The sequence below is a fragment of the Phyllostomus hastatus genome, unplaced genomic scaffold (assembly GCF_019186645.2).
Source record: "Phyllostomus hastatus isolate PE091 unplaced genomic scaffold, TTU_PhHast_1.1 phas_contig_348, whole genome shotgun sequence".
Classification (NCBI taxonomy): domain Eukaryota; kingdom Metazoa; phylum Chordata; class Mammalia; order Chiroptera; family Phyllostomidae; genus Phyllostomus; species Phyllostomus hastatus.
Genome location: NW_025333860.1, coordinates 569,459 through 802,170, shown reverse-complemented (window position 1 = coordinate 802,170; position 232,712 = coordinate 569,459). Strand labels below are relative to the sequence as shown.

Sequence of the window (232,712 nt, the reverse complement as noted above, 5' to 3'; positions counted from 1 at the left end):
AACAAACTGACATTTCTTTCTCTCTCTATAAAATCAATAAACATATCCTAGGGTGAAGATAAAAAAAAAAGTCAAAATCTTTTGGAACATGTTCCCAAAAAGTGAGGCCAAATTTCTGTACTTAGTGGTTAGCTTGGGGAACTTTGGTTTTTAGACCTGCTTTAAAATCAAATACTTTTGAGTAATGTATTTAATACACATTCGGAATAATTTTATTTTAGGTTTATCTTGTTGTCTGCTATATTGCTTTTTGCTGTTTTTTCAAAGTACTTTACAATTATAAATAGACATCATTGCTCTCATGCTTCAGGCAGCAGTTTCTGGGTGAAATTCTTCAGGGAAGCCAAGACACAATATCATAAGTTAGTCTTCTCTTAACATCAACAATCTGCTTCATGATCAGAGAGGTGCTGATAACTTCCTACCTCTCCTCAGTCTGCCTTTCAAATAATTTATAGATGCAAAAAATATTAGAAACTGTGAAAGGCCCCATTCCACTAGATTTTGTGTCATTCTTTCCTGGAAGCAGGGTGGGAGCCATTTTTTTTTTTTTCTGTCTCAGCTAACACTAAATAAGAGCTGCAAACAGTGAAGCTATTACCTCCTCCTGGAGAGCTTCTTTCCACTATATTCTTCACAGTTCAGGATTACAATGAACCTCTTTTCCATTCTTTTTTTTTCCTAAGATTTTAAAAAATTTGTTTATTATTGTAATATTAACATTTTTTAAAGATTTTGTTTATTTTATTTATTTATTTATTTATTTATGAGAGAGGGAAGGGAGGGAGAGAGGGTGAGAAACATCAATGTGTGGTTGTTTCTCACGTGGCCCTAACTGGGGACCTGGCCCACAACCCAGGCATATGCCCTGACTGGGAATCAAACCAGTGACCCTTTGGTTCACAGCCTGTGCTCAATCCACTGAGCTACACCAGCCAGGGCCCATTATTCTTCCTTCTTTCCATTTCCCACCCCCACAGGTGGCTCTTCTCCTCCTTTCAGAAACCTGAAGATGATGACCTTACAACCTTCTCTCTAGTATCCTCAAATGATCCAGACATTAATATTTTAGTGCATTTGCCAGTATCTTTCTGATTGCATGAAAGTATCTGCACAACTAGTTTCTCATTTATAAAGCTGTATTGACCTGTAACGCTCTACTAGCTAATGAACTCTCCCGGAACAGTTGACATGGAGGAAAAGAGATGATTACGAAGAGAAATATTTTAACCCATCTTCTCTGTGGTCTTTGGAGGCTGAGTGCTAATATTAAATTGAAGAGGGAGGGGACGAGCGAGGATGGGAGAGGAATGGAGAGAGTGAAGGCGGAGCTAGCTCAGCATATAAACCACCGGCGTAAAGGGAAGCACGTTCCGCTGAGCCAGAGCCATTCTCCGAAAACCGAGAGAGATGGGGCGGTCTGTGCCGTGAGCACGGAGATTGGAAGAAAGAAAACAAGGACAGGACAAGCGAGACAGAAAAGGACATCTGGAAAAATCGGAAGGCAGAAGACGGGGCAAGGAAAAGAAACCCACACCAGGTGGAAACAAGATCCAGAGCAAACCGGTCGGATCTACAGTTGTTTTTCTGCAAAAGGGCTGGAGGATTGCCTTCCCCCCCTCCAGTTAATGAAAAGTATTTTATCCTCCTAAAAGAAAAGGCTGAGGGGCGGTAAAAATCTGTTTTCTTAGGGAGCGAGCCGAGGGAAATCCAGACTCTCCCTTTTTGAAGCGTTTGAAATAAGCCGCTGCCTGAACACTGCAGAACCCTCCTGTTTTCTGAAGATCTACATTCCTCCAGGAAAATTCCAGCCGGAGTAGCCGGTACAGTTATATTTTCGTATTTAAATATCTGTGTCTCTTCCCCCCCTCCCGTTAACAACATTTTCCTGGTTTGTAAGCACGAGTGACAAGAAAGTGTCAATATAGAGTAGGAATATTTTCAGTTTTCTCTTTTATCTGCCTGAGTGTTTTTTAAGAGGGTAGGAGTGGTCCTTATTTCGGGAGAAGACATTTTAATTTGAAAGGCTCGTTCTGTAAATATATTCACACCCATTCGCATTTAGAAAGATATCTTTCGGAGGCTGAAATTCTACTAAGATGGAAAAAGGAGCCAGGCACCGAAACAGCACCGAAAAGAACCACCCAGGTGGGAGCGAGTCAGAGACTGGGCCCGGAGAGGGAGAGGGCGGAGTAGCCCTGAAGAAGGAGATTGGATTGGTCAGTGCTTGCGGTATCATTGTGGGTGAGTGCAATTCCTTCTTTCCCCCTCTTGGTGGTCCTTCTGTGGAAACTTAACCCTTCTAAAGTACTGTTTTTGCTTCCTGTTCCCTTAGAAAAGGATTGTCAGTCACTTGTACTGTAAGGCTGCAGCCCACCTGCTGCTGGTCAAGTGTTATTTAAACCAAGCAGAACAGTTTTGTCCAGTGTTCATAGAATGAGCAAATAGGGATCACACACCTGGCTGAAGGTCAGCATTGCCTGAGAGCTTGTTAAAAAAAATACAGGTCTTCGGGCTCCCCACTTGAAGGTTCTGATTCAGTAGGCTTAAGGAGGGGCTAGGGAACCTCAAGTTTTAACAAGCTTTCATGCAGCCACCTCCTCACAGACTCTAGACTAGCTAGCTTTTGAGACATGTTTAGTAGATATTTGTTGTTGTATGTTATATAAAACTATGGGCCTGCAGAGATGCATAATAATAAAAATAGCTACAACAGCCATAATACTACCTTGCCTTTCTATAGCTTTTCGACCTTAGGCAGCACTTAGTGAAATAAATATGGCAGGGCTCTTACTTCCATTTCACAGATGAGGAAACACATTATGGAAGAAGAGACAGATTGTGCCTTTCTGTAACTGTTTAGTTTGCACTTTCTCTAGTTGCCTAGTGAAGTCCCCCTGTCTGTTAACCCTGTGAGGTTCTGAGACGGAATGGGGAGTAACTAGAATGTGGAGTCAAGTAAGAATTGATAGCCCCCTGCCTGGTGTGGATCAGAGGACTGGGCACGGCCTGTAACCCAAAAGATCACCAGTTCGATTCCCAGTCAGGGCACGTAGTGCCTGGGTTGCAGACCAGGTCCCCAGTAGGGGGCGTGTGGAAGGCAACCACACTTCAATGTTTCTCGCCCTCTCTTTCTCCTTCCTTTCCTCTCTCTAAAAATAAATAAAAATCTAAAAAAAAGTTTTAAATAATTAACCTAATTAAAAAAAGAGAAGAACTGATGGCTAAAATGTGTCCTGGCTAAGAGGCTTTAAAACTGGGGAGCTGGGTGTCCCTGAGGGTGCCAGTGCCAGCCACTCCAACCCCTAACTGTACTCCATTCAGCAGGGGGGCCCAAATATGGCTTCATCTCAGAAAATACTTCCTCTTCCTTAATGGTGCATTACTGTCCTCACTTCAGAGGGAGAGAGTTTCTTCTGCTGTCTTTGGTAGAGGGCTTAACCCTTTCCCCATGGAAAGGAGAGCTGGTCAGAGAGGCTGGATATGCTTCTGCATCATTTCTCCAGAGTTCTTTTTGAAGGCTTATTGTTTCTCGGTGCCCACAAACCAGTTTCTCTGGATGACCTGATGATCCATGTGGCGGTGCAGAGACATTTTTGGCACCTGTGCAATAGTGACACTGGAGAACACCCTTGAAATCAAATAAAATCAGTACAGTATTCAGATAATCCTCTTCACCCCTACACCCAGACTTCAATGATAATTATCTCCACCCTGTTTTTAAAATAGAATCCCATTTTGTTTAATTCTCTGATTGTGGGAGGTTTTGTAGGCATCTGCAGTTACAGGAAAAGTAATCTTATTTTAAAAACTATAGTCCTGATCTCAATCTTTCATTACCCTTTCTTTGCCTGTCCTTCATCCCAAGTGCTCTAAAAAATGAGATCAGCAAAGTACTCAATATGTACAGCACATGCCAATTTAAGATCTATAAAGAGCCCAGCGCCTGTTACCTCTTTCACCAGTTTGACTGATAGGATTCAGCGTTTTCCTCCCTTTGGAAAGGTTCTGATTCATATACAAATGCGCACACTCACACACACAAACACAACTGCCTTCTTCCTGCTTGAGTTTTGCTCACCCACCCCAACATATGAGCAGGTTTTCAAGGTCAGAGGATATTTTCCTATATGCTAAGGTTGGTTTGTGTCTTTCTTTAACATTTTTCTAAGCCTATGAAGAAATGGGAGTGTTCAGATATAAAAAGTACAACTCGAGTGGTTGTTACTACTGACTGTCCACAACCTCATGGATCACACTATGGCGAAAAGAGATTCCAAATACGTGATTTCAGAGAAATCAGGATATTTTTCTAAAATGAGAGAATCCTTGTAGAGTTACTAGGCACTATCCTACATTTAAGCTGGGATAAGATGCCAGCTTCCCCTTTAGGATGATACGGGGGCCAAATCCTTTCTGCTTCAACTCCTGCATGGTTGTTGAGTTACAAATGTGCTGAGCATCTGCCTTGTCCTTTTTTAGAGGAGTTTCCAAGTGGATGTTAGTGACTCAAAACCAAATGCAAAAATAGAAATGGCATTTTCTACACAGAATTTAGTGATCTGGTGTTCAATGTCACCACCATGGAAGAAACAGAATTAGAAGGCAGAAAGAGAAAGGAAATTTCCTAAGCGAATCAGGTGATGTGCTACAGGAAAGTAGCAATTGCCTCAATTTTGTCTGTCTAATACACAACTGACTTAGAGGGATAAGTGAAACTGTATTTCATACAAACTCATAAAACTTCATTCACAATCATCATTGATGCTCTAAAGTAGAAATAACAGAATGACGAGTGCTATGGGATTATAAAATGAACTAATAGAAAACTCATGCCCTAGAGTTCCTTATAATCTAATTGGGGAGATCAAATCCATATGCATTAAACAGAGAACATTGAAAATGCATGCTATGATTGCATAAGAGATGAAGGAAGGCAAAGTTAAGTGAATGGTGGAAAACATAAAAAGAGAGAGGTTCTCACCCAGAACTAGATTAAGAAGCATCTTCACGGATGTGAAAAAAGATAGAGTAGAAAAGATAATTTGAGGAGATTTTATAGGCAAGAGAGCAATAACTAAACTGTTATTTCCTTGAGCAAAAAAGATGTGTCTTATACATCCCCAAGTCTTTATTGCTTAGCAGAGTGCCTGACAGGGAACAATTACTCAAATGATTGTTGAATTTAATTGACTCTTGGACAAAAGTCCTAAGACAGTAATAATAAGTGTTTATCTTCAAGGATATTGGGAGCCTGGTTTGAAAATCTTTAAGCTAGGAATAATTTCATCAACCTGCACAATTAGGTTGTTCCGTTTTTCTTTAACTCCACCTTTGCCCTAAGCTAAACAAGCTATTGCTCTGCATGTACTTGGCTAAGGAAACTCTTGGGGACAGATGAACTTAGATTCCCCCATGAATGTGAAATCCCCCAAAATGTAAAGAACATGTGAGGGAGCAACAAAATCCATTTAATAATTACACCAAAGCTACTAGCTATCATTATGAAACACTTATTATACACCAAGCACTCATCCAATTATATAACATACATTATCTTATTTATTCCTCACAATAACCCCATGTGGTAGACACTTATCAACCCTTCCTCCAGATATGGAAATACAGGCTCCGAGGGATAAACAACATGGTGAAGGTCACACAGCTGAAAAGTATGGAAGCCAAGATTCAAACCCAGAGCTTGTCTGAATCCTGAATTGAGCTCTTAAGAATTATTCTCTGCTACTTCTGTTTTTATGTCCTGAAAGGGGTATTTTCCTTTAGATCCTGGCAAGACGTCCTTATTCATTTTTATAGATGAAGCAGTTAGTGTTTGTTGTGTTCCCAGCGAAGACGTGTCCCAAAACAAACTAAAGGGAAGCTACGCTATCGCCTGGGGTGGAAGAAGGTAGTGTTCCTGGTCCAACTGCAGGAAGACTTGAGGGGGGCAGTCTGAGGTCTGTCAGCTCAGCTACCACAGGATCTGGCCAGCACAGAACACACTCCCATTAACACTCCCACATGCAAGCCGTTCCTCTATGGACCAGCAGTCTTCCCAACCATGGAAGAGAGGCCTAGAGTTCCTGGCTGTCTAGGTCACTTTATATCAGTTACGTACTTAGGCACACACTTAGAATCTAGGTCTGAAGGCACCAGACCCACTGCAAAGCCTAAAGAAAAATATTCATACTTGGTCAGACCATTTTGTTTTTACCATAGTTTGTGTTCCTGGGGGAACTCGATCAGTTTCCTACAGAGCAATACTGGATGCAGGTCTAGCTACTAGACTACTCTCTCCCAACTAAAAAGATGTTTAAAAAAAAAACAGTACTTACTGAGCTCTAAATGCCATTTCCTGCACTATAAACTCTTTATGTATATTACCTTATTTAATCCTGATCACAATTCCGTGGAAGTAGATATCATAACTATCTCTATTTTAAATATGGGGAAGTTGCCCTGGCTGGTGTAGCTCAGTGGATTGAGCGCTGTCCTGTGAAACAAAGGGTCACAGGTTCGATTCCCAGTCAGGGCACATGCCTGGGTTGTGGGCCAGGTCCTGGGGGTTGCATGAGAGGCAACCACACACTGATGTTTCTCTCCCTCTCTTTCTCCTTCCCTTCCCCTCTGTCTAAAAAGAAATAAAATCTTAAAAATAAATAAGTAGAGCCCTGGCTGGCGTAGCTCAGTGGATTGAGCGCGGGCTGGGAACCAAAGTGTCCCAGGTTCGATTCCCAGCCAGGGTACATTCCTAGGTTGCAGGCCATAACCCCCAGCAACCGCACATTGATGTTTCTCTCTCTCTCTCTCTCTCTCTCTCTCTCTCTCCCCCTTCCCTCCCTAAAAATAAAATAAATAAATAAAATCTTAAAAAATAATAATAATAAATAAATAAATAAGGAAATAAATAAATAAATAAATAAATATGGGGAGGAATCACAGAGCTAGTAATTGCCCGATGTCACACACTTGATTTCTGAGATGGTCTGATTCCATGGCCAAAGCTCTTAGCCATTCCCCATTTCTAATTGGTAACCAAGAGAGGAGGGAAGGAAGCTGGTACGTATTGTGCAGTGGAGGAGTAGGCCATGGAGGACCACAATGTAGGCATTGGAATCTGGAAAGACCATGAATGTCTGATACTGGAAATTTAGGGGAAAACTTTTTTTAAGGCTATTTGTCAAGAAGTTTGGCTATAATTTTAACCATATGAAGTGGCACTGGGCTGGTTTGGAAAATTTTCAAGACCAAAAGATTTTCAGACCCATGTACTTTATACCACTTTAGAAAATTTTACATTTTAGCCTCTAATATGATATATTAGCTTTCTAATCCCTAAAATGTCTACTGGATGTTAACCAGGTGGATGGAGTGTGAAAACTGCTTCTTGAGTTTGTAGTTCAATTATTTTTTTTATGCATAGAGAGATTAGGATTTGATTCATTCAGGATGAAAACAAGTTTAAAATTCTCATTGTCCTTAAAGAAAACTCTGAGACAGAAACCAACTGGGAGCCTTGTCAAAACAGATATGTCTTGGTGAATGGAGAAAGGCTATACCCAGCAGCCTAATAATAGTAATAAGTACTATTACTATTATTACTATTGTGCTTCAGATACCCAGTATTAGGTATATATTAGCTATACCCAGTATTAGATATTCTTATTTAATCCCATGAAATAAGTGTTATAAAAAGGAAGGGTTTGAGTAAATTGTAATTGGGCAATGGCAGAGCCAGGATTTTCACTCAGGTCACTGAATTCTGAGGCCACTGGGCTTAATCAAAATGCTCCACAGCATGGAGCTCAGGGTGACTGGGACCAGGGATCTGGTTGAGGCGGCTACTCTCAGAGCTAGAGTATGTTCTTTCAAAGAGTAGTTATACAGGTCATTGACTGCCAGGAGATGATTAGGATTGGGGAAAGAAAATAGGAATGAAGCAGGTAAAAAAAACTATCTAAGAAACAGAACCATATAGCCCATTATATTTAGAAAAACAAAAATACCCATACTCAAATTAGACAGACTTCTCTGAGAGGCCTGTGCCATATAGTGTATTACTTTTCTGAATTGGCTGCTTGAAGCAGCAGGCAGGCATAGGGCAGACTAGTTGGCTGCTCAGGTTGCTTGGCTACCAAGGTTTTCTGCTTTCCTCAGAGGGTTAACCCAGCAGCATGCTGCCAGCAAAGAAATGCATCTGGAATTTCTGTTGTTGTTCTTGTTGTTTTGTTGTTGTTATTGTTTGGGGTGGTGAGGGGGTGTTAAAAAAAAAAGGAGGCATGAGCTTTTTATATATAATCTCAAGAATATATTCTGAGCTACCAAAAACAATAACAATTCAGGAGCCCAGGGGAACTGTTCCATTCCAACTTTTAACTCCCAGCTGGCTGAGCATCCATAGCAAGAAGAACCATACCTTGTTCTCCTCCCAGAATTTACCTACAGATGAGTCATCCCCAACCCCCATCGCTTCTCCATGGAGATCTGGAAATGGCAAATTACAGGCTGTTCCCTGGCACAGGGGTGGGGGCTATTGGTCATAGGATTCAAGATGTGTCCATAGTTCACATTCAGAAAACCCTTATTGCACATTATATGCTAGACCCTGTGCTGAGAGCACTACTGAATTTTATTTCTAAGAAGCAAAATTATTCCTCAAATCTATTTTAAGCTGTTTTATTTATAAAAGAAATAAAGTGTGAGCCAAAAAGCTTTATCAATTATATTTTGTCCCTTATCCTTTGTCACAGTCATAAGTCTTCCCCTTGGATCACTCTCTGCTTTAAATATTCTCAGCATTAGCAGTGGCTTCCAGGGAGAGGCTTTCACAATATACCTTAGGGTGTTCAGGGCAGCCTCACACTGAGCTGCACGTGATGAAAGGAGATTACCCAGAGATAGTACCATTGCTGCAGCATTATCACTGTACTTTCCTTAGTTATATATAGATTTTAAAAGTGACTGTTAGTACATCTTTGAAATGCATAAATGCTTTAGCTTCTTCTTTAGAGTACAATTCTGCATAGAGTGTTTAGTAAGCAACTGATACAGGGAAATCAGGTTGCCTGGGAAAAGGAGCCATTTGTTAAGTGAGCCCTGATGCTGGAAGTAGAAAGTATGTAAATTTTTCTATGACTTGTGTCAGTATGGTGTGGAAAGGGAGGAACCATCCACAACACAGCAGAGGAGGAAGGGCTTTGGAGATAGTTTTGGTTTGTAAACTGCTTCCCTATTTACAAACTTTTAGCCTTGAACAAGTTAATTATCAGTTTACTTACCTGTAAAATGGAAGTTTCTTGTGGAATATTAAAATAAAGCTGGTGTCCTATGGTATACATTCAATAAATGTATTTTTTTCTCTCCTTAAGCTCATCCTCCTACCACCTCCACTTCCCCTCTTACCCTAACCCAAATACACACACTCTCTAATTCTGGTCCACAGATTTTGATAAGACTGACCAGGTGATGAAAAGTGGCCAGTCCAGTCCAAGTCTGATCTGCTTATCAACCAACCAGTGCTTTTCCTTTTCTTTCTGTTGATTTGAGTCAACTTACTCATCAGCATCTGTTTTGTACTCCTCCTTGTCCAGTAAGCTTTTTTGGAACAGCCCATACCAGAGACCTTTTCCATTCCTTTTTTTAAATGTGTGGGTTTTTTTTAATTTACACTCTTCTCTCTTTTTTTTTTATTGTTCAATTATAGTTGTCCTCATTTTCCCACCATTACTGTCCCCCACCCTACCCACCCCCACCACCCACCTTCAGTCCTCCTCAATCCCATTGTCTTTGTCCACAGATCCTTTATACATGTTTCTTGACTTGACCCTTCCCCTTCCTTCCCTGTGGTCACCCTCCCTGCTCTGGTTATTGTCAGTTTATTCTTTATTTACATGTCTCTGGTTCTATTTTGCTCACTTATTCCTTTTGTTGATTAGGTTCCAGTTATAGGTGAGATCATACAGTATTTGTCCTTCTCTGCCTGGCTTTTTTAACTTAGCACAATGCTCTCCAGTTCGATCCATGCTTTCACAAAAGGTAGGAGCTCCTTCTTTCTTTCTGCTATGTAGTATTCCGTTGTGTAAATGTACCGTAGTTTTTTGATCTACTCATTTAGTGATGGGCACTTAGGCAGTTTCCAGCACTTGGCTATTGTAAATTGTGCTTAACATTGGGGTGCATAGTTTCTTTGGAATTAGTGTTTCAGGATTCTTAGGGTGGAATTGCCAGGTCAAAAGGCAATTCCATTTTGTTTTTTGAGGAAATTCCATACTGTTTTCCACAGTGGCTATACCTTTTCCATTCTTATTACAGTGTCTTGCCATATGTTGCAGTAGCGCTCATGCGACTTACAATGTTGCCAGCTCTGTGTCCATGCACATGTCTTCAATTCTCCACACGATTCCCTGATGGCAGAGACTGAGTCCTATTCATTTTTACATCCCAACACATTCAGCCTGGTGTGTGGTAATGCTTAGAAAATATGTGTTGAATAATAGCAGTCGGTCAAAAACAAATCATCCAGTTGGGATGTTTCCCAACAATATGAATATACTTAATGTTACTGAACTGCACACTTAAAATGATTAAGATGAGCCCTGGCTGGCGTAGCTCAGTGGATTGAGCGCGGGCTGCGAACCAAAGTGTCGCAGGTTCGATTCCCAGCCAGGGTACATGCCTGGGTTGCAGGCCATAACCCCAGCAACCGCACATTGATGTTTCTCTCTTCTCTCTCTTTCTCCCTCCCTTCCCTCTCTAAAAATAGATAAATAAAATCTTTAAAAAAAAGATGAACTACTTTCTTAAAAAAATGATTAAGATGGTAAATTTAATGTTTTTTTTTCTCTCAGTAAAAATATATTTTAGGGGGAAGATGGGTGGGTGGAGGTGGAAGAGGGTATAGAGAGGATAAATGGTGATGGGAAAAATTAAACTAAATTAAATGTTAAACATTTTAGCTTAAAAATGTGTTATTCTCATGAACAATACATTTTTTGTGCTTGACTTAAAAATAAAACACCCACCTCATTGAAATTCAAGTTTGAAGAGGATTTTAGGGATTATCTAGATGATGACATTGAGGCATGAAGGTGGAGCAGGTCTTCTCAACCTTGATACTGTTACCTTTTGGGCCAGGTGCTTCTTTGCTATGGGAGGCTGTCCTGTGCATTGTAGGGTGTTCACCAGCATCCCTTGTCTCTACCCACTAGATTCCAGTAGTGACAACCATAAGTGCCTCCAGATATTGCCAACTGTCCCCTGGGGGTGGGAGAGTAGTGCAGAATTGTCCCTGGTTGAGAACCACTGAGGTAGACAAAGCCTTTCACTGTTGGTGCCTGGTTCCCCAACCAGACAGGGAGACACTGGAGGCCAGATGTCAACCTTTAATGGGCATATCTAAGGGCTCAGCACTGTTAGTCCCTCAAGCCAGGATGTCTGCATCTTTCAGTGGCTGGTGGGTGGTGGTTGGCTCTCACTATTTTATTAAATGTCCATGTGTGAACAAATGCTTCCCAGTTACCTTTTAAAGCAGGCACGTAAGAGTGGGTGCTCAATAGATAGTCTTTGAGATATAATTACCTGTTGGCCGCCCGCCTGCAGCATTTAAAAATTATACCGAGACAAGTAGACAGATGACTAAGAGAGTACTTTATGATCCTGGCTCTACACTTCCATTTTTTTTTTTTAAGATTTTTAAAATTTATTTTTAGAGATGGGAATGGAGGGAGAAAGAGAGGAAGAGAAACATCAGTGTGAGAGAGAAACATCAATCAGTTGCCTCTCGTATGCCCCACAACAAGGGACCTGGCCTGCAACCCAGGCATGTGCCCTGACTGGGAATCAAACCTGAGACCTTTGGGTTTACAGACAGTGCTCAACCCACTAAGCCACAACAGTCAAGGCTACACTGTTATTTTGGAGCCAAGCCTCAGATTCCTCTAGGGATGGTCTCTATTCTTATTGCTATAAATCTTAGCAGTTCCTTATATGTGCCAGAATTTCACAGAACATAAAGTACTCCCACACATATGTGACCTTTGATCCCCACAACAATTCTCTAGGATGGGCAGAGCAGGAGCAATTATTCCCATTCAGCAGATGAAGGAAGGGACCCTCAGAAAAATTCAGGACACATGGCTTGTGAGTGGCAAAGCAAGGATTGAATGACTCCTGCAACTCTAAGTCGAGTGCCCTTTCACTTTTCACTAAGAAATCCCTCCTACACAGCAGAGTCCTGCAGCACATTCCACATCTGTGTTCTGTGGAAGATGGCAGCCCCCAGGGCCTGTGTCAGAGTCTTGACCTGTTCTCCCCCTAAGGTTATTATTTGTACAGTCCTGATGGGAAAGTGTAATACAGGGTGAGAGGTGTGGTGAGCTTCTGGCCCGTGAGGATCAAAGCCCAGTCTCAACCTACTAGACCCTGCTTCTACACTGTTCCCCCAGTCCTGAAAATCCTGAGATCTTCCCACCCACTTAATGGGAGGAGCACAAAGAAGGTTCACCTCAGCTTTCTCTGAACACTGTGGAAATGGACAGAACCTTTAAGCCCCAGGAGGAGCTAAATTTCAAGATCAGCATGAGTTTCACACTAAAGTAATCACACTAAAAATTGATATAGAGGATATTAGTTTTGGGTAATGTTCTTCCAGCTCCAGAATGTAGCTGTGCTGTGAGTGACATTTACTCCCCCTGCAGAAGCACCAGAGGCCACTAAGCGGGAGGAAGTGTTACATGATTCTGGTTTTCTAGGTAGTAGCTTCCTAGAATCAGTGAGAGGTACTTTCCTTTCCTTCCTGTTCCCTACCATAAATCAATTTTAGCTTGTATCTGATTTTAACTCAGTCAAAATTAATATTGCCGGGGGGAGGGAGAGAACCCAATTTTTATAAAATGAAGATTCCTGTCTCATTGCTAACCTATTGCAGCTCTCACCGTCATTCCAGCAGCTCTGTGGAAAGACATGTTATCCAAGAATACTGTAAGATGAGGCAAGAAGTAGTCAGACTTTGCAGTGGGCTCTTGGTGTTGTATATCCCACCTTCCAGCGTTTCTTCCACCTGGCATGAGGGAAGGAGCACGCAGTCTAGAAATGTCCCAGTGTAAGCCAGAGAACAGGAGAGCATATCCATTCCCACTGCAAAATTCATTTCCCAAGAACCCTTAGTGGAACTTTAACATTCTTTATCCTTGAGAAGAATGAATCTTTTAAATAACTTCTTTTCCCACTTCCCCCTTGCAACAGCCATTCCTGGCTCTAAGAAACGTTTGGTTATTCCTGAACCTCCTTTCAGCACCTAAAAGGCCAAAGTCAAACCTTGTTTTCCTCTTGTATTGATTGATTTTTTTAACCTCTTGAGCTAGTTTTTTAACCCTAGTTGTATTGCTCTCTTCTTGGCTGACTTTGAAATGCCCTATAGGTCACTCTTCTGATACATACCTGCTAGGCAAGGAATTTACTGTCACCTTTCAGTGCTTGTTATCAATTCTCAGAAGCACATTTAGTTTGGCACTTGAAGGGTCACTTGACAGGGTAGGGTGCCATGTCTTGAGTCCTAGGACAGTAGTGCCTTCTAGTCTCCACTAACCTAACATTCATGCAGAGCACATATGGGGACTGTCTAGACCCCTTCCCTCTTCTGTTACTTATCTCATACTGCAATTTTTTAGTTTGAAAAGGGACAGCTTATTTTGCACCCCAGAGGAATAGGAAATTATTGCTTTGTAATATAAATATTCTCTCCTCTTTCCCTTTGGCTGAAATAACTGAATGCATGGCCTGGAATTAGAAATTGAATTTTGATTTAGAAGTGAGTTTCAAGACCTGATTGAGGTTGAATTACGGCTGAGGTCTGAAAGACTGTTTTGGGAAGCTGAGCGTACAATCACGTACTCTGCATCTTCTTCAGCCCATCACCAGTTCCAAACCACTAAAGAGATATGTTGGGATTTTGACATGCCCTCAAAACAGTCAAATCCAGATGGCTTCATAATGTACCATCTAGCTCTGCATTCTACCTGTGTCCATCCAGCTGCTGCTTCCTCCTTCAGGCCTTTAAAGGTGCAGCTGGTGTGGAGCTTGAAGAGAGCTTTCAAAGTACCTGTCCAATGGACCCTAATCCCACCTTGCATCATAAGAAGTAGACAAAGGAAAGTTTGGGAAAGAGCTTGTCAGTTGCTTCCCCCACACTCCTGCTTCTTTGCTGCCCAATACACACATTGAATTAGCCAACCATTCTGTCCTAGGTGCTGGCTTCACCTCCCAAGAAACCCAGCCACTCATGTACAAAGGCAGAAGCAGATAAGTGGAAAAAGCTCTGGATGAGGCATTAGGAGACTGACCTCTATTTCCAACTTTACCCATCAGTAGCTGTGGAATTTAGATAAAGCCACTTAACCTTAGTTTGTAAATTAGTTCCTTAGTTTGTAAAATAGAGAAGTACCTTACCTTTGCTCCTCTTCCTGAATTTCACAAGGTTGTAAGGATCACATGAAACAGTGGGGGAGAACGACCTTTGGAGGAATACAGTACTGAGGCTTTGCATGTATTGCATGCCTATAAATCACTTCCAAACAACTGGAACTTTTTTATTTTTCATAAATGTTTATGAGAGTTATATGAGCCCATCAACATTATGAAATGTTCTTTTTTCTTTTTTATTTCATTTATTTACTTTTAGAGAAAGGGGAAGGGAAGGAGAAAGAGAGGGAGAGAAACATCAGTGTGGAAGAGATACATCAATCAGTTGCCTTTTGCATCCCCACAACTTGGGGATCTGGCCTACAACCCAGGCATGTGCCCTGACTGGAATCAAACTAGCAACCTTTCCATTCATAGGCCAGTGCTCAGTCCACTGAACCACACCAGCCAGGGTACAACTAGGACTTTTATAGGGTTATTGCCTATTTCTCACCAAGGGTGGGGCTGCTGTGTCTAGGGTAGAGACCAGCCTCTAAGAATACTGTCCTCACCCATGAGTCTGAAAAACCCCCAGTCGTGGGGTGTGACCAGAATCTGACCCTTTGTCTCACTTTTGAAGCTAACTGGCAGCTGGTCTCTGAGAACAACCCACTTTTCAAGCCCTGCCATTTCCAGCCAGTCTTAAGACTTTTATCACCTTGGGTGGACCATGTGCAACCCAGTCAGAGGGTCCTGAGGTTCAATACCTGCACCAGAACTTATTACTGTGTGGACTTGGGCAGTGCACTTGGTGGTATTGCTGAGACTCAGTTTCCTCCTCTGTAACACGGGAGAAATGATCTCTAACTCCATAGGCATAACCTAAGGATTAAAGAAGACATGTAGAGTACCTGACCACATTCCTAGTCTCTAAGCACCTGTTGTCTGCCCCTTTTTCCCTGCTCCTAAAGGGAAGCATTGCTAGACATACCTGACTGAAGGTGATTCATGCAACCTAAAGGTATTTTAGAATCAGATCAGAGATGAGACTGCCCCTACAAAGGTGGCTGGTCCTGCCACCTTTTCTGATGCTACTGTCTCCCTGGAACTTTTGGTGTCTCATGCAGGAAACATCATTGGCTCTGGAATCTTCGTCTCACCAAAGGGTGTGCTGGAGAATGCTGGCTCCGTGGGCCTCGCTCTTATCATCTGGATCGTGACGGGTCTCATTACAGCTGTGGGAGCCCTTTGCTATGCTGAACTTGGGGTAACCATCCCCAAATCTGGGGGTGACTACTCCTACGTCAAGGACATCTTTGGAGGACTAGCTGGGTAAGAGGCTCTGCAGAGGCCTGAGTGGTCTAGGATGCCAAGGCCGGGGTTTTCCAATGTGCCAAGGAGTGCTAGAGAATGGAGTTTCTCTTTTTGCCTCCATGTCATGCTTACTAGTGAAGTCTTATGTCCCCTTGATGCTCTTGAGAGTAACAGAGGAACCAGGTTGTAGTTTGAATCTCCGTTGACCTTAGTGGGCAAGAGTCTGTGAGGGAGAGCAAATATGATAACTCTGACTGGAGACTTCAAGGGAAAGCACATCACAAAACAAAGCCCTTTTATTGTGACAAATGAGAGTGACCACTTAAAAGACAGAGGTACTCTCTTCTCACATTTCCAAATATAATAGCCTCCCTCAAAAGTGAGGCTCTGATGTTGAATTTCCTCAGCTTCTGCAGCCCTGCTACTAAAGAACTCACCCTTCACCCAAGAGGTGCAAGGGTGTGGAGGACACTTCTCCCACAACACCTGCTCAGTGACGCCCGTGGCATTTGTGTAAGTGGTCACACCCTTAGCATGTCCTGGCTGTCAGAATGCTGAGGTTGCAAATTTTATTTTCCACCACTGGATGCTGGGGGCCAGAATAGTAGAGAAGAGATAATGAAAGGAGAGGGAAGAATGAAAGAATGCCAAGACATGTGTTGGTGCTAGTTGAAACTTAGCTCTTCATCATTAAACCATTTTATTGTCATTGCAGAGGGCTAAGTGTCTCTTTCCAGTGGGGACTGGGCTCCTCAGCATCTTGAAAATAAAAAGGAAATGCATCTCTGTAGCCTACCTGTCCCTCCTAATGCTGCTCCATGACTTGCCCAGGCTTCCCCTGATGACTTCTGAATCCCTGCCATGCCTTCGGTGGGGGTGGGTGTCTCCATTGCCGTCTTGGGTCAAGTCCTGTCCTGTTCCACCCCTCAGGTTCCTGAGGCTATGGATTGCTGTGCTGGTGATCTACCCCACCAACCAGGCTGTCATCGCCCTCACCTTCTCCAACTACGTGCTACAGCCGCTCTTCCCCACCTGCTTCCCCCCAGAGTACGGCCTCCGACTCCTGGCTGCCATCTGCCTATGTAAGTGCCATCTGGGCCTTGCTCTCAGGGCGGCCCCTTTAGCCTTTCTGGTTGTCTGCATGTCTCTCTCTGCTGCTTCTTCCTCTCCCTCTTTCTTTCCTGCCCTCTTTTATATTTTCCCCATTCCTTATTTTGCCATTTCTTACATGTGTGCTTTGGATGAATGAATTCTGCATATCATTACCTGGTGTTAAAAAAGGAAGAAACTTAAGTAGCTGCTTAAATGCACAGTAACTTTCATTGGCAGCATGCTTCATATAAAGTACTTTCACATATATGATCTGTCACGCTTGTGGGATGGGGTAACTCAGCCATCTCAAAGCCTCTCACAGGACAGCCAGCTGAGCCCCAAGAGGTGGTCTCCTTGGAAAGTGTACCCTGTTTGGCGCTGGAATAGACCCCTGTCATCCAGGCAGGTAGTACTATGGGGCCAAGACAGTTGTTTGGTCAGGCCTGCTCACAGATCTAGAGAGGATTGTGGACTCCAGAACCAGGCTGCCGGAAACTGCATCTCTGTACCACTTTCTAACTACTATGAGTGCTTGGCAAAGTAACCCGCCCAGCCTGCACAGGAGGGCGTAGTTGCAAGGATTGCACAGGACACTCAGATACCTTGTGGCCCAACCATTAGACAATGACATTGGTCACTTGGTGCCTACTTGCTGGTTGTATCTAGAGCTAGGGTGGTGGGGGAGGAGGAAGAGGAGATGGTAATACAGGAAGAGTGTTTTTTTGCCATCAGACAGACTAAGGGGGGTTATAACAGAGACCATATGAGTGCTGGCTACTGCTATTTCAGCATCTCGTGCACACAGACATGGCTTCCTTTTTCCTGTTGATGCTGGTGAAATTACTGAGTCAGGAGGCCACCCTTGGCCTCCAACTAGAAGTTGAAAATCCTGAGGCTGTTCAGTCCATCCCCTAGGAGAGAAACCAAGCCACAGTGGGGAGTTCCCTGGGCCTTGGCACCCCACAACTTCCTTTGCATTCCATAAACCCACCAAGGGTGGGTGACATCTTAGGCAAAGACCTTCTGGTACTAGTATAGCCTCACAGATTGCCCCTCAGGCCAGAGAGGTTACAAACCCTCCCAAGAGATGAGGAACACTCTTGCCTGCAGCCAGTTCCACAAAGACAGGTTGTATGTGGTCCCTTCAGCAGCCCACATCTCATCTGGACACTGCTAGCACCAAGCCAGGAGGAATTTAGAAACTCGAAGGACAAAAATGTTAAGATCTCCCTTCTCCTGACATCAAAGATCCAATGAGGCTTTTCTGGCCTCTCTCCTCTGCCTTCTAAGTAGAACTGCAAAGCAGTTATGACCAGCTTAACATGGTTAGGCTTGCCCTCCAGAGACAGGAATTTTTCAATGTCCTTGAGATACATGTGCAAATACTTTTCCACCTTCATAAGCAGGGAAATTTTCTTAAATCCAAACTTATTCTTCCTTATTTCCTTGGGGAAAATGCAAAACAGCTCCTCACTTCACCCTGTGCACTATCCCTGCCCTCCCAGATGTGAGGGCCAGTGGAGTCCCCAACTCCTCTCTCCCCAGGAGTGCACTTGTGGGCTCAGCCACACAGCCACACATCCTTTCAGACACTCCCAGGTACTTTGAGTCTGTGTGCAAAGTTTCTGTTTTCTGGTTCATTGAATACTTTTTTTTTTTAGCCCGCTTTTACAGACCCCTCAAATAATCTCTTAAGGTATCCAGTGAAATAAATAAGAATCAGGCTGTCAGAAAGGTTTGGTAGATGCTGTCTTTCATTAAATGCTATCTTTTATTTCAAGCACCCCTCCCACCATCATCCAGCTGCATCCCATTCTCTTAGCAGTTGCCAGGCAAGCCAGCTGTGTAGAACAGGCCCAGTGTTCCTTCGCAGTAAAGTCAAGATTGGCCCGGTCCAGCCATATTCTTAATAGAAGCAGTAGAGAGCGTGGAAATGATCTGGATGTACTGATATAAGAAGTTCTGCTTTCTGCTGTGTCATGTTGGTGTGATGACAGGCTGGATCCACTGTGTAAATGAGAATTTTTGAGGGAAGGGCCACCCTCTGTGGAGAGGTCACTGGTGTGTAATGGAGGGCCTCGGGTTGAGGGAGTTGGAGAACTGGGCAGGAGCCCAGCTGGGAGAACCGGTATGGCAAAGCCCCTGGCTGGGGTTTGCTGTGGGAGAGAGATGAGGTCAAATCTGGTTCCATGGGGTGTTTTTAGAATAGATCCGGATGAAAAATGACGGTGGGAAGAACCAGACGAGGTTGGAAAGGCAGAAAGAACCTGCAGTAACTGGCTTGCCTGCTGGGAGTCTGGACGGGGTGGAGAGGAGGGGAGAGGGGGAGAGAGAAAGAACTGCGGATTTGGATCACGCTTATGCAACTGCAGCTGCCGCTTTGAGTTATTTTATGATTTAGGTCAAAGCTGATTATTCACTGCGGACTCAGCAGAATATGCCTAGCCACCAGGCAGTAAAAAAGAAAGTATTTTACGTTTTAATTAAATGAAAAGCCTTCCTCCCTTCTCCAGAGCAAGCATATTAGTGGGAGGAGTGAATTAGGAAAGAGGGGATCAGAAGTGTAAAAACTTGGTTTTGGTGCCTTCTTTTGTGGTTTGCTTGAGTCCCTTCCCTCCTTCCTTCCTTCCTTTCTTTTTTATTTTTTAGTATTTCATAAGATGACTATATTCTCTAGGTAAAAGATGTTCCCCTTATCTTCACCCCTCTCTCCTGCCCAGTAGCCCTGGTAACCATGAAGGGGTATCCTTACATCCTAAATAAAATGCATCTATCCATGTATGTACCTGGGTATGTAGACATACATATTAATAGGTTATTTCTGCAGCTTGATCTTTTAGCATGTCGCTGCATCTTTTGGCTCTTACCTGACTTTCAGGTTATAAACAAAGTGGTCCCAGTGACACAAAAGAGCACCAGGTGTTCTGAGGTCCCTTATTTGTTCTTCTTGCTCCCTAACAATGGGTAGCCTTTAGGATCTGTTTGCCACCCCCGCCCCGCCCCAGGGGACCAGACCACCTTTTACTCAGGCAGTTTCCTGGCCTCCTTCCCCTCTTTTGGGGCTAGGGTCATGTCCAGTATCTGAAGTAGATTTTCCCCTCCTCATTCAAGTCCCCCTCTTCTCCCTTAATGTCTTGTACTAAAGAAGCCTCTTTTCCTTTCTCTCCCTGAGTAGAACAGAATATCCTGCATTCATTTTACAACTTAAAAATGCTTCTTATTTTGTTTTCTATCTCTCTACTGAGATTCCTAATAGGCTAGTTTTCCAGGACTTCAGATTTTTTTCTTCTTAAGGATTTCACTGTATGCATTACTTTTAGCCCTGAGTTGCTCTGCAATTTCTCTACATCAAGGGTAGGTGATGCTCCAAGGAAGTTTCCAGGTACTTGATGCACGATACTGTGATAGATAAACTCGTGAGTATTGTTTTGGATGTCTCTTGCAAATTAATCCCTTTACATCAGAGGATTCAACAGTCTTTCCTAGCATATAAATTCTTTAATCTCAGTTCTTTTTCCTTTGAGGCTTCGTGTTCTCAAGACCCAAACTTCTCATACCCAGGCACTAAACGTATGGCCTGCCTCATATGCCTGAACAGCACTGCTTCTTGCCCTTCCCTCATCCCCAGAGAGTTCTTTGGGTGTCTCATCAGTCTTTTATATGCACAGGAATCCTGGCAAATACAGACTGGCTAGAATTTGATTCTCATACATACAAGCCCCCCTTTTTTCTGGACATCTTCTAACTAGTCAACATTTAAAATATAAATGTATTAAAAATCCCTTGTTTTTTGTGCAATAGTCAATTTGACTAAAATTCCATTTTTCATTATTATAATGTATAAGATGAAAATTACTTTGTAGACGGATTTTCTAGGAAAAAAAGAAACTGCAAATCCATCGGTTAATTAGTATTGAATTCCTACACTGAGTGGAGATACAGCACTATTTATACAGTCTTGGAAGAGATTAAAGGCTAGTGAAGAGATAGGTGTACAAACAAATACAACACAATGGGATGACAAAAGGTGCTTCAAAGTTGGGAGAGGAGTGTTAGGGAGGGCTCCCAGCTTGAGCTAAATCTTGAAAGGCAAGTAGATAGGCTCCAGATGGGCATAAAATAGAATAGCCAGGTAGAGGGAAGGGCACAGGCAGGACTTGGGGTCAAGGGAGAAGTGACCTGTTGGAGAAAAGCAAGTACTTTTGAGTGGGTGGAGCCAAGGAGAGTGACAGGAGAACAGGTGAGCAGGAGCCAAACCTTGAAGGATCCTGTACATCATGCAGAAAAAAGCAGACTTCTTCAAAGGGATGGGGAACCACTGAAGGATTTTGAAAAGTAACAAGATTAGATTCACATTTGACTGAAGAAAAGACTGAAGCAGGGAGAAGAAAAGACTGAAGGCTAAGCATTGGTTCAGGCCAGAGAGGTGGCGGTCTAAAATAAAAACAAGATTCAGGGGTAGAATCAGCTGGCCATGTTGATTGATTGACTACTAAGAGGAAGGAATCTATTTTATCTACAGATCAAAATGAAATATTTTTCAACTAACTGTCTCTAGCTTTTGGGATGAGCAGTTACATCTTCTCTGTGTTTCTGCCCTCCATGTCCTCTCCAAAGCCCTGAGGACCACTGAACAGGTCTTTGGTTGGAAGTCTTTCTCAGGGTAGATACCCCAGGATGCTATTCAAAGTGTGCTCTAGAGTCACATAACTTAGGGGTTGAGACTCTCAAGAAGCATTATGTAAATGAGAATCACAATACTTTGCTCATTCAACAAATATTTATCAAGAGCTCAGGATGTGCTAGATATTCTTCTTGGCCCAGGAGATAGAGCCATGAACCAGAAAATCTTCATTCTCATTTGCAGCAGCAGCAGAAAATTAAACCTTTTCTCATAAATGTTTATTGAGTCCACTTGTATGCCCTCTATAGGAACTGCAGGACACGGAGGCATTCAATTATCAAATATTCAAGTGTCTGTTCTGCTCCAGGCACTGTGTGAGGCATGAGAATATTTAATACCCCTCAGTCCAATGAATGATTATGACAAGTACACAGGGAATTTTAGTTTTAAGTGATAAGTTCCCCCAAGAGGACAACATTCTGGGAGCTAGACATGACAGAAATGAGGGCCCTCTGGGGGAGCTCTAGGTAGTTCTGGATAACCACAGTGTAGACTCGAGGTAGGAAATGTAGATAGAAGAAGAGGCCTGGACATGAAGGGCCTCATGGGCTTTACTCTAAGAGCAATAGGAAGGGATTAAAGGGTTTCAAAAAGAGGACTGACATTATCATATTTATATTTTTGAAGAATCATGGCTGAAAGTGTAAAGGAGAGATTGAAGAGGGGAATAAGATCAAAGGCAAGGAGACCAATTACTGTGTGGTTACAGGAATTCAGGTTGGAGATGACAATGATGTGAATTAGAGATGGGACAGTGGAGTAGAGAGTAGATGACCCTTGAACAACACGGTTTTGAACTGCACAGCTCTACTTATACATGCATTTTTTTCACTAAATACACAGTTGGCCCTTCCTATCCCCAGATGTCACATCCATGGAATCACCCAACCTTGGACCAAAAACAGTATTTTAATTTTGTGGTTGTGAATCTGTGGATGCAGAGAACTGACTGTGTGCATTGTTCTACACCATTTTACATAAAGGACTTGAGCATCTGTGGATTTTGGTATGGAAGGTGGGGTCCTGGAACCAACCCTCTTTGGATACCCAAGGAGGACAGTAGTTAAATTTCTGGGGAGATAAAAGTAATATGCAGATTTTTAACCAAAGGAGGATGGAGGGTGGGGTTGGCACGCTTAACCCCTACATTGTTCAGGGGTCAACTGTGTTTGGCATTTACAAAGTAGAATTAGCAGGATTTGGTGATTAATGGTGAGAGAGTCAAGGATGACACATTCTTGTGGGAATACAGCTGAAACCAATCAAGGAAAACACTGGCTCATATTGTAATGTCTTCTCATTGGTGAGGTTCAGACTGGGCTGAGCTGGCCCCTCTGTCTTTGTAACCTTTTCTATTTACTCTCTAATACTTAAGATTTGTTGCTAGCACTTGAGGAAGACATTCCTGTGCTTGTGGACTCCACACCTATAATGGCAGAGTCCCATTCCTTAGTGTATTTTACCTCCTCCCTGCCCTAGGTGGTCTCTGGAGCATTCCTTGTGCCTCTAGCCCTGGGAATGAAGGTATCTTCATTGCCTTCCATCTTACATTACTGGTAGAGTAGTTTAGTCTTGAGCTCTAATAAGATGAACAACTATTGGTTTATATATCATAGTAAGCAATTATGAAGATCACAGAGAATCAAGAATGTAGGTCTTCTTCCTTAGAAGTCCATTGGTGTTGGACAATTTTGTCCATTAGTTGACACCCAGTCTATTCTTAGCTCAGGATTTAACCTCTGGCTACCTGAGAAGTTGGGGTCTTCTTTGTAGTTTCATTATGCTTTAATTCTTAGACAGATCATTTCCTCTTTCTTGGCTTCTCGGAGTGTCTCTTCTGGTCTCCACCTTTTACTCCCAGACTAGAACTCTGCTGTTCAAAAGGTGCACATAGCCCAAGTCCTGGAACTAGGGAATCAGAAGCTTGGGAAGATAATGAGACTGAGGTTTCCTGAAAATGCATTTTCCTGGAGTTCAGCTTCCACTAGTATGGAAACAACTTGCTGACTTTCTCATACCAGCTAGAAGCTGAAATTCTCCACTAGCTTTGTGTTGTTGATTCTCGAGGATCACTTTCTTTTTTTTTTCCCCCAGTGGAGCCAGCACCCGTGGTTTATGAAATCACCCATTAATTGTGTCTGGTAAACTTTTAAGGGTTAATGTGACACACCAAATCTATATCACATACCAAGGAACGTGAGAGCAGTCAGAAGATTCATGGGAGTGAAGCCTAGTGGTACTGGAAGCGTTGGGAGAGAGAAGAGAGAGCAAGATTTGTTTCGAGAGTTTAGCTGGTTTGAGCACTAGCTGTCCTTGGAACTGGGTTATAACTGACGTCAACATAAGAATGTCAAAACGAGTTAAACAGAGGATGCACCTGGAAGCAAGATCTCAAAAGACTGAGATAAATGCTTCTGAGAATAAGTTTGCCATTTCTTTTACGCATTTGAGACTAAGGAGGGAATGTAAGGAAGATTACTTGAAGGTAAGAGAAAGCAAGGTGGGGATTGGATTACAGGAGAATTGTGGTTATGTGGTCATGCTTTAGAAGGAAGAGTCTAAAAGGATGATCAGGTATTCAAAAAAAGGGTCTGAAATGGGGCATTTCAAAAGTGTGTTAACTTAGATGCACAGAAACAAAGGCTCGCTAAGGCAAAAATAAGCATTTTTAAAAATATTTTATTTATTTATTTTTAGAAAGGGAAGGGAGAGAGAGAGAGAGAGAGAGAGAGGGAGGGAGGGAGGGAGAGAGGGAGGGAGAGAGAGAGAGAAACATCAGTGTGCGGTTGTTGGGGGTTATGGCCTGCAACCCAGGCATGTACCCCTGGCTGGGAATCGAACCTGCAACACTTTGGTTCGCAGCCCACGCTCAATCCACTGAGCTACGCCAGCCAGGGCTTAAAAACAAGCCTTTTACTAAAGAAGTTATAGACCTGGGGCATGATTACCTACCATGACCTGCCCAATTAGGAATTTATGATCAGATCACTATGTGAGGTAACTTTCCCATTATCCAACCCCCCCCCCCTTTTTTAAAGATTTTGTTTATTTTTAGAGAGAGGGGAAGGGAGGGAGAAAGGGGAGAATTGATGTTTGGTTGCCTCTTCCACGTGCCCAGACTGGGGACAGAACCTGCAACCCACGCATGTGCCCTGACTGGGAATCGAACCAGAGACCTTTTGCTTCTTGGGGATAAAGCTCAACCAACTGAGCCACACCAGTCAGGGCTCCCCAGAATCCCTGTTTTTGCCCACACTGACCAGTCTTGGGAATTTTGCAGCCTGAGTCCAGGTTTATAGACCAGGTTTGTAGACCAGTTTACATTAAGGGACTCAAGCATCCTCAGATTTAGGTGGATGCTAACAGAACCCACAAGCCTTCCAGTTCAAGAATCAACCAGACCTCCTTTCCCCCAAAGCTGAGGATGATAGAGAGTCAGGTTAGCCCTCCCAGGCTCAGTACAGACCCCTCAGAACCCATCCCATCCCCCTTACTCTGAGTCTGGGAGGCATTAGCCCTGAGTACTGGGGTGTGAAATAACAGGAATTCTCCAGGCCAAGGCTGGAACCCTAATGAATAGGATTAAAACAGGGCTTCCCAAGGTGGCATGGTGCACTATGTCTGTCTCCTCTGGTTTTCAGGTGTCCCATTTTCCTCTTCTCCCCCACTTCAGCTCAGGAGCTGTGCTTAGCTATTGCTGAAGAGAGAACTTCTCAGCTCTCAGAAAATGCTGAGTTGGGTGTTCAGGCTTCTTGGCTGAACTAAGTACTGGATGGTGATTCAGCAGAAACTCCAGGTCAGCAACTGGCACTTGCTATTGGAGGGATCAGGATAAAAAGGAAGGGGAAGAGAGAGCCGGAAAGGGAAGGGGAAGGGGAAGGGGAAGGGGTGGGAGCTTAGCCAAAAGTTCCAGGAAAAGCCGTGTGATTCAGGACCTCCAGAAGCTCCACAGGGTCTCTGCACTCCTCCTCCTCTGCTTGCTTGTCACTGGGGGAGAGAGGCCCTTCCAGAAGGCTCAGCACACCTCCTCTTCTTAGAGGGGCCTCTGAGACTTCTCAAACGGTGTCAGTGCTTCAACACAAAAAGGGCTGAAGGAGAAGGGCAAAATGTTACTGTGGTGCGGTAGGCAGGATCTATCCAAGGCCTGTTGTGGACCTCACAGATGCTGGGATCAAAGCTTAGTGTATCAGGAAGGGCTACTTTGATTTTTTTGGTTGCTGTTGCTTTGTTTAGATATTTTTGTGTTTCACCAGTCAAGTTATTTAAACGTACAATAATACCAACCTTCGTTTTTTGGCAGGCAGGGACTTGAGACTTTATAAGGCAGGTCCTCACCCCATATGAAAAATGTCTTGGCCCAGGAATCCAGGGAAGGATTCAAGGAAGCTGGTTCTGTGTTCACAATCCTACCCCAGTTGTTCCCCAGCCTCTCTGAGGAGGAAAGAGCTGGGGCTGGCCTGCATGGGCGGGACTGGAACCTCATCAGAGCCTTGGGTTGAGTGCGTTAGAATTTAAACAGGGTTCTGTGTTTTCTTTGCCTATCAGTGCCTTTTGGCAGCCAGTACTGGTTACCTCCTATGTCCAAAAACGGTTAGGCAGGTCAACCCGGAATAGCCTTTCCACAATTGGAAACACGTGCCCAGTTCCTTCCAAGAGCAAGGGAGGCAGCCAAGGAGCCCTGTCCAGCCGTGCAGCCTATCACAGAGCAGAGTGTCGCCACACCCCTTCACCCTGCAGGCTGGGTGCTCACCAGCTGCTCCAGCGTGGTCACTGGAAGGCTGGTCTGACCGGCATCACCTCGCCCCTTTTGCTCTGGGTCCAGAGGGAGGGAGCCGGGGAAGCTGGCCAGAGCGTGGCGGAAGGCAGAGAAGTGCACACCGCAGCAAAAGGTGAGACAGAAACCTATACACTGTCAGGCACAAGACCAGGTGAAATACACCACTGCTTGGGAGGGCTGAGGAGCTCCATCCCAGAAAGGTGCTTATTTGGAAGTTCTGGAAAGGAACAGGCTGCTGTGATTTCTACAAAGTAGTATCACTAGCTTCCCTTTTCAGCAGTTGCCTGCTTACTATATTCCATCTTCTTTTTTCTATCCTGGCCTCTTCTCACTCTATTTTGCTGCCCAAGCTCACTCGCTAGTGGTTTGTGCTCTCTCTGTCTCCCACCCCATCCCTTCTCTGTCTCCTCCTCTCCCCTTCCCCTCTCTTCCCCCTCCTTCTTCCTTGCTATTGTTTCTCATACTCACTCTTCTCTCTTCACCATCTGTCTTCACCCTTCCTACTGCCTGCTTTCTGAAAAGACAAGGAGAGGCTTGGTTTTGAAAATTATAAAGGAAAACAAGGCTTTCCAGGTTCCCTCCAGCCCACTCCTGAGAAAGGGGCAAGTCAGCAAGACGAAAATCCAGATGGAGTTCCCGGAGTTCCAGGGAACGTGTGATGGTGACATTGACAAGGGCCCAGGGGAGAGGACACAAGGCAGAGAGACAAGTCTGCCTGTGGAAAATGATTTTCAAAGCCTTGGGGGTGATGGACACGACTCTGTTGGTTTCTGAGGAGTAGCCACCTTAGTCTTCCTCTTTTTGCCACAGTGGCATCTTACATCCTGCTGCCCAGAAAGCCACCTGGCCAGTATCTTCAGGTAATAGACTCAGAGGCTCGAATGGCACTGATAGCAGTGACCACAGGTACCACTGACAGGAGGAGGGTGTGGAAGAGTTGGGATGCTACCATGTGGTGTGGAAATCTGCCAACTAGATCAGCACAATGGTTACCTCACTTTCACTGCCCACTTATAGAGATCCCCACCACTTCTCTCTGCTTGGTGTTTTTTGGACAGTAGTTCCTTTGGGTCCTGGTGTGTGCTGCCTGGTTGCTCTTTAAAAGCTTTTCTCTTTAAAGCTATGTATGCACCTTGCTCTGTGGTCTTTCTATAGGGGGTCTGGCCCTGTGTTAGTTTCCTACTGCTGCTGGAAAGACTTACCACAAACTTAGTGGCTTAAAACTACAGATTTATTCTCACAGTCTTGAAGGTCAGAAGTCCTAAACTCAAGATGTCGGCAAAGCTGTGTTCCTTCCTCAGGCTCTGGGGAGAATTGTCTCCTTGCCTTTTCCAGCTCCTAGAAGCCCCTACATTCTTTGGCTCACGGATCCTTTTTCCATCTTCAGAACCAGCAGGGTGGCATCTTCGAATCTTTCTTTCTCCCTCTTAGATCTCTCTTTTGATCATCGTTATCTCCTTTTCTGACTCTGACCTTCCTGCCTCCTTTGTAAAGGACTCTTATGATTACATTGTGTCCATTCAGATAATCCAAAATAACATCCCCATTTGAAGATCCTTAATTTAGTCACATTTGCAGAATTTCTTACATCATGAGAGGTAACATACTCACAAGATTAAGATGTTGACATTTGGGGATGCCATTCTTCTGCCCATCCCCATGAGTGCTGGCGCTATTGTCAGAGGAAAGCAGTAAAGGAAAGGCTTCTGTGACTCCCCAGGGATCAGAGTCTGAGGATCAGAGCTGAGATGGGGCTAGGGCTGCCCTCTCTGCAGGAAGCAGGAGCTGGCTCACCCCCTCCACAGCAGACACCTTCCAGGATCCGCTTTGTCATCTGTCTGAGGAAAACTCTGCATTTCTCTGCCAGTCCTGAAGCTTTCCCACCAGTGGCAGGAAGCACTGAGCCCGCCTGTCCCACTTGGCAGTTGAGAGGCCCTGGGCTCCAGGCAGGGCATAGGATGACTAGGGCTACTCTTGTCTGCCACATTTTTTGTACCCTTCCCATCACCTTGACATTAGGCTTTGCAAACAGGGCAGATTAAGTAACTAACCCTTGACTTCAGCATCTTCTTGGGGGTTTTTGCACCTTTTTTTTCAAAGCAAGGAAATAAAGGAGATAAGGCCCAAGAAATATAGATAAGCCTGAGCTTCCATGGGGTCTCTTAGAGAAGCAACAACTACCCCCACAGCCAGATTACAATGGACAAGAACCAGAATTGTATGCCTTATTATTTTGTCCAGCTAGGCCAAAATTATAAAATTCTCCCTGTTGCTAGGACCTCCCCATCCTATAGAAAAGACGCCTGCTGGCTTCCATGAAGAGCTCTACCATCACCACATTGTTTTGTGATCATCTTTTAGCTCGCCCATCTCCCCTGTTAGGATGTCAACTTCCTAAAGGTGGGGACTTGAGTCTTATTTATAACTCCCCTACTTACTAGAGTGCCCAGCATGTGTAGGAACTTTGTAGATGACAACTGCATATATGTATGTATGTATGTATGTATAGATAGATAACCCTCACATTGTAAGCTTCAGTGGCTACTGGTCCCCATCTACCTGCAGCTTCCTTGACAGCACTGTATCTCAGGCATACAAAATTCAGGGAAGAGAGAGGGAACATAGCCGTCAGCAACAGAAAGGGGTGCAGGATAGCAGCCGGGCAGAGGCAGGATGCCTGAGCAGGGCAGAGTCTTGGCAAGCATCTGGCAAGTTTTGCCTTCACTCACTGACCTTTCCTTCTGGACGGAGGCTCAGGTTTCAGCCTGCTGTGAGGGAAGCTGTCCTGTGGTACAGGATAGGTACTTTCAGTCTCCTGAAAGTACCTTCTTTTTTTCTTCAGTCACATGCTGTAATCTCGCCTAACTGCCGGTAAAAGGTCACACAAGGCCTGCAGCCATTGTTCCAAGGAGATTAGTATCAGGCAGCCTGTCTCCTCACCTCATTCTCAGAAAGATCCCTGTAAAGGGGAAAGGTTAAATATTAGTCAAGGACTGGGTTCTTGTGAAGTTTTGGAGGTAAACTCAGGAAAGACAGAAGATACATACCTCAAGTTTATTTGACAAATATCCCTTCACACATCTCTGATCCCTACAGGATACTACAGAACTGACTTTTTGAAAGTCTTTCTGGCTGCCTCAACAAAGAGATGATTTGGTGTTTTCTGTCCTAGCTCACAGGGAAGTGGCCACATTCCCCTTGCCCCTTGGTTTTCCTGCTCTGTCCTCATTTGCTTCCAAGCACTTTTTTGCCACATCCCTGCCCTCCCCCTCTTCCCCTTGATGGAAGATAATTTTCTTCTCTGCTCCCTGTTCTATAATCCTTACCTATCCCTGAACCACATGGGTTTTGTGTTCTGATCTTCCTTCCTTTCCTAAGTCAGTCTCCTTTATCTTTTAGTCGTCATTGCTTGTGTCTGCTGAACTCCTGGGACCCAGGAGCCCAGCCTCACCCCTAGCATGCTTCAGAGCCCTGGGGAGAAGCCCAATTGTTTAGAGTGATTTGGGTTGGGTTGTCACCAGGCGTGTGATCCTGAGATCCTTACTGAATTGAGTGAAATAAACCAAATGTGTATTTATCAGGATATCTCAGTCCATCTGGAACATTCTATTATTTACAAAATGTTCTCCCTGTTCAGGCACTTAAAATCCTCCCTTTAACAACATGTTATCATTCTCCCCTTATGACACCATCTTGGCTAACCGCCTCTCCACAAGGAGTCAAGAGCTTCTACTCTTGAAGTCACTCTTCCTCTTGCTCTTTTGGCTCTGTGACACCAATTGAGGATTATGTCTTCTTTTGATGAGTTTCCTGGAGAGCAGAGGAATTGGTGTGCATTGTGAAATATGTAGACTGAGGTGAGATTGGAAGGCTAATGAATTGGGGCATCTTCTTTATTCAAGTATCAAATATTTGCTGAGCACCTACTATTTGAAGGCACCAGTGATATGCCTTGGGATTAAAGACATGAAAAAGTCACAGTCCCTGCCCTCCTGCTCTACAAGAAGACAGAGAAAAAGAATCAGATCATTATAATACCAAGAAATAAGTGCCAAAATTAGATATAAACAAAGTGGTCTGATAGGAGACAGGGGGGACATACTTTGTTCCTTGTCTGGGAAAGGCAGCTGATATATCTTGCCTGGCAGGCACATTGTCAGGAATAAGTAGAATAATAACAACTCATGGAACAGGTGATATTTGAGCTGGATCTTGAAAGATGAGAAGGAGTTGCCAGGCGGAGACACCATAGGGAGGAAGGTTACAGAAGAAGAATAATGTCAGGTCCTTACCCTGCCAAAATGTTCTCAGAATCTAGTAAGGTTTGAAAATATTTGGAAAGTAAATGCACAGTTTCAGGGCAAGCTATTGATAGAACTTGATCAGCTGTTTAAGTGAAATCAGAGGCCTGGTTAGGGGAGAGAAAGAGTCTTATGCTTTTACACATATGACTTATAACCTTGGAGAACGAGGGGGCATCTTGGTCACTGTTTCAAGGGAAGGGGAAGCAAGAGAATTTTAACTTTTTCCCTTTGTTCTCAAGCACTCCATAACCACTGGGAAGTTGAGGCTCCTGTTCCTGTATCACAGGGCTCCCATGGGTTACTTAGGGAGTGTGATTGTAAAACAGAGGGTGCCTCCATCCTAATGCTTAGCCTCTGAGCTCTCCTCCAGGCCTGGAGGTCCCACATTGTTGGGATCTCTGTGAGAGTCCATGACTCCTGGGAAAGGAAACAGATCAAAAGCCTCCCATGCCACCCTAGAAGATATAGGGATGGTGGAAATAAACACAGGAAAACATGTTCAACATCACTAGTCACTAGGGAAATGCAAATCAAAACTACATTGAAATGCCACTTCACATGTATTAGAATAACCAGACTTTTAAAGCTGACAGTAGTATATGCTGACAAAGATACAGAGCAATGGGAACTTGCACACATTGCTGGGAATGCAAAATGATACAGCCACTTTAGAAAACAGTTTGGTGATTTCCTACAAAGTTTAGTATACAAGGTCTGACTGGGAAAAGTCCAGCCATTGTGAACATAATGAGAACAGTTTGCACGACATGTAAGCTGGCAGACAAGGAGTGTGCATGTGTGAACAATGATGACTTCACTGTACTAGTCAGTGGGGGCGTTAGATGCCATTGAGTGAGCATGTGTACTGTGTCGCTGTCACATTCAAAATGACTGAGCAAGTAGAGCCATGAATCTGCATCAGATTTCACATTAAGCTTGAACATTCCTCTGCGGAAACTATTTGGATGATTCAGAAGACCACAGCTATGAGCAACTGGTGATTGGCAGTTTCATCATGACAACACACCCACACATGCGTCACATCTTGTGCAGAGTTTTTTGACAAAAACATCAAATCACACAGATGACTCAGCGCCCCCTACAGCCCAGATTTTGCACCCTGTGATTTCTGGGTTTTGCCAAAACTAAAATCACCTTTGAAAGGGAAGAGATTTCAGACCATTGATGAGATTCAGGAAAATACAATGGGGCATCTGATGGTAATTGGAAGAACTGTGTGAGGTCCCAAGGTGCCTACTTCGAAGGGGACTTAGGCATCATTGTCCTATGTACAATGTTTCTTGTGTCTTGTGTCTTCTTCAATAAATCTCTCTATTTTTTCTTTGTTTTAAGATTTTATTTACTCACTTTTAGAGAGAGGAAGGGAGGGAGAAAGAGAGGGAGAGAAGCATCAATGTGCAAGAGATACATCAATCAGTTGCCTCTCGCACATAGCCAACTGGGGACCTGGCTCACAACCCAAGTATGTGCCCTGATTGGGAATCAAACCAGTGACCTTTTGGTTTGCAGGCTGGCACCCAATCCACTGAGCCACACCAACCAGGGCTCTGTTTCTCATATTACATGGCTGGATACCTTCTGGACAGATCTCGTACATTTACCATAGAACCCAGATCCCACTCTTGGGTATTTACTCAAGAGAAATGCAGACCACATTCAAAGACCTCTAGTCTACTTAAATACTTCTGTGCAAGTGTTATAGCTGATTTATTTGTAATACCCCAAAATCGGGAGCAACCCAAATGTCCATCAGCTGTCAAATGGAAAATCAACCTGATATATTAATATAACAGAATTCTACTTGACAATAAAAAGGAATGAATTACATATATATATAAAATCATACCATGATCAGATATTATATATATAAAAGATCTCAAAAGCATCACATTAGGTGAAAGGAGCCAGGCTCAAAAGGCTACATACTATGTTCCAATTATGTGCCATTCTGGAAATAGCAAAACTATAGGGACAAAAAGTGGTTCCCGGCAGAGGAAGAGGACTGATGTCAAAGAAACACAACACATGAGAGAACTTTTTGGAGTATTGGAAATGTTCCATATGGAAAGTGTGGTAGTGATTAGACAACTGAACACATTTGTCAAATCATACACTTAGAAAAATGAATTTTATTCTCTGTGTATTATACCTTGGTAAACATAAGTAGCAAAGACTCTCCTGAACCTCTGTAGCCCCCAAAACCAGGCTCAAGAATATGACAACCAGGATTCCACCAGCTGCTCAGGGCACCCCTTGAATATACAATGACTTAAAAACAGAGTTCACACTGCTGCCCTGATCAACTGTTGCTTTTCCCCCCAAAGCTAGTGCCCACACTTCCATACCTACTCCTGGCTTCTAGCCCCGGGCACGGCACGTTCTGACCACAGATTTGTGACACATAATCCCCATTCATGACCCATTAACCTAGCCCAAGTTTCCACACACTGGGGCTGAGCTTGCAGGATATTTGGCTGGTCTGCTACAATTCCATCATCGGGATCAAGGAGCCTTTCTGCTTCTGTGCAGAGGGCATCCTGCAGCCTCTTTATGGCCCCTGAGGGTGTATTTGGGGGTCTTTCCTTTCAGTGCTCCTCACATGGGTCAACTGCTCCAGTGTGCGGTGGGCCACCCGGGTTCAAGACATTTTCACAGCTGGGAAGCTCCTGGCCCTGGCCCTGATTATCATCATGGGGGTTGTACAGATCTGCAAAGGTGAGTGTCATTGAAACAATGGGACCCTGTCAAATGTCCCATCCCTTGCATGTACACACCCCCTCATACTGTCTTTGGGTGTGTGCACACCCTGAGATTTCCCAATTCTGGCCTTAAATGACTTCTGTTCTTCACTTGTTTGACAAAGGGGAAGAGAAACCATTTTCCACAGGAAATAGGACAGGCCTTGCTTGTTAGCAGATTCAGCCTTCCCATGCTGACCTCATGGCTCTGAAGACCCCAGATCTCTGGATTCCTATTGCCTTCTTGCCCCAACCCCATGGAAGCTCCCTGCACCTTATATTGTACCTCATCCATACTTAAAATGGGGGGTGGAGGAGGAGATTTTATGTTTTTAAATTACAATCTACAAGAGAGAGCTCTACATTTCTTGGGCCCCTGCCCGAATACCCCACCAGATTTGGTCCTTTCCAAGCCCAAGTCTGTATTTGGTTTCCCTGGGACCCATGCCACCACAAGGCTCTGCCCAGTGTCACTGCCTCCTAGAGAAAGTCAGCTGACAAGCAGGAGACCTCCCACCTGCCCACAAGCCCAGAAGGCAGTGTGGGGTGCCTGCATTTTTACTCCAGGAAACATAATTAAAAGTCTGCTATATAAAATGTCCATGATTAATTTAATCAGATGGATTAAGTTCTTTAGCAGGTTTTATTGTTTTCAGGAATTTAGACATAAGGAAATCACTGTGCTGTGTTTTCAAAAATAGAGTCTCTCATAATCTGGCCCCAGTGCTTTCTCCTGATCACTCTAATCTCCTTACTCGCTGGCCCTATGCTGGGTTACAGATGAATAAGTAAAGTATGAGCGGTTCCACTGTGTCTCATTGCAACCTCAGTCAGCAGCCTTTCTTGAGAGACCTCTGTGTGCAGGATACTGTGCTAAGGGCTGGGAAGAAAATTTAAAAGCTCTTTGCTGAAGGACCCCTGTCCTCAGGGAATCTACACCATAAAAGGGGAAACCAAATGCACACCTTAGAAAGAAACATTTAGAAGTTGACAAGGAGAGTAGACAGGCTTAAACTAATAGAGCATTAGGGAAGCTTATGTTGGCATGTCTGTTGTTCTTGATGCCTTCTTCATGAATTGTACAAACTTAAACATCAGGGAGAGGGGTGAGGAGACTGACAAGGGCCCTAATAATGCATCTCCAAATCCCAGCAAGCCAGTTCCAGTTTACCCTGCTAGTCCCCCAAGTTATCCTGCTGTCCCTGGTGACCTTCCCCTGGCCTTTCCCTCCAAGTAACTTTGCCTTATAAAAAAAGAACATTCAGCCCTGACTAGTGTGGCTCAGTGGGTTGGGCATTGTCTGAAAACTGAAAGGCCACTGGTTTGGTTCCAGGACAGGACACATGCCTGGGTTGTGAGCCAGGTCCCCAGTTGGGGGCATGCAAGAGGCAACAGATTGATGTATCTCTTACACATCGATCTTTCTCTCTCTCTCTCTCTTTCTCCCTTGCTTCCCGTTTCTCTGACCAGGTATCAAACTGGTGACCTTTCCATTTGCGGGAAGATGCCCAACCCACTGAGCCACGATAAATAAAATTTTTTTCAAAAAAAGAACATTAAGAACTGTGCTTTGAACCTGAGCCCCATTGGAGTAATGGTTACCAGGTTCTGGGAGGTCCTGGAGTTGTTCTGCTCCTTTTGGTCCCACTTCCCCAATGCATGGGGTGTACTGGAGACGAGACAAAGAGTTGAATCATTGCCGAAGGGAGCAGTGGGGACCAGACCAGGCAGGCCAGGGGCAGCCGGGCCTCTGACTGGTCTCTCTGAGCAGCTTCCTGCCCCTTGTGTCCACAGGAGAATACTTCTGGCTGGAGCCAAAGAATGCATTTGACAATTTCCAAGAACCCAACATCGGCCTCATTGCACTGGCTTTCCTTCAGGGCTCCTTTGCCTACGGAGGCTGGAATTTTCTTAATTATGTGACTGAGGAACTTGTTGATCCCTACAAGTGAGTTGAAATAGCCCAGCCTTTTCTCTCTTCCTGGAAAGGCCAAGGCACCTGCTACTGGAAAGGGGGAACCAGGTGTCCACTGCCCACTTCTCCTCCCAGCCCTGATTCTAATTGTGGCCCATCTATCCTGAAAAAGCAGTTTATTACCCAGGAACTTAGACCTCTTGCCATTCACTCTGCCAGGAGAAGAAAGCTGACCCGGAAACACTACCAGAGTAGGTTAAAGGCTGAGAACGCTGCTGAGATAACACTACTGCCTTAGAGAATGAAATGTGCCCCGAGTGGTTTTCAGGCATCTTACTCACCTGTTTTGGAACAGGTGGTCTCTATGTCCTGAGGCAGAGGAAAGGGCGCATTGTGTAGCTGATGATCAAGAAGAGATCAGTAGGTATGGAATGTATGTCCAGCCTAAACTGTCTAGATAATTCCTTTAAATTATCCTGCCCATATTGAGAAAAATTCCTCCTACCACCCCTTCAGGAAGAGGGAAAATCACAGAAGGCTGCAGTCAGCTTCATGAAGAAAAACAGAGGCACTCCCCAGACGCCATGGTGAGGCAGGCGGTCCCAGGTGCCACGCCTTTCCCCTCTTACCTCCTCTCCCTCTACAGGAACCTTCCCAGAGCCATCTTCATCTCCATCCCACTGGTCACATTTGTGTATGTCTTTGCCAATGTCGCTTATGTCACTGCAATGTCCCCCCAGGAGCTGCTGGCATCAAACGCAGTCGCTGTGGTAAGAAATCACACTCACAGCCCTTCAAACTAGGCAGGTTGACATAGACTTGCCTACTGAGCTACCATTGCTTTCCCCTGACCCATGGATTTGTGAAATTGGAAGTCATCCCAAGTCCGTAGGACAGAAACCACATCTTCAGGTGCTCAGGAGCAAGCTGGTGGACATGCTGTACCTAGAACAACCACAACAGCAGAGCTGAGTAATTGCCACAGAAACTGTATGGCCTGCAAAGCCGAATATTTACTCTCTGACCATTTACAGAAAAAGTTTGCCAACTTGTGATCTAGGGCATTTTAAACTCTGAATGCAATGACTGTAGAAAGGAGACAGGCTTCTCCCCGGAAAGATGCCATCTTGCTCGAGACATGCTGTTTCCTGCTCCATTTCCACCTCGGGAAATCAGGCAACCTGACTCCTTCACTCATCAGGGAAAAATGTGCACCATAAATGACTAGGAAGTAGGAGTGGGTTGTGTTTTGGGGGGAAAGAGATCCTGCAGGTCCAAGGCTCTGGGGTCCTTGATACCCAGGAAAGACCTGGGATCCATGCTACTCCCTCACCTGGCCTCACCTGGGCCTTGACCTCACCCTGTCAAACAGTGTCTTCACTTGTCTTATTGAAGACTAAAGAAAGAGGCCCTCCCAGGTCCCATAGCAGCCTGTTCCACAGGCTTCCCCAGCAGGACAGCTATTCTAAACCCATCCCCATTATATGGTATAAATCAAGTGTGTACTTGACCCAGAGAATATAGAAAGGCTGGTTCCCTGACATTTTATACACGAACACTATAGTGTCACCACCTTTTCCTTCTCAGCCTACATAATAGTCTCTTATCATTTTCCCCCAATAGCATTTGTTTCTATGAATTTAGAAATTCTCACTCTATGAATTACGATTCATCTCTAATTCTGAGGCTCAAAAATTAAGAAGCTTGCTCAAGGTCTTACAGCTCCTGAATACTGAGCTGAGATTGGAGCCCCAACCTGCCTGACTCACTAGTGTATCGTGTATCGAGGCCTAGGCTCAACGTGGCTGGTCTTCAGTCCTGGCCCTGCCACTTCCTGGGTGTGTGATCTTAGGCCATCCACTGAATTGCTCTGTGCCTCAGTTTCTTCATCTGTAAATCAAGGATAACAAATGTTAGTTCATTATTAGCAGTATTAGTATCAACACCACACACTTCCTCCCTCAGTTAGCTGTTGGAGGTGTTGGTGTGAGATGGGAGCCAGAGCGTAGACACACACCACACCTCCTCTCAGGAGTTGAGCCAGAGACCAAGGAAGGGTGGGCCTGGGAGGGAGCATTCCTAGCAGTGATGCACAGGTGCAGGGTTGTAGCCTCTCCTTTTCACTTACCCCTTGTTTTCTCTCACAGACTTTCGGAGAGAAGCTCCTAGGGGTCATGGCCTGGATCATGCCCATTTCTGTTGCCCTGTCCACATTTGGAGGAGTCAATGGGTCTCTCTTCACCTCCTCCCGGTGAGTGCTGTCTGGGTCCTTTCAGGGCCAGGGGCCACTCTGCTGTGTATATAGCTCTGTGTATATGTGGGGGCTTGTCTCCGTCAGCAGGGTCTGTGTGGACACCTGGACAGTGGCCTTGAAGGGGGTGATTGCTCACGTGAGGGCTGCGTGTATCAGTGTAGATGCAGAGAGGTGTAATGCTGCTCACGTGGTTACCTATGATGTGTGTGCCTTCACGTGAAGTGGTAAAAAGCCCCATCCCACCTTGTTTCAGTTTGAGCAGGAGGCTGAGGAGGCCCGGGCTGCCTGATGCAGTCCCAGGTCAGGGGCTGTGGCTGGCAGCAGGACTGTCTCAGCTGCAACTCCAGAGCTCCTTTTCCACTCTCCTAGAAATGGGCTGTGCTGGCTAGAAAGGAATCCCACTCTGAATGGGATCAGGAGGGACCTGTGCCTCTGGGCTGGCCTCCCAGGACAGTTTTGGGACCAGACTACAGGTGGGACAGGATCATCTCTGGGTGCCCTGCGGGTGCTGGCTCCTCTCTGCTCCATAGACAGGCAGCTATGGGAGGTCTTCGTGTGACCATCCCTGAGACCCAGGTGGACTCACTCATGTGACATGAGAGAGCTGGGGAAGAGCATTGAGACAAATGCAAAAGGAAAGCATTTGTCTAAAGCCACAACCCTCATCCCTCTCAGGGAAGCCAGAAGCTCAAGGGAGCCCTGGAGTCCCCATCTCCTGTTTCCACACATCCAGGACCTATCTCCTTGGTACCCCTTCTTGCTGTCTCCAGAATGGGCTGTAAGAACAGCAGATGATGGATGATTTCCATCAGTGTGGTTCTAGAGGTCTTCCCAGGGTTCTTAGAAAGCCCCTCAGTGCTCAGGGCACAGTCCTACTGAAAAAATACAGCAAAGGAGTATGTCCCTGAATTCAACTACTTGTAAAGCCACCCATCACATCAGGGGAGAGTTCCCATAAAATAGCAAAGGAGTGCCATGTTTTCAGGACCCAGGGCAGGAAAGAGGGAGTGTGGGTGTCCCCTGTTCTCCGGGACCCTATGACACATCCACAGCAACCTCGTGTGCATGTTACACAGGAGCAGTGGCCATCTGGAGGCCCCAGCCGTGGGTGAGCAGTGGAAGAGCAATGACCCATGAGGCTGTCTGGGATCTATTGGAGGAGAGTGACTGGCTATAGTCACTGTAGAGTGGGGTTTGTCCCTCAGGCAGGCCAAGTAGTGGTCTGCATGCATGTGGTATAGCAGTGTGTGCATGCAGGAAATGCAGCCTGGTGTACTCAGCCTCTGATTCAGAGGTGCAGCTCACCCACCAGGCCTCCTCTGCTCATCTTCTAGTTCTTTTCTTTCTTACTTTCTCTTCCTTGCCTTCCTCTCTCTTTCTCTTACACTTTTGTGTTTTGTGTTTTGGGGGTATGGAGAAGATGATTCTTCCTGAGGAGTAGGAGTGTGTGTGGGTGTGTGTCATGCTTACTGTCGTTGTCTCCTCTGTTGTCAGCCAGCTGGGCAAGGATTGTCTCTTGTGAACTTGACACTTACAAATGCTGTTGGACCTGGACAACTCCACTTGGTCCCGGCTGCCTGTGGAGGAGGGATGTGAATGCGGGACCCTGGCTATGTGCATGATGAGGCCCACAGGACACTTGGGTCTCAGCAGGGTGCATGAGGCCGCACTGTAGAGGGCCAGTGCCATGTGGCTGCTTGAAACTAATGACACTAGCCTAGGGATTTGGTGATGGCAACTGATGGTGATGCATTTGGCTACTTGGGACCATAATTGACCCCCACACTTTTGATGAGGTACTGCTTTTAGCTTCACTCTCCCCCATATACAAATTACGAAGTAAATGACAGTTCTCTTCAGAACACCCAGTGTGCCAGTTCTGTGCCTTTCTGTCTCCATCACACCATCCCCTGCTTCTCACCCCTGGGGTGATCCTTTTCCTACAAAATTCTAGAAAAAAGAAGTGGTATAATTCACATTGATATGTAAATGACTCCTAACAGCTTGTAGTAATTTTTTCTCTCAGGAGAAGAAAGGGGAAGAAGGCCTGCTTTTTATGTTATAATTTCTTTTTTAAAAAAATCACTCAGTCCTGGCTGGTGTGGCTCAATGGATTGAGTGCTGGCCTGTGAACCAAAGGGTCACTGGTTCGATTCCCAGTCAGGGCACATGCCTGGGTTGCAGGCCAGGCCCCCAGTAGGGGGGCAGTTAAAAGGTAACCACACATTGATGTTTCTCTCCCTCTCTCTCTCTCCCTTCCTCTAACAATAAATAAATAAAATCTTTTTAAGAAAGAAAAAATGTCATTAAAAATATACAAGAAAAAGAACAAAATTTTTTTTGAAATTCACTCTTAAACATCAACATCCTGGTCATAATATTGTACTATAGTTTCGCAGTTATGCTACCAACAGAGAAACTGGGTAAAGAATACATAGCACTGCTCTGTATTATTTCTTACAACTACATGTGAATATATAATAATCTCAAAAATAAAAAGTTTGTTTTAAAATTTAAAAAATTTATTCTGATTGCAATTTTTTGTCTTTTAGAATTTTCAAGTTTTTTCTATAACATCTAAAGGAAAAAATTTAAATTACTCATAATCCCACTACCCAGAAATAATTAGCTGCTATTTTAATATGTGTTTTTACATGCCCCATGAATAATTTTTTTTAATCCTCACCCAAGGATACGTTCATTGATTGTAGAGAAAGAGGAAGGGAGAGAGAAGAACATTGATCAGTTGCCTTTATTGTATGCAACACAATAAAGGATTGAAACTGCAGCTTTTTTGTATACAGGATGACACTCCAACCAACTGAGCCACCCAGCTAGGGAAACAATTTTTAAGTGAATGGAACTTTACTTAAGTGTATGGAACTTAAGTGTATGGAATCATTGGTTTTCTATCTTGCTCTTTTCATTTACCATATACTGTGAACATATTCTCATGTAATCAGTTTTTTTCTAGAACATTATTTAGACCGTATAATATTCCATTTTATGGGTATACCATAATTTATGTTATCAATCTCCTACTTTTAGACATTTAGGATATTTCATTATTATGAAATATCAAAATATCTTTATTTTGTTTTTTATTATTGAAATATCTTTATATATGCACATTTCACTAATTATTCATTTCTTTTGATGGCTTTTTGGAAATAGAATAAATAGCTTAAAGATATAAAATTTTTAGGTACAATTTGCATACAATAAAATACACAGACCATAAGTGTTCAGATTGATGAGTTTCAGCAATTGTAGACAGGCATATGATCCACAACTAGACAGAGGACCTCTGCACGTATCCCACAAGTACTCAAGTGTCTCTGCTCAACCATGCCTTCCCCAACCCCAGAGACAACTACTTTCTGAGTAGGATATGAATGCTTTTAAGGCTTTCCTTGTACAGTTCAGTCTCCTTGTATCCCCTGAGGATATGGAAGGCACTTTTTTAAATGGAATTAAGGCCTTAGACAAAGGAGAGAGGCTGCTCCCACAGCAGCACTCCCGGCATTAAGAGAGAGCCACAGAGTGACAGCACAATCATCAGTAACCCCAAGCCTCCCAGGCCACACTCAGGGTTTCCACACACCCAGGGTCCATCCACGTACCCACCAGCTGCTTCTGGTTTGCCTGCATCAGCATTTGTGATTGTGGGTCCTGTGACTAGTGGGCTGGAAGGCATGCACGAGAAAGTGGTACCTGGTTGGGGGTTGACGCCCCGGCGTGGGCAGAAGCAGGGCATGGATGAGGGAGCCTGGGCTGGGGAGGGAGCCTTCGAGGGTAGTCCAGGGGCCACCCCAGGCTGACCTGCTTTTCTCCCTGCCAGGCTGTTCTTTGCCGGAGCCAGGGAGGGCCACCTTCCCAGCGTGTTGGCCATGATCCATGTGAAGCGCTGCACCCCCATCCCAGCCTTGCTCTTCACAGTAAGGGCCCCTCCTTCTGCCGGTCCTACACCACCCTCCCTCTCTTGCTTTCTCTGAGCTGGGAGTTCACCCTTCCCACAGACACCCCTGTAACCCTTCTTCTGCTCCCGGACTTAGAGAATTTGGCAAGTGGTGTACATAGGCTTCACTAATATGAAGAGAAAGAGCAAGGCAAGAAACTGAGTCCTGAAAGACCTTAAGGCTCTCAGGCCAGGTCATTTTCTTTCTCCTATCTTCTGGATCAGAATGACCTGACTTCCTCAAGATTTTATAACCTCACAAAGAAACTTCTCCTTTCTTGACTCTGCTCTGCACCTGTTGCCCCCAGGGTTGCCCTTTGGGCCTCTGCTCCCAGCAGCGCACACCCCTCCCCCTCCCATTGGTCTTCTTACCCCAGGATTTTCTGCCAGTGGGAAATGTCACTAAAACAAATTCAGTGTTAAGGGTACACCAAATCAGAAAAATCATAAAGGAATACTGGCACACTGAAAATGGAGAAGAGGAAACTTGGGATGGGGTGGAGGGGGAATGGGAGTAAAATGACCCCAGACTAGAGTCATTCAGAGAGAGCAAAAAAGAAGGAACAAAGCATTGTCCCATTGAACCCCCCCTTTTTTTCCTTCTGGATCCTGAATAAAACATTGAAAATTACTTTGTCTATCAGAGACACAGTTATAGCAGGATAGGAGAGCCCTCGGAAGTCAAGGACATTCGTTGTACAACATTGGGGGGAATTTCAGAATGTTCAGATACAGGGAGAAGGTCATCATGATTGTTTGTTGTGAAAGGTGATCGGAGAAACACAACATTCCCAGCGGCCAAAGCCATTTTTCATTTTGAGCCATTGGTGCAGCACTATGACTACGAGGCAAATACAGTAAGAATCTGGCTCATGCGTTCATTAAAATGTTCTCAGTTATTTTCACCATGAGATCTCACAGGAAAATTGAGCCTTCTATTGGCCTTCATGTATTAGCAGAAGGGAAGAACATTGTTCCGAGAGAGCCACTGAAATGATTTTGAAGTTGGAAAGTGTATTCTATCAAGAAAACATCACAGGGATGTTATGAGGCTTAAACAAGTTAATATTTGCAGAATGTGGGAAATAGAGTCCAGCACCTAGTAAATAAGTCTTTATGATATTTAAAAAAGGAAGGAAGAAAAACAAATGACTCAGACAGGGGAAGAGGATGAGGGCAAGATAAGGCCTTAGTCTGCAGTTAACAATCTGCCCTAAAATGATAAAAAGAAATGTACCGTAAATGAGACCAGGGAGGACATGGAGCCAGGTGCCACCAGTGTGGCCAGTCTAGTTATTTACAGCCAAAATCTGTTCTGACTGGTTAATCTCCATGCCACACCAGTGATTAAATATTTTATCACCCTCGCCATCGGAAAGAACTTCCGGGCAACAAAGGTGTTGATGATGGCCTGGGTTTCTAGGAGTGGTTAAACAGTTTCCATTTTGAGACATTCTTTATGAAATGGCCACCTGCCTGAAGCACGCGCACAGTCCCCGACCTGTAAACAGCTCCAGTCTCCAAATATCCTTCTGATCACTGACGATGTGCTTCCCCCATCCCCCTCAGTGTGTCTCCACCCTGCTGATGCTGGTCACCAGCGACATATACACACTCATCAACTATGTGGGCTTCATCAACTACCTCTTCTATGGAGTCACAATTGCCGGACAGATAGTTCTTCGCTGGAAGAAGCCTGACATCCCCCGCCCCATCAAGGTGCGAAAACCTCCCGGTGGGGTCCCCCCACCCCCACCAGTGGTTTCAGCTGCAGCGCAGATTTTTCAATCACCTTGTTCTCAGCTGCTGACCTACCCATCCCCCATATGATGGTAACAGACCCTGTGGGAAGCAAGGGCCCTGTGGGAATGGGGCAGCCAATTATTCCCATCTTCTGCTGGGGATAGGACCAGAGCAAACTGCAGCTGGAAAGATAAATTAGATTAAATGATATTTTCATCACATTATTTCTTTGTTTCCTATAACTGTCTTAAACTGCCGCTGATTGCTCAGGGCTCCCTTATCGCTCCAGCGTTTTCCTGGATCCTCTTGTCTGGCCAGTCTCTTCCTTGTCCCTCCAGATAGCTGGGTCCACTTGTTCTGTGCTTCTATCCCAGAATGAGTTTCCTCCTTTCATCTGCGTATCCAAATTCTAACCATTTTCCACATAACCTTCAAGTACCTCCTCCTCTTTGAAGCTTCCCAGTACACTCCAGCCATCCATGAGTGAGCCTCCCTTTTGAAACTGCTGTGACCCTATACATAGCAGGGTACCCAGTGAACCTATTGGTTGTTACAAGAAATAACTTTGTGATGGGTTTTACAGGATTACTCAGAACAAAATATGCAAGAGTACTCCAGATTTTCCTGCAGCTCAGAAGAATAGAGTATGGCCCTAAGTTATTTGAACAATTCTATATTGGAAACAGAGGGACCCTAGATGCTTCTAGAAGATTCTTCCAGCTGAGAAATCAAGGGCCCTCCAAATCTCTGTTTGCCCCTCACTTTCCTACCACTGTTGGAAAGCCTGCTAGGTGGAGAAGTAGAAGAAGCCCATCTCCCCACCACATGCATACCCGCTGACAAGAGGGGCCAAGGAGTGGAATCTAGAGGCTAGCTCTCTGCTGGGAACTCCCACCAGTGTTTAGCAAGAAGGGATGAATCCCAGAAAGAGATGCTTCTTTCTGAACAAAGTCAAGGGCCTAGACTGCCTTATACTATGCCAACTTTTCTGATTTCTTGGGTGTTGGCAGATTTTTCTTCTCAAATGGCTTGAAAGAAATACGTAGGGGCTGATCCTGGTGAGAGGGATTCTCCATTTGCCTCGTGCCCAGATGAGGGCTCTGCCTAGAAGTGGGTGAGGGGCAGGGAGCCTGACTGACTCAGGTGGTTTCCTGCTTGCCTCTCACTCATTTCCCCACCTCTCCTCCACCCTACGGCCACAGCAAGTATATACCACTGTGCCAGCAAGTCCCCATGGGCTGTTTTGGCTGCCATAGGCACGTGGCATGGATGACAAGGCTTTGTTTGATCCTCCCCAGGAGGGAGGGGGTAGGCAGTGAGGATCATTCCCTCCTTAGGTTCCCCGTCCTCTTCTTGTCCCCTGGTCTAAGTTTACTAACATTTGTTGACACAGCACTTGCCCAAGGTTCAGGGTGTGGGAGCCTTAGAGCTGAGTGAAGCTCAGCCTTTGCACTCAGAGGTACTCCCTGAGGGTGAAGAAAGGGGAGGGTGCCCTAATCCTGGGTCAGTAGGGTCTACCCAGCTAACAGCACCTTTGCTCCACAGATAAACCTGCTGTTCCCCATCATCTACTTGCTGTTCTGGGCCTTTCTGCTCGTCTTCAGCCTGTGGTCGGAGCCCGTGGTGTGTGGCATCGGCCTAGCCATCATGCTGACTGGAGTACCTGTCTATTTCCTCGGTGTTTACTGGCAACACAAGCCCAAGTGTTTCAATAACTTCATCAGTGAGTTGTTGAAGGCTCTGGGTGCCTAAGGGCCTCCTGGTCTGGGGTGGAGTGGTCAGCAGTCTAGCAGGAGAAGCCCACCAGAATGAGGAGGGCTAGGCTGGGCCACAGAGCTCTGGTGAAGGAGCTGGGGCAGGAAAGGGCAGGTGCCTCCCCAGGCACCTCTGAGGAGAGAGCAGCTGATGTTTCCACACAGACTTTGGACCTGCAGGAGTAGGCAACTTGATAGCTATCCTGCAGGAGCTGCCCTGGGCTTGGTGGAGGCTGGCAGAGGCCCTGGAATTGGTGGTCAGTGGGCGTGAGGACAGTAGAAAACTGGGGCCTTGATGAACAAGGGGCAGCTGGCAAATAGGCTGCCCGAGACACAGGAGGCAGGTAGGGGCATCTCCTGGAGGGGAACATTTCCTGAAGACATGATGGCTCTGTAGAGGCAAAACCCAGGACAGGAGAGCAGGGAAGAGCATGGTGGGCCACTCGGCACTGACCTGGTTTTTGTGTGACCTCCTCCCACAGTGTTGCTAACCCTGGTGAGCCAGAAGATGTGTGTGGTTGTGTACCCCGATGTCGGGGGTAGCTCTGGGACAGAGGTGATAAATGAGGACACAGAGCAGCAGTGGCAGCCCATCGCCTCCAAGGACAAGGACTAGTGGAACAGCCCGGCCCTGAGGACCACCATCTCTTCTCAGTTGCCTCCTCCCTCTTTTACCCGCTTTCTGTCCTCCTGCCCTGCCTGGGTCCCCCCAACACACACCCCTCTGCTTCTGTCAAACAGGGACAGGACCTGGGGATGAGTGGTGAGAAATTATAAACAAAGACACTAACTTTAGTACCCAAAGAACCAGACCTTCACCCCCAGCACCTGTGCCCAAAGGCAGGGCTGCCCATGCTGCTGTGAGAGGACAGTGGAGCTGCTGGAGTGCCCTCCGGAGCCCTCTCTCCCCAGCCCTCACCCTGTTGCCTCCTCAGGAGCCTGAGTTCAGGGTTCAGGACTGCTTTCCCTTCCCATTCCTGAACCCAAGGCCTCAGCTCTGAGAGAAGTGGCAGCAACAAGCAACAGTGAGTAGGCTGAGGAGGGACAGACTCAAGCAAATCTGTCACCATTAAAAGTCAGCTGGAGAGACCTGTATCGCTTCCCTCTGCCCCCCCCCCCATTCCTCCCCCCACGCCTCCATCCATCACAGCCTGGGCTCCCTGTCCAGAGTAAGTTCCTCTGGATACCATCCCCACCCACATCCCATCCCCCATCCCCCACTGGCTAAGGACCAAGGAAATAGGGGGAACTGCCCCTCACCTGACCCCCAGCCAGTCCTGAGGAACAGATTGGGAAAGGCTCAGATTGCAGAAACCCAGCCTTGCCCCTGACCCCTGCATCATACCCCCAACTGGGTGCCAAAGCTTTCTGAAGCCAGAAAGTCCTCTCCTAATGACAAAGCAACTCAGCTCCTCCTCCCTCCCCACACCCCTGGGGAGGAACAGTCACCCTGTCACCTTGCAGCTATGCTCCCAGCACATACCACTCAGCCAGCACTGCCTGCCCCTGCCCCCATCGTGCCCTTTTCCTCCCCTCTCTGGACCTTGGCTCCTGGGACCTAGGACTGGGTGTGAAGGCTCCCCAAGCCCTTCAGGCCTGAAACCTGAGCCAAATCTGCCTTAAGTCACCTCCCATCCAAGAACTGGACCTAAAAATACTCCCTTATTTCTAACCTTCAGGGCAGACCTGGTATGAAAAGTTTTCCCCTAGAGAGAGGGTGCTTTCCCATCGCTCAGAGGGGCCATTTAGGAAGAAGGCCAGTTCCTCCCTCCTCCCCCAATTCTACTAACCCCTCTCAGGTCCCACCACTGTCCTGCCTTTGGACAGCCTCCAGGGCGGCGTGAGAAGGCAGTGGTGGCAGGTGCCCACTTTGGAGGCCCTTGGAGAAGCTTGTCCATGGAATGAGGACTCTGGCAGAGTCCTTTCCCTGTGCTCCAAAGGAAAGAGGCAGTGTTTGCCCTGGGCCTGGAGCCTTCCCGCCACACCTGCTGTGCTAAGGACTAGATCCTTTTATCCAAAACAGGAGCCTCCCCTTTCGTGCCACTCCCCATACCATCTGCTTAAACTGGAACACCTGGGAGCCCCTCTGGCCTGCTCCAGTCTCCCAGCTTCCTGCCCGGCCTGCCTGACCCTGCATTGGTGAGATGCCAGGTTTGGGCTGAGTTATGGTTCCTTCTGAGGGGACTCCAGGTGGGCTGGGGCTGGCCCCTGGAGGGTCAGGGGACCATCCTCTTATTTCTTCTTCTCATTCCTCCAACCACCTTCCCTCCTTCAAGTATTTTTTCTAAGTGGATGCCTTACTTTTTGGAGAAATATTTTTGAAGCTGGCATTTCTATTTCTTTTGGATTTTTTAATGTAAGGTTGTTTGGGGGAGCAAGGAGTTGGTTATACCTGGATAATAATTGTCTGTCTTTGAGTTGGTTTAGGTTTCAGAGGGTGGGTTGGTTGGTTTTGTGGAGGGTTTGGAGTTTTTTCTTTGATGTAATAAAATTTAAAATGGAAATGGAGTTGTTAGTGTTGATAATTCAGCATTATCAGGAAAAGTGTGAAAGAGTCTCCAGGCATTTTCTGTCTTTGTCAGGAGGTCTGCTTGCCAGATTCCTTCCAAGACGGCATTCCCAAAGGCCTGTCCCAGGGGCCAATGGCAGTCCTTTCAAACAGCCACTTCTTTTGAACCAAAAACTTGCTCTCATTTCTTCTGTGAAGTCACGAAGTGTTATTAAGTTTCTGCTCTGTGTACTGTGCTGAAAGCCTGCAGACTAGTAGGCTAGGAAGAAAAACCTCATCACTACCCAATGTGGGAATGTAGGCACCAAGCTGAATGGAGGAAGGTAAAGGCAAAAGCAGTCCCTAAGTCTCGGTCAGCAAAGGCTTCTGGTGCCCGGACAGTGAGAGCTGAATGAGGGAGAAAGGGACAGCCTGACCCTGTGGAGAGGTGGAGAGTGGGACTTAGGAAAGCACCCAACTGAGTCCAACGAGCTTGATGGGAGAGACTGAGAGATGAGATGGGGTCCACCTAGCAATACAGAGCCAAGGAAGAGGAAGATTTCTAGGTGGAAGACCAGGAGAACTGTTGGACTAGGACAAAAGAAGAAGTGGTTAAGGTAGGGACAAGGACCTCCTGATGCTTTGGGTTAACTACTAAAGGAAGTTAATGGGATTAGATTCTATCCTTGCTTGGAGTCCCTTCTTTGTGGGCATCCCTCCCACTGCCTGTCCTGGAACAGCATCATTCCAGAGCCAGCACTGCTGACAGACATGGGCAGGAGGGGAAGTAGGGTGGAAAGGTGTCACAACATCACCCTCCACCACCTGGGCCACTGTGAAGACACAGGCAAGCAAGATGCCTCCATTCCCTGTCCTGGCTGGCCCTAACAGTCCACCAGCTTTGTGGCTGGTGTTCTTGTAGACTGAGGTTGGAGGCTCACCATTCACATGGGCACAGACACTTGGCTCCAAGTCCCACATCAGCCACTGAACAGCTGTGTGTCCTTGGACAAGTCATTTAACCTATTTAGCAATGGGGGGGGGGGGCGTGAGTGTTCCTGTATCTCCCTGCCCAAGGTTGTTCCAAAAGAGTGAGGGCAAAACTGGGCAGAGGCCAGTCTTGTGTAAGAGGCCCTTCTCCAAGCTTCACAGCTACTCTTTGGGACCCCTTCTTTTCCAGTACACACTTTTCCTTTCCCTAGGTGGCCCAAGGTCTTCCTTCATGTCACCCCATTCCAGCAAGCCTAGCCCTCCCCTATCCCCTCTTGCTCCATGGAGACACTTGTCCCTGGGGGCTCCCTCTCTCTCTGTGAGATGATACTTGCTGATCTTTCAACCTGGTCCAATGCGATAATGTGAGTCTTTTCCTGAGCAACATGCATTTATTTTTAACCTGGGCAGTTCACCTGTCTTAACCCTGTCAGCCACTTTAATGCTAGGAACTCAGATGCTCAGACCTTAGGGAACTTGGGAGGCTTTTGGAGGTCACTGAAATCACAGCTGCTTAAGCATTCATTTATTAATATAGTCACACAACAAATCTTTGTGTGACCATTGTGTCCAAGAATTGTTCTATGTGCTGTGGAATAGTAAACTTATTCCTGAATTTTCCAACTCAGCACAGTCTTCAAATATTTTGTTCATTTTCCCCATAAGAATATTCATACTTGTCCACCCACTTGTCCTGAATTTTAATTCAGGCAATACAATCGCTACAGCTGAGGAGGTCCAAAAGGTGTATCCGACCCTTCCTTCAAGGAGCAGTAGTCTCTGAGCAGACAGAGGCAAGACCACAGATGGCACAGATGTGTGACCCTCATGGCATCACTGACTGGGACCCGATGCGGCTGGACTCCAGCTGCTGCAGGCCAGGGCTGAACCCGCCAGCTCCCCAGAGCCCACGCATTGCCTGGTCCCTGAGTTTTGAAAAGCACCTGTCAAATTGAAGCACCAGATGAGGCTGCAGACAGTGTACATCTGCTTAGGAGACACAGATAAACTGCAGCGGGTGGACAGAGGAAGGACAGAACGAGATTGAATGTTGCTTTCTGCACATTATCTTAGTCAAAGTTTAATTAAACAACCTGACCAAGTAGGCATGACTACTGCTGTTTTACAAGATTAAGTAGCTTGTCCAAGGTCATCAAGCTGGTGACAAAGGCAGGAGTTGAGCCCAGTTATCTCTGACACGTACCTCACTACCACGCTCAATCGCCTCCCTGTTGGAAAGGCTTGATGAAAGAGGTGGCTTTGAGCTGATGCAGGTTAAGAGTCAATAAAATAATACACATGCATTGCTTCAGTTAATACAAACAGGTAGCAACTGCAGGGGCAAGGAGAAGATTATCCTGCTGACCAGGGAGGACTTCTTTCTGCTCCTGAGCAGTTATGCAGTACCCAAAAATCCCCCAGCCCTTGACTGGCAATGCTCTCCCCACCCTCCCTGCCCAGCACGCCCTCCTCCCCTGCCCAAACACCCAGAGCACCTCTCGCCCTGCCAAACCCCCTGGTTACCAGGAAACACGATGCCAGTACGGCCGCAATGTCAGCCTGCAACCCGGAAGGTGAGAGACGAGAGATCACTATCTCCCCACAGTCAAGCAGCAGATTCGCTCATTCCCTGCCCCCGGCTGTTTGCACACCTTTCTGCTTTCCCTAGCGCCAGTTCCCTCACTGCTGATGCCTTCCTGCTCTCCCAGGGTGGCGGATTGAGAGCAAAGAAGGCTCTCTGAGTCACAGCGCTCCCCATTTCTCTATCCTTACTTGCCAGGGGGGTTTCAAGAGCTGTCCCATTGCCCTTTCCCTCACGACCTACACAGCATGCTTGGATGACCTTGGGCGGCTCTGCCCCTCAGCTTTGTTTTCCTCATTTATAAGGCAATGATAAAAATACTACCTGTCTTGCTTACCTTCCTACTTAATTCACAGGGAAACTATCAACATGAATTCGTGTAAGTCTCAAACACCAGAAAACGCCAGGCTTTCACCATCATCACTAGTATTTCAAAGTTGGGGAGGGACAGAACTTTTCCTCCAGGCCTTCCTGACAAGGCCCTGTCAGCCTGCGCACCCTCCCTCTAACTGCACCTCAAGTCCTCTTCCCAGTCATGTTCCCTCTTCCTCCTTCCCCGAGGATCCCCCCCGCCCCCCCCGCCCCCCCCACGCCCACCCGCCCCCCTGCCTGTGTCCTGCCCCCCCCACCGCCCTCTGCCCCCTGCCCCCTGCCCCACACCAGGGCTGTGAGAGGCTGCCCTCTGTCGGCAACCTGATTCCAGACCCCAGCTGCCCCTCAAATCCGCATTTTGGAACTATATTGCCACCTAATGGTCCGCAGAGGCACTGCTGCCAAACCGAATTAGCTCAGCTGTGGTACCTATTGCCACAGGGTCTTTAGAAATAGGGAAAAGGCAGAACAAATTTCCCCATCTGGTTCCTGAAATCCATCTCTGGGATGTACGAAGATCTTCCCATGCTAGGTCAGGGCTTTTAGGGCTCAAAACCTGCACAGGAAGCTCCTGGGGTATTGTGCAGGTGGAGAAGGAGGGAGGAAGAGCATACTCCCTAGAGGGGTAACTTGCCTGACTTGTAGGCAGCCCTATTTGCCTACTTTATTGTAGTGTTTAATGTCACTGCATATCCTCTCTGCCTTTGCCCCACAGTGGCCTGGCCCTTGGTATGCCTGACCTATAAAACCTCAAACTCCTCACAGGGACCTCCTCCCCCCCACCCCCCCCCCCCATCATTTGCTTATAGTAAAAGAGCCAGTAACACATTTCTATTGTGCCCTTCTTCACTGAACCTATAGTCCCTTTTACAGATGAAATTCACTCAAAAGGTAAAAGCAGGGTCACAAACAGTGACTCTGACAGAAGGGAGTGGGGAGTACCCAAAGAAAAGGGAACAGAGAGGAGGCCTCCCATGAGACCAAAGGTACAGAGAGAAAGCCCTGAGCTTCTCCTGAAGACCCTGAAACAGAGCCCCAGGAAGAGGTGATGACAAAAGACAAAGGCTTCTCAAGCCTCACAAGAGGAAGTGGACCCAAGAGACATGCATCGAGGTCAGAGAATGGCCATGCAGAAGGAAAGACAGCAAACAGAGCTGTAGCCAGCGCCTGAGCCCTGTGGCCAGGGCACAGGAAATGGGGCAGAGCCCCAGGACCAGAGCAGGGCAGAGTTGCAGCCTGAGACTCTGGTAGCACAGGGCAGCTGGAAGAGAGAGGCTCTGGAGCCACCAGAGTGTGACAGTCAGTCCTTGGGGCAGTAACTTGCCTGGGCCTGGGGCACAGGGCTCAAGTCCTGACCAGGAGCTTCAGCCAAGTCCAGGCCCTCAGGGCCAGTGCCAGGCTGCTAAGGCTACGGGAAATGTGAGTATCTGGGCTAATGCACAGGCCTTGAGCAAGCTCTGAGCCACGACACAGTCCCCCTGCATGACTTGGTCTCAGAACCTATCAGTACTTCCTAAACCCCTCAAACACCCCCTAGCCTGAACCAGGAGAATGCCCTGGGAGGTGGGGCTACAAAAGGAACTGACTGCCCCCAGGGTTGGGTGGAGCCCAGCCCTTGGGGGGGGGGGTACAGAGAGAGGTGTGTCAGGGGAGGAGCTCAGCCCAAGCTGGGGGTCGGCACCGAGGAGGGTGTTCTCCGTTCATTCTGACTTGGCACCTCATTCTGCACAGAACTTTTTGGAAGTTGGAGGGAAGAGGACCCTCAGAGGGAGGTGTTGCCCTCAGCAAGGACTCTGGAATCCCCTGGACTCAACAGGGACTGGGAAGGCATTCCCAGAAGCATCAACTCCTGGGCAGCTCAGAGCTCTGGCTTGAACTCTAACCAAAGAGTGCCCCAACCGCTGAACAGGCTGGGGGCCCTATTTCTCTAAGGCCTGTATCCCTCCCTTGGGGTGCGCCCTGCCCCTCCCTGAGTCACCCCAAGGAGAGAGGGGGAAAAAAGGGAAGAGAAAAGCTGCATTGACTAGAGAGGAAGGAAAAGGAAACAGCAGAGGAGGGAGGAGAGAGGCCACATAGGAGTGGGTGACAGAAGAGACTGAGAGGGCAGATCTAGGGCAAATCTAGGGCAGGGAGAGATCGAGAAAGGGCAGGCCAAACATCCCAAGGGTGCCCCTAGAGCAGGGCTCAGGGGCGGGGAGCCCAGGGGGCGGACCAGCCATGTCTCATGGGACCTACTATGAGTGTGAGCCCCGGGCTGGCCAGCAGGCACTCGAGTTCTCAGGGGCCCGAGCGGGGCCTGGGGAGCTGGGGGACATGTGTGAGCATGAAGCCTCCATCGACCTCTCTGCTTACATCGAGTCTGGGGAGGAGCAGCTCCTCTCTGACCTCTTCGCTGTGAAGCCAGCACCGGAGGCCCGAGGCCTCAAGGGCCCTGGAACCCCCGCCTTCCCTCACTACCTGCCACCTGACCCTCGGCCCTTTGCCTACCCCCCACATACCTTCGGCCCAGACAGGAAGGCCTTGGGGCCTGGAATCTACAGCAGCCCAGGGAGCTACGACCCCAGGGCCGTGGCTGTGAAGGAGGAGCCTCGGGGGCCCGAGGGCAGCCGAGGGGCCAGCCGTAGCAGCTACAACCCGCTGCAGTACCAAGTGGCACACTGCGGGCAGACAGCCATGCACCTGCCCCCGGCCCTGGCAGCACCCAGCCAGCCCCTGCGTGTCCTCAAGGTAAGAGCAGATCGTTTCTCCTTGGGGCTGGAGAGAGGCTGGTATGGATGGGGAAACTCTGAGCTTCCTGCTTAAATTCTTAATTGGTCTGTGTTTGGCGTTGCTTTGTGAAATTGGCCCATCCCAAAGCCCTCTGCACCCACCACCCAACTATGACCCTGCTTTCCTTCTCTGCGAGTTCGCTCCCACCCTGGAGCCCGCTGTGTCCTGCAGTCTCTGTGCCCAGCTGAACTGCCTTGATCTCAGGCCTCCACCAGCTTCTCTGCTGCCCACCTCCTCCTTTTTCTCTGGAACCTACTTCTAGAAGAAGAAATGCCTGCTGATCATAGAACTGGAAACAAGATAGATTGAACGAAAGCGTCCTCAGAGTGTGGGAGCATGAAAGGAAGTTTTAGTCAGAACAGGGACCCTGGGTATCTAGCAGGGCCAAGGCTGTTCTGACTGGGAACCAGAAGCTGGCTCTGCAGCCCATATCCCTTTGAGGCCTAAGGGTGCTCTGGCTGCCAGCACTCTCACCCTGCCGCCACCCTGCTTCTTGGCCAGCCCTCACCTCTTGTCCCTCCGTGCCTTCCCCACCAGGCACCTTTGGCTGCTGCTGCAGCTCCCTGTAGTCCCCTTCTCAAGGCATCCTCTCCCGCTGGCCCTTCGCACAAGGGCAAGAAGGCGGTGAACAAAGACAGCCTGGAGTACAGGCTGCGGCGGGAGCGGAACAACATTGCCGTGCGTAAGAGTCGGGACAAGGCCAAGAGGCGCATTCTGGAGACACAGCAGAAGGTGCTGGAGTACATGGCAGAAAATGAGCGCCTCCGAAGCCGTGTGGAGCAGCTGACCCAGGAGCTGGACACCCTTCGCAACCTCTTCCGCCAGATCCCTGAGGCCGCCAACCTCATCAAGGGCGTGGGGGGCTGCAGCTGAGTCCGGCTGGTAGACTGTGGGCACCTGGAGATCCCTGCTGGGGTCCTAGAACCCCTCACAGGCCAAGCCTGAGACATGGAGTGTGGACAAATGGCAGTGGGTGGCAAGGGAGGAGGGCAGGCCTCAGCATTATGATTCTACAGCTGAATAAAACTGCACTGTGACTCAGTACTGGGGCTGTACACTGACTGGGCCTGGGCCTGTGTGAATGTATGTGTGGGCAGGGGGGCATGGCCCTGCAGAAGGAAAGACAGCAAATCAAGCTGTAGTGAGGGCCTGGGAATGCATGTGACTACCTCTTGATTCCATGCCCAAATGAATATTTGGGAATTTTCCTGAATATTCAGCAGACACGCTGCTCATAGCTCTCCCCCAAGACAGCACCTGGCCAGACAGCATCTGTCACTCTGTTCTTCACCCCCGACCCTACTCTGTCCTCTGGGCACTGAAAGCACCCTCCTGCCACCATACAGGACCTGGCTCAGCCTCTGGTTACTGTCCTAACAGAGCTCTGTGGCTTGGAGGGAGATCCAGCACCACCCAGTGCCTGCTGACCCCAGCCCTGCTCTCCCTCACCTTGAAGTGGCATCTGGGAGCTCCTGCCCCAGGTGACCAAGAAAATTCCAGATGACTCTGCCATATTTGTGGACCATTAGCTCTTCATCCAGGACTCAGTCCCCTATCTCCAGATCCTTGACTTCAGTCCACCAGATTGACATGTCCCCATGGCTCCCTCCTACCCCCTCCCATCTTGGCCCTCACCCTCTGGGGCCCCAACGCATGAGCATTTGAGTGTTTGGGAGAGGAATCTGTTGGAAGAGGCCTGCTTGTATGTGAGAAAATTGATAGCGTGGAAGATGACAGCTGCCTGTACCAGTGAAAGTGCCCGTTTAGAGCATTTTCCCTTCCACAGAACTCTCACCTAGGAAGCACAATAGTATAGTGCTTGAGAACCTCCGTTTGAATCTCCCTCTGCCACTTCCTCGCTGTGTGACCAGCAGCCAGTTACTTCCCTCTGTGCTGCAGTTTCCTCATCTGCAAAATGGGAGCAGTGCTGTTCCGTTCATAGATAACAGGGCCTACAACAGGACCGGTGTGAATAGCTGTTATTATTCCTTTCTGCTAGAACTGAAAGGACCTCAGAGATCTCATCTACACTTCTCATTTTGCAGGTGAGAAAATTGAGGCCTCAGAGAGGGGAAGGGACTTACTCAAAATTACAAGATTGGTTAGGGGCAGAACAGAAATTAGCTCCATAAAATCACAGATCAGAAGAGGCGCTGGGAAAGACCTCAAGCGATCATCCGATCATCCGGTGGGCTTTGCCCTCAGAGAAGCAAGATAGTGTGAGCCACATTTTATAGATAAAGCAGTTGGGGGGAAAGAGACATTCTCCCGAAGCTCACTCAGCCCCTTTGCTATCTCAGCACAGGGCATCTGCCTGTGTACTTGAAGCTCACACCTCCCCTCAGAGGCACACAGCACAGGGCAGGGCAACTGAATTTCCGTCACAAGTGATCAGGAATGCCCAACAGAGACAGGAAGAGAGACACAATACAGGCTAGAATTTCTCCTAGACCACCAGTTTTCTGAAAGGCAGAGAAACTGGGGTCTTCACCCTCACTTCCCCTTTCTTTCCCTCTCTCCCTCTCTCCCTCTCTCTCTCTCTCTCTCTCTCTGTCTCTCTCTGTCTCTCTCTCTCTCTCTCTCTCCCTCCCTCCCTCTCTCTCCTCCCTCCCTCTCTCTCTCTCCACATTCCCAGTGTCAGAGCCTTTCCACATCTTGGGCATTCTTGTGTGCCATGCCTGCTTTTCCCAGGACTCATCCCTCTCCTGCCTTTGCCTCAGTGTCTCTTGGGCACTGTCTGCCCTACATCTGTGCCCTGGATCCCCTGCCCCAGGTCTGGTTTGGGCAGCCAGATCTGAACCCCACTCCTGGAGCTACCTCAATTTGGAAGGGGGAGGTGCCAATTTCTGTGGATGCCTGGAAGAATCCCGCACCTTCCTTTCAGCCCAGGGGGATGGGTTGCATAGGGGGGGTTGTACAGAACACACTGGGTGACTCAACCTCCAGATTTCCTCCTCCTCATTCAAGACCACTGCCCTGTGACTTATCTTCAGTGTCCTGGGTGATGGGACCTGGGTTGCTTCAGCATCAACCCCAGGCTTCTTTCCCACAGCTCTGAAACATGTCTCCTCCCAGCTCCTGTTGCCCCAGTGGTTCCTCAGGGCAGGTGGCTGGCACCAGGACTGGAGAAGAGCCACAGCCCCTGTAGGAGAGAAGGGCCCAACGGGCCCCAGTGTGACACAGAGTGGAGAGCACACCCTAATCCTCTGCAGCAGATCATATCCAGGGCAGGGGTGGGTACAACAGGTAACCAGATGTGAACAAGGCTTTTACCCTGACCCCAACTGATTTGGGCCAAAGTAACTTACCAGACAAGTGTTTGTTGAGCATCTTTCCTGTGCCAGGTCCTCGCAAGGTGCCCAGAACACTGTGGTGACTAAGACAAACGCAGCTCTTAGTTGAAGGAGCAGAAAGAAAAAGACAACACACAAGTGTGTTGAGCATCTTCTCTGTCCCTTCTTGGTCATCCTGCTATGCACCAGGTGGAACAGGAGAGTGAGGTGAGGTGCTGGTCCCGAACCCTTCCCTGACAGCACAAGTACCCTGCACAGCTCCTTCTCACAGAATTCCTTGCCCTAACAGCCTGAGGAGGTGAGGGCCCCCCTGCTGCTACCAGCCTGCTGCACCACCTCATGCTGCCTCCCCTTAATCCTGTCCGTTCACACCTCTGTAAAGCACCTTCATTACGTTCATTAATTACTCAATTTGAATAGGCCCAATGGGGAAGCTGAATAAACAAGCAGGTGGGAAGGCTATTTTTAGCTGGAGCAGCCAGATATGGTCTCTTTGAGGAGTAACATTTAAATCGAAACCTAAAAAATCTCAATAAAGAAGCAGATGTGCCGTGTTGGGGAAAAGGGCGAACAGAAGGGAGAACGAATGCCAAGGCCCTAACGTGTCAGGGTGATCAGGAAAAAGGAAAGAAGCCTAGGGAGGCTGGTGGAATGGAAACAAGGAGAAAGGGGATAAGCAAGAAAAAGACCTCCCTTCCTCCCTCCAGACACTCTTATCCCTCTGCTGGTGAGGACCGTCCCTAAGAAGCTGGGGTGGGACAAAGAGCAGGCTTGTCTCTGCTCCCACCAAAGGCAGAGCTAAAGCCGACAGCCCAAAGGAGGAGCCCCCAGGAAGGGAGGCTGGTTACCCCCACCTCGGCCTGGGGAAAGGCCCGAGACCTGGGGACACAGTAACTTGGGAAAACCTGCAAGTCAAGGTGCAAACAGCACACACAGGCATTCCTTTTGGTTTAGAATTTTACAGCTCAGGCCCACTTTTCCTCCATGAGCATAACTGGGGAGCAGCATAAGAGTTCTGAGCTGAGAGATAGGATCTCAGGCCCCAGGGAAGCGGCCCAGGAGGAAGGCTGTTTGGAGATACTGTGGAGAGGGGGAAGCTGCCCAAGGTGAGCATGCCAAGGTCAGTCATGGTGGAGGCCGCTTGTGAAAGCCTCTCCCCCTGCTCCGTGCACACCTCCCCACCCCACCCCCACAGATTGCCACACTCCTGGGCCCCCAGGGCCCCCATCCCAGTGTTGCAAGATCCCGGTTGGGGTTGTGGGGGTGGAAAGGCGCCTCTTCACCTCCACCTCCTACCCTACCCCAAGCCAGTGAGGGGAATATGGCATGGAGGGGACCGCACAGGAGATGCCAAGGCAACAAGAGCCAGGGCTGGCTAAGGGCCTGTGCACCTTCTCTTCCACAGCCGGTCACTTCCCGGCACCCTCACCGGCCCCCAGCAGGCAGACCTCTCTCTCTTCTCTGACTCAGCCTGGGCTGCTCCAAAGTGGGAATGGTTCACCTGGATAGGACTCCTAGCTGGCCACTGTCAATTTCTCCTATAAGCAGGCCTGGCCTGGCCTCAGAAAAAAAACTTCCATGGCACGTAAAAAAAAATTTCCCAAGGCTAACCCATGGGGAGATGTGTATTTTCAGAGGAAAATGTCTGCAACTGGCCACCAATTCTGACTTCAGGGAGCAGCAGAAGTATCCTAGGACTCAGGAAAAGGAAGACTTCCTTAAATAGGGACAGACCCACCTGCAGAGCCTCCCCTTTCTCTTGTAGAACAGAGATCTGAGGTAGGTAGAGGCAAGCCATACACAGATTGGGTCCATCCCCCACGCCTCAGAAGCCAAGCTTCCCCCCAAGTGAGCCCCAAGCTGTCCAAACCCGCTACCCCCACACCTAGCACTGTCACCCCTGGCCAGACCATCCAGCCCTGCTGCAATCGGGACGGTTTGCAAAACGCCTGCTAGCTCCCGCTTTGTCACCATCTGAGGTTAGGGCTGTCCTCGGGAGATAAGCCCCCGCCCCGCCCGCCCGTCCCAAGTGAGACTGCCGGCCTGCTGCAATCGGGACGGTTTGCAAAACCCCTGCTGGCTCCAGCTCTGTCACCATCTGAGGTTAGGGCTGCACCCCAAGATAAAGTCTTGCTCCGCCCACTGGCTCTGCCTTCAAACCTCGCAAGCAGCGTGGCCAAGAGACAGAGTTCCTGGGAAGTTCACTCAGGGTCTGGGGGGCTTACTCAGGCCCAGTGAAGACCCCTGGTCCTTTCCCCACCTCTTCTCCCCTCCATCCCTAGCCTCACCTTTGCTCATTGTCCTTGTCACCGTCCTCACCCCTCACCCTCCATCTACTCTCCTCACCTGCCAACTTCCATCTTCATCTTTCCTCCTCCCTCAGCTCCATCCTGCCTTTTCACTACAGTCATTCATTTGCTCAAAAAATACTTAATAACACCAACTCCATGCCAGGCACTTTGCTTCTTATGGGAGCTACGGGATAAAGAAGGAAGACGGCCTCTGACCTTGTGGGACTTACAGATTCGTGAGGGGGACAAACAGAATCTCGCAAAGAAATATATAATTCTAAATTGTGGACAGTGCTATGTGGCAAAAGTAAAAAGGTGATTGTGACAGATATTTAAATGCATCAGGAAAGGCTTCTTTGAGCAAGTAACATATAAACAGGTATCTCATGGATTGAGTGCCAGCCTGCAAACCAAAGGGTCACCAGTTCAATTCCTGGTCAGCGCACATGCCTGGGTTGTTGGCCAGGTCCCTAGTTGGCAGTGCACGAGAGGCAGCCACACATTGATGTTTCTCTCTCTCTCTTTTTCCCCCCTTACCCTCTCTCTAAAAATAAATAAATAAAATATTTTTAAAAATATAATAAAAGGTAAGTAGGAGTCAGTCTGGCAAATGTGGTTCCCAGCAGAAAGAAGTGTATGCAAAGGTCCTTAGATGCAGGCCCTTCCTGGCAGACTGGATTGAGTGGGGGAGATGAGGGCAGAGAGGGGCTGAGACCACATCTCACTCGGATGGATGGGTCCAGAGCACCAGCGGGAGAAAACACCTTCCAAAGGAAGAAGACATTTCCTCTCCTAACGAGAAAGAAGAGATGGCGGTAGACACAGGTAGGAACACAAACAGGTTTGCAGCAGGCTGGGGCTGACTCCTATTTCACCATGAAAGAAGAGGTGATTGCAAACGACTGAGCAGGAGGCTCAGAAAAGGAGGCTTGAAGGTATAAATTCCTACTTGCTGAGGATGGAAGAGGAAGCTGAGTGCTGAGATTTCTGGCTTGGGAGAACCTAAAAAATTTAGAGTGACAGCAGTCTGTCCTCTGGGCAATTTCCTTCAGTGCTCCTTAGCTGCTCCGCAGCAAGTGGGGCTTACTCAGGGAGGCAGGATGGACAGGACAGACTGGAAAGGGGAGCTGAAGGCACTTACAAAAGAGGAATTTAGTGGTAAAGCTGGAACCTAAGGTGGACAAAGAAATGAAAAGACAGGAAGGGCTAATGGTTCTTCAATGAGCTTGTAGAACAGTTGCAGTGAGCCGACTTGAGCAAACACAGGGAAAGGAGATCATATCAGAGAGTGGGATGTTTGATTCAGTTATTTCATTGGTGCTACAGTTTCTGGTGATGATAAGGCTCTGGGCCTGAGTCTGGGAGTGGCTTGCTAAGGTGGAATGGAGAAAAGCGTTAGAGATAAAAGGGTGAGGGAACCGAGAGATCAGCGTGCTTGATAGCCTTACAAACGATACACAACCTAAGACAACTGCTCCGCTCAGCTCCCTCCTTTCTCCACCTCGCACATCCTCCTACCTCCCACAATGTTTCCTCCACTTCCACCCCTTCCTCATCGACACCCCTTCTCCTTATCCCTATCTAACTTCCTATCCCTAGCTCCAGGCCCTTTCTCACCTTCATCCCCATCCCCTCTAACTTCAATTCTCCTAACTTCACCCTCTCTTACCATTGCCTTCACCCTCTCCTTCTCAGGATCTCTCCTCACCTCTACCTTTTCTCCTCAACCTCATCTTTCTCATCCTGTTCCTCTCATTGCAGCTTTATTTCTCCTTCAAGCTGTGCACTTGAGAAGCACTATTGCATGATGGGTTAAAGCCTGTGCTCAGGAACCTAACTATGTGGATTCAAATCCCACATTTTCCACCTACCCATGTTGACAAATTTTGCTGTGCCTCAGTTGTAAAATTGGGACAGGTTGCTGAAAGGATCACATGAGTGTAAAGTGCTTGGAACAATGTCCAGGCACAGAGAAAGTGCTCAGTAAAATGATTGTGATCCTCACCCTTTCTCCTTACCTCCTTGTTCTATCCTCACTTTCATCTCTCGCCTCCACTACTTCTCGGCAACTATTTCGCACCTCTTCAAAGAAGCAGGGATGAATCAGACTCAGCCCCTGCCCAGAGTCTAACAAGGAAACAGGCACAAAAATAAATGTCAGGAGAGTATAATAAGAGCTACTTCAAAGGTGTGAAAGAAACGCTATTGGAGAACAGAGGATATGCAAACTAACTCAGCCTGAGGAGGAAAGTCTCAACAGGCAGATAACCCCTCAGCTGGATCTTGAGAGATCAGGAAGAATTTGCCAGGCAAATGTAGGAGAAATGTATTCCAGCAGAAGAAACGTAAGGTGTTTCTTGGACTTCCTCTATAAGAAGGTATGATGTTCTACTAGCTGTTGTGAAGTTAGGGTGAACCCCTACCCTGGTGGGGCACACCGTGCTCATTATGGCCACAAGGGGGCAGCAAAGCATAGGAGCCAGAAAACATGAAGTGAGCCCCACAGACCTTGGGGTCCATTACCCAAATCCTGATCAGAAAACTTTGTTCACAGATAGCCCATCCCAACCAGGAGAGAAAAAGATTCCAACACTTGGAGGGGAAAAAAATAAGTTTGTAGCCCTGGCTGGAATAGCTCAGTGGATTGAGCATGGGCTGTGAACCAAAGTGTCGCAGGTTTGATTCCCAGTCAGGGTACATGCCTGGGTTGCAGGCCATGACCCCCAGCAATCGCACATTGATGTTTCTCTCTCTCTTTCTCCCTCCATTCCCTCTCTAAAAATAAATAAATAAAATCTTTTTTAAAAAAAAAGTTTGTTTTACAGAAAGAACAAGAGTCCCCTAATGATTTGTACATGTTGATAAGAGCAGAGTATTTCTCCAGAGTTAAAGTGTCTCTAGAATATACACACTTTACTTGACTTTGTTTTTATGAGCCAGAAATTGTTCTCAGCACTTTGCAAATCTTGCTCCTCATAATAACCCTATCAGACAAGTGCAACCATCCCCACTTTTGCGAATGGAAAAGCTGAGGCACTTGGCCAAAGTTGCATAGATAGAAAGGGACAGAGTTGGCTTGACTCAAGTTTGGATGCCTCCCTTGTAATGGCTAGTGCCAGCCACAGTTCTGGAATGTCAAAGTATAAAATTCAGCCTCCCCAGCCTTGTCTGTCACTAATTAGTGATGTTGCCTTAGTCACTGCACCCCTCATCTGCCTCTTCAAAAGTTAAATAATAGGGTTAGGTTCTGTTCCTTTGTCCACAAAATGAAGACTAAGTCTTCTGGTCTATGCTGAGTCCTGTGGACACAAAGCCAACCAGGATGCAGGCCCACCTTGAAGGAGCACAGGATGTGGAGGGAGGGCCACTAAGCCAACAATTATAAAAGACATGACAAATGTTCTGTTTGGAGCAGTAAAGAAAGGGCACCGTCCCCCTCTGGCAGGTGTGGAATTTGAGCTGGAGGTGTTAAGAAAGACTTCCCCCGAGTAATCACAGGGAGGGTAGAAATTAAGCAGGTAGGCAGGGAAGGAGGGGTATTCAGGCAGGGTCAACAGGATATGAAAGCACAGCAGGAGCAAAGAAAACTGAGGGAGTTCCAAGAGTTCGGGAAGGACATCTTTGAACATCTTCACTTACTGTCCATTTAAAGAGTTTACAGTTTACTTTCCCTCCTGGATATGCCTATCGGTGGCTTCCGTGAGGCCTCACAGAGCTAACATAGCAGCTTCTCGTTTGGAAGTATCAGTCAACCAATGTCTATTTACAGCACCTACTAAGTCCCCTACACAGATGGAGGAGATGCCTACATGTCTGGCGGTTTAGAGTCCACCCGGTTCTCATGTGGGGCTGGTGAAGTGCAGGAACCTTGTTTGCCCATCTCTGTGAGCAAAGAATGCCCAGCTACACACACACACACACACACATGCACGCACGCACACACACCATTATGTTAACACCCATGTTTTAGTTCTGAGAAGGTTCCAAGGTTGTCCACTCAGAACATCAGGGGAATTAAGATGAGAGAAGGAAACAAGGTATTTGAGTTCCTTCATTGGTGGGGCAGGCTCCTCTTTGCAAAGGTCAGTTTAGGCCCTGGGAATAACACTGCCCTTTCCCCAGCTCTCCTCCACTTCTGGTGCCCCACACTCCCTGGTCCCCTACCCCCTGGGGCGGAGGCAGCTTTGGCCTTTGTGGTTCACATCTGACCTCCTGGCAGGAATTGTAGTTAACACTTAAATCTTGAAAAATAAGCAAAAGTGGAGGAGGGGACAGGTCCAGATACAGAAGAGAAAGGAAAGTCAGAAGTGAGTGAGGCAGGGAAGGGAACACAGGCAGTACCAGGGCAGGCTGCAGGAGACACGAGAAGGGAGAAGATGCTTCTGCTGCTACTCCTGGGGGCTGCCGCAAGCAGATGTCTACATAATGAGGCACAGAAGTCTGTGAGCCTTCTCAGGCCCCCTTTCTCCCAACTTTCCTCAAACTTCCGCTCTTCCTCCCTCACTCTCCCTGGCTCTCATGATCCTCAACCCCTCCGAATCCAAACCTGCTATATAAGAGACCCTGTGTCAGATGGAGCTGGGGATCCTGAGGGAGATGGGATGAGTGGGGAAGCCCAAGCCCTGGCCGCGGTGAGAGAGGCTGCTCAGCGACTACAGGGTGTCCTAGCAGGTAAGTGGGCGAACAGAGGAGTCGGGAGGGCTGAGGAACAGAGGGATCTGAAGCAGACTGCCTCCACAGAAGAGGAACTGAAACTCTAAGATACTGAGGTAAAATGGACCTTTTGTCTTGTTAAGTGTTTCCAGTGCAAGGACCCCTGCTTCTGAGCCGAGACCCTGCACAGTACTGCCATGCTGTCTGGGGAGACCCGGACACCCCAAACTACCACAGGTGAGTTCATATCATTGTGAGTGTATACAATTCCTCTTCAGGGGTACCCAGTCTCCAGCTCACCTGCAGATATTCATTCTTGGCAGGTGTAGCCTCTTGAATCCAGGGTACAAAGGAGAGAGTTGCCTGGGTGCAAAGGTAAGAGCAATTTCTCAAATTTGGGGATCTGAAGATCTTCAGCTTGCCTAGACCTCTGCAAGACTACCAGCATTGCAATTACCAAATGTGCTCCCTAACAATACAGCCCTGAACCCCCCTCTCCCCCTGAATTTATTAAGTAGGAGATTGGTGGTGGGGATGCTAGAGCTCCCTATTCTAGCCAGCTGCCTCAATGACACTAAGGCAGACTAAAGATAGAAGCTCTCCACCCCTCACTCCTAGTACCCAGTTTCCTATTGTCCTATCCTTCCAGCCCATCTACTATCCTAGACACCACATTTCACTCCCTGCCAGATCCCTGACGCCCATCTCCGCGGTTATGCCTTGTGGCCAGAGCAGGGTCCCCCACAACCAGTCCAGCCAGATGGGCCTGGGGTCCAAAACACTGATTTTCTCCTGTATGTGCGGGTTGCCCACACTTCCCAGTGCCACCGAGAGGTGAGGTTCCAATCAAATCCCTTTTCCCTACTCTGCTTCTCTGAATCTTAAATATGAGGGGTAAGGACATAAAGCAGTTTTTATTAAATTGTGTTTATTTGAGGTAACTTGGGGCATGTTGATGAAGTTTGGATGGGGATTAAAAACCCTCTCTTCCATTCCTTGGTACCATTGGACCTTCATTTCCAGGAAGATTTCTCCTGTGTTACCTTACTTCTCTCCTTTCCTCCCCTGTGTTGTCCTCACCCATCCACAGCCCTCTCTCATTGCCTATGCTGCCTGTTGCCAGCTGGACTCAGAAGACAGGCCCCTTGCTGGTACCATTGTCTACTGTGCCCAGCATCTCACCAGCCCCAGCCTCAGCCACAGTGACATCGTCATGGTGACTGCTGCATAATGACAGGTTGGGGGAGGTGGGGAAGGTCATGCAGCTTTTCCACATGAAGTGGAGGAAACTACTAAATATGGAACAGGAGATGCCTCGGGTTCTAAGTGCTGGGGCAGAGGGGCTGTGGAGTGGCTGGGCAATCCTGCTGCAGATCCAGTCTCCCTCACTCTGCTGCCCCTGTCCACAGGCCACACTACATGAATTGCTCCATACCCTGGGTTTCTCTGGACAGCTCTTCAAGAAGTGGCGGGATTGCCCCTCAGGACCCAGCGGTAAATGAGAGGAATGAGGAAGAGGTCTTCCCCCGATGTTGACTGGAGGGAATCACTGCTATCTCCTGAACTTCTTCCTTCCAACTCTACCTCCCCCTTCCTAAGTTTTCCTCTCCTCGAATTGCCTCTTCCCCTTTCTCTGTTCAGTTCGAGAGAACTGTACTACAAGGCAACAGGTGACAAGGCGAGATGAGTGGGGACAGCTGCTTCTCACCACCCCAACTGTTAGCCACAGCCTGGCCAAACACTTGGGAGTGCTAGGAGTTTCTCCGGGCGCCCCCTTGGAAGAAGAGGTGAGAATAAGAACAGCCTAAGGTGTTGGAAGGAAGAAGCAGTAGCCAGGTGGCAACCAGCTACCTCCTCCAATAGGGCCCTTTGTCTTCACACTGGGAGTCTCGACTACTCCAAGGCTCTATAATGACTGCTACCTTTGACAGTGCCCAGCGTGCTCGACTAGACCCAATCACTCTTGCTGCCTTCAAAGACTCAGGCTGGTACCAAGTCAATCACAGTGCTGCAGAGGAGCTGTTGTGGGGCCAGGGTGAGAAATAAGGGAAAAATACAGAGGGGCGCACATGGCCGGTCAGCTTGGGGAGAGTGAGAGGCTGGACACGATTATCTACAGCTTAAGGTGGAAGGGAAGTTGTAAGCACAACCAGCACTGAGGGATGTCTGGGTCTTTATTTGTCCTGAGGGCTCTTTCTTGTCCTCTCATGCAGGATCTGGCCTGGAATTTGGCCTGGTGACCACATGTGGTACTGGCTCCTCAGACTTCTTCTGTACTGGCAGGTGTGTGTGCTGAGTCGTTGAGGGGCTATGCGGCTGTCAGTGATCCTAGTGTCACTCTATCATCCCTTCCCTACAGTGGACTGGGCTGCCACTACCTGCACCTGGACAAGGGAAGCTGCTCCTCAGACCCTGTGCTGGAAGGCTGCCGTATGTACAAGCCCTTGGCCAACCGAGTAAGTATACTAGAAAACAGTGAAACTGAGTGGGCCTGGCGAGGAGTCAAGTTCTAAGACATCAATATAGACACTATTTTACCTTCTGCCCTGCTCTTCAGAGTGAATGCTGGAAGAAGGAAAATGGACTCCCACCTGGGGCAGAGAATCCCCATGGGGAGATCTACCATTCCCAGAGTCGGTGCTTCCTTGCCAACCTCATATCACAACTGCTCCCTGGGGACAAGGCCAGGTTTCCCTCTCAGATCCCACACCTGCAGGAAGCAGAGCTCGCTGGCCACTGCTACTTACATCAATGCACAGAGAGGGGAGCCTATAAGGTGCAGGTGGAGGGGTCCCCCTGGGCCTCATGCCCTCCAGGAGAGGCTATTCAGGTGGGTGTTATAGGTGAGGAAGCTGTAGCACCCTCACAAAAAGAAATTTGGAAATGCTTATAGAGTGGTTCTACCCAATCTGTTTTATGTTCATTTTTTTACTAAGTACCCACAGAGCCCATGACTTTGACCTAGACTTTACATTTTCCCTAGAAGGAAGGTTTGAGCAGGTAACTGAGGCTCTAACTATACCCTGCTACATTTCCTTGTAGATACCCAGGTACTATGGTCTTCTCTTCTGTCCCCGAGGTCGGCTGTGTCAGACTAATGAAGGTACAGATTCTGCTGTTACTACCCCACCTATGAATCTTTCAACTCAAGACCTGTTATTCAGGCTGTCTTTAGGATTAGCTGGGCCTCCAGGCCATTCCCTGGGGAAGGAAGAACGAGAAGAGTTGACTGAAGCAATTCTACAGGCTCTGGTGAACAGAGGCACTAGCAGGTAAAGGGACAGTTTAGGCTGAGGATTTTTACTATGTGCCAGGGAGAATGCTAAGTCCTTTACTTCACAACTGTCCTGAGACTTTCTGTTCATCCCACTCCTAAGCCTGCATATTTTGTAAGGCTATCTTCCAGTATACCTCCATTAAGAGATCCAAATGTCCATTTAGGTGCTACTTCCACAGCCCTTCAATTACCACCAGCCTGGTATTCACTGTGCATATATGGAAGTCTCCTGGTTGCCAAGGACCTTCAGTTAGTATGCTGCACAGGGCCTTGACCCTGACTCTCCAGAAGAAGCCTCTAGAAGTATATTATGGAGGAGCCAACTTTACCACAGAATACAGCAAGTAATATTCCAAGTAGTTTTCTTTTTCAAATTCCTAGAGTCTAGATATTTGAAATTGCACTTATTAAGCAGTTATTCGTTTCAGAAAACAAGGATCCCTGACCAACATTACCTGAAGCCTATCATTATGGGACACTTCTCCACTCATGAGTTGGAGTCCCCCCAACTCTAGGAGATAGGGGTCCTAGCCCCCTTCCTTTCTTATGCAGTACCTAGGCATCATGTCTAGCTACCTAAACACCAGTCTAACCCTTCCCTTAAGCCACTTCCCTCACTGCCAGGTTAAATCTCCTTCCAACAATCTAAGTTGCTGATGAGTTGGAATTTTGTCTTATTCCTACTTTCAGATTCTATAGTCACTCTGATTTCCTGTTTAGCTCACTGTTTGGATGAAACAGGGTTTTATGAGCTCTGTGTATTATAAAGGTAAAGCCCTTCACCTCATTGGCCGAGCCATTACTCCAAGCCAACTGTTACTTCTATGTTCCTAGGTTGCTGGTTACCTCGGGCCATAATTCCTCCATGACCCATCCAGGTCTGTCCACAGGGCTCTGCCTAACGCTGCTTATCCTGGTGGGTGCACTGGGAACCGTGGCCTATCAGAAACGAGCTACTCTTCAGGTGGGCCCATCTGCCCCTTACCATTCACCAGAGGTCCAAAACACAAGGGGCTCAGCTGGAGGAATAAGGGAGGTGTGATATTACTAAAAGCATGATGGGGCAGGACACAAATTATTTCAAGACAACTGAGTGGGCCCTGGCTGGTATGGCTCATGGACTGAGTGTCGGCCTGTGAACCAGGGACTCGCTGGTTGATTCCCAGTTGGAGCACGTGCCTGGGTTGCAGGCCAAGTCCCTGATTGGGGGGCATGTGAGAGACAGCCACAAATTGATGTTTCTCTCCCTCTCTTTCCCTTCCCCTCTCTCTAAAAATAAATAAAATATAAAAATAAAATTAAATTAAAAAGACAACTGGATGGGAAGTCAATCTACTATCTACCCTTAAGTTCTACTTTTCTCGACATACCTCTTTTCATACTGGGTTTGCAATGGAAAAAAAAAAGGTAGACTTATCATTCTGAAGATTCATTCTTTATTTTGATACAAAAAATAAACCCTTCTACCTCTAAAGAGTATCATTTGTTCTCATGTTGCTGTAGAGCAAGCTTACAGAATAAGAACATCTGATAGCAGCTCCAAGGATATCACATATGCTTTTGAAAAAGTCATTGTTATTTGGGTTCAAACACACATCAGTGTGGAGGAAGGAGTAATTAATTATCTCCCTCTTCTAATTTTTCCATAATTTTACTGTATCATCACAAGAAAGCTAGTAGTCAGGATGTCACATAATTATGCCAGAATCTGCTAAGGGTGGTGAAACCAGCCATCTGAATCCAGCTAAATATAAAAACATGACCTTTTATTGCCCTTCTCTTCTGTTTCTGGAGTAGGAGGGCTCTGCTTTATAACCCCATGGGCCAGTAGTAGGCTTGAGTAACAATGTGTAGGTGCCTTTTGGTTATAGTTACAAAAGAAGCCATTACATTCTTGAGGGTTTGACATCTCTTGAAGCAGACTGCTGATCTGGATTTGCTTAGATTGAAAACATTCACACTAGGAGTCCAGCTAACACTGAAATAACCAGGCCTGTGGTGTTCAGCAACTTTAGTCAGCAGATCAGGATACCATTCCCAGACCTTTAAGTGACACACCTGAAGTTCTCATTGTCAAGTTGTGACTTTGACTCCATCAGCTCTGGTTATCTTCTCTGATTTTAATGCCTATCAGTCTTTACCAGCTGTAGCAGCCACTGCTTGGTAAAACTTTGCCACAAAGTCTGGCTCACTGATCTCCAGCTGCCTGACAAATTCATTGCGTTCCTCCTCAGCCCAACCTCGAAACCACTGATCCCAAAGACGTAGCTGGCACTCAAAGATACAAGGTGGCCGGTTTCCTCCAGACACACTAAGCTGCTCCAGACCTTCCAGCAATGGCTGTAATTTTCCTGGTACTGCTTTAGCTACCAGGTCCTGTAGGAAACGTTCACGCTGAGGACCTGACCAACTGGCAAACCAGTGAAGAATACACTTCATTTCCTGGGAAGTGATGTAAGACATTGGGGGAGGGGAAGAGTTAGTAAAATTGTCTGGCACCGAGGGTAAAGGTGACGGGAAGGATAGTTGCATTGATGATGAAGATGAGTCCAGTGGCATCCTGAAACATAAAAGCACTGTTATATACTCTTTAGACAAAGCAACCAAAATACAACTTCCCAACAAGAAATCTTATCACAATCAGCATCTATAAAGAAAATGACTTTTCACCAATACAATTTACAAGAATTAGGTTATTATCAAACTACTTTAGAGAAGTCATCCAAGAATAATTTTATGTTATACTTGCCAACCTTCTTTTTCAAAGCAATTTCCCTCCCCAACCACTGTTTCCCTCCATCATTCTTTTTTAAAAAAATATTTTATTTATTTTTAGAGAGGGAAAAGGAAGGAGAAAGAGAAACACTGAAACTTGCTTGGTTCCCTCTCACATGTACCCAACTGAGGACCTGACCCACAACCCAGGCATATGCCCTGGCTGGAAACTGAACCAGCAACCTTCTGGTTCGCAGGCTGGCACTCAACTCACTGAGCCATGCCAGCCAGGGCATCATTCTTATTAAAAAAAATCTAAAAATAACTTTTTTCAAGTGACCAAAAATTTTTGACTAACCATAAGCATGACAGTTTCCTCTGTTTATTAGACTTTGGTGATTAAAAACAAGCAGCCTTGTACTGAACAGTGAAAATGCCAAGGGTGAGGGTAGCTTACAGTTTTACTGTAGGATAAATATGTTTTCAAATAACATCTCTCCCTTTGGCCATATCAGTTCAGATCATCCATGTATACATTTTAAAATCACTTCTTCACTTCTCCAAAATCTATCATCATCTACATCTGGCCATTTTTCCAAAATGACATCAATGATGTAACCTGTAAAGCCTCCTTCAATGATGATTTCATCTTCCAGTTACTGAGGCACTACAGAATTTTTTTAGCAAAAAAATCTTTGTGCTTCTTTTTAAGATCAATTTCAAAAGTTGCAAGGCCACATACTCTCATTTTAAAATTTTCATCTGAGGATATATTTATTGATTTGGGCAGGGGGTGGGGAGAAGAGAGAGAAAAAGAACACTGATATGAGTAAGAAACATCAATTAGTTGTCTCCTCAAGCACCTGAACTGGAAATCAAACCTGCAGCCTTTTGGTATATGGATGACCCTTCACCAAGTAAGCCACCCAGCCAGAGCAAGGGCACATACTCTTATATAATTCTTCTTTGCTCTGGGAATTTTGGCTATCGTAACTTTTTTTTGGCAATCATCTTCTTTTTTGTTGTTGTTTGACCACTTCTACATCTCTTTTGTTTTTCCTTTTCTTCCTCTTCTGCTGTTCTTGACTCTCAATAATCCCAGCTTATCCAATACATTTCTTACCCATTTTCTCCTGCCTATTTCTATGTTCCAGGTTGAGTAAAGAAAAAAATGATTAATGTTGGTCCATCTTATCTTCCCTAAGTGAAAAAAGGTACCCAGTTTTTAACCAAATATACAACTGGTCAGGGAAGGCCCAATGCTAAACATTCCAGAGCCATCAACAGTGGAGGGGAAAAAATACATCACATATAATAAATGAGTCTCCTTTGCAACATACACACAGCTTCTAAAATATGCCAACAGCCCTGGCTAGTGTGGCTTAGTGGATTGAGCACTGGCCTGCAAACTGAAACATCATTAGTTCAATTCCCAGACAGAGCACATGCCTGGGTTACAGGGCAGGTCCCCAGTTGGGGGCATGTGAGAGGCAACTGATCCATGTATCTCTCACATACTGATGTTTCTCTCCCTCTTTCTCCTTCCCTTCCCTTCTCTCTAAAAGTAAGTAAATAAAATCTTTAAAAAAAAAGTATGCCAAGAAATTGATAACATCCATTACTTCTTCATATTTCCTGTAAATCACCAGGAAGGAGGGCAGAAGTGATGGGCCCTGAACCAAAATAAGATAACACAGTAAGAAAAACAAAAGAATAGTCACGTGTTTATACAAGACTGAAAAAAAGCATAGTTGGTTTGGTGGCTTACGGATCTAACAAGTGTTACACTGCTGCAGATGTATAACAATTCACGTGTTTCAACTGTTTTCCCTAATGTTCAACATAATGCCTACTGATGCCCTATCACTGATGTGCATCACTAATGCAACTATGAGGTCGGCCAACCTGAATAGTTTTCAAGGACCACAGTTTGAATCTCTAACAATGAAAACCTTAAACTACTACTGTATATAAGCTGTTGTACTGTTTGTGCCAAATGGATTATTTGTAAAGAGAAAGGAACCTCTAAGCAATTAACATCAGTTCTGTACCAACGAGCCCTGCGAGGCTGTTTTTTTTTTCCGTGGCCCTGCAAGAAGCAATTTCTCCTAAAAGAACTGTATTCCCTTATTCGAGGAAAGTGAATTTTTCCCGAGTCTCCCGATATGACTTCCACGGCAAACTCAAGTTCACTAATCATGAATTAGTTCAGTCTGAGTCCGAAGGCACGCCACTACCACTTTCCCACCTTGGAGGCCCATAAGCCTGGCATTGCGAGGTCCCAAAGAAAAACGTAGTCTTAGATGGGAGTGGCGGGGATTAAGAGGACGGGAGGCAAGATCAGTTTCCGTAGAAGAAACTTGCTCCACGAGGGTGACCCGCAAACACCGAGTCTGACCCAGCCCAGAAAAGGACTTCTACCCCGCTTACCTCCCCTTTCCTCTCACAGGGAACCGAGAGACCATCACAAGAGTACTTGGGCTCCATCTACCGCCACTGCTTCCACGTTTCCTGAAAACCCTAAGCAAGGCCAGCCAGGCAGCCCACGCACTTCCGGTCCCGGACCAGCCCCAAACACCCAAGCGCCCCAGCGTTTCGGCGTTAGGTCCGGAGAGAGCCGAATAACTCCGATCTTGGTTAGGCCAGAGTCGAGGGCTTCCGAATACATTCGATTCAAAGCCTCGGTAAAACGAAGATAACCGAGCTCTAAAAGAGGGATGAGGGAGGGGGGAAGCGTCTGACAGGATGGAAAGAACCGATTGGTGCCGATGTGGAGACGGAAACACCCGAGCAGTTCCGGAGGAACTCGGGGAGTTGTGAGTGGTAATCGAGGGGTGGATTATGGCAGTGGGCGGAGTCAGATCTGTACGTTCGAAGGGCGTTAGCGGAAATTACCGAAGATGCCCGAAGCCGTCGGGACGGACCCGAGTACCTCACGCAAGATGGCGGAGCTGGAGGAGGTGACTCTGGACGGGAAGCCTCTTCAGGCGCTGCGGGTGACCGACCTGAAGGCCGCACTAGAGCAGCGAGGCCTAGCCAAGAGCGGGCAGAAGAGTGCCCTGGTCAAGCGGCTCAAAGGGGTGAGGAGACGGCCTTGCCGGAGTGTCGGAGGGGAGCGGACCCGGTAGAGACGAGTCTCTGCTGCGGCGCAGGCGCAGTGTCCGTGCTCGGCGCGAGCTGGCTCAGGCCGCCAGCGCGAGCCTCCGGAGCCGTGCGCACGGAGGTTGGCGAGGCTCGCGCTGGTATCGAGATAGCGCCAGTTCCCGCCTTAACGGCAGCAGCGCGAGCACAAAATGGGAGGGTGCGCGCTACTCTCCCAGAGTGTCTTAAGCTCCTTCCTTCTTTCCCCACCCCCTCCTTGTTTGTGTCTGTGGTTTCGGCGCATGCGCTGCAGAAGGAGTTAAATCCCACTACTACCGCCGGTGTTGTTGGCCTGATGGGGGGGCTGGTTGGTCTGGGTGGGAGTTTAGGGGTATAGTTGCTGGGAGAGGTTGATGGGGTTGGTATCGATATCCAGAAAAATAAGATTGGGGTAGGGTAAAAATGTCTGTCTGATTACATTAGGAGCTGTGATGAAGAGAATCCTTAATTTGAAGGGATATGGTTATAGAGGGGTGTATAATTTATAGGGCATCCACAGTAATTTGGGTAGATTAGAGTTTGATGACTATTGGTGAGAGAGGTGAGGCAGGTTGGTATATATGTTGGGGGTTTTGAATCGGTTTGAGTAGGTTAGGGTAGGATAGTCATGAGGTGGATATATGGATTGATGTGTATGGGTTTGGTGTAAACGGAGGGAAGATGATGATGTCTTGGTTTTAAGTGGGGTGAATTAGGATATGTGGTGGGTAGTACAGCTTAGGGCTGGGTTGGCTCAAGGGTTGAGTTGGCAGAGTGTTGCTTTATACATAAACTGACAATTTCGTGGGGAGGATCATTAAGTCAGACCACAGTTTACAGGGTCTGCTCATTTTGTTCTGTAGTCTCTTCTTTAAATTTAGTAAATCTAGGTGCCACTCTTTTGGAAAGAATCTTAAGTAGATCTGGTCCTGGGTAACTAAATGTAGTCCTGGTTAACTGTTTGACCAAGTAATTCAATCAGACCAAAACCAGCAGCCCCATGGTTTCATGTATTTGGAGCTGATTTGAGTATTTGAATTTTACCTGCAGTGCCAGGTTTAGAAGGGGCACTAGTCAGAAGTCCAAAAGACTATAGAGGTTATATTGTAGTACTGACTCATAACTGTCACTGATTTTGTTAGGTCACTGATTGTCTCATGTGCCTACATTTTACCTCTGTACATTTGGGAGCAGTAACCATGGCTACCTTTAAGGGTCTTCTGAAGATAAATGAGAACAGTATTAGTAAACGGCTTTTAGGTACCCTGGAAAGAGTACAGTTTAAGTGTTTATGGGTAGTTGTTGCATTTAATGAAGAGATTGGGGGAGGGGTGGCCTTTTTCCACCTGATTTCTGACTTTTTGCCCTTCTTTACACCAGGCTCTAATGCTAGAAAATTTACAGAAACACTCAACACCCCATGCTGCATTTCAGCCAAATTCCCAGGTAAGAAAGAAGGTTCATTAGAGGGGGTAGGCTCTTTGGATACACAAACACATGGAAAGACATGACATATACTTGATCCTTGATTCCTTACCAACATTTCTTAAGTTCCCTGGGTCAGAAGTGTTCTTATACCAGGAAAGTTGAATTCTAATAAAAGAATTCAAGAACAGAATCAGAATCTTGTTAATAACCAAGATCAGAGCAGAATTAAACAACATAGAGACTAAAAGCACAATTCTAAGGATCAGTAAATCCAGGAGCTGGTTCTTTGAGAAGAGAAGAGCTATTCGTTCATTTCTAATACATACTTGAAATGGTGTGTGCAGAAAGATGTGGCTCCAACTTAAGTGTTGTACAGGGATCTGAAGCCATTTATTTGCCACTGATTTGGGGGATGTAGTAGTCTTTGAATATGGAAATAAAGTAGACAATCACTAGGCAATGTAGGAAAATACTTGCTGAGGAACTCTTGTGTTGACTTAGATTTTTCAAGAATTTGGTCCTTTGGAAATCACCCACCATTAAAAGTGCTAATACTCACCATGCAGTTACTCCTAAATGTAATTAGTTGCTCTGTTACTTAAGGCAAAATAATTCACCTTTGAGGCCTTGGTTTCTTCAGTTTCCCTATGTGTAATATGAGAGGTTGGACCAGATCCATAGTTTTATACCTGCTCTGCTCAGGTTTTGTGAAGCTGTTTTTGGCGGCTTCCTAGGAAATAAACCTTTTTCCCAAGTGAGCAAGGGTTCACACTCCGCTCTTAAATTAGATCAGATGATCTATTTCTGTCTGCTTTGTATATTGAGTTTGTGCATAAGACTTTAGAAGTAATCATTCTACAGTTTTCTTTTAAAATAAAAAACCCTAAAAACTAAAATTTTAGCACTATTTTAAACTGCATAGTCTCTTAAGATTTTTTCCGTTTTAAAATTCCCTCATTGTAGTGTATCATGCACTTAAAGGAAAAATCCAGATCTTTGTTAGTGCAGTAGTGTGCAGCTCAAGTCCCAAGATACTGTGGAAAAAGAAGAGAGCCGCCTTCCTACCTTGTTATCACCTCATTAAATTGTATCTTAATCCAGCCAGCTTACATAGGTTTAGTTAAGTACTTTAATAAGCATTAGAAACTGCATAAGTTAATCAGTTTATGATTATATTCCTTTTGCATTTTAGTCTTTGAAGCTTTGCTTTTATTGACATAGGATTTTTTACAAGATTTTATTTATTTACTTATTTTCAGAGAGGGTAAAGGAAGGAGAAAGAGAGAGAAACATCAGTGTGTGGTTGCCTCTAACGAGCCCTGGAAACCTACCTGGGCCCGCAACCCAGGCATGTGCCCTAGGCTGGGAATTGAACCAGCAACCCTTTGGTTTGCAGGCTGGTGCTAAATCCACTGAGCCACACCAGCCAGAGCTATCATAGCACTTTTGCAACAAATATATGTATTCTCTAATATATGAACCCACACTTCATCAATGTCCATTGAGTACCAAGAAACTATTTCTACTTTAGGTGAAAGTGAACATTTACCATACTTATGAAAGATAACTAGTAATATAGAAAGTATTTAGATTTTTTTCCTTTTTCTGGAGTTCTAAAGGGCTTGCCCAACAAGAATGTTCTCAGGAGGAAGATTTGTGAAGAGAAAGCTGAAGGACAAAAGATTGATGTGGGGGTCTGTGTTGCAAAAAAAAGGGGGGGGCAGGGAGGATGAAGCCTCTGGATTTTGAATATTGTTACCACAGATTTCTTATCACCCAAAGAAAATGAAGTTAGAACTCTGTCTAAAAGTTGAATGGACATCCTTTTTTTAATTTGTTTTCATACTTTTAAGTACTATTCTTGCATTTTAAAGATGTTTGTCAAAATGTTGCCTGGATAGGTTGAGATTGATTTTCTGTTAGCAACAAAAAATGAACTAGAATTTTTTTGTTTCATTTCTTGATGTTACTATCATAAGAACAATTTAGATTTTCCTTTCAAAAGGTTTTATTTATTTATTTCTAGAGAAGGGAAGAGAGGGAGAAAGGGAGAAAAACATCAGTGTGAGAGAGATGGATCAGTTGCCTTGACTGGGGACAAACCCAAAACCCAGGCATGGACCCTGACCAGGAATCGAACCAATGACCTTTTGCTTTGTAGAATAACACTGAACCAACAGCACACCAGTCAGAGCTAGATTGTTTTTAGATAATATTTTTTATTATCTAAAAATTTACATTAAAAGATGTAGTTTTACAGGAATTTATTTCTTTTACATTATTTATGCATCATTCTTTGGATGGGAACTGAATATTAAAATTAAAAAATTACATGAAGTTCCGCACCTTGCCATCTTTTGTGGATCATAGGGCTATTTATTTTGGTCCTCAGCATAAAAGTAGCTTAAAAAAGGGCCATCTAACATTTTAATCATCTTTCTTGAGTCCAGTAAGGGGTAAGACCTTTGGACCATGGAATGTTTTTCCTTGCATTTTCCTAATTTGCCTTCCTAGACTTTCCTTTTCCATGTCCTGTACACAGATTGGCGAGGAAATGAGCCAGAACAGTTTCATAAAGCAGTATCTGGAAAAGCAGCAGGAGCTACTTAGGCAGCGTCTGGAACGTGAAGCTCGAGAAGCTGCAGAACTTGAAGGTAAGCCCAGAACCGTTGCTTCTTACAAGGAGTTCTTCATTCTTATTCCTGTAACCAAGTAGATCGGCCTGTTTAGGCAATTCCAGGAATAAGTCAGTCTGAGACTAACTACTTATTTGTTTTGGTAGTTTATGGAGCCAAGAAAGTTACTATTTACTTTTTGTCAGGGCAGAAGACACTTAATTTGACTATCTTATTAGAAGAGGATTCCTGCCACCAGGAAGAGTTAAAAGTAAATTAAGCCACCCTTTAGATGAGGTAGAGCTTAGTCCTAGGGAGTTTTTCTCTATGTACAGCACTCTTTTTAGTAAATACTCTGTATCCATGACTTTGCCTGACCTCCTTCACTCCTACATATTCCCACATGCTGAGCCCTTCACTCCCTCCCTGCCCCGACCCAATCTGTACTTTGCAGAAGCTTCAGCTGAGTCGGAGGACGAGATGATCCATCCTGAGGGAGTGGCTTCCCTGCTGCCTCCTGACTTTCAGAGCAGCCTGGAGAGACCAGAGCTGGAGCTCAGCAGACATTCGCCCAGTACGTATCTCCCTCCCCACTGCGCTGTTTTGTCAATCCTGCGTAGTTGGTGGGGGGAGGTAGTTACACCTCCTTTCCTGCTAAGCCTCCGTTAATTCAAGTCCCAGGGAAACTCTGTGACTTGATATTTGACATGTTTTTTATGGAAACTATGTCCTTTTTGAAGTCTGCTTTCACCACTATGTTGTGTTAACCTCTCAGAGTGTTTTATAAAGCAATTTGATTTTTCTTTTCCTCTGTACCTTTTCAACCTCTTCTGCCTCTGAATTTAGCAATGGTCACAACTTTTTTTCACCTCTTTACCAATTATGTATGAGTTGCGCATCCCATCACCCCCAAGAGGGCATTTACTATAGTTTATTAATTCATAATTTTTATTGAGCATCTGTTTATGCCAGGCATGTGCTAGGCACCAGGAATATAGTAAAGAAAGAGAGAAGTCTCTGCCCTAATGAAACGTATAGTCTAGCGAGGAGATGGGCATTAAACAAATTATGACATAATTAATTACAATTGTGCTATGTGCTATGAAAGTCAGTGCAGAGTATTATGTGACCCAGTATGTGGACTAGGTTCAGGCAAGATTAAATTTTTCATATTATTAGGCAACCAGTTTTGCATAACATCTCATGCAAAAGTATAAATGCAGCCTTTGTCAGGAAATACTTATCTAAGTATCCTTTCAGAAGAACATGTGCATAAGACTTGTGTACAATAAATAGCTATATTTTTTATAAAGTTTTTATAGGGAAAGAGAGGGAGAGAAACATTGATTGGTTTCCTGTTGCACGTACCCCAACCAGGGACCAAACCTGCTGCCTAGGCATGTGCGGGAATTGAACAAGCGAACTTTCAGTTTACAGGACAGTACTCGACCAACTGAGCCACACTGGTCGGGGCAGATAACTATATTGAACCAATGCGTAAATTAACAAGTTTTTTATTGATTTTTTAAAAAAGATTTTATTTATTTATCTTTGGAAAGGGGTAGGGAAGGAGAAAGAGAGCTAGAAGAACATTGATGTGTGGTTGCCTGTCATGCGCCCCCCACTGGGGACCTGGCCTGCAACCCAGGCATGTGCCCTAGACTGCCAATCCAGCTGGCAGCCGTTTGGTTTGCAGGCCCACGCTCAATCCACTAAGTTATGCCAGCCAGGGCTGAATCATTAATGTAAGTGGTCGTGGTTAGTTGCTGGCTCTTCTGATTGATATAGAATTTCTTCTTCTTCTTTTTTTTTTTTTTAAGATTTTATTTATTTATTTTTAGAGACGGTGGGGGGGGGAGAAAGAGAAAGAGAGAGAGAGAAACATCAATGTGCAGTTGCCGGGGACCATGGCCTGCAACCCAGGCATATGCCCTGACTGGGAATTGAACCTGCAATGCTTTGGTTCACAGCCCGTGCTCGTCCACTGAGCTATGCCAGCCAGGTAGAATTTCTTCTTGAAAATAAGTTTTTAGGAGGTGTTTAATGGTTGGAGAGAAACACACTCTTTTAGAGACTTTCTTCTCAAATATAAAAGTGGCAGACCCTCAATTGATTCATTTAGCGCTTAGCACTCTTTTTTCCCTGATCGTAAAGCCAGGAGTAGGGGGGGAAACTCTTATAAATTAGTTGTCAGTATTTCTTCTCAAATAAAAATCACTCAAAGTATTTATTGATTTCTGCTATGTACATATCTCCATACTAGAGTGTATGGGGAGGTAGCACATTTGTAAAAATCTCTTTAGGGAGAGAGAAGACAATTGCACATAAAACTAACAGTAGAAGATGGTATTTTTTTAAAGATTTTATTTATTTATTTTTAGAGAGAGGGGAAGGGAGGGACAAAGAGAAGGTGAGAAACATAAATGTGGGAGAGAAACTTCGATCAATTGCCTCTTGTATGGACTGAACCCACAACCCAGGCAAGTGGCCTGACCAGGAATCAAACTGGCCACCTTTCGCTTTCCAGGATGATGCCCAACCAACTGAGCCATATTGGCAAAGACTGGGACTCTACATTTTTTTAAAGTCCTCTTGTAGTTCTGTTCTTCTGGGACTTGACATTTTTTTAAGTCCTCTTATTGTTCTGTTGATCAACTCAATTTATCAATGACTAACTGAAAGAATAGTTTTTCAGTATGTTTAATCATGATCCTTGGTTTATATTTCAGCAACCTCCTATTTATGTGCTATAGACAATCCCAAATAGGAAGGAGAACGTTTATAAAATCCTCCCTGACTCTCCTTCTTGCCTTCCTGTCTATCACTTTCTTCAGATTTTCTTAGGTATTGGGAGTCAGTACCCACCCTCTAATAGTCAGAAGTTGTCTGGAGTCCCTTTTAGATCATGACTGGGTATACAAATATCATATGTTAACTTTTTTCAAAAAGAGCCCAATCTAGGAAAATTAGGAGGGAAAAAATGCCAAAACATTTTAAAATGAGTATTTAGAATACAGGTTCTTTAACAAAGGAGTAGCCCCAAGGGATCTTAGCGAGGCTTTTGCTTACAGAACATGTAGTGCTTATTACTTTTTCTCATATTAAATCTGGATGCTGAGATGCTAGAGAAATGCTAGATAATGTTTAACGTAGACAGCCACCATGACTCAGATTTAAGTTTGACATCATTGCCAGGTCTCCATTCTTTTAATTCCTGTATCTTATTCAAACCCAGATACCCTTTGGCTACAGGGTTTACTGTTATCTTTTATTTTTTAAGGCTTTATCTATTTTTTTAGAGAGAGGGGAAGGAGGGGAGAAAGACAGGGAAGGAAACACCAATCAGTTGCCTCTCACATGCCCCCAGTTGGGGATGTGGCCTGCAACCCTGGCATGTGCCCTGACTGGGAGTCAGACCTACAGCCTTTTAGTTCACAGGCCAACACTCAGTCCACTGAGCCATGCCAGCCAGGGCTTGCTGTGATCTTTAGCTACCTTACTGGGGTCCTGTAAATCCTCCCCAGAGATTTGTCTTCTAGGGTGAAGACCCTACTCTCCAATATGGTTCTTCCATTTTTCAGTTGAATACCTTATACATTGTCTAGCAGCCAGTAGCCAGCCACCTTGTCCTGACAAGGACAAATCCTGAAGGCATCTGGCTTTGGAATCTTGGAAATCTTAACATTTACCCTGACTTGCTTTTCTATTCCTAAAATAAATTCATTAACCCATCCCCACTGTTTGCTCCACCTTTTGCTAAAGGTGCTCAGTTTCTACACATATTATTCACATCTGGCTTAGAACACTTACGTGGCCCTGTGCTCATAATGGAAAGATGGTACCTTTTCCAAAAGCTTGTCTGCGTCGTATCAGCTTTATACAAAGAACTAGAAAGAGATTCTTCATCTCTTATATTTTGTTTTGCTTACTAAGTAAGCTCTTGTTTCATATTGTCACATTTTTTTAAGAGGGGGGAGAGAGATAAATGTTCATTGTTCCATTTATTCATTCATTGGTTGACTTTTTTAAATTGAATTTATTTGGGTGACATTGGTCAATAATAAAATTATAGATTTCAGGTGTACAATTCTATCATACATCATCTGTATATTGTATTGTGTGTTCAGCACCCCAAGTCAAGTCTCCCTCTTTCGTTTATCGCCTCTTTACCCTCTCCTACCTTCCCCAACCCTCATTTCCCTGTGGTAATCACTGTACTCTTGTCTGTCTAGGAGTTGTTTTGTTTTGTTTTTGTGGGGGGAGTGGTTGGTATTTTTTTCCTTACCATTTATCTCCCTTGTATCCCACTGCCTGCAATCATCACACTGATGTTCATGTCCAATAGTCCTTTTGCCTCTTTCCTCACTCCCTCTACCTCGTAATCCCCATCCCAGAGCTGTCGCCTGCTGTCTATGAGTCTTTCTCTATTTTGCTTTTTAGTTCAGCTTGTTCATTAGATTCCACATATGAGTGAAATCATATGCATTGGTTGACTCTTATATGTACCCTGACCTTACCCACAACCTTGCTTTATTCAGACAACACTCCAGCCAGGTGAACTACCTCACCAGGGCTATTTATTGATTTCTTACAAGTTATTCTAAACTGTTTACTAAAAAAATCTGGCCTGATACTACATGTCTTAACCATACATCCTGTACACAGATGAAAAATGGTGTATGTGTAGAGATCCTGTTAGTTAAGTGATCATGGAGTAAAGTTTTACAAAATATGTGCAGTCTTCTAGTTCATTTTTATAACTTTCTTTTTTTAATTTACCGAAGCAAAGACTAGTTCATTTTAGATTGTTGAGATACAGAAATAAGAGAGGAGATCCTGGATTAGAGCTCACACCATCTGCTTTATTTACCACCATTCTATATACTATTATTGTAGAGCATAGCTTTGTGGATCGTTTAAACCTTTTGTACTGTATTAAAATGGAGCCCAATCTAGCTGGGTGTATATCTGGAATGTAATGTTCTTTAGGCTGTCTTCTATATACTGTGTTCTCATCAGTATTTGCGTTGATGCTCTATCTAATGTTTTGGGTTTTTTTTTTTAAGATTTTATTTATTTTTTAGAGAGGAAAGGGAGGGAGAAAGAGAAAGAGAGAGAAACATCAATGTGCAGTTGCTGGGGACCATGGCCTGCAACCCAGGCATGTGCCCTGACTGGGAATTGAACCTGCGACACTTTGGTTCGCAGCCCGAGCTCAATCCACTGAGCTATGCCAGCCAGGGCTCTACTTAATGTTTTAATACTTGTAGAAAACTTAGACATCTTCCAGCCCATTCCCTCCTTTTTCTCAAGTCAAGTCATTGTGACCAAGTTACCATGCTTTGTAAAATGTGAGAAGAAATTTTTCCAGTTTTACATGGAGTATTTGCAGTAACCTACACTAACAGTTTCCAAGCTTTCTTTTAGTAGAACTTATTTTCCCTTAAAAAAAAATCTCACCTTGAGTGCCATATATAAAACATAATTGAAAAAGACTATTTCTGAAGCCCTGTCCAATTTGCTTCTAATAATTTCTAAGTACTTTAGGGCCCTGAAAACTGTTTAAGTACTTACTTCATTAAGATTGTTATTTTACAAACCGGTACATTAATCATAATGTATTGGTCAAAACTAGTGGTAGCAATTGGCAATCCAAAAAAATAGTGAACATAGTGAAGTCTTGAGTTTTGATTCAGATTAAGAAAACATTTTATAGAAATAAGTGCATTTTGTATTTGTACATCTCTGCTAGACAGTTTTAATGCCCTGGTAGTTATTTTAATTTATTTGAGTTATTTGTAGTAAGTGAATTGGTTTTGATATACTAAAAATATTCCAGACATATGCAGCAGGAATTATCAATAATACCGTGACCCATAGGGCTTTATAATATAAGTCTTTTCTTCTGCATAGAAGTCAAATAAATTGATACCAGTATGTATTGATGAGCTCATGTGCTATGATTGACTGAATTTAGAAGAAAGCAACCTTGAGTGAATGTTCATGTCATGAGTCTGACTTGATTTTCTTTTGTTTGATAGGAAAAAGCTCCTCTATTTCTGAAGAGAAAGGCGACTCTGATGATGAGAAACCAAGGAAAGGAGAAAGACGATCATCCAGGGTCAGACAGGTAACTCAAATATCTCCTAAAGCATTCATCACCTCTTTGGGTAATGCTTTGGATACCTCCTCCTTTCCTTCCTCCTCAAACTATTTTAGAGTTGGCATCTCTAGATTTTTATGCATTCATCTTCTCTTTCTCTTCTTTTTTTCATTTTTTGTTTTTTAATTTAGATCTGTTCTGGCCTTCAGATGTCCGAGTGAATATATAAAAAATAAAACTTAATTGTAAAAGTTAGTAGGCTGATATGTATTCCTGGTATGTAGTCTCTTCCTAAAGCACAGTATTTAAAAACATATAATTAATTATTCAATTAAAACCTTAAAACTATTTGATATATTAAGTGAGCAAATATGAAAGTGTATGTATAGTATAGTTGTGACTAGAACCAATGGGAAAAATTAAATATACCAAAATAAAAAAAAATAATCCCATTAAATGATAATAGGCCGATCCCCCCTTCTTTCTAGATTTTAATTTATATTTATTTTTAAAGCTTGAAGCTAAAAAATAAATTGGAAGTTATCATTATTGTATTTTTTTTGGTCACTCTGATTCAGTAAGAGTCCATGTTTGTCATGTTTGTTTACTGTCACACATTTCTGTGTTGCTGAAAAAGACATGTGTCATTTGAGTTCCTCCTTCCTGTGTGTTTCTCGTGAGATATTTTTTCTCTTCTCTTTTGATAGTGAGCAAATATACTTGAAACCATTGTAGATTTTTAGGCAAGAGCAGCTAAACTCTCAGAGTGCAGCCAGGTTGCTGAGGAGGAAGAGGATCAAGAGACACCTTCCAGAAATCTGAGGATCAGAGCAGATCGAAATTTGAAAACAGAGGAGGAAGAAGAGGAGGAAGAGGAAGAGGAAGAAGAGGAGGAAGAGGAGGAAGAGGAGGAGGGAGTAAAATCTAGGGAAGCACCAGTTCTGAAACAGTTTGAGGAAGAAGAGGGGAAAGAGATGCTGAGAGCAAAACCAGAAGAGGTGATGGATGAGAGACCCCAAACCATAAGATCACAAGAACAGGAGGGGTTAGAGAAAGGAGGGAGAGTTACAAGGTCCCAGGAAGAGGCTAGTAGAAAAAGTCATCTGGCCAGACATCAGCAGGAGAAAGAGATGAAGACAGCTTCTACCCTTGAGGAAGAAGAAAGAGAAACAAAATCTTCAAAGGTCTTGGAGGAAAAATCAAAGTCTCCTTCCCCTCCTCGATTGACTGAAGATCTGGAAAAGGCCCCTCTTATGCTACAACCAGAACAAACTGCCAGTGAGGAGGAGACTCCCCCACCTTTACTTACCAAGGAAGCATCTTCACCACCACCTAATACACAACTTCAGAGTGAAGAAGAAGCAGAGCCCATGGAAGGCCCAGCCCCCCCTGTTCTCATTCAGTTATCTCCTCCTAATACAGATGCTGAGGCCAGGGAGCTATTAATAGCTCAGCATACTGTCCAGTTGGCAGGAGGCTTGTCGTCTTCGACAAGTCCTGCAGACACCAATGCAGAATCTCCAGCTGAGAAAGTGCCAGAAGAGAGTGTCCTGCCTCTAGTTCAGAAAAGCATACTAGCTGACCCCTCAACCCAGAAGGGTCCTGAAACTGAGTTGGACAAGTCTGCTCCACCACTCCCTCTAAAAATTGAGGAATTAGCACCAGCCAAAGGGATCATTGAGGAATCTCTGAAACAGCCATCTTTGGAACAGAAGGAAGGCAGAAGGGCTTCTCATACCCTTCTCCCAAGCCACAGATTGAAACGGTCAGCTGACTCATCCTCTAGCCGGTCCTCCTCATCTTCATCTTCCAGTTCTAGATCAAGATCTCGCTCTCCTGATAGTTCAGGCTCTCATTCTCACTCACCTCCAAGATCTAAACAGAGAGATATAGCTCATGCCAACCCTCGTGGTAGATCCAAGATGGGCTCCAGATCAACATCAGAGTCCAGGTCACGTTCTCGTTCACGTTCAGCATCAAGCAACAGCAGAAAAGTAAGTATGGGAGTATCCTGGGTGTTTTGATGTTCTGTCTGTATGCCAGTGTTTTTCAACAGCAGGAGAAGCTATCATTTTCTGGCAGAAATAGGAAAAGCTTCCTTTAGTTGCTAGTTCAGTGATTACTTTTCAGAGTCTAATTTTCAATTAATTGATCCCTAAATAGGGTCCTTTTTTTCTTTTTTGAGCCTCTTTACAAAAAAAAAGAATTTGATTTACACACACACACACACACACACACACACTTCATTTACCCACCTTCTCCACTAGACTGTAAACTTCTTAGGGATATGGACATGTCTTTTTACACGGGTATTCCAGTACCCAGCACCTGGTTGGGACTTAATAAGTAATTTGTGGAATAATATAAGAAGTTAGGGAGATCACTACTAACAAACAGGAATAAACACAGGGACAAAAAATTCCAAAGTATTAAATTGGGTCAGCAGAGGTTGGAAAACTCAGTGATCTACTGAACATAGACCACATAAAATAATTTGCATTATGTGTTTCATTTCTTCAGTCTCTGAGCCCTGGAGTCTCCAGGGACAGCAGCACCAGCTACACTGAAACCAAAGATCCCTCTTCTGGTCAGGAGGTTGCAACTCCACCAGTGCCACAGCTGCAGGTCCTTGAGCCAAAGGAGAGGACTTCCACCTCATCCTCTATTCCAGTGAGGCCTATGAGCCAACCTGAGCCAGCCGAAAAGCATGTGACACAGAGGGTACAGCCTGAGCGGGTAGGCTATTATGCCCTCTCCCTAGAGGGAGATGGAGGATTAGGCATGATTTTCCCTTTTGTCTTAACTATAAAACTGAAAGACCAGTCTGGACAAGATTCACTAGAAATGTAGAAGGTTGGGGGTACCTATTAGATTCCACTTAACTCATTTCCAACTCCCTGGTTCATGAGGCTGAGTTCTCAGCTCCAGGAGGATGCTCAGGGTCAGTTATTCCACAGAACTCTTTTTTTCCCCCCTGCCCAAAAGGAAGCCTTTTCTTGTTTCTTTCATAGTAGAATTCTAATAAAATGATTGCTGACATAGAAATTTTTAAAGCAATATTCCATTCTATTTTGTAAAATGAAATAAAGATACGTAGGGCTGAATGCAGAGCTGGTGTATGGTGTATGCCCTGCTCTGCCTTTTACCTGCTCCAGGTTAAAGAAAAGGAACCCAGCAGATATAAGTACGTTGCTATGTTTGTTTTGCTATGTTTGTCCTGACAGGGGAGTCCAAAGAAGTGTGAAGCTGAAGAGGCAGAGCCACCAGCTGCCACACAGCCCCAAACCTCAGCAACTCCAACCTCTCACCTACCAGAATCAGAAAAGATTCATCACACTGTGTAAGTGATATACCTCAACTGGGGTATAACAAGGAACTAGAAGTGTGGGATAGTTCTGGATAGTTCTTTTCCCTAGGGCTCTTCGACTAAGCAGTTCTAGTTTTCTTTTAAAACATGAAGGTAGAGCTTTATCTGGACAAAGGCTAGACTTCAGTTACTATGTTGGGACCTGCCACCAGACCTCTTAAGGTAGTCTGAAAAGTGATGGTGAAAGCATAAAGAAACCCATATCTGGGATCATCTGACCAAAATAGTCAGTTTCTTTAAGGAGAAGACAGCAGAGGCTTCTGTTACCAAACTCAAGACAGTGTAAGGGAATTAACCCAGGACATCTTAACTCAATCTTTAACTCACATTTACCCGTTACATCTAAGCCCAGGAATATGAGTTAATAAAGCATATGGAGGGTCTACAAAGAAAGGCACAGGAGGGTGCTGCTGTGTTTTGATTTCTGTATTTTTCTTGTTTATTAGCTGTCATTTTGTTAAACACGATCTAAGTTAGCTCTTACACCTTACAATAGAGCAAAAGGTGAAGTCCATATCAAGTCGGAGGTTTATTCCTCAGTCTCAAAGACCTTTGAATTGACTTTATCAATCATACAATTAATATGAGTTTTCTAGTCCTTACATTAGTTCTAGAAAAATACTCATAACAAATTAAATCTGTAGTTGAATAGTTATCCATTATTCTAAGCTCTTAAGTATTATAAATTAAGAAGCAATTGAACCAAAATTTCTGGCTTCAGGTTCTCACGGGAAATGAAAAAGAAAAGCATTGTGGAAATAAGATGCTTAGCTTTTAGACATCAGGAGTCTGGTACTGCTTCGGTGAATGTTCTTTGTAGACAGTTGGCCTGAAGTCGTTCCATTTGTTTATGTGTCATTTTAACACTATACTGCCAGTATGATTTTTCCCTTTATGTAAAAGTCTAATAATTTACACTCTTCTAAGAGCTTTAGACTATCTTTTTGCTTCTGATTTTGGAGGGTGGTGGGCAGGTGACATGATTTTATTATCTCATTTCCTTATGACTTTAATAATAGTTTTGTACTCTTTACTAGATAGCTCTTGCCTTGATAATACCCTTGCAACTGTCCATTCCAATATTTTTGCCTCTGCCGCCATCTTGTGGCCATTTCATTTTAGGTTTAAAAGCCAAAAATTCATTCTACTTCCTTTGAAAAGTTTTCGTTTTTCCTTTTTTGGATGAGTACATTCTCCTTTGGAAAAGGGTGTTTCTTCTAGGACCATAATGTGAAAACCCAGCGGATTCTGGAAGTGTTCAGGATTTCCCCAGCTACACACCATCGATGAGGAAATGGGGTGACACCTTCCCTTCCATATCAACCAGAGATAATACTTGCCTCCCCATCCGAATCCCCATCCCTTGGGGGTACAGCATGTCCTTTGCATAATGGCAATTTCAAAGTAGGTGTTGACAACCTGTTACTAATTGGGCATGAGGAACTGCCTCCTATGTACCTTGAGAAGCAAGTAATTTTCTAAAAAGCTCTGTGCTTGCCCTTAAATTCTGTGGGTCTACGAGGTCCTGGCAACAGAACGGTACTTTATGCTGTTTTGAAGCACCTTTATTTCTGGACTTTTGAATGCAGTCCAGGGCAAATAAGGCTTGGAGTCATACACAGTTTTTCTCTCCAGGTAAAGGTGGCTTTGATCTTCATTTTATGACTAAGGTAATCTACATGATTCTGGCAAGGTGATAGGCAAGTGGCACTTTGCGTAAACACAGATTGTTCATTGTTGCCTTGGCAAGGTTCAGTGGAGGAGCCTCTAGATTAGAAATGCATTGAGAGCTTAGGAGTAGCTCACATATATCCCTCTTACCCACTTTCCCTCTGCCTGCCTTTCAGTTGGTCTGTTCAGCAGCCTAACAAAAAGGCATACTCAAAGGCCTAAACCCATAGACTATTCTGGGGTTGGATTTGGTAAATAAACCTTTGAGAAGGTTGCCTACATTTCTGGAGGTCTTGATACAGTTAATTCACAACACTCTAGTCTTTCACCAGCTTGAAGTCCTAGTGTTCAGTTTGGGTGATCTTGGGAATGCTGGCCAATTTTAAAAGTGGGATCAACAGTTTTAAATGGAAAAGACCGTTTGTAACTTAACCTTGGTTTTACTGTCTGTCTCAATAAGAAGTCACATGACTTTAATAAAAACAGGGCCTAAGGCCTGTTGATTCAGTAAAGTGTTAAAAAAATTAGATTTTTTACTTCAAAGACCTCTCATCACTTGGAAGAGATTTCCTAACTTTTTCATTGTGGGTGGTTAAATCCATCCTGATTCTGATTGTTCCCTGAGGAGTTTTAGATTTATGAGGTAAAGTATCTTTTTCATTGTTTGGAGCATTAATTTGTGAGCCCTCAGTTCTATTTCAGCTGATCTCTATTCAAAAATACAATCTTTTTTTAAAAGATTTTATTTACTTCATTTATTAGAGAGAGAGGAACGGAGGGGGAGAGAGAGAGAGAGAGAGAGAGAGAAAGAGAAACAGCAGTGTGCGAGAGATGCATGGATCGCTGGCCTCTTGCACACACCCAAGCAGGGACCTGGCCTGCAACCGACATTCCCTGACAGGGAATTAAACTGGTGACACTTCGGTTCACAGGCCAGCACTCAATCCACTGAACCACACCAGCCAGGGCCCAAAATATAGTCTGACACTTGATTTGAATATAACAAAAATGTCCTCATGCAGCAGAAAGTACTGGTATTCTGTTTCTACATTTTAAAAAAATAGGAAAGGCAGGGGAAACTTTATGTGGGCAATTGTATCATCTAGCAGTAGTTAATTCACACCTGAATTTTTCTAAAGACAACCTTCCTGTGTATACAAACCTTGAAATAGCAATTTAGGGCTCTTGGTACTATGTATATTTTATCTTTTTGCCTGAGTTGGAGAAAGGATATGGGTCCTTTAAGCCAATATGATGGTGTAATTGATACTCCCCACAGGACCTGCAGGGCCAATATGCCAAATGATGCATAATAAAAAAGTAAAGTTTACTGTAATCATTAGAGTTTGCTCACTGAGAAATTGGTATCTAAGGACATAATCCACCAAGTCCTACTGTCCTTAGTTGTCATGGAACTAGTATGCTCCTGAGGATATTCTATATTTAAATCTCACTGCCTGGGATGGTTAACTTCCACTATTTCTTACTGACTTTCACATCAGGTCCTCACCTCTCATGAGTTTTCTACAAAAACTAAAATTCAAACATACGTGCCTGAAAAATTTCATTTTCCATTAGCCTATCTGAATCTCATTCATATTCACTTATGAACTGTAATGTGATGTTATTAGCCCCCAAGTAGTTCTATCCTTTTATTCTGGGTTACAAATGCTTTATGTGCTATTCCCACCCCCTAACCCCCACTCAACTTCACATGTATTTCAGAGATATCAGAAACATTTGTGTAAGAACTTAAATAAGTGGGAAGGGAGATTCCTTTTGTCTTTTTAGAGACTACAAGGAGAAGCTGCGTGGGGCTCTGACGTAGTTAACAAGGCTTCAGGACTAGTCCTGCAAGTAGGTTGAATCCCCTTTTGCGGCAATTTTAAGGATTCTTCTTTTTCTTATGAAAATAAAGCCTTGGGAATTTTTGGATCCCACAGAATTGATCATGGGGAAATAGCACAAACTTGCTGTGTCTTAAGGCCAAGGATAACATGGTAAAATTCTTACTCTTAAAAAAAGTGAAGTACAATTTCCAGTAAAAGAAAATGTTTTTCTCCAAGGAAACTACTTCTGGAGAGGCATATTGGCAGCTGAAAGCATTTTAGGACAGTTCATGGACAGGGAACATTTATTTGGATATGTAAAGGTAACATTTTCTATGGGAATTCCAGCCAAAAAAATTATTTGAGATGAAAACTTTTAGCAAGCACGTATTAAAGTGTCCACTTTGTACCCAAAATGACGACCAAATTCAGAAATAGTCACTGAGCATTTCTCTGTGTTAGGCCTTGGGGCCAAGGAATACAGTCTCTAACCCTCAGGAGTTCTGTAGGATGAAGATGAGGGGCAAGTAAACCATAGATTGTTAATAGAATGATAGGGGCATTGCTGAAAGCCTGTCAGGCAACTTACTGAAAGTCTTCATATCAGAGAGCATCCTACTCTTTGAGGGAGCCAAAAGTTCCATAGGTGGCATCCAGTGAGATAATAGCCTAATAGGACAGGTGTTTATGCATATCCTTACCTTGACTGTGAGTGTCATTCAAGCCAGACTTTTAAGAGTGAACGTTTATCACATTGTTCCATGAGTTAGGTATTGTTGTTATCACCACTTTACAATTAAGAAGCACAGAGAGGGTTAGGAACTTGCCCAGTCTCACACATCTTGTGTGAGGGTGGGACTGAGGCCAGGATTGGGCCCTCGCCAATTTGACTCCAAAGCTCTGTCTTACTGAGGAGAAAGGGAACTTTTACAGTAATATATAAAATAAACTGCATGACCTTTTTAGCATGCATTTGGCACACAGTTTAAGACTTTAAGCGGCAGAGAGAAAATTTTATTCCTGGTTATAAGCTCTGGTATTACAAATGAGATAAATAATAAGTTTTTTTTAATATTTTATTTATTTATTTTTAGAGGGGAAGGGAGGGAGAAAGAGACAGAGAGAAACATCAATGTGTGGTTGCTGGGGGTCATGGCCTGCAACCCAGGCATGTGCCCTGACTGGGAATTGAACCTGCGACACTTTGGTTCGCAGCCTGCTCTCAATCCACTGAGCTATGCCAGCCAGGGCCAATAAATAAAAAGTTTTTGGTTAAGCCCAGAAGCTTGTCTTAATGTTAAACCTCTACTGCCATTAGGATACAAAAGGAGCACCTTTGGAGTCCACCAGTGAGCATTTTGAGCATCTACTGAGCTTTATGAATGGTTAGAGTCAACTTTCCATTTCACATTTATGCTAATGAAGATGCCCATAATTAATTTCTATTTAATCACTTTCTGCCCAACAGGTAGCCCCCACCTCATATAACAGCTCTCTCTCATTTCAGTTTCTCAGCTACTTCAGAGCCTTCACCTTGGAGCCCTCACTCCAAGAATTGCCTTTGTGCTTCAGCTGCCCAAGGTCCCCTTGCCCTGTTTATCTTTCTTTTTTTGTGGCTCCAATGGACTCTGGGGCAGGGTGACCTTATTAAAGACTCTGAAACAAAGTTGTCTGTCATCTCTTCAGAGACACCTCTCCCCCACCTTCTCCCCCACTAGTAATTCAAAAAGGGTCTCTGCTTATCCACTTCTTTCAACATCCCTGGCAAAAAGGACAAGTTAGAGTAGAAACACGTGGTCAATGGTAGGGATGAGCAGCCCGTTATGTAGTGATTGGATACTGCCAATTCTCATCCCACCTTGACCAGCTGATTGGCTGATCTGGTTTCAAGGTTTAATGCCTGGTCTCTTGGGGAGAGGGAGGTGGGCATAAAAACTGGCCTAAGACTCTCCATTCTGTCTCTCAATTCTGACTTTGTTATCTGCCCTCTTTAGTTGTTTTTCACTCCCAGCTCTGCTGTTTTCCTTACCTCTATTCTCTGGAATCTTCCAAGCAAGCAACTGTAACTTTGTATGTCCTCTCTACCCGGCCCCCTCCCCGCCCTCTGGGAAGATGAGGAGAGAGCACCCTCTCCCTGCGGGGTTAGGCCTTAGCTGTTGTAACCTGAGAAAAGAAGGAAAAAGGCCATACCTACTGAGCCAGCAGTGAGCTGCCTGTGGCCTGCTAGAGGCTAAGAACCTTGCTCACTCAGGGCCCTCCCTCTTTTCTTTCCCCTCCCCTGCTGCAGCAGGGCCCTCCCCCATCCGCACACACAGACTGCTGGGTAAGTGGCAAGATGGCTCCCCTGCATGTCTCCGGCTGATCGCCGCTGCTCCGCTAATACAATAGAGCCAGCCACTACCAGCAGCCTGGCCCTCTCCTTCCTCCTCCTCCAGAGAGACCAATCCAGCCGAACTCGGGGTTTGCCGTGAGGACTTAACGCTTATCTCTTAAAAGCCAGATCTATTTTAGTCTCCCCTCACCACCACCACCTCCCCTTCCATTTACCATTTTTTTGGATCCCCAGTTGTTCCATCTCAATTTTCTCTCTCTGGATTGGGTGGCTGGGGAGGAGGTGGTGGGATCTTGGGACAAGGAAGGTGTTTTGTTTTGTTTTGTTTAATTTTTTAGGATTTTTTGTTTGGTTTTTGTTATTTCTTCCATTCCAGAAAGGGATAAACAGCACTTCCAGGGGGAGAAAAAAAATCATGATATCAGAAAGCAAAGAAGGGTGAGAGCTTCACATTTCCATGTATCCCCTTTCCCTACCACTCTAGCCCACCTCATCTTCCTCTCTACTCCATCCATGGGTTTCATTCTGTTTTTCATTTCGGTTTGTTTTCAGTCATTCTGCTTTCCCCCTTTGTCCTTCCTGCCTGATTTCTAATTGGCCCCACTTGCCCTCTCTCTGTAGGAAATAGGTTGATAAGCCTTTTTAAGATTTAGAGGGTTGAATCTTGTGTTTCTGTGGGGGCCTGTTAGCTGGGGGCACAGTTCCGACTTTCCCCTCCCCCCCCCCCTTCCTGTGCATCCCTGCCTGCTCTGGGGAAGCTGTTCTGACCTCTGAGTGTCAGTTCGCCTGTCGGCAATGCTGAATTTCCTGGTGGTGGCTATCAACCTGGGGAGGTTTGGTTTCCCTTCTGAGATTTAGGCCCTGATCGTCTCGATTTGAAAAAAATTTTTCTTAACCCTAGTGTTAGGGTGGGAGTGGGGGCGAGATTAGAGGTAGAAGTTAGAGATGAAGACAGAAAAATAAGAGAGGAAAATAGTTTATCTGAAGTGTATCTGTGGGATTCGTTGCCTGAAATGAGAGATAACTTGTGAGATTGGAGAGTGGGTGGAGTGGGTTCAGTGTTTGTGGGGGCAGAATGCATGGTTGGGGGAGGGTGTATCCTGACTGGGAGGCCTGCTCTCTTTATCTTTTGGAAGTTGGAGTGAGGGAATGGGCGAAAGCAGAATATAAGAACAATTCCTACACCTCTGAGCAGGTAAAAGTGGCCTGATTTCTTCTCTGAGCTTTCATACTTTCTCCAGCAGTTTTAGTTTCTCCTTTTAGATGAGAAGGTGCTTGTTGAAGCTTGAACCTTCACCAGCCCTACTTTCCCTGTTGCCTCCACCCTACCATCTCCCTTCTGGTGTCTCCAGATCCTATGGGTCAGTAGGCCTTATTAAGCAGTTGATTAAACATAAGTCTGGGATCATTCACCATGGCCATGGTCATTTTTTCTTGTCTTTTTAAAGAATCAGATTTCTCTTAGTTTGTCATGCAATTTTGTTAAATAAAGGTGTCTGTGGCCAGGGGACAGAGAGGCCAGAGTTTGTGGGCAAATCACAGTCACTTTTGAGGGCTGTTTTGGGTGGAGGGGCTGTTGGTTTTCATGTAAGAGTACTTTGGTTAATTACCTAAGAACAAATGGAGCCCTGAGCCAACAAATCACAGCTTTATCCCATCTGGGCTGTGGGTGGATATGGTTGCCTTGATCTTGTAGTTCCCCAAGGAAAAAACAGTTTCCCACTTTCCTGAAGGGAAAAGATCTCTAGTCTGATGTGAAAAGTAACTCTCCAAACCCACTTAAGTGATGAGGCCTGGGGGTTTCCTGACCCAAAAACCTAACATTTTGTTCTCTTTTTTTTCTCCTTGGTTTTTTTCCTGCCCTTCCCTCCCACCTCTCCCCATACTGTCAGTGAGGAGAAGGAGGAAGTGACCATGGACACAAGTGAAAACAGACCTGAAAATGAGGTGCCAGAGCCCCCCATGCCTATTGCAGACCAAATCAGCAATGATGACCGCCCAGAGGGCAGTGCTGAAGATGAGGAGAAGAAAGAGGTAAATCTTCAAACTACTCGTTGGGGTGGGTGGGCAGGCAGCAGTGGAGCTAGGGGAACGAGTGGACCAGTCTGATGATCCCTCATCCACAGTTGGATAGCTAAAGAAGGGGATAGGCAGAGACTCCCATCAGGATAGGGCCATGGGAGAATTCGCTGGTTTAGCAAGGGAGACCCTTTGTGATGATGGGGGACAGCGCTCATTCTTACCCCTTTCCTTAATGGGGAAGTAGTGCAGTCCAGACTCTGGAAGTTTGTAACAGGAAAACAGTTAATGACCCTTTAAGACCCATTCAGCTTTCCCTGCCACTACCTCCAGTCGTGTGCCCCCCCCCCCCGCCCCCACGCAACTGCTTTAGCTTTCCCTCCTTTTTAAAAGCTTGTTGTAGCTAAACGCCATCTAGTGGGCTTTGGTGGTTTTCAGCTGACCAGCCATGCTGTGGAATTTTTGTTTGGCATCTGCCCCCCAGTGGTCTCATTACAGAGATGTAGCTACTTAGAATTCACCTAGGGTGATCCCAAAACCCCGATTCCATTTCTGTGACCCCTCTATCTACTTTTTTGGCATATATATTATCTAGTGTTCTGCACCCAATTCAGGGGCCTCCCCCATCAGAGCCAGCGAAGTCTACTTGGCTCTTAATAGAAAAAGCATTAGCTGGGTTGGGAGTGGGGTAACAGGGTGGGAGGGACTGTTGTGTGTGTAGCCTTTCTTTGATGTGTGTTGCGGGGGTGGGGGCCGGTGAAAGTGATTTGATGTGCAGAATATTATTTATTACAAGGTCCTTCTTAAAACTTTGTCCAAGTACCTCATGTACGGTAATCCGCCCGTAAAATATAACCCTGCCCAACTGGCCAATCGCTGATGCCGCCTCTTCCTCTGGACCCACCCGCTGCTACTGAGCTGCCCAATCAGAGCCGAGTCTGCTATCCAGGCGTCTTGGCCAGAGGGGGGCATGTATATGGGATCCTGTGATGGGCCCCCTTTTGCCTCCCTGCCTTGCTTACATCAGGGGGCCAAGAAGAGCACTGTTCTGGAGAGACTTGTATTGAGAAAGCAAAAAGCATTTGGAAAGGGGTGGACTTGCACCATCTCCCTATTTGGGACACCCCAAGAAGAGCTTGTGTCAGTGCTGGGGCGTCTGCCCACATGCCCTTACCCTTTTGAGGACTGTGGGTTATCTTGTTTGCTACAGACTGTTGGGATCCCCTTCTAGGGCACCAAGACCTCCTAAAGAGTCAAATGTTTGTGATCACAGTGCCATGCTGTAAAATACCGAATGGGGCTCTCCGCTTAAGCAGTGACGACTAGGAACCCTGCAGAGAAGTCTAGGGTCTGAGCCCAGGGATTTAATGCTGATGACAGCCCAGCCATGTATCACCACTTGCTCATCAGATGGACTTTCCTTTGGTCCCTGTTATCCATGGTGAAGGGCACCATGTTGGTTGCTCCAACTTCTCCTCCATCCCTGGAGGCAGGGGCTCATTCATCCACCTGACTGGAACCACTGTCACAGCTGGAGTCCCTGAGGAGATGCCACATACAACTCTCAGAAGAAAAGCATTCTGACCTTGCTGCTGAATGTGTCCTGGGGCTATCCACCTTCTACCCCCAGGCTGCCTTCTGCCTTCATCAGAGGTTCCATGATCCCACTCGGTGAGAGGACCCCCCTCCCCAGTTACAGGCAGGGGAGAAGGGGACTCTGGAGTCATCACCTGAATTCCAAGTATTGGGTGGTGGTATTGCTGCAACTTGCCACTGGTGGACATAGGGTCCTGCCTGCCTCTCACGATAAAAGGCCAGGACCATTTCTGCTACTCACAGGCCATCTCATCAGGGACTGCAAGATGATGCCCCTACAGGGCCGGGACTGATGTCTCTGCCCCTTTTCCCCTCTGTGTACCCCTCGCTGAGCCTGACCACCACCAGTGAACTGTCTTGACATCATGGAAACTGGGCAGCGTCCCCCCACACGTTTCCCTCCCGCCCCCCCTGCGCCCCTGGGAGGACTCTGGCAGTGCCGTGCTGACTACCACGCCGTGCGCCCACATTTTTGCCAACCCAACCCCCCACCAATTGCACAGCGCCTAGCAGGGAGGGCTCATTCTGATTGGACCGGCGGTTGACTAGATACAGTACACAGTGAGGTGCGATTGGCTGAACTGAAGATCCCAGGTGTGAGATGGTACCTGGAACATTTGTCATATTCCTAGTTTATTTTCCTCTATTTTCTTCTTTCTTTTTTTTAATCTTTTTATTTTATTATTTTTTTCTTTATCTTTATTTTTCTGATTTCTTTATTGGATTTATTTATTTGGTTCATGTTTTTCCTGTTCTAATTAAGACTTTTTTTTCCACTAACTCACCCATCAAGAGCGGTCTGGCTAGGGGTCAGGCTGGCCCTTAACAGAGACCAAGGAGACTTGGTTAGATGACACAAATGGGGCTGGGGGTGATGGGGAAAGGGGGTTTCATCAAGAGGGTACTGCCCTGCCCCTAATAAGGGTCATGGTTCTTAGTTTTTCCAGAAATAAGCATTCCCCTTTTCTCCTCTTCCTCTTTTTGCTTTGTCCATAGTCTTTTTCCTCTTCAGTGTTTGGAACAGAAGCTTGCTTGAAAAGCAAGTTTGGAAGTTTCTAGTCCTTGCAAGAGCCCCTAAGGCTTAAGCTCTGGGTGGGGAGGAAACCGGAAGGTTTTAATAGAGCTCCATACAGTGATTGGAAGGTTTCAGACTCTCCTTGGGGACAGTCTTTCATAAAAGTCTTCCTTTACTGAAGACACCTTTAAATTCTTTCTGGGGGCACTTTGCTCAGGGACCTCATCTGCATTGGCTGTCCTTTTCCACAGTGTGATGGGAGTCTAGACAATCTTGACAGTCAGCTGTCTTAATGACTCAAAGCCACTGTGACTAGATGTCAGGCTGGACATTGAGAAAAGGAAGATAATTATCTTGTTAAAGTTGCCATCCCAGGGTGGTTTTCTTAATTTCCTCATGTTTTCTTCAAATTAGCAAGGAAGACCTAGGAGGCCAGGTGACTCAGTTCTGGGCATACCTTGAGCTTGGCATTCTCTCACCCCATAGAGACAGTGGAAGGGGTCATGACTGGTGCTTTTGAAGGGCTGGGAGGCTACTGAATTCCTCTTCCAGCTTATTTCTGGTTAAGCTAAAACATAGTTGTGGTATATGAACTAGATGACTTTTCCCTGCTCTGATGTTTGGTTTTATTTATTTTTTTTCTCTAACTTGCATTGATTCTGCTTCGTTTTTGCCGTTTGCCGCTTCTGTTTTGGTCTCTGTCTGTCTCTGTCCCTCTCTTTCTGTGTGTCTTTGGAGCTTAAGCTAAGACTGCCTCATCTAACCTCCTTCCCCCCTCTCTGTGGGGTGTGTCTCTTTCTCTTTTTCCCCCTCTTGTTCTCTATACAGAGTTCGCTGCCCAAATCATTCAAGAGGAAGATCTCCGTTGTCTGTAAGTCTAATCCCAATCCCTAATAAAGGCCAAGAATACCATAAAAATCAAAATTCATAGAGAAATAGATTCCCGTTTTCTCTCAGTGGCATTCTTGGGTCACCCCTCCTTCCCCATCACCTCCACCCATCAAATCTGTTTTGTTGTTGTTGTTGTTTTTAATTCAAAGCATTAGACAATCCCTGTCATTTTTTCCCCCAGTCACATTTCTTTGCTAACTCTAGTGAGATTGTGAGGTGACTCACCATTTCTTATGTAGTCCTAAATACATTCTTTTAGATATATGAATCCTCAAGACCAGGAGTGGGTTTGAGGGACTCTTCTGTAATGTTTACCAGTTTATACTTTATTCTAAGAGAGCATCTGAGGAGATGAAAGTGCTCCACACTTCAAATAGTTAACTTTTTGTTTTTTATAATTTTTTAATCCTCACCTAATGATATATTTGTTGATTTTAGAGAGGAAGCGGGGGAGAGAGAAACATCAATCTGTTGCCTCCCACACATGCCCTGATCAGTGATCGAACGTGCAACCTTTTGGTGTATGGGATGATGCTCCGACCAACTGAGCAGCATGGCCAGGGCTCAAACAATCACATTTTAAACATTTTTTCAATGAGGCTCTCTAAATTGACAAAAGTATAATAGATCTTTGTAATATAAATACCAATATGTAGTGTGAAAATTTACCTAAAGCATGATCAGTTTACATCATGATCTAAATTAACTTAGATTTTAATATCATATTCTTCCCCTCCCCGCCCCCTGCATTCTCATATCCTTAATCTTTCTTCCCCGGTACCTTACACATTTTTACCACTAAAAGTTTAAACTGGTCAGCCAACCCTGTTGCCTTCAGAGATGAGTTTTCATCTGTCAGAAAGTGGTTCCAGTCCTTTTATTTTTAAGCATGGTTTCCCAGTTCCCAAATATAATTGCAAGTTAACCTTTTAGTAAAATTCCAATCAAAGGCTATCTGTGGGTGTTGTAGTGTGAACCAGCAGAGGGCCTGAGACCATCTTAAGTGTTGGGTCCTATTTCTTGGGGACAGCAGCTACCAAGGGGGTGCCAGCTGGAAACAGTGACACAGAGGGGGGCCAGCCTGGTCGGAAGCGGCGTTGGGGAGCCAGCACAGCCACCACACAGAAGAAACCCTCCATCAGTATCACCACCGAATCACTCAAGGTGAGGTGGGAGAAGCCAGGGAAGGGAGGATGAGACACGTTAAGGTGGGAGTAGACATGGGCCCAGTGTAACGGGGTGGGGGGGTATCTGTGTCCCAGAGCCTCATCCCCGACATCAAACCCCTGGTGGGGCAGGAGGCTGTTGTGGATCTTCATGCTGATGACTCTCGAATCTCTGAGGATGAGACAGAGCGTAATGGTGACGATGGGACTCATGACAAAGGGCTGAAAATATGCCGGACAGTCACTCAGGTAAGGCTCCTTCACCCCTGTGTTGGGAGGCATGGTCAGTAGAGGCAGAGCAGGCAATTGAAGAGCTGTGATAGAGTCTTAAAGGGGAAGTCTCCCGTCTCTGCAGAGGGTTGGATTAATTGGTCCTTTTAGGGATCGGTGGGCTACCAAATCCAACCTGTTGCCTGTAATAAAGTTTTATGAGAACACAGTAATGCCAGTTCATGTACTCTTGTCTGTGGCATCTCTGTTCTATAAAGTCAGAGTTGAATGTTTGCAACCAAAAACTGTATGGCTCACAAAGCCTAAAATTATTTACTCTTATCCTGTACAGAACAAATCTACAAGACTCCTTCCTGCCTTAGTTTTCCTCGTGGAAGAGCTGAGGCATTAACAGTCCCAGGATTCTGGTGGAGGTGAACTTAATGATGAAATAAATCTTCCCCCAGTGGAAGGCACATGATAGGTTGACTGTACCACTCTCTCTTACCAGGAAACCAGAAGCTGAAAAGAATGTGCCAGTGTTTAAGAATTCTTCCATATCTGATACTTCACAGGTAGTACCTGCAGAGGGCCAGGAGAATGGGCAGAGGGAAGAAGAGGAAGAAGAAAAAGAGCCTGAAGCAGAACCCCCTATACCTCCCCAGGTTTCAGTAGAGGTGGCCTTGCCTCCCCCTGTGGAGCATGAAGTAAAGAAAGGTGGGTGAGCCATTAATGATTGAAACAGTGTAGTTCCCTGAATTCCCAGAGCACTTCATTGGACTTCTTTTAATGTTTTCCTGCCTTTTATTATAGTATCTTACATATCTGTTATCTCTGCCTCTCCTACTTGTTAAGCTATTGAACTTGAGGGCTGTTTGACTCTTTAAATCTTTGAGTACCCATAATGAGGTTAGCCTAGACAATACCTGGCACATTATATGTGCTTAGCATATTTAGATGGAAGGGTAGGGAGGGAGCAACGTAAAAGAAAGTTAGATATGTTGCTCCCTACTGAAAACCATTTGTGTGCTCTATTTGATAGTGACTTTAGGAGATACTTTAACAAGACGTTCCATTAGCCAGCAGAAGTCTGGAGTTTCCATTACAATTGATGATCCAGTCAGAACTGCTCAGGTGCCCTCCCCGCCCCGGGGCAAGATCAGTAACATCGTGCACATCTCCAATTTGGTAAGTCATTGTTTCCCACAGTGCAGCCCTGTTGAGTTTGAGCTTTGGATTCATGATTCTTAGGTTCAACTCCTAAGGAGACATCGACTCTGAGTGAATTGACTTAATTTCTTAACCTGTCTCATCTGGAAAATGGGGAGAAAAAAGTATCACGTTGCAGGGTTTTCTTGAGAATTTATAGAGGGCCTGGTACGTAACGCCTTAACAAGTGTTGCCACTCTTCTCACATTCCTACTAGAGGGTTCTGACTCTGCCTCCATCCATAGTTTGGAGCTGTACTCCTATGACAGCAGCTTGGGAAATCTTCATAGTTATATGAGTGTGGTTCTTCCATTTCCATGTACAGGTTCGTCCCTTCACTTTAGGCCAATTGAAGGAATTGTTGGGACGTACAGGAACTCTGGTGGAAGAGGCCTTCTGGATTGACAAGATCAAATCTCATTGCTTTGTAACGGTGAGGGGCAAAAGCTCTAGGTTCTGGCATGTTCCCTTTTGTGACCAACATGGCCAGGTTTGAGGGTGTTGTGGCAAGTGGGAGAGATTAAAGGCCTATTGTGACTGCTCTGCCTTCTCCCTTCCTCCACCAGTACTCAACAATAGAGGAAGCAGTTGCCACCCGCACAGCTCTACATGGGGTCAAATGGCCTCAGTCCAATCCCAAATTCCTTTGTGCCGACTATGCTGAGCAAGATGAGGTAAGAAACTTAGGGAGAGGCAGAGAGGCCATCCTCTCCCAAGATTCCTTCTCTCCTTCCTCTTTGTTTCCTTTAGTTGAACCGTAGGGCTTCAAAGTCTCTGTCCATTGGTACCTGGGCTCCTTCTGTGGGGGCGATGTCTCCATCCTGAGTATCCTTGTCCTTCCTCTACCCACAGCTGGACTATCATCGGGGCCTCTTGGTGGACCGTCCCTCTGAAACTAAGACAGAGGAGCAGGGGGTACCACGGCCCCTGCACCCTCCACCCCCGCCCCCAGCCCAGCCACCACAGCACCCCCGGGCAGAGCAGCGGGAGCAAGAGCGGGCAGTGCGGGAACAGTGGGCAGAGCGGGAACGGGAAATGGAGCGGCGGGAGCGAACTCGATCAGAGCGTGAATGGGATCGGGACAAAGTTCGAGAAGGGCCCCGTTCCAGATCACGGTCCCGTGACCGCCGCCGCAAGGAACGTGCAAAGTCTAAAGAAAAGAAGAGTGAAAAGAAAGGTACTTAGCTGTGGGGACACATGTATTCACTGGTACGTGGGAAAGGGAACAAAATGGGATGGGACATAGGGTCCTGTGCATCAAGTCTGACTCACTTTCTTCCACCTCAGAGAAAACTCAGGAGGAACCACCAGCCAAGCTCCTGGATGACCTTTTCCGCAAGACCAAAGCAGCTCCCTGCATCTACTGGCTCCCGCTGACTGACAGCCAGGTGAGCGCTGGCCTTCCTGTCCTTCTCAAGAGCTGCGGCAAGGCTGGGGACACTGGGGAGAGTCATAAGAGTGTCCGAGGGAAGAGTCCCAGGGAACAGCTTAGGGCAATACAGAAAAAAACGAGGCATCAAAGAAAAGTTAATGAGTCTGCCTAGAGAAGCCAAACCTAAGAGTGTGAAGGTAGACACAAAGACAAGAAATGTGTTTGCCTGGCCTAGGAAAGTGGCTGTGCCAATCATTCTTAGAAATTAATTTTAGGTAGAGAAATCTCCTGTTTTATAAACTTACCCATTTTTTTTTTTTAATACTTAGTGTTTTTTGCTTTTTAAATTTGTTTCTTTGTAACAGGCCTTTTGGGAATTTTAAGCTTATGCTACTCAAGTAGAGATTTGTTCACATGTAGACAGCTAGGGAAATATCGGCGGCCCGCATGAATGGTGCCAGTACCTGTTGTGGGTATAAAAGGCGAACACTTAGAGGAGCTGGGGCTCTGAAACAAGGACAGATCTTATTGCTCCTCTTCTCCCACCCCCCCCCCGCCCCCCTGCCCCAACCACCCTACACACACACACACACACACACACACACACACACACACACACACCCCACCCCACCCCCCCCACCCCCGCTTAACAGCAAAGCCAGCAGTTATCCTGAGCTAGGAGTACTGGGTAGAGGTGCAAATAGAGTGGGGCTGATGTGAGCTGGGCTGAGATGCCTATTCTCTGCCTTTTCTGCTGGCTACAGATTGTTCAGAAGGAGGCAGAGCGAGCTGAACGGGCCAAGGAGCGGGAGAAACGACGAAAGGAGCAAGAAGAAGAAGAGCAAAAGGAGCGAGAGAAAGAAGCAGAGCGAGAGCGGAACCGACAGCTGGAGCGAGAGAAGCGGCGAGAGCACAGCCGAGAGAGGGACCGCGAGAGAGAGAGGGAACGCGAGCGTGACAGGGGGGATCGAGACCGGGATAGGGAACGGGACCGGGAACGAGGCAGGGAGAGGGACCGCAGAGACAACAAGCGCCACAGCAGGAGCCGGAGTCGGAGCACACCTGTGCGGGACCGGGGTGGGCGCCGCTAGCTGGGAAAACACTGGGGAGAACTGCAGGTATCAGCCACCCTGCTCCTGGGTGGGGGCGCAAGGCCACAGAGGGATAGGTACAATCTCCACCATCTTGGAACCAGGGGTCTTTCACACCATTTGCCCAGTGCTGAAGTATGGCTGCCACCTGTCCCCACATACCAAACGGAGCAGCGGCCATCTTTCTCCCATACGCCCCATAACCAATCTCTTGGGATTTAGCCCTGTCCTTTCTCACATTTCCCATGAGGTCTGTGAGAGGGAAGAGCTAGGTTAGAGAGGTGGTTGGCCTAGAGGTGGGGAACAGCCAGGACCCCCACCTCTTTCATTTTTTCCTCCATATTGCTCACCACCTCCTGTGGGTACTCACACCTCTTGGGAACGGCTGGGGCCAGGACTGGGTTACCTATGAGCTGAATCAGCCTCTCCTGAGTCCCAGGGCCCCTGCAGTTCCCAGTCTCTTTCTGTCCTGCAGCCTTTCCCTCCTGCCCACCGGTTCCACTTTATATCCACCTTTTCCTTTTGTTCAATTTTTATTTTTATTTTTTTTTATTATTAAATGATGTGGTCTATGGAAAATAATAAAAATCTGACTTAGTTTTAACTGTGTGAGTGACTTTCATTGGGCAGGGCCTGGGTGAGAGAGCCAAATTGAAGAAGATGGCTGGAACCAGCGTTTCTTGTGCAGGCTGCTGCATCCCGGAATCGGAGTAACTCCCTCCTTTCCTGCCTTGGGTCTACCCACTCCACAGCTGTAGGGCTACCTCGCTGGTGGGTAGGAGGGAAGAGATAAGTGAATCCCAGTTAGGGGTATTTGGTCACCTGCTTTTCACCTTCAAGGTGCCTCCCACAACTGCCACGAGGGGGCGTCAGCCGCTTGCTCGGTAGGCGTCTATAAATGAGCTTCCCTAAAAGGCTCCACTCCCTATCTCAGTCCACTGTCTGTCGTGTGGTGTCGTGCCTTGGTCTCTGACCTGTTCCTAGGCCCAACCCACGGGCTCTTAAACCCTTATGAAGTCCTGAAGCGTACCACAGCCGGCCCACTCCAGTGCCCTGCAAAGGCTCCCCAAATGCTGCCACCCTGCACCCGGGGTCCGTACAAGCCCCCGAGGCTGGTCTGCGAGCGCCAGCTGGTCTCTGCAGTGGCTCCAAATTCCTCCACCTCGCCCCGCGCTCGCCCTTCGACCTGCTGGGGGGGGCGGCTGGGGGGGGCGGGCATCCTCCCCACCAGCTCTGGGGACTGACCTGGACCTCCTCTTGCCCAAGTGCCCCGCCGGGTGCTGCGGGCCTGGCCCAGGAAGGGTGGTACATCTGTATGCGCCTGGCGGCGGGCAGCATCACCACCCCCCCCAGCCCCCGCTGCCCCCTCCGCTCAGCCCGGGCTGGCCGGGGAGGGTCGGAGGCTGGGCTCTCCCGCGCGCGGCGTGGAGCCGCCTCGCTCCTCCGCAGGCGGAGCCTCCTTCCCCCGCCCCCTCCGTCTCGCTCCCTTGTTCTCGCCGGGCCGCTCAGACCTGCAGCGGAGCCGCGGCGCCCGCTCCTATCGCGTCGGGGCTGTGCCCCCGGGACCCGGCGACAGGGGCGGACGGGGGTGCTCTTCGCCGGGCTGGGCCCCTTGGCACTGCCAGGTAAGGGCCTGTTCTGGAGTCCGGGTTGGGGGTCCGTGGAGGGGCAGGCAGGGGGCCCGCAGCCTGCGGGTGTCTTCAGAGCAGTGCGCTCCTCGGCTGGGAGCCCACTGCCGGCTCCTTTCTCCCTTCTCCCGCGCTCTACCTCTTTCCCTTCTTCCCTCGCTCCCCCCCCCCTTTCCCATTTTCCTCTCCCTCGATGTCTTCACCCTGCCTTCTCTCAGCCTGTTTGCCGTCTCTGCCCCTTCCCTCTGTCTCCCCAAGCCTTCTCTCTGTCCCTTGCCCTGTCTTTCCCCATCTCCACTTCCTCTTTGCCTTTTTCTTCCTCTACCTTTCTCTCCTTTCCTGTTCTTCCTCTTTTTCTTTTCCTGCCCTCCTTTGCGTTCCCTGTTCCTTCCCTCTCCTGTCCTCTTGTCTTCCCTCCTCGCTCTCCTGTTTTCCACTCCCCTATCCCTTTCCTTCTCGTCCCGCCTCCCACTCTGGTCCCCAGCTTCGGTCAGTCTTCCCTCTTCCCTCGGGAGGGAAAGGACTGTCAGGTGTGTGTCTGCTTTGAGGGAGCAGGGGCACAGCCACAGACACCTGCGAGGGTTCCCTCATCCTGGGAGGAGAGGGAGGAAAGAGCAGTGGGAAGGGTACTCTGTCTACCTCCCTTCCTGCGGCCCCTCCGAACCAGCCCCTCTCCCGGAATGAAGTTTTGGCGGCCTGGTCTGATGCCCAGAGCTGAGGGCTGCCCTGCCGGCTCATCACACAAGAGGCCCCTCTTCCCCCTCCTTCACATTCCCCAGACTAGTACCAGTGGCTCCTGTCTGCCTTTCAGAGACCAGGCAGCTTCCTTTGATCTCTCTTTCAGTCTCTCTCAGCCATTCTGTCTCTGTCCCTGCTGGCCAGTCCATGAGCCTCAGTTTCTCCCTCAGTCACACTGTGTCTAGCTTGAGTCTGCCTCTTCCCCCTCCCCAGTCTCCTGGTCCTACCCCCAACTCCACCAGCTCTTCTTTCAGCTCTGACCCCCCACTCAGCCTCATGAGCCCAGTTCCTCTTGAAGGACTTCAGATGGCAGTGTGGGCTGGGGGCAGGTTTCTGGGGAGGAGGGACTTTTCACAGGCTCTCAAGCCTGTCTTAGGTTGCACTTCTTGTTATCTCAGCCTGACCCTAGACAACTCCATGAATCCCAACCTCTAGGTTGTAAGCCTTTTCTGGTAGCCGCTACCTCCCCCAGCCCCCTGCTGCATGCCCCACCTGAGAGGACATGGGCCACATGGGGCTCCAGGCCCTCCCAGCATCCCCTGTCCTGTTTTCTTCCCTAGCTTCTCTACTCAGAGTTGACTGGCTGGAGACTTATCAGCTTGGAGGGCTGGATGTGAATACAGGCAGAGCCTGGGAAGAGGAAAGGATCAGACTGTCTGCTCTGTCTTCGACTGCGTTCTGGGCATTGGGAGTCTGGTTCCTTAGAGGTTGGCTCTTCAGCATCTACCTCCGGTGGGGTGGAAGGTTAGGGTTCCCTGACCCTGAAGAGCTACCTGTCCTGCAGGTGTGGATCCATGGGGTAGCCCCAGCACGTGTGGCCTCTGCCCCAGCCAGCTCATGCCTCAGCACCTAGGGGCAGTGAAGAGAGCCCTAGCTAGAGCCCAAACATGTGGGGCCTAGTGAGGCTCCTGCTGGCCTGGCTGGGTGGCTGGGGCTGCATAGGACGCCTGGCAGCCCCAGCCCGGGCCTGGGCATGGTCCCGGGGGGGCTCAGGACCAGCACTGCTGCGGACCCGAAGGAGCTGGGTGTGGAACCAGTTTTTTGTCATTGAGGAATATGCCGGTCCAGAGCCCGTCCTCATTGGCAAGGTAAGGATCAAGCCCTCCCATGGCTACCCTGACTCTGTAGCCCAGCCCTGCAACTTCATCACTTCTGCAATGACCTTGGTCCCTCAGGACTCCCAATGCTCCACCCAGTCCTAGATTCAGACTCTTGAACTTTCTGTTCCTATGTGGAACCACCATCATTTTCCCCTGACCCTTACAGCTGCACTCGGATGTGGACCGGGGTGAGGGCCGCACCAAGTACCTGCTGACTGGGGAGGGAGCAGGCACCGTGTTTGTGATTGATGAGGCCACAGGCAATATCCATGTCACCAAGAGCCTGGACCGGGAGGAGAAGGCACAGTATGTGCTACTGGCCCAAGCTGTGGACCGAGCTTCCAACCGTCCTCTGGAGCCCCCATCAGAGTTCATCATCAAGGTGCAAGACATCAACGACAATCCCCCCATCTTTCCCCTGGGGCCTTACCATGCTACAGTGCCCGAGATGTCCAACGTTGGTGAGTAACCCAAGTCTGGACGCCCAGATCCCTCCACGTCCTGGAGTGCCCTCTCCTCTCCTTCCCCCATTGCTTTCTACCCCAGAACCCAGTCCTTTTGATTCAGCCCTGCTCACATCTGGGTTCCCCTCATCTGCTACTCTTCCCCTCCGGCCTTGCCCCTGCTGAGTGGAGTGCTGGGACCCCCCACAGGGACATCGGTAATCCAGGTGACTGCTCATGATGCTGATGATCCCAGCTATGGGAACAGCGCCAAGCTGGTGTACACTGTGCTGGATGGCCTGCCTTTCTTCTCTGTGGACCCCCAGACTGGTGAGGGTAGGGTTCAGGAGCGGTGGGGCAGCCACAGGAAGAGGAACCCCCTAACCCAGAGTCTCTCCCTAGGAGTTGTGCGCACTGCCATCCCCAACATGGACCGAGAGACTCAGGAGGAGTTCTTGGTGGTGATTCAGGCCAAGGACATGGGCGGCCACATGGGGGGGCTGTCGGGCAGTACTACAGTGACAGTCACCCTCAGTGATGTCAATGACAACCCCCCCAAGTTCCCTCAGAGTAAGTGTCCATTGCTGCTACCTGGGCCATCCCTTGACCACCCCCCCTCATCCCTCTCCTAGCCAGCACCCAGAAGAAGGAGGTGCTGGGGGAAGGAAGAGAGCTGGGGACCTCTCTAAGAATGTCTCCCCTCCACCCACCCTCAAGGCCTGTACCAGTTCTCTGTGGTGGAGACAGCTGGGCCGGGCACCCTGGTGGGCCGGCTTCGGGCCCAGGACCCAGACCTGGGTGACAACGCCCTCATGGCATACAGCATCCTGGATGGGGAGGGGTCCGAGGCCTTCAGCATCAGCACAGACGCCCAGGGGCGAGATGGGCTCCTCACCGTCCGAAAGGTTAGCTTCATGTTGCTGACACTTGTAGACTCACTCATACCCTCCTTCTGCCCCCACCCCCTCAGGACACACTCATAACTGGTCCAGAACAGACTCAGGAACCTATGTTGGCACTTAGAGATCATGGTCATCCTCTTACCTTTCAGACAAGGGCCTGGGACCCAGAAAGGGGGCATGGTTGGCTCAAGGCTTCACACATCAAACCTGTGATAGAGCTGGGGATAGACCTAAAGTTACTAAGTCATCTGCCCCCACCCTTGACCACCAAGGCCACTGCCCCTCTGGTGCACCTCTCCTCTGAGGTGGGCTGAGCACTGGAAGTTTGTGGGGAAAGGATTCCACCTCCCAGGAGCCTGGGCCTGCCCTGGTTTCTACACATCTCAGCCACTCCATCTCCCCTTGCCATAGCCCCTAGACTTCGAGACTCGTCGCTCCTACTCCTTCCGTGTGGAGGCCACCAACACGCTCATCGACCCAGCCTACCTGCGGCGGGGGCCCTTCAAGGATGTGGCCTCAGTGCGCATAGCTGTGCAGGATGCCCCAGAGCCACCCGCCTTCACCCAGGCTGCCTACCACCTGGCGGTGTCTGAGAACAAGGCTCCAGGGACCCTGGTGGGCCAGGTCTCAGCCACTGACCTGGATTCCCCCGCCAGCCTGATCAGGTGAGTGAGGGTGTGTCCAGGCAGGGCCAGGCCTGGGGGAAGGTGCCCAGGGGCAGTCTAGTCTCAGAGAGGATGTCTTCTTGACCGTAAATCACACTGGCCTCCTGAAAGAGGTCTCCCTCCCCAGGGACCTGGGGCCAGGTGCAGGCTGGAGGGCCTGGCTCAACACTGCCAGGCTCTCCACCCATCCTTCTGGGTGGGTAATAGTGGTGCCTCCCAGTGGCAGTGCCAGCAGATGAGCAGATGTAACCTCATCTACTGAGTGTGATTGATCCTTGATCACTATGATCAGTCCCCCAGTATGTCATACTTTACCCACTGGCTGATGTTCAGTTCTCACAACTGCCCTTTGAAGTAGGTATTTTCATCACTAGTCTTTCCAGGGGCTAGGCCCTGTGAGGTTAAGTAACTTGACCAAGGTCACCCAGTCAGTAAGTGGCAGAGCTGGGATTTGAACCAGGATGGGGCCTGGAGAAGAGCCACTCTTTCCACCTCCCAGCCAGCATTCCTGTATCCCTATCATAGCACTGAGGGACGTGCTGGTGTCATTCCCTTTTCGAGGTTGAGGAAGCAAAGGTTAGATGATTTGCCCAAGGTCATGTGGCTGTTCTGAGGCTGAGTGGGGCTAGAACATAGATCCCAGAGTCCCCGGAACAGAGCCCAGAGTCTGAAAGATAGGCAGTGTCTCCCCCTTTCCATCTCTTTCTGTCTCTCTCTCCCACTCCAAGGAGACCCTGTCTCCCTGAGTCTCAGGACAGGTATTTAATGTTGATAACTTCTAAGAGGACCCTGTGTGAGTTATGGTTCTTAGCGCACGGGGCAGGTTCTGCCCCAGGAGCCCGGGCCCATCCACTCAGATGAGCCAGGAGGCCCAGTAAGAGGAACAGAAGGAAGGGAGGCAGAACAGCAAGCTGAGGACCTGCCCCCAGTCCGCCCCAGCTCCTTGGCTCTGTCTTTCCCAGATACTCCATCCTCCCCCACTCTGACGTGGAGCGCTGCTTCTCCATCGAGCCCGAGGATGGCACCATCCGCACAGCTGTGCCCCTGGACCGCGAGGCCCGAGCATGGCACAACCTCACAGTGCTGGCCACAGAGCTCGGTGAGGAGTCTGGAGCCCTGGAAAAAGTAGGGCCTCTTGGCAGAGGGGCTGTCCCTGAGCGTGGCATGGGGGAGGGAGGTCACTGCTGTCAGACCTTCGTCCCCAGCCTGGATGGTCACCATGAGGCAGGCCTGCTGTCCTCGGCTGAGTTGGGCTGGGCACAGTAGGTCTGCCAGAGCATTCTCCTGACCTTAAGTTCACTCCTCTACCTGGCTTTTCCCATCTGGAAAATAATCCTAACCTCAAATAGCTTCCAACCTCTAACAGTCCCAGCCTGCACCCTGGCTGACCCTGTCCTGCCCACTTTCTGCTTCAGGCTAAAGCCTGGGGCCAGGGAAGGGCTGGGACCTCCTTTGGGGGGTGACTGAGGAGCCACAGCAGTCGCTCCCCGGGAAGCCCTGTGGGGAGCCCTCTCCTGCCCCTGTCAGGACCCAGTCACCAGCTGCCTGGTTCAGCTGCCTCTCTCTGGGCAGCTCAGGCTCACCGAAGCAAGCAGGCCCTTCCCCTCCGTCAGTCTCCCCTTAGCACCCCTGCTCGTGTCCGAGGGTGTCCACGCACGCTGTGTCCTGTCTGTGGGCGTTGCTCCTGTGTGGGGGGATGTTTTGTACATGGTAGTCAAGAGCTAATGTGTATATATGGTGAGCACCTATGTGTGTGTTATTCCACGTGTGTGAAGATCACATGTACATACACATGTATGTTTATGAGTACATATCTGTAACTGCTTCTAGAGTTGAGTGTGTAGAATTACATTTACATTGCTTATGCATGTGTGTAACTGAATGGGCACAGTGACAGGTACACAGAGCTGGTTGTGTCTGTTGTGTATGTGAGTGCTTGTGGACGGTAATAATAATTTATTACTTATTGTGTATCAGGTGCTGGTCTCAGCACCAAATGTGGGTTTATTCATTTAATCAGCACCATAAGTTCATGAGGGAAGTATGGTTATTTCCCTCGTTTACAATGAGAAAACTCAAGTGAAGGGAAGTTAAATAACTTGCCAAGGTCACAGAGAGATGAAGTGGTGGAGCAGGCTGCAGAGTCTGAGCTCTGTCCCTCACCACACTGCTGCCCTGTGTGTTCAGCTGGACACGTGTGGGTTTGTGTTTATGTCCCTGCAGAGGTGTGTTATGTGGTAGTGCGTGCATGTCTGTCTGTGAGTGGCCCTGTGTGCTGTGGCTGCCTGTGAATATGTAACTGACTATGTGTATGTGTGTGCTTCCCCTCACCGTCTTCTCAACCTTCTGCCAAATTCTGCTCCCCACCCCTCGGAAGTTCAATACTGACTAGCAGACCCTGGGCCCTTACTGTGGTGAAGGAATGGGACCCTGCCGCATCCTGTCTCTGGGGTGTCCCAAACCTTTAGTCAGGCAACTGCCTCACTTAGCCTCCTGGCCAGGCTGCAACCTTCAGGGCCCACTGGGGGGAGACTGAAGGAGCCAGCCTAGGAAAGGTGAGCACCAAGGTGGGCAGGGGTGCACATTTTTCGTTCTCTCTTGGGTGCCCCGGCAGTGAAGAGCAAGGCAGGGTAGTGGTGGGAGCCACCTGATGTAGGGATGTGGGAAGAGGGGCCTGCATCTGCCTGTGGTGCCCAGGCCAGCCTGGCTCTGCACCCTATGCATCATACAGCTCCTCCCTTCCCAAGGTCAATGCTAAGTGATGCTCATTGCTGCACCACAGCCCTCCAGACCTCTGACGGGGCATGGTGTGTGTGTGTGTGTGTGTGTGTGTGTCCTCCCATCGATGCTGTGCATGAAAATGCATTCTCTGGACCCTGGGTGGGGGTATACTATTTACTGTGTATACTCAACATCCACTTCACGTATCTTGTATTTGTTTTCAATGTTGAGTGTCTTTCTAATGTATGGTGTTCATGTGTTTGTACATTTCATGACTATTGTCTAAGTGCAACCTGTATGCATTTCTGTCTAACCTTCATTTACGGTGTATGTGCCCTACATGTGGGTCCTTGTTTATATATATCATGAGTGCCATTCCTGTTAAATGTGTGTTGTATATTGTACATATCTCGAGTACTACATGAATGTTGTGTGTGCTTTGTGGGGTTCCATTCATTTCACAATGTTTGCTACATACAAATCACATGCATATTTCATGTGTTGCATGTGAATATGCTGCATATGGCACCCATGCCCATGCACCACATATGTTGTGTGTGGGTGTGTGGGGGGGGTGTTCATGTTCTGGCTTCAGACAGCTCCGCACAGGCCTCCCGCGTGCAAGTGGCCATCCAGACCTTGGATGAAAATGACAATGCTCCTCAGCTGGCTGAGCCCTATGACACCTTTGTGTGCGATTCTGCAGCCCCTGGCCAGGTGAGCTGCTGAGACAGAGGGGTTGGGACCTCAAGACCTCCAGCTGCCCACTCCATACAAGGCCTGTCATTTTCCTCCCAGCTGATTCAGGTCATCCGGGCACTGGACAGAGATGAAGCTGGCAACAGTAGTCGTGTCTCCCTTCAAGGTCCTCTGGGCCCCGATGCAAACTTCACTGTCCGGGACAACCAAGGTGGGTGGCCTCCTATAAGCATGCCCATGCCTGTCTCCCTCCCCCTCTTCTCCTCCACCACCCCAGTCCAGCCTGCCTGGCCCCCACCCACATATCTGGGCCCTCCTCCTAACAGAAAGAAGATGTGGATTTCCACAGGTTTGTTGATTGTAAACCTCCCCCATGGAAAGCTATCTCCATGGGCCAGACTGACCCTACTGGTCCCAGGAGATGCCCTAACAATTTTCCTCTACCTCAGATGGCTCTGCCAGCCTGCTGCTGCCCTCCCGTCCTGCTCCACCCCGCCAGGCCCCCTACCTGGTTCCCATAGAACTGTGGGACTGGGGGACCCCAGCACTGAGCAGTACTGCCACCGTGACTGTCAGCATGTGCCGCTGCCGGCCTGATGGCTCTGTGGCGTCCTGCCGGCCTGAGGCTCAGCTCTCACCTGCTGGGCTCAGCACTGGGGCCCTGCTTGCCATCATCACCTGCGTGGGCACCCTGCTTGGTGAGTCAGGCCACAGTGAGACACGGATGTCGGGTCCAAGTGTTTGGGGGTGTGGAGAGGAATCAGGATCCTGGACACAGGGAAATCCACCCTGGGGTTTACAGGAACCCTTGTGCCTGGATCGTCCCACTGGCTGGTGCTTCATCCGAGAGAAAAAGCTCTGGCTTCATATCTCTGACTGCTGGTCCGTAATGACAGTAACAAGCCATAGAAACTGCTTATTGAGCCCTGACTCTGGGCCACGTGTAGCACTGGGCACATCACCTATGGTATTCCATTTCATCCTTTCCGCAGCCCTCATTGGTAAATGCTTTCCCTGTTTTCCATACCAGTAATCAATCTAAGGGTCAAAGAGGTTTGGAGAAGCTGGGCAACTTCCCATGCTCACACAGCAAGTAAGGGGTGAAGTCATAGGAGGTTTGCCAGATGTCAAACCTAGGGCTTGCTACCCCTAGGCCACACGGCCTCCTCTGTCACCCAACCATCTGTGCCTGCCCAGGACGCTGACTCAGCGCCTGTGCGGCCTCTCCCCCAGCCCTGGTGGTGCTCTTCGTGGCCCTGCGGCACCAGAAGCAGGAAGCCCTGATGGTGCTGGAGGAGGAGGACGTCAGGGAAAACATCATCACCTATGACGACGAGGGTGGTGGTGAAGAGGACACAGAGGCCTTTGATATCAGCGCCCTTCAGAACCCTGACTCGGCGGCCCTGACGGCCCCTGGCCCCCTTGGGCGCCGTGACGTGCTACCGCGGGCCCGGGCGCAGCGCCAGCCTCGGCCTCCCGGCCCTGCCGACGTGGCTCAGCTCCTGGCACTGCGGCTCCGTGAGGCAGACGAGGACCCCAGCGTGCCACCCTACGACTCGGTGCAGGTGTATGGCTACGAGGGCCGGGGCTCCTCCTGTGGCTCCCTCAGCTCCCTGGGCTCTGAGGCCGGTGGCGCCCCGGGCCCCGCGGAGCCACTGGACGACTGGGGGCCACTCTTCCGCACCCTAGCCGAGCTGTACGGGACCAAGGAGCCCCCAGCCCCCTGAGAGCCGGGCTGCCCTGCCATCCAAGGTGGGGTAGCCTGCACTGGCCCTCTGAGTGAGCCCCAGGGTCCAAGCAGGCGGCAGCAGCCCAGGGGCCCCAAGCCTCTTCCTGTCCCTGTGTTCCTCCTCCCAGCTCCCCCAGCAACCCTCTTCTCACCTCCCTCTTCCTGAGTCTTCTGTGTCCTCTCCAGGGATCTCTGTCTCTGTAGCACTGTCTGGGTCTCCGTTGTGTGGCTCTGACTCTGAATCTCTCTTTTCTGTCACTGTGATTCCACCTTATCCGTGGCTCTGCTTTTGTCTCTCTGGTTCTAAGTCTCTCATACATGCTCTCTCTGTCTCCCTTGCCCCCACACACATGTTCTGTGTCTGTTTCCTGCCCACATCTGCCCCTTATTTCTCTCTGGGTCCCTGTGGATTTTTTTTTTCCGTTCATCCCAAAAGCAAGAGACACTTCCAGCCACTGCTGCCCACCTTCCTGCAGGGGATATTCTGCCCCAGGTCAGTGCCCCTGGATTGTGCAGGGCATGGGTGGCCTGAAGCCTACCCCCACTCACTATCTCTAACTGGGCTCTCCTGTCTTTACAGACCTTCCTGCATGGTTCCATCCATCACTCATGGCCTCATCCTGGCTCTACTGGCCTCCAGCAGAGAGGGGGTGCCAGCCCATCTCCCAGGGGAGAGCTCCAGCCACCCCCCCCCCCCCATTTGGCTGCCTCCCTGGAGCTCTGCCCAGCTGTTGGCATCCCAGCTCTGGGCATTGTCTTGTGTGCTTCCCAGGCCCCAGGGGAAGAGTAGGGGAAGGAAAGGGGGAGGCAACTGGGGAAGAGGAAAGAGGGAGGAAGGGGAGGGGCCTCCATCTCTAATTTCATAATAAACAAACACTTTATTTTGTAAAGCTAGAGCCCTGTTCTGCTTTTGCACTGAGGTTTCTGTATGAAGCCAAAGATCGAGAGGAGAAGCCTAAGCCTATTCCCTCTGGTTCATTTTTCCTCCCTTGGGAGCTATTCCACTCCAAGTCCCTCTAGAGAGAGGGGGGTTTGGGTTAGTTCCATTCAGGGAGTAAGTACCCGACTCTCACCATCAGCTCTCTGAGTTCCCTGTTATTCTCAAACTGTCCAAAGAAATTAAGATGTAGGGACTGGCCAGAGGGGCGGGTGGGAAGGAGACGTAGAAGGTGAGGGCTACAGAGAGAGAGGAGGAGAAGAAAGGAAGAGGGACTCCAGGCTGAGAAAAAATGCAGGGGGTGGGGCAAACCAGTCTCTCGGGGCCTGTGGTGCCCATAGGGGAAAGGGTAGACTACTGAATCTGGGCCTGCCACCCCCACCTTTATTTCTCCCCAGTCCCTTGTCTTTTTCTTCATGGAGCACCAAGGAGGAAGGAAGAAAGGAGAGGACCAGGAAGGCAGAATCAAAGCTCACAGGTGGGAGCTGAGCAGGAGCAGCCAGCGTTTCTCAATGCCCACTCCCTAAACAGAGAAAGGATCCACTCAGGAGTCAGCACAAGCACCCAGGCCTCCTAACTGTAGGCAGGCCTGTAGACTCAAATAGGTGAGTCAGGACAGGTCCTTGTGCCCCCCCCACAAAGTGTGGGGTGCTGGCAATCAGGGAAAGCTGCTTCAATGGGAAGATACCTTCCACACCTGCTTGATGAGGACAACCAGGTGGTGGGACAACAAGGACCCTTGCTCCAGTGCTGGAGTTAGTTCCTCTGCTGAAGACTGGGACTGGACCCCTGATTGCTCCATGGCCTGTGCAAGAGCAGACTATCTGTTCCCTGAAGGCCTCAGGAGGCAGCACACCACGCAGGTGTTGGAGGAACAAGGTCTTCTAGTTCAGGGCAGGACAGGCCAGACCTTTACCCCTTTGGTCTCACCCTGATATCTGCATCAACCCTTCAGGAATAAATGGAGAATAGGAGAGACTGACATGGGCCACTTTAGGTAGTGAGGGGTACGCTGACATGGATGCACACCTTTGCCTTTTCTTCCAGCCCTTCTTAGCATCCTCCTCTGATCCTCCCGACTCACTAAATTTAGAGAGGAAAACAAAACAGGGCATAGGGAAACGGGTTTGTCAGCAAGACCCTCATCTCTGGTCTCAAATGCCTCATCATCTGGAAGGACAGAAGCTGTCAAAGGAGTGAACTAGGGCAGGAACATGACAGAAAAAGGAAAGGCAAGACAAAATGGGAGAAGGAGGTGCAAGAAGGAAGGTTGCCGCCCTGACCAAGTGGTTCAGTGGTTGGTCATCCTGGAAAGCAAAAGTTCATTTGTTCGATTACTGGTCAGGGCACATGCCTAGGTTGTGGGTTCCATCCCAGATGGGGTACATACAAGAGGCAGCCAATTGATGTTTCTCTCCCTCTCTTTATGTCTCCCTTCCTGTCTCATAAAAAAAAAAAAGAAGAAGAAGAAGAAGAAGGAGAAGAAGGGTTCTCCTCCTGTTCTGCTCTCTTTGTCTGGGTTTCATCCTTCCCTCCCAGTTTATGGGAAGTGGAGGGGCACAGAACATCCCTGGGGAATGAGCTGCATGCAGTTCACAGAAGGCCTTCTGCTGCGCTCAGGTGGCAATCTCAGGCTGTGCTACTCCCGGCATTTGTCACGGAAGTAGTGAACTGGTGGGAGGAGCCTTGACCCCAGACCCTCTTTACTCTGAACCATTTTCCCAAAATAAGTGACAAGGCCTGGCATTCTCCCCAATAAGGGACTGCTTTCCTTATCCAGGCATTGCGCCTTCTCCAGTCTGTCTCCTGTCTGCACACAGGAACCACACATACATCACCTGCCACATTCACACACACCTATCCTGGATCACTCACACCACGACCCACACACATCTCTGCACATGGAGATGCACCTTCGTGCCTGAGTCCATCACACGCTTGAACCCTGGACAAAAGCTGCCCCTCCTCCAATGCTCCTCTGGGACTAGGCTGGCCAGAATTTGTGACCTCCTGCTGTCCTTCCCAGAGTCCCACCTCTCCTTTCCTGAGCCTGAGGAATGGAAGAGGGGTGCAGAAGGGTTGCTGTAGAGGCCACTGGCTAGGTTCTGGACCCTGGCACGAAGGCTAATCCTACTGTCCTGGGCACCTTTCTGTGGCTCCTCCCCACTGCAATTTCTTCTCTGCCCCCACTGCTCTCCTTCCTAGGGCTTCCTGACCTTTCCCCCCTCCTCCCCATTCATCCCCCCGAAGGCCAGAGCTTGGAGGTTTCCTCAGGCCGGCCAGCTCCTGCCTGGAGTAACCCTGAGCCTGAGGTTCAGGGTTGGAACTCAGGGATGGGCTGGAGGCTAGGAAGAGTGGGATGAGAGAAAGAAGATTCAGCAACCTTCCTTCAGGCCCCATCTCTTGGTTAATCGTGCTTTCTCCCCTATTTGTCCTGGGAAGGAGAAGGGAGTAGGGGGTGCCAAGAGATGTCAGCCTGCATCTCCAAATCTGGGCTCACAAGGGAGGAGGAGGGGGGCAGGAAGGGCATAAGATGTGCTAACCTGACAATTCCCATGGGCACAGCCACCTCCCTGTTTTCTGCATTCCCCAGAAGGAGCTATAGGAAGGAGAGGCTGGAAAGCAGGCAAAAGGAGAAGGAAGTAGGAGAGGAAGAAAGAAGGAGAAGTCTGGCAGCAACAATGACATACCCCAAAGAGCAGTGCACAGGTGAGCTGTGGCGATGGCTCCAGGCCCTGGCAGGCAGGGCACATGAGGCTCCGTGGGAGCCGTCTCCCTGAGCTCACCCCTCCAAGTCCTCAGGATCCACTGGGTTCAGTCATCCCTGGCCACCAGGCATGGGCTGGGCCCAGCTACCCTCCCCCACCTCCCTCCCCAGATGCCTGCAGGGCTCTATTCTGGTGGCAGAGAGGAAAGTCAGGGAGAGGATGTGGGAGGGGAAGCCGTGCTAAAGGAGCATTGCTCTGGAGCAGAAGGTCTGGGTCCAAGCCTCACCTCTGCCACTTACTGTGTGACCCTGGGCAAGGCTTCCTCTTCTGTAAAGTGAGGATAACTTTTACCTCAAAGAGTTACCATGAGAACTGCACTCAGTAAAGGAGTAATCATTATAGTCATTAGAATGAAAGGTGGGGCAGAGGAGAGCAGATGAGAAGCCCATCACCACCCACCAGGGGTCCGCAATGCACTGCCCTGCCTCTCCCAGCCTGGGCCCTTTGGAATACTCCCCACCTCATTTTCCTCCTTGGCTACTCCGACTCATCAAGCTGAGAAAATGACAGACTCTGAAGCTGAGATGAGGACTAAAGTGGGAAGAAGAAGGAAGACTGGGGATAGGGTGGAAAAAGCAGAAAAGAGGATGGCAATTAAAAAGGGTCTAGCACCTAGCACAGCGTCTGGCACACGGCAGGCATGCAGTAAGGCTTTGCTGAAAGGAGGACTTGGCACCGAGAAGGGGGCTGGACCAATCTATTGGGTGTCAATAGGAACACGCTGGGCAGAACCATCAATAGTTCTGGGCGGCAGAAAGTGATGGAATTGGAACAAATGCAACCAGCCTCCCACTAGGGCTGGAGCCAGATGCTGTGATGCTGCTCATGCCATATCCTCCACCCACTCCCTGCACTAGGTCCCCCAAGTCCTGCCACTTCTTACAGAGTCTCAGTCTCTGTGGGGAGTCCAGAGTCTCCTGACACCAGTCTTACAGAGAGTTCTCCACCTTCACCAGCTCTGTGCAGGAGTGGTAGGTTCAGGATGGACCTGGCTGGCCTCCTTCTCCTCTTGTTCCTCCAGCTCCGGAAGCTTCTGCAGCTCTGAATACAGCACCCAGGCATCGTTGCGTGACACATACTCCCACCCACTCTCTCGCACATGAAAGAGGTCTACAGAACCCCCAGAGTAGGCGTCACGGTGGGTGGCATGGGCCACGGCACAGCGAGCCAGGGCGTAGGCCTCCTGAGTGGTCATGTCGTAGCGGTAGCCTCGGTCTAGCACGCCATAGGCGTAAGGAGACCCAGAGCCCACGGAAAAGATGTCCCCCTGCAGGCGGGTGCCATCGCTGTAGACATAGAAGAGGGCAGGGCCCGAGCGATCCCAGCCACACAGGGCAGTAGCCACACACAGATCCAGCCCCCGGTAGCGGGACATCATGGCTGACAAGAGTTTGGCAGCACTGGCCACACTGGGCAGCTGGCCCTCCCTCAGTGCCCGCAGCCGCAGCTCCCGCTGTAACACCCGGTACCATGTGGTGCAGTCAGCGGAGGTGCCAGAGGTGGTGCCCAGGAGGTGCTGGTGAACAGGGATGACCTTGCGTGAGGCTGGACATGCCACGTAGTTGCTGCAGGAGGACCGGGTGTCAGCCGCAGCAATGACTCCGTGACGGAAGCGGAAGGCCAGGGTGGTGGTGCCATGAGCCAGCCTGGGGCCCTGGGTCTGCAAGAAGGTTGGAGGGTCACAGCCCCGAGGTACAGCCCAGCCACCAGCCTGACACAGGTGAGGTGATAGCTCCTGGGTGTCGGGGGCCTGCCACTTGCATACATCCTGCAGAGCCATCCTGGGGCTGAGTGAAGCTTAGAAGTAGGGAGACAAGGATTTGTGAGCTGGGTCAAGTAAGGGAAGAGGGACGCTAAAGAAAAGCTTGGCTGCAGCCAGAATTGGCAGGGAAAGCATGTGATTTGTGGCTTCGCTTCTCCCTAACTCCAAATTAGGCTTGGGGTCTGGCTGTTGGAGCAGCCCCCTCCTCCTCAGAGGACCACTGAGGGGAGACAAGATGAGTTTCCAGCGCTGGGGAGACGCTGCCCCTGACACATCTGAGCTTCGCCTAAGGAGTCCTCTGTCTGTCATCCTCCAAGGAAAGGAAGTGCAAATGAAGGGAACAGAGCTAGGTTCCTCTTGTTTTTCCTCTCCCTGCCCTGAAAGATCTCACAGCCTAGGAGGAGGAATAAACACACGTCAGTGCTCTAAAGTAGTCAGAATAGGGTGCTGTGGCCCCATGGAGACAGGAGTTCTAAATATGGGGTTCCCGCCTCAGAGGTATGGGGCCAGGGAACTATGATGCTCCCTCACCTCACACTTTCACCTCATGGTCAAGGTGGGAAAAGAGAAATAGACTGAGACAAGGACAAAAGAGAAAAGAACAAGAGAGCCCTGGGGGTGAGGGTTTGGGGTGGAGAAACACAAATACCTTTTGGAAAGGCTGGGTAGTGAGGGGCCAGGGGTCAGGGAAATTTTCACTTGGAGCTCTCTTCCCCCTCTGCTTTGAGGGTAAATGTGAATCTGCACCCGCAAACAGAGATGGCATTCCTGACAGTTCCCCAGCAGTATAGCTTCTCTACTTGTGTTATATAGTTCTGTGTATATAGCTGGAAAAAGTCTGATGACCTTCTCCCTCCTGGTTCCCCTTCTGCCCAATAGTTCACAATGACAAGAGATTGGTTCATAGTTCCCAGGCAGGAGAAACAACGGACTTTGACCCCACAATGCTGAGTCTAAGTCTTAGACCAACCAGGTGTTGTCAAGGGGATAAGGATGTTGAATCCTGACAGCTGACTCTTCAGAAAGACTAAGTAAACAAGAGCAGAGTGACAAGCTGCAACTACTTCTAGCACCACGTGGAGTATATTTTACTAAACATTGCAGCTCAAAGGGTTGCTATAGGAGTAGGTTTATTCAAAGAAACAGACCCACACACAAAGGAAAGAGCCTGGACCCTCCAGATATCATGATGGTAGGGCTGTGGTATCATAGATACCTAGGGTCTCAGTTCAAAGGGCAAATGCAAACATGTCATGGGAAGACTGGAGAAACCGGGAGGTCATGCTAAGGTCCAACCAGTTCTTCTCCCTTCCTTTGTGTAAGACCACATGGAAATCTTACTAAAGAGATAAGAATGTTTCCTCTTTCTAAAAACTACGTAAGTCTTAGACTCTTTATAAAAAATTTTTTTTTATGTATTTATTTTCAGAAGAGGGGAAGGGAAGGAAAAAGAGACAGAAAGAGATAGAAAGAAACATCAATGTGTGGTTGCCTTTCATGCACACACCCCCGCCGAGGATCTGGCCCGCAACCCAGGCATGTGCCCTGACTCAGAATTGAACCAGCAATCCTTTGGTTCACAGACCAGCACTCAATCCACTGAGCCACACCAGCCAGGGTAGTCTTAGAGCCTTTATATATGGATGGATGGTCACCTCCCTAGGTCAGGCCATTGTCAAATCAGATTTGGACAGTGGAATGGCCTCATAATTGGCCACCCTCCAATTTCCCCATCTAATCTTATCCTCCACACTGACATTTTTTTCCTAAGGTATCACTCAAATCTTGTGTTTCCTCTACTAAGAAACCTTGAAGGACTGCAAGATCAAATCCAAACCACCTCTCCACCCCAGGCCAACATTTAAGCCCTACTATGGTCCAATCCTAATCCATCCATCACAACCTCTTTTCACACTATCACCCACCTCCCCTTCATTTATTTGAATCCTATCCTTCAAAATCTGGCTTAAGTACCACCTAGTCTGAAAATTCTTCCCAGATGTGGGTAGAGAGGGAAGAGTCTGTGGGTTTCAGGAGCAATGGGACCCCACTGGCACTTAGGGATATGAATCCGGACCTTCTTGGCAAAGCCTTCCTGGATACCCAACCTCACCCTAATCTATACTGACCTCCTCTCCCACCTGTGAACTGACAGCATTTATCATTTTCTTCCCCCCACCACCTTATTGAGATATAACTGACATATAACAGAGTGTAACCTTAAGGTGTATGTACAATGTGATGATTTGATACATATATATTGCAAAATGTTTACCACAATATGGTTAGTTAACACATCTTTCACTGCACATAATGACCATTTTTGTTATTGTTGTTACGGTGAGAACATTTTAAAATCTACTTTCTTAGCAACTTTCAAGTATAAAACATAGTATCATTAATGCTGTACATTAGATATCCCAGAACTTATTCCTCATAAATGAAAGGTTGTACCTTTTGACCAATATCTCCCCATTTCCCTAACCCCTGCCCCTGGCAACCACCACTTTATTCTGTTTCTCTGAGTTCAGCTTTGTTAGAGTTCACATAGGTAAGATCATATAGTATATGTCTTTCTCTCCCTGTCTTATTTCACTTAGTATAATGCTCTGAAGGTTCATTCATGTTGTCATAAGTGACAAAGTTTTCTTTTATATGGCTGAATAATATTCTATATATATAGTTGTTTCCAGGTCTTAGCTACTGTGAATAATGCTACAATGAACACTGGGCCGCAGATATCTCTACGAGATAGTGATTTCATTTCCCTCAGATAAATACCCAAATGTAGGATTTCTGGATTATATGTTCTATTTTTATTTTTTTTCTGGCAGCTCCACACTGTTTTCCATAGTGGCTGTTCCAATTTACATTCCCACCAACAGCAGTACCTCCCCTTTTTAGGTCTCCACTTAACTAGGTAAAATGTAAAAGCGCCATAAGATAAGTACAAATGTTATTAGTGTCAAAGTGAAAGAACCATTGGGAGAAGTCAGTAGGAGGACTAGTTGCATTGCACAGGTGACTGCAAAATAATACCTGCTAAATACCAACCAAGTGTGAGACACAGATAAGGATCTTCCGCTTCATTACATTCTGATGCTGGGCTTGGAAATGGTTGCCAAATTTCAGCATTAAAAATACAACACATGCAGAATTTTCTGAGGAAGGGAAGGGGCTGAGTTTGAGTATTAGAGGAAAGTGAAATTTAAATATTGATCCATGTTGTTTGCTGTTAGAATCCAACAGGGAAGGCCGGACACTGACTTCATAAAACCATAAAGCAAGAGGCAACATTTCATACTTTTGCCCACCTCTTTTCTTGTTATCGGTCCCAAAATGCTTGAAAACTGAAGGTGGGTGGAAAGAGGGAGAGACAATGAAATATAGCACATTCTGAATCAAGAGCTTGTCTTAGCAAGCTTAAGTTAGAAAAACTCTTGGTACATCTTTACCGAGCCCCACCTCTCCTCCAGCCTCTGACATGGTAAATGACTCAGCTATTCAGGAGATGAACTCAGAATCTAGATTATGGATTAACTGGGCTCTTCGCTTTTCTTTCTTTATTCTTTTATCTGCCTTTCCGGACACTTCATTACCTACTAGAATGCCCACCAGAGGGTGGGAGTAAAGAGAATATTGAATCTTAAAAATTGGTACTGATAGAGAACGTGGGTAGGGTGGTGATTAAGACTATCAAACAAGAGGTATAGCACTTTTATTTAGTTGCGCTTTTACCACAAGGAAATGTGGCTTAACTAATTTCATAGGAAAATGACCTTAGAGTAGATCATTATTTTTTCCAGTAAAACAAAATGGTAATTTCAATAGCGTTAATAGGGTGCTGAAGCAGTAGAGATGTAAACTATTGCTTGGACACCTGGCTGGGCGGGGATAACTTATGCTAAGGTTTTAGAGCAGATTTTCAACCAGTCACGCCCTTCTCAAACATGGCCGGCCTCACTTCCCTTACTCAACAAGGACGTTTCCAATCGCTTCTTAGGAATTTGATCTTAATGTAATCCAGTACTGTTTGCCTGACAAAACCTAAAATGGCAGAGATATATGCCTTTAGAATTTTAGGGAAGGGAGGCCAATTTTCTCCCCCGTTCGGCGAAGATGGTCCCTTGCGTCTGGCATTTGTTTTGGGGGGCGTGGTTGCCAGGAGTTAAAATGGCTCCTTTCTGGGATAGATTTAATGAGAAGAGAAGCTATGTGGGCAGGGCGTTGCCAGGCCGTTATCTACAAGACGTTCCGGGAGGCAGCTCATTTTGCCCTTACTAGACATGGCGCTGGCAAGTGTGTTGGAGAGCTCGTTACCGGTGAACCGGCACGGGTATTTCGGATTCGGGGGTCGTGTGGATCTGTTGGACCTGGGTCCAGGTAGTCCCAGTGATGGGCTCAACCTGGCCGCGCCCAGCTGGGATGTCCCAGAGGAGCCAAGAATCGAAATACTTCATGGAACCACCACCCTGGCCTTCAAGGTGCGGACGCAGCTGTGGAACCGGATTAAGTCCCGCGCGCCCAGACCGGATCCCGCAGTCGCGGCGGCCGCGAAACCCAGGCTGAGCCTCGTGCCCCTTGTCCCGACTCCGGCAGTTTCGTTGTCTTATTGCCCCGGGAGGCGCTGGTTCTTGCTCTGGCCGGAAAGAGGGACGGTGGGGATGGGAGTAAGAGGGAGAAAGAACCTGAGGCTGCTTGGATCGATTCCTAGGCGACTTCAGGTTGCGTCTGCCGAGAAAAGGGGAGGCTGCAGCCGCACCGAATTTAGACAAAGGGAAGGCAGTTGTAACCATTCACCAAAGGTTTTGGAAACTGGCCCCTCTAGGCCAGGGTAACCGAAACGCTACGACTAGAGAGGGATCTTGGAAGGGAGTTCTGTACTAGGCCAGACTACCGGGATTCCTGGCCCAGCTTTGTAATAACTTGCCCTGCGATCTTGGGCCAGTCCTTCTATCTCATTAAACCTGTTCCTCATCCATGGGATATGTTTAAGCCCATATCACGGGATTGATGTGAAGTTCATGTGACATTAGTATGTGGAAAGATGTGTTACAGCGACTTTCAGCCCTTTTCATCTCATGGCATAAAAGTAATTACAAAAATTTTGTGGCACACCAAAAATAATATTTTTTGAAGATCTGACAAAAAATGTGATGTAATTTTTATTTGTCCACACCAGGCGGCTATTGTGTTGGCTGTTGTCATTTTTTTTACTTGACAATCGATAAGGGAAAAGAGGTCAGTGTCCCTGACTAAAAAGTCAGGAATTGCATATTTTAAAAATTCTTGTAACACACCAGTATGCCTCTTGTGGCACATGGGTTGACAATCACTGGTATATTGTGAAGTATAAAATGACAAAGGAGATGTTTTGGGTTGCACTGATATAAAAGTTAATGTCATGACTTTTTGTGGTCTAACCTGTGGCCTGCTTTGTGTTTTCCTCTGATCTTAACAGTTTCGACATGGAGTCATTGTTGCAGCAGATTCTCGGGCCACAGCGGGTGCCTACATTGCCTCCCAGACAGTAAAGAAAGTGATAGAGATCAACCCTTACCTGCTGGGCACCATGGCTGGGGGTGCAGCAGATTGCAGCTTTTGGGAGCGGCTGTTGGCCCGGCAATGTCGAATCTATGAGCTTCGAAACAAGGAACGCATCTCAGTAGCAGCTGCCTCCAAGCTGCTGGCCAACATGGTGTATCAGTATAAAGGCATGGGGCTGTCCATGGGTACCATGATCTGTGGCTGGGATAAGAGAGGCCCGGGTGAGTTAAGATTCAACCACATAATTCTTGAGCTGACACTATAGAGAGCAGGGGTTGGATGAACAGATGCGAGAAAGAAAAGGCTTTATTTAGGTCAGTGCTGAGGATTTGTTGATTAGTTTCTCAACTCTTTGTTAAAGGAAGGCACTGTAGTGTAGAAGAGGGCATGGTGTTAGACTAGCTGTGCCATTGACTACTCATGTGACCTTAGGCCGGTTGCTTTTTTTCTCAGGCTGGTTTTCATATTCTGTTACATTGGTTAAATTATGTAATACACATAAAGCATATAGTTACTGACACATGTTTTTGCTTCTATTCTCTCTCCCATAAAATAATAAGACCTACAAAAAGTGTATAAGAGAATTGAAGTGCATAATAATAGATGTAAAAACTCTAGTCAGTGTCATCTAAGAGAAGTATAATATGAGCCACACATAATTTCAAATTTTCTGATGGATTTTTTAAAAAGTAAAAAGAGCCTTGACTGATGTGGCTCAGTGGGTTGGGCATCCCTTGTAAACCAAAGGGTCACTGCTTTAATTCCTGGTCAGGGTACATGCCTGCATTGTAGGCTGGTCCCCAGTTGAGGTGCCTGTGAGAAGCAACCATTGGATGTTTTTCACATCGATGTTTCTCTCCCTCTCTTTCTCCTTCCCTTCTAAGAATAAGTAAATAAAATGTTTTTTAAAAGGATAAAAAGAAAAGGGTGAAATTTTAACAATTCATTTAATACAAAATACCTAAAGTAGCATTTCCACATGTGGCATTAGCCCTGTTTCAAGTGCTCAGTAGCCACATGTGGCTAGTGTCTCCTGAATTGGACCTTGAAACTAATACATAGGAAGTAGCAACTCAAAAGTTAGTCATTTCTCTCCTTTTTTTTTCCTTTATGAATCTTTGACCTAGAAGGAGCCTTGATGCTAATCTTTCTTTGCTTGATATACTCACCATAGGTCTTATTTTTATCATCTTTGAAAAGAAATTCCTTAGCCTAGTTTCCTTTCCAGTGTATAAAAACTTCGTCAGGAAGTTCAACCTTGTATCAGATGTTAGCGCCAACTTTAGTCAAGTTGGAATACAGGTAGTCATTTTTTGTGTAATTGTCCCCCTTTATGTTTAAAAATAATTATTTCTTCCAGTTGTTTTTGTTTCATCCATTTATCTGCTTATTAAATGCCAAATTCTTCTCTGTGAAATAATTGTGGGATACCCACCACTTTTTCACTCGCTTGGAAGAATATTGGTTCACTACTCAATGGAGGATGAATGAGGAGATTAAAAAGTGGATGTGGAAGAGGAGCTTAGTTTGTTCCTTTGAAATTGAGACACTTTTCTCTTTGAAAGGTGTGAAAGAACAGTTCCATATACCTGGTCTATTGGTATATATAGACCTGTTCAGCGCTGTCCAGCAGAAATGAAATGTGAGCCATACATGTAGTTTCAAACTTTATAGTAGCCACATTTTAAAAATAAAAACAAACAAATTTTAGTAGTATATTTAATCCAATAGATCCAAAATATCATTTCATCATGTGGTTCTAGCTTCATTTCACATGCTCAGGAGTCACATGTGGCTAGCACATTGGACTGTGCAGATCTTTTACAATATGATTTGGAACCCTAGGCTTTATTATCTATTGTGTGATATATGTCTTATGCCCCAGATAATCTAAACTTTGAGGGCTAGGATTGTTTTAAATATTATTTCCCACTGATGTTCTGTGCTTGAAACCTAAGTCATTCAAATTATACTTGCTTTTTGATTATACATAGAAGACAGATAAGGCTGTTACTACAATGTGAGGTGAGATGGGGTGATATGTTGTAGAATCCTGGAGTCTTAGTATTTATTTGATTCCTTTGGCTTTTTATTTTTTAATATTTGTTTATTCAATTATAGCTGTCCCAATTTTTCCCCCTTTGCCATCCTCTATCCAGCCCTCCCCTCGATCCCTCAGTCCATCTGCATGAGACCACTGTCCATGTCCATGGGTAATCATACATGTTCTTTGACTACTCCCTTTCCCTTTGTACCATTCCCCTCTCCCCCCTTTCCTTTGGTAGATGTCAGTCTGTTCCCTGTTTCTATGTCTCTGGTTCTGTTTTGGTTGTTAGTTTATTTTGTTCATTAAATTCCTCTTATAAGTGAGATCTTACAGTATTTGTCTTTCACCTACTGGCTTATTTCACTTAGCATAATGCTCTCCAGTTCCATCCGTGCTGTCACAAAGGGTAGGGAGTTTTTTCTTTCTGCTTTGTAATATTCCATCATGTAAATGTACCACAGTTTTTTAATCCACTTATTCACTGATGGGCACTTAGGCTGTTTCCAACAATTGGCTATTGTAAATAATGCTGCAATGAACATTGGGGTGCATCGATTCTTTTGAATTGGTGTCTTGGGATTCTTAGGGTATATCCCAGCAGTGGAATTGCTGGGTCAAAATGCAGTTACATTTTTAATTTTTTGAGGCTATTCCATACTGGTTTCCACAGTGGCTGTACCAGTCTGCATTCCCACCAACAGCGCACTAGGGCTCCCCTTTCTCTACATCCTTGCCAGCACTGGTGGTTTGTTGATTTATTAACGATAGCCATTCTGACAGGTGTGAGATGATATTTCATTATGGTTTCTTTGGCTTTTATTTTTTTAAGTAACTTTATAATAGTGCTTTTCTCTTGTATTTTTATTGGTCTCTTCCAGGTTTCAAGAGTGATAGAGCCCTGGCCATGTAGCTTAGTTGGTTAGAGCATTGTCCCAATGTGCCAAGGTTGTGGGTTCAGTCTCCAGTCAAGGCACATACCAATGAATACACAACTAAGTGGAACAACAAATTGATGTTTCTCCCTCTGTTTTTGCCTCTCTGTCTCTCTTTCTCCTTTCCTCTCTTTCTATAAAGTCAATAAAAAAAAATTTTAAAAAGAGGGAAAGAGTTCTGTGTCATGGGGGATGAATTAGACGTCAGAAGGAGTGGTCATTTGTTTTCCTGCTAACCTCATCTCTCTTTTCAGGCCTCTACTACGTGGACAGTGAAGGAAATCGAATCTCGGGAGCTGCCTTCTCTGTAGGTTCTGGCTCTGTGTATGCATATGGGGTCATGGATCGGGGTTACTACTATGACCTAGAGGTGGAAGAGGCCTATGATCTGGCCCGTCGAGCCATCTACCAAGCTACCTATAGAGATGCCTACTCAGGAGGTGCGGTCAACCTCTACCATGTCCGTGAGGATGGCTGGATCCGAGTCTCCAGTGATAATGTAGCTGATCTACATGACAAGTACAGTGGATCTACCCCCTGAAGGAGGCGTTTCTTGGGGTGACTTGCTAGTAACATGGATACAGCTCCGAATTCTATAGTGGAAGGGTCCCCAGTTATATTGATTGTTTTTTTTAAGCTCTGGTGCATTGACCTCTATGTGTTACCAGTTGTTAATGAGCTGCTACAGAGGTGATGATTTGTTTTACTTTCTTGGATGTTAACATTACACTACTCGACCTTAGCCTGTGTTGTGTCTTTTGTCCACACTGTCCCTCCTCCAAGCACTTTACAGTCAAATAAGCTAGGACAGTGGGAGGGAAGTGACTGTAATTACAGGAAACAGTGATGTGAAGACATTGTCTAGTGAATACATTAATGTCCCCACTTATGAAGCTAATAACAAAGGAGAAGGAGAGGCAAGGAGGAGGGAGAGACTTACCGATTCTGTTTGCAAAGAGATGAAAAGTTGATGAGGTGGAAAGATGCATAGGGCTGGACCAGGCAGAGCTGTAGAGGGAAAAGCTCTTACCCTGTGATGGGGGAGGGTGGACTGATGCTATATGCAGAGCAGAAAGGTGAAGAAGGTAAACCTTGAATCTTAAACCAACTGGACACAAAAAGCTTGGACCCTGTGAAAAGAGAGGACAAAAAGGTAAGTGTGAAAGCAGTAGTGACCACAGGCTTGGTAGCCTTCCAGTGTGCATGTCTATTGAGGACAGGGAGGGATGATGGCTTATATCCTCCTGGGCAGGAGGTAGCACAAAACTCACTGGAATGGAGTGGGTGGGGAAGAAGCCCTGCCGAGAGCAAAGGGGTGGCTGATTTATCACTCCCAGCACTGAGGGGGTTCCCAAGCTATGGTGCCAGCAGACAGCAAGGTCTCCTGTCAAAGAGAAGGCATAGACATAGGGAAGGTGGGGGTTGATGGGAGAGGAAGGCATGAACAATACTGCTTTGCATTTAGTTAGCAAGAAGGAAGAAGGTGGTGGTGAGAGTGACAACCCAGTGTCATGTTTTGAGGCTAAGGGCTTGGGAGGGCTCATTCATAGGAATAGAGGGGTAAGTACTCCTCCATGTGCTGTGGATACCTTCCCTTATAGCTTCCCTTCCCCCTCAGCCTGTGTAGTTGCCTTATTGATTGATGAGGGCTGTCCTCCAGGAGCTGATCAAGGCTTGTTAATTGCATTTGTCAAATGCTGGGAAATTGGGAATTAGTGAGATTGGAGAAGGGAGTTTGGAAAACAAATGACTCTTGCCTAAGGAGATTCATTTTGCCGAAAAGTGCCTCAGGAGCCCCTGGAGTCAGGGAGCTGTTGGCTTGTACCTGAACCTATAGAGCAGAGAGGAGCCATTGGCCAATGGTGAGCTGTGTGAGAGGCAGAGGTACAGTCACCATCCTCTCACCTAGAACACTGGTGTACAGATTCTTTTTAAAGCCTCACTTGAAGATATGCGTATTGATTTTAGAGAGGAAGGGAGAGAGAGAGAGAGAGCAACATCAATTTGTTACGTCCTGTACGTGCTCCAACTGGGGATCAGACCGGTAACCACCTGAGCTACTTGGCCAGGCCAGGTTTGCAGATCTTTTTAAAAATTAGAACCCTTCTTTAAAAATGAACTCTTATGAGAAATCCCAATATCTGAAAGAAATCAAGTCAAGTTTAAATAGAGTTGAGGGGCTCAGAGCCTTAACCACTGAGCATCCCCCTCCCTGGAGCCACTTCTCAAACTCCCCTCTGCCCCAAGGAACACAATTTGAAAATAACTGCCCTGGAAAATAACCTTGAGGGTGGAAAGGAAGTTGAAGATTGGAATTCTTTTAATTTTTTCCCTAAGATTTTGTTTATTTTCAGAGAGAGGAGAAGGGAGGGAGAAAGGGAGAGAAACATTGATGTGTGAGAGATGCATCAATTGTTTGCCTCTCACATGCCCCTTACTGTGGGCCTGGCCTACAACCCAGACATGTGCCCTGACCAGGAATCAAACTGGCAGCCTTTCCATTTGCAAGCTGGTGCTCAATCCACTGAGCCACACCAGCCAGGGCTGAATATTGGAATTCTTTTACTTGACCCCAGAGATCATGAGACTGCCTAGGCTCTTAGCTTATGAATAGAAAGTCTGGAGAAAAGAGATGGTCTTGAAGCAGTCTGCCCTTGCCCTGTTTCTGTCTCATGCCTGGCTTTGGCAGTGGTTTGACTGCCAAATGGTTTGCCAAATATACACAACTATTCCTCACTAGCTGAGTTCTTATGTTCAAGCAAGAAATACACTGGCTGGTGTGGCTCAATGGATTGAGTGCTAGCCTGCAAACCAAAGAGTCACTGGTTCAGTTCCTAGTTGGGGCATGTGCCTGGATTGTGGGCCAGGCCCCCAGTTGGGGGTGCATGAGAGGCAACCACACATTGATGTTTCTCTCCCTCTCTTTCTGTCTCTCTAAAAATCAATAAATAAAATCATTAAACAAGAGAAAGAAAATACATAACCAACAATCCCATGTTCTATTCTAGCATATCCCTGTTTCTGTCCTCTCCTGGATCTTGGATAAAAGCAAGACTCACTTAATTGAGGAGATCAGTTTGTGGTAGGTTTTTTGGAAAGAAATTAGAGCAGAGAGAGGAAAACTGCAGGACTTGAGGCCCAGTGCTATCCGCTGTGTGCTGTCTGGTTTCTCGCTGCTGGGGACTCGTGGGTAGTGGCTTTGTAGTGATGTTGTATGTCTCTGCTTGTGTGGGATGATGGATGCCGCATAAGGTTGGAGAGATGCTGTTGAGTGGAGTGTACCAGTTCAGGGACTCCCATCAGATTCAATTTCCCAGTGCAGTCCTCTTGACAAAGGATGATGGAAAAGAAATTGCCTTAAATAGCTGGAAGATTAATTTCTCTCAGCTGTTCCCAGGCATCCAAGGGACAGGGCACTTTAAGTGATGTCTGACAATTTCTCCTCCTTCCACAGATAGCACAGTAATACCAAAATCTAACTCCTCAGGGTAGGTGATGGGACTAATATGATTAAATAGGGAACAAATACTCCTTGAGGCTCCATGCTTTCTCTTGCTAGCAGGGAATGCTGTGGAGTTGAAGGCAAATGTGCCATATAGCATCTCCACACTAGGCAAGGGAGGGCTGTGGGGAGTAGCATCGCACTGCAGACAAATAGAGTGTTCATGAGGGACAGTGAAAAGGTAGGAGAGTACAGGGGATGGGGGAGCAAGGGCACAGTGAAAGTAAATCAGGGACTGAAGTGGAATAGTTACTGAAGGTTCTGTCTTCAGGCAAAACCAGAAGATCAGTGTCTGGATACCCTCCTCAGCTAGCAAATTAGAAAACTGTCAAAGCTATTTGGGGAGTGGAAGGACATACCCTTTGAGGAGAAAGAAAACAATGGATTTATTCTGGTACATGGAGTCTATGTGGTCTGCTACAAGAGAGAAGGGAGTAAAGTGAAAAATAGGTGGAGAAAAACTTGGGGGAACATGTCTTTGTTTCAGAAGTGAAGAGGATGACTGGGTCAATGGAGAATTTACTTGAACCTATCTCATTTGGTGAGTACAGTTAGGTTTTTTATTTTGTGTTATTTTTGTTCTGGTAGAAGAGCCACAAAGATTGGGTATTTTGAAATTGACCTGCAGCAGTGATCTCAAGACATGATTAAGTGATTTATGATTTAAAATACATGTATATTGTAAGCAAGCATCTCTGCTGTTTTTTGTTTGTTTTTTAAATGCTAGTTTCCTTTCAGGAAGCCAGAATCATACTGGAAAAGCTTTAATTATAGAGAGCAAGAGGAGAGAGCAAACACAGCAGTCAGAACTACCCTGATCAGCAGCTGTTGCCACCTCCTGCCTAACCCAGGCCACCGCCTCTGTTCCCTGCTCCCACCCACATCAGCTGACTGTCCACATTCCTGCAGTGCTCTCCCCAGGCTTGGCCTCAGAGCCAAGTCCTTGCTTCCAGGGGCTATGCCCTACTGAAGCATTTCAATAAAAACAATTTCTAAAATGTCTCATTCGCAGCTGTTAGTGGGTCAGGCAGAAGAAATTCTACCCGTGTCAGCTCCTTGGGTTTGTTCAACTCATTTCTCCCTGAAGCTTTTGCCTCTGAGTTAGGTGCCAAGCCCAACTTGGTACCAACCCTTTATTGTTCATATTTAACTGTCATCGGCCCTAGATATCTGACCTAGCTTATTTGATAGGAAGTCAGACATGGATTTAATCTTTTCTGATGCCTCCCCCTACTCCTTGCCCTCATCATCCTCTCGGGCTGCCCCTTCATTTTTTGTTTTTAAACATTTTATGTATTTATTTGAGGGGAAGGGAGGGAGAAAGAGAGGGAGAGAAAGTCTGTGCAAGAGAGGTCAATTGGTTGCCTCTCACACACCCCCAACTGGGGACCTGGTCTGCAACCCAGGCATGTGCCCTGGGTGGGAATTAAACTGTCGACCTTTTGGTTCACAGGCTGGCATTTAGTCCACTGAGCCATACCAGCCAGGGCTGCCACTTCTTTCTCATCTCCCTTTGCTTGAGTTCATGTTTTCTCTCTGCTCTCTCACTTTAAAAAATTCCCTTTTCTTTCCTCCTTAGAATTTAAATAAAAAGCAATCAATCAATAAACCAAGTGCTGCTTATGGACTTAAAATGTAACAAGAAAAGGTTATTATTAGCTTCTGGGTACCCCAAAAGCTGCTACTAACAGAGGGAAACACAGATGGACTGCGAGAAAGTGAGCTAGAGAGAACAAGAGACAAATGAGAGGCAAACAGAAAAGCGACTCAGACATCGAGAGTAAGATTGAGGAAAGCGAAGAGGGAGACATGGACATGGCAGAGAAGATGGATGGAGACATTGATGGGCAGAGGTGGACTGTGAAGGGAGGTCAGGGAGTGGGAAAGGAGACTCTGAAGGACAGTGATAGAGTGGGCAGAGAAATAGGGAGGAAGGAAGTGGCTGGAAGCTAATGCGCAATGAAACATGTCTCCCTGGAGACAGATAATTTCTCCAGCCATACATAATGAGCACGTGCCTCTCTGTGTGTTGCCCCTATACTGTCACAGTCACTTAGATTCTGCAAGAATCTGTCCATGTCTACACTGCTTGTGCAAGGTTGGAAAGATTTGTGCCCTTTCAGAATAACTTCAGTCCAACCATGCCAAAGACCGATAAGTAGAAACCTCTCTCAGAATAGCAGAGAAAGTAAGGATCACAGATTCAGTAACTTAAAACATTTTATTTTTATGTTCATGAAGAGATCCTCTCTCCCCTCACCCCATACCCCCTGGCCTTACAGCTCACACATCCCTAACACGTCCCCTTTTTTCTATGCATGCTCAGGGCCATGGCTGTTCACATAAAGAGAAGGGGACACAAGCTCCCAGGAAGGCAGGAATAGCAGATACTTTCCATGAGAAGGCAATAAGTCCAAGTAGGAATGTGGGTAAACACACGGGGCAAAGTCAAGGAGATATTTTTGCAACTACTACAGCTCTCCTAGCCTAGCCTCAACCATCACCATCCCTGGACATCATACATTCTGAGCTCCCCCATGCACACAGAGTACTACATAGGCCATTTTTCATGGCAGCTTATTTCAAGTGGTGGCATATGGTGGTGTCTTGATTAGCGGGAATCCACTGAGCACCAAGGTTCTGTGGAAGGGTTCATAATCACCCTGCGTCCCTTGACCCTCGAGGCTGCACTCACAGCTTAATCTTTAGAAAAGAAAGCAATGGAGCATTTTAAACCAGAAGAACAGATTAAGCATAGTCCCACATCCCTAAGTACCTCCCAAAGAGGAAAAATGTGCATAAAAGTGGGAGTCAGCCTTGAGTCAATAGAGCTCAAGTGTGGTCCTGGGCTAGGTTAGCAGTGTTCCACATCTCATTTAAATAGCCTTGGAGGCATGTGCTATATTGAAGAGCATCTATGTAGGGTCTCTGGTTGTTTAATGATATGCCTGTCTTCCTTTTCAGTTAAACAGTTACTGTGTTTGTACTTTGTTCCCCAGTGTCTAGCATGGTGCAGGATATTCAGTAGAGATAATACAATAGATATATTTTTAAAGAACAAATGAATGAATGAATGATTTCACTATGATATCCTTGTACCAGTGATCCTTACTTACCTTTTGAGCATTGTGACACCATATTATTGTTGAATTTCAAGATGTTATTTGCAGTTCTTAAACATACTGTGAAAGAGATTAATTTTTAAAAATTAGGACAAATTAAAAATTACTTGATTTAAGGAATTTTTAAAAATGTTATGTCACCCTGGCTAATGTGGCTCAGGCGGTTGGAGTGTCACACTGTGGATTTGATTCCCAGTCAGGACACACTCTTGGCTTGCAGCTTCCATCCCAAGTGAGGGCACATGCAAGAAGCAACCCATTGATGTTTCTCTTTCACATCAACGTTTTTCTCCCTCTCTTTCTCCCTCCTTTCCCCTCTCTCTAAAAATAAATAAATAAATAAATAGATAAATAAATATTTTTAAAGGGCCAAATCTAAATGCCTAAAGCAAATATATTGGGGAGAAATATATAGACAACTGTAACTGAACAACAATAAAAAAAAAGCAAATATGTTATTTATATTTTAATTTTGAAACTTTTCAAAACTTCAGAAAAGTTGAAAAATAGCACAACAAATACCCATAGTCCTCCTCCACCTTTTTTGCACTCATTTCTTAAATTTTTTATTTTATTGCATTTTAATTCTTTTGTATTAATTGTATTTTACTGGTCTTTAAAGAAAAATTCCCAACCATTTATATAATTTTTTTGCATGTAATAATCAGTCAAGTTCGGAACTTTTTTCTTTTAAAATCTAACCTGCCCTCATTCCTGCTACAATATAAACTCCTTTCTTTACTATTTTGAGTACTATTCTGGGCTGCCTGCTGTCTTCCTTATTTTTTCCTTTGCATTATCTTTCATCTTTCTGTAACTTTAGCCCTGGCCGGTGTAGCTCAGTGGGCTGTGTACAAAAGGATCACTGATTCCCAGTCAGGGCACCTGCCTGGGTTGCGGGCCAGGTCCCCAGTAGGGGCCACGTGAGAGGCAACCACACATTGATGTTTCTCTTCCTCTCTTTTTCCCTCCCTTCCCCTCTCTCTAAAAATAAATCAATATTTTAAAAAATAAGTAAAATCTTTAAAAAAAATAAATAATATATCTCAAGAAACGTCATAGGGGGTTACAAACATTCTGTTGATCATCAGAGGAAAGACAGCTTGACTTACATGGGTTCAGAACAAGAGGACAAAAGAGGATAAGACAGCAAAACAGAGCGGATTTTAGTGTAGGCACAGACTAGTGAATGCTCAAGAGTGCAGCTTCTGGAGTCAGTGGACCTGGATTCGAGTTCTAACTTCACAGTGTCATTAATTCAATCACCTTGAGGTAAATCACCTTCCCTTTCTGAGTCCCAGTTTTCTCATCAATAAAAGAGGCAGTATAATAGTACTTGTCACATAGAATTGATTAAATATAGTGCCTGGCATCAAGTAAATCCTCAGTAAATGTTGATTATAGCAACTGTTGTTAACAGTTCTGTTTGCCCTTCATCCTAACATTTATGAAAATAATCACTTGTATACTGGAGGATAGGGGTTGTCCTAGTATATTCTTATCAAAAGCTAATGTTTTCTTGGTGATTTCCTGGCTGACTTGTATTATTTTAAAAAATTAATGGAAAATATAGGAAAGGAAACACTGCCACCTCATTTTCATGTAACAGGGAAAGCTGTTGCCAGGGTTGCCTGCAGCATAAGCTAGGGTCCTCTTAGGGCAAAAACAACACTAAAGGCAATGGGTCTTTATGCTGAGAACCAGATCCTATCAAGACCATGCTAGCCCTGGCTGGTATGGTTCAGTGGATTGAGCGCTGGCCTGTGAACCAAAGGGCTGCTGGTTCAATTCCCAGTTAGAGCACATGCTGGGTCGAGGACCAGGTCCCTGGTGGGGCAGGGGGTGCGTGAGGGGCAACCACATGTTGATGCTTCTCTCCGTCTCTTCTCTCTCTCCTTTCCCCTCTCTCTAAAAATAAATAAACTTTACCCCCCCAAAAAAGACCATGCTAGATGCTCTAGCTATAAGAATTTGTAGTAAACTGTTCTCTGATTCTCGTTTGTAAATGGGGATGCCAATAATCTGCCTATTTAACACTGACACAGTGAGATTATCTAATTTCATATTTCATTTATCATTCATTTTTACCCAATTATCCTGGTAATGTCCATTATAGTTTTTTTTCCTGACCCAGATTCAATCAAGGATCATATTTTGAATTTGTTATATCTCTGTATTGTCCTTTAATTCGGAAGAGTCACCTTTGTGTGTAGCTTCCTTATATCCATATTTTGGAAGTGTTCAGGCTATCTACCTTGAGGAATGTTGTGAGGATGAAATCGGGTAATATTTTTAAGAGCAGTGCTCTTGAGGCAGTGAGGTATAGTGGTTAAGAACTTAGGCTCTGGAGCTAGATTTTTCTGAGTTGAAATCCCAGGTCTCTTTCTTATTAGCTGTATAACTTTAGCAAAACTATAATGCCTCTCTGTGCTTTAATCTTACCTATAAAATGGGGGTAATCATGTCCACCCACTACTGGGGAGATTAAATAAGTAAATGTAAAATGTTCACAGCAGTCCCTTCACAGTAAGTACTCATCAACTGTTAGTTACTGCAGAAGGCAATTTATTCATTTATTTGAGAGAGGGGAAAGAAGAGGGAGGGAAGGGGAGGGAGAGAGAAACATCAATTTGTTGTTCCACTTATTTATGTATTCGTTAGTTGATTCTTTTTTTTTAATTACTTCATTTTTTTAAAGACCTTATTTATTTATTTTTAGAGAGAAGGAAGGAAGAGAGAGAGAGAGGGAGAAACATCAGTGTATAGTTTCACGTGGCCCCCACTGGGGACCTGGCCCACAACAAAGGCATGTGACAAAGGCATGTGCCCTGACTGGAAATCAAACTGGTGACCCCTTGGTCCACAGCCTGCACTCAATCCACTGAGCTACACCAGCCAGGGCCATTAGTTGATTCTTGTATGTGCCCTGACCAGAGATGGAACCCACAACCTTGGTGTATTAGAAGGACGCTTTAATCAACTAAACTACCAGCCAGGGATAGAAGACAAATTCTTTTTTTTTTTTTTTTAAGATTTTATTTATTTATTTTCAGAGAGGGAAGGGAGGGAGAAAGAGAGAGAGAGAGAGAAAAACATCAATGTGCGGTTGATGGGGGTCATGGCCTGCAACCCAGGCATGTACCCTGACTGGGAATTGAACCTGCAACACTTTGGTTCGCAGCCCAAGTTCAATCCACTGAGCTACGCCAGCCAGGGCTAGAAGATAAATTCTTGACATGGGACTTAATTTTCCAAATTTGTGTCTTAGCTAGAGAAAACATTAACTCATTTAATTGTAAGTGGCTTTTTTCAGCATTTACTAAATGTCTACAATTATGCCAACTGGTGCAGTAATAATTTAAAAAATGATTCTGTCCTGGCTGGTGTAGCTCAATGGACTGAGTGTGGGCTGTGAACCAGAGGGTGGCCAGTTGGATTCCCAGTCAAGGCACATGCCTGGGTTGCAGGTCAGGTCCCCAGTACAGGTTGCAAGAGAGGAAACATGGATATTTCTCTCTTCTCTTTCTCCTTCTCTTTCCCTCTTGAAAATGAATAAATAAAATCTTTAAAAACAAAACAAAAACAATTTTGAGTGGAAAAATAAATTTAAGATCTTATCTCTGATCTCAAACAGCTCACTAGTATGAAATTACTAAACTATGTGAAACAATGAAGGTAGAGTTAGGTGCTGCTACCCTGTGTAAGCATGAAGTTCATGCTGATAGAACAGAAGGAAGTGGTCCGTGTTGATAGAAAAAGCTGAAGAATGGATAAAAATTGTCTAGTCAGAGAGAGGAGAGCACTTGAATAAAGGAATAATAAGGGATGAAAAGGTGAGGGCAGTAGGAACTAAGACAAACGGGAATGAGATCAGATTGTGGGGGACTTAAAATCCAGGTACTTCCCACATCTGGGAATATAACCTAAGAATCCCAAAACACCAATTCAAAAGAATATTCACAGCAGTACTATTTACAATAGCAAAGATCTGGAAACAGTCCAAGTGCCTGTCAATATGAGAGTGGATAAAAAGCTGTGGTACATTTACACAATTGAATACTACCCGGCAGTAAAAAAAGAAGGAACTCTTACCCTTTGTGACAGCATGGATGGACCTGGAGAGTATTATTATGCTAAGTGAAATAAGCCAGGCAGTGAAAGACAAGTGCCATAGGATCTCACCTGTATGTGGACTCTAATGAACAAAATAGAAACAGGAATAGATACATGGAAGATTGACAGTTATCCAGGGTAACGGGGGAGGGGGAGACTGGAAGAGAGACGGTGAAGGGATTAGCCAAAGAACAAATATTGGACAGGGACAATGGTGCAATGTGTTCTGAAGGAGGAGGGAGGCTGAGTGGAAGTGGGGAAAGGCGGGGAAAGTAGGGAAGACTGTAATAGCATAAACAATAAAAAAGAAAGAAAAACGATGAAATTAAAGTTTAAAAAATTAAAAATCCAGGTATAAGCAACCAAGTCTTTATGAGGACGTTAAGAGAAGTCATTTTAGGTTCTTGAGAATGTAGTCTTAGTCAAACAGAGAAAAACTGAGGACTCGGGATGAGCAAAAACGCCACCAAAACTGTAAAACTACTTTCACCTAAAGGATGTCATAGGCTTGTATAAATATTTATTTAAACATGGGCGCGTTAAGCAACAGACGTGACCCAGAGACATTCCACCTGGAAATAAATCATGAGCTCGGCCCCACAGACCAAATCCTTGTGGCTTAATCCCAGTCTAGAATGTTACTGACTAGTTAACTAAGTGTAGCAAATTTTCAGAAGGAAATCGCTAACTGGATTGTTATTTATAGTGGTACGAGGACCTCTTTGCACTGGAAAAAAAAAAAAAAAAGGATGGGTAAGGGTGAGAGGAAGGTGAGAAAAATGCAAGGAAGGTGAGAGAGGTGGAAAAGCGGATACGTGAGAGCTGGACCACCAGGATCCCGGCAGAAGACGGTTGGGGTCGGGGGTCGGGCGGCCTTCAGAGGGCCCCAAAGGGCCAGCGCCTCCCGCGCCGCGCGTGTGCTCACGGGCGGGGTGCCCCGCAGCCGCCGGTGGCCAATCCGGGCGGGCGTCCGGGGAGGGGCGGGGCTTGCCTGCTCCGGCTCCGCGCGTCCTCCTTTTTGCACACACACGAATACAAAGAGCCATACGACCTTCGGGTATCCTTTTTCAATTTTTTCCCTCTTTAATCTTGTGTGTGTGTTCAAAATTTTTAAAAATAGACATCTTTGGCAGTGTTGGGGTGAGGAAACTTGCTAAGGGGAATTTGCGCTTTCCCCCATTTCTTTTCTGTCTCTCTTACCCTTTCTTTTTCCTGGTAAAGGTCTTAAATATACCAAGAAGTTGAGACGCAGGATGTTCGTGTACAACTGTTTCCAGCCTAATTTATAGAGATTTTTTTTTCTTTTTGCTATCACATTTTAAGAACTGGTAATTTTTTATGGCCGAGGGATTTAAAAAAAATTAGCCGCTTGGGAAGTATAGATTTCGTTTTTTAAGCGGGCTGAAGGGATCATGTAAATTTTGCCTCTGGCAAAGTCGAAGAAAGCGGAGATTTAAGACTCCACTAAGCTGTTCGCGTGCGTTTTACACACTCACGCAGAACCAAAACCAAGTGGCTTTAATATGGCAATTGTCCAAGGCCAATAGGTTACAAATGTTTGGCTGTTATAATTGTGACACTCATTTCCCTGGGGAGTGGGTCAAAGCCCTTTTTACAGTGTGTCTTACACGATTTTCATGAGTACGTGTGTGTGTTTCATGAAGCAAATAATATCGTAAACGTGTGTCTTGGGATTTTGTGCTTTGTGTATATGTACAGTATGTGTATACGTGCCATATTAGATTTTGTTTTCAAAAGTGAGTGCCTTTGGTTTTAGGTGTGCAAAGTAACCCCTAGGGTGTGAATTTTTTTTTTGTTGTGTTCCCAAGTGTGTGATCAAAACAGGGTTGTGTGCAAATTCGAATTTAGAAGAATTCCTACACTTAGCATACTCAGGCACTTTCATTCTGTGTGCATTTACTATTAGAATCAGATGGATAAATAATTAAATAATTGCCAGGGAGTATACAGTCCATGTAGTAAATGAGGGTAGGCAATTTATTGAATGTGTGATTCAAAGCCTTTTTTAGTGACTGTTTCAACTAAGTGGTTTTGCTTATTATTGCCTCCTGTTCTTAAATGTTCAGCTGTACATATTTTAGCCTTTATGTGTGGTTTGGTTGGTGTGTTCAAAAAGGGAAGTTCTCTCTTGGCTTTTTGACAAAATTGTCGTTTATAGGTTGGGATTTGTTTGAAAAGTTCTGCAGCTGGCAAAGTATCAGGAAAATAATCCAGTCAAAGCCAATTCTCGAAAACTGTTTATGGTAGTCTGTTGTGAGGGGGAGGGGTCAGAGGAGGCAAAAGCAAATAATAGGAGGGGTGAGAAATGCTTTTTTATCATGTTGCATTTTTGGAATTAAAACACTGCTTGTGTCTAAGCCACAGAGCAAAGTAGATAAATTAGAGGAAGAGCTTAGAGCAGAATCTCCAATTACATGAGTGATCTTCCCACTTCATTTTGTTACAGAAGCACTGTCTTTTATTAGGAGTCATACAGAAAATATCTATATTCAACTCTGTTCGCAGATTGGAGTGAAAACATTGAAGTATACCGGGTGATGAGGGAGAAACCGGAATGTTGCAAGTGTAGTAGCAATCAGGAGATTAAAAAAAGGATCTACTGTGGAGTTCAGATTTCATTACCTTACCCCAATGTGTATGATGATAATACATTTCTATTCTTCACCTAGTGTCCTAGTTTCAAGCAATATTTAAAACACCTAAACAACTGAGGCTATGAAATTATTTGTATAGACCTTGAAATCCATTACAATGAAAGTGGCCCTGTGTGGGCGCTCTGCGTTTCTTAGCTGGACTGAATGTACTTTTATTCCCTAACAATGCAAATTAGATCAGTGCTTAATAAACACTGTCTCAAATGTGGATATTCTACAGGTTTAGACCTGCATAAGTTGGAAATCTAGTCAGATTCTAGTGACTTTTGTGATGCTGGCAGTGCTGGAAATTTATAATGGAGTTTCATTGCCCTTTCTAATTCTTTTCCGCAGAACTGCATGTCATCACATACACTTTTTTGCCTCACTTTTTAGCTTCCCAGAAAAGGGAGAGCTCTTCCTAGAGCGGAACACAGCCCAAGCTCCTGACTCCCTAGGCTATTTGATTTTTTTACTAAGGTTGTAGAGTCACATCTAATGTTCTTGCTTTGAGTTTCTTTCTTTATAAAAAAGAGAATTCCTCTCATGAATATATCTTGGTGTGGCCATCCTACCAAAGCAAAGCTAAACTTAGTTGATTTTACGTGGGAATCCGCGAGGGCCCTAAAGATAAAAACTTTGAATTAAGGGGAACTGCCCCTTTGCTAGTGGTATCTTAAAATTTGTAACCAAGGCCGGCAGGAACGAAAAGCCTCCCACCAACAAAAGTGTGATTTGTGAAAATCACAACAACAAAGAAACCGATTTGTGGCCACTGTACTTATAATCTTGTACACGAGGCTTTGTAAGCAGCGCAGAAACAAAAACGAGAAATGGAAAAACAAGTTAAAGATGGCGCCTGACGGGCCTTGAAGAAGCCTGCGGTTGTGTCCCTCCCTTAGGAGGCCCCTCCCTTCCCTGGCTCGTTGAGTGACTGTATACTGGAGCCAGTAGCGTCCCTGCCTGTGCTGCCCCTCGTAGTGTAACCGCCAATCACAGGGAGACAGGACCAGCGGGGGCGGTGCCTCTCGGAGTGCGCGCGCGCTGGTGCGGTACACGGGCGGGCGCAGCGTTCTCCCTCAGCATTCGGCGCGCGGAATTTGGCATCGCTGAGTCAGCTGGCGCAGCGGTTCCGGGCACACGTGGTGGAGCACCGTAGGGCTGCCATACCCCGGCGGCAGCGGGAGTTCTGCTGCCGCTCTCAGCTAAAGGCCGCGTAGTCTACTCACGGTGTCCCAGCTAGGTGCCCGAGCGCGCCTCGGGACATTGCTGCCTGCCTTGCCCTCTAGAATCGTGCCTTTCCCGGGACTCCCAGGACAGGCTCTGCGATTGGGTTCAGGGGCGAGTCGCCCTGTTCCCTGTGGCTTCCGAGGCAGTGCCGAGCTCTCTTCCCCCTCAGCGTCGCTGGGTCGCCCTGCCTGTAGCTGAATCACACTGTCTCTTCGGAAATGGTTCTGTTCCTGGTGGCCACCTTGTCATCTTTGTCTAGTGTTTAATCAACTAACATTTACCAGGGGTTTTCTGGGCACTTGATACAGCTTTAGTTTTTCATTTTTCAGTTTCTCCAGAAATGCAGGAAGAATACTTTAACATCAGACATTTATATGAAAAGCTTAAACCGGAAAATTTAATTTTACCAAATTGCATTTTACTAAATGTAAATAAAGATGGTGCTACACTGAGTTAAAAACTTGTACCACCCTACAATTAGACTTGGAACTTTTTGGATTAGGTGGAATCCTTTTTTTAGTATGTTTATTGATTTTAGGGAGAGAACTATCGACTGGTTACTGGAGACCCAAGGCATATGTATGCCCTTGACGGGGAATCAACTCCCAACGGTGTGTGGGAGAGTGCTCCAACCAACTGAGCCACACCAGCAAGGTGTGGCTTTTCACCACCAAAAGGGCTAGGTGAAATTCTTTTCATTCTGCCATGTGGGTCTGTATCTCTTTCCCTCTCTCAATTGATTTTAGAGGAAGGGAAAGAGAGGAAACATCGATTTGTTGTGCCACCTATTCATGCATTTGTTGGTTAATTCTTGTATGTGCCCTGACAGGATTTAACTTGCAACCTTGACATACGATGCTCCAACCAATTGAACTACCCGGTCAGGGCTCTATCTTTCTTTTTTACCCCTAAAAATGAGATCTTAGATTTTCTTTACAGGATATTAGTACTTTATGGTATATGCTTACCTACTCTTGTTTGATAGAGCTCATTTCTGATAGAAGTAGATTTTCAGAGGACCTTTTAACAAGTTAGCCATTTTGCACCTTCAAGTGGAGGACTGGAGCTGACCAGCACAGCAGGAGCTTTAAGTGGCCGTTTTCATTTTTTATTTCTTAAAATGAAAATTATGGCATGAATTGCTATGCTTTCAGTAATCAGATCTCAGGAAGTCCATTGCTAGCATGACCCTGAATGAGTCAAGGGTCCATTATAAAAACGTATATCATCTGAGTGATACCATATCACACACATCTATTAGTGAAAAAACTTTATTTTTTCATAGTTTGGAGGTGAACTCAGTCACGCAGAAAATTCAAACTCAGAATTGGTAGAAAGCAAACAAGTGAGCTGCCAGAGTATGATATATTTAGTTTTAACAAAAATACGTGTGACTTGGGAGAAAAGGGATAATTAAGATTATGCACTGTCTCACACTGAACTGTCTGTCTAAAGAAGATGAATTTGATTTCTTTTTTTAATCCAAATATTTGTGAGGAAAATATCAAAATTATGGAAAACTGCATTTTCTAGGCTCCTTTCACATGCATTAAAATTAGATCAATACTGACACAACCCCAAACACATATTTCATGCAAACTTAAGTTTGACAGATGCTGTCCTTTTGTGTTGGCAACTCATTATAAGACTGAAGATCTTTTTCTGAACACTCAATTTTAAAAGTTGATAGCATTTTGCAAAAGGCATGTATATTATTATATGGTGGTCAATCTTAGTTTATTCTTATTTTTTCTTTCTTGAACAAAAATATGAGTTCAGTTTTAAAATAATCTGAAATTGCAAAAGTTGACAGTATCAATGTTTAATAATAATATTATTGATACTCCCTGGTTAATTTACTACAGTTAACCATAGCTTTGCCAAACATTCCACCTATTGCTTCATAGGTTATTAAATTAAAGTTACACATTTTGAGAAGTAAGGTAGCAAAATAAAGTTTAGACATGTTAACAATGTAGCAGGGTTAAGGCTTGAGAACCTTAAACTAGTGATGGAAAAAAGAATAATTAGGTCTGAACTGTTATAAAAGAACTGAACAGGATGTAACAACAGATAATGCAGCAGTGCCTATAATAAAGTTCTGTTACCTATTTGAATTATTTGTACTGCAGAAAGTCTGCCTACAAAGTAAAAAGAATGTCTCTGTAGTATACAACTTGGTCTTTCTCCACCTCAACAAATCCTTGTCCCTGCATTTGTTTTTCTTCTCTGCAGTCTCAGGGAAGAGTTCACTTTCCTTCCTCTCATATTGGGAGGATACTTGCTAGGAGAAAACTTATATATCCTTTTCTAATATCTTTTTTTTTTAAAGATTTTACTTTATTTTTAGACAGAGGGGAAGGGAGAGAGAGAAGGAAACATCGATGTGTGGTTGCTTCTCGCATGCCCCCAGCTGGGGACCTGGCCCATAATCCAGGCATGTGCCCTGACTAGGACCCATAGTGCCCCTTTGGTTTGCAGGCCAGTGCTCAATCCACTGAGCTACACCAGCCAGGGCCTTTTTTCCCTAATATCTTTATTCTTGACTTTTCACTGGACTTTTTCTTTCTGCATTTTAAATATACTAAAGCTCTGGAGTCCCTACTCTCCTATTTCCTTTCTTCCTTTCATAACCAAACTAGAGAAAACTTGACTTCATGTCTTCCTTCCATTTTCTTTCCATCAATTCCTCTTTCATCTACTACATAGTATTACTTCTACCACCAAAAACAAAAAGCACTCTCTCTGACCATCACAATTTTTTTTTCGTCTTTTTTAACCATTCTGCTGCACCTGTCATTGTTGATTAGGTCCACTTTCTTGACATTCTGTCTCCTTTGGCTTTCATAACACTTTTTCTCCCACCTCACTGACCATTCTTTTTAAATAAAGCCTCTTTCATGGATTGGCTTGAAGTGCTGCCCTTGGCCTTTGCATTTCACACTTTATATTTACCCCTCGGTGAACTCAATCACTCTCAGTTTCAACTACAACCCTTCTCCTAAAGATTTCAAATCTGCATTCCAGCTCTGACCTTCCTTTTGGTTGTGTTTATCAATCTTAGTCAGTTGCTTTCAGTACATTTTATTTAAAGATGTTGCCATCAGTTGAAATTTAACAGGTTAAATAAATACACGTTTCTAACATGCTAGTGCCTCCTCTCAACTTCATTTGTACTGTGTCAGTGGTACCATCTTCTAACCTTCAGGCTTATAATCTTGAAGTTGTCTTCAACCAATATCCCTCATATCTATTAAGTAAAGAAATATTATCAGCCCCGGCTGTTGTGGCTCAGTGGGTTGAGTGCTGGCTTGGGAACTGAAAGGTCGCAATGTTCAATTCCCAGTTGAGGCACATGCCTGGGTTGCAGGCCAGATCCCCATTTAGGAGTGTGTAAGAGACAACCGAAATGTTATCAGTTCTTCCAGGATGTTGAACCTTTATGTCCACAGCCCTCTCATTCTCATCAACTCACCCCGGATTATTTAAAGAGTCTCCTAATTGCTAACTGTTCCACTCTTAGATTTCTAAAATGGGTCAGCAAACTACAGCCCATCAACTAAATCTGGCCTCCCACCTGTTTTTGTATGGCCCACAAGCTAAGAATGGTTTATATAATTTTAATGTAAGTATTAAATATAATATTTTATGATATTTCCATGTCTATAAAGTAAGTTTTGTTGGAACAGCCATGCTCAATTTTTTTAACATATTGTCCATGGCTGCTTTGTGCTACAATTGCAGAGTTGAGTAGTTGTGAGAGAAAGTAAAGCCTAAATTGTTTTCTGTGTAATCATACAGAGAAAGGTTTGCCAACTCCTGCTCTAAGAGTTTCCTTAACTTGGTTTTCAAAGTCCTCTGTCAGCTTTCCTTGCCTTTCTATGTAAGCCCCTTTGTTCTTACCTCTCACACGTGCCATGTTAATTCCTGTAATGTTTGTTTTCTTTCTCATCTATTACGCCTTCATACTACCCTAACCAGTTCATCCTATACATTACTCAAGGCTCAAGTAGAGGTTTTTCTTCTATAAAACCTGTTTCTCATATGATTTCATTTTGTTGCTTTTTCCTTATTTCGACCTAACTCCTCAGTTTTTCAGCCTGTACCATATTTTTAGGCACTTGTGGTATTGCTTGTTCTTTAGACATTCCCATTCTCACATAGGCTGTTAGCTCCTTGCATGTAGGGACTTTGCCTTGTCTTTGAGTATTTAGAAGTGATAATCCACTTTGGTGACTCATCCTTTTGCATGTCATTACATATAGGGAATTTTTAGAAATACCTCTTTTTTAAAAACAACAAACTTGTTCACCTTGTGTAATGGGAATATATGTAATTAATGAAATTAGTGTTTTGTCTTGTTTTTAATTACTATCCAGTATTTAAGTTATCTGGTTAGTAAATATTATAATGTGAAATTCCCTGCTGACCCAGTTTCTTTCCTTGTCCTTTCATTTCAATGTCTTAGAGTTCAATGGGAGACTATAGCAGGAGGCAGGGAAATAAGTATTTCAGCAACAATATTTATGGAAACCAAGAAAGAGTTATTTGAATTCCCATTGTGCCTTCCCATTGTTCCCATTAAGTTCAGTACAGTGTACTGAACTTAATTCAAGAAAACACCAATTTGTTGTCCTGAATGTGACATTCTAAAATAAACATAGTATGTTAATACATAGAATAGAAAAGTAGAAAGAAATTGAGGAACAAAGAGAATTCACAATAGGAAAGTCTATTATTAAAAACTGCCAGAGTTGAATATTATTTAGTCTAAAACCAGATATTATAGTAAATAAATTGCAAATACTGTTTTCTTAATTATTTTTAATTTGCGTGATAAGGTTTTATACCTATATAAGTGCATCTTTGTAAACTTGAATTTATTCTCAGAAATTTGAGATTAAATTTAGGGGAAATCCCCCAAATTCCATTTCAAACCATTGCATTTTTTTTCTTTTTAAGATTAGGAAATCAGGATGGGTGTCCAGGATGGGAACCCAAGTGTTTCAGGAATAATCATTGTATTGTCCAGCTGCTGTTGTGGAGCACTGACCATGCACCAGCACTCAGTAGATGCCTTACTCTGTAAATACCAGCACTCTAGATAATCTTAACAAAGACACTCTGAGTAGGCAGAGATGAGAAAAAAAGTGAGTAACAGCCCTTAAGTGGTGCAGCAGGATGAACCCCCCCACCCTCACCCCACCCAGCCTTTTAAAAAATTTCCAGTTCAGTGCTGTTTTGGAAAGATCATTCAAGGGGAGGGAAGGGCTCAAGGCAGGCACCTGTGGGCGAGGGTTAAGGTCTCTTGCAAGAAAGTGTTTGGGGCAAGAGTATAACAGACATCAGTTTGATATTAGAAAAGATCCCCACCCAGTATCCCAGCTTGATGCATCTTAATTTCTGATTTTACAAATACTGATCCTAACTGACAAGCATTTGTATGTTATCATCTACTTAACTATATTTTTTCCATAACACTCATGTTTCAGATTAAACTCCTTGCATGATATGGATTAAAAAATGAAAAAACCTGCAGGAGCAGTGTAGACCTTTATTTAGGAAGAAAGGGGATATAGAAATGATTCATCCACGAATTGACACAGAAATCACTTAATGCTTTCCTTTAACCTTTAGTTTTAATTTGGCTTTAACCTTTAGTTTTAGGTTTAGTTGTGCCTTCCAGTAACTCTAATGACAGAGAAGCTATAATGGATTTAAGTTCAGTTCTTGCAAGAAGTGAATATTGCACAGAAAACATTTCTTGATATAAAAGGTGGAAAGAACAAATTGAAGACTTCTTTCATAACCAAATGTAATAAAAATGCAGTGTCAGATTTACACCTGCCTACCTCAGAGGCATTGATGTTACCTGTTTCTGAAATGGATTGCTGATTCAAAAAAAACAAACAAACAAACACCCCAAATCTCAATATATACAAAAATTTCCTAACCTCCTCCTCTCCTTTTAATTGTGATGTTATAATTTGCAGAGTAAGATAGAAATGTATCTATTAAGGAAATTGTAAACATACTTAAGATTTTGTCACTAAGGGAGCTTCAGGCAGAGTGATTCTTTTTTCTAAAATGACAGTATGAAGTTCCTTGGAGTGTTCCCATTGGTACCAATCAACTTTCCCACACCTTTTTTCCTTCTCTCTCTCTCCTCAAGTAGTGTAGTTGCTTAACTACAGTAGTTCAAAAGAGAGGCAGTTTGGTTTATCATTGGTATTCTGGTTTCTCCTTTTATGGGGGCTCGTCATGTGGGTAATGTGGCCACACTTAGCTATTTAGACATTCCTGTTGAGCTTTGCCTCCCCCTTAAGGAGCATGAGAAGTGGAGCTGAGGGACCACAGAGGTGATCTCTCTGGGCTACATACTGAAGGAGTCATAAAACTTTCTTTTGCAGAGGTAGAGGCCCGCGTCTACAATAGAACAGGAGGCTCTGCGGCCCTGGGTTACTGCAGCTCAGTCTTCTGATCAGTGATCAGCGTATTTCTTATTTAGGAGTTTTACTCTTAATGCAACTGTATGAAAATTATAGAGGATAGAATCATGATTCTTTATGTCAACAAAAAGTAGTCGATATAAGGAACTGGTATCAGTTAAAAAAAATAAACACTAGATTGAAAATAGGTAACTGGATTCTGCTGTCTTCCTCTGATATTGAAAAAGATATATAACTTCTTCACGAGTCTTTTCTCTGGACCTGGTGTAATATGTGTTTCCTAGGGCTGCTCTATGGATAAGATAACCTATATGAAATGTTCTGAACTCCTTAGGGAATGATGTCAAAGCAATAAAACACACTACAGTTATTATAGCAGAGATAGTGAGGAGGAGGAGACAGATCTACATTTTCTTCCTTAATCTTCTAATGTTTTCAGATCCTGGTGTGTCCTTCGAGTCCCTCCCTGCTCCTTAGGTTACAGTGGTAGGAGGTTCCATGCTTGTGTGCAGGAAGAATGCCTTCTACCCGATGAAACTGTTCATCAGGAAGGCCTTTGTAGGCACCACCCTATCAGTAAGGGGTGAATGTGACAGCCAGTGTGTTGTGCTAGGAGAGCACAGGATCTGCAGACAGAAGAAGACGTCTCTCTCTCCTCTGCAGGACGAGGAGGAGTAGCCATGGACTGTGTGCCCCTTCACAGCTTGCCTATTTCTTCACAGAAGATACCGCCCGGTGCCCAGGCTCCTCTGATCACCCTCTATGAGAAAGAAGAGTGAATCCAAAGAGGCTAGTGCTTCCTACCAAACTCGTGAAGTCCAGTTGAGTGGGGATAGCTTTCGGAGCAGTCCAGCATTGTGAACGTGGTTGTTCCTCATTCCGTCAGCCATGTCCTTCAGTGCCACCATTCTCTTCTCCCCTCCCAGTGGCAGTGAGGCCAGATGCTGCTGCTGTGCCTGTAAGAGCGAGACTAGTGGGGGCAGCACAGGCTCTCAGAGTGGGAATCCTCCTCCTGGGACCCCTATCACAGTGACCGGACATGGCCTGGCGGTTCAAAGTTCAGAGCAGCTCCTGCATATTATCTACCAGCGGGTGGATAAGGCAGTGGGTCTGGCTGAGGCTGCTCTGGGTCTTGCCAGGGCCAACAATGAATTGTTAAAACGTCTCCAGGAGGAAGTGGGTGAGTTGAGGCAAGGGCAAGTGTCCGCCCCTGATGAAGATGGGGATAGCCGGGCACATGGTTCACCTCTTGAGGAGCCTGGGTCTCTCAAGGAGAGTCCTGGGGAAGCCTGCAAGGCTGTGCCTGCCATGGAAGAGGAATGTGACAGCGTGGGCAGCGGTGTGCAGGTGGTGATCGAGCAGCAGCTGGGAGCAGCCCTGGCTGTAGGGCCTGGGCCTTTGGGTTTCCCAGCCGCTCAGAGAGATATGCGGCTCCCAGGATGTGCCCTGACTGCCAATGAGGGGACCTCGATGCTCACTCCTGTGAGTATGGCTGCAGAGCAGGACATGAGTGTTGTTCTTTTTCCTGGCCTTTCTCTTTTCTCTCTTTCTGTATTTGTCCCCCTCCTTAAACATTTCTATTGGTTGTATTTGTGATAAAACAGAACAGTACCACATTTCCCTTGCCTTCAGGGATAATCAGCACTCCTGTTTCCTTCCTGAACCATAGCCTCTTTGGCAGGAGGTCATTTGTGGTGTGTGTGGTGATGGGGGTGTCCTTCCCACCCTCTCATTAGCTGTACGGCACCTTCTCCTCCACAGCTGTCTCTGCTGCTCCGTTTGCTCTGCCTCTCCCAGCGAGAATGCCTGCCGTGCAGACGGCTCATTTATATTTTATCACGGGCCCTCTGTTTGCCAAGAGGAATTCAGTATGGAGAAATGGAATGAGGGGAGAGAGGCAAAGGTAGAGAAAGAGATAAAGGAAAAAGTGAGAGGGGAAGGACAAAGATTATAGTAAGCAGGACAGGGAGGGAAAGAGGCAGGTGGAAATGAAGGGTTGAGGAACAAGAAAAAGTGAAAAAAGGGAACACGAAAGAAAGGTGAATCTAAATGGAAAGAGAATTTATGCAAGAGAGAATATGAGGTAAGGTGGGAGGAAAGTAGAGGAAAGGAAATAAAATGAGGAAAGGAAGTGGGCCACCGAGAGTTAACAGCAAGAGAATAAGGAAAAAGGGAGGCAAGAGCATATCTGTGAACAGGGAAAGACATAGAAGTACAATACTTTGTGCTATTTCAGTTTCCTCATTGCTGAGGGCCATATGAGCAGGCAAATCCTGGCTGAGTAGAGTAAAAACTGCAGAATGTCACACATAGAAGTATGGAAAAGGAGATGGAACAACTCTAGAGATCATAGAGATGGGAAAATAACAGATGTGTTGCTACTTGAGAGACAGTGGGAGGTCTGTCAACTCTCCTTCACCAGCTTCTTCCTCTGCCCTTTCCCTTTTTCTCCTCCCCGCCACTACAAGGCTCAGTCACCCAGTAAAGAGCAGAGGAACAGGACACACAGGGTGGATGGGGATGGAAGAGATGCAATGCCCAGTTCATCTGCTGGATCTGAGAAAAGAATATAAATTCCTCTGTTCCCTCCAGTGTCACACTGCAGCTGGTCACTGCTCCCCAAAGGCCTAGTCAGGTGGGTGGGTGATGGCCACTGCTGTTTTCTCCGATCTGTGCCTGGCCAGGACTATCAGTGGTTTGAGGCTATGGAAGGAGGAATTGGGAAGGTGGGAAAAAGCCGGAGGTACCAGGCTGGGCGATGCCCTGAGCTCTGGTTCCTTCAGGCAGGGAAAGCTTCCAAGCTGACAGGATGGAATTACATTTCCCAGTGCAGAAAGCAGCTCACAGGTCTATAAATCTCAGTCTCCTCCCCCGCTTCTTTCTGTGTTTTTCCCCCACATTCACTGTTTAGTTTTCTTGGTGCAGAAATCCCCCCTCCTTTCTTTCCTTGTTCTCTCTTCCACCCTCCTTCCTTTCCCTGTCCTATATGTCCTTGAGTGAGGGCACAGGTAGGCAAGTAAATGTCAAGACAGTTACAGTTGGTTGTGGCCAGGGCAGGATTAAGGTGAGGGCACAGACTGGCCCCACAAAGGAATGGTGGTGGGAGAGTTGGTTTGGTGGCAGCCTCTCTAGAGATTTCTGACTTTGTACCCTGCTCCTTTGCTCCCATTTTTTTCCAGTTTCTCTTCTTTATTAGTGTTACCATTTTACTTTCTTGCTTCTTCTCTTGCTTGGTTTTCCTTTCTTGTCATCACTTCCTCCCCCAATCCCTTGTTAGATGAAACACTTATCTACCTACACTTCTTATACCCAAGAACAAATCATAAATGACCCCTCACAAATGGAGTGTCAGAAACATGCTTTATCCTTATAATCAGTGCTATGGTAATGACCCAACACAAGAGGCCTTGTACACACAGAAATATTTGCCCAACACTCCCATAGCAGTCCCAGAGAAACAAACCATTGGCCATTAAAGGCTGTGCTAGATCCCCCCTGCTTTCCACTCTCTGTTCATTATCCTTGGCCAAAGATTGATGGTTAACCAGGTTCCCCTAAGCCCAGCTGGCTAATAGGCTATTCTTTTTTATGTTCTTAGCTGGTGGATGATTTTGTGGCCTCTGAGGGTGCAGTACAGCGAGTGCTGGTCTCTGCTTATGCCAAACAGCTCTCACCAGCCACACAACTGGCTATCCAGCGGGCAACCTCAGAGACAGGGCCAGAAAATGGAACCAAGCTGCCACTGCCTCGCCCTGAGGACATGCTCAGTGCTGCCGCTGCGCTGGAAGGTGCCTTGGAAGAGTCAGGCCCAGGGGGAACTGGGGAGCTGAGACACTCTCTAGGGTTTACTGCTTCCCCATGCAGGACCAGAGGGAGTGGGCAGAAGAACTCCAGGCGCAAGCGGGATCTGGTACTCTCTGTGAGTGAGCTCAATTTCTATGAATTTTTCTTCAGTCTGGAAAGATAAATGAGGAGTGAAGTGTGGGTTGATTTTAAACTTCCCTTATTGAATGAATGGTATCCTGAATCTTACTGGAGTGGGAAGGGCAAGAGGAGATTTTGTTCCATAGCTCTAGGGGTAGGCAGTCCCTCTGCTATCAATGGGACTTTTTAAAGCCTTTTCTAGATATAGTGATATCTTCCTTTTAAGAAAGGGGGCATTATATAACATCTCCCAGGGATCTAATAACCCTAAGGGGAAGATCTTTAAGGGAGTGAGCAGTGTGACCACTGAAGGGTGGCACTGGAAACTACCTGAAAATTACTAGTGTTCAGGGTAAGCCCTTTGGGCACAAAGGCCAGGGTGTCCTGAGGGGGCCCTAATCCCCAAAGAAGCGGAGGACCACAAGGCACTAACCTCACTTATAAAGGTTTAGGGATTCTGGTGAGTCTAAGAGCTCCTGTCAGAGAAGGTACTGGCCTGAACTGGTTCTGTCTAAAGCCTTGATGTGGCATAAAGCCCTAGGAACATTGCTCAATACCCTACAGTGCACAGGACAGCCCCCTACAATTATCCAACCAAAAATGTCAAGTGCCAATGTTGTGAGACCCTATTCTAGGGTGATTATAGTCCTTTGGATCAACTCTGTACCCCAAAATGTCTTTCTGATAACCACAGAGATGTTCTTTAGCCATCTAATGTTCAGATTGCCTGTACTGGTTTCTATTCCCTGGACAATGGCTGGTGAAGTAACTTGGGAGTTCTGGTTAGCAGTGGAGATCCCTACTCACATACAACAGAAATCTTATCATTGTATTGCCCATTTCTTCTTGTTACAGCCTTAGCAAAGATTGAAAACATTTATACCTCCTTTATTTACATTTCTTCTTTCTCCCTTTTATTTTTTCTAAGAGATCCTACTCTTACTCTCCCTTTCATTTGATTTGTTTTTATATTAAGGGATTCTTTTTCTCCCTAGGAAGGAAGACACCATAATGAACTGGTTTCTAACCTTCATTTCAAATTTTGGTTGTGTTCAGGGATATCTCATCACTTATCAAGGACAGGATACAGTGCCCTGGCTGATGTGGCTCAGTGGATTGAGTGCCAGCCTGTGAACCAAAAGGTCGCCGGTTCAATTCCCAGTCGGGGTATATGCCTGTGTTGTGGGCCAGGACCCCAGCAGGAAGCATGAGAGAGGCAACCACACATTGATGTTTCTCTCCCTCTCTTTCCCCCCTCCCTTCCCTTCTCTCTAAAAATAAATAAATAAATAAATAAATAAATACAAATCTTAAACAACAACAACAACAAAAAAGAACAGGGAATAGGTTTAGTTTCTCTGTCATGGATTTCTGGCCCAGGAGGTCCGCTTTTGCTGCCAGTGGTAAAAATGGAGGCATTTCAGGGATTTCCCCAAAACTTACAGTGTTTAAGTTATGAATCAATGTATGACAATTCTAATTTGCATAAGATCAGGGTTTTCTATCACTTCCGTTCCTCTCCTGTCTACTGCCTCCAGTAACAGGTGTTAATAATGAGGCCTGGCCCCTTCCTGCCCTTTGAAGGACTTGGTGGAACAGCAGACCTTCTGGGAGGACAATATGTTCACTCATTATAGTACTTGAAAAGGATGTAGAGGACCAGTCAGAGAATTTTGCTGCCCAACACAGAGAAAGGTTTAAGATGTTCTTGTGCCAGACTAGGCTAGAGAGAGAGGGATAAATGCAGATCTTCACTATTCCAACCTTTAGCTCTGGGGAGGGATTGGAGAGGCCTCTCTACAATCTGCTGAGACTGCTGTGGATTGCTGCTAGGATCCAAAGGACCAAACCAGAACTTTTGATTCCTTGGAACGCTGTGCATTCCAGATACCCCTTGTAGAAATCCATTTATTTTTAGCTCACTCAGGATACAGGTGAGCCAGCAGCCTTTACAGTCTTAATACTTATTGTTTAGAGTATTTCCCCTTTCTATTTCAAGCCTGGCTTGATTTTTATCAGCTCATCTCTTCTAAGCCACTTGAATTGGAAACTATGTAACTCCTTTTTTTTCTTTCTTTTTTTGCAACTCCTTGAAATTCTCACTAAAGCATTCACACATCATCCTGTGATTCCTTAAGTTTGGACTTTTTAGAGGTAAAATAACTATCAAATATGAAGCTCGTATAATATATAGTCTTTTATAGAATGGAGGCCCTAGCCACAAAGAATTAATGATAATTTCCTAAGTTGATATGGTCGATCAGCTATAGAGGCAGAAGGGTAAACTGGGCATTTCTGAATACAATGCTAAAGTCTTGAGGTCAGGATATGAGTCCATCAACTTGGGCCTGGGTAACATCCATTGACTGTAGGAGTTTGGGATGAAAATAAAATCGGAAACAACAGAACTAAATTTAATAGGAAGAAATGTTAAATCCTGCATTAAAATTTTTTTAAAAACTGCAGAATGGTAGACATAGTAATCCATGTGAAAAGTGAACTTGAGTTGACTGCGAATGAACCCTGTAACACTGTGAGTAGGGATAGGGTTGCAAAGAAAGGTAACACCATCTTGGATTTAATTCCTAGAAGTACAGAGTTCCACTGGGGAAGTAATGCCTGCTTTGGTCAGACCTCAACTGACAAGTTAGATTCAGTTCTAGGTTCCACATCATAAGAGGGTCACTGGCAAAGCAGAGAGCCTCATAGTTTCATGATGAGTCTGTCCGGAAACTCTGTCATGAGGAATGGCTAAAGGATGTGGGAGTATTTAGACCGGGTAAGAGGAGACTTTGGGAGTACATGAAAGCTGTCTTAAAATATTCTAGGTGCTATTATAGGCAGAACAAGTCAGATTTTGGAGCATCTGAGGCAGAAGTTTTTAACAGCGACATTTAACAGTAGAATAAGATGACTCAAAAACTACTGAGGACTCCTCATTAAAGGTGTATAAGCAAAGCTGAAAGACAGCTTGTTTAATGATATGAAAGGGTGGCTGAGTGATAGAGTCTTCAAGGTCCCTTCCAATTCACAATTCTGTTATTCTAGGTTTGTGTTTTTCAGACCATGGTGTGTGTACCCCTGGGATTTGTGGTAATGTGCAAATGGTATACCTGGGGCATATTTCTGTGTTGTCAATTTTACTAGAAAATTTTACAAAATATATTTTTAAAAAGATATATTATGAAGACATTTTTAAAATTTGCAAGAGTAGGAGGCTTCAAGAAATGTCCACTTGCAATAGCCCTGGTGCGTATTCACATTCTCCTGGCTATTGGGAGTAGGTTTGTGGAGACCCTCTGCTCTAGTGATCATAGTCCTTAGGCACAGAAGACCAGGCATGATCTTGGAGCCTTCACACAAATTAATTGAAAAGGTGGGGGGAAAGGGCCCCATTAGAGATACTAACTTGGGTAGGCTCTCTGGCTAAGAAGGGACATTGACAGAAATGGTTCCCAAACTGTGGGAAGGATTCAGGCAGAGAACCCTATGGGGACAATGCATAGGGACCTGAGGAGGGTTTCATTATGTCCACTCCTGGTTTGATTCTGTGCATATTTGTTTTTTTCCCCCTAGAAATTGGTCCACAATGTGCATAACCACATCAACAACGACAAGAGATTCAATGGGTCTGAAAGGTATGATCCACTTGAAGGAAAAGAGTCATGACATACATGATTGGTGTGCCTCAGTGGTTGAGTACTGGTCTGTGAACCAAAAGGTTGCTGGTTCGATTCCCAGTCAGGGCACATGCCTGGGTTGCAGGCCTGGTTCCCGGTGGGAGGCACTTGAGAAGCAACCATACAGTGATGTTTCTCTCCCTCTTCCTCCCTTCCATCTCCCTTTCTCTAAAAATAAATAAATAGCTAGCCTTGGCTAGTGTACCTCAGTGGATTGAATGCTGGCCTGCAAACCAAAATATAAATGAAAAAAAAAGAGAGAGAGAGAACCATGACATACTTTGCCAAGGAGAAGGAAGTGGAGAGGGCTGCTCTATCGCAATGAATCTAAGACTTGGGATACACCATTGCCTCTTGTACCCTATCTTGGCCACAGGGGAGTTTACCACAAAGTTGATTAAAACTGGGAATCTCTATTTGTCTAATTTCAAAAATGCTGACTGCTTTATTCACTCTCTTTCCTTTGTGGCAGCATCAAATCCTCTTGGAATATTTCAGTAGTGAAGTTCCTTCTGGAAAAGCTCAAGCAGGAGCTGATGACCAGTCCCCACAATTATACTGATAAGGAGCTGAAAGGTGAGAAACACCAAGTTCACTCCTATTTCATCCTTTCTCCCTATTCCTGGTCAGTGGAGAAGGGGCACAGTGGAGATGATTCAGGTGGTTTTGAAAATAGCAAATTAAAAAAAAATTTTTTTGTTTCTTCTCACCTACAGTATTCACAGGATTATCTCTAATTGCCTTTTTATTGCCCTACTCAGTCTGAACTGAAAATGGGAAAAGGAAAGGAACACCATCTAGGGTGTTAGGAAAAGAAGATCAGAATCCAGGCCTGCCCTTGTGTCCCTAAGTATTAGGTCCTGGGCTTTCTGTTTTCCTTGGTATTATGTTATTTGTCTATAGGTAACCCTAGGCATTAAGGATGATTCTGCAGAAGATAGCCAAGGTCACAATTCAGTAGAGGGCAAACTTGATATCTGTCTGAGTCAGGAAGACTCCTAGGAGTCCTCATTGGCAGTGCTAATCAGAAAACAGACCAACCAAGGGACAAGAAACAACTTGTTTAAAAGCACCTGGCAAGCCAGCTACAGAACCAAGATGGGGCCAGAGGATCAGTCCACCCCAGTCCAGGGCATACCACCATATTACATGTCAGACCCAGTCCTGAGCAGAGTTCTGACACCTCCCCTACATCTGGTCTGCTTGACCCCACCCATGGGAATGCTAGGTCCTCTGGCAGGCAGGCAGCAGTCCCCAGGCTCATGGGCTCAAGCCTGAAGCCCCTGTCTGCAGCCTCTAGCCATCGGTGGAACCTTGAGACTAAGGCACAGCTCTGTGGTTAATGACCACAGTGGAGGAAACTGACCCCTGTTTCCAGGGGCTGACATTGTGTATGCCAAAATGGCATATCTGAGATAAGGTGAATAAGTGACAAAGCCACCTTTTTACCAAAAAGAACACCTCCACTGAAAAAGCACTTGTACTCCACTATCAGCAGAGTAGAATGGGAGTGAATTTAACTGGGGCAGGGGGAAAGGAGTTACAAAAGCACTGGAGTTGTTTTTTTCTAGTGGGAGATATGGGAGGAGTTAGAGACAGATGTGGGCAAGAAAAGCTAAACCAAAGACGAGGTTTTGAAAATAGTGGATTGATTTTTGCTAATGGGAATGATTACTTAAGAAAACCCAACATCTAACTAGTGATTCTCACCCTCCCATCCAGTAGTGTTCAGGCAGAACAAAGGACTGAGAATCACTGCTGTTTGCTTTCTCCCCTCTCCCTACCTGCCAGGGGCCTGTGTAGCCTACTTCCTTACTAAGAGGCGTGAGTACCGCAACTCCCTGAACCCCTTTAAAGGCCTGAAGGAAAAAGAGGAGAAGAAACTTCGAAGTCGCAGATACCGGGTATGTCTCTAGGCCTTCCTTTCAAGATGCTAAACTTTAAATCCTAATAAGCTACAGTAGGAAGGGCCAGAGGTCATGGCATCTGAGAACAGAGTTGAGAGCCAGAAATGTAGGCAGATAGGGGAGGAAAAGGGTGAGCTAGTTCTAAGATGTGACTTGGGGCTAGGTTCTCTCAGGCACAGATTTTACAGAGCCTTCTTCCTACCCAAACCCTCTCCCCACATGTAATCCATAGTTTGTTTGTCTTCCTAATCTCTGCTCTTGGCTCATACCACAGCTTTTTGCCAACCGATCCAGTATCATGAGACATTTTGGACCTGAGGACCAACGCCTGTGGAAGGACGTGACAGAAGAGCTGATGTCAGATGAAGAGGACAGTCTTAATGAGCCAGGTGTCTGGGTAGCCCGGCCTCCCCGTTTCCGGGCCCAGCGCCTCACAGAGCTCTGCTACCATCTGGATGCCAACTCTAAGCATGGCACTAAAGCCAACCGTGTGTATGGCCCTCCCTCAGACCGATTACCTTCTGCTGAGGCCCAGCTCCTTCCACCAGAACTTTATAATCCTAATTTCCAAGAAGAGGAAGATGAAGGAGGTGATGGAAATGGACCTGTCTCCCTGTCTTTTGACCAGTCCCACAAAACCTGCTGTCCTGACTTGAACTCATTCATTGAAATCAAGGTGGAAAAGGATGAATGAATTCTATAATCAAGAGTAGCTGTGGCTTCTGCCACTCCCCATGTCCCAGAAACAGGTGGCTATGGGGCTTCCCAGAATAATGAGATGTCCTCTGCAGTCTGAGAAAGCAATTCTGTCTCTTTTCTTACACAGTCCCTGCAGGAAGTGGAAGATGGCAGCTCCGGTAGAATAAAAGGACTTATCTGAAACTCCCCGCTTTGTGAATGGCAAGCCAGAAAATTCCTAAGCATAAACAGTGCCTCAGAAGAGCCTGGGATGAGAGAAGGAGGAGGATGGATCTAAGAAACATGAGACCTTCTTGACATGCCCTGGTCTCTGAGGTTATTTTTGCTGTTGTTATTTTTTTGGTTTCACTCAAAGCTCTAGGGAAGCAGCTCCCATTGCACCTTCGCCTTCCAGGGACTGCTGGTCTTGCTCTGCAGTGGAAGCAGCACAGGACCAGTCCAGGGTAATACTGCCACCCAGTGGGCAGTTTCAGTCATGGGCTTGATTCTTCTGAGCTGAACAGGGAGGGCCTCCATCCCTTTTTGGGATTTAGGATATAGATGTAACAGCTTTATTGAATGATACAAAGCAGATTTTATTATTTGCATCTTGTACATGAGGGAGTAAGGCTTAGCATTCCCATGCCACACTGGCTCTCCCACTGTGTGGCCAAACAGTATATAGGACTCTGTAGTTACTTCTTAGTCCTATCAGCCAAGGTGTATTTTGATGAAGGGATGTGTGTGCGTGTGTGTGCACATGTGCACACACGTAGTACACAAAATTTGTGCATTTTGAAAAGATTGAGAGGTAAAAATGGCTTTCTATTCAGTCATTCATATGACAAACATTGCTTACTGGGTAGGTGTCAGTTACTGTGCTATAGATACACTGTTAATCAAGGTAGATGCTGATCAGAGGTTTTATTATCTAGTCAGAAAGCTAGGCAGTTTAGCAGGCAGTAAAAAAATTGTGATAAGTGATAATTAGGCAGTGTAGGGTACACTGGCAGTATACAGCAGGGGTAGCTAACCTGCTCTGGTGGTCTGGAAAGGCTTCTCAAAGTGGTGTTTAAACTGATACCTGAAAGATGAGGAAGAGTTAACCAGAAGGGAAGGGAAGGCCAGGAGAGTGTTTCAAACATAGGGAACATCAGATACTAGAGAGCACAGGCAAGGTAAATTTTACAATTCTACTGAATAGTTGGGGAGAGGATGATGCTGAGAGGAGGCTGGAGAGGTAGCAAAACTTTGTAAAACATCTTAAATAGTTTAGACTTAAGTTCAGGGGCAGTGAGAAATCACTGAAAGGTTTTAAGGAGGGAAGTGGGCTGATCCTTTCTGTGTTTTAGAAGAATCACTTGACCTCAGGTTATGAGATGGCCTGGAGGGAAAAGGCCTTGGCAGTGAGACTTCTGCAGTGGTTCAGGAGAGAAAAGATGGTGGCCTGGCAGACATAGTGATGATGAAGGGAGGGCAGATTGGAGGGATATTTAGGAAGAAGAATTGATAGGATTTGGTGACAGGACTTAGTTGGATTTGAGGTTAAGGGAGGAGGACATAAGGCTGATGTTCAGGTTTCTGGATTAAGCACCTACGTGGTTAATGATGCCAATTTACTCAGGGAATGCTGGAGGAGCCAGTTTCAGGAGGCAGGGAAGGTGAGGTCAGTGTAAGGTGTTGTATGACTTTGAGACAATCAAGTAGAGATGCTAGTAGTCAGGTAAAATTTTTAAATCCAAGAAAGTCAGGCTGTAGATATGGATTTGGCACTCCCCTGTATATACAGACCTTAATTAAAGTCTTGGGGATGGACAGTACCGCCCCATGGAGCTCCCAGCTCCAGCTCAGGCTATGGACTGGTTGCCCTGAGGTTGTGGGCACTGCTGGAGCGTGCCCTCAGGGAACCCCTCTCCGCTTTGTGTCTACTTTCTATGATCCCTTGAAAACACAGGTTGTTGATCCCAACTGTGCTCATTGCTGCCACCACCAACTCCTGAATGGGCTTCCTTGAATGGCTTTTCAACTTTTCATATTTATTCTCCCATCCTCATCCCAATGGAGCAAAGCTTCCAAATATTAGAGGCTGTGGGAATATTTTGGATGTAAATAATTAGAAGGAAGAATTCAGTTTCTCCTTCCCCATCTGGAGACAAAAAAGGAGGGAGAGCCCTATACTTAATTCTGAAGATGCTGCTCATAGCAAGTTTAGGGTGCAATCTGATAGCTCCCCTTTATTACTAATGCTTTCAGTCCTCCCTGCTTCCAGTCTGATAGTAAGCTCTCCTCTGGATCAGAGAAAAGCTGTAAGCCTGACCAGGGAAAGAGAGGCTGATTCTCAAGAGAGATGAGGTCAGAGAAACAATGCATGCAGCTAGGACAAAGAAGCCAAGTAGTTGGTGCCAAATTAAGTTCGCAAAAGATATTAACCTCCTTTCCTTCCCCATTCCCTAAGGCTACACTAAGATTATAAAAGGTGTTCAAAATGTTGAGCCAAAAGTAGTATGTATGATTTGTTTGCATACAATTTTCATATTCGTTTACTATCTGAATACAAAGGACTCACTTTCTTTCTCTATCCCTACTTCCTCCATCCCTTGCCCCTGCTATGCTAGTCTGGGCAAAATCAATTGGCTGGTATTTGATTGGTTATGTTCAGCTTCAGCTATAGTTTCTTCTTTTCCTTATTCTTGATCCTTCTAGTATGGCCAGTGTCAGCCTCTCTTCCTTTTCCACCCTGATCATTTTCACTTGCTATCTCCTTTAAATGACATCTATTCTTCTTAATACTTATTCTTTATCATCAAGCCCCTGTGGGCCAACCAAGGGGGAGGCGTTCACTAGCCCTAAAACCAGACCTTCTTTCCCCACAGTCACCTGAAATATTTGCTAAAAATCTCATTTCCCAACACCAGGGGGCTATGCCTCGATCTGTCCTAACCTTAAAGGTACAGATGAATTCCAAACCTTTTCCTCCTTCTTCGTAGACGCTCAAGTTCCTTGCCTCCCTACACAGAGCTTTGGGTTCAGAAAGTGTTGTCTTTTTATTTAAGTTTATTTCTTTATCTTTCATTCTCCCTGGACTTACGCAATTTTTTCTTTTTCTTAGTCTATTCTTTTGGTCCCTGCATCACCCTCGATCCCCTTTGCTCCCTTTCCTCTCGCTACCTGTCTCGCACCTCCTCTCTATACGGGCTTCCTACCCTTTCTGGACTCAACGTAGGCGTCTCTGAACCTCTGTATGTATCTACCTTTCTGGTTTCTCCCTGTCTTCCTCTTTATGGACCCCTCCCTGTCTCATTACTTCTGCATCAGTCTCTCTCCAGCTCTTCTAGTCCCCACGGTAGGAACAAAGTCCTGGTGTTTGCGCAGAACATGCTTCGCATCGCCTTGTACACAACCGCCACATTCCACCGTGCCCCTCCGCGCATTCCAACTGTAGACAAAGAGTCCCACCCTAACTTTTTCCTGTCCCAATCACTGAATGATGTAGTAGCAGCTGCCCAAACTTGCCCTCCTCTTCAGTCGGCGGATCTCCACTTCCAGGACAGTTAGTACTAGCTCTCACCGACCCCATCAGCGTACCAGAGATCCCTGCGCAGACACTCCTGTTTCTCCTGCACTCGGCGCTCCGCCCCTCCAGGAAAGTAGATCCGGCCAGGCAGACAAAAGTTTGGGAGAGAAGTCCCGTCGGTGCAGTGTGCGAGTGAGGGGGGCGGGGGCTGGGAAGAGGAGAAGTGGGGTGGCTGGGCGACTTGGTGCGTGAACAGAAAGACCTTCGGATGGGACAGCCGCGACCATAGGCCCCTCTAGCCTTGCTTAACCCCTGGTGCGCGGGGGGACACAGCCCCTCTTGCTGGGGGATGCTGTGGGATTCCTGGCATCCGGCACCCGGGCCGCCCGCTAAATCTCGTGTGCCTACCCTGTGCCCCTGGGGAACCGGAGTCCGGCCGCAGGGAAAAAGAAGCGGCGGCCGAGACGCAGCAGGGTGCTTGTCGGGAAAGGGGCTGGAGGCCCCAGGCCCGAGGGTATGGAGCGGTTAGGAGAGAAAGCCAGTCGCCTGCTGGAGAAGTTAAGACTCTCGGACTCCGGCAGCGCTAAGTTCGGCCGCAGAAAGGGTGAATCTAGCCGGTCTGGGTCTGATGGGACCCCCGGACCGGGCAAGGGGCGACTAAGTGGGTCGGGGTTACCTAGAAAATCAGGGCCCGGCGGAGGTGCTGGGGGACCTGGGGATGAGCCGTTGGAGTCAGCCCGGGAGCAAGGCCCCCTGGACGCTGAGCGGAACCCGCGCGCCTCCTTTGAGGCGCAGCGCTACGAGGGCTCCTTTTCCGGGGGTCCGCCTGCCACCCGGGCCTTGCCTCTACCTCAGTCATTCACCCCAGACTTTCGGCTGGAGACCACGGCCCCAGCCCTAAGCCCCCGCTCCAGTTTCGCCAGTAGCTCAGCCAGCGACGCGAGCAAGCCGTCCAGCCCCCGAGGCAGCCTGCTGCTGGACGGGGCGGGGGCCGGCGGAGCCGGAGGTAGCCGACCCTGCAGCAACCGTACCAGTGGCATCAGCATGGGCTACGACCAGCGCCACGGCAGCCCCCTGCCCGTCGGGCCATGCCTGTTTGGTCCACCTCTGGCAGGGGTTCCGGCGGGCTATTCCTCGGGAGGGGTGCAGTCCGCTTACCCCGAGCTCCGCGCTGCCCTGGACCGACTGTGCGCTCATCGGCCCCCTGGGTTCGGCTGCCAGGAAAGCCGCCACTCGTATCCCCCGGCCTTGGGCAGCCCTGGGGCTCTAGCCGGGGCTGGAGTGGGAGCGACAGGGCCCCTGGAGAAACGAGGGGTGCAACCCGGACGACACTCGGTGACCGGCTACGGGGACTGCGCGTCTGGCGCCGGATACCAGGACGAGCTAACAGCATTGCTGCGCCTGACGGTGGGCACAGGTGGACGCGAGGTCGGTGCCCGTGGGGAACCCTCTGCGATAGAACCGTCTGGTCTTGAGGAGCCTCCAGGTCCTTTCGTTCCAGAGGCCACCCGACCGCGAATACGGGAGCCGGAGGCCAGAGAGGACTACTTCGGTGAGTGGTTAGGGAAAGGAAGGGACCCGTCACTGCATTGGGTTGCTCACTGCCCCGACAACCCTAATTGCCGACGCCGGGTAGTCAGAGGCGGAGATGCGGGTTCTAGAAACGAGGCTAGAGGGACTTCTTACTGGGTTTCACATGGACTAGGGGCTTCTTATTCCTGCTGAATTCTAATCCCCCCGATTATATCTGGAGTCCCAGTTCGCCAAGCTTTAGTGTCTCGGTTTTTCTGCGAAGCAGGCCTCTTGGGGAAGGGGCCATGGGGCAGTGAGAGCATCCCTCCATCCTGCCCCCCCTTGGTGGTGGTGCCCCTGCAGGCTTCTGTGCGCTGAGCCCCCACGCGGGCCCAGGCTCCGCCCGCAGGAATTTGGGGAATTCGCAGGGGGGAGGGGACGGGGCGGGCGCGCCGCGTGCGTGCCGGCTCCTGTCCCTACGTTCCAGGTGCCCGCGGGCGGGGTGGGGCGGGCTGTGCGGTGCAGGGCGGAGGGGTGGGGTGCAGCGGAAGGGGGCGAGGGAGTGCTCCCAAACACGCGCGAAGCTGTGGCCGCAGTTGGGGAAATGGGACATGGGGGTGGGGTGAAGCACTCCGGGTCGCAAAGTAGGAAGCCTACTGTTGCCGGCCCCAGACCTGCTGGCTCGATGCTTGCGTGCAGTTAAGGGGAAACCAGGTGGTGTCGGCTTCTATTTTCCCCGTCCGGAAGTCGGGGCAGAAGGCATGATCGCTGAGACACCATCGTCCCTGATGGACAACAACCCTGTGTAACTGCCCGAACAACGTGGTCTTAAGTTCTGGCCATTACCTGCTCAGAATTCAGGCTAGAAGTAGCTTCTTACTTTTCTGTTGCTGTTAAGGAAGCCTGGTCGTTGTCTCTCTCCCCTCACGTCTTTAAGAAGTATTGATTGATTTTATGTTTCAGCTGGGGGGGGCGGATATTAGGGTCTTGAACTCTTAGCCAAGACCTACAGGCAGCACTTCGCTATATAAAGAAATACTAATTTGATTGGGACAGGAAGAACAGAAAGAAGTGGAGGGCTCATCCCCAGGGCTATGGGCCTCTTCAGTTTTCCGAGCATCTCATCTTTCTCCCTGTCCATGTTCCTGCCTTGGACCCCATGCTCTAGACCTCTATGGCTAGAAATGTGAGTAGCGAGAGAACCCCAGCCAGAGAGGGAAGGTTGGAGAGAAGGTACAGAGCAGGGCTGCAGGCTGGAGGGCCATGCCTGGTTTAACCCAAACCCTTCCATCGTTTTCCCTCTATCCTTAGAGGGGAAAGCCCAAAACAGATGAAGCTTTGGTCAAGGGAGACAATGTAACAGGATCCTTTTTGCAGTTTTCTTTTGAGCCCCAGGAGAAATAGTTGTTTGGTGGAAAGAAGTTTCTTTGGCTAAGCCATCAGAGCCAAAAGGAAAAAAGAGCTCAGAGAGGGTGTGATAAAATGGTAGGAAGAATCTAGGTGTGGATATCCTGGGTTAGAGGAAGTGAGGTCGACATGCCTGAGCAGTTTGCTCTTGCCTTTCCATAATAGCCAAGTCTTTGCAAAGAAATAGCTTTGACTGTGCCCCCTGGCATGGCAGTCTTCGGGCAGAGCACTTCCACTGGGAGGCCACGTTTTGACCCCAGAGGTAGGGGCCTCTTCTCCCTGTAGATCAGGTTGCCTCCTCTGACAGAACCCCCAGCCTAACTGTACCCTCCTACTCCTGCCCTTCATAGGGGCCCTCTTCCTTGGCTACAGCTTTGCCCAGCTGCCAGAGGGTGGGAGCAGGACAGGCCCAGGCCCATCAGTTGCTGCAGCTGCTGCAAGGGCTTCCAAGCCCCTGGGCAAAGACAGGGATGGGCCCCAACAGGCAGGGAGTGTGGCAGTGTGCCGAGGCTTAGAGGTGGGGTGGGGTGAGGCAGGCCCGTTGGGATCTGCTCCCCAAAGACAGGCCCTCACCCTCACTCATGGGCCTGGAATTGGGGAGTGGAGGAAGGGAAGGACACACCCAGGAAAGGCGGGTGCCAGAGCCAGATGTATGTATTTTAGGGGGGATGTTGGGGAAAAGCAGTTCAGCTCTGTCCCTCTCATGAGAGAAGATGACAAGGAGACATTAGGGGTTCTGCCACCCTTCCCCCTCTTCCTATGCAACCCCCCTGGGAACACACCCTGCATTCTCAGCAGCCACCTCCCTCCAGGAGTCATGCTCACATGGTGCCCTCTGCATAGGACTCATTGCTGAGCCAAATCCTTCTTTTTCCATTCTTGGAAGCCTGGAGGTTTGGAGCAGTGAGAAGTCATTCTGTAGCCGAATACCAACTCATTTCACACATGGGGAAACAGGTCCCAGAGAGGCTTTTTGGGCCTGGCCTGCTTTCTCTGGGGTTTTTTTGGGTTTGCTGCTGGGCCTATATGGACTGGCATCTACAACTATTTGTCCCACATAGTGCAATAGGGATTGTACTTTGCCTCTTTAGCCTTTTCTCCCCAATAGAAAGTAAGTATTAGAAAGCCATAGAAAAGTCAAAGCATTATCTTTGACTTTTGTCCAGTTTTCACAGTGTTAAACACAATAATTTGCTAGGCACAAGACAGATACTCAGAAAATATCTGTTGATTAATCAATGAATAGGAATGGATCTGCTCAGGCAAGACCTTGCTGCATTCCATTTCTCACTATCGTGTTTTCCCAGAAAGGAGCCCATAAAAGTGGGGCTCTGACTGGTGGTCCTCTGGCACAATTAGAAAAGAGCAGGAATCCCTGGTTTTGAGCAGGGCGGTGGGGTGAGGTATGATGCTGACAACATCTCTCCCCTCAGGCACCTGTATCAAGTGCAACAAAGGCATCTATGGGCAAAGCAACGCCTGCCAGGCCCTGGACAGCCTCTACCACACCCAGTGCTTTGTCTGCTGCTCCTGTGGTGAGTGCTGCCCCCGACCTGGACCTGGACCGAGGCCTCGAGCACTTCCCACACATACACAATCACAAGTGCCTAGGGAAACAGGAGCAGAACTTGTGCCCCTTCATTTGCTCTCAGAGCAGCTGTCCCCACCATGTGTCTGGACGTCCATACTGCTCTGCCTTCTCTCTTGCTTCCCTTCTCTGTCTCTACCTGGTTCTCCCACCCCCATTTTAGGTCTGCTTTCTGGAATAAGCCTTCCCTCTGTTCAGCCTCTTTCCTCCCCTCTGTTCCTTCCTCTTCTGCCTCCCTGTGTGCCCAGCCTGGACTCCCACCTCTCATGAGTGGGGTTTGGTCTTGGGCAGCCCAGTTGCCTGGGGCAACGGTGAAAGATTGGAATGTGGGAAGGGGGGGCTGGGGGAGTAGGGGACTGTGGGGGGCAGCGAGGGGGATTTTCTCTTGGCTGGTCAGAGTTCAGCCACCTCGCTAGAGTGCAGGCCACGGGGCCATGCCAAGCTGATGACATCACGCTCCAGGAATGCCTGCTGTTAACTCAGGAGGCCCGAGGCAGGGGGAGGGGACCTGCTCCCAGTGGCCTTAACACCCCAGCCCTTCTCTCACGTCCCTCATTACCTCCTCCCTACTGCTTACCCACTCTGATTCCTTTGCTAAACCCTTAATCTCCTATCTCTGCCTGTCTGACTCCGGGTGCTCAGCTTTTCTCTCACCCTCCACCCCCACCCACCAGCCTCTGGCTGCTTCTCTTTAGGTTCATCTATCTGTCTGTCCTTCTCTTTATTGGGCCTCTTCCAGGTATCTCTCTCCCTGTCTACTCCCCTGTGTGTCATAAGTTTCTAAGTTAGCTTTTCTGACCACTAGGCAGAGCTGGGAGTGGAGATTTTGATGAGAAGAGGGCAGAGGTGGAAGAAAGACCCATTCTCCACCTTGGTCTCACTCCTCCCCGATTCCTGACAACTTAGGTGCCCCAGAGTAGTGCCTAGGTGTTGGTTACCTGGGAAATGGTCCTGCCTTTTCTGCTCATAGAAGATCCTGAGCTGCCTCTGACCCTGGAAACTCGGTCCCTCTATGCTTGGGGAAGCAGCCTAGTGCAGCAGGAAACACGACCAACTTTGCTCCCATACAAAGCACTTTGTCCTCAGCAGTAACTCCAATAAGTCCTGACCTCTGTAGAGACTATCCCTGGAGGGAGACAGATCAGGCTTGGAGAGCAGGATAGCTTTGCCCAGGCAAAGAGGCTCAACTCTTAGTTTGAAAGGGCAAGGTCTGTGACAGTGTGATTGTGATCATCTCTGTGCATTATACACCACCTTCTTCAGAGCTCCTTTAACCATGTACTCAGCCTGTGGTTGGCTTTGTTTTCCCATTTGGCTCCTTGTGCACTGGGTGCTGGAGAGGAAGGCAGGAGTTAGAGGAGCAGTGAGCAGAGAAGAGGGGAGATTGGCAAAAATGAGGCTAAAGCAGATTGGAATTGCATCAGATGGGGTTTTTTTTTTTTTTTTGTATGTGGGGAGTGAGAGCAGACAGCAGTTGGGAGGATTTAAATGCATTACACGACATTGGAGAGCACTGAGTGGGGAAGCCCTGTTCCTGGATACCAGGATAGGCTCCAGCCCCTTCTCTGCTGCTTCCAGGGAGAACTTTGCGCTGCAAGGCTTTCTACAGCGTCAACGGCTCTGTGTACTGTGAGGAAGATTATCTGGTGAGTGAGAGGGATCCCCTCCCTGGGCTTAGAGTTGACTCCTCCACTGGCACCTTCATTTTTGTAGCCCATTAAGATTCCAGCCATCGGGTCATTCTCAGCTTGTAACATCCTCTCTTGGTCTCTAGTTTTCAGGGTTTCAGGAGGCAGCTGAGAAGTGCTGTGTCTGTGGTCATTTGATTTTGGAGAAGGTAAGTAAAACATTTTCAGCAGAGACTGTAAGGCTGAGGGGCAGAGTCAGGGACTAAAGGAGTAATGAGAAAAGCAGGGGGGCAGCACCTATCACCAGAGAGTCACTTTCATCCATTCTTCCCCAGAGCAACTGTTTACAGTGGCTTCTCTCAGCCTCTGAGATCAAGTCTGGACACCTAACCCTGCCATCCCTAGACCTGTGTGATCTGATCTTCCTTAATTCTGCAGGCACAGTCTGGCCCTCCAGCCCTGCTAGGAATATGGGGTTCTGGGTCTTAATCCCCTTTCTGCTACTGGATAGAATCAGTTGGAACTGTTTTCTTTTCTGTAAGAAAGAGTGATTGAATTGGAACCAGTGGTGCTCAGCCCTGGCAGCCCAGCAGATCACCTGAGAAGGAGTAAAGAAAAATATCGGTGCCTGGGTCATCAGCAGAGCCTGTGGTGAATGCACCTGGATAATACTTCTGGGGTGGGATCCAGGCTTTGGTGGTCTTTAAAAGCTCCCTGGATGATTTTATTATGTAGCTAGGGCTGAGACCCACTAGGCTGGGTCCTCTCTAAAACCTTTTCCAGGGTTTCTGCCTCCACTTTAAGACTCCTTGGTTGCCTCAGATGTCATAGCATTGTTCTGGGAGGATAGCAAGGGGTTGGGTGAGTTTTGTGGGAGCAACAGGGGACATCATGGGTAGCTGAAGAGCTGGGACTGGAGGGAGACTGATTCTCTTCCCACTCCACGGGCCAGATCCTACAGGCAATGGGGAAGTCCTATCACCCAGGCTGCTTCCGATGCATCGTGTGCAACAAGTGCTTGGATGGCATCCCCTTTACTGTTGACTTCTCCAATCAGGTGTACTGTGTCACCGACTACCACAAGTGAGTCCACCCCTTGGGATATCGTATGGAACTGGGCTCAGGGATTGCTGAATATCAGTTCATCTCCACCCTCTCTCTTTCAGAAATTATGCTCCTAAATGTGCAGCCTGTGGCCAACCCATCCTCCCCTCAGAGGTCAGTATGTCTGGGTTCTCCTGCAGGGCAGCCAGTGCTGCTGCCTCTGGGGAAGGGATGGGGACATGCTGCCTGGCCTCCCACGGGATACAGTGGTGCTGAGGAATGTACTCTGTGAAGATTCCCGTGTGACTCTGCTCTCAGGGTCACCATCCTGACCCTAACATCTGTGCCTGGACATGTCTGGCAGCCTCACTGGGCCTGGGCTCTGTCTCTTCTCCCCCAGTCCAAAGGAAGAGACTTTCTTTGAGGTCAAGGTCACCGGATCCCAGATGTAGGGGCTGGAAAAAGGTGGGAAGAACCCTCAGGGCTGGTAGGAAGGTATCAGAAATGATTTATACTGGGTGTGCTAAGGATGAGGAACCAGACCCTATTGGATTTCCTTGTCCTCAGCTTAGCCTACCCCTTTCCCTTCCTTTTACTTCTCCTATAGCTGGGAGAGGTAGGGAAGGCCAAGCCCCTGAGGCCAAGGAAAAGGAGGGGGAAAATTCCAGTAGGACTTGCATATGCCACCTGAAAGCTACAGAGAACTGCAGAGAGGCTCTGGAGGCCTTTTTATGGTCTTCCAATTGCTGGGGCGGGGTGGGGGTGGGGGGTGCTGTACGGGGGAGGGTGGAGTTGGGATTGTCTTATTGCTCTCATCCTCATTGGGGGTCTGCATTATTTCAGGGCTGTGAGGACATTGTGAGAGTGATATCCATGGACCGAGATTATCACTTTGAGTGCTATCACTGTGAGGTGAGTGTTGGGGCCAGGGCTCCTGGAGAATTGGTATAGGACCCAGGGAAGTCAAGTCCTAGGACTTGAGTGTAGGAGAGTATAGAGTATGGAACACTAGGAAAGTGCTCTGACCTATCTCCAGTCTCTTTCTCATCCTCCAGCCAGTCACTCTGGTCCTAGTTGTTTAGTCCTTTCTGAATCTGGCTTACCTAAAGTCAAGATTCTTGAAACTATAGGGCCTCCTGGTATCCTCTGGAAATGGAGCCTCTCATTATTTCTACTATAGCAGCGACACCTGGTGTCCAGCTGAGGTATTTTCTCTGGTTTCTATTCTGGGAGTCAGTCCTGTTCCCACTCACCCTTTTTCTTCTAGTCATTAGAAGTCTGGTGTTGAGCATGGCAGACTTCCAAGGTGTCCAAGGTGCCTAGGCTGAGATCAACTAGATGTCCTCTTTCCCTAGGACTGCCGGATGCAGCTGAGTGATGAGGAAGGCTGCTGCTGCTTCCCTCTGGATGGGCACTTGCTCTGCCACAGCTGTCACATGCAGCGGCTCAATGCTCGACAGCTCCCTGCCAACTATATCTGAGCTGTAGTCACTGCTGCTGTCATCACCACCGTTGACAAATTCCTCTGGCCAGTGGGCGCCCCCTGAGGCCATCTGAGGCAAAGGATGTACTTTGCAGGCCTGGTGGAAGAGTCCTTTGGGGAGGGCCCCAAGAACCAGAGACCCAAAGATCATGACATTCCAAATGGATTGTGGAGGAGGAACCTTCCTGTTACCATGGTGGGGGTGACTGGCCTTCTTTCCACATGTGCAACCTATGCGGTACCATATACTTAGGCACACACAGGCAGGTTCCAGTATACTCTAAAGGTCTGATTTTAGTCTGATCTCCAGTGTATGTCTGTGCATAAATCAAACAGTGTTCTGGTTCTGGATTATAGGAAGAAAGGACATCATGGGAGCTTCTGACAGTTTTGTGCCCCACACATGGATGGGGTCAGACATGGGATCAGCCAGATTCTTACCACACCACAGTATCTTATTTCTGTATCTACATGAAGAGGTGGACCTTGTTAATGAGTTATTTCTTGGCCACCTTCTCTGCAAGGACTAAGATGCTCACCTCTCTGTTGGGAATGGAGACCAGCTCCAGGTGGGCCTGCTGCCTGTGTTGCCTGTTTCTCAGGGACTCACGTGGGCCTGGGGTGCCTATTCTTGGTTCCTCTTCTCAGCTGGGGGAGGAGGTAATGAGTGGGTCTCTGGGTGTGAGGTTGCTGGGGGAGATGTTTAGGAAGTTTCAGGCTATCCACGCTCCCTAGGTGTAAGTGCACTGAGCCCTTCCCCCCAGTATATGCACCCGTGGGCATATTCTCCCACACACCTACTCACTTCCCTTCTTCTCAGGTCACTCTTACACTTGGTTGCCTAGCAGTAGCTCACTACTCCAGAGGTGCCACCTTTCAGAGGGATCCAGGATTACATCTACTGCAATTCCCAAACTTGGAGGTTCTGGGGAGCCAGAGGGGCAAAACACTTTGACTTGGTTCTAGTCAATTTGGCTGAAATTGGTTCACCTAAAAAAGCTAGATCTCATAAAATCAATTCATTGAAAACTTGTGTTTAAATTTTCAACCACTTTTGCCAAAAGTTCAAATCCCTTTTGGGTTGTTTGTTTAGCCTTTTAGGTGTTCTGTTCTTTTTTGTCATGCTTTGAGTATTTCAAAGATTTATACCTCTTCATCCAAGAGTACTGAATTATCAACATCAATTTATCAAATTTGCAGCAATATGTAAATGATGAAATTGCTTCCTGCTACCTTTATGGGTATCTGTCTCTGTTACCTACTTTTCAAACACTTTTTTAAAAAAGCTTCAAGTTTCTAGTAATAAATATAATTGGTACAGACTTTTGTGTATCATTTTTTGTGTTTCTTAATCCAATATTCCTTTACAAATTAGATGCCTTGAAAAATGTAACAAAGCTCAATATGATTTTATGCTTTGGTCTAACTTCCATATCCATGCTGTTAAAATGCCAATATATTCTAAATAAATGAACGGGCATGTGGCATATTCAGTTGACTAACAATTCAAGGTTATACAGACAACAGCAATATAAAGTGGAAGGGTGAATCTGCTAAATCCTTTTGAGAATGCTGCAGATTTGATAAATACTTATTTTAGACTAATTGTCTCTAGGTAAATTGGTTTTAGGCAAATTAATCTGATAATTAATTTTGAATCCTTAGTCTTCATTCTTGGTCACTTAGAATGTCATAGTAGAAATAATGACTCCTGAGAATAGAAATTCCTCATTTAAGCCCTGGCCGGGTGGCTCAGTTGGTTAGAGCATCATCCTGGTACACCAAGGTTGTGCATTCAATCCCCAATCAGGGCACATACTACAGGCAAGCTGTGAATGCATAAATACATGGGTCAACAAAACCGATGTTTCTCTCTCTCTAAAAGAAAAAAAAAAAACACATTTAGGGGTTATTTTAAGATGACTGCCAGCCATCCTGGGAATTGCATAGAAAAGGCCTCAACGAGAAAATGAGAGTAGGAGTTCAGATTCATACCAGCGGGGCAAATGCACTTTGGAGGAATAAATGTGCTGATACTAGACTACTTGTTGTACAGCTGGAGTTACTTATAACTATTATTATTAGATTCTGTGACTGGGAAATTTTCTCAGCAGGGTGCTCCAGGTCTGGGAGATCCATAGAAGCATGTGTAACTTTATATCTATCCCTTCAGTATTTTCTTTACTCTTGTGGTCTTATCTACTTTGTCATTCTGATCCTTTGTTTCTTACTCTGATTTTGACCTCCATCTGCTGCTGATTGGCTGATTCTTTTCTTGGTTTGTGCTCACCAAGACTATTCTTGCCACTGTGGCTACTTTCTGTTCTGGGGAAAAACAGTCCTAACATCTGATGAGGACAGACAGACTCAGGGAAGGCAGGCCATGGCAGAATCACAGCCCCAGCTACCCCCACCACCGACAGGCTCTTCTTCCTACTCACTGGGAGATAGCTCATCCTTAATAGTTGTATTTAATATTTACAGTTGATAGTGAAAAATTCATAGGGTGCTGCCAAGGATACAGCAACAGGTAGATCGTGTTTGGCAACTCTCCACCTGATTGCCATCAACAGCCACTGAGATGGGGTAGAGGAGAAAATGGAAGAATTATGGATTCATTTTGTGTCTTTTTAGGCTACAGTCAAGGGACAGGGGTCAGGCTTTTATAGATGACTTTGGCTATTTGCTCTGACTAGTCCCATTTGTCACCGGCCTGAATGTGGTTTATCAAGGCTGGGGGCCCTGGCCAACTGGAGCACTGTCCAGTACACCAAAGGTTGCAGGTCTGATTCTGGGTCAAGGCACATACCTAGGTTGCAGGTTGGATCCCTAGTTGAGGTGCATATGGGAAGCAAACAATCAATGTTTCTCTCTTCTTTCTCCTCTCTCTCAGACCTCTGAAATCAATAAACATATCCTCAAGTGGGGATTTTTTTTAAAGTTCTTTAAAAAATAAAGCTGGTGGTGACTTTCTGCCTTACTCCTTAGCGATGTTTCCCCTTTTCCTACCTGGAGCTCTCAAAGCCAGGAAATGATAAGATTCCATTCATAATCAGGCTGGAGACTGTCCTCAGCCACAGAGGAGGACAGTTTTTTTTCTATTATGTTTGTTCATTTATTTTGTACTTTAGATTCCATGTATAAGTGAAATCAGATGGTATTTGTCTTTCTCTATCTGACTTATTTCTAGGGAAAGAGCTAACTCCAGGCACATAAAGCCAGTTGGGAAGAGGTCCTTGAGATTGTACCTTTACAGAAGGGAATAAAACGAGGAAGGAGACTATAGAACTGAAATAAAAGCATTTGGAAGAATAAGTGAGCTAAAGCATTTTTATTTCATTTTGTTTTTTAGAAAGATCCATACCATACCTCAGAGCTGGCCTGGGGTCATTCAGAGCCCTAATGGTGAGGCTCCACAATAAGGGCAAAGGTCCAACCAGTCTCAGCCCTTTCCATCCTCTCCTCCCTTGCAGCAAGAAGACTTAAGACTGGGCCTCTGCTATGACAATTGCTTGTACAGGGCCCTTGAAACAGCCACACTTGGCTCTAGTTATAAACAACTAAGGTTCAACTTTGGAAATACGAGAAAACTTACTGGGATGTGTAGATTAGACAAGTCTAACTGTGATGGGAGGAGAGTCATCAGAAGCAAATTCTGTGCCTGTGGGTATTATTTCACCTAAGCTTAGAAAGGATACTGCTGATGGTGAAGGGAACCAAGGTGCTGTCCAAGCAGGGCACAATGGGTTGGGAGGAATACACCAGAAGCTACTAATTATGTATGTATCCCAGAGACTTAGAGAGCCAAGCCAGGTGTGACTTTAGAGATAACCCAGTCACCTCATTTTACTGAATGAAGAACTAGAAACTCTGAGTGATGACACTTTTGAAGGCCAAAAAAGAGCTTATTTTCCTTCTTTCCTCCCACTCCATCACAGGTATTCCCACAGCAAAGGTAAACTGGAAATGTGATAAGCACATCATTGTGATATATATTTAGGGAAAGTTTAGTAGTACAGGGAACACAAAAAGCAGTGATGAAAACATTTGGTTTTTATTAGTGCTTTTTGTTGTTGTTAATTAGAATTAGCAGTAGCCAAAGTAACTTTAAAAGCACATTAGTAGAAGCAAAAGATATATACTGCAGGAGAGTCCCTGCCTTTGAGAAGGTCACTGTCTAGCCAGGGAGACAAATACATAAAATGCCTTCAGAAGATTACAAGCAACATATCAACAAGTGCAAAGTAATTGAGTGTTACAAACAAAGGACCTAATACTGCAGGGTACAGATGACAAGGATGAGATTTTGTCTAGCTTAGACTGTAGATCAGAGAGTGGAAGCTCATAGGCTAAATCCTGCTGCCAGTGAGTTTGGCCCACTGGCAGCTATTTTTTATAAAATTAATTTGAACCCTAGTTGAGAGGAAAATGCCAGCTAATAAATACAGAAAGAGTGACAGAATTTGACAAACAGCATTTTGTGAACTTAACAAAATTATTGATCTGGCAAAGATTATTAATTAATGTCAAAACCATAGGTGAAATGGCTGGTAGACAACTGAATATTCAATAGTGTAACACTATTGAGTGTAACACTATTGATTGTAACACTATTGATTGTAACACTATCAGGCTAGTCTTGAGGCCAGAAGCGTAATTGTGTTGGAGGGATCACACTGTCGTCACTTGTTTCCTAGAATGGGTCTTAGTATCACCAACCAGTAGACCAACAATTCCAGTGTGAGGCAAATACATAACCAAACCCAGTATATATCCTAGCTACTTCTGATCCCCCAAAAGAATTATTAGGTGTAACTTGCAGTTTACAGGAAATGCTGGGGATAGAGAACAAACTAAAGGACACTAGGAGATAGCAACTAGACAAATCCACATGGTGAGGCATTCTGTAGGGCACCTGGCCAGCTCTCTTCAGCAAGTCAGTATGATTTTTTTTAAGTCAAAACTACTAGATTAGAGATATTTAAGGTATATACCATATTTTTCGGACCATAAGATGCACCTAGGTTTTAGAGGAGGAAAATAGGGCTAACATTTTTGAAGCAAAAAATGTGGTAAAATATTTAATAACAAATAAAATTATATTTCACCAATGTACAGGTAAACAGAACTCAACAGCAGCATTAACAACCATTATTCCTCCTAAATTGGGGGGGCGGGGGCGCGTGCGGAGTACATCTTATAGTCCGAAAAATACAGTAGTAACAAGATAATGCATGGTCCTGAATTTCATATTAGTTTAAACAATTCGCTATTAAAGATAATTGGGGTTAATTGGAAAATTGTTAACATGGATCAGATTAGATGAGGTGCAAATTATTAAGACTTCTGGTCAAGATGGTGGCATGGGTAAACATGGCTCACCACCTTTCACAACCACATCAGAATTACAACTAAATTATAGAATAACAATCACTCAGAACTGGCAGAAATCAGCTAAATGAAAGTCTGACAACTACTGAATTAATGAAACCGCATCCATCCAGACTGGTAGAAGTTGCAGAGATGTGGAACAGGCTGGTCCCACATGTATATGTGGTGGATAAAAATTCAGGAGGGATATCTTTGGAACAAGGAGTCCCAGCCCCACACCAGGCTTCCCAGCCCAGGGTACCAGTGCCAGGAAAATAAGTCTCTATAACTTCTGGCTGCAAAAACCATCAGGGATTGAGTCAGTGAAAGAAACTTCTGGAGTCCCAAGCAGTTCCTCTTAAAGAAACTACTCAGACTCATTCCCTCTGAGCTCTATCACCAGGATCTTGAAAGTCACCAATGGCATATAGAGAGAAATTGAAGTGTCTGGCCTCAAGGCGAGAGCTGGGGGACAGCTTTCTCCCAGACAGAAAGGTGGGCAGAGCCAAAGAGCCAGAAGGCAGGTGCCACATCTGAGACTCCATCAACACAAGAAGAACAGAGACATAATCATGGATACGAAGAGCTTTTTGATGCTTGCAAAATGGGGCGGGGGTGAAGAGGAATAAGTGAAGAGGTGAGGGGATTAAGAAGTACAAACGGGTACTTGCAGAATAGCCATGGGGATGTAAAGTACAGTATAGGAAATGGAGTAGCCACAGAACTTATACCCATGACCCATGGACATGAACAATGGTGTGGGGACTGCCTGAGGGAGTGGGGGAGGGGGGTGGAGTGGAGGGAGGCAAAGGGGGAAAAGTTGGGAAAACTATAATAGCATGATCAATAAAATAAATGTAATTTTTTAAAAAAGGTCAAAATCATTAACACTAGTTCCAAAACCATATATAGAGGGTAATCATATTTTGTTTTTAAAAGTCTACATATTTATGGAAAAATTATCTGAAAGGATATGCACTAAGGTAATCTATGGTGAAAATGTTTTATTGTTAGCCTACATTTTCTATTTTTATACAATACATGTGTACTGCCTCTGTAGTAAATTACGAATAAAATAACTGGCTGCCAACATTGGTAATTTAGGATACTTCACATAAAAATCTGTGTATTGTATATGAAGAGCTGGGTTTCTAAGATTTTTAGAATAATCGTATCTGTCACCCCTAGACTTCCATTCCCACATGACAGCAATTGGTTGGAACAGAGGGATGGCTCCTCCTTTATTCACTGTATTCTCTCCTTAGTTTGTCACAGTCCCTACCATTCCTTCTTTTGTACACTTCACAAATTGCTTACCTGCCTAGATCCCACAGGCATCTGAGTAAGTAACACTTGATTTGGATGAACTGAATGACCTCCCCGTCTGTACATCCTCTCATTAATCATTTGAAGGTACCAGTAAATTACCTGACCAAGAAAAGCACCCATTTCAGAATTATCTGTGCCTATTCTTATTTTTTTTTTTAGAATTATTTATTTATTCATTCTTAGAGAGAGGGGAAGGAAAGGAGAAACATTGATGTGAAAGAAGCATTGATTGGCTGCCTCTCACACACACCCCAACAGGGATGGATCTGCAATTCAGGCATGTGCCCTGACCAGGAATGGAACTGGCCACCTTGCAGTTTGCAGGATGCCCAACCAACTGAGCCACACCAGTCAGGGCTGTGCCTGAGTTTGTTTTGTTTTGTTTTTTTAATAAGGCAACATAGTCATAGGAAACCCCGATGTGATACTTCATCTACTTAGCTACCATGCTTGCATACTATAAATTAGTTTACCAAAATTTCTCTTTCATAAATACGAAATTGCTAACTTCCTTAAGGTTTTAAGGTTTTTATTTTTTATTATAATGCCTTAATGATTATAGGCTGACTTTCAAAATTTAAAATATTATGTTCTTCCCAAGCTGAAACTCCAAACGCCCTCTGGTTGGTCTATTTCTACCACTGGTTCTAATATAATTTTTAAAGGCAAAAATCTCTTTCACATGCAACTCAGTATAAGACAGTGTCACCATCAATTTAAAATCCATACTTACCAGCCTGGCACTTATTCTCTCACTATAGCAGGACACTCAAATGTTATAACAAGAACTGTTCACCTTGTGTATCATATCTAGCTGCTCAAAATAATACTAGTTGTCTTCTTCTGAATTAATTTCCTTTACTGTCTCATGTTCCTTTGGTAAAAATTGTTTCAATCTGTCCCATTTTTGGAGCTAAACTTCTCAGCTGTTCTTTCAGATCTAAAATTCCCTATTGAGCCTTGTTTATGTCCTCTTCACAACAGTGTCTTAAAGTAAAATCAGGCTTATTCCAGATTGTATGACAAAAGTTTCCATGAACAGGCAGGCAACCCTTGAAACCACTAGGGTCTGGATTTGAAATCCCTTGGAAGGGTTGAGCAGTTGCAAAAATGGCACATTATGAACATTTGTTCTAAAATTTTCATTTGATGTCATAGGTTGATTACATATTGTCTACCTACTTGTTATCCCTTTAAATCATGTACTTAACAATAGGCATGAAATTTTCTAGCTTAATTATCAATAGCTGTGACTCTGAATACCTTTATTTTTCAGTGAACATCCTTAAAAATAATTCTAAAATCTCCTGACTGCCTGTGAAATTTTTAATTCCTGAAACTAGTTTCTGGGTCTAAAATATCATATATTCCTGCTACTTGTCTTCAGATACTTTCAAAGTGGTGTTTTGTTTTTTTAAAGTGTGGTTCCACAGTCCAATGGCTATTTTAGCTTCCTACCTTTGAAACTGGTTATTTAAGTCTATGTTTTCAGTGTGAGACATAGTCTACTCAAAAGTTTCCATTAATTTGACAAGTTGAATACTAAATACTCACCTGAAATCTCTATCTTTAGAGCATTATTTTGTTTCCTGGATAGAGTGTGGGAGGCAGAGGCCCTGCAATGTCTCAGCAATTCTCTGAAATTGTTTCTTTTTTTAAAAGATTTTATTTATTTAATTTCTTTATAGAGAGAAGGGAAGGGAGGAAGACAGGGAGAGAAACCTTGACATGCGAGAGATTTATAGAATGGTTGCCTCTTGCACACCCACACTGGGGACCTGGCCTGCAGTCCAGGCATGTGCCCTTACTGGGAATCAAACAGGCGACCTTTCAGTCTGCAGGTCAGCACTCAATCCACTGAGCTACATCGGCCAGGGCTTTTCTCTGAAATTCTAAAAATGCAGCAAAGGAATGTCCAAGTCTGAAAGGTTTAAGTAGACTTTTTCTCAGAATCCCATTTACATTTTTCAAAAAACAGATATATGAAAAGAAAAAACCATACATGGATATTTTAAAAATACTTGTCAAGAGCAACATCTTCAAGAAGGTAGTGGATTGTGGGCTGGAGTTATGCCTAATTCATCTTTTTATAGCCCCTCAACCCCACACAAGAGTTTAGCTCAGGAATACTTGAGCATGTTCTTGGCTTTATCATTAAAGAACATTTAAGAAATGAGTGATTGTATTTTGCATATGGCATAGCAGAAGGTGAGAGGAACAACACTGTTGAAGAGACAAGAAATAAAGGCCAAGCATTCCACAGAGCAACAACAACAACAAAAACAACTATACAAGGTATTAGCACTCTGGGAATGGTCAGAAATTCATTCTTTCAACAAATAAGTGCTTTTGTATGCCAAGCACTGAGATAGGCAACCTTGGAATCTTGGAGGAAGCACCTCCTTAAATACAAACCCAAACAAATTAAGGTGTTTTTTTTTTTTTTCCAAATTAAGGTTTTTAAAGAGGATTCCGCACTACTTCTCAGAAATAAAAAGACATGAATTTTAAAAATGAGTTATTGATACTAGCAATAACATATATGAATCTCAAAATTATGTTGTGAAATGAGCCAAAAAAGATTCCATTTATATAAAATTCTAGAAAATACAGACAAATCCATAGTAAGAGAAAGTAGAGCAGTTGTTGGGAATCGCCAGTGAGAAGAGTTACAATAGAGCAAAGTAAACACTTAGGGGATGATACACATGTTCACTGTTTGGGTTGTGGTGATGGTTTCACAGATGTATGGTTATGTGAAAACATAATGAATTGTATACTTTAAATATTGTATGACAAACTATCTCAGTAAAGCTTTTTTTTAAAGCCAGAACAAAAATGTGGGGTTGGGGAAGAGTAGGAATGGGAAGAAAATGAATCCTACAGATTCATGCAATTTTTTCTTGCTTAAGGACACCAGATGGTGTCTGATTATAAGATCCTTTTTCAGTATTTTGCTTGTTTTAACTGCCAGGATGGTGTCTTGGCTTAACTTTCTAGTCTTACCCAGAACTGGCCTATGAAATCCAGTGCTTCAGCTGGTCCAGTCTCCTCTTGGACCCAGAATGCAGCTTGGACTCTTTGTCTCCATATCCACTTGCTGGGATGTTTCCTCCATTCTAACTGATCCAAATTTTCTCTCCTTTCAGGCCTAGCTAAGATAAGATATATTTCATAGTCTTTCCTATCCATTCCTGCAGAAAGAATTCTGTACCTTCTTCGAGTTTCTCTAGTATTTATAATCTAAACTGCTCTTTTGACACCTCTTTGCTGCTTATTCACTTTTCATGTGCATGTCTTATCTTCTCAACTAGATTCTGAACCTCTTCAGATCTGGGATTGGGTTATACGTTATCTTTATGTCTCTCCCAAGGCACTTAATAAGTGCTTAATATGTGTCAACTTTAAATCACCTCACTTTGATAGTCTTTCCAAAGTTACTTTCTCAGCCATTATCTCATTTGATCATTACATCAACACTATGAGATTGGAGGAGCTAAAAAATATGTTATTTCCTCCTTTTGACAGATAAGGAACCTGAAGCTCCAGGTCACTCAGTTTGTCAGAGACAGAGATGGCACAGATAATTGCATTTGAAGCTTTGATCCTATTCAAGGCTTCCCATGACTCTCGACTCTACCCTTCTACCTGAAGATAGGCCATTGATTGCATCCTTCACCTCCTCATTTCCCAAATACTTTAGAGCTGCCTAGCTAAAGCTCTGAGATACCATACTAAAAACTTGACAAATATGGGCCATGAAATTTCAGTAGATTCCTGATCAGCCCTGAGTCATCCAAACATGCCTCCTATTTTTCCCAAGTGCCATTTGTTAGGGGCATTATGACTGATATTTAATGATGCTGCACTACAGAGCTGAGGAAGCATAAATGATTTTTAAAAGCCTTAGAAAATGACAGCACTTTAGTATTAAGCATGAAAGGTGGCAGCTGACAAGATGACTAGGGATATAAAATTTCTGCACTGGATTGCACTATTCTATGTATTGCTAGAATAATTCTCTAGTTGGTACTAAAAGAAAAGGTTAAACTCTACCACCCAGCACACCTAGACTGAGATTCCTTCCCTACCAGCTAGACTATCAGCTTCTCTTCTGACGCAAGAGACTTGATACCTTGGTGGAATTTACTTAGCATCAAATATTATTTTTGAAATAATTCACCTAATGACAGATTTCAGTTAACTTGGGAAAGAAGACAGTGGTAGGGTTTAAGACATCGGGAAGGGGGGTGGGCCCTTGAGAGGAACAACAACCTTAGGTTGAAGTCCCGAGCCAACCTGAGGTTAAGCCCATGGAGGAAGTCAGGGAAATTGTCCCCCTCCTCCATCATTGTCTCTCTCCCTCCAACCTATTCCTGGGACACCCCTAGGCTAAAACCAGGGAATATGGCCACCTTGAGATCCTTACAAGTAGTCCCAACCGGCTGCACTTGGCGTTGAAGGGCAAATTATGGATCTGGGCAGGGGGAGGGGGGACGCAAATGGAAGATACCCAGCCCACTGGTCTAGAGGTGGTCAGGTCACCTCTAGTCTGGCCAATGAAATATGGGAAAGTCTGGTGGGTGCTTCTGGGAAAGAATTTCTTGCCTTACTGTTATAGGAAGAATGCCTTTTCTCCTTCCTTCCTGTTTGGCACGTGTTGAGAAGTCTCAGCACCCTCAGCTCCAGACTTCTCATTAAGCAAACAATAAATGTCCATATATTTAAGAGAGAAAGAGAGAGATGAATGAAGGATGTGAGATAAAGAAGAGGGCAGAGGAGCTTGGAGGACGACTTTGGAGAAGCCCACCCAGGGGGCAGAGCTGGTGGGCAGCGCCTGAGTGGGGAGATTGAGGTGGGCGTGAGAGGCAGGTCTGAGAAGGTTCAAAGGGCCATTGGGTCAGGTTTCGACCCTAAACATTGGGCCAGCGCCACCCAGAAGAAGTCACTTAACGTCTTTGCGCCCTAAGTTTCCATTCGGGTCTGATAGTGACTTCGTAGGGCGCTGTAACTGAGGCGAAGCAAGGCAAGTCAAACGCTCCGCATAGTGCCCGACTCATCAAAGGCCCTCAGGAGAAGTTGGCAATCACTACCATTTTATCAATGTTCGCCCTCACCGTGACGTAGGTATCCAGGAGAAAGTTTAAAGAATGATTCCGAGGACGGCTGGCTTTCCAAACACCGACTCCGAATCCCAGTTCTGCGGCCGTTGGCGTCTAAGGGCGTGAGCGCGGCGAGGGGTGGGACCTACCGTTCCCGCCTCGGTTGTGGCCCCGCCCCCTCGCCCTCACGAGACTTCCCCTGTTCTTTCTGCTTTTTCCCCTCCGACCTTCCCCGGCGGTCCTCCGAATCCTAGATTCCCCCAACGTCTGCGCGGGGCCTGTGTGAGAAGTTCCGGAGCCCGGACGCGGGCGGGGTCCTGGGTGTTGACGCCCCAGTTCGCTCCGCCTTGCACCTGGAGCTTCTGCTGCTCCTTGGTGTGCAGGTTTGCTTCACAGGGTCGGCGGGCGGCGCTGCAGGGAAGAGGAGGCCTGGTCAATCCTGTCGGCCCCGCGTCTGAGGCCGCTCTCGGCCTTGGGAAACTGGCTTCCCAGACAAAAGGCAAGTAGGCGCCGGAGAGCCCGCTCCGCATTTTGATTCATGTCGGGCCCTATAAGGGTCACATCTTGTGAAAATACCTGTAAAATCAATTTAACGTTCAGTGCAGCGTGTGAAGACAGCTCTAAAAATTTAAAAGACGCCTGAGTCAGAATATTTAAATACTTGGGTCCCTGTAGCAGCGTTTTAACACGTCTGAGTGCAGAGGGTGGAGAATCCAGCCTGTTTGCCGCCGTTGTCCACGCCCTCTACATTTAAAAAGGGTAAAGAAAATCGCTGTAAAAAAAAATCCAAGTGGGCAGTTCCCCTGGAGAGGCGGTAACATTCACTTTGTAGAAATTTAGGGTGGTCCTTATTTTCGTGTGTGAAATTTGCCTGCAGAACTTTTATTTGCAGGCTTAGATCGACGATAAACAGAATTGCGAAAACACCGAGCTTACCTAAGTAGTGGCTTTTGTTAACAAGTAGATTGTGTTATTAATTCTTAATGTCTCTCCAAGACAGGAATCGTTATCTCAGTTTTGCAGGTGGAAGGAAGTTTGGCACACACAAAAAAAACATTTCCCTCAAATTCACTAACAACGGCTGAACTGCAAATTAAGTACTAGCATTCTGACTCCTTATTTGCGTTCTGCTCTAGACCATGTTACAAAACAAATGAGTAGTTCCTTTGATGTTACTCATAAAATAAGGGGGTAAACCAAATGCTCTGTGAACACGAAGTGTTAAATCGTAATAACCTTCTATGTCTGTTCTGCTCTGGAAGGCACAGCTTTCCTTTGGAGTCTGATACCTTAGAGGAGGGGATGGAGCAGCAAAATGGAAAATAATGTCAAGGGAAAAAATTTGTCTCCAGAGCCCAAACTGCCCATCTCCACTGCTCCTTTGTGTTGATGTCATTCTTTCCAGTTTATTCTATGTTCTGGCAAAACACCCACAGCCCATGTCCTGGCCTCAGCTGCATTAACTACACCTTTGCATTACTGTTTTGGCGATGACCTCCCTGTGCATCTTGTCATGCTCTTTCTTCTGGGTGCTCTTTACTAATTCTGTTATGTGAAAACCAGTTGTTGTGCAAATGTGGGATGATTTGTCACTCAGAAAGGGGTTTCTGGAGTTAATGAACACAAACTACCAACATGTCTTAGAGGAAAAAAGTTAAACAAGTGCAAGAAATTATTGTGGAATTTAAGAGCTGAGTGATTGACGAGGGAGTAGATTTTGAATAACTGGGAAGCAGCAGCTCAGTTTTAGCTTAGAAATAATGGTGGGGATAGGGGGCACCCTCCTGCTTAGACTAATGAATTAGAAAGTTTTCTTGCCTATGGAGGCTCCTTTTTAGGCAGCTTATAAGAAATGGAAACATTTATGTGTTTAGAATGCAAAATGCTTTGCCACTGATAAGTCTGTTTGTCTATAAAACATGTATAAGAGCTTGGGACCCAGGATGTGTAATATACTCCCTTCCTGTTAAGAGGCATCCCTGAAGTTCCTCCCCAGCTTGTAGACAATAGGTATTTGAACCCAAGATAGTTTCCTCTGGAGCAGCCAGCCAGTTTATTCATTTTTTTTGTTTGTTTTCTCTCTCTCTTGATTCCAAAGATAAGAATATCAGATGGCATCTGGGGATTTCTGCTCACCTGGAGAGGGGATGGAAATACTCCAACAAGGTAAGGGTAGCCATTTGCAAGAGGCTTTTTTTTTTTAGATTTTTATTTATTTATTTCTAGACAGAGGGGAAGAGAGGGAGAAAGAGAGAAAGAGAGAAACATCAAAGTATGGTTGCTTCTGGAGCACCTCATACTGGGGACCTGACCCTCATCCCAGGCATGGCCCTGACTGGGGTTCACAGGCCGGTGCTCAATGCACTGAGCCACACCAGCCAAGGCTTTTTGCAAGAGGTTTGATGACTTATCCAGAGAAGTTTTATCCAGGTTCTTAATCTTCTGTAAAAAAAAGGATTTATAATGTTCACCAGTATTGTTCCTCTCACAGAAGCTTATGTTTCTAGGGAAATTAGGGTACATGAAGATTCTCAATCACTGTGTTATTAGAAAACAGATTACACTGACTCTTGTTTAGTATATGCTTGTACAGTAAACTAAAAACTCAAGATGCTCCCATGCTGTGTGAGCAAACATATCCAGAAGATAAGGGTAGCCAGAAAACTCCTTAAAGGCTTTATTCCTACCTATGTCTTAAATTGTTTCATCTTGTCTCCAAAATCTCAGATCCTTTCATATCTTGAATCCTTTCCATATCTCAAGTCCTTTCTATATCTTGAATCCTTCAAGGACTTGAATCTCCTATATTTTGACCATTTTCATATTGATCCTTCTGCCTTGTGGGGGGGAGATTTCTTCTTCTCTAAAAGGACTTTGGGTATGATGGTCCAAAGAATGAAAATTTGAATGTTTGGTAAGTAGGAGTAAAACAGAGGACCCCAGCAGAAAGCACATCAAAAAAGAGATGGAAAGAAAGCCCCTTAAACATGTGGAATTACAACAGGATCCCAGTTTCTTGACTGTTTGTCATGCATGTGTTGTTCTGCGTCCCCGTGGTTTACTCAGCTTGATTTACATTGAGGAGAAATTTGGTCAGTTAAAATTTTTTACTTTCAAGGAGAGTATACATTCAGACTTCCTTATAAGAGTAGAGATTGTATACAAAGTTGGAACTTTGCATGTTTTTTTTTCCCTTCCTGAAGAACTGTAGTTATTCTGTGTGACTGAGACAATTTGGGTACTGGGGTTATCCCTACTAAAGGGTCCTTTACTCTTGATTTCAGATTGTCTCATACTCTTCAACTGTGTTTCCATTTTTAAGATCTTACTTTTATTAAAGACTCATTTCCTAATTCTTGATTAGTGCCCCTGTATATAATATAATGCTTGTTATTTTGAGCATTGTCTCTATTTATTTGTGGATATATATTTTCATATTTTTTTTGGTTTTGAAAATTTTTGTTTGTTTTTAAAGAGAGGGAGAGAAATATCAATGTGTGGTTGACACATGGGTGCCCCCTACTGGAGACCTGGCCCGAAACCCAGGCACATGCCCTGACCAGGAACCGAACCTGTGATCCTCTGGTTCGTAGTCCATCACTCAATCCACTGAGCCATGCCAGCCAGGGCTGAAATTTTTTTTAAATATTTTATTTATTTATTTTTAGAGAGGAGAAGGGAGGGAGAGAAACATCAATATGTGGTTCCCTCTCATGCACCGCCTACTGGGGACCTGGCCTACAATCCAGGCATGTGCCCTAGACAGGAAATTGAACCAGCGACCCTTTGGTTTGCAGGCCAGCACTCAATCCCTTGAGCCACATCAGCCAGGTCTCTATTTTTTAATTTCATTAGAATTAGAAAACTTCCCTACCAAAAACCTAGGGTTTTTTGGAAGTGACTATTAAGCTAAGAGTTATGATCATTTATATAAATTAAGAGTCTATATCTTCTTTGCTTTTTGTCCCAATGGGGGACATCCCATTAAGTATGCAGCAAACAGCTTCCTCCTTGTAACCTGAGTGAAGAGGACTTGTTACAGAACCCACACTTCAGCAAACTGCTATTGAGTCTCTCACAACATGTGGACGAGAGTGGTTTAAGTCTCTCCCTGGCAAAGGAGCAGGCTCAGGTAAGGGCCCTGGTTGAAGGGATGGTAGGAGAAAGGAAAAATCTTCTGAGAGAAAAGTTCCTTCTTGAGATTTTTTTAATTTTCTAGGCATGGAAGGAAGTTCGACTGCGTAAGACAACATGGCTGAGGTCTGAGATTTTACATAGAGTAATTCAAGAGCTGCTTGTGGACTACTACGTGAAGATACAAGATGCAAATTTAACTTCTGAGGACAAAAAGGTGAGGCAGGAGAGATAGAGCATGGGTTGGTTACCACAGGAATAAGCAGGCCAACTGTGGCTTCCTGTGATTGTATAACCTGGGGGAAGAAGAAGCTTCACATGATGGCTTATCAAAAAGGAATGGACTTCAGTTATGGGGGAAGAGGTGGGTGACACATAACTACAGTCCATTTTGAAAAGAAAGATTAACAGGAGAAGGCACTGCCAGCTGAGAAGTTATCTGAAGGGGACGACATATTTGAGGACTTGGAAACTGTGTGAAGAACAGGTTCATGAGGATGGAAGAGGTGGAGTGAAAGAAATTTTAGAGTAACCTCTTTTTGTTTTTGTTCTCTCTCTCAGTTTCATGAGACCCTTGAACAGCAGCTACTGGTGACTGAACTAGCACAGCTCTTAGGTCCTAGCCAGGAGAGGGAGACTCCTCCACTGCTGGGACTGGAGAAAGCAGATCTCCTGGAGCTTATGCCACCCTCAGAGGTTGGGGATGAACAAATATTGGCTTAATTTATCCTATATATTTGAACACTTTTTTGTTAAGTTGTATTGTTTTTATAAAAATGTACACGTTGCCCTGGCTGGTGCAGCTTGGTGGATTGAGCACCAGCCTGTGAACCAAAGGGTCACCAGTTCGATTCCCAGTCAGGGCGCATGCCTGGGTTGCTTGCCCTGTTTCTGGTCGGAGGCATGCAAGAGGCAACCAATCAAGGTTTCTCTCCCTCTCTTTCTTCTTCCCTTCCTCACTCTTAAAAAAAAAATAAAATAAAATCTTTAAAAAAATTAATTAAATAAAAAAAGAAAGAAATGCAGCTTGACAAAAATAGTGTTATACCCTCCATGCTTGTATAGAGAACATAATCTGTTTTCACTTAATATATTTTTTTGGACTTCTTTTCAAGTCGATCAATAAATGTAAAGAAGATGATAACCCCTAACGCACTCAGCATGGTGTCCAGGCACATAGTGGTCAGTATTCTTATTATTATCATGGGTTTAAATAACAGACAGGATTCCATTGTATGAATATAAAATAATTTGTTTAGCCTTATTGATGGATATTAAAGATGTTTTTACATTTTTTGCTGTAAGAGACCACACTGATATGAATATATGTGTCTTTGCCCTTGTATGATTATTTCCCCAGTATTAGTGCTCAAAGTGGCATCACTGGGTCAGAGGATACCACACATAAGAACGTATTGGTGTATATTGCCAAGCTGTTTTCCTGAAAGGTGTTTTCAGTGCCCTTGGTTCCCCACATTTTCATCAATATGGGATTTTGACAGTCATATTATTCTTTGCTAATTTGACAGGCTAAAAATTCATCTTCCTGGCATTTGCCATTATAAATAGTGCTCTGGTGATTTACCCTGATAATTTTATTTTTGTGCATATCCTTACTAAAAGCATTCAATTTTTTAAAAATGAATCTCCTTGATGTCTCTTAATGCATTTCCTTTGGTTATCATTGAGATTGTTGTTCTCGTGTATGCATTGGCTGGTCTTCCCAGTTCTGATGGCCTATTTGTATCTCTTTTTGTTTCTGTGGCTGCAGGATTTTGTGTGGATGAGAGCCCGGCTCCTACTTGAAGTGGAAGAGCAGCTCAAGAAGAAATGTTTCACTCTGCTTTGCTACCACGATCCCAATTCAGGTGAGCGCTGACTTTCCGTGTTCTGTTCACAGCTGGCCCTCAGAGCTCCTGGTTGCCTCTTATGAGAACAATATATTTGAATTTTAGATGTGGAACAGAATTTGGGAAGCACAGGAGACATTGGAGATGTTTGTTTGTTTCCTTACTGGTAGAACAAAAGTAAGGAATTTTGTGCGAACTCCTTTTATTCAGTAAGGTGACAAGCTGGAGTGTCCTCTTGCTGCAGGGAAGGATGAGTTTGTTTACAGGAGAATCAGAATGGAATATGGAGGGAAGTTCATGCTAATAGGTATTCCCCTCATTTTTATTTCTATAATTTAAGGATTAAGGGCCAAATGTGGAATTAAAGGTAAGAGTGAAGAGAACATAATTACGAAATACTGGGCCATTTTAACAGGACATTAGAAGAAAACCTGGAAGAAGACAGAATTTCTAGGACTAAAAGTATGATAGGGACACTGAAAAATGGCCTTCAAAGGGCCATAGCAGTTAGGGTTTTCCTGTCTAATCAGTGCTCTGTCTCTTCGCCCAGATTCAGACAGTGAAACCCTGAAGGCAGCAAAGGTATGGAAACTGGCAGAGGTCCTGGTGAGTGAGAAGCAGCAGTGCCAGGATGCCAAGAGTCAGCACAAGGAGCAGATGGTGCTGCTAGAGAAGAAGAGTGCCACCTACTCCCAGGTTTGTCTGAGCAGTGGGATAGCCTCTTCTCTTTCACCCTGACCCCGCGGGACACTTTTAGGGAAGACAGGGACTTCTGATTTGCTTTCTCTTCTTTACACCCTCTTCCTCTTGCCTCCTGGGGGCTCAGGTGCTCCTCCGCTGCCTCACCTTACTGCAGAGACTTCTTCAAGAACACCGGCTGAGGACTCAGTCTGAGCTAGACCGCATCAATGCCCAGTACTTGGAGATTAAGTGCGGTGCCATGATCCTTAAGCTGAGGTGAGTTATGACCCCTATGGATCTAAGGGACAAACCACCCCCTGCAACCCTTGCCCTCGTCTCGTTTTCCTTGTGGGGATCCAGTAAATGTAACACAGCAGTATTAGCCTTCAGGTTACCCCAAAGCTTTCAACATTCTTGATTCTTTTATTTTAAAGCTTTCTGAAATAGGTATTTGACTATGAGGTAAACTGCTCAGGAATTCAGAGTGTCCTTGTTTAAATTGTCACTGCTTAGCCCACACCTTTGACCATGGGCACATACTGTGTCCCATTCCTAACTCTGTTTCTATCAGGGATCCTCAGCTTCACATTTCTTTTTCCTCTGTCAGGATGGAGGAGCTAAAGATTCTGTCTGATACTTACACTGCTGAGAAAGTGGAAGTTCATCGTCTCATTAGGTGAGAACTCCTGAAAGCTTGGTACAGCTATTCAGAGATGGTTCCCACACTCTCAAGATGCATTCATTTTAACATGTTCCCATTTTTGTCTACTTTCTGAGGAGCCAGATCCTTATATCCTGTATCTTCTGTGTCTGGGCTCTTAGGGACCGTTTGGAGGCAGCCATTCATCTACAAGAACAGGACATGGAGAAGTCCCAACAGGTCCTAAACACCTATGAAGTCCTTGGGGAAGAGTTTGACAGGCTGGTGAAAGAGTACACCCAACTCAAGCAGGCAACTGAGAACAAGCGCTGGGCACTCCAGGAGTTCAGCAAGGCCTACTGCTGAACGTGGCTGTCCAGGAGGCATGGCTTGTGCACTGGTGCTGCCTCCTCCTCTTCCTGCTAAAAGGAGCACCTCCGTCAGGCCATCTTCACTGTAGGGCATGCGAGTCACTTACTTGCTGGAAACAATGCAGTCATTTGGACACCCTTCTGGTTCCTCTTCCTGTTTACAATGACTGAATCTCTTCTGCAAAATGTAGCTGATTTATATAATTTTTAAAAAAAGATTTTATTTATTTATTTTTAGAGAGGGAAGGGAGAGAGAAAGAGAGAAAGAGAGAGAAACATCAATGTGCGGTTGCTGGGGATCATGGCCTGCAACCCAGGCATATGCCCTGACTGGGAATCGAATCTGCGACACTTTGGTTCGCAGCCCGCGCTCAATCCACTGAGCTACGCCAGCCAGGGCTGATTTATATAATTTTATGCACAGCTATTTTTTCAGTGTCAACCCTTTATTGTATTTGATTATCTTCTGAATAAAGTGATTCTATTTAGGTTTTAGTCATTTTTCCTTTGGGCAAAGATGGAAAAAGAGTATCAAAGGCTGTGAGGGCAAGGATGGGGAACTGAATGGAAACAAACACATATAAATCTACAGTGCTTACACAAAGGGCGGAAGTGCCAGCCTGTCAATGTGGAGTCGGACTTCATTCTTAGAGAGCAAGAGTGGATTAAAAAGGGGCTTGCTCTTGAAGAACTATAATCTGCAGAGAAGTGTTAGATGTTAAGGCAGGTGGGAACTATTCTGTCACTGTGGTTGTCAGTAGGGGTGTTATGATAAAGCAGCTAGGCATCCAGTTCTTGTTACAGGAAAGGACACAGACCACTGTGACCCTGGTTCCCTCTGGTGTAGTTGGAGGGTTACTTCTTTTTCCAGAAGCAGGGGGTGGGAGGAGATCACTTTGAGAAACCAAGTTCCATGGTCTACTTAGAACAAGGGAGGGCCCTGGCTAGTGTCAGAGTTGGCTGAGCAGAAACAGAAGACCATCTTTATTTAGAAGAGGCCACACAGCTTCTCAAAGCACTTTTCAGGGAGACTGTTGTGAGGCACTCTTCTGCTTAGATCAAATAATGATAGTCTTCTTGGATTGATTTATAGGAAAAATAAAGGTTTTTGACTCAACTTTAAATATTTTTTAACTGGTGCTTACCACCACTTACCTATAAGCAAAAGTTGGCCCACACAAAATGAACAAATAGCAAATAGATTAATGAAAAAACTCATACACAGTCAGTATTGCTTAGTTCTATAGTTTTTTCTCCCCAGCTTCTTTGGGGAAAGCTTTCAAACCCACAGAAAGTTGAAAGAATAATACTATAAGCACCAATATGCTCTTAACCTAGATTCAGCAATGGCCACTATTTAGCTTTTTTTCCCCCTCTCTTTCCTCTCCCTCCTCTCCCTCTCTCTAGATAGGGAGTTAAAAATATACAGACATTCTCCTCACAACCATTTTATACTTAGTTATAACATTTCATCCCTTAGATATTTAAGCAGGCAACGCCTAAAAATAAAGGCTCTCTTCTGAATAATAAAATTATTATACCTAAAACCCAACAATTTTATATCTATTATTGCAGTCATATTCAAATTTCCCTAATTCTTTGGACTCTAATATGGTCTAGAGTCCAATAAAAGTTCATGTATTACATTTGGATGTTAGGTTTCTTTAATTTCTTTTTTTTAATCCTCACCCAAGAATAGAGAGAGGAAGGGAGAGGAAGAAACATTGGTCAGTTGCCTCCCATATTTGCCCCACTACCTCTGCAACCTAAGTATGTGCCATGACGGTATTGAACCCACAACTTTTCGGCATATGGGATGATGCTCCAATCAACTGAGTCACCTGGCCAGGGTAAACATTTTTTTGCAAAAAATGCTTAGTAGATGACATTATGTACCTCACATTACATCACTCTGGAGCTACATCAGGTCAGAATGTCTCACTATTAATTATGTTGAATTTGATGGCTCCGTTAAGGTGGTAACTGCCAGATCTCCCTAATAAACGAAAGTACATTTTCTCTTTGTAGTTCGTAGCATCTGGAAATGAACATCAAAGATCTTAAAATAGTTCTGATATTTATTATGGCATTCATCATTTCCTCATTTAATTTGGGGCTCATCTTGAACCACACTAGGTTTTGGTATTTCAAATACTAAGGATCAGTATGTTAATTTTGTGAAAAAAAAAAATAGTTAATTACTGAGCTTATGAAAGTAGTTTGGTAGACGGAAAATCTTTCCAACAGTTCCATGTGAGGGGAAAGACATACAAGCTGTGTTCAGTATCACATGAAGGGAGCACTAATCTGGGTCCTTTCATTCTACACACAGACTGTAGTTTGCAGGAGGTGCCCTTCAAGTATGCTGTTGTCTGTTGTAGAGTACATGGAAGGGAGGACTTGGAGGGCAAGCTGCGTGGCAATGATTCCTGAGGGTCAGCATCTTGGACCTCAGCTGCCCTCTCTCCCCCTCACACTTTCCAGAAAAGATTTATTCCTTTATTCTTTCCTTTACTCTTTCACTCATAGCTCTCTTAATTTACCACATTCAGTCTTTTACCACATCTAATCAGGAATCAAGTCTGGTTGATTCTACCTCCATAACAGAAGGCAAAGCAAATCACTTCCAGAACTTGGAGTAGAATAACTCCACAAGGAAACTGGGGCTCTCAGACAAACAAAATCTGTCCCCTCAAGGTGCTCAATGAAGGGTGAATGTCAGTGGTCTCCTGAGAAGTGACCCTACGTTCTTCAGCCACCCCAAACAGGAAACCCACCTCCTCCCCCAGAGACCAGCCTGATGCCAAAGGACAGGGCAATCTCTGAGGTCCAGTCTCCCTGTGAGGTCCCTCACCCCATGAAGAGTCTCTTCACTTCCCATTTTGAGAGACCTGAGCTATTTTGTTAGAGGAACTAGCAGGACCCCTACCTTGAGACAGTGAAAATATAGGAATCAATTAATCATGGATGAGATAACAATTTGTAGAAATAATTTACCCTAGAAGATGTTTTACATTTGAGTGGCCGAGGTCCAGCCAAAGTGACTAAGTAAGGTCTCGTTTCAGAAAAATATAGCTGAAATTTAGAGAGACCTACATGAACCAAGCCTGGCTGAAAAAAGGGCAAGTAATTAAAAGTAAATGATCAAGCCCTGGCTGGTGTGGCTCAGTGGGTTGGGTGCCAGCCTGCAAACTGAAAGGTCCCCAGTTTGATTCCCAGTCAGGGCACATACCTGGGTTGTAGGCCAGATCCCCACTTGAGGGAGTGGAAGAAGCAACAGATGGATATATCTCTTGCACATCAAGGTTTCTCTCCCTCTTTCTCCCTCTCTTCCCCTCTCTCTAAAAATAAATAAAAATATATTTTTAAGTAAATGATTAGCCCAGAGTTCAGAATGAGTTACCTGAAGAGCAAGATCAAGTTTCTCCAAAGAAACAGAATCTATTATATATCTATATATTTAGAATATGTGCAGCCAAATCTCAGTTCTTGAATGTCTTTGTTCTCAAACAATTTGGTTCTCTACCGAGTTGTTCATGGAAAAAATGTCTCATTTGTCTACCAACCCTTTTGGGCTAATACCTGAATGATCAGTCACATGTCTCTCAGGCAACAAAAAAGGAGATTTGGTTTTCAAACAAATCACTTCCAGAGCAGTTTTCCAGAATGAATTAAATTTGAGAACCGAGGTTCCACTGTGGGGGGGCTCCACCCACAGAGCCCCCCTGGCCTCCACGGATGAGAATAAGTCTACCAAGACATGATCTGCTTGGGGAAGAAAGGTGACCGATCTCTCAATGGAGAAGGGCCAAGAGCCTTTTCTTCAATGGCCTTTTATTGGGGTAGTTTACACAAGAATTCAGGTAAAGCTCATTAATCATTGCCAGACAGTAAAGATCGAACAATAGATAACAGAGAACACTGAGGGCCTATTTTGAGTCAGGGTCAGATAGCTAAAGAGCTATAAAACTTTAAGGAACAAACTTACTTCTTGCTTGGACCCTTATCGTTTAATTGAGAGCATTCTAAACAAAGCAGGTTTCACAGGATTTTACATATTCTTTCTTAGGCCTGATCGCCAGGGGAACCCGCCCTTTCCAGCACAGGGCTGCACCACCCTCTGTCATTGTTTCAGGCTTAGGTGGAGCAAGGGAAGTAAGGCAGCCAGGAGATTAGGAGATTTCTTGGAGACAGAATGAAGACTCAGGCTTTGTCAAAGCCGAGGGGCAAGGGTCCATCACCCCCTTTTGCTGTAGCCCGCGAAGTCCTTCCTCAGGGGCCTCCCACATGATCGTGCCTGTCTTAGATTGTTCCCCCCTTGGGGAATCTTACCCATCATTGGCTAACTGACTAAGCATTGGCGGCCAGGCAGGGTGAAGTAAAGGAGCAGAAGTGGCACTCCTGCCAGGAAGATAAGCTTTTGTCTCCTTGGTGGCTTATGGTTCAAGGTCGCTCCCTCAGCCTTAGCCTTGCTGGGGGTTACAGCTTCTGAAACCAGGCAGGGTGGTTCCCAACAATCCACTATAGATATATAATGAGCTTAGTTTAAGGAACTGGCCCATGTGATTGTGTAGCTGGCAAGTCAAAAGTTTGTAGGGCAGGCCACAGGATGGACACTCGGAAGTGGTGCTGCAGTCTTCAGTCAGAATTTCTTCTCCAGGAAACCTCAGGTTTTGCTCTAATGCCTTCCACTGATTGGTTGAAACCCACCTAGATTACCAAGGGTACTCAAAGTCAAATGATTGTAGAAGTTGTCTAATATTCAGTGAAACTTGATTTCCCTTTTCCTATTACAGGTAAAATGCCATTGAGTAATGTCAAGTATATGAACTATAAGCCTATGTATTAAGAATGGAAACTTTTTATTCAGAAAAAGTTTAAGCTAACTACTTGAAGTTTATTTCAACATCATTTTAAAAAGTGTATTTTAGCCCTGGACTGGTGTAGCTCAGTGGATTGAGTGTGGACTGCGAACCAAAGGGTCACTGGTTCAATTCCCAGTCAGGGCACATGCCTGGGTTGCAGGCCATGTCCCCAGTGTGGGCCACTGGAGAGGCAACCACAGACTGATGTTTCTCTCCCTCTCTTTCTCCCTCCCCCTCTCTCTAAAAAATAAAGAAAAGAAAATATTTTTTTAAAAAGTGTATTTTAGATGAACAAAGGAAAGATGATATAAAGACACTGGAAAAGATGATCATCTACAAGCCAAGGAGGGTCCTGGTACAGATACTTCCATCAAGGGCCTCAGAAGCAACTCATCCTGCCCACACCTTGATTTGAACTTCTGGACTCCAGAACTAGCCTCCATAAAGAAATGCAGCTGTGCTGACACCTTGGTTTCAGCCTAGTGAGATCTGTATCAGATATCTGGCTTCCAGAACTGTAAAATAATAAATTCATGTTCTTTTAGGTCACTGAAAACAAACAAACAAACTGTATTTTAAAGACTGAAGAAACTAGTAAAATACAGAAAAGTCTTAGTTATAATTGTTACAGAAAAGCAAAGAAGAAATCCAGGTAATCAATTTGACTTTGAAATGTGATTTGATATTTACATATTGAAATGGTATATCTGATACTCTAAACATTCACAATATTTAATAAACTGAATATTTTCCCAATCAAAAAAATTAAAATTAAGCCCTAGCTGGTGTGGCTCAGTGGATTGAGCACTGGTCTATGAACTGAAAGGTTGCTGGTTCAATCTCTGGTCAGGGCACATGCCTGGGTTGCAGGCCAGGCCCCCAGTTGAGGGTGTGCAAGAAGCAACCCGATTGATGTTTCTCTCCCTCTCTTTCTCCTTCCCTTCCCCCTCCCTGAAAATAAATTAAAAAAGTCTTTTAAAAAATTAAAATTAAGAAAATCTTAAAACATTTGTTTGATTCTTTTAAGAACATGAGCCCACTGCATGCTAATATAAATAAGAAATTTTAATGAAAATTATTTTCCAAAACAAAAAAATGTAATGAGAAATGTGACATCATTTATATTTTTGAAATCTCCTTTATACCTGGCTTAATAGAAGACAATTGAATTCTCATATGTGTTTTCTGTGATGTCATGTGACTTTGGTTGATAAAAAAGTCTATCCTGAGACTTCCTGCCAAGATGGAGGCATAGGTAGACACACTGTGCCTCCTCGCACAACCAAGATAAGGACAACAACAATTTAGAAATAGAATAACAACCAGAACTGACAGAAAATTGAACTGTATGGAAGTCGGACAACCAAGGAGTTAAAATAGACACGTTCATCCGAACCAGTAGGAGGGGCGGAGTCCCAACACTCTTTGTGCCGCATTACCCTTCTCCGGAGAAGGCACATAAGACTGCAACAGGCAGACTCTGGGCGCACAAGTGGCAGCTGGCAAACCCTGGCCGAGGGGTGGCAACCAGCAGACCCAGCGAGGCGGCAATTGTGAAGCACGGCACTGCAAGCAACCCAGGATCCCAGCACTGGGAAATAGAGCCTCAGGGCACTGATTGAAAACACCTGTGGGGGTTGAGAAGCAGGGAGACTCCCAGCCTCACAGGAGAGGTTGTTGGAAAGACCAATGGGGTGCACAAGCCCACCCACGTGGGAATCAGCACCAGAAAGGCTCAGTTTGCTTGGGGGAAGCGGCAGAAGGGACTGAAATTGGCAGAGAGCAGAGCAAGTGCTATTGTTCCCTTTCAGACCCCGTCCCCACATACAGCATCAAAACCCAGCGACTGGGTTGACCCACCCTCGTGAACACTTAAGGCTCTGCCCCACATATGTAACAGGTGCAACCAGACCAAAAAAAAAAAAAAAGAGAGAGAGAGAGAGAGAGAGATGGCTCAAACAGAAGAACAAATGAAAGTCCCAGAACCCATCCTTTTCAGTGACTGAGAGATAGCCAACCTATCAGATGCACAGTTCAAAACACTGGTGATCAGGAAGCTCACAGAATTGGTTGATTTTGGTCACAAATTAAATGAAAAAATGGAGGCTACAATAAGTGAAATGAAGAAAAATACACAGGGAACCAACAGTGATGGAAAGAAAGCTGGGTCTCACATCAATGGAGTGGACCAGAAGGAAGAAAGAAACAACCACACAGAAAAGAATGAAGAAATAAGAATTCAAAAAAATGAGGAGAGGCTTAGGAACCTCTGGGACATCTTTAAACATTCCAACATCTAAATTATAGGGGTACCAGAAGGAGAAGAGGAAGAGCAACAAGTGGAAAAGTTATTTGAACAAATAATAAAGGAGAACTTCCTCAGTCTGGCAAAGGAAATAGACTTCCAGGAAGTCCAGGAAGCTCAAAGAGTCCCAAAGAAGTTGGACCCAAGGAGGAACACACCAAGGCACATCATAATCACATTAGCCAAGGTAAAAATGAAGGAGAGAATCCTAGAAGCAGCAAGAAATAAGGAGACAGTAACCTACAAAGGAGTTCCCATCAGACTGTCAGCTGATTTCTCTAAAGAGACCTTACAGGCAAGAAGGGGCTGGAGGGAAGTACTCCAGGTCATGAAAGGCAAGGACCTACATCCAAGATTGCTCTATCCAGCAAAGCTTTCATTTAGAATGGAAGGGCAGATAAAGTGCTTCTCAGATAAGGTCAAGTTAAAGGAGTTCATCATCACCAAGCCCTTGTTATATGAAATGTTAAAGGGACTTATCTAAGAAAAAGAAGATAAAACACATGTACAGTAAACTGACAGCAAACTCACAATTATTAACAACCACACCTAAAACAAAAACAAACTAAGTAAACAACTAGAACAGGAACAGAATCACAGAAATGGAGATCACATGGAGGGTTAGCAACAGGGGAGTGGGAGGAGGAAAGAGGGGGAAAAGGTACACAGAATAAGTAGCATAGATGGTAGGTAGAAAATAGACAGGGGGAGGTCAAGAATAGTATGAGAAATGTAGAAGCTAAAGAACTTAGCTTGGACATGGACATGAACTAAAGGGTGGGAATGTGGGTGGGAGAGGGTGTGCAGGGTGGAGGGGAATGAAGGGGGGTAATGGGACAGCTGTAATAGCATAATCAATAAAATATTAAAAAGAAAAGAAAAGAAAGTCTATCCTCATACAGACAGGTAGAAGATCCTCTTGCACCTCCTAAAAGGGTCTTAGGGAGCCACCAAGGTCCTTGGACCACATTTTGGGAAATATTGTAAAAGAAAAAGCAATGAATTGGGAATTAGAAAACTAGATTCTTACTTTGGCTCTTCAGACTTTTAAAAAAGATTTTACTTAATTTCTTTTTAGAGAGGAGAAGAGAGGGAGAAAGACAGGGAGAGAAACATCCATCAGTACCCAGCCACAATCCAGATGTGTGCCCTGACCAGGAATCAAACCAGGGACCCGTTGGTGTGTGGGACAACACCCAACCCACTGAGCCACACCAGTCAGGGGTTTGGCTGTTTAATTGAAGCATAATTTTGTTCAAGACCCTCAGTTTTCTCATCTACAAGGTGGGTATATTAAAAATTTCTACCCCATAAGATTATATCCTGAAGATAAGTGAGATAATACATTTAAAGTGCCTGGCATGTGGTAAAGCTTCATAAATATTAGTCCACCTAATAGTCCTAGGAGGACTATTATGATATTGCTATAGGCCAGAGTGACTGCTGAAGATTGGACAGTTACAGGAGCCTACAGAGCAGAGGAGCCTTGGTGAGGCCTTCAAAAGAAAAGGATGTAAACAAGCAGAAGGACCAGGCCGAGATCACAGATTTTATACACATTAAAACTTTTTCCCATATAATATAAACATAATTATAAATAACTTGGAAAATACAATTTTTTCTATATACTGCAGTCATTCTGTTTGTACAATTTGTAATCTGCATCACTTAATGGCATATCATGGGCATTTCTCCCCATTATTAATTTTTTTCCCTGACAACATTAATTCTACTGGTTGCTTAAGATTTCATTGCAGAGACGGTATGTTTAATCATATCCCTGTAGAATATCCAAGTTGTTGTTTTATACTTCTTTGTAATCATAAAAAATGTTACAAAAAAACACTAGGTTTTTTTCTTAATCTTTGTCCTAGTTTGTAAAGATTGTCTAGGATAATTTTCTAGAAGGGAAATTATAAATAAGTCTTAAAGCTAAGATCACAGACTCTAGAGTCACTTCATTTGGGTGTGTTGAACCCATCTAAATCCCTACCTAGGGGGGCAAGTCATTTAACGTCTCTGAGACTTAGTTCCTTCACCCATAGGTGAGTAACACTTCCTGCCTCATGGGGTTCTTGTGAAAACGTAAAGTGCTTTTTGTAGAAACTGACACAAAATGAGGGCAAAATAAATGTTAACTGTTATTGTTATCACAAATTAAATTTGTATGCTTAATCACACACCCATGCACATACAAAGGTGTTTTTCTGGACTGTTGGTTTAGCTCTTTTATTTGGTCTATTCTTGTACACTGTAATGCTTTATATATTGCTTATGTTTCATAAAAGGCTTGAGGTAAAGAGCAAATTTCTTCTTCTTTCTCCTATTTTTAAAACTTCTCTTTGTTTCTCTTGTCTGTTTTTTATTACAGATGAATGGTAGAATCATTTTATCAAATAACAGAGGATTCCATTAGAGCTGTGATTGGATGTTCTAAAAATGAGAAATTGATGGGTGAGAATCAATATCTTTATAAGATTCATTTTTTCTAAGAACATGGCTTGCTCTCTCCATTTTTTTCAGCCTTTCATTATATATCTCAGCAAAATTTTGTAAATGTCTTTACACAGGTTTCTTACATTTTTCAGTAAGGTTACAGCTAAGTTTTTTATGGTGATGTTATTATAACCATTATGAATTGGAAAATACTAATACAATAACTAAGGCATATTGAAGGCTTCCTATGAGCAGAGTGGGTTCTAAACGCTTTACTGTATTAACTAATTTAATCCTGAAACAGCTCTATGAGATTTACATTACCATTTTGTGGATGAGAAAACAAGCCAGAAGGATTAGGGTCATATGGTTAGTATCACATGGTTAGTACATGAATGAGCAGGGCATCTGGCTCCACAAGTCATGATCTTAACTATCATGTTACTGGGATATTTTTTTAAACTGATTTTGTTTTCTAATTGGTTATTCTTAGTATATAACGAGGTTACATATGTTTTATATTGGGTTGGCCAAAAAGTCCATATGGTTTTTTCCATAAAAGACACTATTTTCACCAATAAATTTATTGATTTGGATATTTTGAGTATGTCAGCTCTTTCCCGTGTCGTATAATGGGGATTGTTTTCAATTAATGTCTCAATTTGATTGCTCTTCAGTCTACCTGACTGTGGAGCAACACTCAGTGAGAAATCTCCAGCATGAAATTTCACAAACCACTTTGAACACATTCAATCAGTTACATACACTTCTGCACACACTATACAAATCTTTTTTTGTGTTTAAGTTGTGTTTTTACCTTTCTTGAAATAATAAAGCATAGTCTTCCAAAAATGTTGCTTATTTTCTTCCATCTTCAATATTAAAATGGCTACATGAAAATTCACCAATTTTGATAAGTTTTTTTTAATGCATGCTGATATGACAGCTGTCATAATACAACCTAACAGAATTGTTTCAAATGAAGTTAAAGACAACTAAGAGCTACTAGAACCATCTTATGGAAAAAAACCAAACAACTTTTCAGCCAACCCAATATTTGTCTTGTATCAAGTGACATCTCCGAATTCTATTATTAATTCTCATTATTTTAGAATTGATTTTCATGAATTTTCTTTTTTATAGTAATGTTTTGAAATTGATAAGAATGCTGCTTTCTTTTTTTTTTCTTTTTAAAGATTTTATTTATTTATTTTTAGAGAGGGAAGGGAGGAAGAAAGAGACAGAGAGAGAGAAACATTAATGGTTGCTGGGGGCTGTGGCCTGCAACCCAGGTATGTGGCCTGACTGGAAATCGAACCTGTGACACTTTGGTTTGCAGCCTGTGCTCAATCCACTGAGCTACGCCAGCCGGGGATGAATTTTCTTTCTTTCTTTCTTTTTTTTTAAGATTTTATTTTATTTTATTTTTAGAGAGAGAAGGGAGGGAGAAAGAGAGAGAGAGAGAGAGAAACATCAATGTGCGGTTGCTGGGGGGCCGTGGCCTGCAACCCAGGCATGTGCCCTGACTGGAAATTGAACCTGCAATGCTTTGGTTCACAGCCTGTGCTCAATCCACTTATCTACGCTGAGCTACACCAGCCAAGGCGAATTTTCTATGTATACAACAAATCATCCGCAAGTGATGATGAATTTGTCTCTCTCTCTTTCCAAAAGTTATAACACCCTCTTTTTCAATTTCCAGTCTTATTATATTGGCTTTTTCAGAATAATATTAAATACAGTAATGAGACTACAGAGTCTTATTTTATTTTATCTTTACATAAATTGTTGATTCATACATATACATATGTGTATTTATATGTAAAGAATATTAAGACTATTAAGAATATTTACAGAGCCCTGGCCAGATAGCTCAGTTGGTTAGAGTGTCATCCCTATACACCAAGGCTGTGGGGTCAATCTCTGGTTGGGGAACCTGCAAGAATCAACCAATGAATGCATAAATAAGTGGAAAAACAAATCAATGTTTCTCTCTCTCTCCCTCTCTTCCTCTCTCTTTCTCTAAAAATCAATACATTAAAACAATTTTTAAAAGAATGCTTATAGAAAGTGGAAATAACTTACCATGTTCTCTTTGGTGGCTATTAAAAATGATCAAATGTTCTTCTGTCTGAGGAGTTCCAGCCAAGATGGAGGCATAGGGAGAGAATGCCTCTTTGCCTCTTTTCACAACCAAGAGAAGGAAAAAAAAAAAACAAAACAATTTAAAAACAAAAATAATCAGAACTGCCAGAAAATCAAACTGCATGGAAGTCTGACAACCAAGGAATTAAAGAAGAAACATTCATCTAGACTGGTGTTCTGAGACAAAGAAATATGGCCCAAATGAAAGAAAAGATCAAGACTCCAGAAAAAGAACTAAGCAATGCAGAGTTCAAAACACTGGTAATCAGGGTGCTCACGGAAATGATTGAGTACAGCCACAAAATAAAGGAAGAAGAGAAGGCCATACAAGGTGAAATAAAGAAAAATATACAGGGAACCAACAGGGAAGAGAAGGAAACTGGGACTCAAATCAATGATTTGCAACAAAAGAAAAAAATAAACATCCAACCAGAACAGAATGAAGAAACAAGAATTCAAAAAAATGAGGAGAGGTTTAGGAACCTCTGGGACAACTTTAAACATTCCAACATCTGAATCATAGGGGTGCCATAAGAAGAAGAAGAGTAAGAAATGGAAAACTTATTAGAAAGAATAATGAAGGAGAACTTCTCCAATCTGGCAAAGGAAATGGACATAAAAATCCAGGAAGTTCAGAGAGTCCCAAACAAATTGGGCCCAAAGAGGAACATGTCAAGAAACACCATAATTAGATTACCCACGATTAAAGATAAGGAGAAACTCTTAAAAGCAGCAAGAGAAAGGAGACAGTTACCTGCAAAGGAGTTCCCAAAGACTATCAGCTGATTTCTCAAAAGAAAACTTGCAGGCAAGAAGGGGATAGAAAGAAGTACGCAAGGATCTAAGTCCAAAATTAACTCTATCCAGCAAAGCTATCATTTAGATGGAAGGGCAGATAAAGTGCATCCTGGATAAGGTAAAGCTAAAGGAGTTTGTCATCACCAAACTCCTTTATATGAAATGTCAAAGGGACTTAACTAAGAAAAAGAAGATCAAAACTATGAACAGTAAAATAACAACAAACTCACAATTATCAACATCTGAACCTAAAAATACAAAAACAAAAACAAACTAAGCAAACTAGAACAGGAACAGATTAACAGAAATGGAGAACACATGGAGGGTTATCAGTGAGGAGGAGGAGGGGGAGGGGGAGAATAGGGGAAAAAGTACAGAGAATAAGAAGCATAATTGGTAGGTACAAAATAGACAGCGTGAGGTTAAGTACAGGAAATGGAGAAGCCAAAGAACTTATATGTACAACCCATGAACATGAACTAAGTGGGGGGAATGCTGGACAGAATGAGGGTACTGGGCAGAGGGGGATAAAGGGGAAAAAAAAGAATGGGACAACTGTAATAGCATAATCAATAAAATACACTTAAAAATAAAAATAAAAAAAATTAAATGTTTTTCTCATTCGGTTTATTTTTGACCTATTACATAAATAAATTTGCTAATACCTAAACTTGTGTTAATTCCTGGGATAAACCCCAACTGGTTGTGGTATATAATTATAATGTTAATATAATGTTGAATTTTATGTGTTAATCTTACTTTAGGATTTTGCATGTATATTCATAAGTGAGATTGTTTTGTGTGTGTGAGTGCTGTTTTTGACAGGTTTTGATATTAGGTATATTCTGGCTTCAAAAACAAATTGGATAGTTTTCCATCCTTTTCTATGTTCCAGAACAGTTTCTATTTTCTATTTGACAGATAAATACTGTGTAACAGAAGATGACAAGGAAGAGAATGCAAATCCGCACACATTATTTTGCCTCAGTAACTCGGCCACTTTTGTGGCTAAAGGACAGCTTTGATTGTGAAGCAGCAATTTGGAGCAGCAGGAAGGTCAAACAGGCCATTATTTTGGCATTGAAGACTTCGGCTTGGCTGGGCAGGTAGAGGTGAGTGAAGGTGGTCCTGGGGAGGGAAGTAAGTGCTGAGGGAAGAGGGGAGCACAAGAGAAGATGAAAGGAGGGTTTGCAGTGATGGGCTGGAGGTGTTTGCACAAGGACATAAAAAAAAGGTCAGGTAGAAGAACTGGGCCTGAAGGTGAGGAATGCTGGAGTCCCATTGGAGGATGATCTGGGAGTGGGTTCTCCTTCCCTTACAGAATAGTTTCCAATGCTTTGTCCTGTTGGTCACTGGCTCTTGTTGGAAAAAGTAAGATTATTTCTCACCCAGGATATTTGCCCTTTTGTTCTACCATCTCTCTATCTTCATCCCAGCCAAGACCTACATCCAGTGGAGGTGTACAACAGTGATTCACATGCTCCTGGGCATAAGAGCTCAGCATGGGGGGCAGAGCAGATGAAGCAAAGTGTAGATAGATTTCACCAACTTTGACTGTGCCAAGGAAGAATCCTTTACAAGATTCTCTATTTCTCAGTCCTTTCCTTATGCTTCTCTACAGCTCATAGAAGCAGACCCACAGTACATGCTGGTTGTTTTGTTGTTGTTGTTGTTGTTGTTTTTAAATGATATGGGAAACTGCTGTAGGAAAGGCAGGGAGCATTGTGGTATGGAAATACTAGAAACTGTGTGTTATATAGCTGAGGCCACTCTGAATGGAAACAAACAAAAAACAAAAAATGAAGACATAACAGACAAGTGAAATTCAGCCCACCTAATCTTACTTTAAGAACAGTCATAAATTCTAGACTCTTTTCACACCAATCCTTTTGCAAATTATTTTAACTGATAGCAAAGCTGACATTACTGTCTTACAGAGATTTTCCTTTCCTCTCTCCCTCTTACCCATGGATGGGTTAGTTAACAACCAACAGAGCAGCCAGCTTGACATGAGGAGGAGGATGCCAGGAGCACAGATGGTCCACAACCCAGATAATTAGCTTCTGAAAAAGAAATAACATCTACTAAGTCTTCTGTGAATGCAGTTTGGTTGGTCACAGCTGGGGCAGAGAACAAGCAAGCACCCTCAACAACTCTTTTTTATCTCTGAAAATGTCAGCAGAGCACTCACCCACTTCCGATGGACAACCACCTACTCATAAGATCTGCAGGGAAGAATTCAAGTAAATATTGTTGACACTCCACCCTAAAGGAGGGGGAACATAAGTCTCCACTCCTTAAGTGTGGGATGCACAGAGTGACTTTCTTTCAACGAGTATAAGATGGAAGAAGGGAGAGGGGAGAGTAATTCTACTACTGTGCCAGGTGGCAAAGGTCAGTATCAACAGTCATAAATTAGGTTGATAGTATCTACTTTCCGTATATGATGTGATAAAAATGCACTTTATCTCTGTGTTCTTCCTCCCTCAAACCCATGGTCCCAGTCTAATCATGAGAAAACCATCAGACCAATTCCAATAGAGGAGCATCCTACAGTATTTCTGGCCAGTACTCCTCAAAGTCTTCAAAAAACAAGAAAATCCGAGAAACTGTCACAGTCCAGAGGAGCCCACAACAACGATATGTAATATGGTATCCTGGATGGGATTTTGGAACAGAAAGAGGACATTAGATAAAAACTAAGGAAACTTGAGTAAAACATACACTTCAGTTAAAATGTTTTCAATATTGGTTCACAAGTTGTAATAAATGTACTATAACTGATGATAATAAAGAAAGCTGTGAGGAGGCATATGGGAACTCGTACTTTCTTCTCAACTTTTCTGTAAATCTAAAACTATTCTAAGGAATAAAGTCTAACAATAATAATACCTGCAAAAGTCAAATGAAGACTAAGGTGGGGCAAAAGCACCTCCAAAGCCTTTTGGCTTCATAGGCATTTTCTTCTTTGGCTTTTGCGATTTCATCTTTTTGGGACACTTACGTTGCGGGGGGAGGGGTCCTTACTGTTTATCCTACACACAGCCTTCCTGTGTATCCCAGGACTTTGTCCCCCAAGGGTGATGAAATCTTTGTCCCCCCAGAGGTTTCATTCAATCTCGTGGCTTCAGTCACCATCTCTCCTCTGGCGATTTCCAAATCTCCGGTTCAAGTCTTTTCTTTCAACTCTGTAATACACAGCGCCCCCTAGGCGTCCAGTACAGCACTTCCAACCCCAAACCCTGCTTCTCCTGGAACCGGTTTCTCTCATTTCTGTCTCACAGAGAGGCCAACAACCCGAAGCATCGCCCCCAGAATTCTCTTTCGCATCGCCCCCAGAATTCTCTTTCTCCTGTCTCTCTGCCAGACAGTCCCTAAGTTCTGTCAATGCCTCCTGCTTAGGGCCTTTTGTACTGTGTTCTCCTTACAATCCCGCTACCAAGCCCTCAGCACCTCTGGGCTCCCTGCCTGCAGGAATTCTCTTTTTCCTCCCTATGACTTTCTGAGCAGGTTAGTGAGAAGCTAGGGAAATTTCTGGGCAAGTGGAACGGAGAAACTGAGACCAGAAAATTAAACAAGCCAAACATTCTGAGCAACTTACAGGCAGCTGGTGAATCGCAAGAACTTATCTTCCCTAAGCAAGGACACTTGAGAGTGAATGGCTTGTACCTCTCCTCCCTAACCAAAGAATACATAGCTTAAATCTCCCTGGCCTGGAAAATAAAGAACAAAGACCCAATTAATGTCATTTGTGCCAACTAAACCCAAGGACAAATGAAGTCAGGGGAACAAATAACAAAAAACAAACAAACAAAAAACCCAAACAATTAAAAGCCAGACCCAAAATAAAAGTAAAACAGTATAACGGACCAAAAAATATTCCCCAAACCCCTATATGCTCATTCTGACGAATGAGCATATTTTAAAAATGCAACTGGAAAACCAGTGAGTATTCTGCTAAAACCCTCCCATTAAGATTCTCACCCACAGGGAGAAAAAAGATAAAGAGCAAGATGCAGCGCAGGCTCGCTCTCATGCCTGTGCTCCTTCCTGGGCATGAACTTTTAGTTCCTCCTAAGTTCTAAGGGTCCCAGGGAGACTTGCAGCCAGGGGAGCAGTGGGCAGTGGCAGCTCCACCAGGCTTACCCCCTGATCCTGTCTCCAGAGCTCCCTTTTTCGCTGACTTTCCAGGTGAGCTAACAGCAGAACACTGCCTTTGCTCACTCCTTTCCTGTAACATTTCTAGGGAGCCAAAGCAGAAGACCGCCTAGGCTCGCTCTCTTTCCTGTTACTTCTTACACCCTAAGTCTTCCTTTTATTTTACTGTTGTCCACCTTAATAAACGAATTCTCAAAATCACCTGGACTCAAATTGTGAAATATTTCCTACAGGAAATCAAGAACCCACACACTACAGGCGTGCCTGAGGCAGACCTACTCCCGGCCGGTGCCTGTCTGGTAACATGTCCTTTCTTCATTTCTTTCATTCTTTTCCATCCTTCTATCAGGTATTGACAAAGGAAAATGTAGAGGTTCTCTCAGGCCTCAGTCAGGCAATTAATGACTCCTCTCTACTGTAATTGTTCACCATGAATTTTTGTTTCTATCTGCGTGTGTTTGTGTGTGGGTGTGTGTGTTTAGGTGTTTATTTACATTTTGTGTTTGAGACACAAAATCACGAGGAACTAGAGGCTGAATTGCCACTATTCACAAACATAATATACCTTACATACAAATCCTGTTTTAAAAGCACCAGTCATTAACCTAGTTATCTCAGGATTCAGATGGACCTAAGCACTAGTAACACAAGAATCACCTCTGAATTAGGTAATGGGAAAAGCTGACATAAGATGGCTGCTGAACTCAATCAAATTAAGACCTGAAGACGTGGGTGTGAGAAGACAGGAAAGTTTCAATAGTGTAAGAAAAGAGAAAAAGCGAGGTAGGGGTGATTACGATCAACTCATTATTTTAAGTTAACTAACAAGAAACTTGCTGTCCCACCGAGCCAGCCAGGAGTCGAACCTGGAATCTTCTGATCCGTAGTCAGACGCGTTATCCATTGCGCCACTGGCCCTGAGACAATCAGGAGTGGTTCAGTGATAGTACTTCAAGCTTTTACAGCAGGGTTTCCTGGGACTTGTAGTCTCTAATGAAATTCTGTGAATTCAGGAGGCATTCTGGGAGATTGAAGCGCTCCAAGAACCAGACCCTAAGATTGGTCGATCTTCTGGAACCACAGCGCACGTCACTGTACAGCCCACGGATTGGCGGGAAGGACGGGGGGGTGGCGGGGGAGCCGCAGAAGACGCTCTGGTTGTTAGGGTGACTCGTCCGCCTTCCGGGGGCTTTTTTCCCTCCGGCTTTGTGATTGGCTGCTAGTATTAAGGAATCCCGGTGTAGAGAGGGCGAAGGAAAAGATGGCGGCGATGGCGGTTGGTGCTGCCGGTGGGAGCCGCGTGTCCAGCGGCAGGGACCTGAATTGCGTCCCCGAAATAGCTGACACTCTGGGGGCTGTGGCCAAGCAGGGGTGAGGGTCCGGACCTCCGCGGACGGAATGCGGGGTCCGAACTCGAGGACGGAGAGGGGCAGACTAGTCACCACCGAAAGGCTGGGGTGAGGGGGTCAGAGTAAATAAGATGGTTAGTGCGGGGAGGAGCCCCGGGCCCTGGAATGTTAGGAAAAAACTTATTAGGGGGACGTGTGGTCACGGAGCTCAAAAATAAGGGGAGTTGTCAGGTAAACTAAAAAAAACGGGCGTACAGACCTCCAGGGCCCTGGAGAGCTAAATTATTGTCTGGAAAGTGGGAGGAAGTGTTAGGGGGCTAGGGAGAGAGGAGATAACCTTTAAGGGAGAGGCATGGGCAGGTTTGGAGGTGACAGTCCTGGAAAACCAATGACAGCAGAGTAGAAAATCCACTGGGTGTGGATTTTCATCTTTTCTCCTTACTCATCTTTTCCATGGATGTGTCTTGTGGAGAAATTGAGGCACAGTGCAGCGGAAGTGGTATGTCCTAAGGTGGGCTGAACTCAGCAGTCCAGTCCATTGACTGATGGTGGCAGCTGAAAGGGTTGTGCAGAATCCAGATAGCCTAATCCAGTTGCTTGGATCTCTGGGCACTTGACTGCTGCTCTTTACATGACGACTCTGGGTCTGTCGCGGTTGTAGGTTTGATTTCCTCTGCATGCCTGTCTTCCACCCGCGTTTCAAGAGGGAATTCACTCAGGAACCTGCTAAGAATCGACCGGGCCCCCAGACACGATCAGACCTACTGCTGTCAGGAAGGGGTAGGGACCATCCCATATACTCCTTAATTATTGGAGGCAGTAACAACTTCTGCTTTGTCACTGCCCTCATTCTTTCCTGGCTTAGATATATTGATTAGTCCCTGGGATATAGATAACTCTTTTCCCCTTGCTTACCTGCTAAAAGCCTTAGTTTCCTAATCTGCATTAGGCTATCCTGTATCTATGATAGAAAAAGTCTTTGTCTCTCATCTCTACTCTCTTACTCCCTATTAATAACTAGAAATTGAATGAGTAAATTGCCTAACCTCATTCAGTCTTTGTCTATCTTGGGTGGGGGAGTGCAGACTGGAATACGCTAATTGTGGGAAAGCTTTCTCCATGGATTCGTCCAGACTCAAAAGTGGAGAAGATCCGCAGGAACTCCGAGGCGGTAAGGCTATTTGACTTCTCCACTGGATCTTTCTAAAGATTATGTCTGTAAGCAAGCTGGGGAGGAGAGCAGTTTCCCCTCTATAACTCAGTAATTTTGGTATGCAATTAAAGCTCTTTGGGTTGCTAGCTCTTAATCTTTTCCTTTTGATCTCCATTCCAGGCCATGTTACAGGAGCTGAATTTTGGAGCATATTTGGGTCTTCCAGCTTTCTTGTTGCCCCTAAATCAGGAAGATAACACAAACCTGGCCAGAGTGTTGACCAACCACATCCACACTGGCCACCACTCCTCCATGGTATGGCTCTGGGCTTCTTTTCCTGCTGTATATTATGGCAGTGCAGGTGTGCTACATACCTTCTTGTTCCTAGCCATTCAATAAAGGGTGCTTTTGGCAGAATTGAAATGTATACAAGTGGTGAGCAGAGATTTATAAAAGATTATACAATTATTCCCAGAAACTTAGAGTTGAAATTAGACAAGACCAATATTTATATAAGGATATACACAAGATACGTGTACATGTACATATAATCACAAATTTGGAAAAAACATGTAAAGGGATTAACTTGAGATCTGTAGCACAGTCTTTTAATTGAAGGAAGCTTTCTGGACCCAATGAGTTCTAAATAGGGTACTTGTTCATATACAGTTCTGGATGCGAGTACCCTTGGTGGCACCGGAGGACCTGAGAGATGATATAATTGAGAATGCACCACATGCACACACAGAGGAGTGCAGTGGAGAGGAGAAGACATGGATGTGGTATGTTTCCTTTTGCTGCTATACCAGGGCAAAGGGTAGGGTGAAGGGAAGTACTGGGTGGAACCTATAGGACCTTCTCCTTGAGATATGGTGATTGGTGGGCCATAGGTATTTGACTGTATTTTTCTGTGTTTGACTCTGGACAGGTGGCACAATTTCCGGACCTTGTGTGATTATAGCAAGAGAATAGCAGTGGGTAAGTCCCTGAGAGCCTTAGGATAGGTATTCCTTCTCTGATTACCTGTATATGACCAAAAATCATGAATTTCATGTAGACTTGGTTGCTGGGCAGTTTTGCTATTTTCCTGTGCTTCAGTCTGCCTCGCTTTCAAGGAATAAACAAATCTTGCACTAAAGAGCAAGAAAAGCCTTCTTGCCTAACAATAGTTGACAGGTCTTTCTTTTCCCTTGTGTAGCTCTTGAAATTGGGGCCGACCTCCCATCTAATCATGTCATTGATCGTTGGCTAGGAGAGCCCATCAAAGCAGCCATTCTCCCCACCAGCATTTTCCTGACCAATAAGAAGGGATTTCCTGTTCTTTCTAAGATGCACCAGAGGCTGATCTTCCGGCTGCTCAAGGTGGGTGGTGGAAGGGTTCTAAAGGTATTCCATCTATTCCTTTTACCTTTTTTTCCGTATGTGTGATATTCCTTTTCCTATGGGTCCGACTCCTCTCCTCTCTGGTTTCTGAAGAACTATTAATGGCAAAGTTGGGGGGACTTAAGAAGAAAATGGCAGATGGCGGTAGGAGCCCCAGAAACATTAAAAAAGTTACCAGGCTGCCCTGGCTGGGTAGCTCAGTTGGTTAGAGTGTCATTCTGATAATCCAAAGTTGTGGGTTTGATCCCTGATCAGGGCACATAAGAGAATCAACCAATGAATGCATGAATAGGTGAAACAATAAATCAGGGTTTCTCTCTCTCCCTTATTCTCTCACTCTTTATCTTTCTCTATCTCTCCCTCCTCTTCCTCTCCCCCTACCCCCGCCTCTGTCCCCCTCTTTCCATCTCTCCCCCTCTCTCTTCCCTTCTTTCTCTATCTAAAGTCAATACATTAGGCCTGGCTGGTATAGCTCAGTGGATTGAATACCAGCCTGCAAACCAAAGGGTCACTGGTTCGATTCCCAGTCTATGTAGGGCACATGCCTGGGTTGTGGGCCAGGTTCCCAGTAAGGGGCACATGAGAGGCACCTACACATTGATGTTTCTCTCCTTCTCTTGCTCTGTCCCTTCCCCTTTCTAAAAATAAATAAAGTCTTTAAAATCAACACATTAAAAATATATTTTTTTAATTCTATTTTTTTAAAGATTTTATTTATTTTTTTTAGAGAGAGAAGGGAGGGAGATAGACAGAAACATCAATGTGCGGTTGCTGGGGGTCACACTGTGCAACCCAGGCACGTACCCTGACTGGGAATCGAACCTGTGACACTTTGGTTCGCAGCTCGCACTCAATCCATTGAGCTATGCCAGCCATGGCTCCTAAAAAATATATTTTTAAGTTATCAGATTTCATGAGGACTTTGCAGAAGATTTCAGTTAAGAAGTTACAGTGAGAATCCATGAGGCCCTTTGAGCCAGGCTGATGTTTGTATGGCATAGGAGGGTTTTGTAAGTTCAGATCGTTGAAGTGTTATTCTGCTTTTGTTGGTATTTGGAGAACTGCTGTTTTGGGCCTGGTTGTATGTTAGAACTCTTTGGCCATAAGCCATAGTGATATCCCAGAGTCTTGGCATAAGGACTGTGTCTGATGGTTTGACTGCTCTCACAGTTGGAGGTGCAGTTCATCATCACAGGCACCAACCACCACTCAGAGAAGGAGTTCTGCTCCTACCTCCAGTACTTGGAATACTTGAGCCAGAACCGCCCTCCACCCAATGCCTATGAACTCTTTGCCAAAGGCTATGAAGACTATCTGCAGTCCCCACTCCAGGTAGGTCTGGAGTGCACTGAGAGGAGGGAGGTTGGTAGTGTGGTGGGTAATATGTCTTGAGAAGAAGTGTTCTAAAATCCTGCCAAAGCTCAGGAGGCAGTGGTGGGAAGGTTTTGATATTCTGGTGCATTGTCCTTGCCAGGAACTGGCTAACTTACTTTGCCTGTTTATTATCATTCATCAGCCACTGATGGACAATCTGGAATCTCAGACATATGAAGTGTTTGAAAAGGACCCCATCAAATACTCTCAATATCAGCAGGTACAGTGTGAGTCCTAGATTGGGTCAGGCAACACGGCTGAAATGACCTAGGTGAGGATAGGATTGTAGCCATGAGGTTTTCTCTCCTTCCTCCCAGGCCATCTATAAATGTCTGTTAGACCGAGTGCCAGATGAAGAGAAGGATACCAATGTTCAGTGAGTACCCTTCCCACAATCCCAGAGATTTGTGTGCCTATTACTCTGTATGCTGAGTCAGCTTAGCTCTACCCCTTTCTTCCTTAGGGTGCTGATGGTGCTGGGAGCAGGCCGAGGTCCCCTGGTGAATGCTTCCCTGCGGGCAGCCAAGCAGGCTGACCGGCGGATAAAGCTGTATGCTGTGGAGAAGAACCCTAATGCTGTGGTGACGTGAGTAGCAGTCCTCTTGCTGGGAAGTTTGTCCCCAGTGTCAGTTTTTCTTATTAATGTCCTCACTTGTATCATCTCTGTTTTAGGCTGGAGAATTGGCAGTTTGAAGAATGGGGAAGCCAGGTGACAGTAGTCTCATCAGACATGCGGGAATGGGTGGCTCCAGAGAAAGCAGATATCATTGTCAGTGAGCTTCTGGGCTCCTTTGCTGATAATGAACTGTCACCTGAGTGCCTGGATGGAGCCCAGCACTTCCTAAAAGGTGCCTCCAGGCTGGGGTGTGCTGAGTAAGGGGATTGGATTATCAGTTGGGGAGGTGGTAGGAGTGGTGGGGTTGAGGAATTGGGTAGACAGTAGTCTAGGAAGCTTTAGGGGGAGGAGGGTTGGACTTGGGTCATGGCTCTGAGGAAATGAAGTAATCTCTCTGAACCTCTGTGTTCACATCTATAAAATAAGCGGAGACTCTCAATCTGAGGTCTGTGGAGTCCCTGAGCTGCTGCTGTGATATGTACTTTGTGCTTATCTTTCATTTAGATCTCAAAGAGCTTTGTGAGCTCATACAAGTTAAGCACTAACACAAGTTAGAATGTCTTAGATTCCTTCTAGTTTTAATCCTGTAACTATAAAGTAACCTGGAAGTGGAGTCTCCCATGACAGGAGTAGGGGTAGGCTGGCCTGGGAATGCGACAAAGAGCTGCCTGGGTCTCTTCGGATGTGTGAGGTTTGAACTCAGTACAGATAAAACATTTCCAAGCCTTGGGAATTAATGGTGCCCTCTTCCACTCAGATGGTGGTGTGAGCATCCCTGGGGAGTATACCTCCTTTCTGGCTCCTATCTCTTCCTCCAAGCTGTACAATGAGGTCCGAGCCTGTCGGGAAAAGGACCGTGACCCTGAGGTAAAGAGCCCCCTTCTTCTGGAGGACTTCTCTCTTTAGTCGTTTATTTTTCCATATTAGCACCAATTATTTTATTCCATTGCAGAAGATGGAGAGGTGGAGGAGGAGTTGGGAATATGGGAAAGTGGCTGAAGTGAAAGTTTGTTTTCATTCTTTTCTGTGCCCCTGAGGCTTGAGCTTCTTTCCTTAAAGCAGTAGGTATCTCTTGCCTATCTTCTCTAGCTCTCTTGCTCTCTTGTCTCTTGGGTTAGGCCCAGTTTGAGATGCCTTATGTGGTACGGCTACACAACTTCCACCAGCTGTCTGCACCTCAGCCCTGTTTTACCTTCAGCCATCCCAACAGAGGTGGGTTCCTGCATATCTGTCCTATGACTGGGTGGGTAGGAGCTTGCCCTTCTGATTGTTCCTTTGTTCTCCTGGGTCTGCCCTGTCTAGGCTTCCTTTGTTCTTGCTCATGCTTTACCAAGTTATCTAGGACTTCTGGCCCTTTGTCACCTATACAACTTTTCCATGACAGATCCTATGATTGACAACAACCGCTACTGTACCTTGGAATTTCCCGTGGAAGTGAACACAGTGCTGCATGGCTTTGCAGGCTACTTTGAGACTGTGCTTTATCAGGACATCACTCTAAGTGAGTGCCTGGGGCAGTGGATGGTGGGGTATGAGCATGTACTACCTGGGCAGCTTATGTAAATGTTTCACTTAGAGTCACAGGGAGCCCAGGGGTCAGTGAATGGGGATCTTTGATTACTTGTTTTAAAGTAATCCAAAAGATTCCTCAACCTAGTCAAAAAGCACAGTCGTGGAGACCTCAATTTTTTTATTATCTTGTCCACATAGGTATCCGTCCAGAGACTCACTCCCCTGGGATGTTCTCATGGTTTCCCATCTTCTTCCCCATAAAGGTAGGAATTGCCTTTAAAACTCCATGGGTTAAGTACTAACTTCAGCTGTTGGGTTATGGATGATGCTTGTTTATGACCCATGTCCTGCTGCTCTCACATGCTTGGTTCCCAGTTGTAGATACTGGCATATCTGCAGTGGCCTTCTGCCTGGCTTCCCCACATCTCCTCTAGCTGCTCTTCTGTCTGTTTTCTACCCTGAGTAAAAGTCATCTTGTAAAAACTCGTATCTGCCCTGGCTGGTGTGGCTCAGTGGATTGAGCAGTGGTCTGCGAACCAAAAGGTTGCCAGTTTGATTCCCAGTTCAGGGCATGCGAGAGGCAACTGATTGATGTTTCTCTTGCACGTGGATGTTTCTTTCCCTTTTTCTCTCTCAAAATAAATAAACAAATAAATAAAATCTTTAAAAACTCAAATCTTATCCTGTCTTTCTCCTGTTTAAAAGCCCTTTCCACTATCTTTTGGATAGCAGTCAAAATCCTGATCATTGTTTATAAGACTTGGTGTGATTTGGTTTTAGCCTACCTTTTCAGCTACTGTCTCCTTGATTACATTGCTGCAGTCCAGTGGACTGGCGTTTGGTTCCTCTAATACTCATCTTTCTGGCCTCAGGCTTCCATACCTTTCTCCTTTGCCTGTAAACTGCTTTGGGTACCCTTTCACCCAGCCAGTTTATCTTGCAGGTCTCCTTAAAAACATGCTTATTGTCAGAGAACTCTCTGACCTCCTAGGCTAAGTTAAGCATTCCCTTTCATGGGTGCATTCATAGCACCCTGTGCATGTCACGGCACTGATCACATTTTAGATTGTTTAATGCCTGACTTTTAAGTTCTGATTATTTGTTCTGATAGACTTCAAATAAACTTCATGAGGGTTGAGGTATCATGTTTTATCATTTTATCTCCACACTTAACTTAGCACATTGCAACATATAATTTATTAGCTCCACCCTAAAACTCTGTCTTTTTTCTTACAGCAGCCCATTACAGTGCGTGAAGGCCAGACCATCTGTGTGCGTTTCTGGCGATGCAGCAATTCTAAGAAGGTGTGGTATGAGTGGGCTGTGACAGCACCAGTCTGTTCTGCTATTCACAATCCCACGGGCCGCTCATACACCATTGGCCTCTAGCTCTGCCTGCAAATATTCGGCAGGAGCTTCAGGCTCTGTTCCTGTAGCACAGAAGGTGCAGTACAGCTGTGGTCTGTGATTCCCCCTGCCCATCAGAGAGGAGCATTTCAGTCTGCCTTCCTGCCTTACATCAAAGTGGGCAAAGGAGAATTAATTAATTACAGACTCAAGCCACCAGTCTGTGAAGACTTCAGGCCAAGGCATGAGGAATTAGTGCTAGCTGTGAAGCTACTCCAACAGGCACTCAGCCTCAAGTGCTCCCTTGGAATAGCCCTGAGAACATGCAGATTGAACACATTTTCAGCCCTTTCTCTGCCCATCTCTTCCTGTTTTGATGGATTTGTGTGGGAAGAAATACAAATAAAGTGAAGTTATGGCCTTTCCTCCTCCCTCCGCCTGTGCTTTCCCACACCTTTCTTAAACCTAGGCATGTTCAGATCTGTGTGCCCTTATCCAAGACCCAAAGGTACTTTGGGGAGCTTAGTGATGATTCTTGGACTCCTGTGTATAGGCCTTTCTGACTAGCTACAGACAGGTTTTGTCCATTAAGACCTGTGATTAGGCTTTCGTCTGGGGAGGAGACATAATTTACCACCATGGAAAAAGATGGGGTAGGTAAAGCCAACTTTCCTTCCATGTTCCAGAGCTGCCAAACTGTCAGCACCTTTGTTACCTCTAGTGAGAGAAACAGAGCCATCCAGGCATCTCCACCCAGAAGCCACCTATTTCTTTTGAATAAAATCATAGTGTTAAGAGTCCTAAGAGGTCCTCTAGTCCAATTCATCATTTTATAGAGGAGGTATTGGAAATTGGTACAGTAATACAAAGTATTCAAATCCAGACTAGAACAGGTCCTCTGACTCGGGCTCTTTCTCCGTTAGAACCAGCTAATGTTTTGGAAGTCTTGGGATTGGAGGGTGAATATAAATTCTATCCCTTTCTGGTTAGAAGGTTGAGTACAGCTGCTTGGAAGGGGTCACCTGAGAAGTGTCTCAAGTTTATTCTTGCAGGATGAGGGGTGTGGGGTACTGATTTCAACCCGAAGTATGTGAGCTGTAGGACAAGGCAAATCCTTGACAAAACTTATGTTCCCCAGGTCCCAAGCACTGAGGGCAGAAGAAAGCATTTTGGGAGGGTAGTGTCGACAGACTACTCAGAATGGGGACGTAGAGTCTAGCCCCGTTCCCTATGTGAAGCCAATGCAGTTGCGTTCCACAAACCCATCCAAGAGCTGCATGACCCCCTTGGCAAATCTACGGGGGCAGCGAAGAACGTCTACTATACCTCCTGGTGGGCTCTGGCCACGTAAGTGAATTAGCTGGAGCGCAGAGAGTTAGGTAGGAGGGTCCTCACCTCTTGTTTTCCTGCCCAGCTTCCCTGCCTTCCCTGCCTTCCTCAAGTCACAACCAATGGGTGCGATGGGCGGCTGCTTAAGACCACTTCCACTTTCCGGAAGTCTAGGAGAGTTTAGCCAATCAATGGGAACTTGGTGGTTGCTAAGAAATGTTTGAGTTTGGCTCCACCTGTGGTTAGGATTTTAGCCAATAAAAATCTGCATTTTGGACTGCTGCCGCGAAACCAGGGAGGTTGGGTCCACCGCTTCAATGTTTAAGCGCCTGCGCACATTGGGGAAAATTCTGGAAGACGGCGGACGGCGGAGCTACCGCCATTTTGTGGGAAGGGGAGCAGTCAGGTTGCAGTGCTGCTTTTACTATTTACATTCTGGAAGACAGCCGTGCTTTGCGCTGCCCAACAAACCCAAAGGAACGGAGAAAACCGGGATCCCCCCTGCGGGGACCCGGAACCGGTGAGAAACCTTGAAACTCGATTCCCCCACGACGTCACCTATGCGTGACGTTGCCGCACGGCGCCTGCCCCTGACGTCACAGGCAGAAAATGGCATCAAGAGCAGAATCAGGCAAACTTTTAAAATTAAATTAAAAAAAATGTTTTCTTGGATTTGGAAGTGTTTGCTATTTAAATGTAGTCCACTGTCAGGATTTTAAGGCTCGGCACCCTCGTGGCTACATCCTTTACCGATGAAGATGCTGTATCCAAGGATCCCAGTGACTTACAGATCTCTTTCCAGATCGCTGCAGCCCCGACGTTTAGGGTCACCCTTTCTGGGGAGGGAGCATTGAATCCCGGCGGAGAGAACACGTAGGATCGGTTTTCAACCTCTAGTGTCACCACTCAGAGAGATGAGGGAGTTGAGGGTTTTTTCCTCACTCTAAAGTTTCTAGAAGACTCATTTCAGTATATTGGCCTCTGTGGGCTTTTCCCTCTTTCCTTGGTGACCACACTTTTCATGGAGAAAGAGTATATTGAGGCCACATGTGAGGTTTTTAGCACTGGGACCCTGGCCCTCGCAGAGATGGTGCTTATAGGTCCATTTTTTAAAGCGTAGTCTTGGCTTGTTACATATCATGGGGTATGTTTTTATTTTTCTCATTGTTCCTGTTCTTAATTAAGATGCCTTCAGTTTGAAGATGTTTGTGCCAGCTCAGTGACTGGACCCAGGAGATGGCGCTACCATCACCAGCATTTGGTGAATTCTGCCTGAACTGAACTGACAGTGTGGTTCTTCACTCTCTTTTGCCCCCGCAGCATTGGGGCCTCAGCGCTGGCTTGGGTCTTGACTGTACTGTTATGATAGGTTCCAGGCATTGCCATGATTGTGGGCCCCTAATGTAGTTTTGGAGCAGGGATGGAAGAAAGCTCTATAGCGATTTAATGGATGGGATTGAATGGCTTTTGACCCATAAACTAAGAGAAGGAGAGAGTTTAAAAACTAACCTAAAAATGCATAGTGTTTGGGACTTGAATGCTTTTAGGACATCAGAAAGCTATACTAAACCCAGTGAGATTGCCAGTTACAATGTGCTCATGTTGTGTATGTCGATGCCTAAATCAGTTCATTCATTTATTTCTGAGTCTGAGTGAAAACTTTACTCCATGATTGAGGGGGGGGTTCATGTGTCAATTTAAGTGAAAGGGGTGTGTGTGTGTGTGTTGTTACCCTAACTCTGTGCTAACACTCAGCAGTTCTTGAAATCAGAAGGGTTTCATATAGGGAGAAAAAAGCAGATTGTAAAAGATAGAAATTTTATGACACTTAGAAAATTTGTATAGACTTGGCAGCCAAAATGACTGAAAGGAACAGTTTGAGGATAAAAAACTTTTCTTTTTAAAACTTTTTCCACAATAGGCCAAATAGTATATATTACAGTTAGCCTGGTTCTTAGTATTTTGAAACATACACAGTAAGTTGTGGCTGATGGGACTGATTCTTTTGATACACCTATCAGAACATTAATTCTCCATACAGTATATTTTAAAATAGACATCTTCATATACTGTGTACTTTTTTTTTTTAGTTTTATTTAAAGTTAAGCTATAAACCATGAGAGAGCTAACCAATATAGTGGATAGAACATTAGAGTAGGGTCAGAAGACTACTCATGAGCCAGCTCCTCATTTGGATTTTGTGACTTTGGGCAGTTAACAAAACTTCAGTTTTTCATTTGTGGATTGGATCTGATATCTGGCTGTAGCATATAGTACCTTTGATTGCTAAATAAATGTTAGGTGTTATGAGAGATTGAGTTGACTGGGTTTTAGAAACCCTTACTTTATTTTGGTTTGATTTCCATTGTTTCCAAGTAATTTTTTTAAAGGTTATTTATTTTTAGAGAGGGAAGGCGGGGGCGGGGGGAGAGAGAGAGAGAGAAAGAGAAATAAATATCAATGTGCGGTTGTTGGGGGCCATGGCCTGCAACCCAGGCATGTGCCCTGGCTGGGAATCAAACCTACGATGCTTTGGTTAGCAGCCCATGCTCAATCCACTGAGCTACGCCAGCCAGGGGCTTGTTTTCAAGTCATTTTTATTGTTTTGCTCTTTCCAAGAATTTTATCTTTGTAACATGCATAAATCAATATTAGTTACTATAAATGATAAGTGTAATGATTACTGTTATTTTTATATTTTTTATGTTACTTATTTTCATGTTACTTTTTAATAACTTTTGTATTACTCATTACTTTATTAAATCATCAGGTAGTCCATGGGTTCTGAGGGCAACACAGACGGCATCACTGGAGGATATATTGGCTGCTTTAAAGAAGACAAAGCTCTTGTGGATATGGAAAGTGTCATTATGGTTAACCTCTTAGCATAGAAATTTTTAAGATTTGCCCTGGGTGGTGTAGCTCAGTGGACTGAATGTGGGGTACAAACCAAAGGGTCACTGGTTCGATTCCCAGTCAGGGCACATGCCTGGGATGGGGGCCATGTGAGAGGCAACCGCACATTGATGTTTCTCTCCCCCCTTTTCTCCCTCTCTTTCCTTTTCTCTGAAAATAAATAAATAAAATCTTTTTAAAAATCTTAACATTAGGTGTGTGGGGGGAGTTGGCTTTATTGAGTCATAATTGATATAGAATTGTACACATTTAAAGTATACTGTTTGATGGGTTTTGATGTTTCACCCACGAAACATCACCTCCAAAGTTTCCTATGGACTTTTGTACTTATTTCTTCTTAGTCCTTCCTTACCTGTTCTTATCCCTGGGCAATCACTGATCTGCTTTCTGTTACTATGGGTTAATTTGTGTTTTCTAGAATTTTTTATAAATGTAATCATGCAGCCCTGGCTGGTGGTGTTGAGTTGGTTGGACATCATCTCACAAAGGGAAAGATTGCTGGCTTGATTCCTGGTCAGGGCACATGCCTGGTTTGCTGCCCATTCCCTGGTCTGGGCATGTGCAAGAGGCAGCCATCAATGTTTCTCACATTGATGTTTCTCTCTTTATTTCTTCCTCCCTTCCTGTTTCTCAAAAGATAAATAAATACAATCTTAAAAAATGTAATACAACGCATACTTTTCTTTTTTGTCTCATTTCTTTCAGCATAATTATTTTGAGATTCATCCATGTTGTATATATTGATAATTTCAAACTAGTAACTTTTGAGTAATTTGTCCTATTGATTTTGTTTGGTATCTTCTGTTTTTCTTATTTAACAGGACTGTGGTGGACAGACTTGGGAAAGATGATTGCTAGATGCGAAAGCTTGGGGGAGGCGAGAAGTCTTACCCTGCCTGTCTAGACAGAAAGGCTTCAAAGTGGGATTGGTTAAGCCTGTCTTAATCTTTCTGAGTTATCTAAACTCTAGTTGGTATTGTATGGAAAATGCTTAATGATGAATCCCTTAATTATTGATGTTGGGAGGGATATGGTGGGAAAGCTTAGGGCAGATCTGCATTATTCTGGTGTTGCTTTGTCTTGATTCTTATTTTTAGTATTGTATTTTTACTTTTTTATTAGAAATGTGTACTTTGTGATTTAAGTTTAAACCAGTTATTCAGAATTTTGAACAATAGAATGGTGGTCTAGTGTTCATTGTAAAGTGAATGGTAATTTTGAGTACCAACATTTTCTCTTCACATGATAGGACAGGGTCTGTATTAAATTTTGTGTCTATCTAGTTTCCTTCTAGACCCTTGACGTGTTCTAAGCCACCAAGCAAAAATAGTTCTGGTCTGTAAGGTGCAAAACTAGGTTAAGCAACAAATGGTAAGACTGCTTTGGAATTTATGAAGCAGAACTATGAAGTCTGTTTCTTGGAGGGAAGGAAGAATGTAGTGTGCTGGAAGGGGAGAAAAAAATATGAATGAGGTTCTTATGTATTGAAATCCTCTCCTCAGATCTGCTACGATGGCATCCGATGACTTTGATATAGTGATTGAGGCCATGCTGGAAGCTCCCTATAAAAAAGAGGAGGTAATATTCCCACTTCACTCCTGGAATTGGGTTAATAAGAAAAAGCAGTTGTGGATCATTAATTTCAACATTTTGTGAATTTCCTCTCCCCACTTGTTTGTTGTGTCCAGTGGCTATTCATAAAAGGCATAGTCGTTTAGTAAGCTGTGCAGGAGACCCATACCCAAGAGCCATGCTTTCAGAGTGGGCACCCCAAAGTAGGAGGGGGCACATAATGTGGTGGGAATGAGTACTTTTCTCATAGATTTCAGTGATACAATAGAAACTCAGTGTACCTCAGACATAAGTGATTTCTCACTCTCCTGAGAAATAGATGTTGAATAGCTCAAGTTTTGATGTCAACATTTGTCACTCTGATCTCTTCCTTGTAAGTAGTTTCCTGCCTCCCTCCCTTACTCCTTTTATTAGGAGATCCAGGTGCTTAAAAGTTGGCTAGGTAATTGAGAGCTTTAATTTCATATGCTTTTTTCCGTGTCCACTTTTGTTCTTTCGGTGCCCAATGGAATCTGTGTGTCTACCACTTTAAACTTTGTGACATTTTCCTGGCGCATCTCTGAGGATGAGCAGCAAAGGAAGGAGGTTAAAAAGGATGATCCTAGCAACACCAGCATCAGCAACAGTGGCAGTGTGAGCAGTACTACTGCGGAGACAAGCAGGTAAGTGTGGCGTGAGGAAATGGGTTGGCAACTTAGGAAGGAAAACAATTGTGTCCCCTAGAAAATGGCCAGAACAGGGAGGTAGTTGCTTCTAAGACTGCTGACTTTCAATAATGCCTTCACTGGTCTTAGGAATAATGGTGACTTGGTTTAATGATATAGTTTAAGCTTTTCAGTGTAGTTATGAGCATCAGTCCTAGCATTGATAGTTTCTTTGAGTAGGATAGCAAGAAGTCCCCTACTTTGGAAACATCAGCTCCTTATGATCCCTGACAGCATCCAGGGCTATGTGTGTGCTGACTTTTTGCCGTTGCTGTGAAGTACTGCCAGATCACCTGGGCTTTGGCCCTTTTACTGCTTTGTGTTTCACCCTGGCCATACTGCCATTCTTTTTACTTGGGACAGATAATGAAACCTTCACGATAATAAGAATTTACAATATTTCTCACAGGAAGAAGAGGAGTCGGAGCCATAGTAAAAGCAGGGATAGGAAGCGCAGGTCAGTCATTTTGGAGACTGTTGGGTTTTGAGAATTACTATAAATGGAAAGATACCAGGGAAAGCGATACATTGAAGACCAGAAGAGATTGGTTGGTTCTTTACCAAAGTAAATAGTTCTTTCCATCTGTAGTCATAGTCGAGACCGGGATCGATACAGACGGAGAAATAGTCGGAGCCGAAGTCGAGATCGGCAGCGTCATCACCGCAGCCATAGCCGGGACCATCATCATAGTAGTGAGTCTCGAATTCGGGACTGGCGCCGTGAAGGTCGTGTGCGTTACAGGAGCCCACCACTTGCCACTGGGTATTACGTTTTGCTATAAGCTTACCTTTGTATGGTAATGTGGGTAAAATGCACGCTGGGATGCCTCTGCCCACTGTGATAGGAAGGAGGTCCAGTTACTGCAGGGGTGCTATTAAGAATTCACATGTGAGGTGAGGTGGTGGGATCTGGTTTTCTCATGATGAGAGACCCAGCATTGGACCAGTGTGAATAAAGCTGGGTGACATAATTTTCGCTTTTGTTGTTCTCTGTTCCTTAGGCGTAGGTATGGACAGAGTAAGAGTCCTCATTTCAGAGAGAAGAGCCCAGTCAGGTGAGTTGATAAGGAGCACATTTTTAGGGATTGTGCAGTATGAATAAAAAGCTCTTTGAGTAAAACTTCAGCAATGTATAGTACTTGAGGGTATCTGGAGAACAATGACCAAGTATTGGGGTGGGGTGAAGTCTCAGAAATTTTATTCATTCTTTAGGGAACCAGTTGATAATCTGAGTCCCGAGGAGCGTGATGCTCGAACAGTTTTCTGTATGCAGTTAGCTGCCCGCATTCGGCCTCGAGACCTGGAAGACTTTTTCTCTGCTGTTGGCAAAGTAACCTTTCCCTCTTTAATTTTCTTCTGAATAGTCTTATCTTCTGTCCATCCCCCTTTATGCCCAATTTAGGATTTTCTTTTTCCCCTGGATAGGTTCGTGATGTACGTATCATCTCAGATCGGAACTCACGTCGTTCTAAGGGCATTGCCTATGTGGAATTCTGTGAAATCCAGTCTGTGCCGCTAGCCATTGGGTTGACTGGGCAGCGGCTGCTGGGGGTGCCTATCATTGTACAGGCCTCACAGGTGAGTAGCGTGAGAAACTGACAGGAGAAGACAGGTTGAAAGTAGGAGGTTGGAACCTGAGCCATCATTTCCTCCCTCCTCAGGCTGAGAAAAACCGACTGGCAGCCATGGCCAATAACTTGCAGAAGGGCAGTGGTGGACCAATGCGCCTCTTTGTGGGCTCCCTGCACTTCAACATCACTGAAGACATGCTGCGGGGCATCTTTGAGCCCTTTGGCAAAGTGAGTGGAAAATGAGGGAAGCCTCTGAATGGAATTGGGAAAGTGGGGAGGGTGAGTTTTCCTCTTCATTCTGTATGACCATGATTAACCCATTGCATGCAGAGTAATGGGCATATGGATCCGTGCTGGGAAAGTTAGGCTCCATCTCTCTGTTCAGACTGTCCAGTAGGCAGATGAGTTAGCACCGTGAAATCAAGTAAAGGGGCCCACATTAAGTAAGATTAGTCAGAAAAGGTGTTTTGGGGGAAAATGTCCTTTGTCTCCTTTTAAAAAGACTTGGAGACATGTAATTGGTGGCTTGAAAGTTGGAGGTATTTAGAAGTCTGGATAGGAAAGGTCAAAAGCGTGGGTTACCCAAAAGATTATTAATAATTTCTTCCTCTTCTACAGATTGATAATATTGTCCTGATGAAGGACTCAGATACAGGCCGCTCTAAAGGTTATGGTTTCATTACAGTAAGTCTCTAGTGTTTAACTTGTTTGTTTCAATTTGAGTTTGTGCACTTGCCTGATTTTGCAGCTTAGCTTCATCCTCCTCCTTTAGGAACTGCCCTAATGACCCATAAACCCTGGTGCCTGGAGCTTGGACTAGCCTTCTGCCCCTTGAGATGAGTGCATTGCTTGAGATCTTGGCTTTGTTCCTACACTCTGTCAGTGGCCCTGGTATGAGGGTGTCCAGGAGTTCAACCACCGTCCCTGGTGCTGCTCCTTGCTCTTTGGGTAATAGTAATGATTCCAGACTGCAACTAAAAGGTTGGAGGTATGAGGGAGGTTAGGTATGGGCTTTTATAGACATGCTTTATAGAATTGGTATATTATCATGATGGGGTGGGAATAAGAAGTTACATACTTTCCTCTGGTGTTACCCTGTTTGAAGCAGGTTTTCCTGGAGAAGTAGCTTTATATTTAAATCCCACTGTAGGGAGAATAGTGAGGCCACGTAATAGTGAACAAGTCTCATCTTTTCCTGACACTCCAACAAAATTGTTTCCAGTTCCCATAACTGGTTCTTCTAGCCCCATGTGACTCCAGGCTGAGGACTGGCTGCCAGCCACAAAGTCTAATAGAAGCTGATATTTTCTGGGCTCAATCCAGGCAGCATACACCCCCACAGTTACCTGCAGGGCAGAGGGGAGGTAGGTTGTGTTCTATCATGGCAATTGCTCACCTCAAAAGTATCCAGTAAAGGCAGGCCACCTACACCGCCTGCCTCTGAACTGTCAGTACCACGTGCCAGGCCCTAGGGCAGGTGATACCAGAGTAAACAAAGCCAGCTGTGGTGTTCCTGGTGGTGAGTACCTTTTCTGACTCCCTGTGTGACTCAGATTCAGAAAGGCTTCTATGGAGCCCTTTTGCCTCTATGTCAACACTGTTGACACTTAAACAGCAGACTGGGATCCTCTTTATGCCAGTCTGCTGCTGATGTTGCTGATGAAAGGGACAAGAGAGTAGAGGCCCAGCAGGTCACTTAGTCAGCAGCCCTGCAGTGAGGGGGGTAGGGTGTGCAGTCTTCCTTTCAGCACCAGAATGTGTCCCTCTTAAGGCTGGGCTCTGGAGGGCCAGATTCTGTGTTCCTGAGAATGGAAACTTCCTAGGGCTAAAAGCCCAGGAGACTTAGCTCTCGGTCTGCCTTCCTTGTGTTTTATATGTCCATTTGTGAAACAGCCTGTCAGGCTAGGCTCCCTACAGATAATAGACTTTTTACATTGTTAGGTTTTTAGTGGAGCTGGAATATTGAAAAGTATTTGTCATTGAGTCAGTTAGAAAAGGACCCTTTGAGAGAACAATTTTAGGAGGATCTGATGTTACATTCCCTGAGAAACTAGTACTGCAGTAAGCATGCAGCTTCCTGGGATAGGAGGACTAGGGAGTGCTAGTGGGGCTTTGAGGGCAAGTTTGTGACCAAGAGGTGACTGATCTGGTCTGGGTTTCTTTCAGTTCTCTGACTCTGAATGTGCCCGGCGGGCCCTGGAGCAGTTGAATGGCTTTGAGCTTGCTGGTCGACCTATGAGGGTTGGCCATGTGACTGAGCGACTGGATGGTAGCACAGACATCACTTTTCCTGATGGAGACCAGGAGCTGGACCTAGGATCAGCAGGTGGACATTTACAGCTCATGGCCAAATTGGCAGAAGGTAGAGTTTCTCTGCAGAGTGAACAGCATGGGGTTGAATTGTAGACCAAGGGTTGGGACTTTTGTGCACCTTTTCTTTCCCTTTCAGGCTCTGGAATCCAGCTGCCAGCCACAGCTGCTACTGCCACTGCTGCCGCTGCCCAGGCCGCTGCCTTGCAGCTGAATGGAGCAGTTCCCTTGGGGGCCTTAAACCCAGCAGCTCTGACTGGTAGACTTGGACTTGGGGAAGGGAGAGAAGTGTTGGGGCCTGGCAAGAAGGAATGCCCTGTGCTAACTCACTTTGCCTTTCTGTGTTCCAGCTCTGAGTCCAGCCCTGAACCTCACCTCTCAAGCAGTCGCCTCCCAGTGCTTCCAGCTTTCCAGCCTTTTTACCCCCCAAACCATGTAAATCACAGGACCTTGCTTGTTTTCGTCACTGGGTATTTTCTTCCTTTGGCTTCCATTCACTTCTTCTCCTTGCCCCAGGTAAATCAGTGGCACAGTACATTGCCTCCCTGTGCCGGGGGGTCCTGCCACTACCTTCCTCACAACTGCCCTTCTACGGCCCCTTCTCTCTGTTTTGTGGACCAAGCCATCCTGAGGCCATGGACATTTACTCTGCAGGAATTGGGGCCACCCTTAGACACCAAGAAGCTCTCCTGCCTGTGGCCCCAGTGGGAATGGACTCTGCTAAGCAACCACTAGTCCAAGAGAACAATTACTGAACACTGTTTCTCCATGTGCATCGTCTCCTGAGATGATCTTCATTGCCCTTTCCAACCCTCTCTTAGTGATTCCTCGATTCCTATGTTGGGAAGGCCATGGGCATTAACAGAAGGAACTGACTTCTTTTTTCTTCCTCCGTACCTTTACCCTACTATTTTGTCAAGGAAAAATCCTTAAGCCCTCTGCTCCAAGAGGACTTTGGAGTTTGGGGGCAAGGGGGTGAACCTTGAAGGTGCTGGCTTGCCGCTGCAAGGTCCATGGAAGAGAGCTGGGACATGTATGTGCATTGTGAAGCCTGCCTTAGACCTCAGCTTGGGACCAGAATTACCGTGGGCCCAGCATCTTGCTGGGAGCTGTAGAAATGATCCATTCTGCCAGGCATTTTGGATGTCTTAGGGGCATTCTGGAGTTTAGGGAAAGATGGTGCACTTTTCAAGTATCTTCCATCTTCCTTTGTATAGTTAGTTGTCCTTCCTCCCAGGTACTTCCTTTGGTCCAGGGTGGGAGGATGGTGGGGAGGCTGCTATTCTCTACCACTTCCCATGTGCCTCTACTGTGGGCTCCACCCAGCTGTTAAAGCTGCTCCTGTCCCCTACTTGGGCACATGTGAGCCCTTCTTACTGAATTTTATACCCTTGTGTGTGTGTGTGTACATAAATACACACACACACACATATATATATATATATATAAACTTTGTACAAAAGGCAAGCTTCATTGTTGTGGCGGCTGTGTGTGTGGTCTGTCAGTATGTCTGATGTTAACTTCTAATGAGCCAAAACCATGAATGTTCTAGGGATATAAAATATTTGTGATGGCTTTGTGTTTTCTTTTATTTTAATGTTATACAACCTTTTGGGGAATGCTGGGTTCAGTGAACTTTAATGTTGATGCATGACAAGGTAGGGCTCTTTAAGCCCCTCCCTTTCAGCAGATCTGGGCTGGAACCTGGAGGTCAGGAGATTCTTAGTGTGTTGGGAGGTGGATTTGGGGCAAGGACTCCCCAGCAGCTGAGGGCATCTCTTCCTTGTGCCGGTACTGGTGGTCCAGGGGGCTCTTACTCTTTGGAGGTAACCAAATTTATTGTCACACCAGGAGATGAACTTGACGCTGTTCACTGAGGGCAATGCCAGCCCCAGCATCGAAGGTGGAGGAGTGGGTGTCACTGTTAAAGTCACAGGAGACAACCTGGTCTTCAGTATAGCTCAGAATGCCTTTGAGGGGGCCCTTTGATGACTGCTTCACTACCTTCTTGATGTCATTATACTTGGCAGCTTTCTCCAGGGGGCAAGTCAAATCTAGAACAAACATGGAGGGTGGGGACACAGCTATGCCAAAGAGCTTCCCATTCAGCTTGGGGTGACCTTGCCCACAGCCTTGACAGCACCAGGGTGAAGCAAGGATGATGTTCTAGGCTGCCCCTTGGTCATCACACCACAGCTTCCCAGAGGGGCCATCCATAATCTGGATGACAATGATGGCATGGACTGTGGTTATGAGTTCTGTATGACGCCAAAGTTGTCATGGATGACGTTGGCCAGGGGGGCCAAGCAGTTGGCATGGAGAATCGATGACAGTCTTGAGGGAGTTTTCATACTTGTCACGGTTCACACCCATCACAAACATGGGGGCACCTGCTGAAGGGGCAGAGATGGTGACCCTCTTGGCTGCAGCTTTCTCCAAGGTAGTGAAGACGCCAGGGGACTCCACAACATATTCAGCAGTGGCATCACACCATCTGATGGTGGGATCTCGCTCCTGGAAGATGGAGAGAGACTTTCCATCCACTGATGATAAGTTTCCCATTCTCAGCCTTGACTGTGCCTTTGAACTTGTCATGAGTACATTCATACTGAACATGTAGACCATGTAGTTGGGGTCAATGAAGGGGTTGTTGATGGTGACAGTACCCACTTTGCCAGAGTTAAAAAGCAGCTCTGGTAACCAGGTGCCCAGTACTGGCCAAATCCCTTCATTCTGCCCTTCACCATCGTGTCTCAGGGTTGTGGCTGTCTTGTCAAACAGGAGGAGCCGTGAGCCTGTAACCTTTTTGTAGGAAGGAGAACAAAAGGCATGCATACACCTGTACACAGATACACCATCTATATGTGCATTACACTCTGCCCCAGGTCTCTTCCATCTGTCATCTTAACTGTCTCCAAACCTACCTGCCCACCAGACAGACTTCCAAGCTTTGTCTCTGTGCCTAAGGACAGATCTTGTCTTTCCACCAGGTGGCAGTGTGACAATAGCACATTCTGCACCTTCCTTTGGGGGATTTTATGATCTTGAGGAGCTTAGATACCAGAGAAGCCTCCCAAGTTCACCATTCTTACCACTGGCCTCCATACATGGCCCTGTTTATAGCAGAAATCACAGTCCAATATCCAAATGGATTTGGGCATCATACATCAGGACTATTCTGGCCTTAAAGTCTTCTCCCAGTCATCTCAACTCTTGCTTTCTATAGCTCTGCCTGGGACCAGTGACTTTCAGTGAGCTGAGTACTCCAGGAATGGCCCTACCAAAGGAGAGGCACACCTTCCTCCCTGCCTGCTTTGTAAGGCTTGTAACAGGTGACCTCAGAGCCTGGCTCACCAGCTAAGAACCAGCCAAGAGGAGGAGGTCAGGGGCAGGGCTCTGTAGGGCTCCTTCATTCTTTACTGGTCTCTATGGCAACAGAATGTTAAGCCTTTATTGTCTTGCTAAAAATATGGATAATTGCTGTAAGGTTTTATTTTGTCAGCTCTCAGACTTCTGAAGCAGAGTGATGGCTTTGGGTGATGTTAACTTCTGGGTTGCTTTTAACACTGAAGTATTAAGTATACAAAGCCTGTTTGTGGCTTAAAAAACCACTGGGACCCAGGACTAACTCTTGATTCTTCAAGGCTGCTGCAATCTTGCTGCTGCTGTTTCTTTTGCTGCTACTACCACCCTTTTTCCCTATCCTAGTTTGTTCTCTGGACCTTGGGGAAGGGAAGGAGGATGCATTATTTTTAGGTGGATGCAGCTGGCTATGGTCCAGTCCCCCTGTATGTATTGATCTGACTGCTAATGCATCCTGAGAAGCACAGCGTAGACCATTTTTGTTAGTCATCCTGAAGCTATGGACTAGGCCTCTTCATGGTGTTCTTGAACTCCTCCATACTATAAATGGCCACAGGCCTTGCCTCCCTTCCCTCCTCAGATGGGCCCCCAACTCTGCTTGGTTTCTTTATGTTCCCACTTCTATCTACTTTGGGCTTCCTGCGCTTTGGTTCCTTTTACCTCAGTTCTTCCTTGCCTCATTTGGTCTTGCCTCATGCATCCTCTTCCTGGGGCAGAGACAATGGTGACAGTGAAGAAAGATACCTTCTCTAATCTTAACCTATGTAAGGTGATTGCGTCTAGTGGGTGACAGCCAGTGTCACTGTGTATGACTCAGTGCTTAGTCAGCCCTCTATTGGGGGTGGTTGGAGTGGAGAGAAGGGGGCAAGAAACAGCCTCTGGGCCCAGCCTACAGTAAAAGAAATCTCCCTCAACCTCTCCTGCCTGACTGGAGTGGCCAGGGTCCTGGCAGAGGTGAGGCTGTGACCCACGTCCTTTCCCAGAGTGGTTGGAATTTTCTCACTAGTTCTCAATTCATAACAAGACTTTCACCTGACTTTGGGCTTATAGCCTATGCTTCTGTCTTCTCGAAGGCAGTGACATTCCCTCCCTTTTCTTTAGGTTGTTTTTACTTTTTTATTTTATTTTATTTTATTTTATTTTATTTTATTTTATTTTATTTTATTTTATTTTAATGTATTGATTCTAGAGAGAGAGAAGGGAGAAAGAAAGAGGAGAGAAACACTGATTTGTTGTTCTACTTACCTATGCATTCTTTGGTTGCTTCTTGTATGTGCCCTGACCGGGGATGTCACAACCTTGGCTGATCGGGGACAATGTTTTAACCAAGTCAGCTACCCGGCCAGGGCTTCTTCCTTTTCTTTAAACTGCTGTGTTCTTGACACTGGGATTCAGGAATTAATACTTGGACAGTTAGAAGATTCTATCCTGGCTCCAAAAAGTGAAGTGGCACAATGGTAACTGTTAACATTTATGTAGGATTTGTTTGAGGTTAGGCACTGTTCTAATCACTTTACATGTATTGAATCATTTCATCCGCCAGTGATCCTCTGAGGTAGATTCTTTTATTATCTTTACTCTGTAAATGAGGACAGTGATACCCAAAGAGCTTAACTAACTGGCCCCACAATTACAAAGTTAGCAAATTTAGCTTTCCAATCTAGGCAGTATAGCTTCAGATGCCTTGATCCTAATCTTAACCTGCCTCTCAGCACCACTGTGGAAACCTAGGCCTTGAAGTCATGGCGAAGTGCTGCTTTTTCTGTCTCTACGCCCATACTTCTCAGTAAATCCTGAAATTTCCACGACTACGTCTGCTAATTTTGCTCTCTTCCTGTCCCTCTTCTGGTGATCGAAATCTAGCCCTTTAAGACTCTGAAACTTGCCCAGTTGGAGCTGAATTCCCTTTTTGGTATTTGTCCTATTATAGGTCTTCTTATGCCTTTATTTACAGTTCTTTGTGAACTCTATTAAATGATGGTTATGGCTGAATGAGGCCAAGGATAGATGTATCCTCTTCATTATTGCTTTGCTTTGCACATATTACATGTCTGTGGGATTAATTCCCTCTCTGTTCAAGTTGGAGCCAGGCTTTCCAAAGGCTGTCCCTTCTAGCCTGCCTTCCCTGGCAGCTTTATCTCTTCCTTCCTCACTCCTCAAGAGAAGAGGCAGCTTTACTCTCTTTAGTGTTTCCATGGTAGCCTGTGATGCTGTCTGTCTGAAATATTGCTTGCCATCACCAGAGACTGATGCTTCCATGGCAACCAGGTGAAATCAATAGTCATGAGCTGGATTTGGGAAAGGAATTCTGGTCTGAGAAGCTGAGTGTCTGAATCTTCTGGCTTTCAAATATCCTCCTCCTCTCTCCCAACTTTTATACTCTGTATTCAGAACTGATTTGCTCTGCTCTTGGTTTAGAAAGCAATGTGTGAGGTGAAGCAGACCAGCCAACTTAGATTATGTGGGAAGGTGGAGACAAAAAAAGAGCTCATCAAAGATCACTTATTTTTTTAAAGATTTTATTTATTTTTAGAGAGAGGGGATGGGAAGGAAAAAGGGGGAGAGAAACATTGATGTACAAGAGAAATACGATCAAAGATCACCTTTAAAAAGTTGGCTGAGTTCTGTTAGCTGTCCCAGATGATCTGCTCTCAAGAGCCCTTAAGGAGTTGGCTGGAGTTACTGGAGAGCCATTAGCAGTTATTTTTGAGGGAAATGGACAGATATGAATGAGGTGCCTGGAGACTGGAAAGGAGCCAGTCAGTACTGGGTTGCAGAGGGGGGAAAATGACCTTGGAAGTCATAGACTTGTCAAACACTTGCCAGTGTTCCAGAAAGGATGGGAGCATCCATCAGCTTTCAAGCATCATGATGTCCATTTGTTGAAATGAGTGGTGCTGAGAATTAGCCTCCTTCTCCCATGTCCTGGGCCCAACCAAGCCAAGGGACCACCATCCCCTAGCAGACTGGTCACACTGTAGAGCTACACTGCATGGTTCAGATCTGTCTTTTGTTTCAAATCTGCTGAGTGAGCTTGGGTATTACTCCAATTTTCTAACTCAGACTCCTCATTGGCAAAAAAAAAAAAAAGTAATAATAGCACCTGTCTCAGGGATGTGAGGATTAAATGAAACAATCCCTGTAGATGGCTTAAACTTGTTAGCTTTCATTATGACTGCCATCACTGTCCCCATTCATCTGGATGCCTACACACTGGACTTCCTCCCTGGCCTCATTCTCCTCCCTAGCTTCAAAGAATGCTCAAGATTTATAGGGGGAGAAGTAAGGGTGGGACTATGATGAAAAAACCCTTAACTGTTCCTGTGCTAAAAGCCCCAGGCTCACAAAGTCCTGGGTCACATATAGCCAGCCTAGCTTCCAGGAAAACAAACCCCATTGTCCAATCTCGTTTTATGCCTGAAACTCTATATAATCAGATTATAGCCAGATGTCTTTGAAAAATCAGGGTGAGCCCCCCAGGTACCTTCAGGGTACCTAGTGCTCTTCACTTTTTTTCTGGCATTCACTGTTAGAGTCCTTTGCTTAGTGTCCCTCCTAACC

The 232,712-nt window shown here is 45.5% G+C and overlaps 13 protein-coding genes and 1 non-coding gene across 27 annotated transcripts; 11 read left to right on the top strand and 3 right to left on the bottom strand.

Moving 5' to 3' along the window:
* Positions 1–1,367: 1,367 nt before the first annotated feature.
* SLC7A8 (solute carrier family 7 member 8) lies at positions 1,368–47,455 on the top strand. 4 transcript variants are annotated; one of them, XM_045841173.1, is made up of 12 exons: positions 1,368–1,823; positions 2,066–2,244; positions 15,525–15,729; positions 16,642–16,793; positions 33,179–33,304; positions 35,122–35,275; positions 35,889–36,012; positions 37,390–37,493; positions 41,338–41,434; positions 43,024–43,173; positions 44,743–44,920; positions 45,434–47,455. In XM_045841173.1, the coding sequence occupies exons 2-12, from the start codon at positions 2,100–2,102 to the stop codon at positions 45,565–45,567; spliced, it is 1,569 nt and encodes a 522-aa protein (XP_045697129.1). In that variant the 5' UTR covers positions 1,368–1,823; positions 2,066–2,099; the 3' UTR covers positions 45,568–47,455. The 4 variants fall into 4 exon arrangements, with proteins under 4 accessions (XP_045697129.1, XP_045697128.1, XP_045697130.1 ...); XM_045841172.1 differs by having other exon boundaries at positions 1,368–2,244; XM_045841174.1 differs by lacking the exons at positions 1,368–1,823; positions 2,066–2,244; positions 15,525–15,729; positions 16,642–16,793 and adding an exon at positions 26,239–26,376.
* A 4,667-nt stretch (positions 47,456–52,122) lies between these two features.
* On the top strand, positions 52,123–54,194 carry CEBPE (CCAAT enhancer binding protein epsilon). Its single transcript, XM_045841225.1, has 2 exons — positions 52,123–53,110; positions 53,690–54,194. The coding sequence occupies exons 1-2, from the start codon at positions 52,601–52,603 to the stop codon at positions 54,023–54,025; spliced, it is 846 nt and encodes a 281-aa protein (XP_045697181.1). The 5' UTR covers positions 52,123–52,600; the 3' UTR covers positions 54,026–54,194.
* Positions 54,195–63,112: 8,918 nt separating this feature from the next.
* Positions 63,113–67,708, top strand: LMLN2 (leishmanolysin like peptidase 2). Its single transcript, XM_045841075.1, has 14 exons — positions 63,113–63,407; positions 63,542–63,626; positions 63,713–63,764; positions 64,080–64,223; positions 64,480–64,605; positions 64,799–64,883; positions 65,031–65,176; positions 65,253–65,424; positions 65,603–65,672; positions 65,749–65,845; positions 65,947–66,219; positions 66,432–66,661; positions 66,831–67,010; positions 67,501–67,708. Exons 1-14 carry the CDS (start codon positions 63,113–63,115, stop codon positions 67,706–67,708), a joined length of 2,163 nt encoding a protein of 720 aa, XP_045697031.1.
* A 377-nt stretch (positions 67,709–68,085) lies between these two features.
* CUNH14orf119 (chromosome unknown C14orf119 homolog) lies at positions 68,086–71,965 on the bottom strand. The gene is made up of 2 exons (XM_045841294.1): positions 71,812–71,965; positions 68,086–69,226 (listed from the first exon to the last, which is right to left on the bottom strand). The coding sequence occupies exons 1-2, from the start codon at positions 71,844–71,846 to the stop codon at positions 68,797–68,799; spliced, it is 465 nt and encodes a 154-aa protein (XP_045697250.1). The 5' UTR covers positions 71,847–71,965; the 3' UTR covers positions 68,086–68,796.
* Positions 71,966–72,287: 322 nt separating this feature from the next.
* On the top strand, positions 72,288–103,019 carry ACIN1 (apoptotic chromatin condensation inducer 1). Of its 2 annotated transcripts, XM_045841292.1 has the most exons (18): positions 72,288–72,461; positions 73,882–73,947; positions 76,472–76,583; positions 76,999–77,118; positions 82,586–82,674; positions 83,391–84,641; positions 85,872–85,987; positions 93,739–93,880; positions 97,305–97,347; positions 98,398–98,531; positions 98,630–98,782; positions 99,319–99,460; positions 99,786–99,931; positions 100,278–100,385; positions 100,519–100,626; positions 100,805–101,129; positions 101,240–101,340; positions 102,089–103,019. In XM_045841292.1, exons 1-18 carry the CDS (start codon positions 72,324–72,326, stop codon positions 102,413–102,415), a joined length of 3,621 nt encoding a protein of 1,206 aa, XP_045697248.1. In that variant the 5' UTR covers positions 72,288–72,323; the 3' UTR covers positions 102,416–103,019. The 2 variants fall into 2 exon arrangements, with proteins under 2 accessions (XP_045697248.1, XP_045697249.1); XM_045841293.1 differs by lacking the exons at positions 72,288–72,461; positions 73,882–73,947; positions 76,472–76,583; ... (2 more) ...; positions 83,391–84,641; positions 85,872–85,987 and adding an exon at positions 91,833–91,981.
* A 900-nt stretch (positions 103,020–103,919) lies between these two features.
* Positions 103,920–113,749, top strand: CDH24 (cadherin 24). Its single transcript, XM_045841165.1, has 14 exons — positions 103,920–104,040; positions 105,342–105,488; positions 105,566–105,869; positions 106,048–106,342; positions 106,535–106,654; positions 106,727–106,894; positions 107,042–107,229; positions 107,638–107,891; positions 108,854–108,990; positions 111,208–111,329; positions 111,411–111,522; positions 111,761–112,009; positions 112,545–113,533; positions 113,621–113,749. The coding sequence occupies exons 3-13, from the start codon at positions 105,669–105,671 to the stop codon at positions 113,036–113,038; spliced, it is 2,340 nt and encodes a 779-aa protein (XP_045697121.1). The 5' UTR covers positions 103,920–104,040; positions 105,342–105,488; positions 105,566–105,668; the 3' UTR covers positions 113,039–113,533; positions 113,621–113,749.
* A 3,945-nt stretch (positions 113,750–117,694) lies between these two features.
* PSMB11 (proteasome subunit beta 11) lies at positions 117,695–118,525 on the bottom strand. Its single transcript, XM_045841288.1, has one exon. The coding sequence runs from the start codon at positions 118,523–118,525 to the stop codon at positions 117,695–117,697; it is 831 nt and encodes a 276-aa protein (XP_045697244.1).
* Positions 118,526–122,764: 4,239 nt separating this feature from the next.
* Positions 122,765–127,775, top strand: PSMB5 (proteasome 20S subunit beta 5). Its single transcript, XM_045841164.1, has 3 exons — positions 122,765–122,991; positions 123,969–124,275; positions 127,288–127,775. The coding sequence occupies exons 1-3, from the start codon at positions 122,794–122,796 to the stop codon at positions 127,572–127,574; spliced, it is 792 nt and encodes a 263-aa protein (XP_045697120.1). The 5' UTR covers positions 122,765–122,793; the 3' UTR covers positions 127,575–127,775.
* A 10,989-nt stretch (positions 127,776–138,764) lies between these two features.
* Positions 138,765–158,496, top strand: CUNH14orf93 (chromosome unknown C14orf93 homolog). 2 transcript variants are annotated; one of them, XM_045841268.1, is made up of 7 exons: positions 138,765–138,827; positions 148,543–149,585; positions 151,702–152,022; positions 155,604–155,665; positions 156,180–156,283; positions 157,499–157,611; positions 157,889–158,496. In XM_045841268.1, the coding sequence occupies exons 2-7, from the start codon at positions 148,992–148,994 to the stop codon at positions 158,306–158,308; spliced, it is 1,614 nt and encodes a 537-aa protein (XP_045697224.1). In that variant the 5' UTR covers positions 138,765–138,827; positions 148,543–148,991; the 3' UTR covers positions 158,309–158,496. The 2 variants fall into 2 exon arrangements, with proteins under 2 accessions (XP_045697224.1, XP_045697225.1); XM_045841269.1 differs by lacking the exons at positions 138,765–138,827; positions 151,702–152,022 and having other exon boundaries at positions 148,421–149,585.
* A 3,480-nt stretch (positions 158,497–161,976) lies between these two features.
* On the top strand, positions 161,977–171,791 carry AJUBA (ajuba LIM protein). Its single transcript, XM_045841218.1, has 8 exons — positions 161,977–163,358; positions 166,159–166,260; positions 167,892–167,959; positions 168,088–168,150; positions 168,894–169,024; positions 169,108–169,159; positions 169,829–169,897; positions 170,341–171,791. Exons 1-8 carry the CDS (start codon positions 162,323–162,325, stop codon positions 170,464–170,466), a joined length of 1,647 nt encoding a protein of 548 aa, XP_045697174.1. The 5' UTR covers positions 161,977–162,322; the 3' UTR covers positions 170,467–171,791.
* Positions 171,792–182,464: 10,673 nt separating this feature from the next.
* Positions 182,465–190,433, top strand: HAUS4 (HAUS augmin like complex subunit 4). Its single transcript, XM_045841158.1, has 10 exons — positions 182,465–182,768; positions 184,368–184,435; positions 186,259–186,401; positions 186,489–186,620; positions 186,965–187,099; positions 188,175–188,271; positions 188,804–188,949; positions 189,080–189,210; positions 189,542–189,610; positions 189,757–190,433. Exons 2-10 carry the CDS (start codon positions 184,381–184,383, stop codon positions 189,938–189,940), a joined length of 1,092 nt encoding a protein of 363 aa, XP_045697114.1. The 5' UTR covers positions 182,465–182,768; positions 184,368–184,380; the 3' UTR covers positions 189,941–190,433.
* Positions 190,434–207,497: 17,064 nt separating this feature from the next.
* Positions 207,498–207,570, bottom strand: TRNAR-ACG. Its single transcript has one exon. It is a non-coding gene; the product is annotated as a tRNA-Arg (tRNA).
* Positions 207,571–207,873: 303 nt separating this feature from the next.
* PRMT5 (protein arginine methyltransferase 5) lies at positions 207,874–215,816 on the top strand. Of its 3 annotated transcripts, none has more exons than XM_045841276.1 (17): positions 207,874–208,023; positions 208,663–208,781; positions 209,087–209,172; positions 209,335–209,469; positions 209,824–209,936; positions 210,083–210,132; positions 210,353–210,516; positions 211,708–211,869; positions 212,054–212,131; positions 212,229–212,287; positions 212,375–212,497; positions 212,584–212,759; positions 213,285–213,394; positions 213,646–213,739; positions 213,912–214,028; positions 214,238–214,302; positions 215,279–215,816. In XM_045841276.1, the coding sequence occupies exons 1-17, from the start codon at positions 207,914–207,916 to the stop codon at positions 215,426–215,428; spliced, it is 1,911 nt and encodes a 636-aa protein (XP_045697232.1). In that variant the 5' UTR covers positions 207,874–207,913; the 3' UTR covers positions 215,429–215,816. The 3 variants fall into 3 exon arrangements, with proteins under 3 accessions (XP_045697232.1, XP_045697230.1, XP_045697233.1); XM_045841274.1 differs by having other exon boundaries at positions 215,276–215,816; XM_045841277.1 differs by having other exon boundaries at positions 207,889–208,109; positions 215,276–215,816.
* A 1,162-nt stretch (positions 215,817–216,978) lies between these two features.
* RBM23 (RNA binding motif protein 23) lies at positions 216,979–227,357 on the top strand. 7 transcript variants are annotated; one of them, XM_045841199.1, is made up of 14 exons: positions 217,104–217,235; positions 219,486–219,573; positions 221,134–221,209; positions 221,777–221,865; positions 222,317–222,364; positions 222,497–222,670; positions 222,909–222,962; positions 223,120–223,237; positions 223,333–223,485; positions 223,569–223,706; positions 224,097–224,162; positions 225,645–225,840; positions 225,928–226,047; positions 226,139–227,357. In XM_045841199.1, the coding sequence occupies exons 3-14, from the start codon at positions 221,144–221,146 to the stop codon at positions 226,225–226,227; spliced, it is 1,311 nt and encodes a 436-aa protein (XP_045697155.1). In that variant the 5' UTR covers positions 217,104–217,235; positions 219,486–219,573; positions 221,134–221,143; the 3' UTR covers positions 226,228–227,357. The 7 variants fall into 7 exon arrangements, with proteins under 7 accessions (XP_045697153.1, XP_045697152.1, XP_045697151.1 ...); XM_045841198.1 differs by having other exon boundaries at positions 221,768–221,865; XM_045841195.1 differs by lacking the exon at positions 219,486–219,573 and having other exon boundaries at positions 216,983–217,235.
* Positions 227,358–232,712: the final 5,355 nt, after the last annotated feature.

Excerpts from the sequence above, each read along its gene's own strand:
- PRMT5 (XM_045841274.1), top strand. The coding sequence starts at position 207,914 with ATGGCGGCGATGGCGGTTGGTGCTGCCGGTGGGAGCCGCGTGTCCAGC. Across the intron at positions 209,937-210,082 it reads GAGGAGAAGACATGGATGTG|GTGGCACAATTTCCGGACCT; the intron begins GTATGTTTCCTT and ends GACTCTGGACAG. Across the intron at positions 213,740-213,911 it reads CTTCAGCCATCCCAACAGAG|ATCCTATGATTGACAACAAC; the intron begins GTGGGTTCCTGC and ends TTTCCATGACAG.
- AJUBA (XM_045841218.1), top strand. The coding sequence starts at position 162,323 with ATGGAGCGGTTAGGAGAGAAAGCCAGTCGCCTGCTGGAGAAGTTAAGA. Across the intron at positions 163,359-166,158 it reads GGCCAGAGAGGACTACTTCG|GCACCTGTATCAAGTGCAAC; the intron begins GTGAGTGGTTAG and ends CTCTCCCCTCAG. Across the intron at positions 169,025-169,107 it reads TGTGTCACCGACTACCACAA|AAATTATGCTCCTAAATGTG; the intron begins GTGAGTCCACCC and ends TCTCTCTTTCAG.
- CUNH14orf119 (XM_045841294.1), bottom strand. The coding sequence starts at position 71,846 with ATGGTCTCTCGGTTCCCTGTGAGAGGAAAGGGGAG. Across the intron at positions 69,227-71,811 it reads CCTGTGAGAGGAAAGGGGAG|GATGCCACTGGACTCATCTT; the intron begins GTAAGCGGGGTA and ends TTTATGTTTCAG.
- LMLN2 (XM_045841075.1), top strand. The coding sequence starts at position 63,113 with ATGCTTCTGCTGCTACTCCTGGGGGCTGCCGCAAGCAGATGTCTACAT. Across the intron at positions 65,673-65,748 it reads GACTTCTTCTGTACTGGCAG|TGGACTGGGCTGCCACTACC; the intron begins GTGTGTGTGCTG and ends CCTTCCCTACAG. Across the intron at positions 66,220-66,431 it reads CTCCAGGAGAGGCTATTCAG|ATACCCAGGTACTATGGTCT; the intron begins GTGGGTGTTATA and ends ATTTCCTTGTAG.
- ACIN1 (XM_045841292.1), top strand. The coding sequence starts at position 72,324 with ATGGCGGAGCTGGAGGAGGTGACTCTGGACGGGAAGCCTCTTCAGGCG. Across the intron at positions 85,988-93,738 it reads GAAAAGATTCATCACACTGT|TGAGGAGAAGGAGGAAGTGA; the intron begins GTAAGTGATATA and ends CCATACTGTCAG. Across the intron at positions 99,461-99,785 it reads GGAGCATGAAGTAAAGAAAG|TGACTTTAGGAGATACTTTA; the intron begins GTGGGTGAGCCA and ends TCTATTTGATAG.
- PSMB11 (XM_045841288.1), bottom strand. The coding sequence starts at position 118,525 with ATGGCTCTGCAGGATGTATGCAAGTGGCAGGCCCCCGACACCCAGGAG.
- CEBPE (XM_045841225.1), top strand. The coding sequence starts at position 52,601 with ATGTCTCATGGGACCTACTATGAGTGTGAGCCCCGGGCTGGCCAGCAG. Across the intron at positions 53,111-53,689 it reads AGCCCCTGCGTGTCCTCAAG|GCACCTTTGGCTGCTGCTGC; the intron begins GTAAGAGCAGAT and ends CTTCCCCACCAG.
- CUNH14orf93 (XM_045841268.1), top strand. The coding sequence starts at position 148,992 with ATGTCCTTCAGTGCCACCATTCTCTTCTCCCCTCCCAGTGGCAGTGAG. Across the intron at positions 149,586-151,701 it reads GGACCTCGATGCTCACTCCT|CTGGTGGATGATTTTGTGGC; the intron begins GTGAGTATGGCT and ends TTATGTTCTTAG. Across the intron at positions 157,612-157,888 it reads TTCGAAGTCGCAGATACCGG|CTTTTTGCCAACCGATCCAG; the intron begins GTATGTCTCTAG and ends CTCATACCACAG.
- PSMB5 (XM_045841164.1), top strand. The coding sequence starts at position 122,794 with ATGGCGCTGGCAAGTGTGTTGGAGAGCTCGTTACCGGTGAACCGGCAC. Across the intron at positions 122,992-123,968 it reads CCACCACCCTGGCCTTCAAG|TTTCGACATGGAGTCATTGT; the intron begins GTGCGGACGCAG and ends TGATCTTAACAG. Across the intron at positions 124,276-127,287 it reads CTGGGATAAGAGAGGCCCGG|GCCTCTACTACGTGGACAGT; the intron begins GTGAGTTAAGAT and ends CTCTCTTTTCAG.
- CDH24 (XM_045841165.1), top strand. The coding sequence starts at position 105,669 with ATGTGGGGCCTAGTGAGGCTCCTGCTGGCCTGGCTGGGTGGCTGGGGC. Across the intron at positions 105,870-106,047 it reads AGCCCGTCCTCATTGGCAAG|CTGCACTCGGATGTGGACCG; the intron begins GTAAGGATCAAG and ends TGACCCTTACAG. Across the intron at positions 106,895-107,041 it reads CCCCCCCAAGTTCCCTCAGA|GCCTGTACCAGTTCTCTGTG; the intron begins GTAAGTGTCCAT and ends CCCACCCTCAAG.
- SLC7A8 (XM_045841173.1), top strand. The coding sequence starts at position 2,100 with ATGGAAAAAGGAGCCAGGCACCGAAACAGCACCGAAAAGAACCACCCA. Across the intron at positions 16,794-33,178 it reads CCTGGCTGCCATCTGCCTAT|TGCTCCTCACATGGGTCAAC; the intron begins GTAAGTGCCATC and ends CTTTCCTTTCAG. Across the intron at positions 36,013-37,389 it reads CATCAAACGCAGTCGCTGTG|ACTTTCGGAGAGAAGCTCCT; the intron begins GTAAGAAATCAC and ends TTTCTCTCACAG.
- HAUS4 (XM_045841158.1), top strand. The coding sequence starts at position 184,381 with ATGGCATCTGGGGATTTCTGCTCACCTGGAGAGGGGATGGAAATACTC. Across the intron at positions 184,436-186,258 it reads GATGGAAATACTCCAACAAG|TATGCAGCAAACAGCTTCCT; the intron begins GTAAGGGTAGCC and ends CATCCCATTAAG. Across the intron at positions 187,100-188,174 it reads AGCTTATGCCACCCTCAGAG|GATTTTGTGTGGATGAGAGC; the intron begins GTTGGGGATGAA and ends CTGTGGCTGCAG.
- RBM23 (XM_045841194.1), top strand. The coding sequence starts at position 217,033 with ATGTTTAAGCGCCTGCGCACATTGGGGAAAATTCTGGAAGACGGCGGA. Across the intron at positions 221,210-221,767 it reads CTCCCTATAAAAAAGAGGAG|GATGAGCAGCAAAGGAAGGA; the intron begins GTAATATTCCCA and ends CGCATCTCTGAG. Across the intron at positions 223,707-224,096 it reads TCTTTGAGCCCTTTGGCAAA|ATTGATAATATTGTCCTGAT; the intron begins GTGAGTGGAAAA and ends CCTCTTCTACAG.